The 230017-nt window shown below is 38.8% G+C and overlaps 3 protein-coding genes across 4 annotated transcripts; 2 read left to right on the top strand and 1 right to left on the bottom strand.

Moving 5' to 3' along the window:
- Positions 1 to 11101: 11101 nt before the first annotated feature.
- BAZ2B (bromodomain adjacent to zinc finger domain 2B) lies at positions 11102 to 90775 on the top strand. Its single transcript, XM_059820332.1, has 35 exons — positions 11102 to 11250; positions 22338 to 22510; positions 24085 to 24278; positions 31195 to 31398; positions 32064 to 32462; positions 34853 to 35462; positions 36766 to 37062; positions 39402 to 39462; positions 39998 to 40106; positions 40380 to 40481; positions 45601 to 45811; positions 49391 to 49483; positions 49607 to 49668; positions 53728 to 53793; positions 54543 to 54608; positions 55288 to 55332; positions 55581 to 55607; positions 56806 to 56871; positions 63722 to 63862; positions 64638 to 64892; positions 65657 to 65871; positions 67301 to 67375; positions 72472 to 72715; positions 74672 to 74734; positions 75959 to 76103; positions 78792 to 79456; positions 80018 to 80291; positions 81102 to 81257; positions 81721 to 81881; positions 82796 to 83106; positions 83498 to 83633; positions 85303 to 85449; positions 88065 to 88324; positions 89110 to 89253; positions 90350 to 90775. Exons 1-35 carry the CDS (start codon positions 11102 to 11104, stop codon positions 90501 to 90503), a joined length of 6480 nt encoding a protein of 2159 aa, XP_059676315.1. The 3' UTR covers positions 90504 to 90775.
- Positions 90776 to 99784: 9009 nt separating this feature from the next.
- WDSUB1 (WD repeat, sterile alpha motif and U-box domain containing 1) lies at positions 99785 to 127694 on the top strand. The gene is given in 10 exon segments (XM_059820615.1): positions 99785 to 100234; positions 103531 to 103715; positions 110770 to 110862; positions 111655 to 111747; positions 113480 to 113514; positions 115151 to 115191; positions 115287 to 115393; positions 116325 to 116492; positions 124159 to 124299; positions 127194 to 127694. Coding segments are annotated over 10 exon segments (1419 nt in total). The 5' UTR covers positions 99785 to 99836; the 3' UTR covers positions 127352 to 127694.
- Positions 127695 to 127742: 48 nt separating this feature from the next.
- Positions 127743 to 180900, bottom strand: TANC1 (tetratricopeptide repeat, ankyrin repeat and coiled-coil containing 1). 2 transcript variants are annotated; one of them, XM_059820613.1, is made up of 24 exons: positions 180818 to 180900; positions 173900 to 174001; positions 170743 to 170864; positions 168814 to 169003; positions 163257 to 163514; positions 158716 to 158841; positions 156318 to 156599; positions 155261 to 155412; positions 153715 to 153946; positions 152337 to 152503; positions 149754 to 150361; positions 148243 to 148351; positions 147907 to 148029; positions 146745 to 146981; positions 145912 to 146097; positions 143861 to 143939; positions 140829 to 140962; positions 140187 to 140310; positions 139890 to 140065; positions 137185 to 137317; positions 135271 to 135362; positions 132828 to 132974; positions 131324 to 131424; positions 127743 to 130458 (listed from the first exon to the last, which is right to left on the bottom strand). In XM_059820613.1, the coding sequence occupies exons 1-24, from the start codon at positions 180831 to 180833 to the stop codon at positions 129081 to 129083; spliced, it is 5274 nt and encodes a 1757-aa protein (XP_059676596.1). In that variant the 5' UTR covers positions 180834 to 180900; the 3' UTR covers positions 127743 to 129080. The 2 variants fall into 2 exon arrangements, with proteins under 2 accessions (XP_059676596.1, XP_059676597.1); XM_059820614.1 differs by lacking the exon at positions 180818 to 180900 and adding an exon at positions 176133 to 176183.
- Positions 180901 to 230017: the final 49117 nt, after the last annotated feature.

Below are 230017 nucleotides of genomic sequence, written 5' to 3' on the forward strand. Positions count from 1 at the left end.
CCCGTGGTGCATGACCGCAGTCCTCGCGCAGTCGTCAGCAGGGCTCCTGGGCCCCTTTGCTTGCTCCCCTGTGAGCTGGCTGCGACCTGCCTTTTCTGTAGCTGCGTCTGCAGCGCTGGCTGAGCGAGGAGGTGAATTGGCACTCCCGCAACAGGTACAGGCGCTCCCGGTTCAGAAAGCGGCTAGTAGACACTGACAGTTACAGCTGACAGGAGCAAAAGGCTCCTGGTGCCAGCCGTCGCTGTCAGCAGCAGGCCACCAGAAGTTCCTCAAAGGTGACTTCTGGAGAAATTTCCCTGCAAAATTTCTTGAAGAAGCAACCTGGTTAACTGCTGCCACAATCTCTCTGCCGCTGTCAGCTGCCTCGTTTGCTGCACTGTCATAGGCAAGGTCAGAAAGCTGTAATACGGTTTATGGAGCCACATTATGTATGTGACTCTTTCACCAGTTTTCAATTTCATGTTAAAAGAGATTATTCTGTTATTAGTGTTCCTTTCACTGCCATTTACAATATATAACTACGGGTAAGAAATTCTTCTTTATGCTCAATTTAAATTTAATTTTCATTTTTCAAACTGTTATTTTCTCCTTTTCTTTCTTCCTTGTAGAGAAAGATAAGGAGAACAAAATCAGGAGGTAGATATGTTACCAAGTGGCATATATCTGGATATTAACATTAAAAAGATAAGAAAGTGCTGTCCTAAAACCCCGGTACGTGAGCCACTGTTACGTGGTAATAGTTAGAAGTTAATTATGCTCTTTCCCTCTTGCCATTCTCAGTGGTGGTATTTACCAAGCTAAAAAATGTTGTACTGCAGGACACTACTGTGTTATCAGTCTTGAAAAAACTTGTCAGAATTAACCCATGAGTGACTAGGTCACTTAACAGTATGATACTGATTCTCATTTAACTTAATAGGGACTTAGGTGGAAAGAGCGTTTCTCAGCTGGTTCTCACAGAATAAAGTGTATTCAGGCTTTCTTCACTGAAGGGAAAATACTTATCTCGGAGGAAAAATTAGGATGTAGAGGGAAGATAAACTTTTTTGTTAGGCATCTGTTTAGGTATGTAATTATTGGAGATGAAGGCAATTTCAGGGCATGTTAGTGTCACAGGCACTTCAGTGAAATGGCTCTATGTGAAGTTTCTGGAAATGTTTTTGTTTTCAGTTGCTTCTGTCCTTTACACACAGATCATCGTTACAGCACCTGTAAAGGGTTCTGATTAGTGGCGCAGAGTCTAGCTGGAGGTCTGTAACAAGTGGTCTTCCCCAGAGGTCAGGACTGGGTCCAGTCCTGTTCAATGTATTCATCAATGACCTGGATGAAGGGACAGAGCGTGCCCTCAGCAGATTTGCTGATGACACACAACTGGGAGGAGTGGCGGACACAGCGGAAGGCTGCGCTGCCATTTGGCATGACCTGGACAGGCTGGGGAGTTGGGCAGAGAGGAACCTTAGGAAATTCAACAGAGGCAAGTGTAGGGTACTGCACCTGGGGCGGAATAACCCCAGGCACCAGTACAGGTGAGGGGCTGACCTGCTGGAGAGCAGCTCTGTGGAAAGGGACCTGGGAGTCCTGGGGGGCAACAGGGTGACCATGAGCCAGGCATGTGCCCTTGGGGCCAGGAAGGCCAACGGCACCCTGGGGTGCATCGGAAAGAGTGTGGCGAGCAGGGCGAGGGAGGTTATCCTCCCCCTCTACTCTGCCCTGGTGAGGCCGTGTCTGGAGTGCTGTGTCCAGTTCCGGGCTCCCCGGTTCAAGAAGGACGGGGAGCTGCTGGAGAGGGTACAGCAAAGGGCTGCGAAGATGATTAGGGGGCTGGAACATCTTTCTTCTGAGGAAAGGCTGAGGGACTTGGGTCTTTGTAGTCTGGAGAAGAGAAGACTGAGGGGGGATCTTCTCAATGCTTATAAATACTTAAGGGGTGGGTGCCAGGCAGATGGGGCCAGTCTTTTTTCAGTGGTGCCCAGTGAAAGGACGAGAGGTAACGGGCACAAACTTGGTCCTAGGAAGTTCCATCTAAACATGACGAGGAACTTCTTTGCTTTGAGGGTGGCAGAGCACTGGAACAGGCTGCCCAGAGAGGTTGTGGAGTCTCCTTCTCTGGAGATACTCAAAACTCGCCTGGACACATTCCTGTGCACCCTGCTCTGGGTGACCCTGCTCTGGCGGGGGGGTTGGACTAGGTGATCTCCAGAGGTCCCTTCCAACCCCTGTCATTCTGTGATTCTGTAATTCAGTCCATGGACTGAATGTGGTGTGTCTGCAGGGAGGAATTGGAAAAGCCAAATCCAGTTTTCCGTATATGCAGAGCTTTCTAGCACCTGAATGATCCGGAGATTTCAGGCAGATTAGAAAAGCAGGTAGTGTCAAAAATGGGCTGGATCACAGTGACTTTATAATAGCATTAGTTCAGTAAAAGGTACGCATCTTAATCTAGCGTACAACCCTGTTAAACTGGCTTACTTCGCTGGGGAAAAAGTTTTTGGTGCTTTTGCCATTCAAACCAGGGAGCTGTTTTTTCACAGCTGGCCTGCCTTATCCGGTGGAAAACGAACACCTCGGGAGCCTCTGTTGGTGCTAATGAAACAAGACAAGGCATTTACTGCAAGGCAGTGTTCTTCTCTTTATTCTTACTGGACCATGATTTTACGGGATACCTGAAGTTGGAGGGAAAACAGTGACAGGGGAGTTCGGTTAGCTGTTTACACAGTTGAAGTTCAAAAAGACCAATTAATGCAGGTCTTGGCAGCAAATCCCAAGTGTTCAGTAACGTGAGGCCCAGGAACTTTCTCACCCAGAGTTGCCAGTATAGGATATCTGTCTTTTACTGTTAGAATTATCTGATGTCTTTAAAACAATGATGGTGAGAATTTGAGACAGATAAATAAAAAGTAAGTTTTTATTTCGCACTCCTGATTTTAATGGATTTGTCTGCCACAGGGGTGTTCAGACACTCTTTTCCTCTTCCTTCCTGTTAAAGTCCAGTCAAAATAATTCTTTATGTCAGTGGCATTATTTTGGCACTCAAGTTTTGCTTCTTTAAAGACCTGCTTGAGAAGTGTATTGAAAGAGACTGTGCTGCTGCACTTCACTGGTCATTCCGGTACCTTAATTTCTAAAATGGTACTATTCTTTGTTGTTCCTTCTTAGGAGGTGAGGAAAAGGGTAATAATATAAATGTGCATTCATACTTTCTTGAGTTCTAAATGCATTTCTTCACCTCTGTGAAATATCTAGGTATTTTGTGCATAAGTACTGCATAGCTGAATGAAAAGATTAGCTTGATAGACATCAGCAAGTAAAAAATTTGGATGCATAATAACTGGTAAGCAAAATAATATGGAGTGTATCACTGGGTAATTATATGCAGGAATACTTGTTTCAGATATAACGTACAGTTTTAGATGTGAGGAAGGAAGATAACTAAGTGGTTCTCGGGAAAAGAACCTGAAAAAGTCCAGTTGTTTAGCTTAGAGAGTCAAATAGGAAAACAGGATACAGGTAACAACAAAAGTTAGGTGATGGTCCTCACTCTCAGGTACAGAATGCTAGACTTGGTAGTGGCCAGATTACGTATTACTGACTAGTCCTGTTTCTCTTAATAATGTTTGGAAACTGAGGGCCTGATGCTCATAGTGCTGGGAGCCCTAGCACACAATTAGGTTTGTAAGATTGCAGAGCAAAATGTAATTCTTTTGTGTCCTTAAACAGAAATTACGCTACCATGTCAAGGAATACGTTGGAAGAGTCCGCCCCCCCTCCCTGAGTTCCTTTCCTGAGATTTCCTCTAGGAAGCCTACTTACACATCTGTTTATGAATGGAATTCAGAGTTTTCTCGATTGTAAGCTGCAGTGAAACAGGTGTATCGACCAAGTATTGCCAACAAAGAAGCAATGCATTGTCTTTTTAGCTCAATGTTAAAAATTACCTGAGTATCAAATGACTGGGTAAACTGGGCACCAATCTGTTACGTAGTTCAAAATTAGAGGACATAGGATGTTTAACACCTTATTTTTTAATACCTAGAACAAAAAGGCATAAAAAATGGGCTTTAAAATACCTAAATACTACAAATAATCTTTGTAGTTCCTCATTTTAATATTTCAATTATTTTTGCAGCTATCCTTAGAAACAGAGTTTTTGTTTGATAGAGCCAAATAGTAATTTCTGTAAAAAGCATGCTAGTGAAATTGCTCACTTGTAATTTATTTTCTGTGCTCCTTCAACACTTAATGATTTTCAAACTACTATTGGCATAGGGTTTCTAATGTGGGTTCCTGTTAGCTATTTCAGAGCTACCCTAAGAAACAATTTTTGCTATGTGTTTTAAAACTATTGTATTGAGTATCAATACACAAAGGTTGAATAATACTTTATGATTTAAAAAATAGTAGAGGTAGTTATAGATACAGTTTGCTCAGTGCCCTCACAAACTTAAGTAATAGTATAAAATGCTATCAGTCTTGCTTCTGTAGAACAAGATGTAGTACTAGAATCTAGTGCAGATGAACCAAGTTTCAAAGTCTCATGATCAGGATATGAAAAAAATAGTTATGTGGGGAATGGAAGATTGACTTTTTGCACAGAAACTGGAAACATGTTTTTAATCTGTTTAAGCTGAACTGTCACGCACAGAATTATAATCCTTAAGAACTGATATTTGTCCCAAGTCAGTATAAAATATTGCAGTGATTCATCTTTTTTCTTGGAAGAGAAAGGTTTGTGAAACATCGGTTCTGAAGTGATGAAACATTTGTTTCCGTTTGATGACAGAATCTGGCGGAATTGCCTCTTTTGGGCACTTGCCAAACTGATGCCAGAGAATCCTTGCATTTCAGTGTTCTTCAGGTAGTACTATTTCAGCCTCTGCAGTCATGACAGAGTCCAGGCTCTGCATCAGTTTTAGGTAGTGCCAATACTTATTTGCTGTTTAGAGTCTGCTTAGCAGTGTTGGAATAGAGACGTGTAGCGCAGTCATCTCAACTCCATGAGCTATGTCTCCGTGAGCCTTAATGCTGTCTCCACAGAATTGCACTTGTACCATTGTCATCCTGCTATCTAAAGCATGAGGGCTCATCTTCTTGAGCTGGGCGAATTGCACAGCTTTTCTGTTGGCAAAAGTAAATTATATGATGGGGTCCTTTTCTTGTCACCTGATGGAAGTTTGCTGCCGTGCAAGGAGTGGCTTGTGCAGCTTAATTGTACTAGCAGGCTGCTTTTGTAGGGTGAGTGTTCCTGATAGAAAGTGTTTACATCTGTGTAAGAAGCTATCTGCACTATTTTTCTGTTTTGAGGGTGGTGGTGTCAGCTTTTCCTGTCCTAACCCAACATAGAAGTGAAAATAACAGAAGGCGAAGGAGTGCTTATTCGAAATAAGGGGTGACTGCTAAATACACATGTAAAAGCTGATAACCTCATACAGAATAACAAATAATACGGATAGATTTGAATTTATTTATACATACCAGACTCTCAGCGTTGATATTCCAACATTATGTGACTCCCTGTATTTCAACATTAAGTGACTCCCTGCAGTGCTGTGTTGCCTGATGGGTACCTGGTATGGCCATTCATTTTTTGTGGTACAAATTGGATAGATTGTGTTTCTTGCACAGCATTGTGCAGCTTTCAGGAATATATTCTGAGGTTTATCCAGAAGTGGGGATCATGGAGGACTGTAATTTAACCCAACCTGTGTGCCGCTCCTCCCTCCATGGAATGCAAAGCAACTGAATTATAATGCCTTCTGTCATTCATAAATAGTCTTTCTTTACCATAATCATGAAGATCATTAAATGTGAGAATGTGGAAGTATTTGAACTGAGGTTTATTTCTAACTAAAAATAACACGATTACTTGTAAAGTAGGAGAAAATAAGATTTTGAGTTGCAACATAATTTGCATGTATCATTTAATAATGAGTTTGTCTTGTCAGATGGACTCAAAACTGATGCGTTTTTTAAGATGTCATATTTTATCCTGAGTCTGTTTGAAATGACCACTGCATGTTTCCAAATAGTAGAATGGCAACTGATTCCCTTCTCTGTTCCCATTTTTGCCAGGTCAGTCCTGACTCATTTATGCCAAACTTAAGACTCGGATCTGCTTTTAGGTGGCTTTTAGTAAGTCACCTTACGTGCGTAAAGACTGTTGAAACAAACATTTGTCGAACTGTGATGTGATATATTTGTGATTTTACGAGTGTTTTCACTGCTGTGGATTCTGATGCAATTAAACAGTGAGTTGTTACACCACTGATTGAATCTGGCCTGGTATTAGAAAGGGGAGAGCTATAAAGGGTTCAGAGCACAATGCAGGAATGTACCGTGTGCCTTGCACAGTGTAACTGATAGTAATATATTAAGGTTATTTGTGGATAGAAGTGTCTTTGTAGTTGGTATAATGCCTATGAAACACAAGCCAATCTTGCTGTTGATCTACTAAAAAAAGTTTTATTGTGGTGGCTTTTTTCCCGAGAGAGTTTTATGTAAAGTGCTTAGAGTAAATTATTGAAAGTGACATAATTACACTGAAGTTCTGCAAAACTTGGAATAATTGGCATTTAACGTGGCCTTTAAGGCTTGTACAGCTTTTGAGACATGTAAAGGGAATCTCATTAACTATATTGCCACTTTTATTTGAGTTTAAAAATCTCAGACATCTAAAACATTGTAGGAGTAGTAGGCTGCGTGTTGGAAGGTCTATGACCAGACCTTGTCACTAGAGCAGGGAGCATCCCTGGGAGCCTCCTGTGTCCATAGCCTGGCTGTAATGAACTGCACCCATTCCTGTGGGTGCTACGCTTCCTTCTCTCTGAGGTTTTGGTCAGGGTACTTGTTTGGTTTGTGTATTTTTTGGCACACCACTGCTTTTACGCCCACGCCTTGGTTCTGTGGCCTTTGTGACATCGTGGTGCGGAACCCATGGGTGCCAGTTGGCCTGCTGGGCCACCCCCGGGCCAGCACCTGTGCTCCGCATCTACCATCCGTGCGCTGACCTTTCTGGGCTCTGCCCCACTTTGAAGGAGAAGAGTGAAATTTTACTTCATAAAGTGAAACTGCATTTCAGATTTGTGATGAACTCTGCTGTGCTGGACTGTCTGTTTTGAGATACTCTGATGCGCTTCCCTTCAGCAGCTGTAAGATCTTCAGCATTAGAGCACCCATACGGACTCAAGAAATAGTTACAGACTGGCAATATTTTGATCCAATACGATTAAATATCTTGCCATAAGGCAAGAGAACACCAAGTATTGTGGGACTCTTCTCCACTTGGCTGTCAACTAGTTGTTACAAATTTCACTTGGTCATTGAAGAAGACTGAAGTATATTTTTACCCCTGCACTTTCAACTTCTTTTTCACTATGTTAGAGGTAATCATTGAAATAATGAAGCAATACATGGGAACGTAGACGCTAAACTGGAAATTGGAGGTAAGTCCACTGTTCAGATTTTTTCAGGACCCTCTTTATAGTGTTCATGCATCCCAGCTAACACTGACAGGATACTATTATATCCATAATATCCTGTGGAGAGAGTTACTTGTTAATACCAGTTTATAAGTAAGAATTTTTTTTTCCTATGTTAGTATACGTTTCAGCAAAGGTTTTGAGCATGGAATTGGTAGGTAATTTAAAGACATTTCACCTTGTTAAATGTGAAAATTATTTGATTGTTGTTTACTTTAGTAAACCTTTACCTATTTTTAGTGTTCTTACTTTTTTTAAACATGAGTAATTTTTTTCCTTTGTTTTGTTTGCAGAAAAGACAACATTTTCCTTGTGTAAAGCTGCACATACTTCCCTTCTTTGTTCCTTTTTGATGCGAGGTTGCTTTCTGTTTTCATTGGGTTCAGTTACATTCACGATTATTACTCACTGTGGAAAATTCTGCAAAAATAACTGGAGTTTTGGGCAAAACATTGAGAGCAACTGACACAAATCACTACACCTGGAAAATAAAAAATGTCAGGGTTTCCTTTCCCCCCAGCTTTACTTACTCAATTTCTCTTATACAAATCTCAGAGTTTAAAAAGCAATCATGAAAGTTCATCGTATATATTGAACGGCAAAATACACTAAAATGGCACAAATGTCTAATTTATACTTGAGGTTAAAAAGAATATGGATCTGCTGTAACTGGTATGGACTTTTTTAGTCAGAACGCATTAGGTCTACAGTGTAATTATTGCTGATCCTGACTAATGACTGTTTCGGGGATTATCTCTTTTGGAGTCAGCCATCTGCTGTGGTTAGAGTAATAAACTAACTAAACATAATTAAGGGTTGACTTAGTTTGAAAGCAAAAGTATGTATGTCTCTAGGAAAAGAATATAATTTCTTCAGTTCAAAATCACTCAGAAATACCAATATTCCGATTTTCTATTAATGACTTTAAACAAGCAGCTGTGAATTAAAGGTTGAAAATGCAACTGCCGCCCAAAAAAACCCCAAACCCCTACAAATGGAAACAAAATGAGCAGGGGGAGAAGGGGAGCCTTAAAAGGGCAGTTTATTACTATTCTCCCGGTTCTTACTTGATGCTGTATTACCAATTCAAACAGATGGCTTACATTGGTTAAAAGCTTGCAAGTATAGCTAAATTTACATTTCTGTATTACGAAAAGTGTTGATTTACCACGGGTATCTTCCCATTTATGACACAAATGCAGGTTCCATATAGCTGGTTCTTAACTGTGCTTATTCATAAAATACGTTAGATGGTAAAGACTTGTTTTAGTGCTGTATTAGTACACACAACGTGACAGCAATTTTTTTTAGAAATTAGAGAGTTCTGGATGTTTTTTTCAGGAAACATAAGTCAAATACAAAGTTTCAATCCTGAGTTTTGAATGCAGTGCATTAAGGCATAGAAATGCCTTCCCTTTTACAAGTCATTACTGTAATAATACCATTATGATGTGTTTCTAATTTCCCTTATGCCATCCGTATATACAGTAAATTCACTGGGGCCATACTTCAACAACGTATACCAAAATACAACAAACCCATAGGCTTTTGTACAAGGACTGCTTGTTGGCCTCACCTAAGTTCAGTCATTCGTAGTGTCTCAAAAAAGTATGTCGTTATATTAATTTATGTCTATTTATTGATCTCTCGCTATATACTAAAGATAGTAAATTTTTTGTAGCGTGAAATAATGCATGTGTTTGTGAATGCTACAGACTTAAATCTGTAGATGCATACTTCAATCATAATCCTTTATGAAAGGGATTTCTAGTAGTCATTATCCTTAGAAATAATTATAAAATTTAATGGAAATAGTATAACATTTAAAGTCTACAGTATATACAGTATTTTTCAGTGGCCTGCTTCCACTGAGTAGCAGTTTAGCTGAATTATAGTCACAGATTACTAAAAATCAGTGAGGTGTTCTTTAACTGTGGATAAAAAAATGTTTAATTGGAGAAAAGTATGTATTTAGGAGTCCTGAATTAAAAATTTAAAATGTTTAATAATATTTTGCCTTGATAAATTCTCTGAAGGAAATAGCTCCGTAATTTCTACTGTTGTTCTGAAGGAAAAGTTCATAGCCCTCATATGCAATATAGTAGTAGATACTTTTTTTGTACCATAGCAGTGTAAGTAGTTGATTTTTCTGTATTTGCAGAAAAAAGCTAATTTTCTTCTGCATGCATGAAAACTATGCGTGATAAATTGGGCTGTAAAGAATAGCAGCAATGAAGTCTTTCGGTGCTGTTCTCTGCAGAGTGGTTGTTTGCAGTTTGTGTAAAGGGTAGGCGGTTCTATATGATATACTATAGTTCCCTTGTTAGCAGGATTTTCACTTCGGGGAAGTGGTATCTTTTGTTCTGCTAGCTAGGGAGTGAGATTTTATAGCAATTGTTTGACTTACGCTTGGCGTCCTCGCGTTTCCAGCGATAGGTCTGAGAAAGGGTGTTGCCTCTGTAGCTGAAGGAGACTCCAGGACAGGAACCGTTTTCTCAGGAGTTTCCCTGTTAGGAGTTAACTGTGCTTAGTCTTGTTGCTTTTGTAACAATAATGGGACTCTGAAAATACTTCTTCTCCACCTTGTTTATACTCCGATCCTGACTCACCGTCAACTGCAGTTCTGGTGGACTGAGTCAGATGGTCTTTTGACTCTGCTACCACTATGCTTAGACATAATTTGTTTGGCTGCAACTTCTAAGTATTTGAGAAACTACTTCTCAACAAGTAGTATTTTTAGTAATAATTTTACTGTGTGGGTTTGTTTTTTTAAATACACATGCTTGTTCAGTGAAATAAGTCTGGTAACTTTTGATTTAGGCAATTCATAGCACAAATAGAAATGCCTTATTTGAAAAGCTTAGCAGAAAAACCAGCTAGCAGCTTACAGGAGTTCTTGTATTTATACTATCTCACCATAATTGCTGGGTCTTTCCCTAAATTGAGAGACTAGGTGTGGACTTTTTGGCATGCATTGCAGGTTTTTTAAAGCTGGGGTCTGTCGGGGAGCAGGAAGAGCAGGGCTGCTCTGCGAGGAGGGACAAGCTGGCAGTCGAGGACGATGCAGGCAGTGCTTTTCCCGACCCCGGCACAGTCCCACAGGATCTGAACACTGTGCTGGTCACAGGGTCCAGGCAAAATAAAGGAATCTGTCAGGCCCAGGGTCCATTCAGTAGTCTCATCAGGTGTAGCAGAGGACAGGAGCTGATGCAGGCCTGGAGGGAAGCTCTAACACAAGACGTGGGATCTAGCCAGGAGGCGTGGGCACAGACCAGGCTGCAGAGCTATGACCTGGCTCAGGCAGGAGCTGAAGGTGCCAGCCTGGGCTGAAATGGAGCTCCTGAGCAGAGGGTGTGGGTGGTGGTACCAGGTGAGGCTGTTGGCATTCAAGTTGAAAAGTGACGTCGCTCGCAACAGCACTACCTAATTTAGAAAACTTACTGCCGCAGTTGTGCTGGATTCCCCTGTTCGTTCGTGTGACGTACCTCTCATGTGAAGGTCTTGTAGGAACCACTCCAGAATCGAGTGCAGATCTTGAGACATGGTCAGCACAGACACTCCTGTAGTCCCCTTGTGATTTCATCTCCTGCCATAGAAGACTGACATTTATCTTCTCTCTTACAGATATGGAGTCTGGAGAGCGGTTAATGTTATCATCGGTCTCCTCTACTGCAGCTGCTTCGACTCCAGCATCTTCTACACCGTCTGTAGCTTCAGCCGTATCGAAAGGTGGTCTTCCCACTGGAGCTGCGTCACTGAGTTCCACAATCAACACATGTGGTAAAAATTACTCAATTATGTATTGCAATGTTATTTTAGTGTTTGTCAACACTTGTAATTATTATTACAAGTCAAATATTATAAGGTTGCACAGATGCATTGAAGAAAAATGTTTGGGGTTGGTTTTTTTTGCTAAGCGACATTCATATTATGTGAATACATTTTACATAGTACTTGTTTATTGAAGGAATTAAATTAGTTTAAAATTGCCTATTTCAAATCTGAAAGAAATTTTCAGTTTGCAAAGCTGCCTCAGAAGTGAGGATCAAATTAGGGATTGATCTAGCAAACTCTGTGCCACTTTCAGATTAAGATTTAATAATCAGCTTCTTGAATATACCTCATGTTCTCAGCATTCAAGCCCAACCCCTACTGTATTTCTATATCTGGAGGAATAGTTTCTTCTAATGGAACTTGAGATTGAAAGGGTGGATTTCAAAATGTCATAGCCTTAGATAGTCTTTACTAGAGTGAAACATCTTGGCTTGAATCAGAAACTTATATGGAAGATTTCTCTACGCAAGAATCTAATTTTTGTGAATGAAACTCATCCTTCAACTGAATGATACATATGTCATCAGCAGAACAAGAAATGGTAAATAACTCTTCCGTGCTGTTTCTTTCTTCACTTTGGAGAACAGATCATATACATTCTTTTTGTTAGCCTGAGTACTACAGATTCTTACAAGATACATAGTGAATAGGAAGTTTTTCAGCCTGAATTCATGGTAATCCACTGCTTTTAGAATAAACTTGGTTCTTGCAGTAGAGTGAGCAAGGAGGTATTCCCCAAATGGAAAAACTCTTCTGCCCTGATACTATAGAACCAGTAGATTCTGAGTGTCCTACTACAGCCTGTGTTTGTTCATTTGCAGCTTCCTTGGGAAGAAAAATAGAAACCAGAATGTTTGTGTACGTAGAATTATGTCTCAACTATTTATTTTAATTACTCTAAAACCAGCCAGAAATGTTCTTAACTAAACCTGATCCAGAACAAATAACAACGCATTTTATTTTTCGGCACCCCACTACAAATTCAGCTCCATAAGACTTTTGTGTCTATGTTTGTTAGCCCATGCCATTTGAAATGGTTCTCTATGGTGGTTGCCAGGATGTAGTAGGAGTTCATTTACATATGGCTATAGAGGTACAGTCCCAAACAGAGGATTTATGTGACTCATTTACCTCTCCTTGCTGCCTTTGCTTTGTAGATATTTCAGCATGTAGTTTTGTGTCTCTTGTAACGTTGTGTATATATATAGGATATACATTTGGTCTGTATTACTGTAGCCAGTAAGACTAAAGCAGATGGATAATGTAATAAAGATACTAAACTGTCAGTTTCTTTCTTCATTAGAAAATCCAGGTAGTTATTTTCTTAAGTTGTTTTAAAAATTTTATTCTTAACTTCTATTTAAAAGAAAAAAGTTTCTGTTTGATAGCTAATAGTTATAAAGTCTGATAATAATTCCCAGTACTCACGGGTTGTTTCCTTTTAGTTGTTTTTAATGGTCACATCCTTTGCTTGGCTGCATCTGATCTTTAAGGAAGTATGTATTTTCTCAAGGACACTTTGTATTCCTAAAAACAAGCTGGAATGTAGTTTACTATCAGTACTGTCCCATCAGTTTTGTTTATGAGTATATCCATTTCTCTGCCTGACACAGTACGCTATGGTTCCTGTTGCATCCACTGTGACAAGGTATACAATGTCCTAGAGAAACTTCACGGAAGTGTTTATGCTGTCAACCAGCCGAACACTGTTTTCCCATGAATGATCTATGGCTGGAACAGCAATTTCATTGAGTCAAAACTTTCTTGAATTTACAAGATATTCTGTAGTCAAGATAGACTAGTATCCTAGCCTGTTCCTAAACTGAGATGTTACTCACTTCTGTGATACTTTTAAAAAAAAAAAAAAAAAGATGACAATGTCTGTCAGTCTCAATCTGGTAATTATCTTTGCATTTAAAAATGCATTTCTCTAGCATCTAATAAAATAATTGTTTAAGAATGAACAATTATTCTTACTAAGTGAAGGTAAAGGCATCTTAATCTATGCAGTAGATTAGAGAGATTCTTTTTATTCCTACTCATCTATTTATTTTCTTTGCAGCAATCAATAGTCTATTAAGTAGTCTCTGCAATAAACTTGATTGCATACCCTGTCAGGTCCCCACGATGCATGGTGAGTTAGGACTGGAGCCTTTATGCTTTGCCAGGGAGATTACACTACAAATAAATTATTTTGGCATATTTCCAGGTCAAATAGACAAAGCACCTGTGTGAAACCATTATGGAATATATCACATACTGTTAGTTTAATTGGTTAATACAGCACTAGTTCCTGAATAATTGAAGCATTCCAATCAAGTAAACAGCTACTTCACTTGCTTTCTTCTTATTCACCCATTGCTGAAAATAAGAAGGCGCATTGGAAAAGAAAATTGACCCTGGAAAGAGGTTTAAATTCATCCTCATGAGAATGTTAGCAACTTTGGAAGAATACAAATCAACAGCCTTTTCTCACATGAGTAAATGATACCATAATTCAGTGTTTTGTCTTTATGAAGGGCAGCAATACTAGTGTGTGAAACTGTTCAAAGCTGAACAGTCGAGTCTTATTGTTTTGATATTTATCAGACCTGAAGGTTCTTTATTTTTAATTTTTAAAAAAAGGAAGTTCATTAACTCTTTATAAAATGAAAAATGAAAAAAACAAACGCCACCCCCCCACCCCCACCCCCCCCCAACTTTTTTCCAAACCAGAATCTGCTTCTGTCAAAGTAAAAATCTTTTTGGAGTCCACTATTTCTCCTTAAATGAGACCCAGAAGAATTTTAAAGTTGTGCACATAAATGCACAAAGTCACAGGGTTGTTTTAATTGGAAAAGTCTGTAATTTTCCACTTGATCTTCCGATTTGTAGTAACAAAGTTGTTTATTTTTAACACCAGCTATTTTTTGTGTCTCAGTCTTTATATAAAAATGACATTGTGACTCCTGAAATAAACGTTGAGAAAGATCAGGTTTAGTCCCTAAAATATAAAACTGTATAAACAAATTTCTTCTGTGGTAAGTGTTTTTTATAGTCCTTGGTTTTGTAAAAATTTTCATTTGAGGCTTGTAGGTATTTATTGGCTTCTGGCGGTTTTAAGGATTCTGAATGCTAAGTGACAATAGCAAAATTGAAATGCATATGTAAAAACAAAGTGGTGATTTACAGTTTGTGGAATGTACAACAATTTCAAATGTTGTGGGAGAATGTGATGGTAATAGTTAAAGTGATGCAGGTGCTTAGATATTAAGTACAAGGATGTGAACAGTACTAGAGCACATTTGCCGGTTCTGATACTAACAGTACCCACAGTGTTATTCAGTCTGCATCGCAAGTTCTCAGTTTTTGGAAATCAATGTTAAGATGGTCAGTACATGTTAATTTTAGTGTCTTAGATACATATCATTAAGAAGCAGTCTCTAATTTCATTATTATCAGTAATACTTTAAAATGATACTTGCCTCGTTTAGACTTCCGGCTTCATATTATTACCTTTATAGGCCAGAAGCTGATTTCTTTCTCAGTGTTCGGACTGCACAGTGCAGTGGGGCCCAGGCACTGGCTAAACTCTGCTTTTAGGGACAATACTATGAGAATAATATGCCAGATGCTTGGGTTTTTTAAAAATAATTAAAAAAAATCTATTTTTCAAGGTTATTGAAGAACATAAAAGCTAAAATATGAAGGAAAAAAGTAGTGGGGGAAGAAAGTACTTTAATAGGCATAACTCAAGTACTTCCACGTTTTAAAATTCCGTCTCATCTAGCATTTGCTATAAGGACCACAGAGATGAATGAACAATTTTGAGTATTGTTTGGACATGGAATTTTACCTTTATATGTAAGGAAAGGACTTAGAAACAACACTGAAAGAAAAAACAGTTTCAGTGCATTGCTTTTTGGATGTTAGAAATGAAAGGAAACCATTGTATTCGAGCACCTAAATAATTTAATTTAAACCCACATCAAGCACCTAGTAGTTCTTACATTAAAGCAAGCCTCGTTGAGAGTTGCCATGTGACTGATACTTTTTAAAATACGGTTTAGTAGGTCAGTGCTCTGTGTATGTTCCTCGTATTCTTACTCCTCAAATTTCATCATCTGCAGTGGTTGTGCCTAAATTACCTATCAGCTTTCTCAGTAGAGTGCAGTTTTGTCAATCCCTTTTGAAAATTTCCTCCTTTTAGAAACTTAGTCTAAGACTAGCTTCGTTTAACCCATGATTTATGAAGGGAAGTTAAAGATGGAGTCCTTGCAGTTGCATTCACATTTGTTACCTGTGTACTTGCTTCCGTGAGAGCATATTCAGAGTTTATTAAAATGGTATTTTTGGGGGGTTTTTTGAAGTACTTTAATGAGATAGCCAGTGCTTTGCTCTTCATTTAAATTAACAGCTGTTTTTGACATTTCTTTATACAGATGAGGGTTTTTGTTTTTTAAACCAACGATACAAGTGGATGATTGTTACTTCTGTATATATAAACCATTTCCAGCCTTTTCCATGCATTCCAGCTTTTTACACTGAGGGACATTCACCAGTACTATGAAATCACACATACAAGCAGTTTGGAATCACGCATACAAGGAGTTTGGAAGACTTACTGGTGTTGGGAGGCATGTAGAAGGCAAACTTTGCTAGCGCTGTAATGATTAAAGAACCACACAGCAAGGAGGAAAATACACAGCAATTTCTGTCACCCTAAGCAGTTCTCTAGATTTGCTGTGTACGTTGGAATGTCCTTAGCATTGTTAGAAATACCACATCATTTTTGTATTTCTGCTGTTTGGTGCATTGATGCTTTGTGTTGTAAGGCATTATTTAAGTATTTATTCCTTTTTAGCTCTTCTGAAAACCTTATATTGCACCATGAAGTTCATTAATATTAACAAAGGCATTCACAGTTATCATTCCTTGTTACTAAGAGACCAGCATTGTTGAAATGTATGTTGCCCTTTGGAGTAATGCTTTCAATCATTTATCTGTGTAGTGGTTAGTAGAATTTCAAAAGCTGTGCTCAAAAATATTTAACCTATTTGAAGTAAGTCAAGAATGTTAAGGAGTGCAGTTTAATATGAAATTTTGCTATGCAGAGCGTGTCTGTAGTAAGTTAGTAATTTTAAGAGCAAACACTAAAGTAGGAAAATAAAGGATATACTAGAATTATGTGCTGGACAGACTGTTAATGTTTTCATCAAATAAGAAAGAGGAAAAATGTCATTGCAGTTCAGTTTATTGTTACAAGACTTTGCTTCCATTTTTCCTGTATGTTTTATTTCTTCTGTGTTTTTAAAGGCATATTTAAAAATTGATGGCTTCTGTTTTCTGGATGCATTAGATAATGGCTTAGGTAGCACACAATGTATTTTTTTAAAGGCCATAATAATGTGTGATATAGTATAAAGTCACCTGCTCTTTTTTTGTATGATGATGAAAGTTGATAACAAGCTCAAAGGATGTTTTAATTTGACCTATCTTCAAAGTATTACGAAACATTGCAATGCATTGCTGCTCATCAGCATCATTAAGAATCACCACTGTGCTCTGTGAGCGAGAAGCAAGTGGTGTTACTGGGTTTTTTTAAGAAAAAAACACAGTAAGAATATTGTGATGTTTCCTAATTGAACTGTGTAGCAGACAGTAACTTACATTTAGTATTATTAGTTGCGTATGGACATCAGTTGTGGAAGAAGGTACAGAAACGAGGTTTGGGTTGCCTTTTTTTTTTTTAATGTGATAATTTACTAACTGAAGTTAAAGACATTTGAACTAAGTTCAGCAAACATAGAACTGAAATACAATGCTTTTAAACTCAGGCTGAAAGTATAAAGAAATAATCACTCTACACATCAGCTGCTATAGTTAGCGTCAGTGAAAGTAAGTGCAAATCTATTCTTGTTTTGGAGGAGGGGGGAGGGAAAAAAAAAGAAAAGTGCCTCAACCAGAAATTTGAAATCAGTAAGAGGTATTTCCCTGCACAGTGTATGTAATATTGCCATTATGTTGCCTTGTAGTATCTAAGAAATGAAAAATCCTAGTGAATGCCCCTGTGTTTGTAACCGCTAACATGATGAGATATTGCAGTCAGGGGATCATTCCAATATTATCCATTATATACACTAACACAATAATAGCATTGAAAAAAATATAGGAGGAGGAATAGAATTAACAAACAAGGTCAAGTAATGTTTTCTGTGTACAAAGTCCCCGAAAAGTGTGGTCAGTTTGCAGAGGCCTTGGGTGGAAAAGTGAGTCTCTTGGAAAACAGGGAATGCTTTGTCTTTCTGATGCGGTCTTTTTTGGTGCGCTGCTCTTTGTATTAAAACATGGCACAAATGAACTTTCTGTTCTTTGATATTGATCTTTTCCTGCATTTCCTCTCCGTTAGCAACCATTCTGTTCTTCTGATTACGTATGCTTCTGCAGTCTTAGAGTTCCCTGATTTTTCCTGCATCCTCTTGTTCAGGCTATCTCAAAAGTTTAAGTTCAGCTCTGAATGTCCTATAAAATTTCCTTTACCAGCATTACAAAATTTCTGGTCATCCCTTTGTTTTTGTCTCTCATCTATGTTGTTATAAATTCTTGCCTTGTCCTAACATTTAAACACGTGCTGACTACTGTACTGTGCCTGCTCTCTTCTCCGCTGCCCTTCCCCATCCTTCCAGGTGTGTAGCAGCTCAAATAAAACTTTCTTTTTACTTCTTCCTGCTCACCTCCCCTTTTCATTTTCCTTTTAGTTTCTTTTCCTTTCTGCATTAGATTCGCTGTCCTTATTGTTTAAGGTATGCACAACTCCATCTATGCTTACATTTGATCCATAATTTTTACAGTCTACTTTGTCTAGCCCTGTTGTTTTTTTCCTTCCAACCCATCATGTCTTATCTTCATACTGCCAGCCAACCTCCCAATCTTACAGATGGCATTATGCGTACTGAAGTTAAAACCAGGGGCACCAGTTGAAACTGGGGCAGTTGTACCTGTTGATTAAACACATAAAGCACGCTGTATGTCCTGAAAATTAGAGTACAGTCAGAAACAATGCGATAGATTGTAGACAAATGGTGCAGCTCATTGCCCACTCTACAACTGGAAGTTCCAAATTGTTTGAAGGGTTTTAAAAGAAAGATACCCCATTGGCATTCCTTAGCAATTATTTGCCTGACGTAGTTATTGTTAATTTGGCTGAGTTCTTGTAGAGGTAAGAAGCAGAAACAATTCTTTAAAAAAAAAAAATTAGATAAATTCAGGGATTCTTACAGCTTACAAGAAACTAATTTGTGTGTAATATTGTCAAGATTCTCTAATTCAGTTTTCCTGCTTTCAGAATGCCAGACATCCCTTCCATCTCAGACAAGTCTTTATTGGAAAAAATATCCTCCAGCTCTGCTTTCTGCTTAAACATTGACACTACTCATAGCCTGTCTTTTCTTCCTTCATGTCTTTCTAAATTAAAAAATGGAGTTGAGCTTAGAAGATGTGTACAGTCTTGGAATTCATGTAAGCATTGTCCCTTTTGCCTCATTTGGCTTATTTTTCTCATTGAGAACTGCTCTTAATCACTTGCTAGACATCAGGTAAGATTACTCACACAGTAAGGAATGACCTAGCATGAAGTATGACAGTATATGCCCTCATAATGATATCACAGACGGAATGTATGGGAAATTATACCTTTTAAATGGTCCATGCAAGAGTCGGCAAAAAGAAGCCCTCTGTAGAAGGTCTTGTATTACATAGGGATGATACTAGACTTCAGATGAAGTAAACTGTTGCCAAACATGCTTTTTTTTAGTTATTTCTGAGTGATAGATGATACAATGAATGGTGTCACCATAGTTGAAGCTGTAAATGTGAAGGTAACAGCTGTGGAACGTTTGAATGGTGCTTTTCTATCAAAGAATAGATGATATCAGAAAAAAGGGAAGAGACATTTGTTGTAAAGCATTTGTTGTTTCTAGAGCTTTTCAGTTAACTTGGTCAGAGCAAGTTTACTGTGAAAGCAAACTAAAGAAATTGGAATAATACTGTAGAGTACCTAAAATTAAACAAAATGTGAAAGATATTAAGAGTACCTTCCTAAAGTGAAGACTTGCAATCATCTTGAAGTTTTGTGCAGCAAATTCCCTGATGATTTTATTTTGTTTGGGTGTTTTTGGTTTTTTTTTTTTTTTTTTTTTAAATGGACGTTCCTCCAACAAGAAATACGAAGGTGGCACAATAGAGCTTAACTGTTGCTCGATGAGGCTTTCCTGTAGGATTTCTAGTGGTTCTTTTGCTGGTTTGAGTCACCTTTTGTTCCATTCATTTCTACAGGTAGAATTGCTCAATGTGTGTTGCTTGTTCTGATGATTTTCTTGGAGAGGTGAAGAATATCTTGCATGTTCCGTTAGTCCGTTCATTCCAGTTTTGCAGAGGGATGAAGCCATGAAATTTTTGATATATTCATTTTTAAGGTGCAAGCCTGGCAATGGGATAATGGCTTTCTAATAAGAAAAAAACTAATCAACTTTTAATCATCCCAGTCTGATTTTCATGATAATGGTGGGATGTACTCATTGTTTACATCCTGAAATGTGTAAGTTTTATTACAGTGGCATGACTGAAGACAATGCTTGAGGGTGGAACAGTTCTTCGGTAATGCATTTGTTTCTTCATGAGAACATGCAATAAAAAATGGTTGCTAGAGGGTATTGAATTGGATCAGTACCTGCTCTGGAAAGTTTTAAACAAGCACTGTGACTGGACCTGTTGACATTTTCATTGCTGCATGTAAAAATTTCAGTGCTTCTGGCAGGAGGTCTGAAGAACAGTGTAAAATTTACTGAAATGATCTGTTCAACAAACACGTGACAGCCACTGTAGAAGACAAATCTTGGAACATACTCACTGTAGTCCACCTCTACTGTCATTTGTCATCTAGCAGCAGGATAATTCTCTCCACTGCCCATCTCCAACAAATAGTGCCTACAGAGTAGAGGGGGGTTATTTTCTGCCCCTCTTCAAGAATTGTGTTTACTAAAAACTCAAATGGTGCTATTTCTGTAGGGCAAAGGGGCAAATTGTTCAGGTGGGGCACTCCTTGCAGTGAGAGACTTTTTACATACATGAATGAGATTCCCTCCGACATGTGTAGGATAAGTTTTTGTAGTTCAGTAAAACACATCAAAGAGGAGGTCAATCCGGTTAGGCTGTAACAAGTGATACCACTGTGCTGGTGATCCCATAGGTTAATTAAACCTTGGGTGTCTGCATATCTGTAGACATAGATAATTGGAAAAATTAAGCTTGGAAAGGACTTCAGGAGGTCATCTAGTCCAGCCTCATAATCAAAGCAAGGTCAGCTTTGAAGTCGGTGTCCTCCTTGGTTTTGGGACCCGAAACAGTACGCAGTGTTCTAAATGCAGTCTGAAGAGTACTGAGTTAAGAGGGATATTTACTTCCCCTGGTCTACTGGCAGTGTTCCTGCTCATGCAGCCCAGCCTGCTGCTGACCTTTGCTGCCAGGGCACACTGCTGGTTAATGTATGGCTTGGTGTCCGCTGAAACCTGTAGAGTCTTTTCTGCAGAGCTTTTCTCCCCAGCCAGTCAGTCTCCAGCCTGTATTGTTCCAAGGGGTTATTCCTTCCCATGTGCAGTTCTTGTTGAGTTTCATAAGGTTCTTGCCAATCCATTCCTTCAGCCTGTCTAGGTCCCCCTGGATGGCCAGCCCTTTCCTCAAGTGGATTCACTTGTTCCCCCAGTTTGGTGTCTTCCACAAACTTGATGAGAACGCACCCCATTTCCTGCTCTGGGTCATTGATAAAGATGTTAAACAGGACAGATCCCTGGATAAAACCCTGCAGTACTCCCCTTGTCACAGGTATCCGGGTAGAGTAGGGCCCATTAACTACTATCTTCTGAGCATCCCACTGGTTTTTTACCCATCTAGTTGTCACTCCATCCAGACCATAATGTCCTAATTTGGATTAAGGAGTTCTTGTGGGAGACAATATCAAAAGCCATGCTTAATTAGAGGTTAATGACATGAACTGTTCTCCTCTTGTCCCTAAACCCAGTAATTTTATCACAGAAGGCATTCTGCATGTGCCCAGGAACGTGTTCCTACATAGTTCCTGCAGAGGGCTCACTCCGTTGTTTCCAGGGGACTAGCATAACTGACCGTTTTGTAGTTCCTCTGATTGTCGTCTTGGTCTTTTTTGAAGATGGGTGCAACATTGGCCTTCCTCCAGTTGTTGGAGACCTCTCCTAATCTGCCTGACCTTTCAGAGACGATAGAGTGTGACCTTGTCCTTGCATTGGCTGGTTCTATCCTTGAGTCAAATTACAGTGGTGGCCTGATTTGGCTAGAAACGGTGACAGTTAGGTACATGACGGTTACGAGAGTTTGCAATATGGCCATTGTATGCACTCCTAATGGGAAATGCATCGTTGTAGTATAGCTGTACTAGTGTCAAAAGTCAGGTCAGAATGTTGTTCTGGACACTAACAAATTATGAGAAAGAAGCTTTAAATGGTACAGAACACTGGCAAGACTTCTGTAAATTAAAAATTTAAACTGGAAGCAAAAGTATCTAGTTAAAGGAAAACAAATGTTTTTATTTACTACTAAATATTTGCTATATTTTTAGGTATAGTTGTCATAACTGCTTGTAAATTTTCATATGAGCTATACGCTGCTAAATAGAACTAAATAGAATAGTTGTAAATAATTTGTTCTTACATGCTTGTGGAGGTGCTTGTGGTAGTATTGATTCTTACTGCTTTCATCACCTGTATATGCAACGAAAAAGTTTGCCTTGTTGTATAGATTTAAAAAGTAAAAACAACTGCATTGAAATCTTTACCAGAATGTCTTTAATGACGTAAGAGCGGAATTGCTGCAGGAGATGTCATTTAAGAAGTTCCTGAGTGTCGTGTTTTCTCCTGACTCCCAGATCTTGTAAATCTGCTTTAGATTATGCACAGAAACATTCTTACAGAAATACTTAAATATATTATTAGAACAACTGAAGTTTGTGTTTTATTTCCTTTGTGGTGCAGAATGGTGGCGAACAGCGGACACGCACTCTCGTCCCGGGGCAGCTTTTTTCCCACCGCTCTTGGGAATTCCACCACTGTTTGCACCTCCTGCACAGAATCACGATTCTGCTTCATTCCACTCAAGAGCTGCAGGAAAAAATAGTCGGAGCAGTACAGAAAAAGGTAATGGCTAAAGTTGTAGAGGGAATAATCGTACTGAACTTCTGCACGTGCAGAGAGATGTGGAATTTGACCTTTACCTCTCATCGTTCTTCCTATTCCTAAACAGTTCTATAAAAATTGATTTTGTTACCTAAGCATGAGACATACAAGTATGGGCTTTCAATAACTAAATACTCTTTCTACTAATATTTTCCCCCCTTGTTTTCCTTAGATAGTTTGTCTGGGACCGAGTAGTGGGGAAAAGTTTTCTTTTAAAGTTTGTGGTTTGATTTAGGAGGCGTTGTACTTCTATAGTGAATACTGTTCCTCTGCGTATAAGGAGCAGGCATCGGGAAGTTGGGGTTTTTTGGGAGGTGGGGGGTGGGGGATAAGGAAGGGGAGGGATGGCTACGGCTACAGGATCTCAATGAAAATAGCCCAATGACATTAGAACATTTTCTTGCGTTTCAAACTAGTATTTTATGTAGTGGCAATTACACACCTTTTGAAGATGTGAGATTCGTTTGTTTGATGTTTGATACTAGGTTTGTTCAGCTTAGGGGAGAGGAGGCTGAGGGGTGACCTCGTTGCTGTTTGGCTTCCTCATGAGAGGGAGGTGCTGGTCTCTTCTCTCTGGCGTCCGGTGACAGGACGCGAGGGCATGGCTTAAAGCTGCATCAGGGGAAGTTCATATTGGATATTAGGAAGATGTTGTTCAATAAGAGGGTGAGCAAGCTCACCAGGGAAGTGGTCATGGCCCCAAGCTTGTCTGCGTTCAAGATGCGTTTGGGTAACGCTCCTAGATCTATGGTTTAAGTTGTCCTGTGTGGAGTCAGGAGTTGGACTTGATCCTTGTGGATCTCTTGCAACTCAGGGTATTCTGTTCTGTGATTCTGTGATGTACAAAGCTTTATTTTTTTGTGTAGTTTTGGTAGGTTTTAGGACCTGATGTGTGTTTCAGAATCAATCTGATAATAGTCCTGGGATTGCAGAGTAGCAAGTTTGTGTGGTTAGGGGTATTCTCTTAGAAAACAGCAGCCGTCTTTGCCAGATAAGTAAGCAAGCTTGAATGTGGATGTTATTTCAAATAGCATTCCCACAACTTCCCCCCCACCTCATTTTACATGTTGCCAGCCACATAAAATATCTTGGGCCTCATGTGGTTTCCTTTGGAGCTGATTAATGCTTCAAAAATGTAAACAAATTATTCTGTGAGTTATTTACTGGAATGTGTATTTTTGTGTCGTCTTTTTTCAAAATCTTATTTTTCTGCTGTGGACTAAACTTCAGGATCGTTTGGGCTTAAAAGTGGATAATTTCAGATTTTTTTTTTTTCCCCCTCCTTACAGCGTTAAATGTGTTTTGCCCTTTAAATCACGGGTGCTTTGCATGTTTAAATTAAAATAATTCTATGAGGAAATCAAAGTAACTCTTGGATGACAAATTCTTAGTGTATGTTGGGAGTGACCTGTGAGTAGTCTAGTATCTTGTTAGGTGTTTATGGAAGCTAGGTTAGTGTGACTGGAACAGCTCAAAGAAAGTATCTGCTACTTCAGATTTTTTTAAGTGTCACTTTGTAAATCTGTCATCTTAAGGTATAAATGGATCACTGAATGGGAACAGTACCCCTGCAGTATCTGGTATCAGCACATCTGTACTATCCACTAGCGTTACAACATCTGCAGGACAAGTGAAAGCTATAACCTCAGGAGCAGGAGGCCACAAATACAACCAGGAGCAAAGCAAAGTTCAGCTTTTGGACACCAGAGCTGACAAAATCAAAGACAAGGTAAATATACATGAAAAATCTTAAGATTCAGACAGAAAATTGACATGGTAAGTGTTTTGATTGTACCCACAGCAGCATTTTTAAGTGTTCTCTCCCAGTACAAAATGTTTTGGTTTTTCTTCTTATTATTTATTAGAACAAGATCTGTACCCTTGCCTTTGAGTTTTTTTGTGTTGGGAGTTTTTTATGGTGCTTTTAAATTTTTATTTTATTTGTTTGTTTTTTGACATGTTTATGAACCAAAAGCTACGATTAGCACTAATTCCACTAGTTAATAGCTGTATGTGATAATATATTTTTATTTAATTTATATAATTATAATAACGAATTATATTATTTTAAACACCAATATTTGGTGTTATTATATTAGAGTATAAATATTTGTATTATAGGTATAAATCACAACCTATTATAAATTACAGATGTTTATATAATTATGTTTTGTCTAGCTTTAAAAAATTTCAGATGCAAAATGAAATTTTTAGACATTAAAAAAAAATGTTTTTCTGGGAGTAATTTCCTGTTTATCAGAAGAAAGAAGTGTTATTAATGGCTGCGATTCAGCAAAACACTTAACAGCCATCTAATATGAAAGACATGAGTAGTCTCAGTGAGTTAGTAAACATCCTTATATACTGACCCAAGCACTCCTTAAGAACTTTGCTACTCTTGGAATAGAAACTACTTAGTCAAAACACAGGAAATGGGACACTGGGAAATTGATGACTGTCAGAATAGAAGCTAAGGGAGTCATTCCCTACTGGCAGCCATCTAGGCTAAAATACTTTTATTTCTTGATATTTATTTATATTTTTGTTTTGTGAGCGAATTTGGCCTGTTGCTTTCTTTCTCTTTCTGTTACTGCCTTACATTCAGCTCCCAAATCTGAGTGTTCTTAGGGTGAGAGGTTGGCATTTTCAAAGGACAGTTGGTGTTTGCATGTATCTGCATAAAAATAGCTGTTAGCACTAAAATGGTTAATTGTATTTGTGTAGTGATACAGTGTTTAATAAATTGACAAGAGGGAAACTATTAAAGAACATTTTGCTTCAAAACATTCTTCATGTGTTCAATGATCAACAACTTTTGAAGGTATTGAGGCAGTTACAGGTATTTGGGAAATCTTTGACTTTTTTCAGGTTTAAATACGAGAAATGGCTCTTTCCTTTCTAAAATTCTGCTTTTATCCTGGATATCTATGTGCAAAATGTAAGCTTTGTTTCTATGGCGCAGAAGTAAAGCTTTTTCCAGATAATGTCTCTGCATTTCTGACTGTTACTGCAGTTATGTAGAATACGAAAGAAATTAACTATCTTTTAATATCTCCAAATACCTTCCCAAAAGTTTAGATCATAAGTAAATGAACAGACTCTTTTCTGTTCACTTTTTGGCACTTTGCCTTACTCAGAAAAGTGATCTGGTTAAGTTGGTTACCTGTTAATGTGAGTATCATTGAGAATTTAATTTCTTCTTGCCCCCCCCCCCCCCCCCCCTTCAAATTTCAGTCAGGATGTTTGTCAGTATTGTTATCTTCTCCTTCGTATTACCATTTGTCTTTAAGTATAAATTCTGTTATCATTGATATATTTTCTTTTGATGTGGGTACTGATTTCAGACTCCAGTTCCAATTTGCTAAATAGTGCGTTGCTGTAGAACAATGTACTCAATCAATCAATGTACCTCCTTTTTTAAACTCATTTAGTTTTGTATCTTAACATTTAAATCGCCTGTCTTACACAGATAAATTTCAGGTTGTCAGCAGTTTTGCTTCTTAAGTTTTTTGTAGTGATTTTTTTCTAATACTGAAGTGGAGTTTGTTGTTCTTTGTCTTACTTGATACGCTGACATTCTAGACATTCCTCTCATTCTTATTCTTAACTTCTTTTCCTCTGAAACTTTTTGAGGTAATTGGTATTTGTCAATGTAATGATTGGAACAAGCTTTCCAATCAAGACATACAGAATACTCTAAATGAGATCTCCAACACGAGAAGATAAAGAGATTTGATTTTTTTTAAAAAAATAAAAATAAAAAAAATCAGTGTTTTTATTTCAGTATGTTAGAATGAAGCCACAACTGGAACTGAAGGCAGAGAAGTAAGCAGGGGGCAGTAGGCAGATGGAGTATTTTGTGCTGGGCTTTGTACAAGTGCTGTTATGGTTTTAAATTTCAAAGTGTAACAACACTTGCCTCTTTTTCTAAAAAGCACAGTTTATTTTAAAACATTTTAGTTACACTTCTCTAAATGGTCCTTTCTTTAGGGTTTTATTTTTTTAGTATTCATCTGCTGATTTCTTCAATTATATCCTTAGTTGTAATTTTCTTTTGAGGTTGGTATTTAAAACATATTTCTTTTTAAAAAAAGAAAAGGCAAAGCTCATACCAAGCTGTTCTTACTGTTGGTGAAAATCTAAAGAGTTACTTTTTGTGCAATGTTTTCTTCCTGATTGAGTTCTGGTTCTGTTGTCGTACCATCTTAGGGAATCCTAAAGTGCAGTCTGATAGTAACTTGTATTATATTATTTTTTTTTTTACCTGTAGTGTGTGAAAAACAACTTCTGAGTTGATAGATGCATCTGATCTTCAAAGCTGTAGTTATTAGAAGTTCTCATCCAGTTCCTTTTGTCTAGGGTGTGTATTTGATCATTCAGAGAGCTATGCATATCAGACAATGATAAACTGGAATCTATCCAAAACATGAGTTTAAAATTGTGCCAAATCCTAACTCATCACTGATATTTGTAGCATATCATGTTATGTCTGTTGATAATAATGATGTTGTATTGAAGTTAGAGGTCATCGTGATGATCTGATACACTATCCATGACTTATTTCTTACATACAAAAAGTTGGTAACAGCGTTACCTTTTAACTTTTCTGTGTTGGTCACTGTGTTGGTAACTTTAGCATGCTTTAATTGTCTTTTTAACCCTGCTCTGTTTGTGGCCAAGATAAAACTGAATAAGCAGAAACACTTTATAAATAATCATTCATCTGAATGTGCTGCTTCAGCCTCACGAAAGAAATTTAAAACTGACTGCCCCTGTATTGATTGCATTAGTGAATTTCCAGGATGAGGAAAGTCAGCAGGATTTTTACGTCGGTAAAGCAACAGTCTTCAGAGAAAGACGGCATAACTGGTGAACTTGAGTCTCATTTGGCTTAGAGAAAGTCCCCTGTCATTACGGCCAGCTGGTGAGATAGGAATCTACTCCATGATCTTGTGTTGGGGGCTTTTATTTACCTGGATTCCAGGTTTAGCATCAGGATGCTGGGTTATTAACTGTAGTCATATCCTTTACCTTTCATATCTTTTCTTGGCAATTACCATGTTGTATTTCCTTTATAAACTTCAGGACTTTGAAATCACGACTGAAATATTTTTAAACTATCACTTTAGTCGCCTTTGTATGGGACTATGCTATTGGGTCATTAAGGTCGGGCTACTTTCCTTGGTACTCTTATTCAGTCTAGCTTACTGCTTTCTGAACAACGGACATTTTCAATTGGCATAACCATCAAGCAAATTTGCTAAAGTCAGTGATCCAAAATCAAGTATGAAATTTTCTTTAATTGAACATACTCTTGCTTCGATTTTTATGACTATATTGTTGCCAATAGAGGAACTAGTTGAAGTGAAATTTGCTCTTTTAATATAACTTAATAATTTTTTTATTGAGTGTATTTCTTAGAGTCTTTTATTGTCTTTTCCTAAATAATATACTTTTTGATATTCTATAAATACCTGCATGGTATTACTTAAATCTTCAGAAGTCAATGCTCTTTTTTTTTTTTTCTTTCTATTATATTTCAAATGAAGTAAAACAGAACTTTCTTCTTGGTCAGCAGGCTTTTAGAATTTCTTTCAAGTATTTTTTTGTTGTTCTCAATGTCTTTACAGAGCGATTTTTCTTTACAGTTATCTTTTTCTCCTTCTGGCTTACATTATTCTATTTAGTCTGAATTATTTCTTCTCTATGCAGTTTACTGGCTTCTTCCCTGCCCCCCCACCCCCGGCTGCTTCACCTTTTATGCTGGATTTGATAGAAACTTCTCCATCAAGATTAATCCTTTTAAACACGAGTTTAAGTTTTCCCTATCATTACATTTTCTCCAAGCTACTAATTTGCCATCCCTTCTTGTGGAGTCCTACTAATCCAACTTCTTTGTATTGGTTTTATCTGTGTCCAAAGAGTTGCTATTTGTTTATGAAGTAAAAACTCCCCGGGAAGCGGTTGTGTTTCACAAAGTAGTTAAGTGCCTGGCTTGTTTTGAAGCATTGGATTGCTTACAAGTTAAACTAAATTTTATGTCACATTTAGCTGTCCCTTTTCTTACTTGAGGTAGTTCTTTGTGAATCAGGCTTACATGTCGGATGTTGCTTGGCACTTGCTGCCTCCTTTTTCATGAGAATGTTCCTGACTCCTTTCTTGGTATGGTAATTTTCTTATGTTCTTGTCTGCAGTATGAAAAGATAGATCTGTATGATAGATCAGCTAACACATTTTGTAACAGTAGATAGACAGCAAAAGTTTTAAAGTTTTGATGACTGGAAGTAAACACTATCCACTAAGTAAGCAGAGACTGTTACGTGCATCTCTTAAGAAGCTGATGTTACAAATATGTATTTCATCAGCATTGTGAATAAACTGGATATTTCTGATTTTAGTATTATTGCAGTGTTTCGGGTGTTTCCCTTTCCACATACAGAGATAGAGAACCATGAAGGGGAAAAACTAGAATAGAACCCTAGAGATGTGATTCCAGGAGGCATTGTTACTTTTACTGCTTCAGAACATGGTCTTGTCCTTCGTTTTATGATCTTAACCTTCATGGAGAAATATTCTGCATCTGTGCCAAATATTAGACAGGAAGATACTTAAATATGATGTAAAGGGCACCAGCAATGAAACACATAGGCCTACCATAGGCTGGCACAGTTACTTAGATCTGTTATTTTTAAGTGTCTGCATACGTTCAGATCGTTGTCCCTCATGTGAAGTATCAGCTGACACCTTTCTGAATTGAGCAGTGAAACAATAAATCCAAATAAATACACTTAAATTGTTAAGATTTACGAACAGTGAAGCAATGCACGTGGTAGTATGCAGAAGGTATGATGATGTGAAGCGTTACTGTGTTCATCACAGAAATCGCTAAAGAGAACCTAGTTTAAAAAAAAAGATACGGATACAAGCCAATTAACAAATAGATGAGACTTAATACACCTACATCTTCCACGTTTCATAGCTATTTCACAAAGTAAGTTGAATCCTACTGTTGTGGTTTAAGCCTGGTGGGCAGCTCAGCCCCACGCAGCCGCTCACTCACTCCCCTACAGTAGGATGGGGAGAGAATCAAAGGGCAAAAGCGTGAAAACTCGTGGGTTAAGATAAAGGCAGTTTAATAGAGAAAGCAGAAGTTGCACGCACAGGCAAAGCAAAATAAGGAATTCATTCTCTGCTTCCTATCAGCAGGCAGGTGTTCAGCCACTTCCAGGAAAGCAGGACTTCATCACACGTAACGGTGGCTTGGAAAGGCAAATGTCCTCCCTTCTTCCTCCAGCTTTTATTGCTGAGCACGATGCCATATGGTCTGGGATAACCCTTTGGTCAGCGGGGGTTAGCTGTCCTGGCACTGTCCCCTCCCATCTTATAAGTTTGTTATGTTCTTCCACTAATTTAAGTGAATTTCTTCTTCATAAGACAAGGATCTTTGACATAAAATTGCTCTTTCATTTTAGCCTCCTGTTTTATAATACTCCTCCCATAAAAAAATAGATTTGAAAAGTAAACTTTCGGGTAAAGTTTTGTTAAGAAAGCATATATTTTTACAGCACTGTTTCTCTGATGCTCCTGTCTGCATTGTTATCTAGAATTGCTGCAACTTGTTTGCCCTTCAGTCACCTAGTTTTGCTGTCCACCTGTCTTCCTTTTGACTAATTTTAACCTTACAGTTCCCTCAATGACTCCACGTGCCCTGTTCAGATGCTACGTAACACTTTGCTGCTGCTGCCTGACATCTGTAATCTTGTTTCACGTGTTTCTCTACCTTCCAACATTATTCTGTGAACTCTCTGATGATTAAATGTGCTTTAACGCAGTAATACATACTGTCATGTCTTTCTCACATAGCCACCGTTGTAACACTTGAGTCCACATGTGCCTCCTTCAGATGTGTTTGTAAAGTACACGTTTGATTTAGTTAGCTCCCCAAAAAGCGAACTTTCCTCATCCATTGCACTATAAAATCTGGTCTTGCAGTGTCACCATTTTACACCTTTCTTCTTTTTCTACATTCTTGTGTGTTGCTTCTTTTACTTTCCCACTCTGGTCTGCAAATTTGTTCTTTCCAAGAATTTAAATATAATAGAGTTGTCAGAGTATTTCAGCAGATTTTGGTCCATTTTTAAGAAGCAAATCCCAGAAGCAATTTGATGAGCATATACTTTTCAGTCCTCAAAACCTTACATTGCTGAAAAGTAGTTAAACGAATGTGTCACTGAAACATATTTGACGAATCTAATATGTATTGTTCTTTCTATGTTAGTTTGCAATAAAGCTTTCGGTTTTCAATTTTTTTGGAAGCAGTACATTCTGTGGAGGCTTGATAGAGCTGAATTCTAGGCCAACTTTCTAGGCCTAAGTTTGATAATACTGCTTTGAAATGTAATGATGCCAACTGTTCTGCCAGTGCATGTGGTCAGCAAAACCTTGTGACCAGTTTTTCATTGTAATGATCTTGTGAAGCACTTCTTTCTCTTTAGTCTTCTGTAAAGACAGTCAGTTGTGTTCAAGGATTGCAGATCACTTTAGTCCAAAGTCTTACTGTTTTTTGTTTTAAAGATTATGCATGGTAATAGGATGTTGTAACAGATTAAAGCTGAACATTAATAGAGCATTCATCTTCCTTGTAGAAGCCCAGAAAAAAAGCAGTGGAAAGCTCTAGTAACAGTGACAGTGATTCAGGCTCCTCCTCAGACACCTCAAGTGAAGGCATAAGTAGTAGTGACTCAGATGATCTAGAGGAGGATGAAGAGGAGGAGGACCAGAGTGCTGAAGAGAGTGAAGATGATGAATCTGATTCTGAAAATGAAGCACATCACAAAACCAAGAACAAGGTATGGCAGCTCACTCTGCTGCTTACAGTCCTGTCACTGAAAGCTGTTTGTGAAAAATTGACCTGTTCACGTTTGTACCAGTGAACAATTATTTAACTACACATTAATGAATGCTAAGAATACTCTTTTTGGTTTTGCTTCAGGGTTTTCTGTTTTTTTTTTTTTTTACTTCCTCTGTGTGCATGCATGTGTGTGTTGTTGTTCTTTATGGGCTAGGAGTTTAACAGACTGTTATTTTTGTTATAAAGTGGGAAATATGAAGAAATTAAATGCTGTGTGCTGATAGTGTATTGAAATACATCCTTCTATGGTTATTGCTTTGGCAGTTGCTCTTTTCCTGGTAGAGTGGTTCCTTTTCCTGGTAGCCAATAGAAGAACAAGATTGGAATCTTCAGTATCCTGTTATGCTTACAGTCAAAAATACATTTAAAAACAATGATGGTTTAGTACTCCTTCTCTGCTAAGCATTGTCTTCACATGCTGAAACTACCTGGGGAAAAAAAAACACTAAAAAAGAAATATATGACAAGATTGATTTTAATATTATTATTGTTCATCCTCTGCCAAGAATAGCATAATAGTTTCATAGGTACTGATGATGTGCCTTTTTTTTAAAGGATCTTTAAGTGATCTAATATGAACAGTCAAAAATACATATTTTGCAGGTGCTAATGCACAGTGGCGTAGCAGATACGAAAAATGATGGACAAAAACCGCATGAAAAGTCCCAAGAAAAAAGAACACACCAGCAGATACCTCTTGTGTCTGATTCCCAGACTCACTCATCATTCCAGTCCCAGCAGAAGCAGACTCAGGTTTTGTCACAGCAGCTTCCGTTTATTTTCCAAAGCTCTCAGGCAAAGGAGGAATCTGTGAACAAACACACAAGTGTAATACAGTCTACGGGATTGGCTCCCAATGTGAAACCTTTGTCTTTGGTACATCAAGCCAAAAAGGAAACCTATTTAAAACTCATAGTTCCTTCCCCTGATCTACTCAAAGCAGGTAATAAAAATACCTCTGAAGAATCTGTCTCTTTGACCAGCGATGCAAGATCAAAACGGGTGAGTGAAAAATCACTGTTTTTTTGATTATTTGTTACCTGCTTAACAAGATGCAACATTGTGCTATCAAGCTTTTTTTAAAGACAATGATTTAAAATTATATGTATATTTATTTTCATATCATGGGTTTTTTGACATGTTTTTAGAATTGATACAGATTTCTGAATGATGTATATTAACTAGATTGTGTGGGTAGTCTATGTTCTGAACTGTGGTGGTTGGTGGTTTTCTGTGTGGTTTTGGGGTTTTTTTTTTTTTGAAGAGCAGCAGATATGATGCTTTAATTTTAGAGATGGTTCCCTATACAAGTGCCCTGAACTATGCCGTAACATTTTCTTGGAGAAAAGTCATGTACTTGGTGGTGCATGTGCATGTATGCATACCCTAATGTATACATGATGTAATCATGACTTACTGTCACATAATGCCAAAAGTCATTAGTTTCCTGCTCATCGCATGTTGGAACTTCACAGCTCTGCTGAAAGCAGGTAGTGTACTGGTGAGAGTAACGGGTACGAAGAAAGCAAAGGATTTTGTCATGCATCTCTTAAGAGAAATGAGCAGCTAAAATCATTGTCAAAATAAGAAAAGTACTCATGGGTAAATTGTGTGGCCTGGATATTTTTCCTATGCTTCTCCTGGTTTCAGTTAGAACACTGATATAATACATTCCATATCTAGTATGTAAGCATGGCTTTGCTTTGTTTCAAGCTGGATAGTTTTAACTCAAAGTAATCAAAATTACCTATTTTAATCATGATTTTAAATGAAGTAGCTGAAAGCCTTTTTTAAAAAAAATGTTCGATTTAATCTTGGGGTTTGTTTGTTCTTTAAAGACAGAAGGATATTCATGCACTGATAGCTATTAAAACTCAATATGGCTATTGCAATAGATTTGATCTTCCTTTTTACTGGTCAGGACTCTACAATATGTTTACATGTGTCTGTCTTAACAGTTCTGTAGCTTACAGAAATTCTTTGTAGATTCTCAGTTTATTTTGTTAATAGTGATTATGGTGACTAGTGATGAATTTTCATAATTTCTGTTCAGTTAGATTTGAATGGGGACTAGAAGAGAATAAAAATCTAGCATTTTGGAAATGTTGAGGCTTGATATGTGTGTGTATATGTACATCTATAAATAAATATATGAAAAAGTACATTTACCAAGGCAAGTTTCATTATTAGAAACAAACTTTGTTTTAAAGTAAGTAGTACTGGTGAAGAGTAAACTGAACTCTGATTCTTAGCTAACTCACAGTCCTCAGTGAGGACTGAAAAATATTTTTATCACATAGTTTTTATTCCTAGACCAGAAGAGAAACACTATTTTTCCTCTCAGCTCCCAGTTACTTCATAAAATTCAAAAGCTAGTCATTTACCTGAACTAGTTAAATAAATTATAATTATGAAAACATATGTCTTTGCCATTGGAAGAGACTTCTGCTGTCAAATTTAGGTTATGAGTCTTCAGCTGATGATACATCACACTTTTAGTGGTTTGATTTCTTTAAAACTTTTACTGGAAACATGCACTGTGTGAATATTTATTTTATAGGTTTTCATAATTTCATACTCAGTTTTAAATGTTAGTAATTATTAATGTTAGTAATGTATTGTATTTGACTTAATATTTAAAAATTGATTTAACATGTACCATCTTTATCCATTTTATAATTTTTTTTCCATCAAAGATGATGTATTTTCTTTTTCCTTGGAAGAGTCTTGAGACTAAAGACAGTGTAAGCTTTACATGTGTTCCCAAGCCACTACTGATTAAGTTTTACCTGAAGAACTTCCAAGTACTGCTTTTTCAGAGTTAAAGAACTAGCATATCACAATCCTTCTGAGTAATACCTTTTTCCCCATGGTTTTTTTGATAGAATTTTTCTATGCCAAGAGCCTTCTCTTGCTAGCATTGTAGCCATTAGCGTGTTGTATTTACCTTGTGCTTTAAAATGAACAGATTACTAAAGCTAGTTTCACATTCTCTAATGAGAGCTATATGCTGAAATGAGTAAAAAAAGCGAGGTTTTTCCTATGCTAGTACATAAAAGTAGTCTCTTTTTAAAAATGTCTTTTTTCAGGGTGCTTAATATCTTTATGAAACTCACTGTCTAGAGCAATATAGCAAGTAAAAAGCTTTTCTACATAATTTAGATCAGCTTCATCTTGAGTTCAATTTGTCTTTTCCTACCTGATTTACAGTGAAAACCACAAGAGACTTGCATAACTTGTAGTTACTCATCTCTTCTGTTGTAGCTAGCACCTACTTTTGACCTACAAAATAGCTTAGCAGATGTTTAAGATTTCATAGAGTTCACCTGCCTGAATACTAAAGAAAAAAAAAAAAATCCCCATTTTATTCCTCTGTCTTCTTATTTCTTTAGGAACAATATAAACAGACATTCCCAGCAGCACAGCTAAAGAAACAGGACTCATCTAAGAACCTGAAGAAGGTTATTGCAGCTTTGTCAAGCCCCAAACCAACATCTAGTTCACCAGCTCATCAAAAACACACATCCTTGGAAAACAACCATTCTAATCCATTCCTGACAAATGCACTTTTAGGTAATCACCAACCCAATGGAGTTATTCAGAGCGTCATCCAGGAGGCTCCTCTTGCACTTACTACGAAACTGAAATCCCAGACCAAGATCAATGAAAGTGTAGCCATTTCTAGTAGTGCCCCCTTTTCTTTGCCAGTAAACTTGAGTGCATGTGGGAAAAAACCAACTGGTAACCGGACACCTGTTACGCCCTCTACCTCTCCTGTGTTACCTGGTTCAGGAAAGGATAAAACAGTCAGCAATAATGCAGTAAATGCAGTAAAAACACAACACCGCCTTCATTCTGCAAAACTGGTGGTGGAGCAGTTCAGAGGGGTAGACTCAGATGCCCCCAGCAGTAAGGACTCTGACGACTCAAATGATGATGACGACGACGATGAAGATGAAGATGAGGACGATGAAGATGATGATTCTGATGATAGCCAATCAGGTGGTTTAACCTTTTTAATAGGAAAAGCGGAAACTTTATTTTTTGAGTGTTGAAAACATGCATTTCCCACCATATTTTAAAATGGAGGTAGGAAATTTTAAGACAGCATGGCCCACACAAGTGTCCTGCAGATATTCTGGAAGGTAGTACATGTCTCCCAGTCCCCCATTGTGTCATATCCAAAATCATGTTTTGGGTATTCTGATACTTGGTCATAGGGCAAGTATACTTTCAGCTGTCCTGGTAAGATGGCTCCACAGCCTTCTGGAAAGGCTGTCAGAGACCTGCCTTCCAGATCGATCACCCAGCCTGCAGCTCATGTACTGCTTGTGTGGCAAGGTGCCCAGGAGGGGGACGGAGAGAATAGGCTGGTTGATGGTTAATTATTCTGGCAGGCAGAGCCCATCTGCACAACAGGCTTCCCCAACCAGAGAGGGACTAAACAAAGGTCTTCAAATTGTCAAGAGTGGCAAGAAAAGCATGTTTCTAGGCTTCATTCAGGGGCACAGTAGTCAGTGAACAAGATTAGAGAAAAATACTAGGACAGTTGTAAGGGCTGCAGTGTTTATAGACTGTTCAGACTGCTGTTTTAAAGGCTCTTCAGCCATTCAGAAAGGCAAGGCCTGTTAAAGAGTGGATTGTATTCCCAGTCACTCCTTTCTCCCCTGTGTGTCAGTATCCCTTGGGTCCAGCTCCACCTTCATCATTCTTTCCTCCCCCCCATCTACACACCCTATACTAATCCTCTTTTTTCCTCACAGCTGTAGCCTATCTTCAGTTCCTTATCCTGTCTACCCTTTACTCTTATCTCTAACTCTTCCTTTGCCCAGATTGCCACACTTCCAATTCTGACACCTTCCAGCCTGCACCCAGTTCCATCGTTTGCTTCCTCTTCATGCTAGATTTCACAACCTGTGACATGCCCTTCCTGTGATAGAGTTCACGCATTGCCTGGCTCGCAGGGGGTGTCTTAGCTGTAGCTCCTTCTAGGGTAAACAGTCTCTTAAAATACTGCAGCTTCTGTCTCTCATCTCCTCGTGGAAAAACAAAGAATTCCATCCGAAACAACAGTGCGTTGTCATGCAGAATTACTTCATGCTGTGATATTTGTAGCAATTTTAAAGTTTAGGTAGTTAATTACAACCTTCTATTTATACTCAAGGGATGTTATTAAAAAAAAATTGAAGTCAGAAAAGCTGCTTATTTAATAAGACAAAAGACTTTGCAAGTGTTAGAACTCAAATGTATTTGCCATTAGTTATCAAGTCATAATGTGCCTTTTGCCACACTTCTTTTTAAACAGAGTCTGACAGTAATTCTGAGTCAGATACAGAAGGGTCTGAGGATGAAGATGATGAAGATGATAAAGATCAAGATGAGTCGGATACAGACACTGAGGGAGAAAAGACTCCACTGAAACTGAGTAAAACTTCAGCCTCTGTGAAGAGCTCTGCCATTGGTCTTGCAGCTCATTCCACCCCACTTAATCTCCAAGTAGCAAAGACCCCAAGCTCTGCGCCAGCTGCCTTATGTCCCGAGTCCCAGCCTGCGGTTTTTCTTGGGACAGCACCATCTACTCTTACACCAAGTACACACTGTGGTATCTGAATGTCTTTTGTTATTGTACAGTATAAGTACAGCTGAGTGGCATGTGTTGTAAAAGTAGTTTAGACACTGGTATCAAGTGGTATCTTGATATAAAGAAATTTTTTTACAGTTAGAACAACCACTCACTGGAACAACCTCCCCAGGGATCTTGTAGAGTCCCCGGCACTGGAGGTTTTCAAGATGCAGTGGGACAGGGTGCTAGGTAATCTCATTTAGGCTCCCTATCCCACAAAAGGTTGGCCAAGATGATCTTTTGAGGTCCCTTCCAACCTGGGCTATTCTGTGATCTTTTCACGGGTGTTTGCAACAGCCATTAAAATCAGTCAGCAGAATTGCAAGTTCTCAAGACCTGAACATTACACTTAGTCCAGGACATTTTATCTCATATAATTAGTTGAGAAAAGGTTGGATGAAATAGCCAGAGTTGATATTTATTACATTAAAACTTTTCATTATTTAGTCTTTGTTATTTACCATTTTATTCTAAACTAATTATTTATTTCTATGCCTTATAGTTTGCGTTCTGAATTGTCTATTTCTGCCCCTTCCTCAACAAATTTAATAATTTTTAGTTAAAATACAACTTCATTCATTATTATTTTAAAATTCTCAGTAGAATTTATGGATTTACGTGCAAGGAATTATTTTTAAAAGGTTCATGAAAAGTACGTTTAGCGTTTGCCTGATGTTATATAGTGTTTATAATCCTTCATTTGGTGACTAATTTGTAAGATTTTGTAATTACTGCTACAGAAAAGGCATTTTTGAAAGTCACTTCTCAATTTGCATGGTAACAGTTAAATGAAATTGCATATGTACTACTTTGAATTAGAAATGTGATACTTAATTAACATGCAAATAAGTAGATTTTAAATGGGGGCATCCACTTATAAATTGGTTTTTATATTTGGATTCAGTGGAATAGGAATTTCATTCCACGTCGTCAAGGGTATTAACTTGGAAACGGTGTAATGTGATCTACTTCATATTTTTCCCAGAAACAGACCTATTAATTGCTCAATTTGTAGACGATTTCCCATGCATTAAGAGTAATCCAGATTGTTGAAATACAAAGTTAATTTTTTTTCTCAGGAATCTGTGTTGATTTATGATGTTTTGAAAAGGCTGATAGCCGATTTTTGTCTGTTTACGGAGGTGGGAGGTAGAATAAATTAATTTTTTGTCCTTGTTTTAGATGTAGTACTTTTTCCTAATAAGAATCACTGTAATACAATGAAAATCCTTTTGTGTCCATTTTACCTCAAGCTGGTCAGTTCCTGAAGAGGGCTTGTGTCTCTTCCCTGTATCTGTTTTTCACTGGACAACTCATTTTTGCAATTCACTTGTATTTGGACAAGCAGTTTCCCTCCCTCCACTGTGACTATTAGAAGTAACGGAATAGTCAGTCACGGTAGTTTAAGACTGCAGACATGTGTCCGAGAAGTTTGGCATCTGAGCATGGGCAGTTCCTCAGTGCTTTCTGTAGGAGGACTCTTAGCAGTTGCTTTCAGGTGGTGCAGGCGTCTCAGTTGGAAACCTGCGCCATCGCACCATATGGGACTCCTCCTGGCTGCAAGAGGTTGGGGCAAGTTTCAAGGGTTCAGTCTGATAATTATACTTTCTCGTGCCCATTGCCCCAGGGAAGAGATACGTCACATTCTTAACACAAGGTCCAAACTACCTTTTTGAGAAACGCGTCTCTGTACATAGTTCATGTCCTACAGTTCTCTCAAAGAGGCCTGAGAAAAGTATCAGCCTTTTGGCACTCCCTAAAATCCCACGTTTGGCAATTGTCTCTATCATATTACTGATTCAGTCTCCTAACTAGCACTGAACACAACATCTGTTTGAACTGTGAAAAGCTGGAATAATCCTGAATTTTTTCTGCATTTGGCAGTTGACCACAATCTATATGCAGTGCTCTTTGAAGGCTCAGCCTATTGTAAAGTATGGATTTTTAAAGTAAAGAGTGTTTCCATTTTCATCTTCTGTACTGAAAGAATTTAAATATGGTCTACTATAGAAAAACAGGTGTGCAAGGAATTATTTTAGCAATATCTGAGAGGGCCAAACAAGGCAAGCAGTTCAGTATGGCATAATTAGGTTTTCTTCTGTTTACAATTTTAGAAGAGGTTAAAGGAAACTTAGAGGAAAATGTATTTCAAAAGGAAAATAGTTACATTAATTTTCTTGGTACTTGAGGTATGTAATGGCTAGAATGTAAAAATGATTTCTCTTTTGGTTTGGGGACCTAAGGATAAAAAGTATATTTTAGAAACATGTTTTCATTTTTTAAATTCTCTTAGGTGTTAATCAGAAATTCTGTTTTAGGTATTTCAAAAAGACGAAGAGTAACAGATGAACGGGAGCTGCGTGTTCCTCTCGAATACGGGTAGGTTATGAATATACTTGATATTCCCTAAAGGGAGATAATGCCTTCAAAAGTCAGTTGGTAAAGAAATGACAGTTTAAAATTTGTTGAGGCTGAATAATAAGGAAAGGGCTTCAGCGGTTTAGATTTCCAACTCACAGTGACTGTGGATCTCTTTAAAAGTGTCAATATATTTCATGTGTCAATTTTTGTGCATCAAATTTGCTCTTTTGCAAACATGGTCTCTTAGCAGTTTTGCCACTGGAAACTAATTCTGATGGTTAGATCTGAGCCAGTATAGACTCCAAATAACTCTCTGAAATATAGTTCTAAGCCATTTAAAATCTGGTAATATGTAAGTAGTTTGATACAAATAAATCCGAATTTGGACCATCTACATAATAAAAATGTCTGGGTTTGCCTATTTGTTTTATGATATGCTTGTCAAATTTGAGATATGTGCCTTTTTCCTTTTCTGTAAAAATCTTAAATTGACGTTAATTACTTGTTTTTTAAAAAGTGTATTGTTGTATGCAACTATTTCATATTACTCTAGCTGGCAAAGAGAAACCCGAATAAGAAACTTCGGTGGTCGTCTTCAAGGAGAAGTAGCGTATTTTGCACCTTGTGGAAAGAAGCTGAGACAGTATCCTGAAGTAGTAAAGGTACATTCCATTTTTTAACTTCTGCGTTCTAATGCTACTAAGCATGCTTGCAATTAAAAAATGCCGGTTTTTCCCTCCAATAAAGATACTTATGTCAAAATATCCTGTGATGTGAGGCATAATGTATCTCAGTCTGTTACTGATTTGATCTCCTATAAATGCATATCCCTTTGATAGAATATGCAAAACATTACACTCACAAAGTTAGCTGTACATCAAAGCTGGGTTGTAATTATTTACAAGCTGAAGTGGAAAAATATGTGATTTTTTCAGTATCTCAGCAGAAATGGAATAATGGATATCTCAAGGGACAATTTCAGCTTCAGTGCAAAAATAGGAGTGGGTGACTTCTATGAAGCCAGAGATGGACCGCAGGTATCCACTTTTTAAAAGTAAAGTCTTTGATCCAAGGAACATTAACTTAAATTTAGGTGAAGTAATTTTTGCTACAGTCTGAAGCATTGCCTGTTTTTAGCTAATTCTTTCTAAAAATTATGCATATTTCTTAATAGTAGTTATATTGAGATGCTGAGAGCGTGATCCTGGGCAGTGTGGAAGACCGCTCCTCTCAGTGATTTTATTAGGAGGTTGCAGGTGTTCGGCATGCCTTATGATCAGCTCTGAGCCTGGATTTCTCTAGTACAAAAGAACTCTGAACTACATATTTTATCGTAGTCAGTGTTCAGATATTGCTGACTAAACCTCTTATTTCTTCCTTTACTGTATAAACTTAATACCGATAGTAATTTATGTGTATGTGTTGAATCACATTCTTTTCATGTATTCGTGTGCGTGTTATATATATATATATAAAAAAACATGTTTAAATACAAGTGTTTCCTGTGTCAAGAATATCATCTGAGCTTCCTGAAGCATGAGATTTTTAAGGGAAGAAATGCTGAGTTATACCAGTTATGCTTTACAGTGGTAGAACTGTTAGCCTTTGTGTAGATAAACCACACAAGGGTAAGTAAAATTAGAATTTAAGGAAATTAATACTGTGTTTTGGTCATGTTGCCATTTCTTCAGGATGTGCACAAAAGGTTTTGAACTTTTGTCAGTTGAATACATTTGCTTCTTTAAAAGATAAGTATCCTGAATATGTTACTACAGGAATGTGGACAGGCATCACGCTCTCAGCAATCTTGAGTTCAGGCTCTAGTTAAGTTTATGTCCTTGTGATACCCTGTAGAAATACATAATGTTTACATAGTATAAATTTGAAAGCAATAAAGACTGAGTTCATAGTAAGCAGCTACTTCTAGGTGGTACTTCCTGATTCCTGGCTTACCGGAAGCTCAAAGACGGAACAAGATGCAAAGAAAATTATCTAAGGGCTAAATCAGTTATATTGAAGAATTACCTATAGCAAGCCAAAAATACATGGATTATCTGCTTCTGATAGGGCCTGTGTTTCTCTCTCCTGATACACAACCAACCAGATATTATGGGTTATTTGAAGCAGTGATTAACTGCTTTAACAGAGAAGCGTATCTGGCAGAAGTGGGCCATGAAATAGTAGTGTTAGAGGAATGTTTGAAACTTGGCAAATGCGGAAATTCAGTGACAGGACCTGGAGGCTTTAAACTGCTGTGGTTTAAAAAAGTAAGTGTGAGTGTGATTGGGGGTGATGGAGAGGGCATGGGTCCTTACGAGCTCTAGTAACACGGATAGGAATACTGCATCAAGTATTAGGTGGAAGAGGGTGTTGTGGAGTGATACTGAGCTGTGCCCTAACATTGCATCTTGCTGGCTTCAATTAATATATAACAGCAAGAGTATCCATCACAGAATCACAGAACGGTGTAGGTTGGAAGGGACCTCTGGAGGTCACCTTGTCCAAACCCCACTGCTCAAGAAGGGTCACCTAGAGCCAGTTACCCAGGACCATGTCCGGACAACTGTTGAACATCTCTAAGGTGGGAGACTCCGCATCCTCCCCGGGCCACCCGTTCCAGCTCTCAGTCACCGTCACGGTGACAAAGCGTTTCCTGATGTTCAGGGGGAACCTCCTGCGTTTCAGTTTGTGCCCACTGCCTCTTGTCCTGTCACTGGGCACCTCTGAAACGAGCCTGGCTCCGTCCTCTTTGCACCCTCCGTCCAGGTATTTATACACATTGGTGAGATCCCCCTGAGTCTTCTCTTCTCCAGCCTGAGCAGTCCCAGCTCTCTCAGTCCTTCCCTTTGCAGGGTCATTATGTGGTTAGAGAATACTTGACTCTTTATGCAGCTCCATTCAGATCCATTTTAGTTGAAGAGGAAATATCAGTAAGGGCAAAATACAGACTTTTTAACCTGGATATAACTCTCTGGGAGTAATTGCTAAGTCATGGTAGACATGGCACGCACTTTTTCTCCGATAAGATTTTGCATAAAGCTCTGAAAATAATGTAGGTTTACGAGTCTGAATGCTTGCCTAGGAAGGCAGCTGAATTCAGGAACAGGAAAGGAGGAAAGTGCTTAAAGTACTTTTTGCCATCTCCTTAGTGTGAAGTAACTCCTATGTACATTAGTCTTTCTCAGAGTATCTGATTATGGTGCTGCTTCAGAACAAATACAGTGCATCTCTGTAAGGCGTGAAGTCTACCTCTTTCAATTCAATTCGTAAGCTTACTGTTGTTTACTTAAGAGACTATTCTGTGACTAAGTATTTAGAAGCCCAAAATGTTTATTACAGATGCAGTAGAAATACCATACAGAACAGCCAACTATAAAATCAGCTGTCATACGCATTTGTAATGTAGTATTATTTGCTAGCTTCTCCAGAAACTGGAATTTAAAATGTTTGTCCTATTCTGAATTCTGCAATTCAATTTAGAAAGCTTTGTTATTAACTTTTTCTCACAAATCTAAACTGAAATTAGTGAGGATGTCTGCTTCTTGCCAAGTGCCTATGGTTTTGTTCATGAATTTGGTTAACAGGCTTCGAGCTTGATTCTGCTTCCACGCTTAGTTATCTGATGCCTTTTTGGCAAATGTCTTGATTACAGTACAGTATTGCAATAGATGGTAGATACCTGAAGGTGAGAAATTGAATTAAGTTCTCGCTTTGATTAGTTTCAACAATGAAACACAACATTTCACAGTGTTATTCCCATTTTTTTCTCTAGTGTTTGTGTAGTGAAGCTTAGATTTTATGGAAGCCTCTGATTCTCCTATGTTGGGACACAAACCCCGTATTTTTTCTTTGGAATACTGAAAATCCACAGAATATCAGATTGTACATTCTTTTAACAGAAATGTATTTTGGGTCAGATTTTAAAAGATATCTGAGCACAAAATAGAGAAGGTCAATTAACTCCTGCTTAACCCTTAATGGACCTCTTTCTCGACTGTTTTTATCTGGTCCTCTCTTATACTTGTGGAAACTTGTTGCATCCTCGGTGTCCTTTGGCAGGGCATTAAACAGTCTTCTCCCCATTCCTTGAAATGCCAGCTCCTTTTGCTTATTGAACCTTCTACTAGCTTAATTTGATGGCCTCTAGTTTCTCTTTTGGGAGGCATTAGGAGAATGTAATACACACCCATAGTCTCTGTGGCACTAATGATCGTGTAGAACTCTGTCTTTCTTTTCCGCATATTTGTTATCATTAGTATCAGTAACCATAGAAAATATAAATACAGATCACGAGCAATCTCCTTGGCAGGATCTAAGGTACTTCTTGAACTATGTCTGCTTTTCCTCCTTTTCTTTGAATTGTATTTTGCCTCCCCGCCAGCACTTGCAGTTTATGGGATAACATTTCCTAGGTTGGAGGTTGGTGTAGGTGGTAAGTACAGTATTAAATCTAGTTTACACTGCTCAAGAAACTGAACCTGTGATAAATTGTAAGTCAGGTACTAGACAGTGAGTTGAAAGTGTATGCCGAAGTAGTACTCTTGAAGATAAAAAATGAATTAACTTCTGTTTAAGTGGTAGAGGTAGCGACTTTGGATTAAAAAGTCCTTAGTGATGATGCATTGTACACATAGTGATATGGTCATAGTTCTGAACAGCTTGTTTTTAGGAACTTATCTAATAACAAAGCCCTTTGGAATATCTGTAAACTAAGTGTGAGATGTACTCTTGGGATGGTCTTAACTGGGAGTGATTCAGACTTCAAAAAAAAAGGTATTTTTGCAGATACTGATAGCTTCCTTGGAATTTGAATATTTCGTTAGCAAAATGCTATTTCTTTTGTCAAATCTTATAAAGTATTTGTAATTATGAAGAATAAGCAGAAAGAATTAAAAGATAAATTGTCAGAATAAACAAATAAAAATGTATTTTTTGGTACAGCAAATGTATTTTCAGTATTTTTGTGCATATAAATGTGAAAATTTTGGTAATGCAAATGTATTTTTTCTGAACAGATATTTAATTAATGTTTCATAAGTTACCGACTTTCATTCTTGCTTTAGCAGACACTTTCAAAATCTTTTACAAACCTTTTTACGGCAAATTACGGAGTAGTCTGGAAGGTTACTTAACTTAAACTTCCCCCCCGCGTTTTTCAAAAACTTGGGAAAATGGTAAAAGATGTTACAATTTTGAAATACTCACGTTCAATCAAACAGGATCGGATAGATTGTGCTCCTGTTCTGCTCAGTAGACTCGATAGGCTCTACTTTTTATCAGTTAAAGTAAAGCTATTTCTGTGTGAGGAGTAAATTGGGTATTTGTATTAACAAAGTATTTCAGTATTTGCTTTTGAGATTCCACCAAAAACCACTAGTAATAGTGAAAGAAAGGGTTGAATGTATTGCTGCATACTTTGTTTAGTTCGAGAGTATAGTTAACATAACTTTTAATCCAGGTAGATGGATTCTTAAAAGTTACAAACTTTTGATAGCTTCAAGCTGGCACAGAAATTAATTTTCTTGCAGTGGATGAAGGGAGAGCTAAATTGTACTAAATAAAACTTCAAGATTAAAATGAGTCTGTGTTTTTTTTAATCTCAGTTGTTGAGATCTACAATGCCCCAGAAAGCAATATTTGAAAATACACTACTGCCTTTGCTTGTTACGTACGTCAAAATTTCTGTAAACACTAACTGTTGGAAGACAGTGACTCATACATTGATGCATTTTGTTCAGTCATGTTGAGCAGTGGATTATGTGAAAGCAGAGTACTTATTTTTGAGTTTACATAGTAAGGAAGACTCTATTTTGCCTTTTAAAAAGGGTTGAGCAATAAGCGATTTGGTCAGAAACAACACAGTAGTGGCATACCTGCTAGGTAATAACTGTGTATGTCACTGAATAGTCTTCAAAATTTTGCATAGTGGTACGATTATGAAAGTTTGTGTGATAACTTCTTAATATATAGCTTCTGTGCCTCATCAAAACATTTTACTACCCAAATAGTACGTCACAGCTCTTGCATATTTTATATATATAACTTATTTGAAAATATAGATACATCTTGCTGTTCATGTTCAAGTGTCTTAGTTTTATTTTTCCTTTTTTTAATCTGTGTTTATAACACCTGCCTGTGAAATGTGTTGATTAAAAGGGTGTGCAGTGGTGTCTTCTGAAGGAAGAGGAAGTCATTCCCCGTATCAGAGCTATGGAAGGACGTAGAGGACGACCACCAAATCCAGACAGACAGCACTCTAGAGAGGAGTCAAGAATGAGACGACGCAAAGGCCGACCTCCGAATGTTGGTAGCACTGAATTTCTAGACAACACTGACGCAAAGCTTTTAAGAAAGCTTCAGGCTCAAGGTAAGAAGTGTGTTACTGTTTTCACAAACAGAGGGTATCAGTATATAGAGAGTTAATGTTTTTTTCTAAAGAGGAGTGATGTGGTTCACTAGAATATTAGTATACAACATTGTATTTGGAAATTTGTCACATGCTTTTATTGAAGCCTTTTTCTTTTTCAAGATCAGTAAATGTGTATATGATTCAGAGGAAGAAGCGTGTGTGTAAATGCTGTCTAAGAGCTTACTCGATAGCTACTTTATTTAGATTTATAAAATCTAAAAAAGCTGAAATCCAATAATCTGGTTACCACTTATGTGGTTTTTTGAATTGGCAAAAATTAACAAATCTTTTTTTCCCCTGTATTAGTGCAAACAACAGTGGACCTAGAAATTGAGAACCACTGAAATTAGCACTTCTGTGAAGCTTTTGGCTGTTCCAGGGAAAATACTTCCCTTGTGAAATCCCTGAGAGTGATAAGATTTAAATGCCCGTAAGGTTGAATAGGATCCTGTAATAAGTAGTAGCAATGTTGACAGTAGAACTTCAACAATATCAAGTACTAGTATATATCAAAAGCATGAGGGCCTGGTTTTAAATAAACGTCAGGTACATGACTTCTGAATTTTAGTTCTTTAGTCCATAACTGTATCGTATTTTCTGAATGCATCTATTCCAATATGAAAAATTCTTACAGCCCAGGAGTCAGAATGTTTGTTTTAACTTACTTAACTGTTCTTTCATATGCTGACTGTGGACATGTTTGGGTAGCTACGTTGTATTTTGCATAATATCCTTGCTAACATTACATGTGCCTTTAATATCTGCCTTGGTGCGATTCTTTGCATCTTTTTCCTTTGTTGCCTGCAAAGGGTACTGTTCTGTATAGATACAATTAAGGGATGCAATGGTAATGCTTTGGACACATGGACAGAGAGAAGGCAGTTTTAGAAATACCTTAGTATGTGGTATGTCTTGTACAGCTATTTTACCTGTGTGTTAAGGTCATTGCCACCTTTTCTTCAGTTTGAGAATTAGGAAACTTAAGTGTCAATTGCTGAAGCATTGTAGCATTTGCTGTGAGACTGTGTATTTATTGTTGAGAAATAGTAACTGATTCCAGAAGTCTTTTCTTCTCAGTGGGAAAAGATAAGCCCTAGCCACTAAGCCATTTTGCTTCACTTTGTATCTTCCCTTTCCCTATATTGGTCACTGTAAGGGGTGGGGGGGAAATATTTAGGAGCACTCTCCCATGTCTATTTTCTCACCGCACACTGTAGCATTTAATAAAATGAACAAAAACATATGTTCTATATATACAAGAAGATTAAGAATGTATAATATTTGATGTTACATATGTTCATATCTACCTTGCTGCTTCTTTCCCCTCTTGAGAACATAAGAAATGTCTCAGTGGCTTAGCCCAGGAGTTCATCTAGTGCAGAGTTCTGTCTCTAGTAGTGGCCACAGGAGATGCTGATGGGTGAAAGCATGTGAACCTGATCACCTCTTGGTCCATTTATTTCTTCATACATGCTCCGTGGCATCCTGAAGTGTTTTATGAGTCATGCTGTAGAGCACGTTTTTTCTTGCTTTATTTATTTTCTGTTTATGGAACTGTTGCCGATGAATTAGCCTGTTCTGTTTTTTAACCTCCTGACAATGTTTGCTCTACCAGCCTCCTGTGGCAACAAGTTCCAGAAGTCTGCTAACTACTGGACCATTTTTTATTTTTAGAAAATTTTTCTGTTACTGTCAGTGGGTGTTCCCCGGTTACATTATTGTGGGGTTTGGGGAATAACAGCTCTCCAATTTGTTATCCACCACTTTGATGATTTTGCGGACCTCGATCCTCTTTGTCCTTAGTCTTCTGTCCAAACTGAAGAACCCAAGAATTTTTAGTCTTTTCTCAGAAGGTAGTTGCTCAGGCATCCTTTTCAAGGTGCTCTTCGAATTCTGTTTTAGCCTTTCTAACTCACTCTTTAAGTTTGGCCTGTCATAGGCTTTCCTGTTCTTATTTGAACAAGCTTTCATTTTTCACATGCTCTCCATTTTCCTATGACTGCCTTCTTTTCTGAAGAGCCACCTATGGACAACTTTTTTCTTTTTTTAAATTTGGTTCAGTGTTACTGGACAACTGGTTTTTTTTAAACTGCTTCTACGTTGCTCACTTAAAGTTTGCATGCTTAAAGACTGCTTTTGTATAGCGTCTTTTAGGGTTCTACCAAACGGACTACATAGATGTCTCTTCATTGTTTTTATGCTATGTGATTTCATATTGCACTTTGTGTAGGAAACTGGTCTTCCGCCTGTACGTCTCATTCTGATATTCCTGTAACGTTGGTACCTGGCAACACCATGTATTATTAATTATCCTTCTACTGTGTCCATGAGATGTCCATTACATCTGGATTATCATTTGCTACCGAGAATTCTAGTTTCCCTAATTTCTTTTTAGATTTCTTGGCTTGATTTAGAAGCCCTTAAATTTTGCTCAATACAGCACATACTAGTTGAATGGAAATACAGGTGATCTCATTTGTTGTCCTATTTTTTGCAGTATAGGTGTTTGTTTCCCATCTGTCCTTTTCAAATGCATGCTGAACGTTAACTACATCCTCCTCGTGGATTGTGTCAATTCAGACTAAGCGGTCCTTTGCATCTGTTGGCCTTTGCACGTAGTTCACAGTTTTAAGTTCTCCTCTACAACGTAAATTCTTATTTCCAGCTACTGGTTCTGTTTCGATTAAGGTGTAACTTCTCCTTCTGTGTGGTTTCCGCTTGGCTCTGAAGGCTTCCCTGTTGTCATGTACCTATTACACTACCCTTGCTATCTACAGCATCATCTTATCTATACATGAATTTTCCACGTGTCTGCCTGTGTCTTGGTCATTGCGCAAGAAGCTGACAGTATTTTGGAAAATGCTATCGAAGAGGTCCTGGACCTTAGTCCTTTGAATAGGAAGCTGCATTCAACCTCCAGAGAGTCCTTCCTACAGCTGTCTTGCATCAGTGTGTCCATGCACAGTTCATCCAAATTTCATAAATATTCTCACTTAAAGTAGTAGGATGCTTCAGGAAGTTACTGATGAGCGGAAGAGTGGCTGGCTGTAGGTAGCCACAGTAAAGAGAAGCGTGACCCAGATGAGCGTGCTCTTACTGCATTGTTACAAAAGGATTAGATAAGTACATGAGGTGACTTACCAAGAAAACAGTAATTCCATGCTTTCTGAATAAAATGTTGGTTTAGTACTCTGAGACAAATGTTTTCTGCTTTAAAAAGAGAGAAGACATCAGTTTTTAAATGAAGCAGCATTATTGACCTGATACTATCACTTAATAGATTATTTTTTTCATCCAAAAATAGTATTTTTTTTAATGTACAAAGTATCCGTGTTCATTTGTGCTGTTGATGTAGTTACTGATACATGAGATACCGCTAAAGGTAGTTGACAGTGAAATGTTGTTAAGATAAATGTGTGCAAAACAAATCCACTGTTTTCTTTATCTTCACCTCATGCAAATGTCTGGAATATGAGCTATATCTTTATTGTTGGTCAACACTGTTTATATGAACTTAATATTTTCTTTTTTTAACAGAAATAGCTAGGCAAGCAGCACAAATAAAGCTACTGAGAAAACTTCAGAAGCAGGAACAAGCTCGAGCTGCCAAAGAAGCGAAAAAACAGCAAGGTAGGTATTACTTGTGAAAGTTTGCGCATGCTAGCAGATTATTTTGAAAAGTATTAATGAAAAGTTACCTGTCTCTTGTCATGTTCTGCTGATACTGATTTTTTGTGTGCTTTTGTTTGTTAGCTATTATGGCAGCAGAAGAAAAGCGAAAGCAAAAGGAGCAGATAAAGATAATGAAGCAGCAGGTAAACTTTATGTGATTGCTAAATAAGCTCTTTAAATTATGTTTTGAATTATTGAGTTAGGGGTATTTTAATTATTTAGTAAATTATTAAGTATGCTGATTACAGAATGATTTTTTTAAATCTAGTTGTAAAGAACACACAGTGTGTATTTAAAATTCTAAACTCTATAGTTGTTCATGTTGTCAGGACATCCCAATTTTGCCTGTGTTGATTTAAGCCACCCAACGTATGTAATTGCTTGCCAATATCTGTAAGAAATTAAAAAACTGCTACTGAAATACTTGACGATATGATACTTTGTAATGTAATGAGTATTTTTACCTCTAAATAAAATTTTTGAAGTTGGACATGGGAAGAGAATTCCAGGTTTGACTTCCACTGCATTTACTGCATCAGCTTCTTGGGACATTCCATTAACTTCCCGATTTAAAATACCTCATGCCTTTCATACAGGATAGAGCTGAAGTCTGTTGCAGAGAAAATGTTTCTGCAGTGGTGCAGTGTCTTCACTGTAGTCTCAAGACTGGTTTCTATTTATATTGTAGTTCAGTTGTTGTGTTTTTTCTAAAGATGGTTTAGTTATAAATTTTTTTTGAGCTTTAGTTACACCTTTTCAGCCTGTTGTGTTGGGCTCTTTTGAGTAATTTTATTTTGCAGCTAAGTTCATTCAGATCTCTGTAGAAGCTTCACATGTAACATTCAGGTTCAGAAATTAGCAAACCAAAACATGTCTGTATTTGATTTATTTTGTTTTTGAGGTGTTTTTTTAATCTCAGAGAACAATTAGTTAGGATGAAATAATAGACTCATAGAATCATTTAGGTTGCAAAGGACCTTTAAGATCGAGTCCAGCCATTAACCTAACACTGCCAGGTCCACCACTAATCCATGTTCTAAGTGCCACATCTACACGTCTTCTAAATACCTCCAGGGATGGTGTCTCCACCACTTCCCTGGGCAGCCTGTTGTAGTGCTTGACAACCTCTTCAGTGAAGAAGTCTTTCCTAACATCCAACCTAAACCTCCCCTGGCACAATTTGAGGCCATTTCCTCTTGTCCTGTCACTCGTCACTTGGGAGAAGAGACCAACACCCACCTCCCCACAACCCCCTTTCAGGTAGTTGTAGAGAGCGATGAGGTCTCCCCTCAGCCTCCTCTTCTCCAGACTGAACAACCCCAGCTCCCTCAGCCACTCCTCATACGAATTGTGCCCTAGACCCTTCACCGGCTTTGTTGCCCTTCTCTGGACACACTCCAGCACCTCAATGTCTTTGTATGATCTCATCATCCTGCCACTTAGAAATAGTACTAGAAAACCAGACCTGTCATTATTTTTGCTGTGTGTGGCATCCTGAGGTGTTAAAAAAGCCAATGAAAAAATAAAGGCCTTTCACATCTTTGAAATACAGATATTAAAACCTAACATATGTCTTTTTTTTTTTTTTTTTTACAAGTAGTTAACCAAAATTGGTGTTACTGCAGACTACCTTAAATATCCCACAAATAGATAGCAATTAATCCTTGCTGGTAGCTATTTAGATTTTTCCATTAAGGAATTGCTCAGTATAGTAGACAGTGGGTTAGAAGTTGTCACTCCACCATCTGTGAGTTAAACAGAGAGCTGGGACTGTTCAGCCTGGAGAGGAGGAGGCTCAGGGGGCTCTCACCAATGTGTATAAATACCTGGAGGGAGGGTGCAAAGAGGACGGAGCCAGGCTCGTTTCAGAGGTGCCCAGTGACAGGACAAGAGGCAGTGGGCACAAACTGAAACGCAGGAGGTTCCCCCTGAACATCAGGAAACGCTTTGTCACTGTGACGGTGACTGAGAGCTGGAACGGGTGGCCCAGGGAGGATGCGGAGTCTCCCACCTTAGAGATGTTCAACAGTTGTCCGGACATGGTCCTGGGTAACTGGCTCTAGGTGACCCTTCTTGAGCAGTGGGGTTTGGACAAGGTGACCTCCAGAGGTCCCTTCCAACCTACACTGTTCTGAACATTTGTACATAGTGACAACTTTGAAGTTTCTGCTTCAGAAGTGGAAACTTGTTAAGGAAAGGCAAATAATGCAGACTTTTTTTTTTTAAGTGTTGGACTTGTACCCATTCACTTCACTCTATGATTATAAAGTGGTCCTTACGTTCTTAGGTGTGCAGGGAGCAAGAATTGCTTAATTGGTGCATACAGCAAATCCAGACCTTGTTTATCATCGCCGTATTCCTTCTTGGTTTATAAACCGATAAAATTTTCATTATTCCAATGTGTAGAATACTCCTTTTCTCTGAGATATTTCTTTACTCTGATCTCTACTGAAAAGTTTGTTCTGTATTAACTGTAGCCTTTGTGGAATTGAGAGGTTATAGTACATACTCTCAACTTTTGTACTGTTTTGTTTGTAAAGCTTAGTGGGGGATAAGAGAAACTTAAGGTCCATGCTGTGAGCTTTGGATGTTGAAAATAAAAGTTCAATGCTGTATTAACAAGGCCCCCAAATTAATTTGCTGGATAAGGTAGTCTTATACTGGACTTCTCAACAGTTTCAAGGAGCTGGTAAGATTTGCCTGAAGTTTGTGAGTCCTCGCGTGGTGGTCTTGTATTGGAGCTCTGTTCTTCAGGAAATTGTGTATGTCTTTCTCTTCTGTGATTGCTCCTTTTCTGTTAAATATTTTATATTATCTTTTCTTAGGGGCTTGGTTTTGGTTTTAGTTACTTTTCAAAAAAGTATATACATCATTGTATGTTCTCTGGAAAGTAAAATTTTAGAGTAGTCCGTGTTCTAGAGTCTCAGACCAGCTCACAAGAAAACAATGCCTTCCATACAGATGGGCTTTACCCTCACTGTTGGGAAAACATCTGCTGTTCCAGAGAAGAACATTGAGTTCCGTTTCAGTCTTCTGATTCAGGCCTCCAAGCTTGCAGGGCTTTTCCATGGTCTGGGTTTTGCTGTTAAAACTTTACAGCAAGTCCATCTGAATGTCTTGCAACGCTTCTCTTCATAGTGGTCCCTTCCTAGTCACTGTGACTCAAGCAGCTTTGTTGAGATAATAAAACCTCAAATAATGTGCTAGGAAATTTTTAATATGAGCTTGGGTTATTACTATTTAACAGTCAAAGCCCATGCAGCACAGGAAATGTGAGCTAGTCCCAAAGTTGGCAATGGTTGCATTTCTAAATCAATGTAATAAGGCTTTATTCAGACTTCAGGAACTAATTCCTGAAAAAGAATAAATTAGAATATTGTTACACAGCATCCACCTGTGGAGTGCTTAGCTTAATCATTTTCTTCTTACCATGATGAAACATGCTGAAATGTGTTGTACTGCCTGTGGCTGCTGTTTTGGTTACTTTTTTGTTATTTCACTCTTCAGCATGTGTAAGACTCAATCCCCTAAACTACATATTAAGGCATCCAAACTCATCGTCAATTACCTGAATGCTTTAAAAATCTGGAGAAACTGAAGCGTACTCAACTGTGAAAACATTATTCCGATTCGTGTGGGTGACTATTGCTGGCTGACAGAGTATGTCTTTCGGGTTTCACAGAACTCCGATTCTCCATGTTGCCCATGGTATCATAATGAAGTGAAAGGCTGCTAGAACCAAGGCAGAAAATAGCGGTTTGGCAGAACCTCCTATTTCTTATTCAGGGAGATCCCATCAAAACATGTATTTCATGTCATAGCTCCCATTTCCACTGATTCCTAAATAGCTCCGCCACTGCCAGCTAGAATTTGAATGCTGCTAGCTTACTTACGTTGTCATTAATCTGGTCCCCTTAAAGCTGTTAAAAAACCAATTAAATAGTTAATCATTAAATAGCCAGTTAAACATGAGCACCTATGCATAACTAAGTCGGTTCCTTCAGAGATATACCAGACATCTTCTAATGCTAGGAAAAAATTCTAAACATACATTGTTATGGGAACAGTTGACTACAACAGGTGTGCAACTCGATAACAAAAAGTATATATCTATAAACTTGGTCATTTTTTTTAAATGAAAAAGTAAATTCACTTTCTCAGTATTGTTTTTTAAAAAAGAAATAACTTTCTTCCCCTTGTAGGAAAAAATTAAGCGAATCCAGCAAATCAGGATGGAGAAAGAACTTCGAGCTCAGCAAATTTTAGAGGTAACAATAATGGCTCAAATATAATTTTTGTGTTGCCATTTTAAAGCATGTTGTATGATAATAGTCACACATGCAGTTAGGAATGTAGCTAATATAACAGCTCTAATAACCTGGACTTCCTAAGGCCAGTTCAAAAATGTGTCTTAAAATATCTTCCTTAAAAAATCTATGTTAACTGTGACCCAAATCTTGCAAATGTTCTCTTGAGTTCCTGACTTTTGTGCACAAATAGTCTTGTATTTGATGAAGTTAACAGCATAACTATTCCTTTGTTAGAAAACAAATTTGCCATAATAGGATGTTAAAGCAGTATCATGCTCTGCTGTGCACAAGTGCAGTGGATTTAAAATAGGAAGTTTATATACATGCTAGAATACACTGGTATACTATACTAGTTTGCTAGTATACTAGCAAAGATAGATTGCTAGTTTTCAAGTCTCCATTCATGGAAAAATTAATGATAGTCTCTTTGCCCTGTATATTTTATTGTTTCTGTGTATACTTACTTTCTTAGTTATAATAGCCAGGTGAAGCAATTTTGAGCGGGACTTGAAATTCTGGCTTAATTTTTAAAAAGTAAATGAATTGTGAATTGGTTGATTATGAAAGCTGCATTGGGGAAGGAGTCTGTTGCAATGTACACGATATGTGATGATGTTTTGAACTTTTAAAGGCACGTCACTTTATTTCTAGTCAGATTTTTTTCAAGTTGTGATGGTGCTATTGTGTGACCTGTTTTGCATGCACAGGCAAAAAAGAAAAAGAAGGAGGAAGCAGCAAATGCCAAATTATTGGAGGCCGAAAAACGAATAAAGGTTAGTTTAGAGGAGCTCCAAAAATAAGAACTGTTGTTATTGTGCATAATATATGTTGATACATAAAAGCAGTAAATTTGGAAGAGTATTCATTGCTAATGAAACTGTAGAGACGGCATGTGAATAGTGTGTACGTATGTTTATATAAATACATGAAACATACACAGAAGTTTGTGTATGTGTGACAAACACACCCACATACATACAGTCGTACATACACACATGAATATAGAGAGAAACAGTAAATTTTTGTGTGCTGTTAGCATGAGTTTTGCTTACATGACACTTGGTTTGCCTAACTTAAAATGCTTGTGCAGTAACGTTATTCACAATGTTCTTTTAAGCACACTGTATCAAAAAACTTTGTTGCTTCTCAACAAGCGTAGTCTTTTCTAGGCTGGATGTATAGAAGACTACAGAACTTTTACAAATGTTGGAAAATACAGTTTATATATGTACTTCTATTACTGCTTTGGCATTCTTGGTATTTTAACATGGAACTCCCAACTCAATAGATGTGCTGTCACGTATACTATATATACTTCTCTGTGGTCAGTTTATGGGGGGCACGGAAGTAAGAATTTAATTCAGATGTGCTATTTTAGTGTGGCAAAAATGTGCAACTTGGCAAGTAAATTGTGATAGCTATTTTAAATACATTTTTGTGCCTTTGTTTAAGGAAAAAGAGATGCGAAGGCAGCAAGCTGTTCTTCTGAAACACCAGGTTGGTATACATTCAGTTGACCAAACAGACAGAATGCCAGTTGTGAACAACTACTTAAGCTATATGGGGAGGGGGGAATCTTCAAAACATGCCCTTTTTAAATTTCTGGGTTTGATTCCTGCACAAATTTTCTTTCACCTTATGATTTGTTGCTTTGCTTTGGCATTGGGGTCTTTTGGGGGATTATAAAGTGGTTTTATGACTCTGTGATTTCTGTTTCATAATGTTGTGCCAACTCTTTCTACCAGGAGTTGGAGAGGCATAGACTAGATATGGTATGGGTATGTTTATTTTTGTACATCTAACACCGCATTGTGATTTGGTTGTGATATGGTTGTCATAGCAATGCATAAAATGTAGCACTGGCTGCTGTCATATTACATACTGCTGCATGGCTTTACAGCACAGTGCATTGCATACATCTGCTTGTCTTGTCTGTTGAGGGAAAAAAAAGAAGACATGTCTTGAACATGTGCATAAATTGAACATGGCAATAAGTAAATGAGGTTTTTAACAAGAAATCTATGTTACTGATGTCCCAATAGAAATTGGACTAGTGTATAAAATCGAGGATTAATTAATGCAAAATTAATACCTAGTCACTTGGATAATTTTTTGCAAGCCTTGTCCCATTCACTGGGAATGAATCCAGACATTTTAAATACAATTTGAATTAACCTGTTTTAGAAATCAGGATGATGTCTTTCCTAAGTTTGTAAGGTACTGAGAAAATTAGCTTTCAGTCAGTGGTAAATACATAATGTTATAAGTATACAGTGAAACATTAGAATGTAATTCTAGCCTCACTGAATTAGATGATAAAATTCCAACAGCTTTTACTGGGGCCAAGATCTACTCTACAGCTTTTAAGGAAAAACCCCCATACTTAATGCTCTAGAGTACAGCTCCTTAATGCATTTGAAGTTACTGAAATAATTGAGGGACAGGCATCAGTAAATGCAAGTGTCATTGCGTATGTGTGTGCGCAACCACTAGCTTGATTAAAACTGATCTAGAGCTGAGAAAATTAATCATACTAATTTGTTGCTTGGTTACAAAAAGGTTAACATTTGCAATGTTTGAAAATGACCAGTTTAACGTTTCTGCTGAATTGGCTATTGAATAAGTAAATTGCAAGTTCTGTAATAGCAGATGTAAGGTAACTGACCTGTTCCAGCCAACCATTATGCTTTTTGTTCTGCCAGCTTATGAAGGAGCATCACAACTGACCATAAGTAAATCTGTATGCTTCTTTTTTACACTGTCTCCATGTTCATTGCTTTACCTTTTTGCTTTTGATTGTTCTTGTATTTGCTTTCTAAACCTGAACTAAAACATGCACAGACTTGGCCATTCTTGTCCTATATTTAGTATTTACTGTGACTTGTCTATTAATGCTAAATTTGTTACTCAGCTTTCTTACTGATTTGAAAATGTGGATTAGTTTTGTTCTAATCTTACCTGCTTCAATAGGAACGAGAAAGGAGAAGACAACATATGATGCTTATGAAAGCCATGGAAGCACGTAAAAAAGCAGAAGTGAGTATTAACCTCTGAAAGTTCGAAGTTTTCATGGGTTCATTCTGCAGTGATGTGTAGAAGACCAATGTCTTTGGTGTACCTGTATGTATAATTTCGTTTGTTTACGTGGCAGTGGCAGGACAAGAACCAATAGGCACAAATTGAAATACAAGAAATTCTGTTTAAACTTAAGAAAAAGGTTTTTACTTTGAGGGTGATGGTTGAACACTGGCACAGATTGCCCAGGTGGGTTGTGGAGTTGCAACCTCCTGTAGGCGATACTGCTGGGGGGCGTAAATGGTGGGGACGGGACACACACAGGGATGGGGATGGGATGATCCCTTCCATCCTCAGTGATTCTGAGCAAGAAGCCAGTAATTGCATAGTCACTTCAGAGTCCTTACTATTTCCTGGAAAGGAAGTTTTATTTTCTCTTCTTCACGTTGTTCATGTTTATAAGAAGAGTAAGGACTTCATCAGACTTGCTGAACAGGTTTTCCTCTATACTTATCCAGGGTTAAAAATACACTTCTTATTCCAGTCCAGGCTTCCTAGTACTTGCGGGTTTTGTAGATGATTCTAGATTTGGACCATGACAAAACCAAGCAATAGGATTATTATGCCTTAATAATTTTATTTTTTTCTCCTTCAGTAGAAAATACTGCTTCACTACAGAAAATAGATGCTTCATTTCTTGTTTTGTTTTACTTAAAAATATGTCAAAAATTCTGAACCAGGACATAGAAAAGCCTAAAGGTCTAAATATGTGTGTGTCATTTTGTTTACAATCATTTTACTTTGTCCCTCTCTGAATCTAGTTATTTAAATTGTTTTCTTTTTTGAACACAGTGATGTTAAGCTGATAACAAAAACCTGGTTGATTTAACTTCCCAAAATTTCAGGCTTCCTTTGATGCTGATCATCTAAACATCTAGATGATTTGTTCTGTTTTGTTTCTGAAAATAAGACTGTTTTCAAAATAGCTGCCCTTTCCTCATGATGAGTGCTTCTTATTCTGGTGACTGCTTTCGTTTATGTAAATCTAGTATATCACAAAAGGACCTAATAACACTTGCAGATTATGAGGATTACTGCTAAAGATTAAATAAGTGTTCTGTGCTGTTAAATTGAGTGTTTGTTGGGCAACGGAATTAAACTGTTCCTTTTAGAGTACTGCAGAATACTGCAAAATGGAAATGTTTTTCTAGATACTTTGCTTAGAGGGGGGAAAAATACTCGAGAAACACTGGTAGTCCGTATTGGCACAGCCTAACCCAAAATCCACCAAAATATTTTCATTGAGTCAACTAATCAGGCCTTTAACTAGCTAAATTTTACTCTTAGGCTTACTATTGCATGAAAGAAATTGAAGTTTCCCTGCTCTTAAGCTAATTTAATAGTGTTTTTGTAATAGAACTTGTTCTTATAACCAGTTGAGAGGTCTGAATTTCATTACAAGGTTGCAGAAGGAAATTTAGGAAAAGTCTTTAGCTTTGCCTTGAAAAGCAGTTGTAACCACATTGCTTACGTGCATGACTTGAGGTGGCCTGAGAAAAAGCCTCTCTTAGAGGAATACCACATCCTGCTTATTCAGGTTAAATGAAATGAAATGTTACTAGCTAAAACAACTCAAACATTTTGGCTTCATTGGTTTGAAATAATACAGTAGTTTATGTTGCATTATAGATGGTTAAAAAAAATATTTTAAAAAATTACATGATGTAATAGCATTGATGATAAAACCAGAGCTTGTACAATATGACTGATGAAACTTTTATTAGACCATGATAAAGTAATTTACATCTTAATCCTGAGGCTGTCTTCAGTTTTAACCCTGATATTAATCTTAAGGGGGGCAATTATGCTAAAACATAATTGCTAACTTTTTTATTTTACTTTTTATATGTTTCTCTATATCCTGAGACCTTTTTTATCTCTGTATCCTGAGACTTTTATACATAAAGTACAGATAGCTAAGAGATTGAAGTAAAATAACCATCGTTATAGCATCTAGTTGTCAAATTGTTAAAACTTTTCTCTAAGATATGTTTGTAAATTTAAATGAAAGTGACAGACCAAAACAAAGAATAAGTAAATAATACTTCAGTGCAAGGAAGAATTTCAGGGTTAACTCTTAAGCTGACTAGGAAAGGTGCCCTCCTAGATTTCTTGTTTGTAAAAAGAGAGAGACTCCTGGGTGAAGTGGTGATTGCTGGCTGTCTTGGTCACAGTGACCACGAAGTAGTTGAGTTTGAAATCATTGGTGATTGGAGAAAAACCACCAGCAAAACTTTGACCCTGGATGTGGGGAGAGCAGACTTCGGGCTACTGAAGGAGCTAGTTCGCAAGGTCCCCGGGAATCTGCTTTTGAATATATGGGGTCCGTGAATGCTTGTCACTTTTTAAGAGCCATCTCTTGAGAGTTCAGGAGCAGGCAATTCCAAAGTGTGGGAAGTCAAGCAAGTGGGGCAGAAGGCTGGCTTGGCTGAGCAGGAATTTTCTTCTAGAACTTAGGTGGAAAAGGAAAATGTATGGACATTGGAAGCAAGGACAGGTGACATGGGAGGACTACAGAGATACTGTTTGCCACTCTAGGGAGAAAATTCGTGCAGTCAAAGCTCAATTAGAGTTCCAGCTGGCCAGTACTGTGAAGGACAACAAAAAGGGCTGCTTTAAACATCTTAAGAGCAAAAGAAGGATCATAGATAACATTGGTTCGTTACTTGATGATGTCGATCACCTCACAAATAGGGACATAGAAAAAGCAGAGACATTTAATGCCTTCTTTGCCTTTGTCTTTAATACCGACGATGGGCCCTGGGACCCCCAGGGCCCTGGGGGGGGTGATAAACTCACAGCCAACTTTGAACATGCTGGAGACTTGCTGCTCCATCTGGATGCACATAAGGCTATGGGGCCTGATGGGATTCATCCCAGGGTACTGAAGGAGCTGGCTGGTGTTATTGTGGGACCTCTCTCCGTTATTTTTCAGTGGTTTTGGGGATCTGGAGAGGTCCCAGTTGACTGGAAGCTGGCAAATGTTGTTGCAATTTTCAAGAAGGGAAAGAAGGTAGACCCTGGTAATTACCAGCCTGTCAGTCTCACTTCAGTGCCTGGTAAAATTATGGAGAAGGTTATTCTGGGAGTTATTGGAAAACACTTGAGAGACAATGCAGTCACTGGTCATAGCCAGCACGGGTTCATGAGGAGGCAGTCCTGCTTAACCACTTAATTTCCTTTTATGACAAGGTCACCCATCTAGTTGGCCAAGGGAAGCCAGTAGATGTGTTGGGTTTCTTTTGTTTGTTTTAGCAAAGCTTTTGATGCTGTCTCTCACAGTATCCTTCTGGACAACATGTCCAGCGTACAGCTAGACAAGTGCATAATACATTGGGTGAACAATTGGCTGATGGGTCAGACTCAGAGAGTTTTAATAAATGGGGTCACATCAGGCTGGTCGCCAGTCCCAGGTTCCCCAGGGCTCAATTTTAGGGCCAATGCTCTTTAATGTTTTTATGAATGATGTGGATGCAAGAGTCGAATGTATGTTAAGTAAGTTTGCCAACGATACTAAACTAGGAGGAGCTGTGGACTCCCTCGAGAGTAGAGAGGCCTTACAGAGAGAGGTGTGCGACTAGAGAGCTGGGCAATCACCAACCGTATGAAATTTAACAAGAGCAAGTGCTGAATTCTCTGCGTGGGATGGGGTAATCCTGGTTATACATACAAATTGGGGGACCAGAAGCTGGAGAACACCCCTGTGGAAAGACATCTAGGGGTTTGGGTTGATGGCAAGTTGAATATGAGTCTACAGTGTGCCCTGGCAGCCAAAAGGGCCAACTGTGTCCTGGGGTGCATCCAGCACAGCATCTCTATCCAGTTGAGAGGAGTGATTGTACCACTCTGCACTGCCCTGGTGCGGCCACACCTCCAATATTGTGTGCAGTTGTGGGCTCCTCAATATAAGGAGGACATCAAACTATTAGAGTGTGTCCAGAGGAGGGATGACCAAGATGGTGAAAGGGTCTTGAGGGCAAGACTTAGGAGGAGCAGCTGAGGTCACTTGGTTTGTTCAGCTTGGAGAAGAGGAGGCTGAGGAGTGACCTCATCTCAGCCTACAGCTTCCTCAAGGGGGGCAGCGGAGAGGGAGGTGCTGACCTCTGTCTGGTGACCAGCAATAGGACAGGAGGAAATGGAGTTAAGCTGTATCAGGGGAAGTTCAGACTGAACATGAGGAAAAGGCTCTTCACTGAGAGGGTGGTCGGTCACTGGAACAGGCTCCCCAGGGAAGCGGTCACAGCACCAAGCCTGTCAGAGTTCAAGGAGCGTCTGGACGATGCCCTTAAGTCATATGGTTTAGTTTTAGGTAGTCCTGCGCAGAGCAGGGAGTTGCACTCTTATCCTTATTGGGTCCCTTCCAACTCAAGGGATTCTATGATTAATCTTTGTTAAAAAGTTAGATTAAGTTGTTTCTGATCTTCCTAGTAGTATCCCATAATACAAACTGGAAAGGAAAATAATGGCAGTTTTGTTGATAATATTTTCATAAACTAAATCAGGAATCTGTTTCTGACCTCTATCATTCTGATAAGTAGTTACAGTTACAATTGTGCAAATAAAGCTACTAAGAGCTGAATATTTTGAAGATGGTTTTTCCACAGCAGCCGTGGAATCCCGTGAATAAGGGGATAGATCTGATTTCAGAAAAGCAGTGTGTTCCATTTTAAAAACAGTGTTACCCTCTTCGTGTTCCCCACATCCTTTCTGAGGTGGAGGGCTCAAAACTGGACACTCTTCCAGATACAGTCTTGTTAGCACTGAGTAGGGGAAGATGATACCCTAAGCACCTGATCCACTGCTGGAAATCAGGATGCCAGGCTAAATGGTTGTATAGTCTGATCCAGTGCTGTAATTATATTCTCAACCCCCCCCCCCCAGGTTGGACTCGATGATCTTACAGGTCTTTTCCAACCGTACTGATTCTGTGATTCTGTAAATGTTTATTGCAGCCAGTAAAAGTAATCTCTAAATACATTCATGAAACTTAGCATGGTTAAGGTTTGCATTTTTAATCATAACTGCAAATTTATATATTACCACTTAAATATCCATATGTACTTCTCTTGTTTTCTTCTGACATAGAATATTTCTAGTTGTCAAAAACAAGTTGTAGGAAATGCCAGTTGGCTTTGAGACCTTGACATAGGTTAAGATAAAAGGCAATGAACCATTTAAAAAAACAAGTCAGGGAGTATTTTCCATTTTAATATAAAGTTACTGATTTTGTGTGCTGCTTTAGTGTATTGTGATTTTCCATACAAGGTGTATGCTGGTAAAGGGAGAAAAACATAAAAAAGCACGTGCCCCTTACGAAATCATCACAGATATGAGGGCCTGCGTTGTCAATACCGAGGATGCTTACACAGCCGCAAAGCAGCAGTTGGGCAGATGGGTAGTTCCGTACGTGACTGCTTTTTCTCTGCCACTGTAAGATTGCTGGTCCAAATATGTTCTTTGTGCCCAACTCCAAACTCTTATCTTGCCTAAAATCCACTAAAGACTGTAGTAGTAGAGGTCATAGTATTTAGCCACAGTTTCCACCAGTGGTCTAATAATACTCAGTATAGAATCAAAAGAAAGAATAAAAACTCATGGGGCCTGACAGAACTATACAGCAAAGTCAGCAGTTAATGCTGTTCTACAAACACAGCCGAGTCCTGACTTCCTGTTATAGCCCATTTATACAAAATTTGGTAGTAGTAAACTGAAAAGACTACAGTGACCTCTTGAACTGACAGAGTAATGGGGAGTGGTTCTGAATAATATGAATGAGCTTAACTTGGTTCTTTAGCCCTTCTGTGACCATAGGTGAAAAGCGCATATAGTGTCCTCACCTTTGTATTGTATCAGGTTCTTAGGTCATGACAAACACACGTACACGGGTTTGTGTATACGCAGGCAGTTCTGTGATCTAAAGAGGTAGCATGGATACATGCCAGATTCCATACATGGTTTCTTAATATTTTGCATTCGATACCAGTTGCACAGAGGTATGTAATGAATTGTGTAGGCAGGCCAGCATATCAATGCTGGGCATGTGGCAGCAGAACCCGTGGAGTCAGGGATGGGAATGGCAATTGGAGCTCCAAATTCAAAGTCAGCCTTAGCAAGTTAGAGAGATATAGTTGGTATAGTATTCTCTGTGACATCAATTTAGAGGGTGTTCGAACAGAAAAATAGTAGAAGCTTGGCTTCTCACTTGATTATCCTGGTGTTCTTGCTGTACAGAATAAGGTATTAATGACTGTTCAATTTTTCAGATTGCATGCTAAGTGTGTGGTAATTCAAGGCCAGGAGCTATGTGTGTTGAAAAGATCAGTTGTGTTTTGTAAGCTATTCATACCCAGTTCATGTATTATGAGAATTTTTAAATCATGTGTTGTCCAGAGAGGTCTTCCCAACTACTGCTTTCTTGAGCGGTCTCTGCTTTAGCAGATGCGTACTGATGATACTAGTGTGTGAGCGGGGCCTTTAAAATCAGATACCTTGCATGTATGGCAGTTCTTTACCATATTTTCACTCAGTCATCTTTCTGAAATGGTACTCCAGAGAATCTTTCAGTGTAAACATACTCAATACCCATTTCCATGTGGACAGGAGAAAAAAAAGTGAATCTTAGATTTGCTCACAAATTTGATGATTTTGTTCTATTTCTGTAGTTTCCCCCTTCCCTTTACTTGAATGCAGCTTCCTTAATTCCTGTGATAATTATTATGATTACGTAAGTAGTGCTTCTCAAATTCTTAGATTGTTCCATTGTAAGTATAATATGTGGGTTTTATTTTCTGCCCTTTTAATTCCATTTAAGGAAAAAGAGCGGTTAAAGCAAGAGAAACGTGATGAAAAAAGATTAAATAAAGAACGTAAACTGGAACAGCGAAGATTGGAATTAGAAATGGCAAAGGAGCTAAAGAAGCCTAACGAAGATATGTGCTTAGCAGACCAGAAGGTAATCATCATAATGTAAACTTATTTTCTTGCCTCTTGTTTCTGTATTTTCCTGTTGTGACAATAACTTTTTTCTAGCAGCCACTCCCAAAGCATTCAAGTTTTGGTCTACCTAATTAGATAACTATTTGAAATATATACTAATACAAGATACTACGAACACTAAAGTAGCATATGTTTAGTAAATTAAAAGCATTTTGTTTAAAAGTGGCCTGCTTCCCAAAAAGCACTTGCATGATTGCTTCAAAAAAAATCTATTACTCTGAGCTGTTTTTACAGCAGGAATATGCATCATGTCTCAGTACGCAGGCACTACTAGATAGAGCTTTTCTCATATGTGCAACTATTCTAAGCTGGTATTCAAAAAAATTTACTCTCCCAGTCTTCTGTGTTCTTAGTTCTTGTCCTTCAGGACTTGACATACCTCAGGTTCAAGCCGTCTCTGTTCCATCCCTCCCTATGTCCCCCAAATATTTTTACACCACCTTTTATAGTATTTTGGCTCAGAATAGAGCCTAAGAGAATCTCCTGGCCAAAAAGTAAGTATTTATTAATCTCTTGTTTCCTATAGTATGTGAAAAGGTAAATGTACTTCAGCTTTAAATTCAGTGTGCTGGATGGGATGTGGGGTGACAGCTTCTCTATGGCCTTTACCTTCTAGCATTGTCATGCTGTAGGATATATGGAAGTATCAGCCAATTTCTCTAGCTAGTATCAAAAAAGTTTTCTTTTGAAATATACTACTGAATCTTTCATTGTTTTTCTTCACTTTGCAGCCTTTGCCAGAGTTGCCTCGTATCCCAGGCCTTGTTCTTGATGGAAGCACATTTTCAGATTGTCTCATGGTAGTGCAGTTCCTACGTAACTTTGGTAAAGTTCTTGGCTTTGACGTGAATGTGGATGTCCCTTCCCTGAGCGTTCTTCAAGAGGGTTTGCTAAACATAGGGGACAGCATGGGAGAAGTACAAGACTTGCTTGTAAAGCTTGTCTCTGCAGCTGTCTGTGACCCAGGACTTGTTACAGGATACAAGGTAAAAAAACAAAAAAAGGAAAAAAAAAAAATCCGTAGTAACACCCTGTATTTATGAATGCGTTCTTCATAACGTGTCTTTGACGCTTCTCTGATTTGGATTTCCATTCTCTTTTCTAATTCTTCTCTTTGGTGTCACTGTTTTGATGTTACGCAAAGACTTTCTGTGCCCTGTCAGCCTTCCCGTTTACCAGAAGTGATACATTTCTGGGCATTTTTTCTACCCTCCCCCATTTTTATTTGGAGCTCTTGTAGGGCACTATCACACCTGTGGCCACATTTCTGAACTCCTTTCTTTTTTCCCCTTTCATTCTTACCCTCATGTTATACTCTCAGTGAATCTTGCCATTTCTTTCTCCAAAGTCTGCTCTCTATGTCACTTCATCAAAACTCTGATTCATTCATTATTCCCTTTCTTACTATCCTTTTTCAAGCCAACACAGCTCTTCTGTACTCTAGAACTCTACATAGCATGACTTGTACAAAACAGTGTTCATCAACTTCCAGTCAGATTGTGTCTTTTTTCATTTAGCCTATTTCATTAATATTAACCTCTGTTCTTAAAAACTCAGAGGTGAAGACATTCTAATTTGTTACTCTATTCAAGATTTACATTTGAATAGTTTTAAAGAAGAATCCTATTTAAAGTCCTCACGTAAAAATGCAAACAAGCCCACCCCACTGTTTTATAAACAATTAATATAGCCTGTAGAGGAAAACAGTACTTTTAAATGTGATTGTTCGAAACGTCTTTATTCTTTTTAGGCTAAAACTATTCTTGGGGAACACTTACTGAATGTTGGTATCAATCGAGATAATGTGTCCGAGATTCTGCAGATATTCATGGAGGCTCACTGTGGGCAAACTGAGCTGACGGAGAGCTTGAAGACAAAAGCTTTTCAGGCACATACTCCAGCTCAGAAAGCATCAGTACTTGCTTTTCTCGTCAATGAGTTAGCGTGCAGCAAAAGTGTAGTAAGGTAAGATTTTTCCCAATCAGGTCTATAAAAATAAAACTCTTAAAATTTTATAGTTCAAAAATACTGTATACACTGTGTTCTGCTACAGGAGGATTCTTGATGTTCTTACAGTGAAAGCTGAAATTTGCTATGTAACTGCTTCTTACCTTTATGTGCTTCTGATATAATAGAAGAGTAGAGCTTTTCCATGTTTGGTCTGTAAGTTTGTTTTCAAAGCTTGCACCAAAATTTCTCCGGCTATTTTTGGAGTAAAAGATGAGGTTGATTACAAAGACGTTTACCAAGTATTCTAGGGAATAATTTAGAAGAGCTGAATAGGCTTCTGCAGTACTGTTTTCCCATTTTTCCTTTTGTTTTTTAAGACCTCTTTTGTCCAAATACTTTAACTAGGGTCATAAGCTGAAGTGGCAAGCCTGATTTATCACGGTATTAATTCAAGGAAGTGTGTACTTCCATTTGTGGTCAGCAATGTACAGCATTTCATAATGAAAAAACCACTATGTTAAACAACATTTTAAAATCCAACAACATGCAGTAAAAACTTAGGAAATGCCAGTCTTTGGGATACCTGTACCTCCATGTACTTACTTACTGTGGTAAAGTCTTTTATCACCTAATTGAGTCCTGTTTTGTTTCCTGGTGAATTCTGCGGCTTTTGGTATCCTGTGCTGCAAAAGTGAATCAGGGTTGTGTAAGGCAAGAATGAAAGAGATGCTTCATGTTTTCCAAAGTTGAAAAATAGCAGAAGTGGGTGGTGCAAGTGCTGTGCATGTACTGTGCAAGAGAGTTCATGTGTGTTAATCAAATTCATTACAGTAAGGAACTTTATCTTACGGCAGATGTACTGCAGAACTGTTAAGTCAGATTTGTAGAAATGATCATTCAGAACTTAAGTTTCTGTATTTTCGTCATAGGAACAACTATAACCTGCTAAATTGTTGAGGCTGGTATGTCTCAGAAGTGGACTCGCAGATGGTCACTGTACTAAAGCACTTTTTTTGGTTCTTCAATTTCTGCAGTGAAAAGTGAACATGAGTTTGTAGATCACATGGATCCTAGTTAGAATACCATAGATGTACCAGTGAGAACTTTGTTTTCGCTGCAGGGCTAGATGCTTTGTGGCAAATACATCTGGAGGCTTGACATTGAATTAGAACTATGGAAAGAAGTGTCAAATTCTTTGAATGACATGCTTCTTATGGAAAGAAAGCTTACATGATACTGTAAATAAAGACTGCCTGGCATAGGGACAGCAGTACACTACATCGGCCTTCCTAGTATTGGAATTTCCTAGCTGTACAATTTTTTTTTTTTTGAATTTTAAACATTTCTCCAAGATAGTTCTCTGAGACAGAGTATCTGTACATAAATGTCTGTCAAAAAAAGATACGTTAAGTTCACAGTTAATGGAATATTTTGTCTTTGACAGTGAAATCGATAAAAACATTGATTATATGTCAAACCTAAGGAGAGATAAATGGATGGTTGAAGGCAAACTTCGGAAGTAAGTTTCGTTTCCTTAAATATTACAATACATTGCTTTTTTGCATTCGCTTAGATATGCTGCTATATAGGCAATTGATTCTAAGGACAAAATTAGCTGATGCAATTACAAGTTTACCAAGAAGTTGGTAACTGAACTGGTTAGTTAAGGTGGATGTGGATTTAGAATGGCGCAGCACCAGTCTTTTACAATCTATTAAAGATGCATTAGATTAAGAGGGTTAATGTCCCTCAAAATTGGAGCAAAGTCAAGTCCATTTTGTATTCTTTGGAAGAAAGTAATTTTTTTTTTTTTTTATTGGAATGTTACAGGAGCTGTTAAATCGCTATTGACATTATCAACGTTTATTTGGACCTACCATAATTACCAATGTTCATTCTGACAGGTGTTTTAAGAAGACGTGATTTTCATACAACTACCCATCAAATTTTGCGAACTTATGTTATCTTAGTGTTTCCCATCTGTCAATGTTGGTTTGTTCCCTCTAGCTAGGGATCATATGTAGAATGCAAACTTGGAGACATTTTTTATATTTTTATTTAAGGTAAAATTGGAACTTTTTGAGGGTTGTCAGTTTCATATCCACTGTTCTCCCATTCTACGAGACAAAATTCCATACAGCAAGCATAACGGCTCCAACTACCAGGAAACTAAAAGGCATAAAGTTAATGAATCACAGGGGGTAAAAATACATAGCCAGACTCTACTTTCTTTTTTTCTTAGTCATCTTTACCTCTTACTAGGAACGGTGAATCCTTTCTTAGTTCTTGCTTTAGGTACTTGTGTTTCTAATCTTATGTTTCCCTTTTTTCCCTTTAATGTATCTCAGAAGGAAGAAGGAAAGAAGTAAAGAAGAAGGACAAGAGGGAGGTAGAGGAAAAAATTAGACCAAAAAAAAGAAATTCTCTATTAATACTGCAGATCCCAGTCTGCACAGGTTTAACATATTTTATCTTTTAGGACAATCCAAACACCTTTTCTGGTCTTCATCTGTATCCCTTCTATGGGATATAGTTTAAAAAGTGTTTCTGAAGTTCTGATGTAGCCAACTGTCCATTAGCGGAATTGGGACCCTTACCTGTTCTTGTCTCCTTAGGGACTGCTTAGTCTTTCTCTCCCTCCATCAAACTGTAAGTACTTGCAGATGTAGGATCCTCCCTTTTCCTCATGATCTCTCTTTTCTTCCCTTTCAAATAGTGGGCATAATACCCTGAAGTCCCAAGCCCCTCTTCCTTTCTGCAATCATTTCTCTATTTTTTGTGTTTTCCCCTCACGTGTGGATTTCAGGTTCCAATAGTGCTGTCCCTATTTTCGAGCGTAAGTATCGCGGGAACGTTGTTCTTCTGCTTCTTTGAATTCACTGGACTTCATTCATCTCTCTCATCTTTGGTTCAGAATCTTTGGATTTTCCACTGTTTTTCTTACGAACTCTAAGAAGCTTTTTAGAAAAGCCTTCTTTGATCAATTTTAAACAATGGTTTCTTCTTTATTGTATCAGTTGTTGTTCATAAACTCTTAGAACTGTTCTGAGGCTTCTCTGAAAAGAAATCTGTCCATTTCAGTCTTCTGTTTGGTCTTTTTTTCTGCTTCCAGACTTCATTCTTACACATGTTATCTTCCCTATCCATTTCAAAGCTCAGTCTAGTTTTTAAGCATCCCAGCCCCAAACAGTTTTGCATAGGAATATCTGCTTTCTTGACTACTCGCCATATGATCAACAGATATGTACTCTTTTCATATGCATACAGACCTTTACATGGCCCTTGACACAAGCCCATCAAGCGTGGGAAGTGTATAGTGGTAGAATAACGATTCTGAGGAATGGGTTTATTTCATCTCAGCCTAGTTTGCCAGTGTTTGTTGTGGTAAATCTTCATACCACTATGTCCAGACTGTCTTGAAGTATATCCAAGTGGGATGAGAAAAGATTCTACAGATGTTTTCACTAAGTGGTTTGTTGTGGGTTTTTGGTTTGGTTTTTTTTTGTGTGCTTATGTTCTCACTTTTCATGAGATTATGAGATTAGCTCCACAACTGGATATTGGGGATGGGGGGGCGGGGGGAGGAGATGAAAACCTCTATTTGTAAGATACAAAAAAGCAACATTAAAATTCCAGGTTGGAGAAAGGAATCATTGGATAAAAGCTTAGAGGGATGCTACTTCCCCCACCCCCCCCGCCCCCCCCAAGGATATTGAACGATATTCCTCGATAAGTATAATAAATATGTTTGGAAACTGAATTCTGAGCTGCCTGGACTGTTTCCGCTAGGCTGATGGTCAGTGAGAGGTTGCATCTAATTCCTTCTCTATCACATTTGGATGTGAATCTTGATACTAATCACCATTTTTGTAAAGGCACCTGTCTCATGTAATCAATTAATATTCCTTTGTGCTTCCTGTATCACAACTATAGTCAGAAGACTGTCTCCCCTGAGATAATTCAGCTGTTTTTTAACTAGTTAATCATAATCTCAGCATCTCCTTTTCCATTACATGTCTTCTCCTTGGCATCTCTTTTGTAGCTTGATCAATATAAAAGGGAACAAAAATGAAATATAGCTACTTGTAAAGAAACAGATATTACCTGATCCTTCAAGACTTGAAATACTGCAGCACAAGGTTTTTCACATGCCAGTATTATGGCATACTCTTTGTAAGTTAATTTCTTTCCAATGAGGCCATCTCAACTGTAAATGATGGTGGTATATCAAAAGCAGTGTTACATAAGGGGAGAAATTACACCCAGAGTTTGGGTAGGAGGTGGTAATGCTGATTTGGGAAACTTTCGTTTTCTGAGACCCAAGCTGAGGTATGTTAAAAGTGCATTAAAAGTACAGTGTTTAGAATTTCTTTGCCCTGCTACTACTTAATTCTTACGTGCAAAAATTACAAGGAAGGCATGAAAATTAAGTCAAAAGGTGAATTTTCCTTCTGTGATCTAGTAAACATTATGGATTAGATTACAGCAGGCTTAGGTCACACATCTGATTATCTGATGGGCCACCCACTCTTTTCATGGGCCAACAGACTTTATTATAATTGTCTTGACGGTTGCAGATGTTGTTTTGGTATATACCTGAAAGTGAGAAAGATAAAACAGTTTTCCGAGTGAAAGTTTTCTTCTCTCAGTGAGCCATATGTCTAGATAGCAGCAGGAAAATTATGCTACCTCTTGAATTACCTGAACGTTTTTTAAGTTATGCTCTTCTTGGTTTCTGCCTCTACGCTACGGATGTAGACTGTGGCCTTCTTATACTTAGGGTGCTTTTTTTCTTTGATTCATTTCCATCCTTATCATTTGCAGTGTCATGCAGGCTTCCTTTAGGGCTTGACAGCATTATATCTCTTCTTTTGCTTCTTCTAATTTCTTTTAGGTAGTTGGTTGTTGAACTTCCATCTGCCAGCTTTATTATTGAATTGTCTTCAAGATCATCTTAGTCTAATTTGTCTCTAAAATTGTCCAGTCACGCAGCAATCAATCCAGTCATTGGCCAGTGGCTTTGTTTGATAGTTAATTCCTGTGTATAGGCAGGAATTTCCAGTCCAGATGAAGAGGATTTGATGGTTTGAAGTTATCCTTGTAAAAAGAAGATTTATTTTCTCAAAAACTTAACTCAGTGGACGCCTGAGTAGTATTAATACTCAGTGAGACTAAGGCTTCTTGCACCAGACCTGAAAATGTTACTTGCTTCCAAATTGACTGGGAGCCTTGAGAAATTTTTTTAATCAAAAAGCATTTTAAATCGCTAAAACAGCTAAAAATCCATTTGTGTTGGAAAAATAAAAGTGTAAAACTTTGTAAATTCTCCAGTGGATTAACCACTGCATTAAAAAAACCCACAACAAAACAAACAGAAAAACCCATGCACACACAAAAAACCCAAAGCCCAACTGTTTTCAAGCAAACAAAAATCCCCTTGATGATTTCTTGCTAACGGTCTTTTTAAAAAGTGCTGCTACCAGTTGAGCAGTGACAGCTTCACTTAAATCTGTGCTGTTGAGTACTGGTTTTGTTTATCAGCACTTTAGAAGGCTGATACATTTGTCAGTATGCCCAGAAGCCAGTACTTCTACAACACTCATCATACTTGTAGCCACTTGCTGTATGGAATATTGTTTTGTAGGATGGGAAGAGAGAGAAGTATGACAAGGAAAAATTACATACTGGTAATTGTGTTTGTCGTTACCGTTCTACTTTTCCCATCCTGCCTTCTTCCAGTCATCTCTTACAGAAATCTTTGTCTTTCCTACACGTTTATGAATCTCTTCTAAGTCAGTTGCATTTTTGGTCTGCATTAGAAGTGACTGGTTAGGCCTGGCTATTTATACCTCCTGTGATTCAGCATGTTTGCCTGCTAGCTCCCTGATAGGTGGAACTGTAATTTTTGCTGTGTGGAATCTTGTCTTATAGGGTTTTTATAGAAGAAGAAGGTCTACTACAACCATAATTACTGGTATGTAAGTTTCCCTTTTCTTTCATAAAAGGAAAAATGAGAGTTTGATTGAGTAGTCTCCTAGGAGTTTAGGTAGCTAAGATTTCTCAGAAAACCAAAAGATCAGTCAAAGGACTAAAGTCAAATAATGAATAATAAACTAAAACGCATAAAAATCTGAAATGAAAAAATCCCAACAACTTTAAATCAACCTTGCTGTTGCCATACAAATGTAAATAATTTCATACTTCCAACTGAAGAGTTTTGCCCTCCTCCTCGCCACAGGTATTTTATGATCATATTCTTAAATGCATGAAACAAAAGGTAAAGAAGTTGAAATGGTTCTTTTTTTCTAATTGTCTTTCCTGACTTTTCAAAATCTCTCTTGTGTCTCATTTCTTCTAAACAGTTATGCAATAAAATTCACCTGGGAGAAACAGAAATTCTATTCAGAACTGAGTAAGAGGCTTAACGGGTTTTATAACCTGAATTTTTCTTGTTGAGTAATGGCAATAAATATTGAGAAAATACAACGTCATATTAGAACAGAAGAGCTGATTTGAATCCAAAATGTATGATTTACTTTCAGTCACGTAGGAAGAAAGGTATGTTTACGCTACAGACACACTCCATAACTTCACCCCTTGTCATGTCTTTTCAAGGCTTAGAATCATTCATGCCAAGAAAACTGGCAAAAGAGATGCTACAGGAGGTGGTGACGTAGGAGAGGAACAGCACTCTTTGGAAACGCCAACACCAGGCCGCAAACGCAGACGAAAGGGGGGGGACAGTGATGACGACGATGATGACGATGATGACAGTGATGATCAGGCAGATGAGGATGATGAGGATGAAGAGGACAAAGAAGATAAAAAAGGAAAGAAGGCAGAAGTCTGTGAGGATGAGGTGGGGGATTTTAAGTATAGTGAAACTTAATTAACAATTTAAAACTTGATTTCCTTCTGTTTCTCTGCAATATGGCACTCCCTCCCTAAAATCTCAGAATAAAAAGGAAGGAACAATAACTTACCTCCAATATTTTTAAATTTTTGGAATAAGTTTTATTTCCCAGAGTATTTTTTTCTTTTTCTGATAACTGTTCTAGTATGGGTTGGTAGGGTTTTTTGTTCGTTTGTTTTGTTTGGGGATTTTTTTCCCCCTGCTTACTTGTTTTGATTTAGTCTTAATTTCTTTGAAATTCTGGAAGATTGTACCAGATCCAGAGAACTAGCTTTGTTAGCAAATGAGCGTAACTGTAGTTTTCTCTTAGAGGAGAATAAAGGTCATTTATTAGTTAACAAAATAATAAAGAAGTGTAAAGTTATATTTAACATGAACTATTGTAAAGCTTGCCTGTGACCTTCCTGTGTATTTTTTTCATAACTTTTCTAGGGTAGTCACTGCCTGACTGTGTTTGATCCCAAGATGATAATTTTTACTAGTCAGTATCAGATAAGACACAGGAAGGATCACTGAAACATTTTTAGCTTGTTGACCTGAATTGTATCTACCATAGTCAAAAGATTTTTTTAATAGAAGTGCCACAGGCCTGTAAGATTCACTGTAGAACTCTAGAATTCTCTACTGGACGAAGCCTGATAAGAGAGACAAGCAATACTGAATACCGCATTGTAGCGCCCTGGGTGTTGCACTGTTTACCAGAAAATGATCTATTTATACAAGATTATTGAAGTTCAAAGTAAGGTTTTGTGGGTGCCATGGATATGGCTGCTTGAACAGTGCATGTATGCTACACGGTATGTGAACTCAAATCTTTGCAAACACTCTTCATTAGAAACCCAACTGGTTTCTAGGGTAGGAACAGCCCTTTGTGCTATTATTCTAGATTTATTTCAAGTACTATAATGTGTATTAATTTAAGAGAATACCTTAGAGGCATAGTACAAAGTTCTTAGAAATTAATACTTCAGAATTAAAAATAAGTAATATTTAGGTATCTAATCTCACAGCTGTTCGACAATCTTTTTCCCTTTAGTACAATCTCCTATTTTGGTGCAGTGGGCATTTCATAGACAAAAGTCCTGTAACTCCTGTAGAGAGATTAATTTTCTGGTGTAACGGGAGTTTCATTGCATTCACGCTATATGCGATACTTCAGAAGGCTTCGCTCTGGTACAGTTTCACAGAGCCAAGAAATACAAGACCAGTGCAGGTGATTGGGAGCTCCTAGGATTTTGGTTGTATTCTTTTGGAAACTTACTGTTATCCCCAAAGACTTTCTTGAACTAAATTAAAACTCTCTTCATGGAAATTACTCTCATTTTTAAACTGTGTCAAGAAGAAGGGAACCATAGGCTTAATCATGGGTGCATTCCTTTTCAAAAATCAGCAAGATTAATACTGGAACTTTTATAGCAGACTTGTAATTTAAAGTGGCTCTACAATTTCTTGTAGACATTGAAATAAAATACAAGTGTGCGCTCACCAAAGACTGATTGAGAAGATTTTGACAGATTCCGTTATTTCATGCATGAAGAACGCTTAGAAATGAATTTGAATATCCAAAAAGCTTCATAGAAACTAAGGTTAAATTCTATAGTCTTAAGTGTTCATGCACAAATTATTTCTTCCAGTAAAAGAACATTTTCAGCAAATATTTGGCCACGAGTTTTCTCCTTCATATGCATCTGGGATGGTTTGGAAGGATTCAAGATACATCTTTTTCCAGTTACATTCTTTTTAGTCAAATATATTGAACAAGGATAAAATTTGAACTTTTTTACGCTTAGAATTTGCCTCCCATTTTCTGTTATGTCTTTTTACTGTAATATTAGTAAGACATGGTAGTATGATTTTTATCCTGAAATAAATTTGGCATGACAGTGTATTTGGTGATTATAGGATGATGGGGACCAGACAGCAAGTGTTGAAGAACTAGAGAAGCAGATTGAAAAACTGACAAAGGTGAGACGTCATTTGTCTTTGTTATATGACGAATTTGATCACTGGATGTCATGAGTTAGAATGTTAACCATCATTTTCAGTGCTCCAACTTAATATGAATTGAAATAAAGATTAGCTTTTGTTTCATGAAAATACAAATGATGCTAACGTTCATGACACCTGAATTGTGAGTTTAGTCTAGCGGCACTAAGTGGATATGACTCAAAAGACAGTTGGAAAGCTGTTGATAGTATATTCGCATATCTCAGAATGAAAAGTACTGTAATTTTCAGCCAGACCTAATTCATATACTTCTGTTTGTTGATCTTAAAAAGTGATGATGAATTTTGTGTACAAGAAGCAATGACTTCTCCATTATACAAATGATGGCAGTTCTCATTCCCTCCTACAGCTGGCTGATTTCTGTGACTGTGTTCCAAGCCATTACAGAGAGCTGTCTTTACTTCAGATTTTGAAAGAAAAAACAATGGAATAGGAAGAGAAACATAAATGAGAAAGATAGAATGCTGTAGATACGGGTACTCATGGACCGTGTTTTTATTATTCGTATTAGAAAATTCATCATTTAAGATTTTGTGTCTTGGTTTCTCTCATGTTCCAAATTGCAATAAATTGTCAGTCCAGAATTACACCTGACTTCCAGCAGCGTCAATTTAGCAGAGCAAGAATTGAATAAACCAACTGAAATTCTTGTTGGCCCCCCTCAGAGAACTGTTTGTGTTTGAATACAGAATTTATTTTCAGACATTATTGTTCTCATTCTTTTATGAGCAAGTTAAAATATTTCATTAGTTTCCCATCAGGAGCTGCAGGATCAGCTATCTTCAGTGCTCTGTTTACCATTTGCTGTTACTGTATAATTGATAGGATTTTAGCTGTCCTGTGCAATGAAATCTTTGATCCTATTGTTCTCGGAGAGTCAGTGTTAAAAAGACAGGACCTACCACTGCAAAATGTATTTTTTAAGGAAGTCTGATAAACTTAAGCTGAACCAGGAAGTGATTGAATTGATTTTTTTTTTTTTTTAAAGGGCGCTGTGTAAGTAAAGATATCAAGGCAGCAATTGTGAGCAGAATATCACATAACACACACAGAGAATATCTAAGAGAGCCTCCTCATGTGACCCTTGAACTTCCGTTCAGTCTGGCAGTCAGGAGATGTTTTCTGTTATAATGAATTTTTCCCCCCTATTGAATTATAATGCTTTCCCTTTTTTTAAAACAGCAACAAAGCCAGTACAGAAAGAAGTTGTTTGAAGCTTCGCACTGTTTGCGTTCAATGATGTTTGGTCAGGATCGCTACAGGCGCCGATACTGGATTCTGCCCCAGTGTGGTGGTATTTTTGTAGAAGGCATGGAAAGTGGTGAAGGTAAGAAACATAAAGGAATGCTATCATGCCAAGGCATACTATGCCAAGGCATACTGCCTGTCTCTGTAGGCTATATTTTTGTGCAGCCAGGTCTTTAGGCTTCACATTCAACCAGAGGCTAAACACACTACTGTTAGTAGATCTCTCTGTTCATATGGTGCTCTCTGATGCTCTCTTTCTGATTATGAAATATCAGTTAATACCTTTCAAAATGAGGATTAATATTTTAGAAGTTTTCAGTTGTTATAGTTCTGTATGTTACGCTTTTTCATATTTATCTACATGGGATATTTTTGGCTCTTTCTGAATTATTTCACATTTCCCTACGGCAGTGAACTCTGCATATGAAAACTAGGATGACCATAGAATGCAAAAAAAATGTCTTTTCATCTTCAGTTGTTACATTTTATGCAAATACACAGACTATTCTGTGCTTGAAGATTTGATATATGTCTGCAAAAAAATCCGAAAATTACTTTCACACAGTGAAGTACTGTGTTTTCTAATCAACAATATGATCTAGCCTCTGTATTTTACCAACTGATCTTTCTTCTAATCCAGCAAATGCTGAAGGGTTGTTTTTGCTAAAATTAAAATGTAATTTTGTGGTTGTGACAGTTGTATACTAACTGTGATTGAATTTTTCACACACTTTAAATTGGATAGATGCAGAAAATACGTATTAATCTGACCTTTTTGTGGATATTAGAATTTCTAAACATAAGCCTTCATTTTGGTCACAGAAAAAATCCTTTCTAATTCTGATATAGATGAAGCAAAACCCCATTAGTGTCACAATTTCCCCCTCCAAAATAACAAAAAGAGTCTCTCATACACATCAGAATTGCATGATCTCATGAGAATTGCATCAATCTAGAGAGCTATTTAATTAAAATGGCTGTAACGTTACAGCATGGTATGAAATCTGAGCCCTGTTTTGGCCCCAAAAAGAAGCCATAGAACTTTTCCTAAATCTAATCTTTTTTTTCACGTTATCTTTCAAAAATGTGTGGCATAAAAAAATAATTTTTCTGTCTGGCCTGTTCTTCATTATTTTATGCTGTGTGTTAGCAACTGTTTTGCACATGAGTAGTTGGATACAGAAGGTAAACTGTCGTATACTATACTGCTTGCACTCCTTTTGTTCACTATATTTTATTTATTTTAACCAAATGAATCCCCAAATGCTTTGGAAATTGTACACAAAGAAAATCATTGAAATGCACCTACTTGTCTTAAGATAGTGAAAACAAACAAACAATTAATACACACAAAAGTTCTAGCCAAGAACTGTAGGGCAAACCTGTATTTTTTAATATATTGTCTTAATGAAAGTTTAATCTCCCTGAATAGCAAAATGGACATGTTCTTAAATTTTCAACTACTCCCTCTTCCCCTCCGCTTTTAGTTTGCCCTGTTTCAGTAAATTCTACAGTTTATCCACTCCTAATTGCTTTACCTAAACATTGGAAATATAAGACATAAACTGTTGAATGATCTGTCCATTTAAAAAATACTTCTCCTTCCCTCCTTGTGTAGTCATTTTGGTTCTTACGCTGATACTCAAATTGTTTATATCTTGACATGCACCATAACTGTGGACACATTTTGAAGTTTTAATGGGAGGGGATATTCTTTAATGAATTAACTTTTGTTGGAATTATGATTTTCTATAACGAGCAAGTAAACTTCTGTGGATGTTCTGGCCATAACCCCTAAGCAGGACCTTTGTTTATTTGTGATTGCGGTATCTGATGAAAATAATTTAAGAAGTTGGAATGTGGGATTTTTCTACCTCCTGCCCCTTTCCCTGACATTTTTCCATCCCATTTTACACTTTTTAAGACTTTTAGTCTAAGTTGACATGTCAGTGTAAGAGTAGAAGAGAAATTGTTAAGAAAGACTAGGAGAGCAAAGAAGACAGAAAAATGTTTTTCCTTTTTGTGAAAGATAGATCTTTCACACCTCACGTGTTTGAAGAAGGTGGCTTTTGCAATCAACTTCTGCTTGTTGTACTTTAAATTGCTTAGATGTTACACTGTCTGATAGCATCTCTCTGCTTAGCTGTGTGTAGAGTCCCAGTCGTCATGACATTGTTTCACGGGCAAAGTTGTTAATGATTTTCATTGAAAGAGGTAAAGTATTTAATGTTGTGTTTCAGTATTTGGGGAATATTTTATTTTACCACAGGAATTTTGGTCCTCCTTTCAGTCATCCTGTGAGTTTAATGAAATGGTCTTTTGCAAAAATAAGCTTGAAGGCTATAAACAACGTACCCTCTTGATACAAACAGAGGAGTTTTTCAATAAAGTATGGAGAGTCTTGCAAAAAGAAAGCTGCCAAAAACGTGTCCCTTTCAAAGACTTTGCATTGGCAAACTGCTTCAGACATATACGCATCTATCTTAAGGGAGAATACTATAGCTATGTTAACTATCTTGAGGTAATTTTTCCTTCAGGTGTTTAGCAGGGTTTAAATCTGTGTGTGCCTTGAAGCTTGTTTCCTTCTGCAAAGTGTTCTTTAAAGTGAGAAATTATTTCATTTAAAAAAAAAAAAAATAAAAAAGATACTGTGATCTAGCATTTGTTGAACCAAAAATGAAGTAATTTTTTATTGAACTATGATGATAAAAATGGTCTAAATTAGTTGGTCTGTTATATTTTATCTGTGTTTTTTGTACATTTTTAGGCCTAGAAGAAATTGCAAAAGAAAAAGAGAAGTTAAAAAAGGTGGAAAGCATGCATATCAAAGAAGAAGAATTTGAGACAGAAGAAAAATTACACTGTTTAAATACAACTCACTGTGAGCAAAAGGAAGATCTGAAGGAAAAGGACAGCACTAATTTGTTTTTACAAAAGCCTGGGTCATTTTCAAAACTAAGCAAACTGTTAGAGGTAGCAAAAATGCCACCTGAATCTGACATTATGTCCCCAAAACCTAATGGCAGTGCAGCAAATGGCTGCACGTTATCTTATCCAAGTAACTCAAAAAACTCTCTCTGCGGTCCTCAGCCTACTGTATCACAAAGCACCATCGAGAAGTCTGATTCTAATAATCTTTTCAGTCCTAATGCAAGTGGGACAGGAAAGTTTTACAGTTCTCCATTAATTCCAAATGATCAGTTGTTAAAGACTCTGACTGAAAAGAGCAGACAGTGGTTCAGCCTTTTACCGAGAATACCCTGTGATGACATGTCAGTTACCCATATAGATACACCACCTACTACAACTTCACTTACTCCTCAATCACATCCACCGTCAAAGTCACCTTCACCTGTTCCATCACCTCTTCTGGGCTCAACCTCTGCACAGAGTCCGATGGGATTAAGTCCTTTTGCATTGTCACCACTGCAGGTAAAAAAAATGGATTTTGGAATAGTCTGAATTTGCTGTGCATGTTTGGGCAGAATTTCTGTTTAGACAAATTGTTTCATGGAATTGCGATCATTATATCTTCATAACTTTATTTTTTTTTTCTGTTGTTAAATGTTAATAACTAATTCCATGTTACAGATGTTTTATAATACTGTAAGTTTTTTGATAAAAAACATGAAGATAGGTAACATTAGGTAAGCCAATGTATGGTATTTTGTACATGTATTTCAGTAATTTAATGTGGCTTTTAGGAGGTTAGCCACTGGTATTAAATGAAAAGCAAATAAATAAAAACTAGTTTTCAGAAATGTGACACACCACACCCTCTCTTTAAAAGCTATTATTTTTTAAGCATTTACAGGGCCCTAATAAGGAGTATTATAGGTTAGTTTTTCTTAAACTAATCGAAGTACTGAGTAAAGGCCTCCTTTATGTTTTGATTATTGTTTGACAAATAGCATCCTAATTATAATTCAGGTCTCTTGGTAGTAATTAATAATGGTAGTTGTGATCCTGTTAACAATATGTTCTGTTTAGCAGATGAAGACTGGACTACCTATAATGGGACTTCAGTTTTGTGGATGGCCTACAGGAGTTCTTACTTCAAACGTTCCATTTTCATCTCCTTTACCTGCTCTTGGATCAGGGTTGGGATTATCGGAAGTGAATGGTAACTCATTCTTGGCATCTAGTGTTCCAGCAAGTAAAAGTGAATCACCAGCATTACAGACTGAAAAAATAGCTTCTGCCCCTTCTACAGCAGTTGAAGTAGCCAAGCCAGTAGATTATCCTAACCCAAAGCCTATACCAGAAGGTAAGTATAATACAACAATAAGGTGGAACTATGTGAAGGATAATTTCTACAGCGCCACTACGATGCTACAATTTATTTTTTTTATAATTTGCCTGTTGAATTTGGTGTCGTGGTTTAAGCCCAGCTGGCAACTAAGCACCACACAGCCGCTCACTCACTCCCCCCAGGTGGGGTGGGGGAGAGAATCAGAAGAGTAAAAGTGAGAAAACTCGTGGGCTGAGATAAAAACAGTTTAATAAGTAGAGCAAAAAACACCGCGCGGAGAAGCAAAGCAAAAGAAGGAATTCATTCACCACTTCCCGTCCGCAGGCAGGTGTTCAGCTATCTGCAGGGAAGCAGGGCTCTATCACGCGTAGCGGTTGCTCGGGAAGACAAACGACATTACTCCGAATGTCCCCCCCTTCCTTCTTCCTCCCCCAGCTTTATATGCTGAGCATGATGTCATATGGTCTGGAATATCCCTTTGGTCAGTTGGGGTCAGCTGTCCCGGCTGTGTCCCCTCCCAACTTCCCGTGCAACCCCAGCCCACTCACTGGTGGGGTGCTGTGAAGAGCAGAAAAGACCTTGGTGCTGTGTGAGCCCTGCTCAGCAGTAACTAAAACATCCCTGCTTTATCAACATTGTTTCCAGCCCAAATCCAAAACACAGCCCCATACAATCCAAAACACAGCCCCATACTAGCTGCTATGAAGAAAGTTAACCCTATCCCAGCCAAAACCAGCACATTTGGCTAGATGATTTCTCTAATCTGATTGTGTGTGATGACGTAAAAAATGCCTGCAAAGTGTTTATATGCTTGTCTTGATTTAGAAATGCATTATGGGTGGTGGAGGATTACTGATCCTGAGGACCTAAAATCTTTGCTTAAAGTGCTGCATCTCAGGGGAATAAGAGAAAAGGCCTTACAAAAGCAAATACAGAAGCACATGGATTATACCACTCTGGCCTGCATCAAAAATAAGGATGGTATGTAATTGATACTTATGTTACACATGGTTTTGGGGCATAAGACGACTGGCATAGTGCTCTTTGAGATGTGTTTAGATACAGAGTTAGACTAGCGGCTGGAGAAAAAAGGTAAAGGTCTCACTGTCTGTAGTTGCCTTTTCACCAGCCTTGTTCTGGGAAGTTACAGGATTGGAGAAATCCTCTTTAATATAAATTGGTCTAGTGGCATAAGTACTGCTAACCTTTTTAAGCTCTTTCCATCTCTGTAACACTCTAGCTCAGCCTTTCCTTCCCCTTCTTGCCTTTAAATTGCAAGTTTGAAAACCTTCAGAATTTGTTGTCCATATTGGGTGTCTTAAGGGTAGTACACTTTTACAACAGTTCTTCAACATTTGACTGGAGTGACAGGTAAATCAGCTTGAATTTACTCAGAGAAATTATAATACTAATTAAAATAATAAAATGTGATTCTCAAATACAGTTGCAATTATTGATATCAATGAAAATGAAGATAACCAGGTAACTCGAGATGTTGTGGAAAACTGGTCAGTAGAAGAACAAGCAATGGAGGTGGATCTTGCTATTCTTCAGCAGGTGGAAGATCTAGAGAGGAGAGTTGCATCAGCTAGTTTACAAGTTAAGGTAAAAACAACTTTTGGTAAAATGTCTCTTTAAAATAAGTGGTAAGAATTTAAAGTAGATAGTAGCAGTCCTTTTGCTGTTGGTAAGTGCCTTCTTATTCCATCTCTAATTGTCTGCACATAATCCAGTGCAGCTGTGTCATGGGTATTTGTGTTTGAAACATTTTATTGCAGTTAAATCCTCAGCTGAAGATGCTCCAAATGGCATTTCCTGGAGAGTGTTCTTGTACAGTGTGCAGTTCCCTGCACATTTTGTTAACCTTCTATAAATGCCAAGATTTTATTGCACATAGACTGCTTAATTACAGTGGGGTTTGCCACAGTTCTGCCTGGTTTGGGTGATTGTTGCTGTTAACGCTTTCAGAAAAGCCTACAAGTACATCATAATACTTTGCTTGACTATTCTAGAATCGTGGAGAACATGTGATGGTTGTGAGTGTGAAAGAGTTAAGAATTCACTGCCTGTCATTACAATTTGGAATTTTTCCAGGCTGGGTGCAAGGATATCAAATTGCATGTGTTTGGTTGTAGTACAGATGTAGTATTTGGGATCTAGTTTGTTCTAGGGTGGATGTTATTTCTGTGTGACCAATTGATACTGTCTCCTGAGCCTGTTGGACAGATAGACCTATTCTGATGTTTTGGCCAATAGAACAGGGTACTTCAAAAGGAGATAAGAATGCAGACTGTTGCAGAAAGGTGCCTTCAGAAAGTCTGGTAATGCTTGTATTTTTTGATTAATTATTTTAGTTCTCTGGATATTTTGGAAACTGTCTCTACAGATGGATTACAAGTAACCAAGATCTACTGGAAACAGCGCTTCAGTTACTTAGTTTGATTCCATAAAGCAGTTCCTCTGTTTACACACTAAGTTATCTGCAACGAATAAATGCACAAACCTTTCTATTAACATAGGGTTGGCTGTGTCCTGAACCTGCATCAGAGAGAGACGACTTGGTATATCGTGAACATAAGTCAATTACTAGATTGCACAAGAAGCACGATGGAGATTGTGCTGGAGGCGGAGAAGGCAATACCAGCTCTCTAGAGCGGAAGAGTGACAACCCTCTAGATATAGCTGTAACCAGGCTTGCTGACTTGGAGCGGAACATAGAGCGAAGGTATCTGAAGAGCCCCTTAAGTACCACCATTCAGATCAAACTGGATAATGTGGGCACAGTTACTGTCCCTGCTCCTGCACCATCCATTAGTGGTGATGGTGACGGGTAGGTTATTGAGATTAACTTGAAAAATTATTGTGCTTCTTTGCTAATTGGAGCCTATTTTCTTATTGCCTGTTATCTATGTACTTTCTTGTATGTCTGTGATCCATATGGATCATGTTATTCTGCATGGTGCTTTGTAAAGATATTTTTTTGTTACGTTTGTTGATAATCTTGCAAAGTTATCTTACATTTAACTGGTTGTGACTAAGCTTTGAGGCACGTAGCCCCAGTCTGTGCACTACATGAAATTTAGTTGCTTAAACCTTATACTTACTGGCTGTGTACGTTTTGTCATTGCTTGGCTTTCAATGTGATAATGATTGTTCCACGTTTAAACATAAGCAAGCAAACATGGATGTGACCTACTTAATTTCTCTGTATTTCAATGCAGAACTGAAGAGGATATTGCTCCAGGGCTAAGGGTATGGAGAAGGGCATTGTCAGAAGCGCGCAGTGCTGCACAGGTAGCTCTGTGCATTCAGCAGTTACAGAAATCAATAGCATGGGAAAAATCTATTATGAAAGTTGTAAGTGTTTTTAATTTAAAAATAAATAAATACTGTAACTAAACTATTTTTGCTATAACCTATTTTCCCACTTCAGGCATTTTAAGATAGCATGGTTAATAATGCATTTCTTACTACTGCCTGTAAAACTTAATACAGTTGAACTGTACTTTGTGCATAGATGAATGTAAGCCTAATGGAAAAGATTGTCCCTTTCTTGGCAAATTCAGCATCCTGAACTTTCTAAAATAAAAAGCCCGACGTAACTGGTTACTTTATTTAAGATGGTAATTACTCTTTGTTGTTAACATTTAGGTAAAAAAGAGTAATTTCTGGCTCCATCTGATGGAAGATACTCTATCTGATGTAATAGTTCTGATCTCATCCGTTACATAAGTTTTATGGAGGGTCAGCATCACATATCCCAATTAAGGACTTCATTTTTCAGAAAGTTGAGATGCTCCAAATGTATGGCTTCTTTGCATGCACACATCTCAAAACTGAACATACAAATTGGGAAGTATGTGAGCAAATAAGCTGAAATACCTGTCTCCTTGTACACTTAACAAGTAGATCTGCGTTAACTGCATATACAAAGAAGGCATGCAAAATCCATGTGTCAAAATTTGCATGGACCTTTGAACCTGAAATTTCTGAAAACAAAACTATTACTACAGCAATAGTGATTATGATGTGATTAAGTATGGCCAGTGCTATGTAGTGGGTGGCAAAAGTGATTCTTCCACTAGTGGTCTATTCCCTAAGTTTTTAATTTCTGCCAGTCCTATACGGATTCTAATTACATCTGGACAATTAAAGGATGATTTAAATAAAAACTATAGTGTAAGGCTGTACCTTGGAGTTTATACAGCTATAAGTTTAAAGCTGTATCTTTAGAGCAAAAAGTTTATGAATTTAGTTGAAGCACCTGAAAAGGCATTTGAATCTTTCAAAGTGTAGTAATTTATTACACAGAAAAAATGTATAGTATCATTCTCAATTTGATTGAAATGTTCTGTGCATTTAATTACACAGTAAACATAAGTATTTCGTGAAAACATGGAGATGTTTAAGGTCCTGAAAAAGAAGTCCAGATATAGAAGAGTATCAAAATCATATAGTGTGTGTAAGAAAATTGACAATACATTTGATATTTTTAAGTTAGTGTGAATTTTAGGATCATTGCTAGGATCATTTCTTTTTGCGTTACTGAATTTGTTCATGGTGGCCTTTGGATAAGATCCTTACTGAATATTATTTGAAAATACTGTCATAAAATACAAAATATGAAATAGCAACGTACATATGCAGTATGGGCATAAATGAAGAGAAGATTCCTGAGATAGTATTTGTGAGCCAAGTGATTTTGATGGGTGTAAGATACCTTTACTTCTCATGGACATTAGTGAAATATAAAAAGTATTTGTAGTTTTGTGTGCTGTAGGGCACCTATCTTACAATGAATTGCTTTTCAAATGTGTTCCCAAATGTAGCCTTCAGATTAGTTCCTCACATACTATATATATTCTTTTACAAATGTGATCATTAGTAGACTCTGATTGTGGTTGAAATGAAAGGAAAATAATTTCGAGAGTGGATTTCTGTGTTTGGAGGGGAAGGATAATTTAGGTACTGTTTCTGTGTTTCAAATTCTAAAAACTGAATTAAAGCCATTTTTCATGTATTACAGTACTGCCAAATTTGTCGTAAGGGAGATAACGAGGAACTGCTGCTCCTTTGTGATGGTTGTGATAAAGGCTGTCATACCTACTGCCACAGACCCAAGATCACTACCATACCAGATGGTGACTGGTTTTGTCCTGCCTGCATAGCAAAGGTAATACTAACCATAAAGGTGAAGTGACTTAGAGTGACCTTTTCATAGATGGTAGAGTTACAGGTCTACCAGTGCTTTTTTCAATTAAAATAATGGTCTGTGTCGTTTATGTTGGGCTGCCATTAAATAATGAGATTAATAGTTTTATTTAACTTGGATTTTAGTGGCAGTAAAGGCTACAGTTTTATTTGTTTTATACTGTATTTTTTTAATATAAGTAGGTACAGAATTTTCTTGCTGATTCAATACCATATTTTTTTAAATTTCTTTTTTAGAATTTTTTCAGTATTTGTCTTTTGAGCTTCATTGTTGACAGACCAATGTCTTAGGTTGAAAAGTTGGAGAAAATACTTAGTAAATATTTTTGTCACTTTTGTACAGCATACTTCAGTTTTACTTTTTTGATACACAGTACATTTGAGAGAGAGGCTATGTATGTTTCCTGTGTGAGGTTTGGGGTTTTTTTTTCCCCTCCCACAAAAAATAGTCTAAATAGAACTTTAGGTTAGTTCAAGTCAAATGACTGAATCAGCAGTTAGTATTATTTAAAAGTCCACAATTTTCCCATCCCTAGGTAGTCCTAGAATTAAATGCATTTTTTGCTAAACTTGTTAGTTGTTTTTTCTACCATTATCTATGAATACTGTAACTGAAGAAGTAGCTTTACAGTAAATACTCAATTTTGTATTTTCTCTGGGTATTGTCAATGTGATCTTTTTTTCCATGCATCTTTCACAACGTAGTAAGACAAATTGTTTTTTAAACCGTTATCTGCAACAGAAGTAATAAAAACGGGTTGCTGTTGAGAATTGATATTGTAGTAGTTTATAAGGGCTTAACTCATGCTGTAACTTCTGTCATTATCTGTGGTTATATTACAACTTACCTTGTTATAAAGATAGAAATTAACCTTATCATGCTATAATTTATCCCATCAGTTCTCTTGACATCTTTCCCCTGCCCTCAAATCACTACTGGTTTTAGTATAATGGAAAAACGTTTTATTCCTCAGTTTTTTCTTTTTCTGACCCAAATTTGGCTGAAAACTGGAGATCTAAAGGTGCCAGAAATGTAAAGTGAAATTCCAGTAGAACTTTGAAACATGTTGAATATCGATTCAAAATTGTGCAAAACATTGAAACAGTTATGTTGAAGACTAGGTATAAACTATGCCATCCTAATTCAACTCAACTTTAATATTTTTTCTTGTGTAAAACCAGAAAAACATCAACATCTGGCATTCCCACCTACTTAGAATTAATATTCAGAATGTCTCCAAGTCAGGCTTTAGGTGATGACAGCTGATCTGTTCTCATTGCCTTACATTGTGTTTTTAACCAAATGGCTGAAAATCAACATTCCTCTTCGATTGCCATGTGAACTGACATACTTGACTGTTTTTCTATCCTTGGACCAAGAACATAGTCATGATACAGAGTAGTGTTGAGAGTACAATTATTTACAAATCTTCCTAGTGTTCTGTGTTAAGCAAAAGGGATTCTATACACAACATACATTTTTCCGCATTCATGCATTCATTCATCATATAATTTTTACAAACTGACTACATTTTTCACCATGCTAGTTACAAGCAGTGCCAAATGCTGAAGAAAATTGACATTCGTGAAATAAAGAAATTGTGTAGTAATGGTTTCTAGTAGGTAGTGAAATCTGCATATTCTTAACTCTGAAAAAGTATATTATAAAAACACAGGTTTAGACAAATAGTATTTTGCTAGGAGAATGTAAAATATAAATGTTACAGTTTTAAAAATTCTTCAAACTATCTAAAGTAGTCTTAGTAACACAGGCAGAGTTTAGTACTTTGATGCTGGCTCTCTTTCTTCTTCATGAAAATTGTTTTCTATCTTTTCATTCTTTGACTGTCAGTGAGTCTTTTCAATGGCATCTTGTGCTTGAGTTGACATTCCGTGAAGTTCCTATACTAGTGCTCAGAATGATGACTTCAAATACTGTGCCACGTTATGATGCTGTCAACACCCATAATAACATACTTTTTTCATCTTAAATGTACCCCTTAGTTTCATCTTCCTGCCTATAAATAGTTCTGTATTAAATAATGTTCCTCTTTTCCCATTTTTTGTAGTATTCTTGTATTGTCATACTCCTTTTATGTTCTCCCGCAGTTGTCTTGTAGAGAGGCTATATGTGTTTTTCATATCTAGCTTTTAATCTTTAAATTGGTCGATCCTGTCCCTGACTTTTTAAAAACTCTTCTCCAGTTTTCCATATCTTGCAAATAATATGGTTGCTTGAAAATGAATATACTATTCCAGCTGTGGTTATATCAGTCTTTTAGGAAGAGACAAATATTTGTCTGGAAAATATGCCTGCCTGGTTTGTAAAGGAAGTACTGTTTTACCAATCTGAAGGTCAGGTGCTTTTATATTGTCACAAGTTGAGAACCTAAATCACTAGTAACAGGAATTTCTACAGCCTTACTTGCCTTTAGAGAAGAGCAAAAAGTGAATAATCTCTGATATTAAATATTTCAATCGTTTGGTGCTTCTTGTCTGATCTTCATTGCTGTCTGTCAATAATAGAGGTTTCTGTAATTTCTTGGTTATTGCTTATTTCAATTCTCTCTATTGTAGGCAAGCGGTCAAACTCTAAAAATAAAAAAACTTCAAATCAAAGGGAAAAAAAGTAATGAACCTAAGAGAAGCAGGAAATCAGCAGGAGATACAGAGGATGAAGACTCTGCAACTACAAGCACCTCCTTAAAAAGAGGAAAAACAGACCCTAAAAAAAGAAAAATGGATGAAAATGTTTCTGTAAGCCAATTAAAGCAAGAAAATTTCACTGCTATTAAGAAACCTAAGAGAGATGACTCCAAGGACCTGGCTATATGCAGGTAAAGTGACAAATTCTAAACTTGGGTAAGTATTGTTGAAACAAGTAGTGCCCGATTCTTTTTATCTGTGTTCTGGGGAACAAGAAGCCTATTCTTTGTCATGTATCCCTTACAGGTTGTGATAATTTGAGTGCATATATAAAGGATTTAATGTGTGCTTGCTGGGAGTAACTGCTGTATTTGGTAATGAAGCCCAAAAGGAAAATACCTAATGTTAGAAAGTAGTCTGTGAAACCTACTCCTACATGCCCTTCCAAGAATGGGAAGAGCGAGCCCTGATAGCAGTGGCACTGAAAGCTTTCTCAAGTGTAGCAAAGATGATTATCCACTATGTCCAAAAGGTGTTGCATTACAGAGGAGGAGACAGTAATAGGAACACATCTTCTTTTGTAGTATTGCCGGTCAGTCAAAAGTGACGTAGTGTAGCCTCATCGCAGTTTTGGGAAGCCAGTATTAGCACCTGTTTTACTGGTTTGCAAATGGTTTGCGTAGAGGTTCAAAGTATTGAAGTTGCAGGGCCATGTTTTTCTTTTTAGAATGTTGATCACTAGAATTTCATCTTACATAGGTTGCCTGGAGAGAACCTAATGCTATTTTAAATATTCAGTTAAGGTGTCTGTCTTTATCGACATTATTCTCAGCTTTGCACGGGGTACAGAATAAAGTGCTTTCCTTTTATAAAGTGAATAGGTTGGCAGCCCATGATGAATTTATGGAACAGTGGAAAAGCTCTGTGAATATATGAACAGCTTAAAAATACTGATTTAAATCCTTATTTTATTCAGCATGATTCTCTCAGAATTGGAAACTCATGAAGATGCCTGGCCTTTCCTACTTCCTGTAAACTTGAAACTTGTTCCTGGTTATAAGAAAGTTATTAAAAAACCTATGGACTTTTCCACCATTAGAGACAAGCTAAGTAGTGGACAGTAAGTAAACCTATTGTAAATTTTACTTTTAATTTAAAAAATATTTCAACATTGAAATACAGTACTTTTTTTTAAGTTAGTTACACTATTTTGATCTGCCTGCTCTGGCACCTCTGTGATTACTTTTACAGTCAAAATGAAAATTCTTAACTGTATACTTTTGTCTTTGCCATACCTACGTGAAATAGCACGTCAGGTGGGATAACCTGTGGAACTGGCTGAAAACCAGTAAAACCGCCAGGTCAAATGCACAAAATCAATCAACAGGGAACACAACTTGTTAAAAAAGAAAAAGACACTATATTCCTGTGTTGCCCTTCCCTCCTTGTTACATCCCTGTGCTCTAATGACTCCTCACCACCAAACAAAATTTTGTCATCCATAAAGACTGACCCTCTTCAGCATCTGTCAGCTCCACACAAAGCAAGTTTCCTAGGATAACACAAGGGGCTTTGTAACATCTTCAGGCTTTTTCTCCCTTGAATCTGCGATTGAAATGCTCCACATATACATGTTCTTTGGTACCTGCAGACTTGTAACTTTTACTGTCTTTCTGTTTAATAATTCCTGGAATGCTATTTGGGCCGTGTATGTTCAGGATAATAAAAAGAATAACAAAGACAATGTTACAGGATTGATCTGGGCAGCCTTTTTTTGTACCTGATTGTTCCCCTTTTAGGTAAATGCAGCTGTACTGAACGCTTACTTTGAAATGACTCGACCCCAAGAATAGATTAGTAAATGGAAAATAGCCATAGCATTTTAACTAGAAAGCTATTGAAGGGAAGGGGGAGAGTTAATTTTTTAAAAAGCTTGTTTTCCAGTACAGGGTTGAAATTTTCCTTTACAGAGTTGCTGAGGAAAATAAATACAATGACAAGAGAGTATTTCCTTCCACTGATATTCATTCTCTTGTTAATATTTAAACTAGAATTAAAAAAGTAAAAGTATAATTAACATGTAGAGCATTCATTGAATATTCTGTGGCTGGTTGTAAATTCACTGATGTTAAGGTAGTTCTTTCTCATGTAGTCGAAGTGTTTTTCCCCTTTGATTCTCCATGTTCCAAAAATCATTCACCTTTTTCTTCTTTCAGGTACCCTAATCTTGAAGCATTTTCGCTAGATGTCAGGCTTGTTTTTGACAACTGTGAAACCTTTAATGAAGATGATTCTGACATAGGCAGGGCTGGCCACAACATGAGGAAGTATTTTGAAAAAAAATGGACAGAGATTTTCAAAGTGAGCTGAAGTTACCAGAACTCCTCCTTCTTTTTTTTTCTTTTTTCTTTTCATTAAATGAGGACTGATAAGACCAGCAATGTGAACTGTATTTACATGAAAGTGCAAGGCACATGCATAACTAATGACTGTTTTTTTCCTTTAAAACATCACAGAGTTGTGATACTAGTTCTAAAGGCTTCACTCCTACAGCAACCATGGCCCCTTGGTTATTGGTTTGTGTGTTTTAACGAACTAATTTAGGTAGAACAGGGAAGCACACCCAAAGAATTTCAAAGGAAGGGGTGTTATAGTGCAATAGCAATTTAAAATATATCAAAACGCACTGAATATTCAACCACCAGAGCTCTACTCGGGGAAATGGTTCTCTTTTCCCTTTCAATAAATATCTATTTTTCATTTTTTTACTTTGTAGTTTATTTTTTAGTGAATGTATTTAATTTTATGAATTATTTATGATTATACAGCATTCAGAATCTTCGTTTTCTGTGAAAAGGAAGAATTAGAAAATTGCTTTAAATCTTGCAAATACAACAAGGAATGTTTTAAAGTATAAAACAAAGCCAAGTAAAACTGTTTACACTGATGTGCTGTAAAAGCACTAAAAATTAAACTTTACTGTAGAGTTACAAGTACATTTATATATATGTTGCTGCATCACTTGTGTAGTTAAATTGTATTTCAAGACAGTGAAGAAGAATTGAGACATGTATATACTGTTCATTATTGTTTATATTAAGTCTTGTTTTAAATATGTATGATGTGTACATATTGTTTGCAGACATTATTGTTTATGCCTTAGGAGGACGGTAGCATTTTATTTTAGTCTTAAGGTAATTATAGCTATATGGCTTGTACAGTAATTATCCTCTACCAACACTGTGGAGTCTCCTTAATCTTGGTAGTGCCTGCCTTTAAAACAGGGTGTAGGGGATATTAGTTTTCCATTTTTCTATTTTGTTAAATAATTTCAAGCCACCACGGCCTCAAATTCAAGTATAACCATTTGTATCCATGTGGAATAAAATTGTGACAATTTCCTACGCACACAGTATTTTTTCATAGAAACATTTCCCTCCATTTGCCTTGCCACAGAAATAACAAAACGGACATTTGTAACCACTGTGTTTTATCTACTGTGTGTTGTGGTGGCCTGTTGGGGCAGATAGATCAGAATTTTTTTTGTACTAATGTAAGAGTACTTGAAGTTTTATTTAAAAGAAATGTTGTGGAAAGGTAGCATTCTTTTTCTTTTCCTTTTTTAGGAGTGTTATTTTTCACTAGTATGTGTGGCACGGATACAATAAAAGACTGTTTTGCAAACCAGATTTTCTTGGCGATTTTAATACTTCAGATCCTGTTTATACAGGAATTTTTTTAATACTGTTCTGGGAGTCTTGCATTAGCGTTCAGTTCTTATTATGATGCATCTAATTCTCCTGGCCTTTTAATGGTAATTCAAAAGGAAGCAATTGCCAAGCAGGCAGAGTGCAGTTCAACCGCCTATTTGAATGAGTGTAAATAACAGTAGGTGTAACCACTGGGCTGCCTAGTATTTGGCCTGTTTCTGCCAGTCCTGTTTACTGTTGTTACAGTGTGAATGCACATGATAATGTAAATACATGCCACGTATAATGTTTCTTAAAACCACTGTCCATGCAAGGTTTTGTCCTTTTTTTTGGTCTGTAGAAGGGCATGAGTAATAATCCTTGCTCTGACTGAAGAAAATAGAGGAATTACAAATTAATATTGTGGAACCCCCATGCCTATACCTGCCTCACCAAGTAATGTTTTGGGGGGTTTTTTTTAGGGGGGAGGTGGTGTTTTTCACTTTTAAACTAGGCCTGCCATGTTTGAGTCTTAAAGCCTTGTTTTATATTATACTTCTTGTCTTTGCTGAGAAAGAACAGTCAGTACCTGGTTTTTAACACATTGTTTGTTTCTGTTGCCTGCCCTAGAACATCTTGTTCAAGAATATTTTTCTTTTCTAAAGTCCTGTTAGAATAATAAGAGTTACCTAGAATAAAAAATTTGCATTTGGGTGTCAGGCAGTCTTGCATTCTAACATTAGCTTCACCACTGACTGCTTCGTGCCTTTCCTTCGTGCCTTTCCTTATCATCACCTTTCTGAAGACTTCAATAAAAAGGTTTGCTGACGTGTTCCAGAGCTGTGAAGATTAATTGGTGCTTTGAACATATGATGTTAGGCTTGTAAGAGTGTTATAAGTATGCCTAGATTAGTGGGAAAACTATTTCTTTGATACAAAACTATTGTGTTTTATTTCTTCTCAGATTCTGTACTGGTTAATGCTGTATCTGCCATACTAGATCTAATACTAGTTTTCTGAAAAGTCAGAACAACATTACCAGCTATGCTACATACATGGTTGCATTTTTTTTCAGCTTGTATCCTAATTCAGCTGAACAGCTGGGAAAGTTAAGCCGGTAACAACTACTATAGCTATGACAGTGAGACAAGCATCACCTCTCTTAACTTGACATTACTAATGTATTGCTTTGCTCACTAGACACAGCCAGTGTCTTCATTACTGTTTCAGTAAAATAAAATTTACAGGAATTACTATATTTGAATAGGATGCTTGAATCATACACATGCCATCATATATCTCCATAGAAAAGAGCAGGGATTTAACCACTAGAAAAATGTGCTTAGCTTTTCTTCTTTGCTAACTTTCCTTCCTGTTGAAGTTTCTGTCTGTCTGTTTTCTTAGAGGAAAAGTTTTCCAGTGTGCTCTCTTCCTTTCTGAACAAAGTATGCTGGTCTTAGTTTAGAGAATTTATCGACAAGCTTCCAAACTCTTTAAAGTACCATTAATAGTGCTCAATGAAGAGTGTTCTGGTTGTGAGTGTGGGTTCTCTTTTGTCTCTTGGCATCTTTTTGAGAAAAAGTGGATGATATCAAAGCAGCTGAAAATCAGAAGTTGGAGTTGTCTTGGACAAAATACCTATCTTTAGGAAGAGGTCTGAAGCTTTTTCTTTAATCTTTTTATGATTTCTGTAGTTTCCTAATGACAGTTAGAAGGGTAGAGGTGCTCTGTTAACTGTGAATGGGCACAGACATCTGAGGAACAGTCATTTTTATGTAATATGCTGAATGGGTGGCCTAGGGGACTTAGTTTATTAAACTTGTATCATTCCTAGATGTCTTAGATTTACCAAAACGTGCCTGCAAACTGAGGGCTAAAGACTGAAATCAGGAACACCACAATTACATTGTTTGGTTATGTAACTCTCTTCGAACTACCTTGAGCTTAGAACTTCAGAGTTAACTGGAAATTTTTATAGGTGATATGTACATTCAGAAAAATGAATGTGTTATCTTTTATCACACAAATTTCTGTTGCTTGTATTGTCCAAACTAACCATCATGACTAGAACTGATAGTAGCTAAATTTCTGGTCATGTCACTGATTCACGATGTCTTACTTAGCAAGTAATTTCAAGTTTCCCATATGTAAAAATATTCTGGAACAATCTTTAAGTGTATTGGTGTGGTATTCACAATCAAGTGTCTACCCCCTTCAGTGAGGAAGTCTCTGTAACAATTGATACAAAGTTCTTGTAAGGCCATGAGGCGTTTTATTTAGTAATGTGTAATCTTACGGATCACTAAATCAATGCAGCACGTGTGAAATAAGACTGAGTACTAGCCATCACCCAGGATTCAGAATAATTAATGGGCAGTCATCAGCCAGTGAATCAAGCCAACAGAATGCAAGATCATACAGCTTCAGACATGGAAGGTGGACCATGCACATAAAAGGGAATGTTTCCTGGGCAAAGAGTGACTCCAAGAAAGTAACTTCGTTTTCCTCAGAAAATGTAGGTGTCATGATAAACCCTTTATTTTGCATGATTTGCTAGGCATGTATCTGGATGTGAAAAGAGCAGTCATGTAACCTTCCTGATAGACACGGGGAGGGGGGAGGTGCATTTGTTTGAAACCCCTTTAATTAAGCTGTTAATAGCCGGTAACTCCACACATTCACTTGCACATCGTTTACTGGCTGGAGCAAGAGTGGGGAGGCCAGCCCTAGCCTTTTACTCCGAAGCAGAGGGCCGCACGGGTGGCCGCCAGGGAGAGGCAGGGAAAGGCCGCCACCATCCCTCGTTCACCGGCTGTGAACGCAGCCCTGCGGCCTTGGCACGTACAGCCACGCGCTCTCGGCCCTGTAGTGACTGGCGTTGATCAGTCGTGAAGATTCAGCGGCGTCCCGGAGCCCATCTGCCCCGAGGCGGTCTTCACCAGCTCCCTTCCTGCACCCCCTCCCCTCAGCCCGCTGCCCTCACCACAGGTACCGACAGGCCCTTCCCGCCCGCCTCCCGCTGAAGGGGCCCGTGTCACACGGCGACAAAACGCACCGGAGCAGGTAAAACGATTGCGGGTGTTGTACGGATCCAGGCCACCAAATCTGAGAAGCGGAGAGGGTTTGGACAAGAGTCGCGGGCGCAGGGGGGGTAAAGCCAACGTCCACGCCGGCGTGGCTCCAGTGAGGCGAATGACGGCGGCGGTGAGGGGTCGGTTAACGCAGCGACGCCTTCCCCCCTTCCGGCCTTCGCGCCGTGGCGCAGCCCCCAGCAGGGACGGCCGGCTCGGTCTGCACCACGCTGAGGGGGCGGGGGGGAGGAGGGCTGAGGAGAGACTTGCGCGTACGCAGCGGCGCTCGCCTGTGGGGCGGGGGCCGCGCGGCCGGAGAGCTCCGTGGCGGGACGGTCGGTAGAGGGTCCTGCGGGGGCCGGGCTGGGGCTCCGAGGAGGGCTCGCAGCGCCCCGCTGGGGCCGGGGGGCAGGCGGCGGTGGTTGGGCCCCTTCCAGGCGGGTCCGTGGCACTGCCGCGCCCGAGAGCGGCCGTTGGAGAGGCGGCGGGCGGGTGTCCCTGCGGCCGGCGGCTCCGCGCCGGCCCCCTCAGGGCCGGGCGGGCGGGCCTGAGCAGTCGCTGCCGTTGCGGAAGGGCCGCGGCGGCCTCCCGCGCCGCTCCGGGCAGCTGAGGCAGGGCCCTTCCCGAGCGTTGGCCTGAAGCCGCCACTGGAGTTCGGGGTGAGGTACCGGCCATCTTCTTGAGCCGCTTCCCTGACTGCGTCTCCGGTGCAGTGGCGTTAGGTGGTGAGGGGCTGTAGGAAAGGGGTTGTCGGTAATGCCTGGAATTGCTGTAGCTTTTTCCGTGAGCGGCTGCTGGTGGCTTACAGGGCAGGAGAAAATTGTAATTGCTGGCGAAGGTAACCCTGTAGTGCTAAACATCTCTTCCGTGACAAATGCTCGAGATTATCATTGCTCCCTCAGCTAGCTTAAACTCTTCATGTACTCAGCCTCTCATTCCTGGGTTTGCTTTTCTGCAGTGAGCTCCTGAAAATCTCATAACAACGAGATTAAGGCACCTTTTTCAGCCTTATCCTCCTAGATGTCAAGGTTTGTCTGACTCTTCAGAGTCTCATAGCTGAAGGAAGTACGTTGATTTTCTCTCTACGGATAAGAGGTGTTGTTGACACTACTTAATCTGTTTAATTGTTTTAAAGAGAATAGTAATAAAACTGGGAGAATCCTGAAGCTAAAATAGAGAGTATTCAAAGATCTGATCTTTAACTAAATTGGCATGCTGTATGCTGCCTGAAGGGAACAGTTATTTTGCCCTTTACCTTTGTGTCTATATGTATACATATACGCAGGTGCATGTATGCATACATTAATACATACACATTTATACATACACATATGTCGACCTATATATGAACATATGTGTGTATATATATTTATATGTAAAAACAAATGTGTGTGTATATACACATGTAAAAACACACCTGTTTGTGTTTACCTCTTAGCTCTGAAATTACTGTTCAGAATGAAGCACTTACCTAAAACAGCAGACTATTATTTAAGTTAACGCAATGTAAATAGCATCCCTGCTTCTGTTCAGCATAAACAACTTTTAAGAGCTGTAGGCACTTCCTTTTGGCTCTATGCTTTCTTATTCTCAGGAAGCTTGACCGTGATCTACACCATGGGGAGGAACTGGTTGGAATGCACCTTTTGGGGGTTTTCCTGGACATCAGCAGTGTAAATTGCTTGTCTGATGCAGAGATCTAAACTGGTCCCAGCAGTCCTAAGTACTGGGCAAATGTGCATGGAGTTCATCTTTTCTTTTGTTGCTTTATGTAGCAGCAAATGCCATTTCTGGAGAGGTTCAGATTCTGATCACCCTCTTAATATTCACGTTTTCACTTTGTTTTCTGTTAGAGCAAAGGATAGTTGAAGACATGTCTCATAATGATGAATTAAGGTGAATAAAGAGTGAACAGTACCTTTGACTGTTTGCTTCTGCAGGACTTCCGTAATGTTTATGTTTTACTGTAAAATATTCTGAACAGGCAGCCCTTGATTCTGTGCTCAGTTATTCTATTTTTGTTATCTCTACTTTTTTTTTTTTTAGGTAACTTTGTAAGTTTGTTAGTACAAGACTTACCTTTTTTCTGTATTACATTCAAAACAATGGGCCCTCACCGTGGTTGCATCCTCTGTACACTGTAGTACACGAATGTTAAAGAATACAGAAGATAAAAATGACAGAGCTTCTTAACAGTACAAGAAAAGCACTGTGCTCACACCTAACTGAAATTTTCTCTAGCTGCCAGTTCATGTTTTCTGACATAATGTTTTTAGTCTTTGTAGTCTTCTGCATTACTCTGACCAGCTCTGTTCCTGCCTGCCCCTGCTGCTCTCTGTATCTCTCTGGATCCTTGCTTCTCCCTGTGCATAAAAATTAGTGCTGCTTATTTCCTCTCTCCCTCGTTACCACCAAGAAAAAAGAGGAGGGATGGGGTGCTAGGAAGGACCAGAATAAATCTTCTCAAGTTCTAGTAAAGCAGCTGTGGCTCCGTTCCCGTTCCCAAGACTGGCCCTCTGACTTCCAGTGAGGCTCTTCTACTCCTGACCCTTGCACCGACTACTCCAAAGCCTGCCTTTTTGCATTGGTTGCTGTATAAGCAGAGACACAGCATTGCTGAGAGAGGATGTAAATGTTCTTTTCAATATTTGGAGATTGCAGGGGTGAGGAAATAAGTCACCTTTTCCTCCCTCTGATGAGGGTCCCACTCTTAGTCACCTAACCAGATCTCTGCAGGAAGAAAAAGTGCAGCCTGGCCTGTGGTGATACAGATAACTTGATTTCACAAGAGTAGGGAAGATAATAGACAGGAAGATGCAGTGGCTCTTTCCCAGCAAATCAGTAGCTGTCACATCCCCAGACCATACTTCAGGGTTAGCTTTTTATTCTATTCTCTTACTTCCCATAGCCATTAGTTGAAAATAGCTGTTAGTCTTTGGAAGCAAAGACTAAGTGGAATTTTCTGTGATTTGTATTTCAGTCCTAGCATACATTTGTGGTCTGCTCCTACCTGGAGATATAGCAGTCTGTTTCATTCCTGGGCTCAGGTTTATAGGTATGATGAGACATGTTTCTGCTAATTCCACACATTCACAAAAATGTTTGTTGGTGTGGATGGCTTGGAAATGGATAAATGACACTTTAATTTAGACAGAGGATGGTTTGAAAATGAATACAAAGACACCTTGTAATTTTCATCCTAGATTGGTAGGAAAACTTACCAGGCTTTTTTCATTTAAATCATATTTAATAGAAATTCATTGCTATAATAAGCTAGTAATTGGTATACTAAGCTAGTGGCCTTTTGTGATGGAGTAACTGCATTGGTGGACAAGAAGATCATTGGAAGGACTACTGATGTCATCTACCTGGACTTCTTTAAGGCCTTTAACACAGTACCACACAACATCCTGGTCTCTAAATTAGAGATGGGTTTGATGGGTGGGCTGTTAGAAGGATAAGGAGTTGGCTGGCTGGCTGTGTCCAGAGAGTTGCAGTCAATGGCTCAATGTCCAAATGGAACCAGTAAGAAGTGGTGTCCCTCAAGGGTCTGTGCTTCGACCAATACTATTTGATATCTTCATCAGTGACATAGGTGGTGGCATTGAGTTCACCCTCAGCAAGTTTGCAGATGACACCAAGTTGAGTGGTGCAGTTGATTTGTTTGAGGGAAGGGATGCCATCCCGAGGGACCTTGACAGGCTTGAGGAGTGGACCAACTCACGAAGTTGGAAAAGGCCAGGTGCAAGGTCCTGCACCTGGGTCAGGACAATCCCCAGTATCAGTACAGAATGGGGGATGAATGGATTGAGAGCAGCCCCGCAAAGAAGGACTTGGGAATATTGGTGGACGAAAAATGAGGTACGAGCCAGCAGCGTGCTCTTGCACTCCACAAATCCAATTGTCTTCTGGTCTGCATCAAAAGAAGCGTGCCCAGCAGGCCGAGGGAGGTGATTCTCCCCCTCTACTCAGCTCTCGCCAGACCCCACGTGGAGCACTGCCTCCAACTCTGGGGTCCCCAGTACAAGGCAGACATGGACCTGTTAGAGCAGGTCCAGAGGAGAGCCACAACAGTGATCAGAGGGCTGGAACCCCTCTCCCGTGAAGAAAGGCTGAGAGCATTTGATTTGTTCAGCCTGGAGAACAGAAGGCTCCAGGGAGACCGTATTGCAGCCTTTCAATATATAAAGGGGGATCATAAGATAGATGGAGAGAGACTTTTTACCAGGGCCTGCAGTGACAGGACAAGGGACAATGGTTTTAAACTGAAAGAGGGCAGATGTAGATTGGGTGTGAGGAAGAAATTCTTTACTATGAGGGTGGTGAGACGCTGGAACAGAGAAGCTGTGGATGTCACATCCCTGGAAGTGTTGGATGGGGCTTTGAGCAACCTGATCTAGTGGAAGATGTCCCTGCCCATGGCAGGGGGGTTGGAACTAGATGATCTCTAAGGTCCCTTGAACCCAAACCATTCTATAATTCTATGGTTCTGTATTCCTGGTGCAACCTTAGTTAATGCTTTGACTGTGTTCTACGGTGCCCATTTACTCCATTGTGTCTAGTGTAGATGCAAATAATAACAAATTTGAACAGTGAACTTAGCATAAATTAAATACCTAGAATAACTTGTTTTGCCACTGCTGTAAGACTAAGTAGCTACTATGTAGTCTTGCATGTTGTACTGCAAAATTGCAAGTTGACGTTAAAAGTTCACATACATTAATTCTAACCAAGTCATAAACCCCTCATCTCATTGCTGTGATTAATCTCTGATTAAGTAGAAGATAAAACAATGCTTAGATGAAAAATCTGTCTCTGTAAATGAATTTTTTTTTTCCCTGGAAAATGTGTCTTGTAAAGCTAATATGTTTCATTTATGAAATAGGAGAGATAAGTCTAACTGTTAAACTTTTTTTCAGATATTCTTGTTGAAAGTAGATAAAATGGCGACATTAATTCACACTTTAGCAGATCATAGTGATGATGTCAACTACTGTGCCTTCTCATCATCGTGCTTGCCTACTTGTTCCTTGGACAAAACAATTCGTGTTTATTCTTTAAACAACTTTACGGAGCTTCCATAGTCGCCTTTAAAAGGTCATACATATGCTGTCCGCTGCTGCTGCTTCTCTCCATCAGGACACGTTTTAGCTTCGTGTTCAACAGATGGCACTACCGTGGTTTGGGACACTCACGATGGTCGGATGCTGGCAGTGCTAGAGCAGCCCAGCGGCAGTCCTGTTAGAGTCTGCCGATTTTCTCCTGAGTCCACGTATCTAGTGTCAGGGGCAGCGGATGGGAGTGTAGTTCTTTGGAACATGCAGTCATTGAAACTGTACAGGTGAGTGCCAAATATTTTTCGACAGTCTTGTTTACAATGGCAAGAATATAATTTAAGTAGGATGCCGTACTGTGTACAAGACTTGCAGACTTACGCCACTGATTGATACCGCAAAGAAACAGGAATAGGATTTAGAAGACCAAAAGATTATCAATAGAAGAGGGAGAAATGCTGAGTCTTTTTTTAAAGTTAAACAATGCAAACTCAAGAAGCTTTAATTTTTACTAAGTTATCTTTCATCTGAATCCTGAATTTTTTTTTTAAGTTCATGGAAGTGTTTTCATTGATTTAACATGAAATCAGGATGTGCTGCATACTGCATGCATCTGGTTTCTAAACAGTGGGTCAATAAACTATGATACGTAAAATACAGTTAGCTAGTGGAGCCTGACTGTGCTGTGTGCCTTGTATTGCATTGTACATAGTTGTTTTTAATTAAGTATTTAATTACAAGGCTGGCTGGGGTCCAGGAAGGTCTTAGGAGCTTGATGCTAATTGAGCAAATAAAGGGTTTGGAAACTATTGACATATCCTGAAACTATACAGTTTAAGACATAATGGTGACAGAAAGGACTATTGGGGCTGAGCGAGTTAAGTATGACAGTCAGTATTTCACATGGGTTTCCAATAAACGTTTGAAACAAAGCAGACGAGCGTTTTTTAGTGATGTTGCACAGTTAAAGGCATGAACCTTAGGGTCATCTTCAAAGTCCTCCTCTACATCTCTCTATTTCAGTAAAGTCTTCAGGCCAGTTGTTGTAATCTGTACTTAGGCAAGACATTATTTAGGCTTTAGAGCAGCAATTACACAACATCTCTCTAAAGTTAGGAAAGAAGTTAGGTATTTGAGAGAATTGATGAGATGTTTCACTCGGGATGAGGGAGCAGCCATTTCTGAAAGCCGGACTTGTTTGTTTTGGTAAGCCCCTGTCAAGCATGTCACTGCTTTTGTGACCTTTGCCTTCCACAGCAGTGATTTAGATGGGAACTGCAGAATTTTTCAAAATTATTATAGTTATCTGAAATTGTGTAAATCTGGGAACCTGTCCATAAACAGAATTCTAGTAGCTTTTTGCCACCTTGTTTTTTGTAATGCATACAGAAGCACTGAAATGGTTGTTTTGTTTTCAGAGAATAAAGAGGTATTGACTTCGTATTGTTTCTTGGTTTTAGCTTTTAAGAAAAACTGGAAATTTCAGTCATTAGTATTCTGCACTCTAAGGGTTTATCTATTTTGAGGTATTACTCGTGAAGAGGTTCTTTTTTTTTTTCAGAATACTGGTTACTGACAGGGAAAAACCTAGACATATTAAAAAGTAATTTCTTACAAGTATATGCTATTAATTTATGCAGTGATGCGTGTTTTAGACCTACATACTTAATTTCTTCCTAGTTGAATGGTGGATGTATAATGACTATGTAGAAACTATATTGTTTTAAGCAGAAATTATTCTACTTCGGTGTTTCCATTGTAAAAAACAAGAACGAACTTGAACATTCCAACCCTGTCCGCTTCACTTCACTTTTAAAAGTTCCTTTCAAAGCGTTACCATGCCAACAGTAGTCAGCTTAACTTTAATTGTATATATTTTGAGGTGCGTGCACATATATATTTTCAGCTGATGAATTTTTTATTATTATTTTCATTTATAATTGCAGGTAGAAAAGCGCACCTATCCCATTTTCTTAAAGCTGAGATCAATATTACTTAGATATTATCAAGGTACTTAAAAAGTATGTGGGAGGATTTTAGTTAACCATCTAATGTCAGTCTGTGGTCCTCTGTTTCTTTTGCAACAGCTGATTGTGTTGATGCTAAAAAAGAGAACACCTTTTACCACAGTATTATGTCACTTGACTAAATATATGCATGGTGATTACAACAAAGGTATCTAGTTACTCCTTATCAGTTCAACTGTTGTAATTGACTGTCTGTTCAAATGCTGAAGTAGGATGGCTATTTAAATCATCTCTGTGATGGATGTGAACAACATGAAAGCAAGTTAATTTACGTCTATTTCTTAAAGTGTCCTCTATGTCCTTTTCATTAGTTACGATACTGATATCTGGCCTGAAAGTCTTAAATGCATACTCTGGACATGTACAGTACTATTTATTTTACTGTTATGTTTTCAGAGCAGGATCTGCAGGTTTTTGTGTGAAAGAAGGAAAGTTTTAAAAGCTGCACTGAGGAAAAAGGATTGTACATATAAAAACAGGAAGCACTGTAGTGTATTTGATAGTATTCTTAACGACAGAATTAGGGGAGTCAATGCTTTTTTGGAAGGTTCTGGGTCTGATTAGAGATACTCTCAGGCAAGTTTATTGACTTGTCTTCTGTGGCATTAATTTCGACACCTCTGGCAGTAAATAAAATTTCTATCAGCAAAGAAAAGGAGCAGGTGTTCTACAAAATATAACGAGAGAGTAAATAAGACCGACATTTCTTGCTGTATGACTGTTGCTTATGGCTGTGATTTTTTTCTTTCCTGCACTTGAAGATTCAGCTATGCATGCTGGGCCAGATCTAGTGTCCATTAGAAAGAGTGAGACACTTTCAATTTAGGTTTACTATCAGATCACCTAAAGGATGTTAGGTTGACCCCGCTTCCTTCCTGAGGATTGGCCACATGCTAGGAATTTTCTTCTAAGATCAGTTTTACAAAGTGCTTTGGCTGACTTAGTTAAAATATAGAAATATTTTTTTTCACATTGCTTTCTCTTGTGTACAAGTAGTCAAAAATTAACCCTATATCATAAATCACACAGTATACTACTCAGCTACAGCTTATCATATGGGTTAGTAGGTGTTCTGTTTTGTTGTTAAAAACAGAACAGAGAAATTGTGGAAGTCTTTTTTTTTCCCCCTGTTTGTGTACGTGTAAATCTGTGTTATGGTAGTTATGTATTTATCTTTTGACTTTTTTGACTTGTATTTATCTTTAAAATTTATCCTGCCATGGAATTTTAACAGTGCATTGTGCCTTTCAAATGGTAAGTCCATGCAGATTGTCTTTAGTTTGACAATTATTTTGTCACTCAGTTAAAATTATTGCCTTGGGGTGCCATCTCACACTTTTCCTCCTGCAGTCAAAGAGCAGGTCCTGGTTCCTGCAGCTGTGCTTATTGTGCATCTCTTTCCACAGTTGGTGTGAGTTTCTCTCCCTTCTGTTACCAAGTTCCAAAGTGCAAAGCTTAGAATAGTCTGGTTTATTGTATCAGATTGCATTTTAGAGATCGCTTCTTCAGAACGTTACTTATTCTAAATTCAAATCCTGTGTACTCTTGCTTTTCAGATCTGGGAATGTTAAAGATGGTTCTTTGGTGGCCTGTGCATTTTCTCCTAATGGAAATTTCTTTGTCACTGGATCATCGTGTGGTGATTTAACCATTTGGGATGATAAAATGAGATGCCTGCATAATGAAAAAGCACATGATCTTGGCGTTACCTCCTGTGATATTTCTTCACAGACAATTTCTTGTTAGTTACTTGACTCGTCAGGGGAGGAACGTGGAAAAAAAGAGTTATTTTATTTCTCTCTAGCTCTTGTTTTCATCTTCTTTTTGTCATCACTGCTCAAGATGCAAATGACATTGGGAAGAGCTGATGGTTTAGAATATTCTGAATATTCTTAAGTAAAAGTTGTGGTCAGGTTGATGACAAGAAATGTACTAGGTCAACAAACAAGGTGATTAGCACGCTTATGATAGCTTTCAGTAGCTAATTATCCTGCAAGGGTTTTGGAAGATATTTGGGCAGTGTTTGTAAGTGAAGCCTATCTCATGGGGCTAACAAGGGTGTTAGAAGATGCAGTGCTTGATTACCATTCCCACTTTACTCTTTCAAACTTTGGTTCCCCAAGGAGCAGGACTGGATTAAAACAATGCAGAGAACTGTAAACCTAATAAATTGAATGCTTGAGCTGTGGGGTGTGACTAGATAGACTGTTTTCCTGCACCTGACTTTCTCAGTTGGAGGAATTTGGGGGAGCAATGAGCCCAGAATTTCATATGTCCCACTAAGATGTGGTACTGTTCAAATGTCTTAGAGCTGTTTTAGCTGACCTCACTGCAGGGCAAAGGGGCCCAGGAAGGATGGACGTTCTTCAAGAAGGAAATCTTGAAGGCGCAGGAGCAGGCAGTGCCCGTGTGCCGTAAGAAGAGCCGGCGGGGAAGACGGCCGGCCTGGCTCAACAAGGAGCTTATGCTGAGGCTTGGGGAAAAAAAGAGAACTTACCACCTCTGGAAAAAGGGGCAGGCAAGTGAAGAAGAGTACAAGGACCTCGTTAGGTCATGCAGGGAGGGAATTAGGAAGGCGAAAGCCCAGCTAGAGCTCAACCTGGCCACGGTCGTGAGGGACAACAAAAAAAGCTTCTATAAATACATTAACAGCAAAAAGAGGGCCAAGGAGGATCTCCATCCTCTACTGGATGCGGCGGGGAACCTTGTCACGAAGGATGAGGAAAAGGCTGAGGTACTTAATGCCTTCTTTGCCTCAGTCTTTAACAGCCACACCGGGTATCCTCAGGGTATCCGTCCCCCTGAGCTGGATGACAGGGATGGAGGGCAAAATAGGCTCCCCATGATCCAGGAGGAAGCAGTTAACGACCTGCTATGCCACCTGGACACTCATAAGTCTATGGGGCCTGATGGCATCCACCCAAGGGTGCTGAGGGAACTGGCGGAAGAGCTTGCCAAGCCGCTCTCCATCATTTATCAACAGTCCTGGTCAACGGGGGAGGTCCCGGATGACTGGAGGCTTGCCAACGTGACGCCCATCTACAAGAAGGGTCGGAAGGAGGATCCGGGGAACTACAGGCCTGTCAGCCTGACCTCGGTGCCGGGGAAGGTTATGGAGAGGCTCATCTTGAGGGCGCTCACGGGACACGTGCAGGTTACCCAAGGGATCAGGCCCAGCCAGCACGGGTTCATGAAAGGCAGGTCCTGCTTGACCAACCTGATCTCCTTCTATGACCAGGTGACCCGCCTAGTGGATGAGGGGAAGGCTGTTGATGTTGTCTACCTGGACTTCAGCAAAGCCTTTGACACTGTTCCCCACAGTATTCTCCTAGAGAAGCTGGCGGCCTGTGGTTTAGACAGGTACACTCTTCGCTGGGTAAAAAACTGGCTGGATGGCCGAGCCCAGAGGGTTGTGGTGAATGGGGTGAAATCCAGCTGGCGGCCGGTCACAAGCGGAGTCCCCCAGGGCTCGGTTTTGGGACCGGTCTTGTTTAATATCTTCATTGATGATCTGGATGAGGGGATAGAGTGCTCCCTCAGCAAGTTTGCAGATGACACCAAGTTGGGAGGGAGTGTTGATCTGCTTGAGGGTAGGAAGGCTCTGCAGAGGGATCTGGACAGGCTGGATCGATGGGCTGAGGCCAACCGGATGAAGTTCAATAAGGCCAAGTGCCGGGTTCTACACTTCGGCCACAACAACCCCAGGCAACGCTACAGGCTTGGGGATGAGTGGCTGGAAAGTTCCCCCGCAGAAAAGGACCTGGGGGTGTTGATCGACACCCGGCTGAATATGAGCCAGCAGTGTGCCCAGGTGGCCAAGAAGGCCAACGGCATCCTGGCTTGCATCAGAAATGGTGTGGCCAGCAGGAGCAGGGAGGTGATCATGCCTCTGTACTCGGCTCTGGTGAGGCCGCACCTCGAATACTGTGTTCAGTTTTGGGCCCCTCACTACAAGAAGGACATTGAGGTGCTGGAGCGTGTCCAGAGAAGGGCGACGAAGCTGGTGAGGGGTCTGGAACACAAGTCTTATGAGGAGCGGCTGAGCGAGCTGGGGTTGTTTAGCCTGGAGAAGAGGAGGCTGAGGGGAGACCTTATCGCTCTCTACAACTACCTGAAAGGGGGTTGCAGAGAGGTGGGTGTTGGTCTCTTCTCCCAAGTGACTAGTGACAGGACTAGAGGAAATGGCCTCAAGTTGCGACAGGGGAGGTTCAGGCTAGACATTAGGAAAAAGTTCTTCACTGAGAGAGTGGTGAAACACTGGAATAGGCTGCCCAGGGAGGTGGTAGAGTCACCCTCCCTGGAGGTATTCAAGGAGCGTGTGGATGTGGCATTGTGGGATGTAGCTTGATGGACATGGTGCTGTGTGGTGTTGGGTGGGTTGTGGCTTGTTATTGTTGTTGTGTGGCGTGGGTTTTGTGGTTGTGTTGTGTTTCCCCCCCCCCCCCCCCCAGGTTGGACTCGATGATCTTACAGGTCTTTTCCAACCGTACTGATTCTGTGATTCTGTGATTCTGTGATAAGTTGCATTTCAATTTTGTCATTATGTGCTTCTTCGCAGTTGTGATGGGCAAGAACTTAGTTTCTTGTTTTGAGAATGAAATCTGATGTTCTTGTATATTTTTGGGTATTGAGATCAAAAACATAAGGCATGCATAGTGTAGGCCTTTCTCAGGGCTGCATTGCATGTTAGAATCGTAGAATCATAGAATATCTCAAGTTGGAAGGGACCCATAAGGATCATCAAGTCCAACTCCCTGCTTCTCGCAGGACCATATGTATACTATATGCGTATGGAAATTCCTCAATACTGAAATAGTGTGTGTTCAGTAGGGTTAGGCCAGGCAAATACGCAATAGTAAACAACAATAAACAAAAAAAGAAACGTTCGCTATTTGAACAACAGCATCTACTGCAAGACAGTCTTTGACATCCTTGACTATAAGGCTGTTGCCAGTCTCCCTCCTTACTACTCATACCACTCTCTTCCTCCACTTGCTAAAAATTCTCCCTTTTCATCCTAACTTCTTTTATGGTTAACGTTTTCTAGCAATAGGTATCTAGGAAAGCCCTTTGAGTTCAGCCCTTTCTCCTTCCCCAGCTGGGTACCTATTTCAAACACCATTTTTAAGCTTCTCCCAAGCATAAATTCATACACGTGAAAAAATAAAAATAGACTTTTTTCCTTATGGTAGGGTGTTCAGTTTTCATTCATTTCACATTTGTAAGGCTTTCTGTGTAACTAAAATAATTAGGACCTAGATTTCTCTATATGCAAAAACATGTATACTGAAAATTGCATATTTAAACTTCCAGCTATCTCAGGGAAAGCTTTGCAATTCTGTGTACAGGCTTTAAAAATTATTGTTGTGGTTTAAGCCTGGTGGGCAGCTCAGCCCCACGCAGCCGCTCACTCACTCCCCTACAGTAGGATGGGGAGAGAATCAAAGGGCAAAAGCGTGAAAACTCGTGGGTGAAGATAAAGGCAGTTTAATAGAGAAAGCAGAAGTTGCACGCACAGGCAAAGCAAAATAAGGAATTCATTCTCTGCTTCCTATCAGCAGGCAGGTGTTCAGCCACTTCCAGGAAAGCAGGACTTCATCACACGTAACGGTGGCTTGGAAAGGCAAATGTCCTCCCTTCTTCCTCCAGCTTTTATTGCTGAGCACGATGCCATATGGTCTGGGATAACCCTTTGGTCAGCGGGGGTCAGCTGTCCTGGCTCTGTCCCCTCCCAGCTTCTTGTGCACCCCTAGCCTGCTCGCTGGCGGGGCAGGGTGAGGAGCAGAAGAGACCTTGAGGCTGTGCAAGCGCTGCTCAGCAGTAACTAACACATCCCTGGGTTATCAACGCTGCTTCGGTCACAAATCCAAAATACAGCACCACAGGAGCTACTATCCCAGCCAAAACCAGTACAAATATGTCGCAACACAGACTTTTTGTATAATTGTGTGGAATACTGAAGAGTTGCATATCTAAGCTTACATAGCTTGTATAGTGAGAAGAAACGTTTGCACAAACAAGAAGAACTTCTATCTGAAATATCCTGGTAGAAGTTAATTGCAGTACAGGAAAGTGTCAGAGCTGAACAACCAAATATTGGAAATTCTGAAATATTTCTAAGAGTCCGAAAAGCTGAAATGTTAATTTGTATAAATTTTTGTCAGGTGAAAGTGTTGCGTAAGGAGCTATAAAACCACGTAGTCATCTGCTTTTGATGGAAGTTGGGAAGTTGGGCAGAAGCCTCATTGTCAGATTTAGGAAGTAATGCTGTAACTTGTCTTAACAACCTTGTAGGCATACTTTTTGCTTTCCTGATCTGCTATGGAGACAAAGTGGTCTCCGTGAAGATATGTAGGCTTTTGTTTTCAGAGTACACATGAGCTGCTCTTTCAAAGGTACCAAAAATTATAACTGAGCAGCCACTTGCATCTTTCAGTGCTAAACACAGCAATAAGTACTGCTGCCTGTGTACCACCTTGTCTAAGAAGGTGGTACAGAGCAGGAAGAAAGCAGGAGAAGAGGTGGGGAAAAAAGCAGGACAGAAGCAGGAGAAAGCTGAGGAAGTAGGATGTGAGCATATACTTCAGTACAGAGAATTAGTGACTGACAATACCAAATCAATCAAATGTGTGTCCATTGAAAGGTGTAGGGACATCACTGAACTAATTGGTCACAATAGAAAGGGGATTAATCTTTAAATGACACCTCTAGATCTTTCTTGGTGAAAATGCTACCCAAAAAACTCCATCGTGAACTAAGAGTTGCATCTGAGGGAAAGAAACACGTTGAAGCTGCAACAGATCAGAGTGTAATTTCGACCGCTCAATTTCCTGTTGAGGTTATTCTTTTGGTTTAAAAAAGTATGTTACCAACCCTTCAGCCTTGTGCCTTTCTGCCAAAATAGAGAGAAATAGGCAAGAAAGCAAGTATTTCCTGCACTGTGGATTTTTTTAGCTGATTTGTGATCATTCTTAATTTTATTTAGGCCATATGTTATTGAAAGTCAACATTTGTCCTTTTTGTGTGTTGCTGTTTAATCACCAAGGATTGAAACTTCTGGGATTATTTGCAGATTTAACACATTACAAAATCCATACAAGTAGGGCTTATCCAGTACCATTAAAGATGGGTTTAGATTGAGACTCTCTTTACCTGCTTAATCCAGAGCAAAATTTGAGTTTCTGCTTGGTTCTTTGTGTTTTACTCTATTTGTAACAGATTACTGTCCTACCTTCAAAGTCGATTCAGTCACAGTTGCATAGCTCGTCAGATCTAGAGCAGTTGTAATGCTATGCGGGCTTTGCCATCAGACTGGAAAGTTTCAGTGCTGCCCTCCTTGTGAATTTCACTTCAGTGAAATTACCTAGCGATACTAGTAAAAAATTGGCAGCCCTTGCTTAAATTTTCTAGTGAACCTCAGTGGAAGACAGTGTTGTCCTCCTCCAAGTTATCTCAAAGAGCTCTGCAGGTACAGTACTGTAATACTCCATTAACAAGTTGGTAACTTGTAAAGTAGTGTCAAAGTCTGTGCATCATGACAGAATTCTCATCCAGACCGAGTTTCCAAGTAACATGTTCTTAGTTACCAAGAAGTATGTGTTTTTACAACATGATAGCTAATGCGTGCTACTCATCTCTCTGTAAGACCCAAATCTTACACTGTAAAATCCTAGCAAAAATGGTGCATTTTGATGCTTTAACAGCTTTGAGGTAAGTCCTAAGATCTGCCATGGTCATAGTAGCTCTGATTGTTCCTGTGAACAAACAGGTCTGTGTATACTAGGAGTTTATTGTGATAACTTATGAAATTAAAATATTCTTTATGTGGTGGAAAAGTGGAGATAAAATCTCTGGGGTTATTTTGCAAGACACTTGACAGTAAATATTTTGACATTTCTGGTAACTACAGAGCTGGAAAGATGAGCCCTTAAAACGTCTGTTGCGATTTTCTAATTTCCAGCCTTAATCCTGGTGATTCTTATAGAAATTGTAAGACTTGGTACTGGCAGAGGTAATGCCAGCGAAGGATTACAGTGATTTGTGTCAGGCTGGTATGCCAGCTCAGTGGAGTAGAAGAGCAGAAATAATTTGGCACAGTTCTTACGGTTGGACTTGATGATCTTACAGGTCTTTTCCAACCTTAGTGATTCTGTGATTCTGTGCCTTAAGAATAAAAAAAAGAAATTGATGATGGGCCAAAACAACACATTTAGAATGGAACATGATAATTCAGAGATGTTCATATCCACTGAATAGAGAGGGGAAAGCTATAAAACTATTACTGTTGTATTTCATCTTTAATGCAGTATTTCTCGAGTGGTTGGCTGGACTGCAGTCATGAAACATCACTTCATTTATAAAGATGAAGAGTTGAACATTTAAAATTATGAAAATAGCCTGTCAGATACTCTTAAATTTTGTACATGTGTATGTGGTTAAGTTTGAGAAAAACTGAACTGTAGAAGAAATGGATATGACCATATAAATTAGGTTAAAAGACTATATTGTTGCCCTCAGTAGATAGAGGAATCAACCATTTACCATCAAGAAAATTTAACATATGAGCCCAGTTCTGGTCTTTATCTACTTATTCAGGAAACAATATAAGTGATACCTGTTTCTTTCTTCTAAATGGTTTTAGAACTTCTGCAGTTGTTTTTATTAACACTTTTTAAAAGTAGTACTGAGATTAAGGAAATTTACCAAATTCCAGTGTAAGAATGCGGATGTAGCTTACTGATCTGCTGTTATTTTCAGTGCTTCTGATTCCCATTAATATATTTGAATTTTATCAGATGGTGAACATGGATTCAGATACTTCCAGATGGCTTCTTGTGGTCAAGATAACCAGGTCAAACTCTGGCTTATTTTGTTTGCAGATTTCTTAGGTGTGTATAGTGATGTTTTTTTCCATATTCCAATGTCTTAAGTCTTCAGTGACAATTCACATCTAAGATCAACTTTATACCATTGTCATGGATTCACAGCCAAACTAACCACAAGTTGGAAGTTTTCTTTTAATTGTTTAGCAGGAGAGCAGCTAAGGTGTGCAACACTTTGTGACACTGGGCCCTGTAGATTTTATTTAGTGATTTATTTATCAATAATTGTAAAAGTAAAGATTTTTAAAAATTTTCCCCTAATTCCCTCAAACTTAATGTTAAGATAAACATTTGGCTTTAATTAACATTTTAATCTTTAGGTAGCCAGTAACATTTCTACTGTGGCCTTTGAGCAGGTTGATAGGTTGAAACCTCTTAATCTACCAGGCCAAGAAGATCTTGGCCCTTGAGCAAGAGCTGGAGAAGTGAAAACAGTGTTGGCTCCTGCTGAAACTGCAATGTAGAAGTGTGACTGCTATCTAGAGACTAGGCAGATGGCCAAAACCATCTTCAGTGGGTATTTTTTTGTAATGTCTTTAATATAGACGTTTGTAAGGATGAATATTGTGTGTACAGATACACATTTAATTATCTAAAACGCTGTTAGACATACTAAGACTGCAAAGTGAAGAAGTCAGAGATGTTAAAATTAAGTTGTCTCTGTGATCTTTTATCCCCTTTTTTGTAGACAGTATGTCACAGTCAGCTGTTCGGTGCAGCTTTACGCTTCTAAAAGCAGCTTGTCTTAGACCTTGTCAAATATGTCCATAAGTAATAACTTACTTTTTGTATTTTTAGGTGTTAAATTAAAATATAAATGCACATTGAATGGACATTCTGCCCCAGTTCTGGCTTGTGCATTTTCTTATGATGGGCAGATGTTAGTTTCAGGATAAGCAGTATCTTTTACTTGTTTAAATTTCATGCAGACGGCTGTCTAGGTTCACACTTCAGTCTTGTAAAACAATGTTCAAAAGAGTTGGAGATTTCAAAATATTTTTCCAATAATTAAGGAGTAGTTCTGTGACCTCCAGAACTATTCAAGTGTCTTTCCAATTGATCTGTGTCTTGTGGGTGATTGAGTTGGAAATCTAGGATGTTGCAAGCTCTGTTCTCATGAGTATTGTAATGAGAGTCATGATTTCCTGATTTTGGGGCATGTATGTGGCCTTTCATGTGGATACTCTAGCATCTATTAAAAATACAAATCTTGATTGCAATCTTACCATCTTTTTGGGACACTATTTAGGATTTCTTTCTCACTCACGCACTTTCAGGAACTTTTAAGAAAGTTAAATATCTTGAGATTTTTGTCTTTGATAGATTTGCTTGAAATTAAAGATTTCTTCACTGATCCACACCCAGATCCACACTTTCCATAAAAAGTGCACGATTGAGATAACTGTAGACCTGTGTTTTTGATGTCAGCCCTGTACAGAATAATGGTTAAGACCCAAATTAGTCATGAACCATCAGTTAGAGACTAATATTATTATTAGTCTTTGTTAGAGGGTGATAAGGGAGTTTCCAGTGTCATTGCGAGGTCTCTCTGTTTGAAAGACCCAGGAGAGTGGAGGTGATCCTCAGGGATCAAGCTAATGAAAGAGGAAATTATAAATAAGGTAAATACAATAATTTATGTTTTTTATGAATATTAATGGCTGTATGCTTTTATTCTGCACTTCTCACAAAAAGTGCTTAATCACTTCTGAACTGGCTAGGTGGCAACTTGAAATAACAAATCAAATGATTCAACTCTAAATTTTAATTGTCTTTTCTATGAAGATTTTCTAAACTGAAACAGAAAAACTGATGTCTTGCAAAGGAAAAAGAGAATACTACAATAGCCAGCAAATAAAACTATACAAACCCCAGGAGGCAACAGCTTGCTTTGAAATTTTGCTTTGTATTCTTGTTAAGGGAGTCTTTTCCAGTATTTGAAGATCATTATGAATGTTTGTGATCTAGAGTTACTTTATTTTCCATTAGACATACGGATTATTAGTTTTGCTTATATTGTCATAAGTGAAATGTCTATCCCATAAAGTCTTTCAGGAAACACTGCTGTCATGGTAAATAAGTAAGCAATTTGTATTCCATGAAATATTTTATATACTGATTGCTTTGCACCACTGTATTTTTATGTATTACATTGCACTACTTTCTCTAGCTTGCTTTGCAAATGAAAAGGTTTCAAAAATAAATAGAAGTCCTCAGAGCAGATCATAGATAAACAGATTCTGTGCATGTGCTTTACAGGTACTGCTTGCAAAGACGTAAAGTAGATATGGTACAGACAGCATGGAGCAGTGGGAGTGGGGGCCAGTTCGCGTAAGCGCTATGCAAATCCTCTACATCAGAAATTCTCATGAAAGTCTAGAGTTTTCATGTTTAACTACTGTTTTTTTACGTCATGCTGGAGGTACAGCTAATCAGTGCTGTTGTTTTAAGGTGGGCATAGGTGGAGGGGATTTAGATATCCAAGCATTTCATAACATGGTGTTAAGAAATCTGTTTGCTCTTATTTTGTTTGTGGAAAAGGTTTTTTTTTCTTCCTCTTAGTTAAAAATAGTTTCCTTTTTCCTCTCTGCATCATTTTAATGTCCGTATGTTTTTTTTAAAAGGTCTGTGGACAAATCTGTCATAATATATGAAACTGTAAGTATAGTATAGTGCATTGTGCATTCATTGAATTGTTGTCTTCAGATATCAGCACTGCTTCTGCAATGTCTTACCAACGTAAAGAAATATTAAAGAATAGGAACTATAGAAACCCAAAAAATTTACTGTGCATTGGGGGGGGGAGGGGAGGAGGGAAGGAGTTTGAAGAAAAATGTCTCTTGAGAATTGATCAGTCTTTCTCACTTTTTATTTGAAGTTCTTTGAGGGGTTTGTTGTTTGATTTCTCTACCGTAGAGTGTTATTCAATGAATTCCATACTTACATGTTATCTTCATACTGAAGTAGAAGGATTTTTTGTTATCCTAAATTTATCTTAGCTTCCAAAGCAAGGACTGTAGCTTTTGACATAAAATCAGGAATGGTGATCATAGAAAGTCTTCAGTTAATTAAATATAAAGTGCATATAAAATAGAAGCATAAAATAGAAACATAATAAAGAATTCAAGAAAATGTTAATGTTAAATACAATGTCTTTTCTTTAAAATGTATTGTTTAGGCATTTTCTGTAATACTGCTATTACATCCTTCGTGGTTCACCTGTAAGTGGTATTTACCTTTAGTACTTTATAGTATTCAGAATAATAATTTTGCTGAAAATGAAGGATGAACAAATTTTAAGCTTCTCTAGCTTGCTTTGCATATACTATTGTACTGATAAAATTTTTCAATTAGGCTTAAAATTTTTCACCAAAATCACTAATTTGATACCTTCCCAATTTTTGGCCCAATTATTTTAGTAGTTTAAAGCTTAGACAGGTATGTAAGAAGTCCCCTAGATTTTTGGAACTCCAGAAAATTGAAAGATGCAGAAAACCACAGCATAAGTATTTCTTAATACTGTTTGTCAGCTTTTGTGGCCCTAGGTTTTTATCAAATGGGACAATAACTTTTATAGCTCTTGACGAGAAGTGGGGACAATAAACCTTTGTGGGAGGGAGAGAGGTTTCAACCTAAAATAGGGCACTTTCCTCATGATGGAGAGCTCAAAACACTGGAGTGCTGACCGATCAATTAGTGATTCAGAATAACTTTGCTTTTCATTTTTCCAATCTGTCTGTACCTGACAAAGAAATAGTATCTTTCGTAAGAAGGAAAATCTTTTCAAATCATGAGTTAAAACTGTGTGGAAAGTCAGGAATTTGGTTTTTAGTAGCATCTAGTGGCCAAATAGGAGAACTACAGGTGTGATTAATTACTGGCCCAGTTGAAGGATTGTAGCATGAAGTCTCTTTGCATTTCAGTTACCTCTTCACTTTTGGTCATTTCTAATCCTAGATTGGTAGAAGAAATGTTTTTATCCACGTGAGCAACCAGCCAATATGGATGTAATTAGTTCAGCTGGTATTTCTGGCATTGCTATGCTGAAAGTTCCGTGCTGGCTGATTGCTGAAGGATAGCAGTGTTCCAGTGAATTGAATAGGGGCCTTCAAGCAGGAAATTCAAGTTGCATTTCTGACTCTGCTGCTGATCAGCTTTGGCAAGGTTGTATAAATTCTCTGAAGGTAACTTCGGTCGTCTTCCAAGAAGCAATATTATTCCTTATTTTGAAATAAAGTGTACAAATGAATGAACATTCTTTTTAATATTTAAGATCACAAATATTCTTTTACAGAGTACTGGCAATACCCTTCATACTTTGTGTCAGCATACCAGGTAAGAATTCAGTATGATTTTTCTGTTTTACTTAATAAATAAAAGAAATTAAATCCTTTTCTTGTGAATTTTCACACATTTATTTTTATCTGTAGATATGTTACAACTTGTGCTTTTGCACCATGTAGTCCCTTACTTGCCACAGGTTCAATGGATAAAACTGTGAACATATGGCAGTTTGACCTCAAGCAACCCTGTGCAGGTTAGTGTGTGAAGTATTTGTAATCTGTTCTTTAAACCTAAGGCGCAATATTGTTGAACATCTTCTTACATGCAGTTAGTTTATAACCTCTCAATATGTGCACGTTATTTATCTTTTCTCTGAATTGGTCTTATTAATGTCCTACAGAGGTATTCTCTTTTGTTTTTTAAAGAAAAGATATACTAGAAGTATTCGAATTTTATTATTAAAATAGTATTTATTATTATTATATAATGCTATATCTTCTTTCCTGATATTCACCTTTTCTTACTCTCTGGACAGGGTTTAAGAGCTTAACATTATTCCCAGAGCACTGAAAGACTTTTTGGACAAGTATCATTGGTGTTAAATTAAACATAAAATACACTAATTGCAAGCATAATTGTCAACAAGAAATACAACTCACCAGTTATAGGTGCAAAAACCAGGATAATTAATGTTACAAAATATATCAGCACCTGAAGTATGTGGAACAAAGGTACATAGATCTTTGTTCAAAGGACAAGAGTAAGTCTGGACTTTGGTCTACTTTTCTGAGGAGGTGTGAGACTTGGTTTCAGTGTCTGCTGACACTTTTCTGTCTTTTAGTTCAATTCAACTTGACAGAAGTGTAGGTGTCTGAGAGATTAAATTCCTGTAAACTTTGAAAATCAGTAGGTAAAAGACAAACCCTAATTATTTTTCCCCTCCAAAGTAATGTCTAATAAGCATTACTTTTATTAGGGGTTGGGGAATGTATAGTACTGAGAACACTTGAAAACCAGCATTCATTACTGCCATTGTTCTTAGAACTGGGGTTTTTTTCATCGCTGGGGGTTTGGGGGGGGGGGGGGGGGGCGCGGGGCGGGGGGTGGGGATAGGGGGAGTGTTTGTTGTTTGCTTGGGTTTTTTAACTGTCTTTTATCTTTCCTTTCCAAACGAAATGCTGTAGAAAATGAATCTAAGGTGGCTGTTGAGGACTGGTCAGAGGACGATGTTTCAGCCTGGCTTTGTGCACAAGACTTAGCAGACTTTGTTGAGCTTTTCAAAATGATTAACATTGATGGCAAGGAACTACTGAATCTTACTAAAGAAAGTCTGACTAATGAATTAAAAATTGGTAAGAGTATATAAATCCAAATAGTTTTTAATCTTTAGAGTACGTGTGAAATGTTGGAATGAAAGCGAGTTAGGAGTTCCATACATGGATTTTTTTTTTCCCCTGAAATGCCTTTTTATTTCATTACCAGGGCTGATAAAACCCCCTAATGTCACATTATCTACAATACTTTTGTGTGTGTGTATGCTTATACCTAGAGACATATAATGCACTTCCACCAACAGTGCCATGTTAAGTGGTCTTACCTGCTTTTGTTTCTGTTTTCCTTTTTAGATCTTGTATCATTAAGCTGTGGAAAAGGAATTTCAGCTTTTGTGTATACTTAATGATTCTGACTTTGGTAAATAGGGTACTCTATAGCTTTTCCTGTCAGTCTGCAAAAGTGCCATGTTTATAATACTATGTGGTCAACTACCTTGAATTTAGCAGTGAAATTCTTCAGTGTACTGTTACCATAATAGAAATACACAAGGTCTGTTTTATATTTTACTTATTTTGGAGATGAAGCATTTGATGTTGACATTTAGTAAGGATCAAGCAAAGCTTGCCTGGCTCAGACACTTTATAATTCATCAGGTGTCCTGGTTAATACATTGTCCTGTCACTTTATTGCAAAACTGCAATTACATTTTAGAAGGAATCACAAGGAAGTGCCATATTAGTAACGATTCCACAGCGGTAATCCTGAAATAAGAAATTTAAGGATGGTGAACTACACTAGAACTTTCTGAATATAAGCTCTCTATTCATTTTGATGGCTAGATTTAGGTGTAAATTAGGTGCTGGTATGTTTGCCAAAGTGAGATCAAGTATAGCAAAAGCCTGAATGAGTTAAGAAACCTTTTGAAAAGTACAGTTTTATTTTTAGAAGTTTGTATTCTTAATTGTAGGAAGACTGCTCCCTTTTTTGTTTTGGGAGTGTGTGTGGTATTGGTCTGTATCAAATCATAGTATCTCTGTGTATTAGCTAACTTTGTTGAATTCTAGAAATAACAGAGACACTGGAAATCTGTCAGGAATTGTTATCGACAAAAGGCGCTTGGCTTCATCAGTTTCTGCATACATTTTCTTTGACATTGGAGTAGCCTAAAACTCTGTTGCAGCAATCACCAGCTGAGGCTAATCAAATAATGCTGACTAGAAAGTTCTGTGAGAATTGAATGCAGTGTGACCAATGATGAGAACTGACCTGCTGAATATAGTGTTCTCTGTGCGGAAAAAAACCAACAAAAGCATGTGTTGTCTGATAGATTTGTAATGACGCTATCAAGAACAATTTCAAACTCAAATAAGAAAGCAAAATCTGAGTTGTAAGAGCCCATTGTAAGGCAGGCTATAAGATGCAAATGGTGGATGTGGCTTTAGACAGAGCACATGTAGAATACAGGCTGATTATGGGAAGCTGTTGCTTTCTGGCTCTTTCATTTGCTATAAAAGGATGCAGTGAGGATTGATGGTGCATATGGGCTGAAGTAGCTTCAGTATGTTCTTTCCATTATCAGGTAAAATGCTCATTCCTCAGTCTGTGTTCTCAAGACTTTGGTCTTTTGCCATGCTTTTTCTTGAGTAGGCACTTTAACATCCCTCATAAGATTAGAGGATAAGGAGGCAGATTTTCACAGTTATCAGGCAGCTATAAGAAGTTTTAAAAAAGCACTTACTGTCTTAATAAACATAAGCTACTCCACAAATACGAAGCAGCATATATGCAATGTGAAGCAGTGAGTTCCACTTTAATGGTTATATGAAAGACGTTTTTAAAAGAAAATAATGAAATATACTACTGAGAGTTGCCAAATAAAATCTTCCAAATCAGTCAGTTCTGAAGTGGTAAATGCTTGTGATTCTGCTTCTACATATCATTCTACAACTACAATTGGCACAGAATAGAAATTATGGTCTGATATGTTTGACTTGAAGAATTGCTCTCTATCTGCCATGGCTCAAGCACTTACAAAATAGGAAATTACTACCTGCCTAAAACTTACATGCTTTTCAGTGTTATTCAAGATCCAGTTTATCTAAATTTTAGCAGTCTGTCACTATACAGATACTTGAATGAGCATGTCCTTTCTCTCCTTGATAACCTGTTTTTTTGCTCTAAAAATGCAACCTTTACCAGTTCCATAATATCTCACCAAAGAACTCTTGAGTTTTTTTGCAGTCTTTGCAAAGGGAGGTCTTTTTAGACCATTTTACTTGATGATTGATAGGATAGGAGCTTTTTCTTCTATTATTTTTTATTAGCTGCTTATTTCTTGTCCTGTTAGTCTTTGCTTCAGCTCTGATTTGCATTTAATAAAAAAGGTATCCTCACGCCTTTGAAGGCATTTAATCTAAGAGAAAGCAATCAGCAAGTGGTTCACGTAACATTTCATTAGCTTCTTTGATTGTTTTTGACAGCTTTTTGAAAGAATGCTTCATTACCATGCAAATAGAACTAGCCTCTTTCCAACCTAATTGTCATATAATATAAATAACACAGTATTAAACTCTGTAAGAAGTTGAGCAAAAGTAAAGTGACCATTATATACATTCTGGCTGAAAAGCTTCTGTACATTCAACAAAGTTCAGGATTTCTTGTTCTTAACAGACACAACAACACTTTCATTGCAATTCTGTGATGCAGCTGAGTCAGAAAAAAAAAGGAATACGCATCCTCTTCCAATTCAGAACAAAAGGTGGGGGTGCATTGTTCCATGCCTGCATATGATTTTCCTATCAGGCTAACTGCATGTGTGCTAATGTAAGCTGAATCTTGACTTCAGTTTGTTTGCAGAGGGTGGGCAGGAGGTGAGACTAGGTCTAATTTTGGAAAACCACACCTTCCGTTTAGGGCTTAGTGCCATACAAAGCATTTTGTACTGTAATATCACAAATTGTAAAGAAGTTGGAGGCATGCCAAATACTTTCCCTTCCCCTGCAGCACATTGAGAAGGCTTCTTTTCATGTGACTTTATCCTGATTTAGGTTAGGTATGTAAAGAGAACAGATTGTCTTAAAGACAGTTCGGCCCTTTCCTTACTTACTCCAGGGTGTCCTTAGAACATAACAAGGATGAATATGCATAAACTGAATTTTGAAGTGTCTGATCAGGCTGACTTTGTCTTCTTTTCATCAGCAATGTGCTGTCAAAGATGTGGGATTTTTTGTCTTCCTCTTTTGGTTTCAAGGTTTCACTCTAGGTACATACAAAAAGTATGAGTAAGTTCTTTCCTGTTTCACATCTTTACCAAGAAAATCTGGGTCTGAGAATGAGCTTGAAAACAACGTTTTGGGGCAGAATTTGAATCACTTGTGATTCACCATGCCTTACATGTATACTGAAGTAGGAGTAAACTTTGGGGGAAATTGCTCAGTATAGATTAAACAGAAAATTGCACATGCTTTGCCTGTATCAACAAACTCTTATTTTAAGTGTTCTTTTGTAACTAGTTTTCAGAAGATGATGTGTCATGGATACTTCTTTAATCCCTGACTGGAGATTTAATCAGGAGGTAGTTGATTGAGGTGCAAACTGGATGCAATAGTCTTTAATCTGTTTGCATGAGAGGAATTTACGTAAAATTGCCCATGTGATGAAGATTGTAGAAGATGCCCTCAAAATTCAGTTATAAGTACAGAATAATTTGGTTCCTTTTTTACCTTTCTTTCCTTTGGTTATATTCTTAATTTTTCTTGATCCCAAACTGATCTTGTAGATTTTTACAAAATTGCCATGCAAATTCTTCCTAAGAATAAGCATGAACTTTTATTGTATTTCAGTACTGTATTTCAATTCTTAAATTGTCTTTATCTTTGCAAATGTCATTACGTAATCCTTATTAAGGAAATGTAGGTTAATTTTTTTCTTTTGCATATATTTTTCTTACTCTGTGACATCTTTTGTCTTTGCTCATTAAAATGACTTGCCTATCAGCGTGACTTAGTTTCACCTCTTTGCACACGCTGTTTGAGGCAGCTGATTAATTGTATGGTAAAGCTGGAAGCACTGGTGTGTTAAGGCCAATCTGCTTGGTTGGCAGTTTGCAGACAGAGTAGAGCAGTTGGTTGGAAGACTGTTACATCAACTCTTTATTTTAGTACTGAAGAAGGAAAATTAACCAGAGTAGGAACCAGTATTTACCAGTACTAGATTGGAAGAAAAAATTGTGACACATTATGCCCACAGATTTTTTGACATAAAACAAGTTTTAAAAGGAGAAATGTTTTATGCTGCTGCAAGACAAAGATTACTGATCTCTGGGATGCATTTCCAATCTTGACAGGTTAAAATTGTAGCGTGACAGTTTATAGAACTATAAAGTTCCTTTTCTCATTGACAGATTTCTTTTTTCCTCTTCTGTTCACAATTAAGTTGGAAAGAATGGCTGCTGTCTCACACACAGATAGGGCTCCTTTTTCAGATTCTCAGCTATTGTATATTCTCAGTAAATACATAATAGTAAGCACTCAAATCAGTTTTGGAATACTTAAATAAACTTGTGGTCCTTCGTGGGGGAATACATGTTAATTGGTATTTGTGGTGCCTTACATGATCATGAAAAAGAGTTTATACCACAATATGTTCGTTTTAGAGAGAAGCACTTGCAAGTCCCACAAATCTCAGATCAGAGTATTTTCCTTTAAAAAAACCACAACAAAACTAATGCAGTTTTCATAGACTCAGACAAAATACCGGCACTCAGGGTCCACAGGTGATTTTTATGGAAAAGGGATTGGTTATATTTCATTGAACTGAAATTATTTACTTGAATCTTTACTAAACCCAAAGAGTCTTACTGCTCATAATAACAGGCTCCTCTTCCCCTAGCCATCCCCACCATTGGATTTTTATTTTTTTTTAACGGATTTTGTTTTCTGCCAAGAACCAGCTCTACTACCTTCACTTGCAATAGTACATTACTGTATCTAATTTGAGAACATTTGGAATAATATATTCATATGCCATCAAATTTAAAAATACCAGTTGGGAACATTAAGTGTATGTTAGGCTGGAGCTGTACATCAGCATAAATGGCAATGATGACTACACTACTGGGCATTTTAATCATGGTTTTTGAAAACAATTTCTTCTGAAATGTCGTTCTCCTCCCCAACAGATAGGATGGTGTTCAGTTTGGTCAGAAGTTGCATGCATTTTTCAGTATGAGTTTCCTCTTGGATACAGCTGTTTGGGTTTTTTTTGCCCTCTAAATCAAATATGCATTATTTTTGTTTACATGGAGCGAGTGCATGGCCCTTCCACTGCTTTCTGCTTGGGCTGTCTTGTTTGGTAGTTAAACTAGGAATGTAAGTCATTTAATACAGCACTTTAAATAGCATAATCGAAGCACTGATGTCTTATCCTACTTTGCAGATAGTCATGCCACTATGGTATTTGGTTTTGTTTCTAGTGAATGAGAAGTATAAATTGATTCTGCACTGTGTGTGGGGAAAAACATAACTTGTGTGTCCCCAACCCCTCCCCAGCTTTAGTGGTCGGAATCAAGCATTAAACTAGATTGTGAACAATCTTTTTGGCAGAGGTATTCATAAAATATATCTCACAAAATACAATCAAACTTGATGAGAATTTATAAAAGATTCAGGTTCTCATACATTAATCTCAATATAATTTGTAAGTGTAAAGCCCCACCATGAAACCAAATTTAAGTTAGCAGCTTTCGTGCTGTTTCATAATATCTAATTCTGTGCCAAACATTTAAAAAAAAATACACAGAGTTGAGCAACTCATCAGGATACTCTTACTTCGCTCTCTAGAGCTGATAGAAGAGAACTTAATGAACATTTTCTGTGATCAGTTTAGCAGTAGCAGTGTTGCACAGTGGTGATGTCCAGTGGGAACAATCTCATGTACTGTAATAAAGGAGCTCTGTTACTGAGACTCCCCGCCACGTGGGGTCTGGTGAGAGCTGAGTAGAGGGGGAGAATCACCTCCCTCGGCCTGCTGGGCACGCTTCTTTTGATGCAGACCAGAAGACAATTGGATTTGTGGAGTGCAAGAGCACGCTGCCGGCTCGTACCTCATTTTTCGTCCACCAATATTCCCAAGTCCTTCTTTGCGGGGCTGCTCTCAATCCATTCATCCCCCATTCTGTACTGATACTGGGGATTGTCCTGACCCAGGTGCAGGACCTTGCACCTGGCCTTTTCCAACTTCGTGAGTTGGTCCACTCCTCAAGCCTGTCAAGGTCCCTTGGGATGGCATCCCTTCCCTCAAACAAATCAACTGCACCACTCAACTTGGTGTCATCTGCAAACTTGCTGAGGGTGCACTCAATGCCACCACCTATGTCACTGATGAAGATATCAAATAGTATTGGTCGAAGCACAGACCCTTGAGGGACACCACTTCTTACTGGTTTCCATTTGGACATTGAGCCACTGACTGCAACTCTCTGGACACAGCCAGCCAGCCAACTCCTTATCCTTCTAACAGCCCACCCATCAAACCCATCTCTAATTTAGAGACCAGGATGTTGTGTGGTACTGTGTTAAAGGCCTTAAAGAAGTCCAGGTAGGTGACATCAGTAGTTCTTTCCCTTATCCACCAACACAGTCAGAGAAGGCCACCAGGTTAGTCAGGCATAATTTGCTCTTTGTGAAGCCATGTTGGCTGTCTCTGATCACCTCCCTGTCATCCGTACGCCTTGACATAGCTTACAGGAGGATCTGTTCCACGTTCTTACTAGGCACAGAGGTGAGGCTGACGGGTCGATAGTTCCCAGGGTCCTCCTTTTAACAATTTTTAAAAATGGGTCAATCAAACTGGAACTCAAACTAAGGAATGGAGCCCCTACAACTGGCATGTGGTTTTATTCTTGGTGCTGCATGCTCCCATTTTGTAAATTGATACTCATTGTTACCACTTACAGTGAAGGTGAATGCATATATTAATGGTGGCCTAAATTCAAGAAGTAGGAATGTGGTTTTGGATGTCCAGTAACAGAGTCACAAGAACTCATAAGGCCTGGATGCAAAGTCTCAGAACCTCTCTGTGAGTCTGCTTGTATGTGTGTTGTGCAGACATGGCTGAAAGGTAGAAGATTAAATATATGCTAGAAAGCTTATACTTGAGCGAATGGTTCTACTTTATGTGTTTTTCTTGTCCAATTACACGCTGCAAAGGGTGTAAGGAACAGGGGCCAGAACCTCCTAATGGAGTCTCCTGATCCTGCTACAGTGTCAGTGAAATTTGCTGTTCTGCTTGGTGTAATACTCTACTAGAAGAGTGGTTGATGCATACACTTGGGAAGTGAAAAAGGTGGACTTGATGCTTCACAGTCTAAGGCACACGGAAATCCAGGCTGCCTGATGCCTAGGGCAGTGCTAAACCACTAAGCTGTTGCACAGAGGGTTGAAAGTGGAGTAAATGCCACATCCTTCTTACCCCGTTTTGTGTAATGCTACACCAACAGCAGAGTCCTTGTGTTAAGTGTGCACAGCCTTATTGGAATTAGACTTTTGTTAGCCAGCCGGTGTGATGTGCTGTAGTTGAGCTGTTTGCAGTGGTGGCCAGGAGTGTCTGCAGATTTTTCTGTATTAGTTGGGGGTGGCGAGATGGACCTGTGTCTCCTCTAACACAACTGCTAATTAATGCAAGACCGAACCTCTTTGCCTTACATGTCTGTGTTGTCCACTTCATGTACAAATAACTTTTCAGAGTCTCTAGGCCTGCGCAGTAAAGTCCTTCAGAAAACTGAAGAACTGAGGATGAAAATGATCTCTGTTTCTGTTACTATCCCTGATGAGTTCTTATGTCCTATAACAAGGGAGCTTATGCAGGATCCTGTCATTGCAGCAGGTACGTCTTCTCTTTAAATGACGTTGGCTAAAATGAATGACTTAAGGGTAAATATAGGTGTGGGAACACAAAAATGGGCATATCTTATCAGTTGTAGGAAGATAAACATTTACCACAGTTCTATTTTGTTGCAATGGCTATTTAGAATAGTTTAATTTGCCAAAATACATCTCTGATACAGAGAAAAATACTGTATCAAGCAATTTGCTTAGTGTCAGCTCTGCTGATGAGGCTGTGTAGTTCTGGGGGTTTTTTTAATGTTCCTTCCTTTATGTGCCTTTGCAACTACAATTACACTCCTAATTACAGAGTTGTCTTGGTAAGTAAGTGCAAAATGGAATTGTGCGCATGGGGGGAGAAAAACAAAAACCAGGCTCGTTACTACTCTTAGTACACCATGTGTAAGGCACTTAAAAGTTTGTACAGAACAAGATTAATTTAAATTCAACAAGACCTTGGAACTGAGATACACGAGGAGCAGAAGATATGTTATGTAGCTAAAACGTTTTATGAAGTAGTGTTTTTTATATTTCTAGTCTTGGGAGGAGGGGCATATGATCATCAAAAGACCAGTATATTTTTTATATGCTTTGTAAACAGTGACTAACTTCATACAGTTTTGAGGTATCAGGCCAGACTTTTGAGAATGAAAATGTTCAAAATATGAAAACATTTGCTACCTGCTGGAGGAGTAAGCACTGCACTTCACTTAACAGGGCTTGAGCTTCTAAACAATAGCAGTAGGACAGCCTTACATATCCTTTTTTTTATATAATTTTGAAATAAGGATACATAGTTTTAGAGCAGGTTAGTTTTGTTGAAAAGCTGAAAATCACTGCCAGTCACTATTCACATGTATATTACAAAATCAAGTAGGCATTTTTAAGAGAAACTGTTGACCTTTTAAAATAAAATGTTCACAGGGTGTGTGATCAATTATAGTATTTACTATCTAATAAATATTGCCTGTGTGCCATTCAGTGTTCATGTATTACACTGCTGTTCTGAAACATGGGATTCCTCTGCTTTTCAGAACACAGGGTGGGCAGAGCTGGGAGTTCTTCACACGGCTTTTATTTTTATGGAAGTTGATGAATAATAACAGAAAAGCTGGCGATTGCAGCAGGAGAAATGTTAGTTTGTGGCAAGACAGGTGTAGGGAAGTATAGTTTTGTGTTTGGAAACTTCTATATTCACTAGCTAGTTATTTCACTGCCCAGCACTATAGAACTGAAGTTCCTGTAGTATGAACACAGCTGACCTTTAAGGTGTGGGCAATTTTGCAGATTGAAATTGGAGGAATTTAGGTGTTTCTGAGATAGATAGATTAGAAAGTAACTAGCTGAAGTGAGCTCGATACTTTGTTTACTTCAGTAAGCTAAGTAAAACTTCTATGCCTCTGTGCTATGTAGAATTTAAGGAAAAATAAAAAGAGCGTAGAATGCCAAGCTGCATATTTCTTTTACTCAAGTGACTATCCTAAACAAGATTTTTTTCCCCATGTTAAGTGGCTCATATTCATTAAAGGGGAAGGAGATAGAGTGTAGCCATGTGTTAGAGGAGGGTGGAGGACACAAGTTTGTATTTCATCAGACAGAGGTAGGTGTTCCTGGGGGATTGTGCTAATATGTGGCTGGGGGCGACGGGAGGAGGGTGCGGGTTATTCTTCTATTTCTGTTCGTTAAGTAACAGCTTGTTTTGGTACCAACTGGAAGAGCTGAAGTCCTGAAACTAGACAGGTGTCGAGGGCAAAGTAAGTGCGTGCCCAACTCAGGGCTCGGTTGGCCAGCTGAGTGCCGACAGTGTTCATTGCTGAGCACTGCACCACAGTAGCTGTACCTGCGTTAGCCATGGGATGTTAATGAGCTCTTACTTCACCTTATGGATCATTCAAACTGAAAAGAAAGTCTTATTTAACATGTGCATAAGGTATTTTGCTGCTTTGCAGTCAGAGACAGAAACATGAACGTAGCCTGGATGTAGCCCTAAAGGGTTCCTGAAGTGAAAATTAAAAAGTTACTCAAGGACTTTAGAGCCAGCTAAATGGAAATGTTTGTTTAAATTGTGATTAAAATGCAATAGTTTTTTATTAACCAAAGGCATGAAGTAACTTTAACACCAATATGCCATTTATGCATTTTTTGGTAACGAGTTCTTTTTTACAGCCTTGTACTGAACTTTATCTGTACTGTATATAATGCTTTAGCCACGAAGACTTTATGTGCTTTGGTCCTGTTTACCACTTGTGTGCCTCAGTCACAAGTTCATGCACGAATATGGCTTAATCCCACGACCTCCTCAGCAACAATCCCTTGGGTAGGAAAGGGCTGGTTTTGCGACTGGCTCCTGCTGGCATGCCTATGCTGCCAGCAGATGTGAGGCAAAATGCCAAGGTCACCGACACCACTACAGCAGCAAACAGCGGGGGCCAAGTAGCCCCTTTTCTAAAGAAAGCTAAATTTTGTGTGTCCTGTGTTGTCCCAGCCCTGGCTTACTGCCACACCTGGCTCTTTGGGGGAAGGCTTCAGACACAGCTGCAAGAATTTTTTCAAACAATGTGCTGCCTTATAGTCATCAGTGAACTGATGCAGCTCTAACTGACTGATAAATTTGCAGTGCTTTTGAAATAGCTTGTACTAATTAGTTTTATAATTTTAAAATCTTCATCTTACTACTGCTGTATATAAAGTTTTATTGTAATACATTTAGCTCTGTATATGAGTTTATGGCAAAGCTTTCACAGACCATGTAATTTTTCTGTATCTCACTCTCCCTGCTTGGAAATACCAATTCCCTTACAACCCTTTTAAACTTAAATAGCTCAAATCTTTACAGTGTAACAGTGCCAAAGCATCTGTATGTAATAAGAGCTTTTGATGATGGTTTCTTTGTAGATGGCTATTCCTATGAAAAGGAAGCAATAGAAAACTGGATCAGCAAGAAAAGACCATCTAGTCCCATGACAAATCTTCCTCTCCACTCTCCTATGCTTACACCAAATCTGACACTAAAAATGGCCACTGGTCGCTGGCTAGAGACTCAGCAGAAATAATAGTTAAACCACTTTGAAGTTGTTTATTATTGCAGTGAAATTGTACGTCACTAAAGAAAACAACTGTATCAAACAATTGGGAAGAAAAAAGTGTGTTTCTGTTCTAATCTGTGGCTATCATTTAAACATTTGTAAAGACAGAAAATCTTCACTAGTGGAAGCTCCCAGAAAATTACTGAAAAACTTCTGTTATTGGTAATTTTCCTTTGCAGTATTTCTGTTTAAGAAATGAAGTATTTAGATTCAGTTTTTCAAATAAATTTTACTTAAAATGTTCACAACGTTGATGAGTTCCGAATCTTGACTTTGCTATTTCTTATCTTCTGAAAGACTAACTTGGCAAAGTATATAATCCATATTTCTTTTTCTAATTTAAAAAACAAAAATGTGTCTTTCTCTGTTCGCTATTACTGAACATGTCATTGGAAAAGTGAGGAGAGAGTTTCTCCTGTAACCATCAGTGACTTCATCTCATCCCACAGGTATATTAATAATCTTTATTTTGTATGGAAAAAATACAGTAGCTGTGCAAAAATAGAACTACAAGACAAGACTAATATAGGACTTGTACAAAATATCAAAGAAACAGTAAACAATAAATAAGCTAAAGCATAATGATGCAAACTCAAAAAGAATTTGTAAAAACAGGTACAGCTGTTTACCATGTACATAAAACACTGTATACAAACAAGACATGAAAAGTGACTACGTAAAGTTGACCACTCCAACCTAATTGCACTCACAGGAATGTCACTACATCTGTTTATTTTCAGAACATTCTTGCCGATATAAAACCTTATTTTCTCCGAAAACCTTCACAACTTCATCCTGTCATGCAATTCCACATACACTTTTCCTCAAACTTTCATCTTCACTCTATCCATTTCCTGGGTTTCCCATTAAAAACAAACACTTACTAAACATTTCATTGCTGTACCTTTTTCCCGAATAAACAATAAATCATTTTGCTTTAAGATAGCACCCAAAGGTGATTAGATAAACTATATAAAGTGCGATTATTGTTAATATGCCATAATATTGTGTTCTTCAGTGCAATAACCAATATGGTCAAAGCCTTTCAATACACATGCAAATGTCACTTTATTTTACTTGATTTCTTCTACTTACTAAAAATAGTTATATTTACATGTCAAAACATGGCTGCTTATAGTTTACTCATACACAAATTATTTATGCTTCCTAAATGTACATCATGCAACCCAAATCAGATCCCGCTAGAAAAGTGATAAAATACTTTTTGATTTGAAAAAAACCCATACATATACAGATCTGAGTATTCTGCAGCAGGTATCTTTCTTTTTTAACACTGTTTTGAGAAGTAAGCACTTAAGCATTAGAGAGGCACAATTATTATCTAAGTAAGTGGTGAGCTGTAATATAACCAAAAGCTGAGATTAAAGCCCTATGTAAAAGGAAAGTCTTACTTAACAGTGAAGGGTGACGGAAAGGATTTGTCTGCTTGACGTCCTAGTTTGGTGGATTGATGATCCTAACTGACTCTCTTTCTACACAAATTTGCTATTCCAGTTACCGTAACTGTCCTGTGATGGTAGGAGCAGTTTCAAGTGGTTGTATCCCATTATGTACTGGCCAACACGGACAGCTTACTCAAATGCACAAGTGACCAGCCAATCAGTATTTTGTATAGAAGTAATACCCTATGACCTTATGAGCTAACTTCTACAACCCTGTAAATACAGAAAATAATTTACACATTCGATTCAATGAACGATCGCTTTGGTTTTGTAGACGTGACGTGACTTAGATGGCCTTCCTTATGGATGCGAGACTGCTGTTTGGATACAGCATCTGGGTATAAATGCGAAGCTTGTTTAGGTGCTCTGTTGTCTTGACAGTGGGCAGATATTTGGCACTTGAGCTCCTCACATTCTTTAGCTTGCATACCATTCTGGTTGCTATCTCCTGGGGCAGCACCAGTAGAGGAAATTTTAGTTTGGTAGTGTTTGACTGAGAACTGCTCAAAATTTGAGGACTGAATGCCCCCAGAAGCAACGTTTGTTGAGAATCCATCTGATGCCTGAGAGTGCCAAGTGCGACTGGATTGAGTATTTTGCTGCTGAAACCTTGCAGTCTTATCCATGATTCCCATAAATGGGGTATTGCGAGGTCTGTGTTCAGCAACAGTACCCTGAACTTGATTAATGTTATTATTCTCCTTGAGTCGAACGTCTGGGCCTAGCCCCTTAATACTATCTGAAAAACTACCGGCTGAAGTTAAGCTGCTGGTTGAGCTGGCAAGAATCACACTACCAGATGGAGAACTAGAAGACACCCCACTGGTTACAGGACTTTGCTGCCTTGCTTCACTGAAATTCATTTGAGTAGGGGCTGTTAACCTGTCAGCGGTTTTAGACTTACTTGCAAAAGAATGAGAAGAGAGATTCTCATTATGCTGTGAATGGGAACACTGGCTGAACATAAACTTCTCATTGTACAGTTCAGAACTAGGACCTGGGGAAACACTTCCGGATGAAAATGTGCTTGTCCCATCCAAATGCTGAATTCTAGAGTGCCGGACTGGCAAGGGACTTTGGGGAAGATGCTGAAAAGATGATTGTGTCTTTGTATTACACTGACTGCTTCCCATTTTTGATCCAGGCTGGATAGAGCTCAGGTGCTGATTAGTTTTTACAATCTGTGCCTGCTTTGTTGGCTGCATGATCAAGCCTGGCTCTCTCAGGTATTTATTGCCTGTTCTGCTTTGAGGGGACACAGATCTAGCCTTCTGCTGAACACCTTCTTGAAGGGTCCTGCTGGATGATGAAGCAGCTAAGGAACCTTGCAGCCTTTGTGGAGAGGAAACAGATTCATCAGAGTGTGGCAGTTCCTCCTCCCTGTCTTGAAGATTAAAATTATCACTCACACCTTGTATAACGCCGCCCTCCTCCTCATTATCAGAGTTGTTAATTTGCTGTAGTAGCTGTGGAGAGTGATGCTTCTGTTGCTGTGTTCTCTGGAACTGTTTGCATTCCTCTTCTACTCGAGCCAGGAGACGTTTTATCTCTTGATTGCTAGGACACAGCTGTGTGGCTTCACGTAAGTCAGCAAGAGCAGCAAGTAGCTTTCTGTTTAGGGAGGGGGAAAAAAAGTAAACAATGAAAACCTGGGGCAAATCTGAGTCTTGGCATTGCCTACTACTAATCCACCTCCACCACTTTCAAAGAAATAGTCTGATTTGTCATCTCCTGCTGCAGGTGGTGACAATGTAAGAACTGCATGTTCTCCAAACCAGGAAATTCCTTCCTACGGTGAAAGTGCAGACCCAGCCCTAAACCCTTCCCCTTGTAATAGCTTTTTCAGGAAGGCAGCTGAAGTCTGCTGATAACACTAGGAACTGAAGCTTTCTCTCATAAGCCCTTTACTGTTCTCTTCAGAGCAGGTAACCTGCTGAACCCCGCTTCATGACCATTTATTTTTCTGCTTCGAAAAGAAACAGTGAATCAAAAAGGCACCTCTCCCTATACTTCATACCACTATAGTTTGGTATTTTTCCAACTTAAAGAGATGGTTCCTCTTCTCTCCTCTTCTCTTGAACTGCTAATGACTCAACATATCCTGTCCTGTACAAGCACCCAGTTATTCTTGGTAATAAATAATGCAGCGCTGGAGCTTGGCGGCACGCTGCCGACAACATTCTGCTGAGTCATGTGGAGTAGCAGTCCCATTCACTCTCATACTTAAAATAATCCCTCTTCATATCAATTTGTTACTTTCTGGTCTGCCTATTACCTAGATGAGTATTCAATATTGCTTTTTGGGTTTGGTTGGCTTTAACTGATACAGAGACTTAATACAGATGGAAAGTGCACAAGGAAAATAACTTTCTCTTTGCAAATTCCAAATACAACTGGCGGAAAAGAAAAGCAGTTACTGAAAGTGTTAGGAAGTTAAAAAAATCCGTGCGGACAGACGCACAGAATCAAACAGTACCTGCTGTTCCTCTTGGCTCTTGCTCTAGCATAATAGGCTTCATAAGACTTGGGTTTCAGATCTAATGCTTTGGTAGCAAACTCTTCAGCCATACCGAAGTCCTAACAATTTAAACAAATGTACTCATTATACATTGACAGTAAAAGAAAGCTGCATGCTTTTTATTCATGGTACTGCTTCAAAAGTGCAGATAGCTTATGCAGTATAGAAAGGCACCTTTATCAGTTAGCACGAGCAGGTATTTTCTGTAAGACTGAGAACAGACCTCATCTTGCTAACCTTGTCTCTCATGTCTAAGGGAAACTGACTCCAGGGTAGCTAAAAAGCAGTGTTAATATGGTAAGATATGGTTATTTTCAACCCAGAGATGTTAAAATGCTAGAAGAGAATGCATGTTTAGCAGGATAATGACCACCTCAGACAGCAAGGCTTTAGAATGTGTTTTGAAAAAGGCCAGTTAAAGACCTAGGAATTTAGAGAAAAACAAGAAAAATCAAGAAATGGGTTGGAGTAGTCCAGAACTTTGGTAAGGTACATGAAATTTTTAGAGAAGAATTACACTAGATGTAATGTATTTGGTCTTCATTTAACAAGAACACAGAAAAAGAGTTTAGTAAATTGTTGGTTAAAACAAAGACTGGAATTAACAAAGCAGGACTGAAATAGGGGCAAAGATGGCTATGGGGAAGATAAAGGCAGAAGCAAGTCTAATTTTTACAACAGCCATGCACAGCACAGGGTGTTCATGATACTGAGTTATATCGAGCATGATGATACAGGAGGTTGGAAAGTATTAATACCCAAAAAAAGGTCCTGAGATACCATGCAGGAGCAGAATAATGTGATGAACTTGAGCTTTAGCTGTAAGGTGATGCACTTCAGGATTAACAAAATGTAAATGACAGTTTATCAGTGGGATATGATAAGAAATGCACACACAAGCAAACACATGCACTAGTTGGTCATAGAGCCACTTTCTGCTGTTAGTTTGATGCAACTGAAAAAGCCAATCTCATCTAGCAAGGCGCAAGGAGAGGCAAGGCATCAGGAGAGAGAATTCTAGCACAGAAAGGAAAGGACTAGTACTGCTGTGCAAAGCAGTGGCAGAACTGCCTACGTAAAGTCCTGGACACCTATGTTTAGGAATTCTTCAAATTGGAGCAGATGCCAAGAACAACTTGGATGACTAGGGAATTAAGAAGTTACCTTTTGAAAAGAAGGAACAGTGTAAGGTATATTCAGAAAATCAGAAGTTTTTGCTCTGATGGTGATTCAGGTTCTTACCAGCCATCTGATGCACTGCTGAAGGTACAGAGAAACAACCAGCACATACAATACAGCTGTAGTAGTAGATTATGCTGTATGATAACAAAGGGTAGTGGTGGTGGCATTTTCCGTTTAGTCTTTTAAAAGTACCAAAACCACCCAGCAGTTCATCATTCCAAAATAACTGAATTACATGAGAACAGCTGTAATAGATCCCCCAAGGCCACATGTGGCTTACATTTGTTTTTCGGCGACATCGTGATAGATTTAGGTATAATGAAACTCTCAGCTCATTGAACGCTTTCATTTCTTCTCCAAATCCTTCCCTCGGAAACTTCCTCAAGGCATACTGATAGCGCTGCGCTGCTTCCTTCATCTTACCTTTCTACAAATTTAGGGAACAAGAGGCTTTTCACAAACTGGTAATATTGCAATACTGTTGCAAAAAAGCACATTTATATTTGACATCTACCAACAGGTATTCTTCAAGTAGAAAACACAGACCCAGATTTTTTAAAAAATAAATATATACAGTATGAATTACACTTACACACAGACACAATGAGAGAACTTGCACGTTAACTAGAGTTTGTGTTTGTTTCTAAACTTATACCTTTAATGGTATTTCACCAGGCTAATATCTGCATTAATACATACTATTTGTACCAGAAAAAAATAATGTATGATACAATTCATTCTTTCTTTCTTTCTTTCTTTAAACAGAGCAGTCAAATATCTGATGATGTATAGTTGATTAAAACTCTAAGGCCTAGATGCTTCTAGTAGAGCATATCCTTAATGAGGAATGGTGTATCCTTAATCAGGAATGGTGATACTGCAAAATAAGCTCTGGCAACGGATGCGGCTGGATGGGAGAGGGAGAAAGAGTCAATACAACATTCAAACATGCAGTCCAGCTACTGCCAGATCCACTTAGGTGTCTCAGCCATGATTAGCTGGGTGACTGAGTGTATGAATTTAAAGTAGTAAATGTCCCTCTCCTACTGCTTAACAGAGGTTGAGTAAGAGAGCTAAGCTGTCCCTCAGGCCTCCCTGAATGATCCACCCTTGCACTGGAAATATTCAGACTCTCCAAGAGATGCCTGGAAAACATCTCCATAATAAACTGAAGATTTGAGACAGTTTTGCTAAAAACACTGAAATCTTCCTAGTATGGTAAGAAAAGCAAATCTTTTAGTTGACAGATGAAGAAATTTTTCTCTTCATGGATATTACAAGTTAATTTCTTTTCATAAACATTGGGCGTTTTTTATTATTTAATTAATCTTAACCCTCAAAGTGGTTAAAATTTACTGTTGAAACTGGCAAGGAAAATATTTAAGGTTTATTTTATTTTATTCAGCTGGAGAGCTGAAAAGTAGTTCTTGCATACTGTGAGCACACTCAAATATGTGTTACTCTGCAAAGTAACTATCCATTTAAAACACTTTGGCAAATAAATAAACCAAAGTGTATTAGAAAAAATTTAACAAGCTAAATGACATACCATAGCTCTACCAAGTCAGTTCAAATTACTATAATAAAATTAAGCACTCTAAAAATAGATACCAGCAGGGAATTCAACCTCTTGTAACAAATTATAAAACAGATTAGTACCAAGTCCTGCCATGTTACTCTGTGGTCTCAGAGTCTAGGCAGGGTTCAACCTGTGGAGCAACTTGAGGCGAAACCGAAGAAAATGAATTGATGCTGGCGACATGGTGGCACCTTCTCCCTGAACAACCAGTGAGTCACATTCAACACACCAGTCGAGAAGCGTGACGTAGGAGAAGCTTCCCCAGGGATGACAGAACTGCCTTTGTAGCATAAAATCTGTTATCCTTTAGGTTGAAAGATGTCCCAAGCTTAAAGGTACCCGCTTGGATATAAAGCTTTAAACCCCTTTCAGGATCAATAAACTTGATAAATTACCCAGAGGTATTCAAAAGACTCCTATACAGAATTTGGGAGAATCTAAGCAGGTGCACCCTGATTCATGACGACAAAGTCTCAAGGGTCTCTCTTCTACACTATGCAAAGCCATTTGATATAGAACATATAGAACAGAGATAAGGTGGCATATATTGAGGGCCCTTATAAAAAACCGCTACAAATTACAAGTCTTGTAGCTAGAACAGACTTTGAATGATGCTTATATAAGCCACTCAGCACTGTGTTGCACTAGTGAAATAACGCAGGTGTATCACACAGTTTACAACAATAATTCTAGTCTCTCTTCTGAGCAATACATCACTACTAGTAAAAAGAGTGTATCAGAAGAGCTGTCACTTTCCTCATTACATATTTAAATAGCACACAAAAGAACATTATCCTGAAGAAAAGGATATGCCTAACTGCCACCTAATTCAACAAGGCACTCTCAAGCGAGCACCTTACATTCTGAGCTGCTCTTAAGAACCAATTGAGTGCTACAAATGTTCACAGAGACACTTCCTCAACAGAAAGACAAGGTACTTAATATTTATTTTATGCAGGAGTTTTCAATCATTCTTTCCCAGGGTTCTCTAGATTTCTTAGTCTCATTCCCAACGTGAGAGGATGTGCAAGTACGCATCTTGTTTGAACAGAAAAGAAGGTATAAAGAACTTTAATCTACCTTCAGACAGTAGTTGAATTATAATGTTCTGCTACCAGAAAAAAAAAAAAAAGAATCTACCTACCTTGTACAGTATATTTCCTTCTTCCATCAGTTTCTGCAGCAGAATAAGGAGAATATCGGGTTTTGAGGTAGCCATTGCCCATGCTGCATTTCCTGCAAGTTAGATTTTAAGGATCTCTGAGAAAAGGGAAGAAAGTGTGTTTCTGATATCTATCCACACTAGAAAGCCTAATCCTACCTCAGTAGATATTCCACCTGCATGGAATTTTTTATTATTATTATTATTATTATATGCACATGTATTTAAAATACATACATATACATAGCTGCCCCCTGCCGCCCCACATAGACAGCAGCCAGACATTAAATGGTCCAATTCATTTTACCCCTGGGCTAAAGCCAGTATAGGACAGTACGAAAGTCATGGTAAAGTTCAGGCCTAAGTAAGGATCTGTGTTTGATCATACTTAGTACCCACATAATAATAAATGGTGATTTAAAGGTACTACAGATTCAATAATTACCATATACACAGCTGCACCATCTACTTGCCCACTGATAATTCATGATTTGGACATATATTTTTTGCCCATTCTTTGCAAAAATGTATGATTCTGTAATTTATTAAAAGAATGTTATTAAAAATTTAAAACTTCTTCATCAAGATCATTAATAGTGTCTGAAGTAAGTATCACTGATAGCATAATCATCATTTTCTTGTTTAAGTACACCATGATAGAGTAACCATGTAAAGACTGACTCCTCCAGACCTCCTCATCAACATACATCAAAGAAAGGAACAGAATAAAATCACTTGTATCTCCTCACTTCTGAAGTCAGTCTTGAGTGTCTGCCTTTAAGAGAGATTACAGAATCACAGAATCACTAAGGTTGGAAAAGACCTGCAAGATCATCAAGTCCAACCTTAAAAAAAAAAAAAAAAACACCAAACCACCACAAAAAACAAACCACAACACACCAAAAACCAACCCACCCAACACCACACAGCACCATGCCCATCAAGCCACATCCCACAATGCCACATCCACACGCTCCTTGAATGCCTCCAGGGAGGGTGACTCTAACACCTCCCTCGGCAGCCTATTCCAATGTTTCACTACTCTTTCAGTAAAGAACTTTTTCCTAATATCTAGCCTGAACCTCCCCTGGCGCAACTTGAGGCCATTTCCTCTTGTCCTCTCACTTGTCACTTGGGAGAAGAGACCAACACCCACCTCCCCACAACCCCCTTTCAGGCAGTTGTAGAGAGCGATGAGGTCTCCCCTCAGCCTCCTCTTCTCCAGACTGAACAACCCCAGCTCCCTCAGCCGCTCCTCACAAGACTTGTGCTCCAGACCCCTCACCAGCTCCGTCGCCCTTCTCTGGACACGCTCCAGCACCTCAATGTCCTTCTTGTAGTGAGGGGCCCAAAACTGAACACAGTATTCGAGGTGCGGCCTCACCAGCGCCGAGTACAGGGGCACGATCCCCTCCCTGCTCCTGCTGGCCACACCATTTCTGATACAAGCCAGGATGCCGTTGGCCTTCTTGGCCACCTGGGCACACTGCTGGCTCATATTCAGCCGGCTGTCAATCAACACCCCCAGGTCCTTTTCTGCGGGGCAGCTTTCCAGCCACTTGTCCCCAAGCCTGGAGCGTTGCCTGGGGCTGTTGTGGCCAAAGTGTAGAACCCGGCACTTGGCCTTATTGAACTTCATCCGGTTGGCCTCAGCCCATCGATCCAGCCTGTCCAGATCCCTCTGCAGAGCCTTCCTACCCTCAAGCAGATCAACACTCCCTCCCAACTTGGTGTTGTCTGATTTCTCTTGAGTGGGCATCTGCAAACCATACAACCTGCAAAAATCTAGTGTGTATTTCAAGATATATTTATTTAATCTACTTTACAGAAATGACAGTAATTGTAGCAGAGCAGATATTCAGTTGTTTCCCTTGAGTATACGACTGTTTTACTAACCTAGTTTAGCTCCTTTTCTCAGTAGCATAACCACTACTGACGTATTACGACATCCGATAGCTCTGTCCAGCGGCCGCATGCCACTGTGGTCAACATGCTCAATCATTGCTCCTTTCTCTACCAAATACTGCACCTGTGAAAAGAAACAGGACAAGCCTTGTAACATTATTTTAGGTAGGAGCGGCAGAACAGTGAAATATTTAAGCTACCGCCTAGTCTTCCTTGAAGTATACCTAGTATACACTCCAGAGCATGCTAAAGCCACTTTAAATCCATTGAACTGAATCCACTGAAGACAATACAGCATGGGAAATACTATCAAACTGCACCAAAGAGCTGCAGTTAAGGAATTAAAAAGAAACACCCCCCCAAATCCTGGAAGCACCCGTGTCAGAAAAACACTAAGACCAACACATTACGCTTCTTCCCTCCTTTGTCGACGTCCTGCATGCCAATACGCAGACACTGCAACTCAAGCACAAGGGCAGTAAGCTCAGATGAAAACAGAGCAGCAGCGTAGGCCCTGTGGTTTCAGCGTCAAGTACGCCGTAACACTACAATGACAAGCATGAAGTGCAGTACCAGAACATGCTCCTGCTCCAGGACCCAATGCTATACAAACACAAAAACCAGAAAATAGACAGACTACTACTGTGTAATGCAAGAGATTTAAAACATTCTAGTTAACAGTGTGAATACAAGTCATGGTGCTGAGGGACCACTTCTTCTATATGAGGAAAAACACATCTAATTTTAGTAATTTCTTAACCATTTATTACAACAGTCTAAGGCTGCAGTTGAACATAAATGCAGCAAATGTAAAATGCAGCAAGGGCAAATAAGAAAGTTTAAGAAAGCAAAATAACTATGCCAGACATCATCAGCTTCCACGAAGCATTCACCAAGCATCCAGAGCAACAAAGCAATTCCAGTAACTGTCCTCAGCAATACTAATTAAAAGTGCAATATATAGGAAATGACAGCGATGGCAGGTTTGATGTAAGCAATAGTTCTTTCACATAACCGTTGCTTGCCCAAATGTGACTGGCAGTAATCTAGTATGGAAGGAAGTATTAACGATCCTTCCCGCTGACAGGGCCCCAAGGCCCAAAGCTGTTGGCCTGCTGAGTGATCTCCTCATTAGTATTATTCCACCTTTGTCTGTTGCCCTCGCACAAAGATCAGGCTATTCAGCCATACGAACCGCTGACGTGACCAGTCTGTCAGGTGAACTGGCAATCTGTACTGCTCCAATGCAATAACCTACAGTGAAAGTGTGTGCAGCAGTCTGGATATCCCTCACTCCCAAGCAGGAAAGAAGTCCCTCTTTAGGGTACCCACTGTTACCTGAAACACCTCCAGTGGCAGGAATAGCTCTGTGATGTGACTTCTGAAACCTGTTAAAGCCAGTACAGAATCTACGGGATTATTTACAGTCTCAAGTTAATTCTGACTAAGGGTGAATGGGACTTAAAGCGCTATAAGCAAGTTGTACTGTATGGCAGCATTTTTATTCAAGAACTGCTGTTCTGAAACAGAATGTTGTATATGCAAACTCCAGAAATAAAGATGCGCGAGTTTGAGAGGCTGCACATGCTACTCTTTCTAGTTCCCTGGTGAACTCTTGGATCTGTTCATAGTGCATGCAGACTCGCCCATGCCCTTCCGTGCAGTTTGTGGAAATTGCATTCCTATCTGGTCAAGCTTCTGACTTGTGCTTAATTACCGAGTTTTGAAGCATGAGAACAAAAATATACAATCACTTCAAAAATCTGTGATTTTAAAGATACAGAGGATTCTAAATCACAGACTTTAAACTTATTGTATACTTTTGACCTCAGTTACAGGCATGGTCCATTTCAGATTCAGAAAAACTTCACCTAAAATGCCCTAAATTCTTGCATTGTAACATTTATTATAGAGGAAGAAGGTAGTATGTGAGAAAGGTAAAGGACTGAAAAAGGAACTTCAGTTGTCCTATTTCTGAAATGACCTGTGGAACAAACTGAGAAAAGCTGAATTTACACCTCAAACCTCGTACTTCCACATGTGTAGACTGGATAGTACCACTGCGATGTGCTCAGTGCCATCTTCACAACATGAAAAACGTAAGGATTTTTAACAGTTCTCTCCCTGTCATGCAAAGCATGTAAGATACCTATCAAAGACAAGTAATGCTGCCTTATGATGGTGAAGCAAAATCTTTCTGCATTTCATCTATTCTGGCAGCATTATTCTTCTTCCTACATCTCCTACTCGGGGTCTCTGTTCCACTGAGACACCCAACTGACTGGGACCCTGTCAGGTTACCTCGATGGGTTTGCAGAGGCTGAAAAAGATTATTCTCCTTTCATGTCCGACAGGCTTTTATTTTTTTTTTTTTCATTCCAGTTCATCCAACACAGAAATTGTAAATGCTACTTTTTGAGAATTAAAACACTCACAACGAAGTACAACAGCACGCTGTAAAACATAACAGCATAATGCTCGACTTCACCACAACTACCTCGGTACTAAAACCTTACCTAGAAAATGCTTTTATCAGTAAACACTTGCACTGCAGTCAAGATGCTAGCAGTGTAAGCATCTTGGCTACTTCCTCAAATTTCCTTTCTATTTTGGTTGGCAATATTTTTTTCTAAGCTTTGTTTTGTATTACGAAAATTCAATACACGCTCAGTTTTTCTATTGTTAGTTTTACTTACAATATCAGCATCTCCATAAAAAGCTGCCAGGTCTAGGGGTGTTCGTCCATTTTTGTCTGTCTGATCAGTTGTTGCGCCTTTCTCAACTAAATACTGAACCACCTCCCTGTGGCCTTTTAGACATGCCCAGCTCAAAGGTGTCAGTCCTTCTTTGTCCACAGATGAAAGAGCTGCACCTATAAAATGAAAATTAACTTTGTTACGAAGATGTCCTGTTTAATAAGCAAAATTACCTAACTCACACAGATGCAATCTCTGGTACAGCTGTGCAGCCTTGAACCACTATTTATTTTCTACCTTCAGAAAGCAGAAATTCCACCGTGCTCAAATGTCCTTCACAAGAAGCCACCATAAGCGGAGTTCGGCCTTGCTTGTCGCTCAAATTGACATCAGACCCATGCTTCACTAGAAGTTTAGCAATCTGAAATAGAAAATAGTAATTTAAAAATAAATTGGCAGATTTAAATTTTAGCCATAATAGCATGAACTTTTAAAGAATAGGGCTACGGTGTTATTTATAGCAATCATTGAGAAATCCTGTGCAACTCAAGTCTTAACTGTTTGCAATTCAGGGCCTTCTCCTGACAGGAGTGCCCAGCATGAGGAAGGCTCCCAACTCAAAGGTTCTCTCTCTCCATTAATACAGAAGCAGTATAGAGGATCTGAAATTGCCTCTGTTCTTGGTCTAGGAAATAAAATATTTTAAACTTCCATGTATTATTTTTCAGGTATAACTAAGGTTGTCATGCAGCCGATGTACTTTCGAATCCTTTGTATCACTTTAAATAACTTAAAAAGTGAGCTTCTGAGCACATCCCTTTGAAGTTGATGCAAATGCGTATTAGAAAATTTACACCAATTTATTACAGGACTAAAGATGGGAGGAACCAAGGATTGCATCCCAAAGGAACCCATTTAGTTCATGAAGATGTGCCAGACCTGCCAGTGCCCCTGCCGTACTGCACAGAAGAGGGGAGGAATCCCTCTCCTATTAGCTCTCGTCACAACTGCTCCATGTTCCAGAAGTAATTCGCAGACGTCCAGTTTTCCTCTTCCTGCAGCAGCTGTCAGGGCTAAAGAAAGCATTTTCACCAACATCATCTCTTAGCTGTTTCACCACATCTTTTGACACATGCACATTATGTGAGTCTTACTGAATCCCCAATTTTTTCAACTCAGCTGCTCCCTAAGATTTTTTAACTATTTTCAGATTCAAACAAATTAGTCAGAATCAGGTTAAGTCAATAAGCCACAAGCATTCTCTGGTAAATAAAAAGACGATTCTCAAAGATAACAACTGTATCATGTGCATAGCTCTTAGGTTAAAAGGAAACTTTATGAAAATTTTGGATAAACCCACCGGCCTGAGGCAATTCTAGTTCCTTTTTCATTAATCATTACAGCGTTGCTGTACAGCTATACATTTAAACAACTTGCCACCTTCTCCTATAGAGAGTGCTTTTCACTGTGATACTCATTGAAGCTTGAAAATAAAATATTTTCCCCATCCTGATTTTCTTCCCTTCTTCCATTTGGCTTGCATCAACTCACTGCGTGTTTTAAATGGAGCTTGAAATTAAAATGTTTGTTGTTTTTTGTGTTGAAGCGTCACCAGTAATGTCAACACTGTTTAGAAAATGAGTTCATGTGCTAACTTCTGCAAGAATCAGCAAAGGACTCGCCCCTCCATTTTCTAAATCCTAATACTGTATATTTTCCAATAAGAAGTGGGTCAAATTGTGTATTTCTTGTTACTCGTTTTTTTAGCATTTTCAAACATCATGAAGTAGAATTTTTGAAAATTCCAATGGATATTGAAAGTAAATGAAATTACAAACACTGCAGGAAGTAGTAAATCTGTTCTTTTTTTTTAACAATATCTAACCCATTCACTCTTCACTCACTGATACTTCACTATGTTACAGTTACATCAACTGTTTAGATCTGAACAGCTGGAAAGTGCTGTTACAGATATCGACACTAAAGGCAAAACAAACTATCTTGTTCAAAAACTTTGCATTTTTCATTCTGTCAGTACCAGCATTTTAGCTCATGGTGTAACTAACATTACAGCAACAATATAACTCCCTATACCTTATCCAGGTTTAAGAAGACTAAACAATTCCTCCAGTCAGCTTAAACAACATCAGGACTAAAACCTGCTCAGGAATTCCAACTGTTCCACTCAGAAGGATCACCTCTGATATGCCTAATGGGACTCTGCAAAAGTTGAGAGCAGCCAAAATGAGGCTATTTTCTATCACTTTTACAGTGATAGACAGTAAGTAATGCTCCAAATTAGCTCATCTGTTTAGAACATGTGAGGCTGGAAAAACATCTCAGAGATGTCTTTAACCTGGGATCGTCTTTTCCAACTAAGACATAGTAACGTGGATTTTGAAAATGGTAAACTAAGGAAATTTAGAAAACAGGCTTAAAAGTCTCCCACCCCTACATCCTCTTGTTTCATGTGTTACGTGACTTTATCTTCTCCACTTTAATTTGCTATTTAACTTGCCTTGAACCTGTACTTCATACAGACATAGCCTTAACTACATTAATGCGATAAAATATTGGGAATGGCAATGATGATCTCTAGCTGCCTTTCCCTCTAAAAGACTCACAATATAAAATGCTATTGAAACAACCTCCACAATGAGCAGAACCAACTTATGATTCAAGCAGATAACAGCAGTACAAATACATGAACAAAAACAAGCTGTTCCTGAACATTCTACTGCATGAGAAGGAACGACCTTTAAGGTTGTTCTATGCTGTTTCAAGGTGCGATGGATTTTCCCTTTTAAACAGGCACTCACAAAACACGCTGCTCCTCACTCCATCTGCCTCATACTGCTAAGTTTTATCACTGTCCAGTTCCGTATCATGATCCCATTTACAAAATAGACAGCAATGAACCATGCAGTACAACACAAATACGAGTTCACCCACACACGCAAAACTGTGAAGGTTCCAGCAGCATATAAATTAGCATCCTTTCCATGTAAATTTTTTTACGTTCAATATTTGAAGAGTAATATTTCATGTAATGCTAAACCTGTGTCTATCTTAACTCACTCTACATGTTTGTCTTGTCCCAAACTTACTACTGTGTATCTCAGAGAGCAGAGAAGTGCCACAGGGAACTGCCTGCAGTTCTCTGGGCGGGGACCGTCACCTCCATCACGAGTTAGAACTGCATAAGGAAGCACGTACTTAATGAGTAAAGATTCCCAATACATTAAGCAAGAATTTCAATACAAAACGTTGACAAGAAAATATTAAAGGAAAATTAATTTAGAAACAGATGTCTGTTTTTTGGAATTCATTGGATTTGCAACAAGAGTTTTGTATATGCATAAGAATGAAGAACGTTCGCTTCTCCAGTATGTGAAGAGGCTACTGACAATCATGAAAAGAGACTGTTTTCCCACCTGCTTGTGCAATCTCAGCTCTTTAAATGAAATAGAGATGCTACTTATATGGCAAAACAGGAAAACTTTCAGCTGCAGGCTGCACAGTTTACAGTCTGTCTTTAAAAAAAATACTTGGCATTTCCCCATACATACAAAGGCATGTCTTTTCATCCATTGCCTAATTAGAGCAAACGAGGCAATTACCTAGCATTTCCTGCAAACTAATGAGATTTTTTAAAAAATAGAATTCTCAAGCAGATAATCCTATGAAATTCTACACTGAAGCTTGAAGCACTATATTTCCACAGACAATTTTCAATTTAATTAGAAAATCAGTGATTTACAGTAATTTTAATACCTCTTCTTTTCCATACATGAGATGAGTAGATTTAATATGTTAAAAACTCTGTACCTATGCTTATAAACTGCATTTTATTATTAAAGCTGGTATTTTCCCGTTACTTTTATGACAGAAAATTAAATTCAAAAAATCAAAATTAAAAACTCTTGTTGAATGAGCAACTCTAATTAGGGAAAATACGAGAAAGGAATTACCTGTTTCTCCCCACAAGGCATCAGTGTCATTGATATCTATTTCATGTTCCTTTTCAATTGTCAAGATGTAACAAACCACCTGTCAAAAACAGTTAGCCGAGACGTAGTGAGTCACAAAAAACATCAGTTGTCACTTGCAAGATATAGCAACAGGTAAAAGTTTTAAAACAAGTGAGAGTGCTTCCCTCTTAATGCATATGAATAACAGAAAATTAGTATTGTTCATATGCCACCAAAGCAAGTTCAGTACGATTTTTCGTATGACTTGAAGATGACTGAATGTTATTGAAAGCAGTTTAAAAAAAAGCCCAGTGCCCTTCTGTTAATTGGTTCAGGGCATTTTACATGATTATGATTTAATGAGCTCCTGCGTGACCTACATATACCAGAATAATCAAGACAAACAATGCCAAAAATAAAAATAAAGCATCCCACTTCAGCAAGGAAATTCCATATTGTCTAAAATGACATGAACAAAGAGAGTATTTGCATACATATTGTAAAATAGGGATTCCTATGTTTTTCCTTTTACACTGTTTATATCTTAGCTGTTTTTCAAAATTTCTTCACAGACTGGTTTAAGCATACATTGTTAAATGCTGATTTTTAAACTTGAGACAAGTTATAAATTAAGTTTTGCTGTGTTTTTATTCTATTAAGGAAATCTACATTTTGTGATCACCTGCTAGTAAAAGATTATTAAATTAAAACCTCTTCTACTAGCTATTTTAAACAAATTTTCTAATGGGGGACACGGTCACTGAGACTGCAGCAAGCAGTTAAGGTGTAGAATCACACTAACAAGTTTTGGATGCTACAGGAAAAAGCAAAGGTAGGAAAGGAGAAAGGATATGGGTATTTTCAGGCTATAAGAGAAGTATTGTATGCAATACATGGAAAATCCTAAAATTCGAAAAGCTAGAATATAATTTATTTAAAATTCATGAAACACACAGGCCTTTTTTCTAGCTAAGAAGAATTAAGCTTCTTATTGTCCTAAAAATAGAGAAAGAGGGACGTTTTCTGGTAAGAGTAGGTATTTATGATTAATGTGGTCTATTTTGCTGATATTCAGGAGGTGACTGCTTTCATTTAATCAGTGGATAGCAAACAAGAACTTTTATGAGAGTGAAGGAATTATCCATTAATTCAAGTTAATCATAGTTCAAAGAATCCTCAAATTTATATTGGGAGACAGTCATGGCTTTTATATCATATAATAAATTAATTGCAAATAAACATTTCTATGCTTGAATCATGTAAACAACTTTGAAGATCAGATTCTTGATCTTACAACAATTTAAAAAATAGATTTAAAAGAAGTAAATATTGAAATGGTTTTATTGAAGAGATTTTACCTTTCCACTCTGGCACATCACTTATAATACATACACAAGAAATTCCATCAGCCTAGTATGATCTTTATTCACGTATCTTTACCTACTGATTACTTTTGTGTCAAGGTTAAGATTTATTTTCCCAATGAACAGAAAAAATACTTGTCTTATCTAAAGCATTTTGAGTATTTGTGCGTTTACTTTTAGTGTCCCTTTTTACTGAATAATATTGTAATGCTGCCAAACACTTCTTATCATATACCTGCACAACCCCAAATTTCTGTCTGAAGTGATATTAAGCTGAAGTAAGCCGAAGTCTGTAACTTGACATATGCATCAGGTTAAAAAGTTAAGCATGTGCAAGTATGTGCAATATACAATTTGTTATACTATGAAAAAAAGAATTCAACCTAAAGTGGAAACATACTTGGATGGATCACTGGTACTGAATATCATCATTACCACTAGAGACTTAGGATACCTTCCAAGAACAGTGAGGAAAAAGAAAATTACATATAAACAAATCCTGAAGCAAATAATATTATTGGATAATTAACTACAGCATTTAAAACAGCTGCTAAGAGTGCATACTACTATAAATATCAGAATTTTCAGTAGTTCTGCTTTCCAAACCTCTTAAAAATAGCTGCAAGCACTGTTGCACAATTCTGATAAATTCAAACAGATTTGGAAGTATGTGAACAATCAACCCACCTGACAGTGTCCCATACTGGAAGCTGCTGTTAGTGCTTGTTGCAGCGCGTGGCTTTTTCTTAGCGAATTTTGTTCTTGGGAAGGACTTACCCAAACAACATTGAGCAAGTATTCAAGGATATCACAATGCCCTCTCAAGGCACTATGGACCAAAGGACACTGGCCTTTCTTGTCTACATAGTCAGCCTGCATTGGAAAAAAAAACCACAAATGTTCAAAGTTGGAAAGTCTAGTGAAAGGCTTTCAGGAGAAGCTTCAGAGCACTGCAAAAAAGCAAATGTCACTTCTATCTTCAAAAAGGGCAAGAAGGAAGATCTGGGGAATTAAAGGCCAAACAGCCTCACCTTAGTTGCTGGGAAGGTGATGGGGAAACTAATCCTGGAAACCATTTCCAAACACATGAAGGACAAGAAGGTGATCAGTAGTCAGCATGGGTTTACAAACGGGAAATCACGCTTAACCAACCTGACAGCTTTCTACAATGAGGTGACTGGCTTGGTGGGTGTGGAGAGAGCTGTGGGTGTTGTCTACCTCGACTTTAGTAAGGCTTCTGACACTGCCTCCAGTAATGTTGTCGCGGACAAGCTGATGACGTACAGGTTACATAAGCGCACAGTGAGGTGGACCCAAAACTGGCTGAACAGATGGGCCCAGAGGGTTGTGATCAGTGGCACATGGAAAGTGCTTCATGGAAGTCTGTGTAGATGATCTGGATTCCTCATCCCCAACTCTATGTGTGTTAATTATATAATTATGTAATCAACAACAGTTTTCGTAGGCCTTTGCATCATTTTTTTGGTTCTAAACATTGCAATCTTTTTGCATCAGCTTACCTTTGCACCTTTTTTGCACAGCAGTGAAACTATGTTCATGTGACCTGCAGCAGCTGCATAACTAAGTGCTGTCATCCCATTTTCTGAAGTTCCATCAATAGCAGCTCCAAATTCTAGTAAAAGAGTGACCACTTCTTCATGTCCAAGGTGTGACTGAACACACAGCAATGGAGCATTATTTAGTACTTCAGTCCTGTAATTCACATTTGCTCCTGCCAAGATCAGTAGCCGACTCACCTAAAATTTTATTTAAACAAAACAATTTTTTCCTCAGATTTGTCTGAATTTATTAAGAGACTTTAACATCTTGATTCAGGTACTTACACGTTAGCCCCTAATTTTGATGCAGATTTTATTGGCAGACATCGACTTTATCACATATCTAGCAATATGAAAGTTTAAAATAATTTGTTAGCAAATAAATTCTTGTCTTACCAAACTATTATGTACTCCTAATACAAGACACACCTCTCCCCTGAAACTCACTCCTCTCTCACCAGAATTTCATCTGTTGTAACAGTAGGATTTCTGAAGGTGTGAATTGCTACTACTCTGCAGATTTATGTAACTGACTCCATTAATAGGGAACCAGACTGTTTAAAAAGCAATCTCAAAAACATGGTGAGAGCATGCATATGTGTGTGTGTGTGTGTGTGCATGCGCACGCAAATTTCCAATCAGAAGGCTTAGCAGTTGGCTAAAATTGCAACTTGTCAACTTGGATTTCCCTATCCATAATCCAGAGATTCAAATAATAGTGCAAAGTTCTGGCATTTTACATCCTTTCACTGTCACAGTATTTCCCCTTTTACAATTCCCTTGACACTTCCCCATACAAGAAAATATGGCCGAAATCTGCCCAGCAAATCAGGTGGTACATCTGACGCCCCGAAAATATATCCACACACTTATCTATGCTACAGAGCGTGGTTACGTGAGAATCAGGGTGAAACCCTTCTTTCTGTCAAAGCTATCAAGGAAAACTGAATTGGACTTTAACAACAGCTTAAAAAAAGTACATGAAGACTTGTTATAAAGAAGTTCAGTTACAGATGCATAGTGGTGGCTTTTTCTCTTCACATTAATTTCAACATTCATCAACAGAGTTACAGCAACAGTGGCAGATGAAGCACTGATTGTACATGAATGCTTGTTTTCTTACCTTCACATTGGGTGTATAGATATTTCTCAGAGAAGCAAGGGCTGCAGACAGTCCATCAGTACTGTAACCAATCCACAAGGCTTGAAGATGACTGGAAGAAATTCCAGTTCTTTTACTGAGACCCTAACAGAAATGATATAACAGGAAATATCTCTGTAGGATTAGAAATACATATCTACATCTCACCAGTATAAAGAGAAGTAACAATTTTGTTTGTTAGCATTACCAAGTATTCTGCACAGGCTTCTAACAAGTTATTAGAGCAACTCAGAGGAGAATCTCTAAGACACATCCATATGAACAGATCATAAGACCTATTAAAGCTGTAAACTTTACCTTAAAAATGTGAGCTTTAAGTATATGATGACCAAGTTCTATAGTTTGTTGGCGGTTTAACTTGCCCTCTTGTCGAGAAAACATGAAAGCCAGTAGAGCATGTCCATTCCTAGTAGAAAAGATTGAGAGAACTGCTTTTGTAACTATACTTTAACTATCCCAACACATCTGTATGCCTGTCATAATAGCTCAGCTTTCTTTGTCAGACTACTGAAACATACCATCATATCTCAACAAAATTATTTCCCTAACAAAATAACACAAAGAGAAAAAAGGCAAATGTCAAAGTTGATACACGCTCCTAGTATTTCTCTGCTGTCACCTCACAAGAGGCCCATGTCAGAATGAATGCAGCTTTGCACACCGATTTGCATACTGCTCCCCTTTGTCTTGTTCCATCTCACAGTCAGAAACTGCAGGTCCCTCAGATAAAACCCAATCCTTTCAGAAGCAGAAGATCTGAACCCTTGTGGAATTTGAGATAATATATGTATTTAGTAATTCCACATCTACACTAGTCAGTGATCAGCATTCTAAGAAACAGTAGAAATGGCATAACCCTGAGAAAACAAGGTTATCCCATACTAGACATTAATCAGATTATATACCGGAACTGGACAATTAACCATATGCTAATTAGATTATTCATCTAGGGGATGAAGTTGTGGGGGACTACTCGCCCCATTCTCAGAAGTTTCTGGACAGAACTTTTCAAAAATGGAAGCTTTAAGTAAGAGTAGGCAACACACCGCCTTCCATTAGAGCATGCACTGTGCATCAGGTGTTCAATGGGCCGTGGGAGCAGCTTAGCAACACTGAAAAACGGTAGGTGCCAAACGGTCTGCCACCCTGATAATTCCACCTGCGGAACTGTTTTTGTTAAATCCACTCGAAAGCACAGAGAAGTCTTGGGTCAGCGATAATTTTAAATGCCAGCATTATGTATTCTTTTGTAAAAACAAAAAACCTACACCCCTGAAGAATATGAAAAAAATGGAAGATGCAGACTGCAAAAGTGTGCATATACAGTAACAGCTTCTTGTCTCCAATTTAACTAATTCATGCTCTCTGCGTCAAAGAAGGTGAGGATGGAACAAACTGAAACAATGCCATGAGGATATAATTATAGGATGAAATGTCTTAATATTTTTTATGTTTAAAAGAGCCCAAATGATCTGTTCTTTCTATTCCTGCACTCTGAATAGGCAAGGTGTTGCTGCACATAATTCTCAACAATTTTGCTATATTAGTAACGAGATAATACTCTCATTTCCCCACAAAGGTAGCAAAGTCAAATGCAAATTTGCAAATTCGACAAAGTCAATTATGCATTGTAACCTCTGATATTTCTGGTCAAGTCTATCTCTAAATATATAAAAGTTTTCATTTTGGAAAAAAATGAGGCGTGCTTGTGTTTTAACATTACTCTCTCCTCTCACCAATTGTTGCAACCAATTATAAAAAACATAATTGCAGTTATTTGAACATGATTTACTGCAGGTTTCATTTACCTTGGCTCACATAAGAAGTCAGTATTTTCACCGTCTGCTCTCCAAACAAGCCATTCCCTGAAGGAAGGATGGCAGAACATACGTGTTTTGTCACGTCTTTTTATCAGAAAACACGAAAGGGCTTCCATCCTTTGGCTGAAGTCTTCCCATTGCTGTTCACCATTTATTTGGCCTGCATTCATAGCTTGGAAAATCTGGTCATCTGTCATGGGATGTAGGGATGCTAGTGCCACATTTAATATTGGCAGGGCTCGCTCAAAAGCAGAGTTTGTCATGAACTTCATATTGCACTGAAGTAAGTACAGTTCTGATAGAGACACCGGAACAACCTTGTAGCTTGCACTTTTGATTACTAAGTGACCTTTTTGGAAAAGATCCAGAGTGAGTTTCAAATAGAGATAAGATCCCAGGCTTCTCATCATCAGGTGGTTACTCACTTTCCCAATAATAGCTGCATCAGCTTTTCCATTTAAAGATATGTTGTTTATAATTTCCTGGCTGTTACTAATTCTGTGCTGAATATAAGCATTCAAGTCGTCATGAATTTCTTTGTTGTCTGGAAAATCGTCCAGGGATATTGCGATAAAGGGCAGTGAACTTACTACTTCCTATGAGGGGGAGAGGGAAAAAAAAAAAAGGAAAAAAAACAACACCACACATGCATTACAGTATTCCAGCACTGAAAACCAGACCATGCATCTTTACTATAGTTCTCCCCTGTAACAAGTACCAGACAGGTTAAAAAGAAATTCAGTATCTCTGTGATGTCTTTGCAAATATTATCCCCTGATAACAGGTAGAACAGTATTTCTACACGTCATCATTTTTCATAGGAAGGTCTCAAATATTTTACTGACCAAGCTCAGCAAGGCAGCTGAAGGGGCTGAGATACAGAAATGATCACTTCGTAATTAAGGGAACAGAAAACAGTTACCAGAATTGGACCCTAAGAGAGGCCAAGGAAAGTGGGGAGGTAAAAGGAATGATCTATTAAGAAGGAATGATTTATTAAGAAATATCACAAATGACAAGAGAGAAAAGAATCTCCTCGTCATTACGTCTTCCAGTAACATTGTACCAGAAAGGTACCATCCACACCTATACAGCCCCATTTAGTTTAAGGCAAGTACCAAGTATGGCACAGTCAGACACTTCAACAGGTTTACCTGAACATATTTTTATGTTTATGTAACACAGAACACATTTATGTTTATGTAAATAAAGATCCAAAAGACCTAAAATTTCTTCCATAGAGGCATATATCAGAAGGGTTTAATAAACTTCTCAACACTTTCACAACACAGAAAGGAACTTTTTTTTCCACTTTAAAGTAGCTACATGGATTTCAAAAAGCTGAACTTTCAGGCTAGTGAGATGTTTTGATCACAGATGCGCACTTCTCCAGACAGGAAATAGCCCCTACCTACAGAAATCCCTTGTTAAAAATAAAAATTTAGTTGAGAACTAAACTCTTCAGCCAAATGCTAAATGCTTAGATTCCTAGCAGCAAGAAGGCAGATATGAAATAAACTCTCAGAAGGCTGTACGGAAGCACAGCTGCACCTTAACACTGTCAAAACAGACCACATCAGCACTGTCTTGCACTTGTCAGCTTGGTGCACAGAGCAAGTCTGGAGCCATCTGCCTACTTCTGTCCAGATATACTCTCAACTCCATTAGGAAACAGCTACTATAGAGCTGGACTTCAGTCCTCCTTCAAGTCTCCTTCTTTGAGAATGAGGGATGCCGCGCCAAGCGGCAGCATAGGACTGGTACAGCTGTATGTCAAGCACTGTCAAAATATATAAAGGGTGCTAGCTCAGACATACAGTGAAAGACTAAAACAGACACACCTTTTTTAAACTTAAGATAGTCGCCTTCAGTTCACTTCGAACAGCCTGACTAGTGCTGGAAATAAAACCAGAACTTTGTTCAGAACATTGCTGGCCAGTGCAGAAAAATGGGAATTCTGTATGCCCTCACTTAAACACTCTCACGATTTCTGCAAGTGTCTTAGCTGCTTAATTCTGACAAAATGCTTTAACCAAAAGTTTTGAGGCTGCGTTTTTTCAGGGGCAGCACACAGATGAAGAGATGCAGCGAGATCATGGTAATAAGGCTAGAAATCAATCTCATCAACACAGATAGCGGAATTCTGGCTTATCCCTTCCTAAAAAGTGAAAATCCAGAGCTTAATACTAGTAGAAATACACTTCACCAAGTAAACGTTGAAGGGAAAAATCACTATTGGCTTCTAATTACTTTTATTTTTGTTAAGCTTTTAATCATTCATTTGCCAGTTTCACTCTTGAAGGCCAAGGAAACATACTCTGATTTCACCACTTCTTGTATTATCAATTCTACTCGCATACTCAGGAAAATGACTCAAAGCAAAAAAGGCCTCCAATATCATACTTGTGCACTGTAAATAAAAATGCAACAACAAAGGAAGGAAGGAAAAAACCTCAAGAGACTTTACTTTGAATTCCTCTAAACCCAGTATCTTTCATAATAATGCAGCTGCACCAATATAAAAGATCACTTAGTTTTTGAGGGTAAGAAAAAATTAAAAGGTGTTTTTACCTGGAAGTTAGTTCTTACAGTCACAACGAGCTTCAGCCAGGGAGGAAACTTACAGATTATGTTTGTGATAAATGAAGAAAGTGTGTCACCATAATCAGGTTTATGAAATTCAGCATCATTTAAACCATCTATTAAAATTATGTAGTCTTCCTCAGGAATTTTCCGCTCTGAAATATGTAAATAAGAAAAGGAAAGGATGAATACAAATTCTCCTATTAAGTGACATTTTTTTATCCCCCAATTTTGAACATCAAGAAATAAAAATGTATCTTTATGCACAGCAATACATCTTATGGCATTTAAGTGTTTTTTAGGAGATCAAAACCAACGTTAGATATATTAAACAACATTGCCATAAAATGATAAAAAGTGGAAGCAATCACTTATAATAGTGTTTTGTACTGCACTATTATTATGGATCTATTTCACAACTGATTTTAAAAGAGTTAAAAGATTAAAAAAGGCTGTTAACATAAGAGATGCACGGATATGGGAAGAAGGCATATCTAGGTTGTTTAAGCTATTAGTTAATACTGCTTTTAATTATTAGCTATTTACTTAAAACTTATCCTTTATTGGACTTAACAAACAAAAAAGTTTACAATTTGCAAAAATCATAAAGGCATTGGTTTACACTTTCAGTTCTGAGGAGAAAAGGTTATTTTGCAACAGCTTGAGAAACTAGCAATATTCATGTTGAGCACTTGTTAAGGATGAAAACCCCATGGGTAAACATAAGATTTGCTAATGGATTTCACAGAAATGTTGCTGACTGTCAACAAAATTCAAGAACTGCAAACCAGTTTTCCTAGGAATGACACATGCTCTGTTCACACATAGGCAAATCTCCTCCCCCATCCTGCCATATATCAACTACCTGCTCAAGCTGGCATATACTGTGAAGCTAGCTTCAAGGAGTTTGGTAGGTTTTTTTAAACATGAAAATCATGTTGTTACATGCTTTCTTGGAAAATTGCAATACCAATTTTAAAAGCAAGCAAAAAACATACCCACTTTGCAGGTGTTTAGGCACAGAAAGTTACAAAACAAGAAAGTGTGGCAAAACACAAAAGCATCTGAAAACAAAATCCTTCAATATAAATGTGCCAGCCTTAACTTCAAGCTACAAAGTTATCCTTAAGTCTTCCGGCCAAAAAAAAAAAAAAAAAAGTTAAGTTTCACAGAATTTTATTTTAAAACATGAAACAACTGTTCAAAACCTGCCTATTACTGTTACAAACAACTACCACAATTAAGGAATCCCTTTCTCCAGGAATGTTCTGCTTTATTTATTTCTCTTAGAGCATTAAAATACATGCGTTTAGATTTTTTTCACTTTTTATGCAGTTTAGAGTCTGTCACTTCCTGCTTAACCTACCTTTCCTGAGGTTTGAAAGTGGTTCCAACACTCCCCTTTTAAAAGCTGCTGCTGGATCTTGGACACAAGATCTCAGGCTAAGCATGCTTTGTAAGTGAGGCTCTTTTATTAGAAGATCTCTGTATGCTGTTAATTGATTTGAACGACAAAGTAAAGCTGCAATACTGTGCACGAATTCTGGGACAAGACACGTGTATGTGTTGTCAGCTTGACAGTAGTGATAAGCAACAACCTGGAGAATTTAAAGAAAAAAAAAAGTGTTACACCTTCAATATTTAAGTTGGCTACTAGTTAGTGCAATTACAATAAAATGTTACTAAATTTCTCTTTCGGCTACAAAATATTTTTCAGTGTTAGAATAATTATCCAACTCCACAACTGGTCTCAGATGGCTTGTGTCAGAGACACAGAAAGGAAGACAACAAAATTGATTTTGACCTTGTAGGGCATGCAAAGAGGAAAAGAAATCAAAATGTCAGATTCCGGCAGGAAAACACAGTAATTTGAGCTCATGCCATTTGGATACTGTGGGTAAACAACTAAGTAACTAAGTAGTACGACAAAAATAACTCGAGGCTGCGAGTAAGCAACCTATTAGCTAAAATTTAACAACATTGTGTCACACACTGTAATGACCCAGGGACTAATTTGATTATCATCAGGCAAAAGTAAATGACAAACAGCTATTAAAGACATCCTCATATAGCAAACAGAGAAAGAGGACAACTGGCTTTATTCTGATTACTGCAAAGATGTGTATTACTTAAAAATAAAACGTAACATAGGCCATATTTCTGGGGGGGTGTGGGATCAAACCATGAGGAAAACATGGTGTTCACAATAAATAAAAAGTTTGCATTTCAGTGGCTTTCATAACATTGTTTTCAAATAATACGCATCTCCTTAAAGACTGCAACAATAACCTCACGTTTTCCTCACAACTATTTGTATAAAGTCTGCAATCCAGACATTAATTATTCTTACTACTTAGGCAAAAAATATAATAATAATAATCTAATACAATCTAATAATCTAATCTTATAATAAACTAATACAAAAATAACTTTTAATTGCTTCCTTCAGACTCTCAGAGTATGGAAAATAGAAAGACTACATTCAGACTCAACCTGTATCATAGAATACAGATGGATTATACACAGACCAAACATTTTATCTTTTTTTTTTTTTTCCCCAGAATTGTGCTTTCGGAAGGTACACTGAGCATCTACCTGTAGAGAACGCACAGCCCCTTTTGCACGTAAAGGATCCCAACCTCCCAAACACATATAAAACAGATGTGAAATTTTTAACGTACCTGTTTTTAAGACCAAGCAGAATTCAAGTAATAACTTGAAAGGTAGAGAAGTTAGGTAGCTGGTTTCACCAGTCACGAAACGTACACATTTCCTAGAAGTGTCCAAGGTTGCTGCCTGTTCCCCCACCACTGAGTACCCGCACACCCAGGAGACTTTGCAAAGCAGACCGTCTCCCCCCAGGTTACAGGTTTTCTAACATACTGAAAATCTATTAATAAGTGAAAACTCACCTTTGAAGCAAGGCGTCTCACAGAATCACCTGTTTCATTTTGGTATTCAGGAGTACCAGGACAATTCAGAGCCTTCATTGTATTGGTGCCACTAGTTGGAGGAGCAGATGGGGGTAACTGACTTAAGGGAATCTCCTGACAGGAGTCACCACCTATTTTTAGAAGACAACAAATACAAAAGAGACCAAATCCGCTGACAGCAGATTGTTTTATAGGAAAACATCATGGAATATCTTTACTGCTAGAGTAAAAATTAAAACTGAACAACAACTTTAAAAGAAGTCTGCAACTAGTCTGATAAATACAGGCATCTATTTGCAACTTTACAATTTTAAAACAATTTAAACTGACTTTTAGATCAAAACTATAGAATTACTGAAAGCAAAACCATGCTGATGAGAAGAACTTCCTTATGAAAATTATAGATGCGATGACTCATTTAAACTAACAATTATTATATGACTGAACTATTGGGAAATATAAACATTTTATCATTATTAATAAGAATATTATTAACATTTGAGATGTCAGCAGGGGAATTAGCAGTAACAAGTCACACCATCCTTCCAGTTAACGTAAGCACTGGATTGGTCAGGTGACAGAATCCTGCGGATCCCAGTAGAAGACAGAACGGGTTTCTGCATAGCTTTATTCTTGCCTCTACTGAAATTCTATGGAAAACGTGCGATACTGACAAGCGTGTGGTACACAGTGGGGAAGAAACATGTCACTTCTCTCTTTCCAAACTAATGGAAGAACAAGCTACTACAGTCACACTACCAACAGAGTTTAGGGTACAGACTGCCTGACAGAATGAAGAGATTCTACGTATTGTCTCCATTTTACCATCTCTTTTGATGGGCTGAGCCCACACTGTATTATGTGGAAGATATTTGTCAAAGCATACAATTTTAATAGTTTCCTTTCCTCACTGGAGGAAACAAGTATTTGCCAAGGAGTTTATGAGGCCCGACTACCTTAAGCCAAAAAAGCAAACAATATTAGACTCTTGTTATCAGTACAATAACCCAAACAATTACTCAGAAGAGGAACATACTTTTGGGGGATGAATTAGGGCTATTTGAAGCTATTTGCCTCATGCGACTTCCATGGCAGCTAAGTGCCACCAGTCGTGAAATAATTGCAGTCTTCCCAAATCCCACATTTCCAGTAATGACTGCTCCCCTGTTCTCTGCTGGATCAGTATTCTTCAATTTTTCTTCAATCGCTTGAAACAGCCATTCTCTTCCAACAAACACCGAGTCTGTTGTTATGCTTGGCACTTCAAACAATAGTGGCTTCAGCAAAATGTCTTGAGGCTTGTAGGGGATGAAACGAGCTGAGAAGAGGTGGCAGAGAGAAAAGTTTATTAGAAAAAACTCAACACGCAATAAAACAGGACTGTTTTAGAAGATCACTTCATTCAGTGACCTTGTTAATAGCATTCATAATCAAACTTCTTAGAGCTTTCATCATGAAAACAATAAAGACCGATTTGCTCGGTTCAGGTCACCTCCATAATTCCTACGTGAATTAAATTCTAGAGGAGAGAAGCTACAAGTATAATTTGAGGATTTTTTTTTACAATTGAACTTGAGTTAATAAGTTGCAGAATCCAAAATTTTTTTTAAAAATGCATTAATAATTCTGTAAATGGGGAAATGCCAAACATTTTTCAGTTTAGAGCGAACTACACTGCTGAGCACCTCAGCATCACGTCTTCAGATCTGTAAAGACGTTTACAGAAAAACAGAAAAAGGTACAGAGAATAAATAAAATTTTTCTGTTTTAAAACACCCCATATTTTCAAAGTAATGTAAAAAAAATGTTACTACCCTGTTTTTCTGTACTTTTGAAGCCACAAGAACAGAAATTACACAGCACAGCTGTGGCAAACATCTGAAATTACTTATAAAGAGAAGAATAATTTGGGTTTGGACGCATAAAATACATCAAAATTTACAGAAATAATAATGTTCACTAATACAGTGCTCTGATGATTCACTAACCAAATCTAACATTACACAAATGCTGTTTCACCATTAATCTACGACCATGAAAAAACATAAATGAAAGAGGACAGCATAACACCTATATACGATCTCAAGCAAATTCCTGGTAAAACTGATCTTAAATTTTTCTGCTTTTAATTGTTACTGGTTATGACGGATGCACTTGACTCCTCAACCAAACTAGCAGTACTTTGGTTCAGGCTCCAAAGGAGGTAAAGGCCTCAACTGCAACCAGGCCAAGAACTTCTCTAGTTCCAGTCTGTTCTCTGGAAACCCACAAAGGAGCAGAGTGACACAGTGAGCATCAACGCATATGAGCTTCGAACACCAATCATGCATTAACACATGAACAGCGGGTGGCTTTTTGAAGACTCATTCATCAAGGAACAAAGAAAGTTGTGGGTACAAGGAGTCTCATGCATACCTTCCCCATCACATGTGATATGACTACAAGCCAACCACTTTACTCCATAAATACGGCAGCCAAAGTGAGCCTTCTTTGAGCTCTCCCCGCTAGGAAGCGTGGCTGCATGGCGGTGATCTCCCCTTGAGCTGGGAGGCCTCTCAAGGTTGCTCCTCGAGGCAGAGAGACCTCTCACACACTGCAGATCTTTTGTAAGTGACCGATACCGCGCATAACCTTGTGTTATAGTGCACTAAGATTTTGTCTTGGTAACTTCGAATCATTGTTACATCCTTTGTGCCGTAAGCGATAGAGTGAACCTTGCCATCAAATTTTGTTAAGTTGCACTTTTACAACATCGTATTTCAATAAAACCACTTTTGCTGATACCTTTGACAGTGGTTCTTTAAGTGATCCAAATCACTCATTTGCGACATTAGTAAATTAACAGAGCCTGCAGATGACTAAGTTAGTTAAGAGGAGAAAACAAAAAATTGCATAAATCACTTGCATTTAACATAAACCTGCTATTTTCAGACTCAAAGATGAGAGATATAGAAGTATATATTAGTCAGAAATACATCTAATGGTATTAGATCAGTTTTCTTCCTAAAACAGAGTTCTAATGACAGCCTGTTGAAGATTTTAGTATTTCTTAAGATGCAGTACACTCTTATCTGAATGCCACATGATAAAATCCGGCAGTCAAGAAAACATTCAGTAGAGTTCCTGAACACTGGTATTACACAACTTCAATCTGGAGATTCACATGATCTGCACTGCATTGCCATGCACAAGATAAACAATATATGATTCCTTATTAAAAGCCATACATTCAATTTCTAAACCACAGCATTATGCAGGAAAAAGTTTAAGCAAGCATCTTATTTTCAGACATGTTGAGTGATCTGTCAGGAGCACTCTAAAATAACACTTTGTGGGACAGGGGTGTTTACAAAGATTACAGAACACCCATGTTACAAAACTACCGAAGAACTGTATGACTGTGTCAAGACAGATGCAGATGTAAATATGTATACCTTTACTTTCCTGCTGCACTCTTCCGCCAGCAGTGTTGTGCCAAGGTAAGCGTATTGAAGTGCGTAAAGGAGTATTTCTTTGTCCGTCCAAATAACTCAGATCTTCCAGTTTGGTTGAACTTGTTGCTAGAGTATTAAAAGGATTGAAGCTTATTTTTCTCTCAGAGTAAGTTACAAAGAACATTATTATTCATTACAGTTCTTTCCTCAACACAGTACTTACAGATAAGTTTTTCTAGATAATGGCAGTGGTTGAAGTCATTCATGTTATAACATTTACAAAATGCTTTTCCATCAAGTTCACTAAAGATTTAGTTGGATTTTTCCCCTTTCAGATGGCCCTCACGTCTGCCTTAACTTCCTCACATGGTAAACAGTCTTCATGTTAATACACTTTCCTTTTTTACTATGAGAACAACCATACCAGTGAGGTCAGAAGGGTTAGGAACAGATTCAGATATTAGCTGCTAGTACACTATCAGTGAGGAAATACTTATATCCTTTTTGTATTGAATGCTACAGGATTCTGGGTAACATTTTTTATTTTCTTTAATTTTTAAACCAAAATGATAGCTATACAAAAGAAGAACTGAAAATCCAGCGAACATATTTGCCAAGTTTTATCAGGGATATATGCTTTTTCCACCAGAAATAAACCAAATTAATATTCACATAAAAAAAAGAAAGCAGTTTTCAAACTGATCCAAAATCTTCCATCTGTTGGAGGGACAACACAGCAGGACATAAGCAATTCAGATTTCTGGGCTGGATGGACAACAACTTCCTGACATAGGTGACTGAGAAGCCAAAAAGGAAAGATGCTCTTGCTGGACCTGATACAAACAGGGAAGAACTTGTCATACATGTGAAAGTTGACGGCAGTCTTGGCTGAAGTGACCATGAGATAGTGGAGTTCAGGATCCTAATATGAGAGAGCAGAGCAAAAAGCAGGAGCACAAAACCAGATTTCAGGAACATGGACTTTAACCTCTTCAGAGTTCTGCTTGGAAGAACCCCATGGCATATAGTTCTGGAGAGAAGAGGGATCCAAAAGAGCTGGTTGACACTCAAGGATAACGTCCTGCAAGCTCAAGAAAGGGCCATCCTGACAAGTAGGAAATACAGCAAATATGGCAGGAGGCCTGCATGAATAAGCAAGGATCTCTTAACTCAACACAAGCTGGATGGGGCTTTGAGCAACCTGATCTAATGAAAGACATCCCTGTCCATAGCAGGGGGGTTGGAACTAGGTGATCTTTAAAGGTACCTTCCAACCCAAAACATTCTGTGATTCTATGATAATGTAAGATGATGACTGGCTTGGTGGATGGGGGGAGAGCTGTGGATGTTGTCTACCTTGACTTTAGTAAGGCTTCTGGCACTGTCTCCTGTAACATTGTCGTGGACAAGCTGATGAAATACAGGTTACGTAAGTGCACAGTGAGGTGGACCCAAAATTGGCTGAATGGATGGGCACAGAGTGTTGTGATCAGTGGCGCGCAGTCCAGCTGGAGGCAACTCACTAGTGGTGTACTCCAGCAGTCAACACTGGGTCCAATACTGTTAAACATCTTCATTAATGACCTACATGATGGGACAGAATGCAACCTCACCAAGCTTGCAGATGATACAAAGCTGGGAGAAACAGCTGATATACCAGAAGATTGTGCTGTATCCAGTTTTAAAGAGAGATATTTAGCACTGGCACTCAAAAGCCAGAAAACAGTCATTTATAGCTTAAAAGCTTAAAAGCACACTAGATATCACAAAAATCTGTAGCCAAAATCTGTGCACTATAAGATACTAGAACATCTAAGATCAGGATACTACACTTCCTTTGACACGGGACTGTTCGCACAGAGTACTAACTTTTCAGCACTACAAAACTATAGCTCAGCTCACTCAATAGAGAAATTGCAGATAAATCAAGCTATTTTCAAAGCAGACTCAAAAATTGTTTCTAACATTTGTAGTTTCATAGCTATGTAAAATAGCTAGAGACATGCAAATTCATTACAATTGTTTGCTGCTCTTCACTGTAAGACATTCACTTTTGGATTCTAATGAACAAACATAGCAGAAAGCCAGAAAGCTTTGTCCTGTGATAACAGCAGTTTTATGGAGAGCTGTGGTACTCTCTCTCCCCCTGTGAACCTGGGCATTATTGTATTCATATCATATGTTGCTGCAAAATAATCCTTCAACCGTAGAATTTTGAAACAATGTGCTAATAATTTTCATAGTATTTTAAAACCTCAAATTACCTTTATTAAGACTGCAGTGTGTGTTTCAGTATCTTTCAGGACACTTCATGAAGCACTCTAAATGTAGGACTGCTTTCTTTTTTTAGAGCATTGGATTTTGGCTATTACTGACAAGCCTTAAGTTCTTGGTAACATTTACTGAGCTGCATATTAGCATTTTTTTCTGTTGCAGTTCCAATATATTACAATTTGTTGGACTTTTCTGGGATAAACACATTATACACTTCCTTTGAAAATGAACTGGAGAATGTTTCTTATTTTTTTCCCAGCTGAACCAACATGTTTGTGCCTTCACAATGAAAACACAGAACTAGTGCTTATCTTACAATCTATAACCTTCAAAAATTTAAAGTGCTATTGTCAGAACTTAAAAGACTCTCTCATCAAAATTGCTAGCATGTTCTTTGCCAAAATTTTGCCATTGACAATTTCAAAAGTTGGTTTACTAGCAATACTTCCCCGATACATCTTATCGTACTAGGAAAATTACAAGCATCAATTTTTGTTTCATCTTTTATACTAAAAAGACTCCCTTTTACTGACAGTAATTTCTAGCTGGAATGAAGTATAATATCCTCCCCTCTTCCCTCTAGGAACCAGAATCACAGAATCACTAAGGTTGGAAAAGACCTGTAAGATCATCAAGTCCAACCATTAAAAAGAAAACAAAGCAAACAAACAAAAAACCAAACAAACAAACAAAAAAAACCACCACAAAACACACCACAACCCACACCAAAACAACCCACCCAACACCACACAGCACCATGCCCATCAAGCTACATCCCACAATGCCACATCCACACGCTCCTTGAATACCTCCAGGGAGGGTGACTCCACCACCTCCCTGGGCAGCCTATTCCAGTGTTTCACCACTCTCTCAGGAAAGAACTTTTTCCTAACATCCAGTCTGAATCTCCCCTGGTGCAACCTGGGGCCATTTGCTCTAGTCCTGTCACTAGTCACTTGGGAGAATAGACCAACACCCACCTCCCCACAACCCCCTTTCAGGCAGTTGTAGAGAGCGATGAGGTCTCCCCTCAGCCTCCTCTTCTCCAGACTGAACAACCCCAGCTCCCTCAGCCGCTCCTCATCAGACTTGTGCTCCAGACCCCTCACCAGCTCCGTCGCCCTTCTCTGGACACGCTCCAGCACCTCTATGTCCTTCTTGTAGTGAGGGGCCCAAAGCTGAACACAGCATTCGAGGTGCGGCCTCACCAGCGCCGAGTACAGAGGCACGATCCCCTCCCTACTCCTGCTGGCCACACCATTTCTGATACAGGCCAGGATGCCGTTGGCCTTCTTGGCCACCTGGGCACACTGCGGGCTCATATTCAGACAGCTGTCGACCAACACCCCCAGGTCCTTTTCCGCCGGGCAGCTTTCCAGCCACTCGTCCCCAAGCCTGGAGCGTTGCGTGGGGTTGTTGTGACCCAAGTGCAGGACCCGGCACTTGGCCTTGTTGAACCTCATATGCTTGGCCTCGGCCCATCGATCCAGCCTGTCCAGATCCCTCTCTATCAACCAACCACCAACTCCCAAGCCCTAACCTCATTACTGCAGTTTTCTTCACTTTGCATTTGCCAAGTTTTTTAACTTTGAATTTTTAGTTAGCTAAACTTACTGCCACATATATGGTGCTCATGCTTCTGAACACTATCAGAACATTTTTCTTGCAGGGTTATATTTATGTAAGCGAATTGCCTATTACTGTTAGAATTTGATGGGCTCTACTAATAGAATTCAAGTCAGAAGTGCTTTTTCACAGATTTGTCTATTTCACAACACTTAAAGTAATGGTAAGATCACATACGTATCTACCACAACTGAACAGACTCACATTTTCTGAATGAATGGTTCAACTAGAAGGCAGAATTTCACACAGTTTTTTAAAAAAATATATACATCACTTGCTCAACAGAGACCCAAATATGATTTTGGTCTTAGGCAGATTTACAGATCTAGCAAATGCGAGCACACACAAAAGCAACAACCTCAAGAATTAGTTGACACCAGGTACAGTTCTAGAATGACTGATGGACTTTGAAAGTGCCCCAAAGACCTGACCTAACCAATACCTACTAAAAAGCACGATAAAAGCCCCCTGTATGACAATTTTAAACAACTTAGGTACTGCTAATCTATTCAGTTTAGAACCTATGCTTTTTTCTTTTTGTCCTACAAAAATACTTTCATACTAACAACAAAACCAACAGAAAGACTCAACAGAAATGTCCTATCATTAAGAACATCGTTTTTTCTACCTTGGGACTTTACCTGCAACAGAGTTTGGACGAGGCATTATTAAAGAGCCAGAACTTTGAGCATAAGGAACGGGACCCTCTCCTGTTGGTACTTCTTTTGGCAAATTCTCAGCAGATCCAACAGCTTCCTCTTCTGCAACTGGTGAACAATTATCTATTCTTCGATCATGACTAATCCCTTGATGTTTTCCAGCTCTGAGACTCCCATCCTTGCTCCATTCCAAACTGGATCCACTACGATCATCATTTTCTGATGAACTTGTTATAGTTGCTGAAAGAGAGAAAAAACCCAAATAGAGTACACATCAGAGGAAAATGGTGCACTCACGTTAATATGCATTACAATTGTCATACTCAAATGGCATTTTGGGCCAGGAGATATTCAAGTATTTCTTCACTGGTTATTTTCTTAAATTTAAGGTACATTATTTATCTAAAAGAGCTGAACAACACAACTTCTCAGATTGGGAAAAACACCTGAGAAAGGAGGCAAGAAAGTGGTCTGAAGAATCCAGGTGTATCTTTAGATCTACGTAATTTGTGCTGAAGGGGAAAAAAACCCCATCAAAACATTTATGACTTTATATGAAGAATCTACTACTTCACCAAAACGTGTCTCGACTTCTGTTAAAAACTAAAATTCTGTAACATATCTTGTGAATTTCCAAACCATTCTCTAAACACGGAGACAACAAAAGCTCATTAAGAAGTAAAAATAGCATCTAGAGCAAGAAAAAAATATTTAAATGCATCTTTTTGATAATTCACATTTTTTTACAGACTAGTATTTTACAAAAAGAATTCAAAATGCAATTCTTTGAAAAAACTTGCACAGTTCTTCCAGAGCTAGGCGGCTTTCCACAAGCCTACTTGTGACCAAACATCCTGTAAATTGTGAAGCATAAATGATAAAAATTCAATGTTGTTCAGAGATCTAGCTCACCTAAAATAGATAACCTGGCTACATTAGGATGACAATCAGTCTGCACTCACATACCTGGCAAACTAATCTTGATAGAAAGCTTCCAGCAACTGAGCTATATACTATTCCTTTCTTAAATACTTACTACATTTCACTGTCAGAAAGAGCATACAAGGCTAGACACATGTTCGATCGGACACAGTAGAGTACATGAACGAGATTTCAGATTATATTAAATGTACTGAGTTAGGTTTTTAAAGTATTTTAGTGTACTGCAGTATAAAGTAAATCAGAGATTCAAATAAAGGCGCTTTTTTGTGCTTGTTTCTGATGTCATTATAAACCAACCAGAAAACATTTACAAATAATTTCTCAATACCATGTGAAACGTTTTGGCAGTAAGATATGCTTTTTTTGCTGTGAGAATTTCAGATGCCACAAAATAAGCAACATAGCTAGACAGATCCTCAGCTAAAAGACAACTAAAGACCACACAGCTGTTTTCAGATGCTGCATTACAGAACAGTAGTTTTCCACTGCTGTAGTGACTCACTCAATGAAAGCTGAAACAATACTAACTGCATTATCTAGAGTGCTCCAAATATTCCAGTTTGGTGCCTGAGGGTTATGAGAGTGCATCTTTAGTTCCTCAAGACCGTAGTTAATCAAGGCCTTCTGCAATAACTGAAGGTGTGAAGAATTATACTCCTAAAGACCTACTTGAGTGAATAGAACTATGCTAATGTGCTCGCCTAAGAACACTTCGCAAATATATACTGGTTTTTGTACGTTTAATAATGAAATTACTCCTTCATTTAAAATGTTTTCAATACTTACATTAAAAACTCTCACAAAGTAACTGAACAACAAATATTTATTAAAAGTTAAGCCAACGCTCAATGCATTTTGAACACTTGAACACAACAGAGGAAAATACAAAATAGGAAGAAAGGGGATCAGGATTAAAAAAAAAAAAAAAAAAATCAATCCCAGTTCAAATAATAGTATCTGAGTGAACTGTGGGTCCTCCCCAGGCTAAAATTTTAAATGTTAAAGGTATATATGTGGTGATTGCACACTCAACTGACCAAATCATCAAGTAAAACATTCCAGCATATCAGACCACTAACAAAATATGAACACACGGACTGCTCCTTAGAACACTGTGGCTTGTCCAGTCAGAAGAAGCACCAACTATTCTTCTTTCACATCAACTGCACTGCAGCTTCAGCCTTGCAGGATGATGAGGTACTCATATAAATTTGCATTCTTCCAGCTTAGCCTCACATTCACAAGAAATTTAAGGTCTGATGCTTAAATTCAAGAGCTTGTATTCTAAGAAATACCAATAATACGACACACATTTTAGAGGCAATAGAAGAAAAAGCTTTTCAGGGGTTCCATTAACCTTTGCACACAGTTTAGACTGTACTTCTGAATTACAAATTTATTTCATTTTTACAGTTGTGTCCAAAAAATCTGGCTCCTCCTGAAGTATGAAATATTTGAAACTATGATTCCTCCTGGAGTGAAATGTAGCTTCAGGAGACCTTGCTGCTCAAGACTTCCATACCGAAACAGTGGCAAGTATCCAGAAAAGCTTACATTTTGGCCAGCAGCCCAGTCTTTTCTCCTACTTAGCTCATTGCTGAAGATTAAAACCTGCCTCCACTACTATTATGTCAAACTCAATAGAAGCAAAGAAGAATTCAACTACGGCAGTGAAACATCATAAAACTAAAAGAAACCTGAACCATACATAAAAAAGAAGGAAAGGGAGAAAAGATTGATTTCCCAGAGTCTGCTGGCCCAGAAAACATAGTGGGAGTAGAAATACAACAGAAGCCCACATAAGCAGCATGAAAGAGCAAGCTGTTCTCATGGTTGGATAAACTCTGTCAAAGACATTAGAAAACATATACTTGCTAAACATAATTTAAAATGCACAGTTACTACTAATAACAAATTTGAATGCACAGACGCATTTGTATTTAGGAAAAAAGAACACGGGTCATTTATCAGAGAGGTGCCTCTTATTTCCCTTCTTGGTTTCATGCCTTTATAGATGTAACGGGTGCTGCCATGGGTTGCCAAGGGACAAAGGGTGTTGAAATTCTCCCTGAATTTGAGACATGAATGACAGCTCCACAGAACTGCGGCAGATGATTTTCATACGGTCGCATGATTGTGAACCATATATACTTGACTGAAGGAGCTATAGAGGAATTCCCCCCCGACCCTTCCATCTTCTCTAGGGTTTTTTTCCACCTCTGCTCTCCCATTCATATGCTTCACAGGTCCACCATCCTGTCTTCTCCCTGTACAATACAGGACTTATTTCCATGTTTCTCCTATTTTTGAAACTCCTTCTTTCCCATTAGTTCAATAAGCAACCTTTATCACTGGGCTAAAAACCTTTTCTTAAAAATATTAGTACTTACAAGGTTATACAATGGATGATGAAGTTGTCATGCCAATATACTATTTTAAACAAACACGTGGCTAGTTCTGACCTCATTTATAACATGGACATACTCATAGAGTATTTCAAGCTTGCAATGCATGGGTAGTAGGTTCATATGAGTAACTACATTTGCCCACTTGAGAGAAGGGAAGCTTTCACTCAAGAACAGGTTTTAAAGAAGGTTAAAGAACAAAGCTCCAGCCTATTATCCTGCCTTTCTGGAAGGAAAGAATGAAACCCACTCCACTCCAAAACCAGCAGCTACTTCTATAGTCTTGGATGAAATATGTGTTACTGATACTGTAAATGTATTTATTCCAAGACTTCATAAAGTATCTGCATAAGAAATGCATCTTCTGTGATGTTAAACTACATAAACAAAACATGCATGCATCCCTCCCCTGGGCTGTAGTACCTCGCAGAAGAGCTCAGTAAGGCTGAAAGGATGTAATTAATTGAGAAACAGGATCCTGTTTTCCCCTTCTAGATCATGTACCAGAGAAGCAATTTAGTGTATTAGTGATGCCATTTTTTATATTCACATCGATGCTACTCACTGATATAAACAAAAGCTGCATGGAAAACTGTGCAGTCCTTAAACTTAAACTTTTTTGCAAACTCATCTAAGTTTTTCAGTGCGGTACCACTTTAAATAAATGAACAAACACAATTGACAATAGCTTTTATCAATCTACTATAGAACGAGTTGACAAAATCATTTCCTTAAACTGAAGTAATTAAGTGTTATACAAATGAGTCTTAACCCATGATGAACATCTCTTTTAGGGTAACTGATCAGTAAAACTAATATTATGTCATATCTTATGACTATTAATTACTTCACCTTATACTAAAATGCAAGAACATCTATAAAGTCAGAGTAAAGTGTTATCAACTGTGTTACAAAAACATGTATTATCATTACTTCTTGGCAAGTACTACACCAATGATCATCTCAGTAGTATTCATAAAAGCAGGCAGAGACCACTTTCACTTGAAATTCCTTCTATAAACAAAAGTTGTAAATAAAAAAGTACTAAGTACACAAAGACAATGACACGTCTTAAGTTTACTTTGTCAAATCTAGGCATTTAAGATTTAGAATTGCTTCCCTTTTTCAGCCTCCGTAAATTTAGTCCATCAGCTAGATTTAAAGAAAACTGAAAGCTCACTTTTGTATACTGAGAAAGCATCAGGTTAGGGGACATTTTGTGCTTTGCTTTGCTGGTAAGCTTAACAGCTGTTACAAAATCAATTTTAAAAGGGTTCAATTGGTTAAGGAGTCAGCATTTAAAAAAATAATTACTGAACCAATAAAGAACAATAAACCTTCCTACAACAGTTTATACCAACATGAAAAACATGCTTTTTACATCTTAGTCTGACCTTCCAGAAAATTGCATTAAAGCAGCCACCTTGGTGGCCAAAGATACAGGTAGATAGCAAAGACCCATCAGGGCAGGGAGCAGAAATAGGGAAGATGGCACAAAAGAGGCAGCAAAGAATTTAGATCTTTTCTTTAGTACTGAACAGACTTCCTGAAATACTCAGCTAGTTGGTAAAAGGAGCTATGGAACACTTGCTCTGTGACGGTAGCTGCCTCTCTAAAGACAACTGACTCCCCACAGGACGTGCATATAGAGCCTCAGTTCAGCCATCTATTCAGTGGAGGATCACACAGTTTCATCTCTTCCATGATGCCCCATTTTAGCTTCATTTTCATGCCAATTACTCAAAAGTCGGCACTGTTTTTAAACAGTCTGATTTAGGTTATTCTTGTAAGAAGTAGCATCAATTATTTTTTCCTCAGCTGGAAATTGAACTAGCTTCAAGCTATGCTGTGCTTCACCATTATGAAATGCATTGCAGAGACATATATAATGGAAAAGGAAAAAGGCAGAAGAAAATAAGAAATAGAGTGGAACAGTGGAAATTAATGATTTTAAAGGAAAACATGGAGAAATTAGAACTGCACCAGGAAAACAAAAGAAGAGAAATGCACACCTAACAACAGCAAGTGTTACAGCCAAAAGAATATGATTTCAACCTTCAAGTACAGAGGCTTTGAAAGGGGATCCATGGACAGCATAAAATTGAACACAATGACATGAAGCAGCTATTCAGACTTGTACTCTTAAGAGGAGATTAATTTCTATTACTTGCATTACTAATTAAGATGCTTACCTATAATTCCACTGTCCTTGCTCTCCAGGGTGGAGCTAGGGCTGCTAATGGTTCCACAGGGACTACCTTTGTTAGCTGCTGTTTTGCCAACACAGCTATTGAGGGTTGAGCAGGGACTATCAGTGCTAGGTGATGTAGTGCTGCTTGTGAGGGTGGAACATGGACTCACTCCTTGACTGGCTACTGTACACTGCAAGGTGAAGAGAGATGAATAGTTATTGCACAGGAGGCAGTACACTATTGTGCTGAAAATTAGAAACATCAAGCTGAAGTAGAGTAAGAACAAAGCAAAGAGACCATTTTTCAAGAAAAACTTGAAGAAGCAGAAGCTTTATCTTGATTGGTAACCTTAATGATGTGTTTTGAGATTACTCTTAAAAAGTGACTTCTGAAGAAAAAAGGGAATTTCACAGTTCAGTGGAAGAGTTGCAGTGATGCAGATTTCTTCTCTACTAAACATTTTACCAGATACCCCTCCCCTCCACCCCTAGTTAAAACCACCAGAACTGCATTCTTACTCACTTTTCACTATCAATGAAACCCAAACTGATGAACTAAGATTTATGAGGCCTGAGACTAAAAGCGGAGAGAGGCACGGGAAAAAAGAGAGATTGCTAGTTACTGTGCAGTTTTGGTCAGCAGATGAGTTTCATATGGATAGCAGCTGCTTGTTTCTCCCCAATTCCTCCACCCCCAAATGACAGAGAAAGACTGTCAAATGGAAGTGAACTCGGGAAAAGACAAACACACATGCCCTAAAAGCATGCTCCTATTCTAACAAACTACTGACATTTTCCATTCTCATAAATCGACAAATTGATCGACAGCCGGCTGAATATGAGCCGGCAGTGTGCCCAGGTGGCCAAGAAGGCCAACGCCATCCTGGCTTGTATCAGAAATGGTGTGGCCAGCAGGAGCGGGGAGGTGATCGTGCCCCTGTACTCAGCTCTGGTGAGGCTGCACCTCGAATACTGTGTTCAGTTTTGGGCCCCTCACTCCAAGAAGGACATTGAGGTGCTGGAGCGTGTCCAGAGAAGGGCGACGAAGCTGGTGAGGGGTCTGGAACACAAGCCTTATGAAGAGCGGCTGAGGGAGCTGGGGTTGTTTAGCCTGGAGAAGAGGAGGCTGAGGGGAGACCTTATCGCTCTCTACAACTACCTGAAAGGGGGTTGCAGAGAGGTGGGTGCTGGTCTCTTCTCCCAAGTGACTAGTGACAGGACTAGAGGAAATGGCCTCAAGTTGCGACAGGGGAGGTTCAGGCTAGATATTAGGAAAAAGTTCTTTACTGAGAGAGTGGTGAAACATTGGAACAGGCTGCCCAGGGAGGTGGTAGAGTCACCCTCCCTGGAGGTATTCAAGGAGCGTGTGGATGTGGCATTGTGGGATGTAGCTTGATGGACATGGTGCTGTGTGGTGTTGGGTAGGTTGTGGCTTGTTGTTGTTGTTGTGTGGCGTGGGTTTTGTGGGTTTTTTTTTTTGTGGTTTTCTTTTGGTGTGGGTTTGTTTTTTTTTTTTTTTTTTTTTTTTTTTCAGGTTGGACTCGATGATCTTACAGGTCTTTTCCAACCGTACTGATTCTGTGATTCTGTGAAATCACTGAGAATAGAAGGAAAAAGAAGTTCCTCCTAACTACTAAAATAAGGTAGAGAGAACCCTAGAGGCTATTCACATTCATAGTAGATTAGATTTAACTTCCAGAAAATTATGAGGAGTCTATTCTTTTTTTTTTTTTAAGACTGCAAGATCAACTCACAATTTCAAAACACCCACACTTGTTGTAATTAATTTACAATTCTATTACCATATGTCTGTTAAAATGGATTGTATTTTGGTAAGTATCAAGTAACTGCAACTAGCAAATAGAGGAAATAACATTAGTTCTCTCAGAAATAGAATGAACATTAAATACATTATTTTCCATTATCCTACCATGACTTCATTTTTCTCTTCTATATGAGCAGAAGTTGGGATGCCTTCTCCCAGTAAAAAGCCCAATCTTGTCATCAATTCTTGTGCTGCAGGAGAACAGCTCGAGTCTTTATCAGGCTTTGCTTTGGAGTGGGGGGAAAAAAGTAGGTGAAGATTAGAGTTATATTTGCAAACTGTTACAAGAGGTAGGAAAAAGTACAATCAAATGTAAATACCAGTTCTTCTGTCAGCAGTATATCTAACAGAGAAACTAATGCCATTTAAACTTTTTGTCCATTAGACTTTAATTTGTTGGTGGGTCTTGGATCCTCTGCATATCGACACAAATCTAGGGGAGGAAAAAAACCCACCCTGCCAGTCAAAACAGAAATGGTTAAGTGCAACCAGTTCATCACTGGACTGATGACTGACATGATTATTCTCCCAACAACAGCATTAAACTCAACACTATCAAAGCTCAGTGGCAGACTGAAATTCTGTTCCAGTAATTTTTTTATAAAGTTTTCTGTAATGTTAAAAATGTGAAAAGAAGAGGTTAATAATATAAATGTTCTGTAATCTCACAGTTAACACTACAACTAATACCATACATTTTTGTTGTGCTCGCTATGCAAAGGATGTGACACCAGTTCTAAGTGTCCCAGCTTTTCTGGTTGGAAAAATATTTAATTTTATCAGTACAGTGCTTTAAAATATCTTCTGGTGTCTAGCAGATATAATGAGACAAAGTTCAAAATGAGCCAACCTCCAGCAAAACCAGCCCACCACAGATCTGCTTAGGGAAAACACCTATTGCTAATATAATCTCACAAACTAGCATCTTCTGCCATTTTCTCTTTGATGCCAACAGTTTGGCATCACCTACCAACCTGTAATGCTTTTCCCTAGCAGAAACATTTATAGAGTATTTACTTCCTTTGTCCATTAAAAAAAGAATAATCCATAGGCCTGTCCCATCCTCAGGTATAAATAGTCAATTAATTAAGGGGCATCATCCAACTGCTCTGAGAAATAGCCCACAGCAGGAAATCTCAGCTACAGAACTGCTGGGCTGTGGTAGCTACCACCTGATTCTGCAAAGAGGGAAAAAAGCAGGAGCACCCGTACTGCAATCAGCGCCGTCTGGGCAAGGCACTGAGCTTCTGGATGTCATCCCCACACAGCTGGAGGACAGTAGGGACATCCAAACAGTTTTATCAGTTTAGAATTTGGAGACTTCACACAACAAAAAGTTCCTAATTGATAAGGAGTGCCTCAGAGGAAGAGTGAAGAAAGGGAGAGAGATGTAAGTGCATGGACTTACTGATGGAGTTTAGAAGAGGACCAACAAGCCTCTCAGCTGCACTACCTTTGACACTATCAACAAGCAGAGCCGGGAGAAGCGGGGGGGAGGAAGGGAAAAAAAAAAAGGTGGCTGAGCTGCCCCTTTACTTTGGTCTTTCCTTTATGGCTTCGCTAAGCCAAGTGAGTGTCAGGACAGTATTTACTCTCCATGAAGAGCATATGGTATCTAACCGCATAAGACACAGCTGACATTCACTGGTATTTGCAGTAAGTAGCACGTTTTTCCCCAAGCGGCAGATTGTAAGAAAAACATAGAAAGCAATGACTTTAACTGAACAGCTTGACCAGTAAGCATTACTTCAACAATGTTTCAATTTTATGAGTGACATAAACCCCATGGTTTGCAAACATAAGTAGTTTACTAGTCAATCATCCTTCTGTATTTCACTCCAGCTCAATGCCTACTTGAACACACATTTTTCTTAATTTTGTGTACAGCTTAAGGTTTTACTCTGGAAGATCAGATTATTGATTCTCACTTAATCCCAAAAGGAGGGGTTTTGTATCTCAGAGTATTTTGCAAATTGACAAGTCTTAGAATATTTGACTAGAAAATACATTTTCTCTGTAAAATTGTCATTTTGAGGATTACAATTAATCTTTAAAATTACAATCCTAGAAATTACAGAGTTCATGAAATCAACATCTTCATTCTTCTACCAAAGTTACAAAACCCTATTATCATTATTATATTTAAATTTTAATCTTTGACAAGCCTGAGTAAATGTTAGGCACAGTACCAAACTCAGCTCAGCAACAGAGATAAAAGCCAAGAGTCTAAGGTGTTCAACCCAGCCACCGCTGTTTAATCCTTAAACGCTAGAGTTTAGTTTTGACCTCCAGCAGACTCACTGTCTGGGCGTACAACTCTGAAGAGGAGGATCATCATGAGATGGCCACCTTTAAATTAGGGAGATGAGGACTACATGCTCTCCGAGTTGGACATAAAACTTTAATGCCAGCACTCAGATGGCTGTGAAGATGGAGGCACAAGAGGGACCTGGTTAACTATAACATATCAAATAGGGCATACAAAAGAAGATGGTGAAAACACTTACAATGAGTTCTATTTTCACTAGTGAGTATCAAAAATAAGGGGCTTTTTTAAAAAGAAAACGTTAATTTTTAAAACTGTAGTTTCCTTTAAAATTGAAGCAAAAGGAAAACAAGAAATTGTTCAGCTGGAACCTCATCTGTTACATGCAATGACTTTAATGAGGTCAGTTAAACTGAAAAATTAGTCTAAAGATACAAGGCGTATGAAATCCATATTACAGTGCATATAGTTGTATACCAACATATGGGTCATTTTGCTTTGACCACTGTCAGTGTCAAAGTCACACTCTGTGACTTTACGAACACGAACTTTAACGAACACGAAACTTTCCAAGAACACCAATTAACTCTAGGAAGGTAGCTTTTCCCAGCTTTGCCAACACAGGAGTCTACTGTTACTGTCACCTTATTTAGTAAGCTTTTAAAACTTCTAAAATGAAGCGTTGTACCCAGTGCAGAGCTGCACACTGGGAATCAATTTACATTAAAAACATGTTCAGAAAAATTCTAGTAGGCCTTTGACATATGTAGCAATCAACACCACTCGGGTATCATTTTGCCGGTAGTACATGCACAGCTCCAAGAATTGAGACAGTTATAAAGATCACCTAAGTATAATGGCAAGCATCTCCTCCCCACCACAAGCATGTTAAATCCGCAAAACATTCTTACAAATAAAGAATCAGATTTCCTTATTATGCAGGATCAAAATGAACAGCTGTTCTACCAAATAAAGTATCACTGAACAGACTCTTACCATTTTGACTGGGTTCTCCTTGCTCTGATCCTTTTCTCAGCGGTAGAGCTGCCTCACCCGGTACTCTAGGACTTTCCACATACTTGGGCTTCCTGATCAGACCTGCAATGGGAATGAGCTGAGTGTACCTAATTTTTTCCTCAAGTTTCATATGTACAGTGTCAATCCTCTACGATGTAAAAAAAGTAGAGGAATTATTTCTTACATACACAGCTGCTACCGTAAAGACTAGCAAGCTGCTGCACTTCCACTTTTATGAAAAAGAAACACTCTCTTTACGCTTTCTGGAATGCAAAGCCTGCTGGAAAATAAAACCAATCTGCTTGCTGTGACAAACCTGAAGAAGTTTCCTGTATATGTAAGTGAGTGACTTTCAGGTTCAAACCTGGACAACTTTCCGCGGGTCTACTCAGTTCAGAGCTTCTATTTTCCATTATAACAGGAAGATAATTTGTTATTAGCATCTTTGAAGCTAGGAGAAAAAGACTACAGGCAGACAACTTGCAACATTCGAATGGGAGAAGCTGAAATGCTGGAACTCAACTCAAATACTGTATTCTATTTACACTCTTAAGTGTTAGACTACATTACATATCCTGGGAAAGAAGAAAACACAACCACAAAATGGCAGCAATATTTTATTTTGGGAACTCCAAAATGTGACTGTTTTTCACCTCTAACCAATTCAGTGAAAAAGGTGTAACACCAAACATGCACCTCTAATGAACACTCCAAAGGTTTACAGAAAGACTGTGATGAATGCAGATGTAGTACTAAATATCAGAGAATCAGACCAGAAAGAAGTTAATAACTTTGTCTTTAAGGTATTCAAATTCTTTAACCCAGAACTGTTTGAAAAGATTTGGTCACTGGAACAGGCTCCCCAGGGAAGTGGTCACGGCACCAAACCTGTCAGAGTTCAAGGAGCATCTGGACAGCGCTCTTAGTCATATGGTTTAGTTTTAGGTAGTCCTGCGTGGAGCAGGGAGTTGGACTCAATGATCCCTATGGGTCCCTTCCAACTCAAGATACTCTATGATTCTAGGAGGGCAGAGAAGGTACTGGAACCTCATATTGAACAATAAAAAGGAGAAAACCCCTTGAAAATAGATGCTTACTAAGTGAGCCCCATTTGTCCCCATCTAACTAAAAGAAGGCAGAGTAGTACAAAAATATTCATGTAAATCTAATTAAACATGTGAAGCCCTTCCAGATCCTATAATGAGAGGTTTCCCCACAAACTTTCCTTCCACCTTACCCATTCCAAACAGTCCTTCCAGGAGCCCAGGTCCCAGCCCACGGCTCTCTGTCATAGCTGCACTTCCACACCTGATCTCAGTGCAACTCGATTCCCCAGCCAGGCTCAGTCTCCCCACTTCCCTACTCCTCTCCTCTGAGGACGCTCTTCTCCCCTCGCTTTCCTACTGCATCCCTCTCTTGCTTTCCCAGTACATTTCACTCTGCAGTTTAAGTTCAGCGGAAAAGACACCAGACCTTCTCACAACGGGGTCTTGGTCTTCACCAGGAGCATCTAAATAGCAGTAAAATTCTTAAGCACTAACAATTATCAACACTATGCTATACATGCCTTGTTTCCCAGATCCTTCACCTGCTCAAATGCATTACAGTTTCCAAGTTAGGTGTTTTGTTTATAACCCAGAATTCTTTTAGAAGTATTTTTTAAAAGCACTTACCAAATAGAAAGTCTAAGGCTACAGTGACTTCATCTTCAAGCTTTAGATCCTTTATTTAATCAAATTTATAATAGACTTGAAATCAAAATAAAATCCCAAGATCTCGGCCAAGTGTCTTTCCTGGTTAGACTGGTTAAGTTTGCACTGACATGCTTTTAAGCAACTGAAGCTCTAGAATATCAAGATGTGTTTCCAAGCTTCACCTTTCATCAGTACTAAGCCCATGCTGAAAGCAGGTGATGAATTCAAGTACTAACATATTTCTGATATCTCTCAGTAATAAACTACTGACAAAGCTACCTGATTTTTTTTCCTTGGGTTTGCTTTTTTTTTTTAAACAAACAGAAAACAATCAATAAAACAATACACAGTACGCAAAACCAATAAGCCTTGTAAGAAGCAGACCTACAACACTGCTGCAGAACTTGGATTACATTATTACAAAACTTTGCGGTTTTCAAGTCGTTTCACTTCCTGACTGCCCGTTGCAGAACTAGGGACTGGGTGATGGAAGGCCTTACACAAACAGTTTAACTTACGGTTACTGAGAAGTGAAAGAGCAGCAGGCCAGGAAATGCTGCCATCCGGGACTTTGGTCCCCGTTACTTCTGTGTCCACGCTGTAACTGCAGAGTGCCAGAACTCTGGATCTGAGCACTGAGCAGCACCTCCAAAGAAGGCCAGAGCTGAAGCCAGGAAGCTCCAAGAAAGCTAGAGGCATTTGCACGTGAACCAACGGCCGTTCACAGTCCATCTCTGGAGCAACAGCCAGCTATGCTACTGGGTAAACATGTCCTCCACGTCCCATCCCCTCCTCTACACTGAACTGCCTGTTCACCAGCTGAATTAACTCAGTCCTTCCTCCCCCCAGGAGGTCTTGGATCAGCAACGCTTCCACGAAGAAAGCAGCTGGGCTCAGTCACCCGCTGCTGACTGTGTCAATTTTTCTCTGCCTTGGGGAGCCTGTTCACTGAAGGAAAACAGGACATTTTACAGGGTCCTATGAAGGAACAGTACAGTGATGCTTATGTAGTGCATCTGTAAAATAAGAAAAAAATATCCCACAAGTCCAAGTTTTATCAGACTGTTTTGTGCACTCCAGGTATCACTGGTAAAGATGACAAAATTGCGGGCATAGTTTTTAAATTTCCCTGACTCAATCATTATAATCCCAGTAGTATACTGATACCTGGTTAGAGAAATCACTGACCCAACACAAAACAAATGTTAATGAATCCTATGTCCTAGCGGTTCATAAGCCCACACGGTGATTTTGCAGGCCTATGATATGCCCATTTTTAAGCAACGTATCTGCATGAGCTTTGCCTGCTACAATCTTAAAGGACTGATGCTAACTATACCTCGTCAGTTAAGATTTATATAACAAGCTCAGTTCTCTCATTTCCTAAGGAAACCAAGATTAAAAAAAAAAAAAACACACAACAAACAGAGAAAGGGGCTTAATTATCAAGCAAGATCTTTCCTTCCCACAAAAGTTCACAAACTTATCAAGTAGAAGCATAAGACTCATGACCCGAAAGAGTTCCAGCAGATAAAAGTAAAAGGCTACTGGTAAATTCCCAAATAATTGTAAAAGTGATTTTCACTACTTCTGAAGCCAACATTTGTCGATCATGACCATGCCTCAGTGTCTACAGCTACTTATTCTTTTAGCATACATGGACAGCTATAACTGCACCCACAGATCCACAGATCTGCTGCAGCATTTGACAAGCCATGACTTCTAATTAGTTTTACAATGTGATTTCAAGAAAGCAATGATGGATCCAGCTAGCACCTTTTCTTAAGTTAAATACACAAAACATAACCAAAGGTAGGGTTTTCAAAACAAAGGAGGCTAATGTCCCATTAAACAACAACAAAAATACATCGTCAGTAACAACAAAAAAACAGTTTGAAAATAAAATAGTCTATAACGTACTGGAATCAGAGAAAAAATTACCAAAAAACCCCAAAACAACAAACAACAAAGCAGGCACAAACTGAGTTTCAGTCCTAGTGGATAACCACCTCACTGTGCTACTGCCTTGCTAAGTGCTACTTTGCCACTGCAGCCCTTCAGGTCTCACTTTCCTCCTCTGGCACCTGTAACAAAAGTAGTACTTGCCTACCTATCTCACTTGAAAGTGCTTGCAGTATTTGGATAAAACAGAACTGGCTTGCCAGTTATTCTTAGTACATGGTACGTAAGCTGCACACTGCAAACAACTCCAGTAGGCTGGCTTCCCTCCTCTCTTCCTCCTTATTGCTAGTATTTACCTTAGGACTGCACTTCAGGCTTTCAACTTTTTCTCCTTTTTCTGGTCTGCAATCTCCCTCGCTAACAAAGTAAACCCTATTCAGAAAGCACTGGTGAGAGACCGCAGGACTGATGCTAACTATACCACATCGCCCTTGATAAGGTGGTTTTCTTGTCTCCAATTTGGGTCTTCAAATAGCATCCTTCTACTTGGCTCAAAATTCAAGGGCACGCTAAAGTTCTCCAAGACATCCCACACTTTGTTTATTAAAAACCCACAGTATATATAAACTATGACACTTACAGTCATACAAAGTGTCCCACCCTTCCTTTTGGCAGCAGACCCAGATGCTACATTAAGTCTCTGAAAACTACACTGATCTCCTGCTCATTTTCATAGGATCACAGAATCGTTTAGGTTGGAAAAGACCTATCTTAAAGGGTCATCATCAAGTCCAACCGTAAACCTAACCTTGCTACGTCCACCGCTAAACCATGTCCCTAAGCGCCTCATCCACACGTTCCTTGAATACCTCCAGTGATGGTGACTCCACCACCTCCCTGGGCAGCCTCTTCCAGTGCTTGATAACCCTTTCAGTGAAGAAATTTTTCCTAATATCCAATCTAAACCTCCCCTGGCGCAACTTGAAGCCATTTCCTCTTGTCCTGTCGCTAGTCACTTGGGAGAAGAGACCAACACCCCCCTCCCCACAACCCCCTTTCAGGCAGTTGTAGAGAGCGATGAGGTCTCCCCTCAGCCTCCTCTTCTCCAGAATGAACACCCCCAGCTCCCTCAGCCGCTCCTCATCAGACTTGTGCTCCAGACCCCTCACCAGCTTTGCCGCCCATCATGAGTGCTTTGAGGCTGACCACTGCTTTTAAAGACCAGTTGCAACTCTCTCCATTTTGGCCTTAGGCTCCCCAGGGTAAGGCAGTGCCCCAGCGCACTGCAACTGACCTGAACAAGCGTGGCCTGCTATGGCACGGGCCTACGTACGTTATGCCCAGGTATGATCTGGTTCTACAAGACTGCTGAAGCATTTCGCTATTGGACCTACCTGTTCTTTCAGACTTCCACCTAAAAGCAGAATATGGCGATAATCTGATTTCTTAGCTAAGAAATGCTGGGCAGGGAATGTGAGTCATATATGAACATATGTTTATATCTCTACCTAGAGACTATGAGAGGATTACACTTCTCAGACGAAAAGATTACCAACTATCACAAGAGGGTGCTCTTTCAACGCTGTTCCCGGACAAAAATAAGGGGCATTGGCCCTGGTGAAAGCAGCTAAAAATACATTCCTTTGAAACAAAATCCCATTCTTTAAAGGGGACAAAGGACAGAAGTATAATTAGATGTATCAAAGTGGAACAACAAAAAGCAACCATTCTGGAAGAACCAGAACAACATGTAGCAGTCGAGTAAAATAGATCAGAATGGAAATATCTTCAGGATGTATTTTTAACACTGACAATTTAAGCTGTGGAAGAGACTCTTTATTGAATTTTCCTCCTCACAAACTAATGTGGAAGTGACTTACAGTACTTGCAAATCTGATACACAACATAGCAGTAACTAGGAAAAATTCATGACAAGTTTGTTTTCATGCACTAATCTAAAATAGGACACACGAAATAATCCACAGATGAAAAAGGACCCATTTAAACGTGAACTGTATCTGCACAATGGAAGCTCTTTTCCAAAAGTGTAAGACGGCCGAATCACGTCTGATAAAAGGTTCATCTGGACAGTACTTTATCAGCAGCAAACGGCGGAAAAGACTCTAAGTTAGGGAAAACATACTTCCCTGGTACACTTTTCCTGACTTGTGTTAAATGACACATCTTTTTTCGAGTCAGAAGTGGTCACTTTTTATATAAGGGTTCTAGATGGATTTTCCTTCCAAGAATTTATCCCGGCCTTTCTTTAACAATCTGCACCATCCACAAGTTAACCCAACGTTGCATGAAATAGTAATCACACTGTCTCCTTTTCCCACCAACTGTCTTTCTTCTAGGCAGGAAAATACCAGCCAAAGCTGTTTAAGTAATTTCTCCTTCAGAGCCATTCCACACCTTTAATCGTTCCTGCAGCCCTTCTCTAGCTCTTTCCTAGTTCTGCTGTAGATTTTTAAAGTTGGTATCACCAGAGCTACACCAGTATCTTCCTGAGGTAGATGAACTACAGATTTATACAATTCCATAAGGATAGTTTTTTCTTTTGTTTACAAACTATTGCTTTCCTAGTAATTTTTAATGCTTTTTTGACTGCAAAAGAGCTGGTTTTCCACAAGATTATTGTAATTTGTGCATCTCCTTCCTAATCCTCTGAACTGGCTTTCCCTCCCATCAGTGTTAAATGAATCTGTATTGATACTGGAGATTGCCCCGACCCAGGGGCAGGACTTTGCACTTGCATAGCTTATTGCATGCAAGAGGAACTGCCTTCCACTGTTCTCAAGATTGGTGCACAAAACTGAAGCCTTAGGTGAAACCAGTTCTCTTACCTAGTCTAGTCTCACTTATCAGGTACGCCGATTAAACTTTTCATTAAAACTTTTAATAAACAAATTAATTTAAAAACTAACTAGAAGTTCTATTGCACATTTATGGAAGACTCTTCCAGCAGTCATCTCTAGCATTCACTGACGTCTTTAAAAGGAAAGCTGCTTCCTTCCTCTGTTCAAACATGATGGTATCAATAATTTAAGTCAGCAAAGATTTACTTCAAGGGCAGCAACAGTATCTTTCATTCACACCTTCATTTAAGTGCCAACAAACAATTTTTTGGAAGCTCCTTTATAAATCAGTATTTTCCTTCTTTTAGTTGACCCTCCTAAACCAGAATACAATCAACTATTATCCCTTTAAGAACATGAATATTGGTTTAGTTGCACAACTGTAAGATTACCAATCCAAGCAATGTGCATTCTAACTTAACAGCAGAAGAAGCTCAACTTACTGTGACAGTTTTTCATTTCATTAAGGAAGCTTTTGACTCCAGATGAACCGGTCACTTTAGTTCTGCCAATAATTTTAGGCTCCTTGATAATTTAAGATATAGTTTCTCTCTTCCCTCCTTATATAGTTAGAGTTGAGGACTGAACTGGGGCCAAAAACACTGGTACTCTTCCAAGCTCTTCTCATAAAGAAAAAGCTCCCCACCTCCTATGCAAATAATTAGAACACAACGTCACCCACAGTAGATTGTGCAAACGGGATTGTGCAGCCTTCCGTGTTCCAGTGAAGAAGTTCAGCTTGCTCTCCCGTGGTTTTGCCTGCCCACGTGTTATGAGGTTCTAGTGGCTGACCTACTTGCAGATGGATGGGCAAAAAAGCAGCCATGACCACACATGCGCTGCAGCAAAGATGCCTCTCTCAGTTGTGTACATTTGTCATCATACCTGTCCAATGTGACAGGAACAATGAAATAGCAAACAGTGCTAACATACTGGTCTCCTAGCAGACGAGGACTGATCAGTTCACTCTCAAGCCTGAACCCCTACCTAGAGGGGTAGCAGACAAGAGAAAGGAAATGAAAAGTGGGATGCCAGAGATGAGGAGAGCAGTTTCAAAGAGACACCAAAACCACAAAGTCCTGTGTTGGTCCAGGGGGTCCCCAGACTAGCAATTTCCAAGTCTGTCCTGAACAGATACCTCTAACTTGCTAAAAATTAAGGTATTTAAGTGTTTTTCTCAGTGAGATGAGTCCAAACCTGAGAACTGATAATTACATTATTCATGGAACAAATATGCCTACGATAGAACAAAGTCTTCTCAGTCTAAAGGGACAGAACGAAAACACCACACTTCCCACAGTACCTCTGTGGCTAATCCATACTGGCAAAAGCATTCTATTCTCTGAGTCATCTGGAGTAGAAAACTACAAAGAGGTATACAACATGCACAGGGAAAATATTTTCAAGCATAACATCCTTTTCCTACCATTGCATTTTTAATTTTAAAAAATCAGATAAACTCGAAAAACCCTGAAGCAACCTAGAAGGTAAAATAACCTTCAAAATTAGCAAATGTTCACACAAGTAAGAATACGCCTGACAGGAAGGGGGAAAAAAGTACTTTTCCATTATTTTAAATAATAAATTAAACAGCTTCTGTTTGGATTTATACATTGCTTGAATGTGAATTTACAAACTGGCCTTATATTTTGTTTGTTGTTGTTGCTGTTTTTCATATGGTACTACTGCTAAATGACATAGTAAATTACCAAAATTTACCAAGATGTTCAAACTGTTTGCAATACCTTTTGCTTAACAAGGTAACAGTCAAAGAATTTGCTTTCTTTCAAGCACAATCTGTCCATGAGTGTGCAACTTTTGAGAAAGATAGGAAATTAAGCATAAAACATACTTCCATCATTAACTAAATCTCTTTTGGTGGAACTAAAATGTTGTCTTTTCCACAGTTTTATGTGATGGATAACCAGATTGCGAGTGGATGAAGCAATTTTAGAAGGAAAAAGTTTGCTCAAGTCCTACTCAAAATGCTGACACGACACATTTTGAAGAAATGACAATGGACAGAAATACTTGCTGCTCAGGCAGTAGTCAAGCCAAGCAAAGAGGTGAAATTAGAACAAAAAGCAAAATCAAAAATACCCCTCTGAAGCCGCAGATTAACACCCACTTGGGAATACCCAGAAAGGGCAATAAAAGGAAAAGCAGTAATAGCAACTTGTCACTTAATTTACACAGAAGATTTTTCTGTTCTAGACATCACCAAATAGAGTCTAATTGTGTGAAAGGGTTTGAATGTCAATACCAGTAAAACGTTTTGCAGTGCACTTCTTACTGCAGAATGTTCTTCCACACATAATTTTAAAATTATTTAACCAGGAAAAACTATTTTTATTCACTGATCATATAAGCATAATTAAATAGGTATTTTTAAATCAGCAAATATAGATGCAGGACTAGGTAAATGTAAGCTAGGGTATAGACAAATTTGCTAGAAAAGTGGGAATGTACTGAGTATGAAGCCCTCAAATATAGATGTTTTCATGGACATCAATGTAAATAACTATCGGTTAACTACAACTTTTATTTTTGAATTTATAACTCTGAAACACATTGCCAGGAAAATCTGACTGTTTTTCATTTACTAACCAAAATTTTTAAATAAAACTACTCAGACTCAATAAAAAGTTATGAAAAATCTCTTCATTATACTCACTAAATGCGACGCAGGTTTTACTCTTTGACCATTACCATGGAGAATACATACAGTATATTGCTTCAGTCTAGTAGACACTAAATAGAATTTCAGTTTCAAGGAAATAAGTTATGCAAGGGTATCACCTTATATACATGACCATCAACATGCCTGCGATATATGAACAAAACTACAGAACAGAAACAAAGATAGAACAAATGATTACATGTCAAGGGACATCTTTTCCTCTGGTCTGTTACACAGTCTCAGACTTTAAAAAATACTAATGGTACGATTTACATTGAAAAAAATACATCTCTAAGTAGTTGCTTTGTCTTCCACTGTACACTGAGAGGACTGAAATCAGAATTTTTTTCTACCACTGGTTAGATAATTCCATCACTACATCTTAACTTCAGAATCCTACTTTAACCTTCTGTGCAATCCTTTCTTCTTTCATCCACCATATCCTGAAAAAATCTTTAACTTGCTATTTGTAAGCTACTAAAAGTGCTTTGAAATCAGTACATTAGTATACTCTCTCTTTTTCTTGCTCCTGCCTCAGATGCTAGACAGGTAACTTATACTAAATCATCTTCCATCAGCTATAGTTTGTAGAAAGTCAAAGGAATAGCACAGAATGTTTCCATCAGCATCCTATCACCTGGTTTGGTATTTGTACAAAATAATGATACACAGATGTCAATGCATTCACAGCACTTCGTAATCTTTAGAAATCTTTGGCTATATATTACAGTGGGATGACTCTGAAGTCATCGTGAATATGGCTTTTCATTCAAAATTTAATCAACCGTTACACATTTTCTGGAAGAGAAACAGTTAGCAGCCTATACTCTGCTTCTAAAAATGCGTGTCACTAAACTAGATCATGGAGTGGGCAGGTTGGTAAGGTATTACCTCAAATGTACCTAAAATGCACTTAAGTTTTTCCAACAGTAGCAAAACTAAGAGTTAGATCCTGACCTTCACTTAAGTCTTTGGCAAAAATCCCATTTCCTTCTCCATTACAAGGGCTTTACCCTATCTTTTAAAGTTATTTAGCACACAAATCACTTGTAGTAAGAGACAAAACAACAAAATACTATTCTGTGGCTCAAAATTTTTATGTGAGCTGTCAAAACCAACCCAAAGTTATTTGCACATGAAGTGAGATTATTTTTAAATTTTGAAAGGAAAAAATAAATACTGATAAGCAACTTAAACCAAGAATACTTTTTACAAATTGTATTTACTATCCTGTGGCAATTCTTTGAGCAGTATTTTTTCTTTAATTTTATGTAAAATGGGTCATTAACCACGACATTTCTCAGTGCTGACAAAAACCAGCTTTCGACACTCTTTGTTCCTAGACCTTGTAAACTTTACAACAAAAGAACCTCAAAACTGTTGAGTGTCTCCACAAGCAATAGGAATATGGACAATTTCACTTGGCGCTCAAGCTTTGACCTGAATGAACCCAAGTGATGCTAGCGTGTTGGAATGATTTATATGCACAGAATGCTGATAAAACGGGAACCAGATGGAGCACCTTATTTAGCAAGGCTCACACATAAGTATGCGGTCATTACTAAGGACACAACTGCTGAAAATCAACAAGTTCCTTGCCACAACTTCAGCAGCAATTTATCTAGTGATACATTTATGTATGTAGATATGAGTAAAATAAATGAACTATAAAAGCCATAAACCACAAACACTACAGTCACTAACATATGCATAAACAAAGGTTTTTGCAGTTGTCTTCCACCTAACTGATATACTAATCATAAATAACCAGTTTTAAACATATTCAGACATTTCAATGCAGACATGTGCGATACCAATTAGAATAATTCTTTGCCATATGAAATAATATATTCTATTTCATCACCAATTACCTTTTTTCCCCTGGGGACACGCAAAAAGCATTCACTGATCTTGTTCTTATTGCAAAAGACTAACGTGATTTTACGGTGTTACTTTTATATAAAGTTTATCAAAAACGGAGTTAAAGTTACGAAGTTACGAAGATTTTAGTTGCTCATCGGTTTCATTTTACCTGGAGACTTTTTGTTTGATCTTGACTGCATCAAATAGGACTGGCGTGGCAGCAGAGGTGAAGATGGCAGCGACATTGAGACTCCTTTAGCCAAGTTCATTCTGTAAGTGTCCTCAGAGACTGGCTGATTGCCAATGGGAAACTCTGCATTGTGGCCAGATGTTGCTATAACCTGCAAGGCATTCTCTGGGCAGGAGTCACCTGCTAAAAATAGAATTTTGTCATCCGTTATGTGATATACCAAAATAAAAAGCATAGAGTTGCATTGAAATACAAGTATTTAACATAGGAAAACATATTTGCCAGCAACAATTCAGCATGACTCGTCTTACTGTGCACCCTCCACTGCAAAATCCAGATAACCACTAGAAAAATTTAAGTACACAAGTAGGCGAGATTTTATTTTACTGTAATAGAGACAGCAAGGGGGAAGAAAAACCTCACTTTCAACAAAGTACGTACTTTTTAGATTTCATCCTTAGAGGTAAAACCAAATCTCCTAAGAAGATAAAAGTATTTTTACAGCTGAAAAGGTATTTTAGGATCACTGTGATATCCTAAAAGTCAAGACCATCTGGAAATATTTTTTACTAAACTAGTTAAAAGAGGCATTTAGTTGGGTTACCCCCTACACTCAATTAAAAGGTGGATCACTAAAAGGTACACTCATACATGGCCAGTCTAAGCTTTATTTTTCTGTTTTAAAACAGAGGTCCAGTTATATGCAATTTGACAGCAACAGTGATTTTTTTTATCTGAGAAAAAACAAGCTATTGGTTCATCACATACTAAGTGGCACATCAAAACACTGAACTACAGTCAGATGACAGAAACAGAGCTGAAAAACAAAGGTTAACAACTAACTACAGCTTTTTTCATATCCAAATTAGGGTGTTGCTCAATAATTTACATGAACTACTGTTGAAATTGAATTCGTATGACCAAAGATAAAAAAAGGCAAAACAAAACTGATGCAAAGAGGAAAAAGAATGCCAGAACATTTTTTAGACAAGTCCATGTGCAACAAGCAGCACGGTTGAAGTACTGGAACCCAAAGTACAACTAGAAGAAAAGACAAACAGGAGAAGTAGTATCTTTTCAAATGTGAATCCCTCATACAAGGTTTATCTTCTTACAGCAAGGAAACACTTCAGATAAATGCAGCTCTACAAGATCTGCATTTTCTTATTCATTCTGTTGTCATTTAATTGTTGCCTTCAATTTTTAACAGCTGTTCTCCTACGACATTCCACTACAGGCAGCACTGACTGCATACAACAAATTTCTGCACTGTGTCAGAAGGAAAAAACCAAACCTAACCCTTTGAGAAAAGTAAAAATGTTTTTGTCAATTTAACTACTGCTTTCTTTTTTTAGACATATGCATGGAAGATAAGAAAACCAAACCTGCCTGAATGTTAAAAGTCTAATTCCCTATTTCCGAAGGTGCATGTATTTAAGATTATATGGGTTTTTTTCCTAGCTGTACTTTTTTTCCTCACAAGAACCACACGAGGGGTATGTATGATAAATAACCTTGAAGAATGCTATGCTAGATTCAAACTTTTCTTAACAATTTGTAACTGTAAAACTTACTCTCTTATTCCTCTGAAACCAACTAAACTACCACCTTCCAAAAGTTCTCCTCTCTGTTCAAACAACATTCATAGTAACAGGTAATGATTTTAAGGAAACAGCTCTAGTTTCATCAAGTCAAGATCAAAATTAAAAACTAAGTAACTTTATATTCTTTTTTGAAGTCCACTGCAATTATTATAGGAGTATAACTATTGGTTTAAAATCCTGGGAACTACAAAAGCAGCTTCAACGTTTTAGCAAGCTAGCTGTAACACACAGTTCTTAAAAAAAAAAGTACAGCCTAAGTATATATTTAAAATAAAAAGACTGAATATTTTAGACACTATAATCACATACATGAGATTTTTTTGAAACACCAAAATATCTAAATTCCTGAGTTCCCATTCGCTTTCAGTGGAAATCAAGAGACTAAGGATATTCTCTGTTCTTTTAGAAATTAAACTTTTGCAATAGCTGTTTTTAAACACAGATTTAACATTACATATATTATTATTTATTATTCAATACAGTACATATGAGTTTGCTTCATAAATTGTTGAAGAATGCACAGAGAAACTTGTGCTATTCCATTTTTTCCTTCAAACATAAGCAAAAAGCAAGGAAGTAGCACGGTAATGCAGCTAACTATATTAGAAAATACTGGCATTCTTGTTAAGAGTTTTTTTACTAGATACGTTGCCAAGGTTGTAATTTGGAATTTGTATAAGTATTCCAGCTGGAATGCTAGTGAGGGGGTGCAAGAGACAAGAGAACAACAAACAAAAATTACCTCCTCCCCCATTAGGGTTCGTAAGTCCACCTACAGTTCCCTAATTTCTGTTTTCCCTTTTACTATGACACAAACAATCAGTGTTCAATTCATTGTCATCTTAGTAGACTTCTGAATTTCAAATTAATTTTAGTTTATCCTTCTCTATAGCACATGAAACGTTACACTATGCAAGAGAGCTAGATGGGGCTAGATACACTGCTGGCGTAACTCTAATCAGTAAGTTTAGATTATTTGATCATGACAGTAACTTGAAAGATATTTTACAGTGGTGTGTATACATAGAGACTGTATCTCAGCATTTTTTGTTACAGCAGTGCTCCGATTTTTCTTATTATTATATTTTCCTGACAGCACCGCAGATACCATGGGGAGAGGTACAACGATCAGGCTTTCATGACTCGGATTCTAAGAGCAGTATGACTTAAAAAACCAAAAATTCAAAATGTGTGCCACAGAGATTCTCCTTTTCAATCACTTATTTTCCTTATTTTACAACAAGCTTTTGCTTATTGTCACTCACATACCCATGCTATTAAGATACTGTTAGCTCTTTAGAGCAAAAAAAAAATCACACCTTGAGAAAATCCAACCATACTGTCTTCAACTTATGAGGACATCATATCCTCAGTGCTGTTGGAACATGTTTAAACAGTAATGTATTCTACTGAAGCAGAAAAAAGCATGTTATAAACGAAAAATGGTTAGGATACTATGGAATAGCAGACAGCTATTAGACACAGATCATTCCAAGAAATCAGAAAACGCACAGTTGCTCCTCAAGGACCTTTCTAAAAACCTGTTAACCAAGTGTGACACTAGCTAACAGACCAATCCCACATTTGTGACCTCAAAAAACGTAACAGAAATAGAAGGGAACCAACAGGACTCATACACCACAACCCCCTGCACACTGTCCCAGCTATAGGCACAAACCAGATCATCTACCAGGAGAACAACTCCCCATAGACCCCCATGATCCAAGAACTCTAATAGTCATAAATAAATGGAAACCTGTGGCGTTTGAATGCTAAAACCTTACAGGGACTCAAGTGGCTGTTCACAGAGAAGTCATCTGTTGATGGTAACTAAAAGCTACTTTCAGCTGAGGAAGTCCCCAAGTCCATAAGCAGCTAGATGCTGGGCAAGCAGACAGCTGCTTGCTTTGTTTTCCCTCTTCCCTACGCACCTCCTCAGGGTTATTCTTCCCACTGGCTTTCTCCCTAACAGACAGAAACATACTCTCACCCCCAGAAAGGGAGCAAGAGGTAAAGAAAGGGGGTGCAGGGGCACAAAGAAGTAAGTGTGTAGGAGAGCGGAACTGGGCAGCAGGTTTGGAAATACACCCTGTCTCTAGCTGCTGCTAGGATGAGGCTCACCATTACGTGTGGTGAAGAAAGGAGTCCCAGCAGGAGGAATGGCCGCTTCATGCCAAGTTAAGGCTGCGAGATACTGAGCTCCCACAGAGACCATCCAGTTCAACTGAACATTAAAGCACTTGACTTAGACATACGCAATTTTGTAACAGGCTCATGGGTCTATATCACAGAGAGAGTTACAGGACAAAATCAGAGGCAGATGACCTCTATCTCTTGGTCCTACGGGCTCTCCAAATGGACCTACAAAATTTATTATTCTTGCCGTACTGCATGAAGGGAGGTTCTATATCCACACCAGTAACATTATTTATGGCTAGCTATAGTTACATTACACATGTGATAATGTGGGATGGCAAGCTTCATTTTATATGCTTGTATCATCCTTTCCTAAGTCTCTGAATCTATCCTGTGTATTTAATTTATCCTAATCCTGCATTTTCTATTTCGTATCAATTGGGCTGATGACCGAATCTACACATTTCATCCAACTTACAGCAAAATTCCTCTAAGATACTTGGATCTACACACATGACAAGACAGACCCAAAACTAACAAGGTAATACATTACGCTTTCCACACAACAACTTGATATTAGGGAAACAATACTAGAAAAATGCATGAGTAATAGCTGTCAAAATACAATTTGTTACAATGTCCAAATATAACCAGATGCCACACGCTGATGCACACAGAAAACCTAAATTATTTGTTACTAACTTAAAGGTTAGTTATTTCAAATATTTTAGCTACCAGAACAATACTTTAAATTTACATTACATTTCTTGGTCTCTACCCCAATGTAAAACAGAAAAACATCAGTTCTGGAATAGGAGAAAGATGACCTCTCACAAGTTTTTTAACAATGTCCAACTCAAACATAAGGAAAGGTCCTGTGAAACCCCACTTTCTTATTTTGAAAACCTCTGAGTTGTACGTTTTCCACTGCCAAGCCGCCTCTGGACAGCAAAGTTTCATAAGCATCAATCAACACCGGAGTTCTTATTCAGTGGTCAAAGTAACCATGGAAACAACTTAATAGCTTTAAAAACCACACACAAGAAGCTTTGAGAATGGAAATCAAATCCCAGTTTAGTTGCACCTAGGGATGCAACTGAAAGGCATAATCTGATTAACAAACTACTTTTTTTTCCTTAAGATACAAAAAGATACAAGGATGGCTGACTAAAGTAATGATTTTGTAGAGCCTAATATCCTAAAAGAGAACTTGAAGATTAAACTAATCCTTCTATTGAATAAAGAGAATAACTAAAATGAAAACCTTTACAGTGTATATGTCAGTATCAAACATAATAAAACACATCTAATTCTTCATTCCATGTAAGTTGCTTAGAAACCAGAAGAATGCTAACTACTTTACCAAAATATGTGTAAACTGGAGTTTGGTGCAAATGTTGGAATTCAGATTATTTTAACATGAAGGAATAGGACCACAACCTTCAAAACAGTGAAAGCTGAAACAATGAAAATGAAGACTCCTTAAGTCTGAATATTGACAGTGACTGTGTAACAGACAATGTTCCACAGACTTCTCTCAGTTATGTATTTCTGAGATAGCTGATTTTATCCTTTTCTCCCTTAACCTATCTACTAAAGTGAAACAAGAGACTCTCAACCCACTTAAAAAATATATCTGATATAAAATTGTGCTATAGCAGTAGAAATCTTAAATTCTGCAGTTCTGCTTAAGATTTTTTTTTTTTAGAAAAAAAAAAAAGAAGTGTTCACACTACAGGATCCTCGCAAGCACCATGGGGTGAAGTGCACCGACAACAGCCCCCAAACAAATCAGAACTGGACTGTAACTCTGACCAGATTACTCTGGCATGAACTGGAAAGCAAAGCAGCAGTAAACAAACTCTGCCATGTAACAGTTGCAAACTTTGCACTTTTATAACACATCTGGGGCAGGAGACCAGAAGGTGGCAAAACCCTCAGTACCACTGCTAACTATCCTTAGAAAGAGAGAATGTTAATAGGACTGGACTAGGGCTAAGTGTCTACCAAGGCCACTGCTGGCTTACATCGACAGTCCTCAGAGATCAATACACAGTGAAGACAAGAAAGAAATCAGTATTCTCTATAGAAGAGAACACAACCAGCATTAAACCTGGTGGCTGGCTCAGTCTCAACCTGCATGCAATTGTTCTGTCTTCAAACTGCCCTGGCATTTCTACTGGAATAGAGGAATCACTGATGCGTCAGCCACTAGTGTATTGCTGTTGTTAAAAACTGTGAGGGTGGTAGAGCAGTGGAAAGGTTGCCCAGGGAGTCTCCATCTCTGGAGACTCTCAAAAGCCGACTGGACGCAGTCCTGGGTAAGTGTGGAGCTGTAATTCTGTGATAACGTCTGCAAATACAGCCGTCACCAAAACTCTTGTAAAGCTCTTTGGAGAACCTTTACCAGGAAAAGCTGAAAAGGTGAGCTTAAGAGGTATAATTCCTTTGCTATTTTAGAGCAAGCATAACGGTCTGAGTTGAGATGGAATTAAATCACTTTGACACGGGGAGCACGCAAAAGATTGTAATGACAATAACTACTGCTGGGTTATTTTGTTAGCTGCTTTACATGAGGCTTCTGTTCTCTTCACACCAAGCACCCCAGGATACCTCTGTGAAAACTGCTGAGTGTTGAAGAACAGCGTAAGTAGCAAACCGTACCAATCTACACGCACACATGCAGCACTATGAAAGAAAGACTGTCTCTGCAAACAGGAATACCCAACATTCAGATGTGCTTACACATTACTACTGACAGCCTTATTCAACTTTATTCTGCTTCGTAGGATGTGTTTCATCCTAACAAATGTTGAGAAAAGATGAGACTTTACAGACAAGTTCAGAAGGAAATTATGAGTTGGCAAAAGAAATGAATTGTATGGCATGAGGAAAGCCATACAGCTGGAAAGCACTTTCCAGAACAAGGCATTGCTATGTCCAAGTTAATAAGAAACTGTTTAAGGATTATAAAAACCAGCGGTTTTGGTATTTTAGAAAAGTTTTCTTCTACGTTCCATTCCCATCCTGTTTTTCAACAGAATTGACAGGCAACTGACTGTAGGCAGAACTGTGTAGTGTGGCTCAGTGACTGTCTATAAGGTGCTTTATTTTCATTGCAAAACACTGATAATTGCCCTTTAAAGGATCTGTGCCTTTCAAAATTAAAATGCTTGCATGTGTGCATGTACTTGTACATACACAGCCAGTCCAACTTAGTGAGAAGGCAATCTAGGAGGACAGAAGGAGCCCAGTGACTCGGTCTTTCCAGTAAGGACAAGGTAACCACTCACAGTACTACCAACACTGATCAGGAGTTGAAGAAAAATTCATGGTCAGTTAAGTAGTTTATGAGCTAGGATTCTGGGATAAGAAAACATGCTTCTGTCATATAAAATACGTGAATTAGGGAAGATCAACATTTAATTCTTTTGTTCTTGAGACTCTGAAGAGACCAGAAAAAGGGAGAAACTAGCCTGGAATGGGAAGAAAACTTGTTACAGCCTGAGTAACAGAAGCAGTGAAGGGCATAGAGTGAGAAACAAACCAAGTAAAGATTAGAATAAAAGCTCCAAATGGACCGCCTTTGCCAACTATGCTAGTACTTGACATTATTTGCTCACTTTCTGGCATTTATTTCTGAATGCTGGATTACTTTTTCAGTACAGAAAATACTAATGTTCTCTTATAGTGCTTACTTAAAAAAAACAACCAATTTTTAAAGAAAACAGTGATAAATAGAGGTTATTAGGACCACTGAAGTAATTTCTATCTATGTGTTTCAAAGGCAGGATTGTTTGTTTGTTTATATGTACATGGGATATATCACTGGAACTGGCTTCTGGGAAAAGACATTCACCACATTAAATACTTACAGCTCAGCAAAAAAAGGAGTTTAAACTTTTAAATGACTGTCAACAGCCGCAGAGAGTGGGCAAAGCAACACAGAATAATCAAAAACAGCTCCATATTTTAAGCATGAAACAATGCTTCTTCTGTTGCAAGATATTTTTAGAGTAACAACAAAAAGTCAAACTGAAGTTTGAAAGTATTCCAGTACAGGTTCAACGTTCCAGCTAGTGAATGTGTACTTTATGCACCACAAAGTCCCTTTGCACTTAAAATTCGAAGCCTAATATCACAGAGGTTTTGGACAGAAAAAGCCAATTGAACTTGCATTGGAGTGAATTTAAGCACATTTATGTTTATCAAAGTGCTGCGCTAGTGCTGTGCGTCAGGCTTGTAACAGTGGCCTATGCCAATAGGAAAGGGAGAAAGAGAAACAAGAATGGCAGAACATCATACGAGGGATCACAGCTCACGGCTTTGAAAGCCATTTTCTTTTTCAAACAGAATACTAAGTATAATCTCAAGTTCTTAATTGTATCTGATCATATGTAAAAAGGAAGAAATTTCAAATTCACAGATTTCAGTCAACTTGTTTAGTGTAAAATGTTGATAAAGAGCAAGGCATACAAACAAAATTACTAAGGGTATACCAATCTACCACAGAACATAATGCAGAAATAAAAGCATCCATTCTATCCTAACATTAAAAACTTTGTACACTCGTATTTAGGTCAAAGATACCTACAAAAAGATACTGAAATACAAGAAGAACGAAAAACAAAGGAAACAATCTCAAAAGAGTATTGTAAAAAATTGTCTGATCTACAGGAGAGCCAAATAAGAGCCAAGAAAGATTTATTAATATGCAACTTCTTCGTAGCCCAAGTTAAAAAAATCTTAATACGAAGACAATCACTGAAAGTACAATGCATACAAGTACATATGCACTTCAATACCTTTTATTTCATCATCCAGAAATCACAAACACTGATCTTATTTCTCCAGATTCTCTACCTTTAAAGCATTATAGTATTACATTCTAAACATTACCTTTTTGTTGACATAATAATTTGTCCCTTGTTATTTGAGCACTACATGAATGTCTAACAAGCCTTCAAGCTGGAAAACCTGAAAGTCCCAACTACTTACCACATTAATTTCTACCAAAATCAACGAAGTTTTCATGCATACCGTGTACTACATTTGATGTTAAACTTCTGATGGGATCTAGTGCAGGAAGAACACTGCAAACTAAGCACAATACTTCCATTATTCATGTTCCTTCAGGCCTGATATTGGGTCAACAGAATGGCAATGCTCCTGCTACTAAAAAGCCATCTGAAATAATTGAGCATGTTCTGTAGAAATTTAATATATGGGATTTTCTTTTCTTTATAAGTTGAAACACATTACGACTATTTTATATTGAATAGTCTTTTGCTTAGTAAGTAAAAAAAAAAATGCAGATTCCCAGAATGCAGGCAAGTTGCTGGCTTTAGGACAGTTAAAGAAAACAAACATAATTATATACTGCAAGGCAGCTGGCAGCATGTAAAACCAACAGGAAATACTAATACAAATCTATCTCTGAAGCATTTTTAAGCATTTAAGAATGAGTAGCTGAGTAGAACTTCTACTAAAACAATCATAATTAAAAAGGGGTTTTTTGTTTATATTCTGAAGCTTATTATGTATAGTCTTTATACTATCACGTCATCATGGACACAAACAAAACTTGCAGGTAACCCCGCAGAACATGAGTTCGAGCAACAGTCTTCTGGCTCTGATTTCTTGAATTGTGACATGAAGATATGAAGTTTCTGTGCTATACTAAAATAAAAAAGGTCAGCTCCTTCCAAGGGAGGCCAGAGGCAGAGATTCTCCCAGTGGCTACAGAGGTGAATTTAAAAACCTCAAGGAAAGAAACTGGAAACATACAATCCACAATCAACTATGAAAACAACACAGAAGAAAGCGCAGAAAGACATTTCCAAGGAAAGAAACACAGGGTAGAAATAAAGACAAAGAGACAAGACTATCTTAAATCTAGAAAATAACATTCACTACCAAAACAAAGGCAAAAGGCAAAGCATAAAAAGAAAACGTGTGCCCCAAGCAGAAGTCATATGGACTAGTGCACATTACACTAACGGACTCCCAGTCAAAAACACTAGGTCTGACATGACACTTCTTACTAGAAAGACACATTCTACAGAATCTCTAAAGGACTTGGAAACTCTTTCAGAACTTAAAGAGATAGTATCTATTTGATGACGATAACCTGACAAAGAGGAGAAAATGCCAAATTTTTACTTGGTTTCTGAGACTGAAGGAAAACCTTGAGAAACAAAGGGAAACTGAGAGAGGAACTAACGTACATTTCCAGCTCAGTGTACGTGAAATAATATAAACCCACAGATTACCTTCTGTGACACAAAAATTAAATGTTCCTGTTTGCCCTCTTCCTGCTCGGTTCCAAACGTTCACAAAATAGTTTTCTGTCACCTTAATGTGACAGGTGCAGACTGTGGGGTTTTTCCCCTCAAGTTCTGTCCTTACCAAGTATGTACTTCACTTTAATGGAAGGAAGGGGGACAAGACAAAACAAAACAAAACAAAAAAAAAAAAAAAAAAAAAAAAATCAACTTACAGACACTTATTTCCACACAACAGAAATAACTATGTCTGAAGGGGTGTAAAGGCAGGTTGCTTCATACTGCAGAAAACCTGGAAAAAAGCTGGATGCAGAAAAAGTTGCATGCTTGGGTCAAAAAATTGTTTTCTTTGAAATTCTGTTCCTTTGGCACATCAGTTTACCGAAATATGCTATCAACTACCTTGTCTTCAAATCCATGTTTAGAAGTTAGTTTAGTAAGTTTTGTTTTGAAAAGTTGTTCTATGCATAAACAACATGCTGTCAACACTGCTCTTTTCATCTACCTTCACATATGTTTGCACATACTGATACACAATCATGTACATAATTACGTATGTGCATGTTTAAACACAAATTTTGCTTCATTTAGATTTTACCTAATCCTACAACAGCCACCTATCAATGCCTCCGAGCCACATCTAAATAAACCCATTTTAATAGAACAATTGTAGAAGAAAGAACTATTACTGAAGCAACTGCAGGATCTGAGCCCAACTATGTATTGCTAGCATACTGCTGTGGGAGTAGCCTAAGGTGCCGTTTTTCCATCCAAAAGTGAGATTCCCACATGACAGCCTCCCACCTGATTAGGGCAGAAGTTGTTTATATAAAGACCCTCTACCAGCCTTTAGCACAGCACTTCAGTCTCTCTCCCAAAAGCATCAACACTAATTCTTGCAACCCTCTTTTTCAAGATAACCCTGAAGTTAAAAAGTTATTAAAAATTGTAATTAACACACTCAGCAGCTAGATTTCAAAATGGTATGCACATCTTCAGCTCTTAAGCCCTTACGTCAGGACAAATGAGGAAATTCTAACATTAAAATCCATACAAGCTATTAAAAAAAAAAGTCCTAATTTCTTTTTGTTCTTTAACCCTTTTACAGACTTTAATACTACAGCTGTGCCTTCCATCCAGGAAAAACCCCCATTCCTATTTGCACTGGTTCCGCAAGGCTGACAGATGTAGAACCAGTAAGATACAGTTAATGCACAAACAGGAAGTTCTATTCAGTAAAACAGGAATCACCCCGCTCAGATCTGAATTACGCAGACTTCCAGGCGTTCCTTTCATGCACAAGTAAACCCACGGGACAACTGGGGTTACTTCAGTTTACGAATAAGCTATTGCAGCTTAGCCTAAAGCTCTTCCAATTTAACTTCGGTTAGAGGGAAACAATCACAAGTGGTCAAGACAGAGTTTTCAGTAGTTCCTGCTCCTCAGCTGCAATTCAACCCCTCAATATCTCTCCTCAGTCTACCGGGATGCAAAGTATGATAGATTTACCCATGCACCTTAGCAGAATTTTGCAAGCACATTCATACAGTCAATTCTGAAACGGCTATGGCAGCTTAAGATTTTACTACCTTCTAGCTGTTCAGCATTATTCCTAAACTGGGAATATATGGAAAAAGGATTACAGAAGTCTTCCTAATCGGGTTCAGTTTGGCACTACTGAGCCACGCTCCCTCATCTACTTCCTACCACATTCTGAAGCTCTGAAAAACCTGAAAACTTTTTCAAAACTTCATCAGCAAAAAGATCAAAGCTACGTGTCCACGAAGCTGAGAGAAGCATCTAGATTTACCATTGCATTGCTCTCTTCAGTGGTGGCTAGAAGGATGGATGTTTCCACATTAACTCTCCCAAGTCAGCTTCCATCAGCAGTCAGCATGCACTTTCACTCTCTTCATAGTTCTTCAGAGAGCAGTAAATTTTAAGAGCTGTTGCTGTTATTAAGGATCTGAAATGTCATGAAATGGGACAGCTCTACAAGGAAGAAAACTTCCACTTCTCATCATTTGCAGTTTAAGGACCAGGGAGAGGAGTGAGCAAAAAATAAGCTCTACAAAGACCAGCGTTCTTTGCCTTGCTTCACATCTCTAAAAGCTGAGAAATGTCCTACAGCTGAAAGAATTGGAAGGTCCTTTAGAACAAAAGGGAAAACTATTAAACTCATCACAACTTTACAGGAAGCCCTGGGTGTAACACAGAACAGAATGCACATCTTTTCAAACTTTCCACATCTTCAAATACAAAATAAGCCAAAATCTCTGGAATCCACTGTAGAAATTACTTCCTTCCTTTTAAAAAGCTGCTCCTGCACTCCTCCTTACTCTAGCTTTCACCAGCCAGGCATTATTCACCGATTTTTCCCAATACTTGGATTCCGTAACATTCAATTCATACATGAAACTCTAGAGCTTTGCTTAAAAAACAGGACAAAATAAAAAAACCCAGCCAAAAACGAAACCAAAAAAATCCTCCCACACTCTAACACTCTCCTTGGTGTTCAGAAACACAGCAGCATTCTATTCGTAAAAACAAAGGGAGAAAATCTTTTCTTTTGCACACACTAATCCAGACAAATGTGATGAGATCCTAAAATAAAAAAATATGTGTTTTCTGACCTAAAGGAAAAAGGCTTTTCAAGCTTCAGATTTTAATCAAAGCCTGGTCAAAGCTCTGTTCCAAACAGCCTGATTTTCCTTTTGAGCTTAAACCAATTTCCATCTAGTGTTTTAAGGAAAAATGTACCAATGAAAGCCTCACCACAGGAATCTTTAGCCCACTATGTTTAAACAACTCCAGCTGGTAACTTCAAGTCAGCAGAACACACAAAATTAACAGGATGCCTTTCGTCTTGCTCTGTGATCACTTCTGTGCATCTTTGATCTACTGTCAATGTTTTTTCTTTTCAGGATAGCTCTCATCATTCAGTCATTTAGAAAGAAACCATGGTAGAGTGTAAACTTCAGAAGACCACAAGAATTTCCTGAAGAACACATTACCTGCCAGATGAACACGGAACTGCTTTTTGCAAAAGAACACTTAAAATACCCTCCCTTTGTAGGACTCGGTATAACCCAGTACAGTTTTAAGAGCTGCAATGCAAGATACGTACATAACTTGCTTGTCAAAGAAAATACGACTGCATTGTTTTAAAGGTTCTGACCAATGTGAACGTGGTAGTCTATATTACATTCTGTACTTAATACATTAAAGGAATATTTGTTTTTACATTTTTGGAGTAATAAATTTGTGTTGCCAAAGAGCACAAATTCACTCTTACAGATAATTTAGGATCTAACTCATCAGAAAATCAGATGTATTACTCTACATTAATAGTCTGAAGTTAAAAATTTAACTGTGAAGAAAAGGTAGCTGTCACTCAGGTCCATTAGCTTTCTAGCCATTGCAGCAAAGACTTCAGCATGACCTGCACAGAGCAGGCAGGTTTAATACTCAGCCACCAACACCTGCACTTCTATAACTATTACTCCTTCTCAAAGGGCATTGCTGGTCCTCCTCTGCCCTGGAAAATGGCAGTGTTCTTAGTTTCCCTTTTTCCTGAAATGCAACACAGATAAGTACTGGCCTACTAAATTTATGATTAATAGTAAAATAAGAATTTTTTTTTAAAAAGTAAAATTTGTTGATGATCAATTTTACCCTCAAAAATCTCTGTAGTTAAAGCAAAAACTAGACAATGATAAAGTTTGATAACCAACTTAAAAACTTCTCACTAAATTTATTTTCAATAAATTTTTTTCTAAATACATGAATAATGAAAATTATATCGCCCATGATACATAATTGTTTTTTCTGTAATATAATTAAGTAGTTTAAAATGTATTTCTATAGTTGAGGGCTCTGAACCTCTGGCCTTGGGTGGTGTTTAAGCTGGCAGGACAATACGCGCAGCCTGCTCGCAGTATTTCTACGGTAAGAACCAAGAGCAAGCTGCTGTCATCTGTCCTTCCCGGCAGCGATTCAGGAACGAGTGCACTGGATACACCTTCCAGGAAGCTTCCGACCTGCTACTCGTGCCCTGCCTGTAAGCAGCCTGGCCAAACGGGAGGGGAGGCCCTATGGCCTGCAGACCTCCCTGCCGCTGGCGTCAGCAGCAGGAGTCACTCGCTGCCCTAAGGATGGGGCATCACTGCTCCCACAGAATAAATTTAATTGCTGGATTTATAATGCATAACTCAGCTACATTAAAAAATATTTTATTAATATTCATACCTGAGTCTTTCTTGTTCCCTTTTCCACCCTCTCGGCTCTTTTTTAAAACTGCCTTTAACATTTTAAATGTTGCTCCTAAAGGATAACAAAAAGAAACAAACATAAATGCAACATTAATAACATCCATTCACACAAAAACCGAACAAAATAAAGATAGGATCAACAGAAATAAAACAGTGAGATAATGAGAAGAAACTTCTTGGTAGTTACATTTATTTTGTACTAAGTAGCTTGGTTAAGCAAAGTCCTGATGCACAAGGCATGTTGTAATACTTGAACTAAGCAATTAGAGTTCACTGTCTTCTTTACAGAAAAATAATACAGCATTCTCCACATTCCACATATAATTAAAGTTATAAGGCTAAACCCTCGTAAGTTACTGTAAGACATTCTGGCAAAAATAAAACAGAATAAAGGTCTGACTCCTGACTGGAGTTCATCAGCATAGCTGGGGGAGCAGGAGACCTGTCAGAAACCTGCTGTCAGCTGGAGACTCCAAACTGCAGGAGCGTAAAACAGATGGGTGACTACGGGACGTGGTATCGCCACACAACTGTTCTTTACCTATATGCAACACGCTGTTGACCGACACAGAAAAAGCTGAACAAATTCCCTAAGTCGCTGCACGGCTATGTACATGCCTATGTGCCCACATATCCCTGCCTGTGAGCACACACGCTTCTGTTTTCCACATCTCACATTTAACAATCACCTTCAGGTGAGCAGCAGTTGCAGATTTCAGAGGATTATTAATTATAAGAAAAATACATCTGGGATGTAAACCTGGAAGACATTTAAGTTGTTTCAGATAACTATCTTAAGTTACAAAGCAAGGAAAATGGAATGAAAGTAATTATGAAGAGCACTTCTTTCTCAAAAAGCTTTCTGGAGCACCTATAAATTCTAATTTCATTTGTTTTCTCCATTGAAAAATTCCAAAAGATATCTCATTTTAGAAAACTTGCAGTACAGAATATGCAACAAGAAGGGAGGAAAAAAAAAGTAATCTGAATATGCTGTCTTACTTAACAGATTGCCATAAACCCCACATGAAATCAACAGGAAGAGCAGAAATCTTCCATCCAAAAAAATATGGATTCTTCAGAAAGTTCACTTCTTTTTATGAAATAAAGCAGAAAAAGAAAACTCAGTACAACAGAGTTCTTAAGCTTCTATGAATAACCTGAAACACATACAACTACTACTAATTAGAAAACCGGAAGGTTTCCAGAGCCTGTATCATATTCAACGCACAAGTCCTTGGGTCAGTTCCACACAGGTACAGCTGTGCACACAAACGGCTGTTTCCATGTGGCAAGGTACCATCTCAAGCAAGTTGTATTGATGAGTTACACTCCTTAGTATCACACACCACAGGGCCAGCAGGCAGCAAACACTACTATCTCCTGTGCGCTGCGTCTCGGGCAACGTATCTGCTAAGGATTACACACAGAAGAAAAAGATGCTCTGCTAACACTATCTCTCTGCAAACTACAGGAGTAAACCAAGTCCTGCAGTATTTTCAGGTGTTTCCCAAAGAATGCAAACTAAGCAGCCCTCTCCAGTTTCAGCAGTAAAAAGATTGAAAAAGCCCGCAAAGACCGCCCCAAAATTGAATCATCTAACTGAAAAATTAAATAAACTAAAAGGAAGCAAATGATCATTATTTATGGAATACAAACCATAAATAAATTTCTGAAAATAAGCATCACTATACTATACTAGAATATTGAATGCCAATTAGGAAGAGTGAAGCAGTTTTTTTAAACTTATACTCTATGTGCTTATAGTATCACTGGCTCGGTATCAACCATATCCTATAGGCAAAGGCTACGTGCCAGCTCTCCACACATCTCTCCAGCAATGTAGAAAAGGCTGGATTGAAAGAACATGGTTAACGACACTCCCCTGAACAATGCTCAGTTTTTTGAAAACAAGAAAGTATCTCCTAAAATTCAACCACAAGATCATGAGAAGGAAGAACTAAATGCAACATGAGGAAACACTCTCCCTTCCTCGCCTGTCTGGATGAGCTAGATGCAGAGACAATCCACAACAGCAAAGAATTTTCTGAGATTAACAAACAGCACTGACAACTAGAAAAAGAAGTTTAAAATGGACAACCCGAACCAAAATTTAACTGCAGCCCTGGTTACTTCCTTTGAAATACCATATACCTCATATTACCCAACAGCCAGTTATTGGGGGGATGAGAAAGACAGCTCAGTATCGCATCTCCACTCTCATGCATCATGCGTGTTCCCCCATCGTTTCCCCTTTCCCAGTACTTATGCCTTCTAGCTTTGCCAAGGAAAAAAAGAAGCACCCCTCCCTTACACAACAGCTTTCACAAAAAGCAGTAAGAAGGAAAAATGACAAGTCACGTCCTCAGGTACACTGCTACAAAAAAGGAAGAGTGACTTTTCTGAGACACTCAGACACGGTCAGCTGGAAACAGCCCATCTGACGATACGAGAAAATAAACCACTTATTAAGTTGTATGACGAGCAACACTGCCTTTAAACCAAAGAAAGTCATCCTTCCAGTCTATCTGGTACTAATGAGGTCCCATTGTGGGCACCCGAACTCAGATCTGGACCAGGCAGAGGGAAGGGAGAAGACAACGCCAGAGGTCAGAGGTCTAGACACTGCAACTTGAGAGACTGAAGAGGTGCTTTACTTTTAAGAGCAGAAGACTTGAGGAGAGACCTAACTACATTAGCCTGTTACGTATTTTAAAACTGTTACACAGAAGGGAACAATCAGCAACTCTTGATAGACCGAGTAATACGCGTCTGCTTTGCAGCAGACAAAATTTAGCTGAGACAGTAAGAAAAAACTTGCTAGCAGTATGAGCAACAAACTACAGGAACACTGCCAGCCCATAAGGAAAGAGTGGAATATTTACCTCTAAAACAGATGTAAACCTCACAAGCTTCTGCTTCAGGCATGAAAAAAATATTGCAAAATAAATAGTCAAACTTATTTTTCTTCAATTTCTATCACAAGTTGTTTAATAACAGAAATCTTTCAGACGGATCGGACCCGTAAGCCGGAGGATGTAGTGAAGGACCTTCCAACAGCCCACCCCACACCTGTTTCTGTGGTGTCAGACTTCAGCCAAGAGGAACAGACAGGTCACAAAAAGGTTCATCAGAAAGCTCTAACTAGTTATCAAACAGCTAGTTAGGAAACCGTAGGTAAGAAGGAAGAACAAAACAACTAAAAAGAGGGTTAAAACTCTGAAGATTTAAGCAGCTTTCCTTTCTTTAACAACTGGTATCTCTTACAGACATTCAGTGCATGAGGAAGAACGTAATTTTTTGATTGAGTAGAGTCTGGGGGTTTTTTTGAGAGAGTCACATGAACACTTTATATTTTTGGAAATCAAATCCATCTTCAAACAATATTAACAAGTCAAGAACCTAAGAATACCTTCCACAGTTTGAAATAGGTATGAGGTAAGAGTGACTTTACATTAAAAGCTATATAAAAGCACTATTATTACAGATATTCTAATGTTACAGACAGCTAACTTCCCTCTAGCCCTATAAAATATTGGTCTTTATTAAGCATGGAAAAAGGCATTTAAAAATATTACTTGTAACAGCACAAGATTAAAATTTGCAGATTAAACAAAAAAGGCTCATACATACATAAACGAGGCCAAAACTGTGAGGACAAGCATTAAAAAGTTAGGAAATTAGAAATTTAAAGCCTGGACCATGCGATCCAAATTTGTGCTTCTTTTGTGCATACATTGTGCTAGAAACTTTAATTATGTAAGCATGTCCTGTCCACTTATCTGGTACAGAGGATGTCCACAATCAAATTAAAACCTCGTTTGCCTACAGAGCACCGGCTGGGGCCCAGGAAAGCTATATTCTGTTCCTGGCTCTACCACAAGGCCATTGCGATACATACGGGCAAAAGACTGCTCAAACAACTTAAATGTGTATTTCCTAAAATCTGAATGATTCACTTCCAAAGTTTATTAAGTATTCTCTCAGAATACCTTCCTCCTTGTGCATATCGTGTAGGCTGCTATGGCTGTAAAAACATGCACATCGAGTGTGCGCTGCATGTACTTTGGCTATACAGAATAATCAAAAGTGCTGTAGTGAATATTCTTTGCTCAAAGACCGGGCTTCTTTGATGTTTTCTGAATCGCACAACTGTATAAAGTACAGTACTGTTACAGGACAGCTGCGACACACATTTCATACCTATCACCCAAACTCTTACAAGTCTTCATTGTTATTTCTTCCGGCAAACAGTAAACTCCAGCTCCATTGTTCTCTTTCCCATATTCTTGATCACCATTTTAAAAAGGATCTTTCTAATTTTAGTACAAAACTCCTAAAAAAAAATAAAATCTGAAAACAACTGCTCTGACTCATCTCAAATCCTTCCAGCCACTTCACACCGTAAGATACTGGTCCACGTATGAGTTTGGAACTAACACAGACTTTGTGCTTCATATTCATACACTAGTAATTTGTTCCAGAAACCTAGATATATAAATTTCACCTTAATATTACAATTTGAAGGTCTTACATTCTTTGGAACCCAGTTTTATATGTAATTGGACAGTTCCTTAAAATGAAAGTTTTCTCAGCTCATTTTAGTACATTGCAATTGAGGTAATTGCAATTACATTGCAAACTCAAGGGTATTGTAGCTTTTGACACTACTAGCAGGCACTCACAGGTTCAGCTAGAGCATTTACTGAAGAAAACAGTGTTCGATCATATAATTCAAGGCTGAAACATAATGCGTATGTAGAAGAATGGGAATTCTAATTACAGCTGCAGAGACATTCTTAACTTGGTACTCCCCAACTTCTGCCTGGCTTTGAAACATTAATGTTACCTCTAAAATTATTCAGTGTTATATATTGTTGGTATGCATGATACATTTTACTTACAAGCATTTTAAAATCTCTTAAGTCTTGCAGAACAGTGACTTTATTGAAATTCAGCTGTTATCACCACATGAACAATGAAGAAATAGTCTACCTGAAGTCTTGCTGAAGTTCACAGAGCATGTCTCATCTAGCTCTGCCCTATAGAGACCACTGGACGCATTATTTTATTTACTTTTTGAAAAGTGATACAGCTTAGTGGTGTAAGGCAACAAGAACCAAGAATACCAGAGGGCAATTATGGAAAACTTTGGTTTCACAGAGCTCATTGTCAGGGGTAGCCTACTGCAAGTGAAGACAAGGACATTGTTGCAAGAGAACTGGATCTTTCTTAAGAAAAATATGGTAATAACAAAACACAACATTTACAGGATCTCTAAGAGGTGCAATGCTAGAAGAAACCCTCTGTGGCAGCTCAAAGAGGGAAGAAATGTGAGCTTAGAAAAAGTCAGTGGAAGAAATAATGGGTGCAAAGAGGAATCCAAGGGACAAAGAGGCAATGGGCACAAACTGAAACACAGGAGGTTCCTTCTGAACGTCAGGAATGCTGTGGTGAATGGAGTTAAATCCAGTTGGCGGCCAGTCACAAGTGGTGTTCCAGGGCTCAGTACTGGGGCCGGTCTTGTTTAATATCTTTATCAATGGTCTGGATGAGAGGATCGAGTGCACCCTCAGTAAGTTTGCAGATGACACCAAGTTGGGCAGGAGTGTTGATCTGCTGGAGGGTGGGAAGGCTCTGCAGAGGGATCTGGACAGGCTGGATCGATGGGCCGAGGCCAAGCATATGAGGTTCAACAAGGCCAAGTGCCGGGTCCTGCACTTGGGTCACAACAACCCCACGCAACGCTACAGGCTTGGGGACGAGTGGCTGGAAAGCTGCCCAGCGGAAAAGGACCTGGGGGTGTTGGTCGACATCTGGCTGAATATGAGCCAGCAGTGTGCCCAGGTGGCCAAGAAGGCCAACGCCATCCTGGCCTGTATCAGAAATGGTGTGCCCAGCAGGAGTAGGGAGGGGATCGTGCCCCTGTACTCGGCGCTGGTGAGGCCGCACCTCGAATGCTGTGTTCAGGTTTGGGCCCCTCACTCCAAGAAGGACATTGAGGTGCTGGAGCGTGTCCAGAGAAGGGCGACGGAGCTGGTGAGGGGTCTGGAGCACAAGTCTGATGAGGAGCGGCTGAGGGAGCTGGGGTTGTTCAGTCTGGAGAAGAGGAGGCTGAGGGGAGACCTCATCGCTCTCTACAACTGCCTGAAAGGGGGTTGTGGGGAGGTGGGTGCTGGTCTCTTCTCCCAAGTGACAAGCGACAGGACAAGAGGAAACAGCCTCAAGTTGTGGCAGGGGAGGTTTAAATTGGATATTAGGAAAAGCTTCTTCACTGAAGGGGTTGTCAGATACTGGCACAGGCTGCCCAGGGAGGTGGTGGAGTCCCCATCCCTGGAGGTATTTAAAAGACGTGTGGATGAGGCGCTTTGGGACATGGTTTAGTGGTGGACACAGCAGTCTTAGGTTAACGGTTGGACTTGATGATCTTAAAGGTCTTTTCCAACCTAAACGATTCTATGATTCTAATACTTTCTCACTGTGAGGGCGACTGAGCACTGGCACAGGTTGCCCAGGCAGGTTGTGGAGTCTCCCTCCTTGGAAGTATTCAAGCACCGTCTGGACACGGTCCTGAGCAACCAGCTCTAAGATAACCCTTCTTGAGCAGGGAGGTTGGACAAGGCGTCTTCCCGTGGTCCCTGCCAACCTCAACCATTCTGCGATTAATGAAGGTGTCGAGCAGGATTGTACTCAGTATTGACCCCTGGGGTACACCGCTAGTTACTGGCCTTCAACTAGACTTCGTGCCACTGACCACACATGTTGCATGCATTTCACACTGTACCATTTACAGGACACTATGCCCTTTGAGTCTGTCCATCCTGTAGGCCAATATACTGCACATACTGCTTTTAACGGATAACCACTACTCACACTCAAAAGAAGAGAAATGCCTTGAAATATATCTAACATACTGAGGGAGGGTGATAGGAATAGCAGGAAATGCAACTGTAAATCTCTTAGGTTGGTTCAAGTATGTTCCCTTTCTCCAACAAAACTCACCTTGGATTAAACTCCTCGCAGAGTCAGAAAATAATCAGCTCAAGGAGCTACAGAGAGGACACTTTCTGCCTCTGAAGAAAACCTAATGGCAGGGAGCAGAATAAAAACAGTACAGAAGCTAGCTCTACTGTAGTAGAAAGTGCACATGCCTCCCCGTACTACAAGATCTAAAAATTCTAATTATCAGATTCCAAAAGGAAAGAAAAAGAATTCCAAGCATTTTTCTCTAAATACATAGTCAAACACTGTGTTCCAGATAACCTCCTAAGCTAAGTCATCAAAGAAAATAAAAGTCCCAATGTATTTATTACACTCTGCTTTTTAAATAATTTTTTTTTCATTTCCATACAAAAAAAAACCCCATATGCCATGTTAGAAAGTCTGCATTATGCAATGGAGCTGTTAATGAATTTCAGAATCTGAGAATGATATTCTACATACATAGCTAGAACAGAGTGACAATATAAAAAACCCAACACCTGAAAACCTGTGTATTATATTTAACTTTCTTCTTATTTTGCAAATATGACAAATATAAATTTTTGATCAACCAGAACAGAGAGGTTTGATATAGAACTGAAATTTTACAGTGTATGTCATTCATATTCTTAGGATATAGGTACGGGGTAATAAGAGATCAAATAAAAGGAATCAAGGACAATCCCATCCTAGATTTTCTCTTTTTGGAATTGAGGCCAACTTCCCTACTGTGCATACGGTTCTTCAAGGATCTGTTCCAATACTGAACAGAAATGACATGTGAGATGGTTGCTTATGCAGACACATTCAGTGTAGATACGAGAGCTACCTATTACCTGGAAGCAAAGTCCATTTCCTTCCTTCTCACCTATAAAACGATAACACAAAAATGAAAGACAACCACTTCCAAAGGAATTCACCTTTTGATATGTCAGTTACACTCAAGGAGAGAGCTAACCAATAAAGGCTCTGAACAGGAAAGCAAACACAGTGAAATCTACTATTCATTTGCAAGCTGAAAGGTACAAAAAAATAAACTGTCTTCTTAAGTAATTCTAAAGCCAACACCCTGGTTACTTTACAACATCATTCAAATTCCACAAAGGTCTGTAGTTGAACCATTTAGGAAACGAACCCAACGCTGCAGCTTAGAAATACTGATTACAAATAAACTATGTGTTATTTAAAACAAACCAAAGTTATTCGTATATACTGTGAAGCTTTCTGACATATAACCAAAAGCATTTCAGCTTCAGGTAAAAAATTTCTTTATACCCATGTTTCACACTTCAGAAGACTGATCAAATTGAACTGCAATACTGTCCATTTATATTTCCTCATCCCTTGAAACACACATGGGATACTGGATCTTGTTTTGTTTTAAAGATATTTGTATTTATAGGATATTTTCCAGGATCACTGGCATCTTGTCTTTTCTCAGCACATTGTATTTCCTCTTTCTCCACAACTAAGCTTGAATAAAATCATTCGCTGACTAAGATTTTAGGAACACTTTCAGCTATTGCAATTGTTTTGCTTTGGTAAACAATTAGGTTTTAGAGTTGCTTGGTTCCAATTTTTAAATTCTGCCCTGAAACCACCTGTTTGTTGTTTGGTTGGGGTTTTTTGGTTTTTTTGGTTGTTGGGTTTTGGGGTGGCTTTTTTTGTTTGTTTTGTTGTTTGATTGGGGTTTTTTAAAGATTTGAAGGTTTTTGAAAAACTTTAACTATCATTTCCATTTTTAAAACAGATACCAGATGTGGACTTGTTGTCCAAGCGTTAATATTAATAATGTCACATAAGAAGGAAAACACCTCAACACTCTTTTGCTTATGTAATTAAAGATCATGTTAGTTGCTTACAAAACTGGATCCCCACCCCAGCTCATGTCGAATACATTTTAAAATGCGTGCTGTCCTCCCACCAGTTCAACTGTTTGTCTTGAGATACACAAGACATTTCATACAATTGCTTCATATCATACTCAGAGCATGAAGGGAAGGGGCGGAAAGTCCCTGGATTTAAGAATTTGTATGATCAGCTTTTTTATAAATCAGGGACTCCAAAACAAGATCAGTTTTATAAACTACAAATGCTAAGTTATGTGAAGAGTTGGGAGCACAGACATACACAACAGTTTACTTCATTCCTAATCTTTTACAAATTTGCTACCTGGGGAATCCCTTCTGAAAAGCAGAAAGACAGGAAAAAAAAAATCTCTTGACACTTTCACCCTGCCTGTGAGTGTCCCTTAAAACTCAGCAACTTCCTTGCATGAGAATATTTTCCACGTATAGCTACTACTGACAGTAACAAGATGATTCATAGCTTTTGTCAGCATTCATAAATTTTGTTCCACCTTCCTTAAAGGTTTGCAGCATGCATGTTTTATGTACCTTACCTATCACAGTGGGTTATTTTCAAAGGTCTATCCACAAGAGCTCATCACTTGTGGAGAGGTCAAATAAAATAATCCTACATGGTACGTAACCACCTGAGCTAATGCCCGTGAACTCCACAGTCTCTCCATATTTAAATCCTGAAAAACAGGTAGCATATATTTGCAAAGAAATAAGGGGTGGAACATCTTAGTCATTCTACCATTTGCACTGAAGTACTTAAGGACTTACCACCTTTCAGTGTAGGATTTATTAAACGTACCCTTCAAAAAAAGCTGTATTTTAAAAAGTGTATTTTGTATTTTGAAAACATCCCAAGGTTCAGTCCTAAGGTTTGCAGAAAACTTAATTTAGTCACAACTGCTTTCATTGCCTTTAAACGCATTAAGAATTTCATAGTTTACACATTAAAAAGTTTCAACATTTCCCTTTTCTGGCAAATTCAAATTCCTTTAGCTTAACTGTATTTTTCAAACAAGAGGAAAACAACAACATAAAATACTTAAAGCAGCAAGGTGTTACTGACGTAATAGAAATCAAGACAAGACAGTAAGTAAAAAATCCTTTAAAATGACTACATTTGGAGTCATCAATAGCTAACATTTTATAATAAACAGAGGGCATATTCCCAGATCTAAGAGACTCCTAATTCAAGAATGAACAAACACGTGTGAAAAGAAAAGTGGGTTTTACTTTTTTTTTTAAAGGTACAACTTCTGATGAGATATATTTGTTTCATTATTATTCAAATGCATGAATGAAAACGATAAAACAGATACTCTGAAGAGGTCTGTCTCTGACTTCATACAATAAAAAAAGTAAATCGCATAGATGACGTTTCCAACGGGCTATATTTAGCCAAATCTAAACAAACTCACTGAAGTTAAACAGCTATTATGGAAATATTTTTCTACAATACCCTAAACAATTATAGTCTTTACCCTTTGTAAATATTTCTTATGCAGGAAGATCAATACAGATAGAAAAGCGACAAGCTATACTGCATTTATTTCATTTGTTGCTTACTCAATAACCTAATTACTATTAATCTTACCCATGAGATACTCCACATCCCCCCTACTCTTACCTGACACCCCTGAAAGCCATGCATCAATTTAATAGGAGACTGCAAAAGAATACTGAGGTTTCCAATTTGCTGCTCACTTCTAAATAGTGGAATTATGCCCTGAAGCACTATTAAAATACAATGAAAGAGGTGAAAGAAGAGGAAGTACGAGAAAAACCTCATTATCATGTTAGCTATTAGAATGTGCTTTTGCAGTAGCATTTTCCCACCAGCCTGCTTCTAGATTTGACTTTCCAGATGTCATAGATGTACCTATTCTATCCTGCTATCACCCAGTTTTCTGTTATGCTACTCTTTTACCCTGTTGCTGATTATTTTGGCCAGTGTCTCTAAGGACTGCCAACACAAGGGAAAAGACGGTCTCTCCAGTTGACCGCTGTCCAGAAATTCTTGGTCAGGTGCCAGATACTGCAGAAATGACTATTTATCAGTTTTAAAGATTACTGTTCCCCAGCTACTTGTCACTACCCTGAAGCGCTGAAGAGAATGATCCTGCACTAAAGCAGATGAAGAGCACTCACAAGTCAGAAATACTAACTTCAAAGGTCATAAGCACCTGTTTGAACTAACCTGAACAATTCAGCAATGATGCAGATTAAGAATCACCACTTGAGTCATTTGCCTGTCTATGGGAAAACAGCAGTAGCTGTCAGCACAGGAGCCATAAAATCTTAAAGATTCACAGCTGTTTCTTGTATGAAAAATATCTGACCACAGATATTTCCCTTTCTCTTCCCATTCTGCCTAGTCCCTCCAGCAAAAATGCCAAGACCATAGCCTTCTACCATTTTCTACAGAATTTCCCCTTTCTTCAGTCATGACTTACAAAAAAATCAAAACAAAACCAACCAAACCAACCAACCAAAAAATCCCAACAAAAAAACCCTGCTTCTCATCCCTACTGAATTTATCAAATTCATCCTTGCTATTTAGGCTTCTTTCTGAACCTCACCCCTCTAGCTCTTGTCATTTACAAGACACCACTAAGTTCTTCAAAGGATCAAAAGATCCACTGTGCTCTCCTAGTCTCATCTCATTTAGCCTAACTCCACTCTCACCAGGGCTGTTTTCTCCCTTCAATTTTATCTTTAGGTATCACAGAAGTAAATTACCCTCTATTATTCTACTGCCTTTTATTTCTAAATTCAACGAATTATCTTTCCTCTCCTCCAGCTTTGCAAGGCAGGGATCAGTGTACATAGATTATGCTGCAGAATAAGTTTTTGCTTCAGGGGCAAGAAGAAGGTGGGTGGGTGTGGTGAGAGCAGAATAATGATGGGTGCATAAGACGAAGACTATCTGCTGCTTGTCTTCAGCAATAATCCTCACCTCAATAAAAAGGTTTGGGGGGGGGGGGGGGGGGGGGAACGACACACTTGGCCCTCCTCTGAGAGAAAGGTCACTATTTAGAGAGGCATTTTAGAATGAAATAAGGTCACAAGGTTTAAACAAAAGTCCTGAGGAAACATCATTAAGAGCATCCCAGCCAGCAATCCCTACGAACCAGTGGACGTCACAGACGTAGTTTGCACTAGGGCAGGAGTGAGCAAAGGAAAATGAAATATAACCATAGATATATTTTTTTCTTGCCTTTCTCATAATGGCCACTTTCATGCCATCTCTCTCCATCCTCCCATGTTAAACACAGAAAAAGTGACAAACGCCCTACTTTAAAATCGGTTATGAAAGGGTCAAAACACTAGGAAAGAAAACTCATCACTCCAGCTGGCAGAAGTGACACCCTGCACACACTATGTCAGCAGAAAATCAAGAGCCTAAAACTAGATGAAAACTAGGTCAGAAACTGCCATTTCAGCTTTACTAGCATACAGAAAGTGAAAGGAAGACAAAAATCATGTTAACCAAAATCTTGACCCAACTCACAGTAATCAAATCTTATTTTACCGAATAGTTGTATGCTTAGGTTATGACAGCACCGTCCTCCCCAGAAAGCACAAAAGATGAGGAGTACAGAAATAATCTGCATCTCCAGTTTCTCAACTGTCCTAGATACAGTCCTAATTTCCAGATGAACATCAACAAGCTGCTTGTAAAACAACACAACCATTCACTCCGAACAGCCGAAAGTAAATGCAATGCAGAATGCATCCATCTTACATTATACAGGCTGCAGTTCAAACAACTTCGTGGGCAAAACTATTTCCTCCAGCCCAACACTCTACATCAGTTTAAACCTGCTTCCTCCATGCAGCTGCAATTCCGGACACTGTTTCATGACCCACAAAACTGAAGACAGAATTGATCTAGCAAAGTAAAAATGGGGACAAATAGCACTTCGGTATCTACATTAATTGACCCCAGCATTTTAACAGACTGGATCTCTGGACTATTCAGGCATCATACAGTTTCGAGTATATCCATTGTAAGAGTTGTGGGTTCCCCCATTTCTAAAAAAAGGCTCAACAGGCAGCCTGTATGGGTTAGGCTTTGCAATTTCTATTTAAGCAAGTTTTTTCTGCTCCTGTTAAACTACATGTACTACTAAGGAATCACCATGGTCTAGAAGGTTAAGTGGGGGAAGAAGCAGAAGAAATCAATCTAGATGTAACAAATATTTTTAGCGTTGAAGACAAGCAATAACCAGAAGTAACACCTACTTTGCAAAAAATCTATTACTACAGGACAGGCTACAAACTTCATACAACAGTACCAAACTGACTGGCCACACATCAAATCTGTAACAATTTTGGGCAGCATTTTCAAAGGGCTGCAACACCTACTTCTGACCAGGGATCCTCTCTTCTTTGTGCTGCAGCAAAGAGAAAAATACACCAGGAGTGATGTCTTCACCACATGAAAATTCTGAGCCCAATGACAGTTCATTTCACATCTGCGTGGCAATGTAATCCTGCCAGCTTATTCAGAAACACTACCTGGCATATTGGACTCATTATGCTTTAAAACTCACAGGGCTGTCTCCTCCAGCTGTGCATGAAATTTTTATGCTCTCCTCCATAGGAGAGGAAAACAAAAACACAACAGGTTTCATTTAGCAGACAGCAAAATGACATCATTGTATTATTATCAACTTTTGGTACAGGACATTCTTTTAAGATGGTCAGTGCTTCCTCTGTAGGCAAAAATTCCTTCCTTTGTAGACAAAATTTGTCTACTATCATAATCCAAGACAGAACTGGCTTAACCAAAACTCATTTTTGTTGAGGTCATACCATTTCTACACAGACTCCCCTTCCCAGACTTACTAAATATCACTAAAATCCATGAGCTTAGCAAATGAACTACTGCAGCTGAGACAGGCGAACCAACATCTGTGTGTTTATCATGCCTTTTAGGCTACAGCTCACATAAATAGTAATTTATTTGTTTCTCTATTTCAACCACCTTAAAACTTCAAGGGAAGAAAATTATCCCATGTGAAGGGATTTAGCATTATAAAATACATTATTAGAAGGAAACATCAGGCTAAACAATAGCAAGGGGGATAAAATTATTAAGTTTCACATTCAACTTGCTTAACACTTTCAACTTGCCAAGTACTGCAGATGAGAAATCCTATATACAAAAAAATCCTACATAAACCTATCCAGTTATGTGCCTGCATGGAGTTCTAGTTTCAGATTTAAGATGTGTATTTGTAACTCAGATCTTGCAAAGCAGCCACTTTTGTTCCTTTTCAGTCCAAAGAACACCAACCAAGCCTCAATATTAAAAAAAAAAGAAAAAGAAAATAATCACAGACTATCCTTTCCAAAATTAGACCTGACCAAAATGATTAATGTCTTGAGAATTTCAGTGGAGTACATTGCTAAGCTAAGGCAGCTCTCAAAACAGTACTCTAGGCAATATCCAAAAAAATGTGACTTCAAAGTGATCTAACACCACAGGTCTCTTCTGGACATATTAAAATAGCATGTGGTCCAACAAACACGTTAATTTCCATATTTGTATCTTTTGTCTACAAAGCTACACATAACAAATGCGCAAACCAAAACAAGAACAAAGGAAAAAAAAAAACACAACACATTAGGCAGCTCCAGATTTGAAGAAACTTTGCTGTACCTCAGAATCAGACAATCCTACAACCAGACTACATATAAACACACAGCACGACTGTCTTCAGTCACAGTTTCAAAAAGGGGATGTTTTTGTATACCTAAAATGCCACCTACTGTATCAACAGTATCTAGTCTGACAGTGGTACCACTTCATACATGGGGGGGGGGGGGGGGGGGTGTCAAAAAAAAAAAAAAAAATATATATCACTGAATTCCAAAGACTTTAACAGACTAACTGATGATCCTTTCAGAAAAGGAAAACAAACTCCCTCCAAATGCTAAATGAAATCATTTGATACCACACCAAAGCAGGCACTAGTGAAACCTGGCAGTATTTGATTAGTAGATGCATATAACTCAAGGACAGTATTGTAGGACGTAATATGAAAATATATGTTTAGTGCCTAGAAGTGAAGGCTTCTTCCGCAATTTCTTTCATCCATTGAAAAGCAAATTCATAGTAAGCACAGACGATTTTCCTCACAGAATTACTGTATGCAACAATAGGGAAGGGGACCAGGCAAAATACTGTGGAATTTACAGAGTGCTAATACATACTTGCACCGTACATTGCCTGCCAAAAGTCATCGCCCCACCGGTTTCTTCCTTTCAGAGTCTTCAGCCCTGTCTCTGGTTGCAGGTAACTCAGCAGGGCAGATCACTACAGATGCTAAGATGATCTCTCAGAAGAGGAAAAAATTTTGAGACAGTTGACAGTCACTCTACTAAGGAATTTGAACTTTGAAAACAACGCTGAAATGAATCTACAAATGGAGGAGGCAGCAATACAGCTCCCTTCAGTTTATCCACGCTGGTACATCACCACGTGCCAGCTGTTCAACTTTCACTCCCATACTGAAAACAAAGCTAGGTCTATTCCTGGATACCTATACATTAAGGAAACTATACCAGCAAAGCCATCGATAGCATTAATGAAGCATCATCATCCCCATCTGCTTGAAGCAAACTGGCAAGGGAGCAGTTTTATTGCACAGAAGCGTTGTACACCGCAGGCCCTCACACGCATGGAGCTGACAGCCACAGTAACTTTGCTTCTCTGGCCCAGAGCTCCTGTTAATACAGCTTCGCTGCTCAGGGATGTGAAGAAGTGCCACCCTGTCCCTGAGCAACTACCACAGCAAAAGACCCCTTTGATAAATCTAGCAACAGACAAAGCAGAGCTGTCCAAGTCAGTGTTGTGTCCAGAACACAGAAGAGGTGGTTTTTTTATTATCACAGCTACTTTCCAAATTTCCAATGAACCTAGTTTGCCTGAAATTTTTTTTTTTAAAAAAAAGTCATGCTAATCTAGACATATATATGATAGGTGTATATATATGTCTGTAATATAGACAGCTGTATTTCTTTGAATGACGGTGAGATGGTGCTGATAAAACTCAAAGCTTTTTTCTACTTTAGTTCCTTATCATATCTAGTTCCAGAGCTCTATATTCTTCACCCATACTTCCAGATTATTTTCAGGATTTTATTCTCTCCTTTTTCATGGACTTTTCTTCCCTTTCAAAAAGCAAAAGTGGTCCCTCTCCTCCCATTTTACTAATAATCTTCTCCTAACACTACTCTCTCTGTTTTAGACGTTAATGTCCAATACAGGTGCATGTTCTGGTCTACCTTCTTTCCCCATGTCAGCTATCCTTAGAAATTCTGGGACAGTATGCTTTCTATAATACGTAACCATAAAATACCTGATCTTGAAATGGCTGGGAACCACAGCCACTCACTTTTGCCAGAAATCAAATGCAGACCTCCATCCAAACTCTGTATACAAAGGACACATTATATACTTCCTGCTTCACAAGCCTAAAAATAGAGACGAACATATCTATTATTAACTAAGCACTTTTGGAGGTTTTAATGTGACTTTTAAAACACATTACTCTGGTTTCAAATTGATGTTGATGTTTTCTTCATTAGGATATCTATCTTCTAGCCTCAGTGACTAAAGGTAGAGAGGTATGCGTGCAACAACAACTTGTAATACCCACAACGACAAAAAATAACCACACTCATTAAGACTTCTTTGATTAGGGTAGAGTAACAGAATAGCTGAGGTTGGAGGGGACCTCTGGAGGTCATCTGGTCCAGCCCCCCTGCTCAAGTAGGGTAAGTTATACAAGATCTTGGAAACCTGTATTAAAAATGCAATGCAGATAGAGTTATCTCCTTCAGAAAATGCAACTGCCTAAACGGATTTGTTAACAAATGCATCAAAAAAAAAAAAAAAAAAAAAGAGGGAGCAAGATGCAACTCCTAAGTGACCCTAAAACGCGGAAATAAGCAGGAACACAAGGCTCAAATATACCGGGACTGTTATCGTTGTCCAGGACACGTTAGCACAATTACACACACACACAAAGAAGGGTATAAAGCGGTAATCTAAGTGGATAAAATACATTAGCAAACTTGGGAATTTAACATTCTTGAGGCTGCCTAGAGACTAGACATTTAAATTACATAATCTAGAAGGTATGTGAATTAGAATGTATCTTAGGCATCTATATATGCTGCCTCTTCCTCCTCAGAGCATCTCAAAACATATTACAGCTCGTAACAGCCTGCAGGGAGGGTAGTAGTCTTATTTCCATTTTACTTAAGAGGAGCAAAAACCAGTTTGCTCAAGGTCGTAACGGGCGAGTCTTTACAAGATGGCTAAAGGGGTCAACTGTATATTCCTGCTGCATTGTGCCAGCGCTGAAATAGTTTTCTATGTGTTTACTGAACTGCACTGCAGAGTCAGCTGAGAAACAGAGATGACACAGGAAAAAGAGCAGGATCTCACGGCAGGTACAGAAGGAAGGAAACCCACTCCTTTGAATCACAACAAACTGTTAGACTGGCCTATCTGCTGAAATCTCACCCATAGGAATGTGGCAAAGCAGAAATATTACCCTCCCTACTTCCCATTTAAAATCCTGGGATGTTACCTTTTTCTGTCTCTTATGAAACGTAAACCTTTGGTTTTAATTACTTGATTATGCTATTTTATGGACAAGACTCAGGCACTCTTCTGTAGTGTAAACTACAAGGAAACACTCTAACATCTGTATTTTTTCCAATACCTTTTCCCTTAAAGCACTTTTCATTTTAATGTACAATGCAGTAGCCTCAAGAGACCTTGTTACAGTGTTAAAATAAGCTCTTTGAACATGTATGTCAGGCAGTATCTACCACAATGGGCTTACAAGCAAGCCCTCCAATCCTGCCACAACCCAGAATATGTGTACTCTCTTTACACAAGTAGACCACTCAAATCAATGAGATTATTCACGTGAACTAGATACACGCTTTAGGTACTATTCTTCGTCAGCCATAAGTCCACTACAGAGCTCAAACTAGGGACAAGAACATGGAACATCCCAGAGTTTGCTCTTGAAGACAAATTAAAGACTTGTTTATATGAGGAGAAAAGTGCTTCACATTCACACCCTGCCTCATTCTGCAGTAACTCCCTGGTGTGGACAAGATCTTACATGCTATTACCAAAAATATGAAATACCTGGCAAGCCCATATTTATTAAAATTTTACAGTTGTCCTATTGCTTTCAGTAATTAAACAGCCAAGCACCGCTACAGTCTCCAATTCAGATGCCAGAAAGCATTCCCTCCCCAGGCAAGTGTCAAAAAAAAAAAAAAATAAAAAAAAAAATAAAATAAAAAAAAAAAAAAATTTAAATCCTCACAACCAGAATTTAACTAGTAGCGGAATACAAACTTGTATCCTTCAAAAAAAAAAAATGAATTATTCATTAAAATCTTAGGTCTGTGTAAATCTTTACAAGTTTGCCAACACAGTATACAGTCCCTCACCTTAACCTGTTAATGGAATGTTTGCAAGTCCCATGTAAATCAAATCAGCTGAGTTCACTGCTTGATGAAGAGAACAGACATAACACCAACAAGAACTCACTTAGCTCAAAATCCTGCAAACAGAAGAAAAACTGAAAAGAAACAAAATTCAATTTTTCTCCTGGGGAAAACTAAGAATTGAAGAAAAGAGGCTCAAGCAAGACTCAGTAAGGAGCATTTCATTTTCCTATTAGCAGACATGATGAAAATAGGAAGAAAAGAATCTTGTTTCTACCAGATTGAGGGACAGTGTTAGATTTCTCAGCTGCCAGTTAGCCACGTTCTTGGAACGCTTTACTAATAAAATGAGCTCTCTCAAGAAGCCCATTTCCCCAGTGTGATCCAAGACGCAACTCTGGTGGCACGCACTGCTGCAGAGGATGCAAGAGCCTTGGAGGAATCCTCTGCGCAGGCACGGGGGGTGTGGAGAAAAAGAAAAAAGTCCTCTCTAACAAACCATTCAGTATATTCCTCTGGTGCCGACTTTTACAGAGATTTGAACTCTAGCAGAACAAAATAACTCAATGTCACTTTTGTCCTCCCTTCCATATTGACTTTTAAAGACAAAGTGCAGCATTTTTGGTCAGGAAAAAAAACCCCCAACATTAATTAGAAATTTTTTCCTCAAACTTTCAAATATGCCTAGTACCTCTGAATGAGTGTAAAACTTTTTATAAAGTGCTCCCGTCACTCATTGATTGACTTACCGCAAACTTACAGAAAATACATCTGGTAATGTACCAGTGGCACAAAAAATGGCTTAGACAGAGAATAAACCACAACTCTATACACACCATCTCTGTATTCCCAGAGTTTTAAATATATCAGTGAACTCTGAAACTGTACGTTAGTTTGGTACATCATGCTAGAAGGCACAATGTTCCTATACTCCATTCTACCTTTGCCAAGTGTAAGTTATCTGAGACTAAAGCCAAGTTTTCCCCTGATGTCTTTTCACTGTCTCTTGAACTTTTCAAAGTAATTTTTGCATGCACATGAAGATTCTCCACCAGTAGTTAGGAAGTGCTGAAAATTTTACTTTGTCATAGCAAAACCATGTCTGCGCTTTGTAGCGGTAATATTCCTCCCTCTTTTCTTCAGACTTTCAGTTTCTGGCAAATATTGTAGAAAAATCCAGGAACTCAGTCCTTGCCAACACAAAAAAATCCCTTTGTGACCTCAATGGGAATTTAGCCCAGTGTAAAACAGACCTTGAAGCACATTAACTAAATAATCAACTCAAAGGCATTTCTGGAGTAAAACACAAAAACAGTCTCCCTCCAAAATTCACATTAAGAATATTTTGTGTTTTGTCATTCTTGTTCAAAAACGACAAAAAAAAAATTAAAAAACCCACCACAAAAAAGGCAAAAAAACAAGTCCTAACCAAAAACAACCCACACATTAAACTCTCTGGCAACTTCCATCTCATTTAAGTTTCAGAAAACAAGGTCATATTTTGCTTCTATTTATTCTTACTTGCATATTGTTCAAATCCTAACCTGTTAGAAGTATGGTCAGAAATAAAGATTCTAAGGAAAGGACATCTATTATGAAAGAAATGGATTAGTTTCACTGTAAATGACTGAAAGAAGAAAAGCACAATCTTTAGACTATCCAAATTCTAATACTTTCCAGATAAAAAAAAGCTGAAGCAGTTTAATCCGGACTTTGTCTTTTCAGCAATTAAACACCTCAGCTATTTTAAGTGCAACAGCTTTGAATTTGACTTAAAACTACCAGCTTTTGACAAGTCATAGATATTTAATAATTAATACTTAATTATATTAAGTACATGGCAGAAAAGTTCCACCAGAACCTAACACAATATTTAGAGATGCAAAACTATTCTAAATTAAACAGAGCTCCCCACAGTCTAACTCCAGCCATATAGCTGCAGAGTTCACATTTACACACAAACATACACATCAAAAACTTTCTTTCAGGGCGTTTCCTGTGTTGCTAACAAGTTCCAGCTTCTCTCCTGCTGGGACTAAATTTAACCAAGACTAAGACAGAGTCTTTAAAAAAAAAAAAAGCCAAACCAAAAAACAACAAACCAAACAAAAAACCCCACTAACAAATAAAAAACAAAACAAAAAACCAACCCACACCGTATATGCAACTTCAATGCAATGCAGCAAACATTTTACAGGCACCTTTGTTTTTAAAGCTGTTAATGATCAAATATATGAAATATGCAGCAAACAAGTAGTATCCCCTCACCCTTTCGCCCTACACACTTCTGAAATTGCACTTTATGTGCTACTAGGTAAGGATAACACAAGCACTAATAGCAGTTGCTAATTCAACAAATGCATGTACAAGTGAGTGAACTTTACAGAGGAAGTCAGAAGTTCAACCAGCAGTCAAGGCTCCCCAATACGGCCAAGCGTGCTTTGCTGTCCGAATTAGAGCGCTAACCACAGTAGTAGCTTGGATTAAGCCCAAAATACTCCTTACAAAGTCTTCAGGCTTTGTTACAAACATGATAATTCTTGAATATTTTAATTACAGATTTGTCTGAGCTAGATAGGGGGAATATGCAGGTAGAAAGGAAAGGGTAAGAAACAACTTGAAGTGAAGAAGGTTCAACATTCAAGCTACAGACGCCAGTCATGAACTCGCAGGTTCTCGCACCACCACTGTCCCAAGATGCATTTGCCAGCGTGGCTCCTTCTTGAGACCAGCCCGACAGGCCATTCCTACTCCATCGGTACAACTATTTCACTGCCCACGCAACGCAGTACCTGTCACACATTCACCTTGTGCACTTTTCTTTGATAGGTTAATTCTTACAATGCTGGAATAGAATGCTTTTTTTTTTTTTTAAAAAAAAGGTGTTAAATTTGAGTAATACTTGGATCACTAATCAGAGGGGGAATTCTACTGTGCGCCAAAATGAGACTGCGAACAATTCTACCCTAGGCTACAGAGTTTTTTCTCTTTTAACACCACTCTGTATTTTAGAAATCTAAAACATGGAAACCTGCATTTATTACAGAATCACTAAGGTTGGAAAAGACCCGTAAGATCATCAAGTCCAACCATCAATCCAATGCCACCATGCCCCCGCAATGCCACGTCTACTCGTTTTTTGAACACAATAGATAATTCACGAGTTCTAACTTTAAAGCAACACCAGGAATTTAAGGCAGCTGATAAAAAAATGCAGAGATTCAAACTAGGTATCTGTAGCCTTGTACCTTCCATGGTTGCAATGCTTAAGATCACTAGAGCTCTAAGTTGCATCTAGTTCTCCAATTTCATACACATTTAGATATAGCTGAATTCACCAAGGCCCATGAGGAAGAACGAGATGACTTCAAGATCAGCCCTGTTCCCAAAATTATTTTGGTCATCTGGATTGCAGAAGTGTCCAAGAAGCACTTCACAAAGCAGTGCTTCACCAAATAAGTCACCATACAAACACTAAAAAACCATAACCCCTACACCTGTTGACACAGAGCATATACAGAAAAAGGTCAAACGTGAAACAATTTATTGAGTATTGCCACCAACTTCAACAACATCAAGACTCTAAAAGCAGCTCTTGATTTGATGTCAGAGACATTTCAGTTTTTGCTAACGGCTATGCAAAGAACTAATTTACTGATACCACTGAACTGATCCCTGTTTAAGACCCAGAGAGAGTCTCAAGCTGAAAGCATTATATAGTCTATGAAACCTAGCAAACTGTCCTCTGCGAACACTTAAGAACAGACAACCCACACGACAAGGCACCAATGAGGAGACACTTCAAACCTGGCAAGCTGGCTGATCTGCAAGGCATTTCATCCAACAAGCTAGTGGAACTTCTGTTTTCAGACTGGCACCCTCATTAGAAATTATTATTCCAGATCAAGAAGAAAAAAGAAGTGAAATACGAAATTGGAGATGGCACCACCTCAGGAAATAAAGCATATATTCCACCAACTAATCCCAGTCACGCAATGGGGAAATAACTCTAATAGACACTTTTTGTTACCTGACCTTCTGCTTCCAGACTCTTTGAATATTACTTAGGCACGGGAGCGTCTCCGTACATTACACAGGGCAGCCAAGCACTGAAGTTAAGATATTGCCAAATTAAATATTCCAGTACCGAAGTGCCTTTACAGGTTAAGCACATAGCTTAACGGGCCTCCTCTCAGCGAGTGGGAGGGGAGGAAACAAAACCAGAATTCCCGAAACATGGCAAGAGAAACAGGACTTTAAAAAGTTGAACTCATTACATTAACAGGAACTACAATGCACATATTTCAAGACGCAGCAGTGGCAAGGATGGATGAAAAAGAAGTCTATACAGTGATGTACTACCTATACAGCACAGAAACCTGAAATAATTACAAAGCAAACTCTGCAGGATTAGTCTTTTTTATGAAGCTGAAAGACGGGATGGGGGTGGAAAGCAAGAGGACATTTTAGCTGTGATAAGGAGATCAAAGACACACTGTTTTGCTGAAGCACAAAACTGGATGGCAGAAACCCTGTGTTCCGGTTCAGACTCTCCCTACTTAAAATTGTCTCCATCCTAAACAAGCAGGAAAGGTACGCTGCGCTAGACTTTAAAGTATATGGTGAGGCTAAATGCAGAATAGAGAGCATCTCACGATCTCGGTAGTATATTTTATACTTAGATAAATAATTGAATCAAGTAAGCATGCCGAAATATCCTTATAGAGTTTCCTAAATACAATGAATACTAAAGGATTTAATCAGTCATGCTAAACAATGCATTTTAAAAGAAGGTAGTAAGAGAGATCATAGGAAGTAGACAATTGGTATTAGGCCACACAATAGACATTTTGCATTAATGAGCAACTGATCCCTTTATTTATGTCCCTTCAGGACAAGATCAGAGAGTTTAAGGCTCCACCAAAACAAACCTCTTTTTTTTCCTTCTTTTTTTTCTTTCTTTTTTTAAAAAAAAAAAAACAAAAACACAAAACCAAGGCACTTCTCAAACTAATGTTAAATACAAACCCAAATGCAGTGAGGATCATGGACTGTTTCAGTGCTCGCGTTTGGTTTTTTTTCAGTTTGGTGTTATACTACGCCTTGCTATTCACAAGTCAGTTTTCTAACAGCGGTTCCTCCTATACACAAACGTATTTTTTAAAAATAAGATCTTATACATTTGTTAGGCCATACGCTTTTTTCTTTTTCCACTGACACAGCTTTGTGACAAATAAACTCTCCAAGCTCTGTGTTAAGTCTTGGGAGCTGAAAGCAACCAAAAGACATGAACAAAACCAGTTTTCTCAAACCTTACCCACACAAAACCCAAAGCTCACCTTTCTCTGTTTTTCTGGAAAACATGAAGATCTAGCTCCTCACAGAGCTTGAAATACCAACTTTTAGCCAAAACAGCATATCCACAGAAAAAAGTCTTACTTTTAAAACCATTAATATAAATTTCAACTTACAGATGTTTACGGGTGTCATTACAAATAACCAACAGATCAGGTCGATGTTCTTACACACACAAGAGTTTGAAGGCTTGCTGATTAATCTTTCATCTTCAAAGAAAGGTTTAATCTTGATGACAGTAAGAAGTTCAGCTAAAGAAAAACAGAACACCTCTGCTAAGACTGCTTAGCTGTCTTCAAAAGTATATACTCGGATCACAAAGTTGCTATGGCATCAACTTCAGGACTGTGGTTAGACACACATAATGCCTTTTTCCTACAGACCGTTAGGGGAAGCTGAGCAACTTTGGCCATAAACCAAATATGTTTTGGCTCTAAAGTAGACATAACTCATCACCATTTGGACATTTCAATGGTTAGCTAAACTGAGAAAGCAAGACAACCAGCACTTTAGAGCATCCATGTAAACGAAGCTCTAAAAACAATTTCTTTTTGCTATTGCTATGGCAGTGCATTAGTGCTTACCTTGTTTACTAGCATTATTTAATAATATAATACTGTTTTTCCAGCACTTAACTGTCAGATCAGAGCAAATGGGAAAGGGTCATTTTTGGCAGCTGCCTATCAAACTACAGCAGGAGGAAATTCTGTAGGATCCAACGTATCACATTTGTTTCCCTCATTCCCTGGTATTTTTGATTTTGTAAGCATCAGACTATTCTTCAGCAACAACTATCAAAAACACGAGCTAACATAGGACTTTTGCATACTGAATAATCCTGCAAAACTCCGAAGTAGCCTGGATGAGTAAAACACTCAATGTACTCTAAACCAGTACACCTCTTGCAAACCATTTTACACCCAGCAAGCACATAAGCCCCAAGCAAACCTCCCACATCCCCAACTGACAGCTTTCCAAAGGGTAAAGCAGCGTTTGCTTCATCAGTCAGAAAACACCACCTCTGAAGCAGACCAGACGAGTGCCACTTTCACACTGCCTCAAAGGGGGAAAGGAGAGGTGGGTACAAAGCAGAGAACAGGGCGGAGGGGTCCCGCTCAGCATCTCACTGTGGCAGACCTAAAAACCCCTTTTCTCCCCCTGAGGCTCATCCTCACAGAAAGCTGTCTCCAGCTACATTCTATTTTTGCAAACAATCGTTTAGGACCCTGTGTACTCTCTGTCCAACAAATGTGTGTTATGAGGCTAGGGCAAAGAATTGAAGTAACACTAGCGAGAAATCAAAAAGCTTTAGAAAGTGTATTATCAAATACAGAGTTACTATACATTGTTAGTAACTTGCATATTAAAAGACGAACCGAATTACCGTTGTTTTATTTTATTCGTGAGATCATAGCAGGCAACACTGACGACCACAATGCAGGACCTCCTATTCTGTAGTCAGAACAAGGTCATTTCCACTGGGTACGCAGATGCCCCCACACCATCATTCCAGTCTGAAAAGGTAAATAGCTGAACATCTCCCTTAACACGGCCAACCCTGCCCGGAACGTCTCGGCGGAGCGGCCGCCCCCCGCAGCCACGCACGGCCGTCCCTGCCGCATTCCCTAACTTCAGCTGCCATACTGCTGCCGGGGAACCGCGGCACCCTTCCTGTTCTCAGCAGGCTCTTCTTCCCCCTTTGCTATCAAAACCAAGGAGCCACAAAGAAACCAAGTCCTCCTGAAAGCGAGCTGCTTCTTGCGGGACCCCGACTAATAAAGGAATGAAGACCGTGCTAGCCCGGGAAACGTGACAGCGTGTGCTGGGCAGGCGGAAATCCCGGCCGCGCAGACCGCGCCGGGCCTCGCCCCTGCGGGAGCGCCCGCCGAGCGCCTCCTCCAGCCGGCCCCGCGCCCGCCGGCCCCGGCCAGCCGCCGCCGGCCGCCCCGGGCCCCCCGGCCGCCCCGCTCCGCGCTCCTCCCCGCGCTGCCCCCGCCCGTGCCGGCCGCGGCCGCGGCCCAGGCCCCGCCGCGCCAGCGCGGGGGCAGCGCCGCCCCAGCCCCGCGCCCCGCCGGCCGCCTGGGCCTCGGCCCCCGCCCCGCGCCCGCCGGGCGCCGCCGCCGCGGGAGCGCGACGTGCCCCTGCACGCTCCCCGGCCAGAAAGTTTCACCCGCGCCTCCGCTGCCGCTGAGCCCCCGCGCAGCCCTCCGGAGAGGCCGGGCAAAGGGCGCGCCCCGCACGCACCGGCGGAGAGGAGGAGGAGGAGGGAAGGCTCACCTCCGCCCGCGGGGCCCGGCCCCCGCGCCCAGGGGCTCCTGCGGCGCAGGCAGGGCTCCTCCGCGGCCAGCCAGGCGCGTCGGCGGGATGAGCTCACTGGGAGCAGGCGGCGGCAGTCCCCGCCCCGCACAGCCCCACGGCCGCCCCTCCACAGGACCGGCTCCGCGGGGCGGGGAGCGCCCGGGGCGGGGCGGAGCCGGGCGGCGGGGCAGGTCCCGCAGCTGCCTCAGCGCGGCCGCGCGCTGTGGGACTGCGCGCCTCGGCCCCGCGGGAGGGCCCCGCAGGACGGCTGGGCGCCGCCGCCCGCCCGGAGCTCCGCAGGCGGCTGCGAGGGCGGGCAGGGAGCGGGCAGGGAGCGGGCAGGGGAGCGGGCAGCGCAGCGGGCGCGCCCGGGCGGAGTCCGCCCTTCGCGGCCGGCGGCGGGGCACCTCCGGCGGCAGACGCCGCGGTCCTCGGCGGGGAGCGCTCCGCCGCCAGAGAAACTCACCGCAGGCGCGCTACGATCGCCTCAGCTGCCGCGGCTCTCCAAGCGGGGCCTCGGCCCGCCCAGCCTCCTGAATCCAGACGCGGGCCACCCGCAACACCCGGACCTCTGTCCGTTCTGCGCTCGTCTTGTCACGTTTATCGCCGTTTGCTTGCATGTCGGCGACCTCGGCCGGGCGGTGGGAGCTCAGGAGCGCGACCCGGGTCTGCGGACTTCGGCTCCGGACGCGCGAGCGGGCCCGGGGTCCCGGCCGCCGGGGCGGGAGGCCTCGGAGAAGGACCGGCGGGCCGCGCCTGCCGCCTTGCAGGTGATCGCGCTTGGAGCAGTTAAGCCTTTTTACCAGTAACCTGAAGATAATTACATCGTTGCTTAACCTGAAATCATTACATTGTTGCTTATAAGAGCTGCAAAGGACGAAAAGATGGGTGGGATATAAATAATGACGACAGGAGATCACAGAATCATTAAGGTTGGAAAAGTCAAGTCCAACCACCACCCCAACCCCACCATGCCCACTACACCATGTCCCGCAGTGCCACATCCACACCTTCCTTGAACACCTCCAGGGATGGGGACTCCACCACCTCCCTGGGCAGCCTCTTCCAGTGCTTCACCGCTCTCTCAGGAAAGACATTTTTCCTGATATCCAGCCTGAACATCCCCCGGCGCAACTTGAGGCCATTTCCTCTTGTCCTGTCGCTTGTCACTTGGGAAAGAGACCAACACCCACCTCCCCACAACCCCCTTTCAGGCAGTTGTAGAGAGCGATGAGGTCTCCCCTCAGCCTCCTCTTCTCCAGACTGAACACCCCCAGCTCCCTCAGCCGCTCCTCATCAGACTTGTGCTCCAGACCCCTCACCAGCTCCGTCGCCCTTCTCTGGACACGCTCCAGCACCTCAATGTCCTTCTTGGAGTGAGGGGCCCAAAACTGAACACAGGATTCCAGGTGCAATCTCGATCTCTCAGAGTGATCCAAATTACTTGCTAAACTGGGCCACGCAAGGCGTTTAACACAGCCCGACTGGAAATCGGACACTTAGGAACAAGGAACGCAGCCCCTGCGTGCCACACAGAAAGGGACATGCTCCGTCCTGGAAAGCAGCACCTTTGAAAGGATTTGGGGCTGTAACGGTAAAGCCATGTGATGCGAATGCTGCTGCACCAAAAAAACCTACTGCATTCTTTGCCTGCATTAAACAATGGGTGTGCGAGCATCTGAAGAGAGGTGGTGCTACCTCTGCCTATAGCTTTGGTAAAACCAGCACTGGAACACCGTTTCCAGTCTCGCTATCCATATTTTCCAAGATACTGAAAAATCAGAGAGTGTGCAGAAGAAAACTGCAAAAACGATCTGAAGGCTGAAGACGATGCCTAGCAGTAAGAGTGTTAAAATACTTAGTTCCTCAAAAAGATGGCTCAAAAGGGGGCTTATGAGAAAGAAAATGAGGTACTGATATTTTTACTTTGCTGTGCCTAACTGAGGTCAACGCTACCTGTGGTAACCCCGATGAGCTGTATCAAAGTAGCCACTACAGAGCATTACCGCTAGCTGGTTTTTTTACATTTAGATAACCATCTCGCATTAATAGGTTTAGTGTTAAAGTGTGGGGGGTTTGAAGTATTAAGACACAGGCTTAGCAGTGATGGTTTGAATGCCATCATTATGAGCACAACAGTCGATAAAGTTAGCAGAAGTACTCATCTGATGTGTTTTTCTCTCCCAACCTCAAACTGCTTGCCTTTTCCACCCCAAATGTCCAATACTCCCCCTATTTCCTGCAGAGGCCAAGGTGCTTAGCTTCCCTACACGTAATTTCTACAGTACAGTTTCACATAATTAATTAAAAAATGAATCCTCCTCACACCAAAAAAGGAAATGTAGGGACAATCCAAAATACATTTATAAGTAGTAGTAAGGGTTTGATGGGCAAACTATAATTTATTTTCATATGTAATTCATCACAAAAAACTAAATCCAAATTTAACTGCAAAATAATTATTACAGTGCCGGAGTATTCTAGAACACTTTCTATGCTATGCATGCATTTCAGAGCGTCTTTCAATATGTCTGTAAGGGGTACAAAAGAGAATCCATGTATGTGTTCAGAAACAAGTTACAGGCTTACATACAAGAAGAGCATCCTCCCAAGAACATTTGACGTGATTGCCTTGTATGGTATTAGAGTGAAGACAAAGCCCCTCAGGGTTACAACAGCAGAGCAATTAGTTATCTTGCACTTCTTTCATTGTGACTTCAGCAGCTTAGTAGCTGAAGACTTGTCCCAAAACAAGGGTAGGATGCTGCGTGCGACTAAGCCTGCAGCTTTTCTTTCTTCCAGTGGAGAATCCTCGTAGTCACATTCTCTTCCCTCCATTTTGCCTATGTGATGAGGCGTATGTCTGGAAAGAAAGAGCTCTTCTCTCTCTCAGAGGAAACGTCTTGGTTCTGGCAGCCTTTTACGATTTTGTCTTTGTCTCTGGAATCTGAGACAAAGAACTGAGCTATGACTCCACTGTTCCAGGATCTATTCCTCATCAGGTCCAGTGCTCACTCTCTCCTCCTCTGTGTATGAACCCAGAAGTTTTGAAGGAGTATTAACAGTCAATTGCATTTAGGTCCTGCTGTTCCACAAGAAAGCTCAGACTCAAAAGTATTCTTAACTAGGGCTTGATTTTAGTGCCTCCCTATTTGTCTCAGTAGAGCAATGCTTTTGATACCAACAACATAAAGATTTTTGCTCTCATCAGTAGCTTCCTTTTGGGAAGAATTTAGCCCGCAGCTGTTTTTCTACTTTAACTGTTCTGCCCTCTGCTCCTTCCACTCATTTGTTCAGATGATTTGTCCATTCCCAGACACTGAAATCTTCAGCTCTTCGTTTTTTTTTTCTTTTCACAAAGGTTATGGCTGTCCTCAGAGCCTCACACTTACCATGCAAGCTTCCAGTAGTTTTAAAGCTTTTTTTTTTTTTTTTTGGGGGGGGGGAACAGGAACCTTAGACCAAGCTGAAATATAATGGTAGCAGTGTTCACTGTAATGCTGGGGACTAGGTAAATAAGAAATCAGACTTCTCACTTTTTCTGCTCAGCTTCAGTGTTGTTTATGTTAGCTTGGGCTTCTCATCTTAACCTACTATTTCAATTCTTGGGTTTGGAGGGCTCCTTCAAAGAAGATAATTTTGTAAATTTTAGGAGCTTCCTTTCAATGTAGCTGCTTTTATCCTGTCAGATTCACTCTCATGCAAAATAATAATTTGGTAGAAAATTCTCGGTTTACCGATTTTAAGAAAACAACTTGTTCTGTAACTAGTAGAATCAACACCACCTTACATTCAATAGCTTTGTGACTGTTGGATTTGCAGATGTCTAAGAAGGTGTAAGTTCTGATTTATGGTTTTTGTCTGTAAAAGTAGCATTTGTAATGTCTATCCAGGATGCAGTTACCTGATGTCTCAGTGCTTCTGTTTGTTATGCCACCTTTGCACAGCGGGAGAATAGCAGGAGGTAGTCTCGTCTTTGGCCACCTGTTTTCAACTAATACCATTTCATTGAAGTACTACTCTCAGTTGATTTTACTTGAAATGAACCGACGGGTTCTAAAGCTAGTGGGGAAAGAGAGGAAGGGAAACAAGTGGGTATGTGCCCAGAGATTATAGAGAGGCCTGTTTTCTCTATGAAACTGGTCTAGAAGTTGGTCATGAGGCTTTACAAGGCAAAACGAGAGCGAAGCTTAATGTCAAGTTACAAACACCACTTATGTCAAACTACTTTATGATTCCTACGTGCACCAGCTTAGGTCTTGCAGTTGCCGTCCACAGCAGATTCTGTACAGAGCCTCAGTAATTTCACTGATAACACATCAGAACTCTCCGTATTTGTGACATTTAATCTCTTACGATACTTGTTTGTCAACAGCTCCCACAGGTGTGAATGCTACTTTGTAGAAGTGTTAATAGGATAAATAGTAAAAAATAATAATCAGTGCTATCAACTAAAATATTCCAAAAGCCATTACATTTATTGCAATTGCTTCCATTAATAATTTGTTCCCCGTGCTCTCTTCTGTCCAGTTTTCCAGCTCGGTTTCAATTACTGTCCTTCCCTATGCTTTGCTTCCATTCTGTCCACCTATTCCCAACTCCTTCCATTATGTACTTTTAAAAAAAATGGTCA

The sequence above is a fragment of the Gavia stellata genome, chromosome 8, assembly GCF_030936135.1.
Source record: "Gavia stellata isolate bGavSte3 chromosome 8, bGavSte3.hap2, whole genome shotgun sequence".
Classification (NCBI taxonomy): Eukaryota; Metazoa; Chordata; class Aves; order Gaviiformes; family Gaviidae; genus Gavia; species Gavia stellata.

Excerpts from the sequence above, each read along its gene's own strand:
- TANC1 (XM_059820613.1), bottom strand. Across the intron at positions 143,940-145,911 it reads CCAGTATGGGACACTGTCAG|GTGGTTTGTTACATCTTGAC; the intron begins GTGGGTTGATTG and ends TGTTTTTGACAG. Across the intron at positions 140,311-140,828 it reads TACGGCAGGGGCACTGGCAG|ATTGCTAAACTTCTAGTGAA; the intron begins GTCTGGCACATC and ends TTTCTATTTCAG.
- BAZ2B (XM_059820332.1), top strand. The coding sequence starts at position 11,102 with ATGGAGTCTGGAGAGCGGTTAATGTTATCATCGGTCTCCTCTACTGCA. Across the intron at positions 76,104-78,791 it reads AGGCATGGAAAGTGGTGAAG|GCCTAGAAGAAATTGCAAAA; the intron begins GTAAGAAACATA and ends GTACATTTTTAG. Across the intron at positions 81,882-82,795 it reads CAGCTAGTTTACAAGTTAAG|GGTTGGCTGTGTCCTGAACC; the intron begins GTAAAAACAACT and ends CTATTAACATAG.